At 43.4% G+C, this 252,309-nt stretch overlaps 10 protein-coding genes and 1 long non-coding RNA gene across 16 annotated transcripts in view; 7 read left to right on the top strand and 4 right to left on the bottom strand.

Annotated features, from left to right (window-relative positions):
- slc2a4 (solute carrier family 2 member 4) overlaps window positions 1-38,302 on the top strand; it is a 76,690-nt gene extending 38,388 nt beyond the window's left edge. For both annotated transcript variants that reach the window (XM_062984009.1, XM_062984008.1), the window contains exons 2-11: window positions 5,800-5,919; window positions 7,907-8,079; window positions 11,660-11,784; window positions 15,167-15,282; window positions 16,492-16,654; window positions 21,536-21,723; window positions 21,888-21,992; window positions 27,899-28,000; window positions 28,122-28,325; window positions 33,690-38,302. In XM_062984009.1, the coding sequence (XP_062840079.1) occupies window positions 5,800-5,919; window positions 7,907-8,079; window positions 11,660-11,784; window positions 15,167-15,282; window positions 16,492-16,654; window positions 21,536-21,723; window positions 21,888-21,992; window positions 27,899-28,000; window positions 28,122-28,325; window positions 33,690-33,893 (1,500 nt within the window). In that variant the 3' untranslated portion in view covers window positions 33,894-38,302. The remainder of the gene's footprint in view (window positions 1-5,799; window positions 5,920-7,906; window positions 8,080-11,659; window positions 11,785-15,166; window positions 15,283-16,491; window positions 16,655-21,535; window positions 21,724-21,887; window positions 21,993-27,898; window positions 28,001-28,121; window positions 28,326-33,689) is intronic.
- Window positions 38,303-40,373: 2,071 nt separating this feature from the next.
- Window positions 40,374-58,447, bottom strand: ybx2 (Y-box binding protein 2). Its single transcript, XM_062957062.1, has 10 exons — window positions 58,132-58,447; window positions 55,566-55,629; window positions 53,834-53,867; window positions 51,983-52,072; window positions 51,600-51,893; window positions 49,246-49,358; window positions 45,746-45,920; window positions 42,795-42,959; window positions 42,480-42,575; window positions 40,374-40,769 (listed from the first exon to the last, which is right to left on the bottom strand). The coding sequence occupies exons 1-9, from the start codon at window positions 58,250-58,252 to the stop codon at window positions 42,522-42,524; spliced, it is 1,110 nt and encodes a 369-aa protein (XP_062813132.1). The 5' UTR covers window positions 58,253-58,447; the 3' UTR covers window positions 40,374-40,769; window positions 42,480-42,521.
- A 14,647-nt stretch (window positions 58,448-73,094) lies between these two features.
- On the top strand, window positions 73,095-89,678 carry eif5a (eukaryotic translation initiation factor 5A). Its single transcript, XM_062957624.1, has 6 exons — window positions 73,095-73,287; window positions 82,291-82,477; window positions 85,267-85,371; window positions 87,405-87,536; window positions 88,264-88,337; window positions 88,463-89,678. The coding sequence occupies exons 2-5, from the start codon at window positions 82,313-82,315 to the stop codon at window positions 88,324-88,326; spliced, it is 465 nt and encodes a 154-aa protein (XP_062813694.1). The 5' UTR covers window positions 73,095-73,287; window positions 82,291-82,312; the 3' UTR covers window positions 88,327-88,337; window positions 88,463-89,678.
- On the bottom strand, window positions 88,805-120,965 carry gps2 (G protein pathway suppressor 2). The gene is made up of 11 exons (XM_062957622.1): window positions 120,724-120,965; window positions 110,228-110,337; window positions 107,445-107,557; window positions 105,805-105,884; window positions 103,088-103,170; window positions 101,697-101,847; window positions 101,454-101,540; window positions 101,218-101,297; window positions 98,827-98,922; window positions 92,929-93,012; window positions 88,805-92,772 (listed from the first exon to the last, which is right to left on the bottom strand). Exons 1-11 carry the CDS (start codon window positions 120,815-120,817, stop codon window positions 92,686-92,688), a joined length of 1,065 nt encoding a protein of 354 aa, XP_062813692.1. The 5' UTR covers window positions 120,818-120,965; the 3' UTR covers window positions 88,805-92,685.
- Window positions 120,966-122,723: 1,758 nt separating this feature from the next.
- On the bottom strand, window positions 122,724-173,630 carry neurl4 (neuralized E3 ubiquitin protein ligase 4). 4 transcript variants are annotated; one of them, XM_062957618.1, is made up of 29 exons: window positions 173,105-173,630; window positions 169,799-170,177; window positions 168,165-168,230; window positions 164,593-164,876; window positions 163,468-163,579; window positions 161,268-161,356; window positions 159,868-159,940; window positions 158,547-158,907; window positions 156,048-156,229; window positions 152,853-152,938; window positions 150,902-151,064; window positions 149,798-149,996; window positions 149,128-149,204; window positions 148,729-148,807; window positions 146,834-147,009; window positions 145,495-145,623; window positions 145,003-145,148; window positions 142,747-142,962; window positions 142,243-142,341; window positions 140,716-140,865; window positions 140,280-140,483; window positions 137,951-138,109; window positions 135,195-135,374; window positions 133,240-133,333; window positions 131,635-131,742; window positions 131,180-131,324; window positions 129,467-129,579; window positions 128,941-129,148; window positions 122,724-124,456 (listed from the first exon to the last, which is right to left on the bottom strand). In XM_062957618.1, the coding sequence occupies exons 1-29, from the start codon at window positions 173,513-173,515 to the stop codon at window positions 124,252-124,254; spliced, it is 4,893 nt and encodes a 1,630-aa protein (XP_062813688.1). In that variant the 5' UTR covers window positions 173,516-173,630; the 3' UTR covers window positions 122,724-124,251. The 4 variants fall into 4 exon arrangements, with proteins under 4 accessions (XP_062813688.1, XP_062813689.1, XP_062813690.1 ...); XM_062957619.1 differs by having other exon boundaries at window positions 140,280-140,444; window positions 173,105-173,629; XM_062957620.1 differs by having other exon boundaries at window positions 158,547-158,814; window positions 173,105-173,627.
- Window positions 173,631-173,760: 130 nt separating this feature from the next.
- On the top strand, window positions 173,761-192,564 carry elp5 (elongator acetyltransferase complex subunit 5). Of its 2 annotated transcripts, XM_062957623.1 has the most exons (8): window positions 173,768-174,432; window positions 175,971-176,031; window positions 177,395-177,475; window positions 178,901-179,127; window positions 180,457-180,629; window positions 180,803-180,913; window positions 182,555-182,655; window positions 189,466-192,564. In XM_062957623.1, exons 1-8 carry the CDS (start codon window positions 174,339-174,341, stop codon window positions 189,572-189,574), a joined length of 957 nt encoding a protein of 318 aa, XP_062813693.1. In that variant the 5' UTR covers window positions 173,768-174,338; the 3' UTR covers window positions 189,575-192,564. The 2 variants fall into 2 exon arrangements, with proteins under 2 accessions (XP_003229953.4, XP_062813693.1); XM_003229905.4 differs by lacking the exon at window positions 177,395-177,475 and having other exon boundaries at window positions 173,761-174,432.
- A 724-nt stretch (window positions 192,565-193,288) lies between these two features.
- On the top strand, window positions 193,289-198,562 carry LOC134292500 (uncharacterized). Its single transcript, XM_062957617.1, has 2 exons — window positions 193,289-195,054; window positions 198,283-198,562. The coding sequence occupies exons 1-2, from the start codon at window positions 193,507-193,509 to the stop codon at window positions 198,322-198,324; spliced, it is 1,590 nt and encodes a 529-aa protein (XP_062813687.1). The 5' UTR covers window positions 193,289-193,506; the 3' UTR covers window positions 198,325-198,562.
- Window positions 198,563-199,719: 1,157 nt separating this feature from the next.
- On the top strand, window positions 199,720-220,341 carry ctdnep1 (CTD nuclear envelope phosphatase 1). The gene is made up of 8 exons (XM_062957918.1): window positions 199,720-200,095; window positions 209,697-209,763; window positions 210,233-210,351; window positions 211,316-211,387; window positions 213,280-213,396; window positions 214,960-215,071; window positions 217,963-218,047; window positions 219,546-220,341. Exons 1-8 carry the CDS (start codon window positions 199,994-199,996, stop codon window positions 219,604-219,606), a joined length of 735 nt encoding a protein of 244 aa, XP_062813988.1. The 5' UTR covers window positions 199,720-199,993; the 3' UTR covers window positions 219,607-220,341.
- On the bottom strand, window positions 203,498-224,579 carry LOC134292573 (uncharacterized). Its single transcript, XR_009999813.1, has 2 exons — window positions 224,330-224,579; window positions 203,498-204,360 (listed from the first exon to the last, which is right to left on the bottom strand). It is a non-coding gene; the product is annotated as an uncharacterized LOC134292573 (long non-coding RNA).
- A 155-nt stretch (window positions 224,580-224,734) lies between these two features.
- gabarap (GABA type A receptor-associated protein) lies at window positions 224,735-234,617 on the top strand. Its single transcript, XM_062957919.1, has 4 exons — window positions 224,735-224,968; window positions 231,832-231,910; window positions 232,681-232,799; window positions 234,019-234,617. Exons 1-4 carry the CDS (start codon window positions 224,879-224,881, stop codon window positions 234,088-234,090), a joined length of 360 nt encoding a protein of 119 aa, XP_062813989.1. The 5' UTR covers window positions 224,735-224,878; the 3' UTR covers window positions 234,091-234,617.
- Window positions 234,618-237,536: 2,919 nt separating this feature from the next.
- phf23 (PHD finger protein 23) lies at window positions 237,537-248,369 on the top strand. Its single transcript, XM_062984329.1, has 5 exons — window positions 237,537-237,678; window positions 242,147-242,178; window positions 242,699-242,791; window positions 244,701-245,445; window positions 246,790-248,369. The coding sequence occupies exons 1-5, from the start codon at window positions 237,657-237,659 to the stop codon at window positions 247,041-247,043; spliced, it is 1,146 nt and encodes a 381-aa protein (XP_062840399.1). The 5' UTR covers window positions 237,537-237,656; the 3' UTR covers window positions 247,044-248,369.
- The last annotated feature ends 3,940 nt before the right edge of the window (window positions 248,370-252,309 follow it).

Below are 252,309 nucleotides of genomic sequence, written 5' to 3'. Positions count from 1 at the left end.
CTTCGGTTTCCTTGCACAGTCTGCATTTTGGGTCATCAGCTGATTTTTTGATCTTGGCCTGAATTGCCTTTGTCCTGATGTCTTGCTCCTGGGCTGCAAGGATCAGGCCTTCTGTCTCCTTCTTCAGGGTCCCATTTGTGAGCCAGAGCCTTATTATTATTATTATTATTATTATTATTATTATTATTATTATTATTATTATTATTATTATTATTATTATGACACAGCAAACAAGATAGATATGCTGGATTTTGTATCACAGAATCACAAGTCGAACACTTCCCAAGTGTCTAGGACTGTGTGATGTATTTTCGGATGATGTGCGCAGATCCCAGTAGGGTGGCCTTTTGCAGTTGGCAGATCGTGATTTTGTCAATGTCTATTGTTTCCAAATGCCGGCTGAGATCATTTGGCACGGCACCCAGTGTGTCCATCACCACCGGGACCACCTGCACTGGTTTCTGCCAGAGTCTTTGAAGTTCAATTTTATTATTATTATTATCAATGCCCTGCCTCATGCACGGAGGAAGAGTTGTTTAAAGCTATGGACAATGCAATTGCTGTTGCCCACTTTTGGTCTAAAACTATTTAGCTGTCTGTGATTCCTTTATTTTCTCACTTTTAAGTTATTTATTATGCAATGCTTTTGACACAAAATAAATATGATTCCTTTATTTTATCCCTTTTAACTTATTTATTATGCAATGCTTTTGATATGAAATAATAATAATAATATGTATATTTACATCCCACTTTTTCTCCCCATAAGGAGACTCAAAGCTGCTATCATTAAAAGCATTATAACACAATTTAAACTATAGCAATATTAAAACAGTATTAAACAGTATTAGTATTACAAGTATTCAGTTTGGTCCATAAAAACATTAAACATTAAAAAAAAACACAGCAACCCCTGACATGCTCTTAGAAACCTTATTATTATTATCATCACCACCACCACCATCACCATTATCATCATCATCATCATCATCATCATCATCATCATCACCATCATAGAATTCTAGTTGGAAGAGACCCTCAAGGGCTATCCAGTCCATTCTGCCATCATTCTGACATCACCATCATAGAATCAGAAAGGGACCCCCAAAGGCCATCCAGTCCAACCCTTTTGCCAGGCAGGGAGACCCAATCCAAGCCCTTCCAGCCTCTGCTTTAAAAACTCCAGAGAACGAAGGAGGCTCCAACAAACTCCCAGGCAGCTGATTCCTCTTGCTCTCTCCTCAATGTGACCTCTTTCCAAATATTTAAACATGTCTCTCATGTCCTTTCTTAACCTTCTGTTCTCCAAGCCAAACATCCCTAGTTCTCTCAGCGGCTTCTCAGAGGGATTCATAGTTTCCAGACCTTTGGCCTGGAATCTAGTCCTATGGATGCAGTGTAGAATCGCATTGGCTTTTTTCGCTGCTGCATCACAATCCTGGCTCATGTTCAGCTTGTGGCCTCCTTAATTGTGATACAGCAGCAAAAAAAGCCAATGCGATTCTACGCTGCATCCATAGGAGTATAGTGTCTGGATGGAGGAAAGTCATAGTCCCTGTTTTATATACTGTATCCCAATAGAATGAGATACATAGTATATCAAAGATACAAGCTATACAAAAATCATCACATTGATATATTTTATTAATATGATAGAGTCTGTAGGTAGGGTACAGCTGCTGCTAAGTCCTCTCCAGAGCCTCTAGCTTTTTGCAATTCCGAAAAAGGTTTTAAATGAAAAGGAAGCATGATATATTTATGTGTAATACTGTATATACTCGAGTATAAGCCTAGTTTTTCAGCCCTTTTTTTAAGACTGAAAAAGCCCCCCTTGGCTTATACTCGGGCGAGGGTCCTGGTTGGCTTATATTTGGGTCATCTTATACTCGAGAATATATGGTACATTTATTATTATTCTCTTATTATTGGTATTATTACATTTATCATTTTTCTCTATTATTGTTGCTACTATTACATTTATTTTACTCTGTTTTTATTATTATTAATACATTTATGATTCCATTCTGATCGTATTATTATTATTATTACATTTATTATTTTACTCTATTTATTACTAAATGTATTATTTTCCATTATTATTATTATTATTATTATTATTATTATTATTATTATTATTATTATATGTATTACTAGCTGTGCCCGGCCACGCGTTGCTGTGGCAAAGTGTTGGTGGTATTGGTTAAAAATTGTTGTGTAATTTTTATTTGATGTTATTTGCAATTTTTTATTAATTTTATTGTAAGTTATATTTTTATTTATTACATTTTATTATTTTCTAGTATTATTTTTAGTTATTTTCTGTTATTATAGTATTTTATTGTATTAATTTTTAGTTTTTTTATTATTTTTTATTGGGTTGCTAGGAGACCAAGTTGGAGGTGCTTAGCCTTCTAACTGGCAGCAATTGGATAAAAGCAATTATTCCTCTCTCTCTAATTAGGGCTTTATTTTTCTTTTCTTTTTGTTGTATCAACCTAGAGGCGTGGATGATGGGTTGTATTGTCAAATTTCGAGGTTGGGGGGCCTGTAGTTTTGTTGTTTTGTGGGTCGCCGTGATGCCATCACTCTTTTATATATATAGATTTTACTCTATTATTATTAAAAGGATACATAAACACATTTACATTGAAGAAGATGAGAATAATGATTTAATCAGAGTTGGACAATCTTATCTTAAATTTGAGCTTTATGTCAATCTTCAAAAACATTAAACCTACTGATGCCTCAATTAATGTAATTTTATTGGTATCTGTTTTTATTTCTGAAATTTACCACCCTCGGCTTATACTGGAGTCAATGTTTTCCCAGTTTTTTGTGGTAAAATTAGGCACCTCAGCTTATATTTGGGTCGGCTTATACTCAAGTATATACGGTATTTTAACTCTTTGAGAGAGGGTGTTACTGTGGTTCGATAGCAGTGTGAATGCAATCATTGAGACTGAATTTGATAACGCATGAATCAAATATTGACACATCTCCTTTCTCGGTTGCATGCAACTTCTGCTCCAGAAGGAAAATCAATCTCACCCACTCCTGGCTTGGGAAAAAAGTAACTTTCCAAAAAATGTATCCTCCCACTGCAACAAGTATAGCCGGCGCGGGATTTTGGGAATTGCAATAATAACAATGTATTAAATATAATAAAACATTGTATTATATACAATAAATGAATATAAATTTCAGATAAATGGTTACAAATGACAGTCAAACTGTGGCATTCACAGTATGATGAATGGTACTAGTTACATTCACAATGGAGTAAACTTTCTTGTTTATTTTCTTGTTTATATATTTATATTTACCGTATATACTCGAGTATAAGCCGACCCGAATATAAGCCGAGGCACCTAATTTTACCACAAAAAAACTGGGAAAACATTGACTCCAGTATAAGCCGAGGGTGGGAAATTTCAGTAATAAAAATAGATACCAATAAAATTACATTAATTGAGGCATCAGTAGGTTAAATGTTTTTGAATATTTACATAAAGCTCAAATTTAAGATAAGACTGTCCAACTCTGATCTTCTTCAATGTCAATGTGCTTATGTATCCTTTTAATAACAATAGAGTAAAATAATACATGTAATAATAATAATAATTAATACAGGAAAATAATACAAGTAATAAATAGAGTAAAATAATAAATGCAATAATAATAATAAGATCAGAGTGAAATAATAAATGTATTATTATTAATAATAATAGAGAAAAATAAATGTAATAGCAGCAACAACAATAGAGAAATATAATAAATGTAATAAAACCAATAATAATAGAGAAAAATAATAAATGTACCACATATTCTCGAGTATAAGATGACCCAAATATAAGCCAACCAGGACCCTCACCCGAGTATAAGCCGAGGGGGGCTTTTTCAGTCTTAAAAAAGGGCTGAAAAACTAGGCTTATACTCGAGTATATTCAGTATATAAATGTTTATTTATTGTATATAATACAATGTTTAATGATATTTAATACATTGTTATTATTCCATTAGTGGACACTTGTTGGTTCAAGCCCTTGGGAACCCTTTTTTTCTTATAGTATTTTGGGAATTGCAACACACAAACAATAACTTGTCCAAAACTTGGGAAATATCTCTGGGTGCATCTACATTCTGGAATTAATGTAGTTTGATACCACTTTTAAGTGCTGGGGCTCAAGGCTATGGAACCGCTAACAGGGACCTTTTCTATACTGCCATATAATCCAGATTGTCAAAGCAGATAATCCACTTTATCTGTTTTGGATTATGTGAGTCTATACTGCCATATAATCCAGTTCAAAGAAGAGAATTTTGATTTTTTGCTGTGAGCTTTCCAGGCTGTCTGGCCATGTTGCAGTAGCATTCTCTCCTGACATTCATCCGCTTTGCATCTCAATCAGGAGATAAACATATGAACATATATATTAAAGTGTTGCCGAAGGCTTTCACGGCCGGAATCACTGGGTTGCTGTGGGTTTTCCAGGCTGTATAGCCATGCCCTAGAAGCATTCTCTCCTGACGTTTCTCCCACATCTATGGCAGGCATCCTCAGAGGTTGTGAGGTCTGTTGGAAACTAAGCAAGCGGGGTTTATATATCTGTGGAATAATGTCCAGGGTGGGAGAAAGAACTTGTGTCTGTTGGAGGCATGTGTGAATGTTGCAATTGTCCCCCTTGATTAGCATTGAATGGGCTTGTAGCTTCAAAGCCTGGCTGCTTCCTGCCTGGGGGAATGTATATGGCAGTGTAGATGCAGACAGGGAAGAGGATGGACTGGATGACCTTTGGGGGTCCCAGTGTTAGGTACGGCATCAGCACTATTTACCAAAGAAAGCCACAAATGTAAATGTGACTGATAGGGCTTGTCCCCATGTAAGCCGCTCCGAGTCCCTTCGGTTAGATGGTGGTGGCATACAAAAATAAAGTTATTATTATTATTATTACTAGCTGTGCCCGGCCACGCATTGCTGTGGTGTTGTCTGGTGGTGTTGGTGAGAAATTGTTGAGGTAGTGGTGGTATTGAATGTCTGTTGTATGATTGTCTTTATGTTTAGTATGCACACTAAAGTGGATTATATGGCAGTGTGGAGTCAAGATAATCCAGTTCAAAGCAGATAATATAAGATTCTAAATGGGTTATATAGATGTGGAAGGGCCTTGAGTCTACACTGCCATATAATCCAGTGCAAATTAGATAATCTGTGGAAGAGGCCTAAGTGAGGCCTAACTGTGCCTGTCCCCTGGGCTGAGTGGGTTGCTAGGAGACCAAGTGGGCGGAGCTTAGCCTTCTAACTGGCAGCAATTGGATAAAAACTATTATTCATCTCCCTCTAATTAGGACTTTATTTTTCTTTTCTTTTTGTTGTATCAACCTAGAGGCGTGGATGATGGGTTGTGTTGTTAAATTTCGAGGTTGGGGGGCCTGTAGTTTTGTTGTTTTGTTGGTCGCCGTGATGCCATCACTCTTTTATATATATATATAGATTATTGTTATTATTATTGTTATTATTACAAACCTCCTAAAATGATAAACCCCAGGATTCCATTGCACTGAGCCGCGGTTGTTAAAGTAGTGTAAAACTGCATTAAATCTACAGGGTAGCTGCATCCCTGTTGGTGAGAAGGATTTTGCAGCCACTTTTTGCAGAGGAAGGCGCAAGAGAGGAAACCAGGACATTTCAATATTAGGAATAGCAGCATGAAAGAGGATTATTGGGGACTGTTTAGGGATGAAATTGGGGCAGTCAAAAAGCATTTACTTATCATGCCTTATATATATATATTCCTATAGGAAGGAGATGAGGATGCTGGGAGTGGTATTACCTCCACCTTAATCCTGTCCGTCTTCACTGCCGTTTTGGGTTCCCTGCAGTTCGGGTACAACATTGGCGTCATCAATGCCCCGCAAAAGGTAAGGAAGGTTTTAATGTCATCATGCGCAACTGTGCCTCTGAGCATGTGCAGATGCCAGTTTGGAAAGCGCCGACAGTGTCACTGTAGAAAAATACATTGAATTTCATGCATATGTTGAGATCGTAACTAAGTATTTTTTTAACAAATGTAACGTTTCAATTGATTTTAATATTTACTGTATATACTCGAGTATAAGCCTAGTTTTTCAGCCCTTTTTTCAAGACTGAAAAAGCCCCCCTCGGCTTATACTCGGGTGAGGGTCCTGGTTGGCTTATATTTGGGTCAGCTTATACTCAAGAATATATGGTACATTTATTATTTTTCTCTATTATTGTTGCTACTATTACATTTATTTTACTCTATTTTTTATTATTATTAATAATAATACATTTATTATTTCACTCTGATATTATTATTATTGCATTTATTATTTTACTCTATTTATTATTGCATGTATTATTTTCCTGTATTTATTATTATTATTATTATTATTATTTGTATTATTTTACTCTAGTATTACTAAAAGGATCCATAATTACATTTACATTGAAGGAGATGAGAATAATGATTTGATCAGAGTTGGACAGTCTTTTCTTAAATTTGAGCTTTATGTAAATATTCAAAAACATTTAACCTACTGATGCCTCAATTAATGTAATTTTATTGGTATCTACAGTAGAGTCTCACTTATCCAAGCTAAATGGGCCGGCAGAAGCTTGGATAAGCGAATATCTTGGATAATAAGGAGAGATTAAGGAAAAGCCTATTAAACATCAAATTAGGTTATGATTTTACAAATTAAGCACCAAACTTCATGTTATACAACAAATTTGACAGAAAAAGTAGTTCAATACGCAGTAATGTTATGTTGTAATTACTGTATTTATGAATTTAACACCAAAATATCATGATATATTAAAAACATTGACTACAAAAATTGCTTGGATAATAATAATAATAATAATAATAATAATAATAATAATAATAATAATTTTATTCTTATATCCCGCCCCATCTCCCCGGAGGGACTCGGGGCGGCTTACATGGGGCCATGCCAGAAGCTTGGATAAGCGAGGCTTGGATAAGTGAGACTCTACTGTATTTTTATTTCTGAAATTTACAACCCTCGGCTTATACTGGAGTCAATGTTTTCCCAGGTTTTTTGTGGTAAAATTAGGTGCCTCGGCTTATATTCGGGTCGGCTTATACTCGGGTATATACGGTATCTGTTTTTAGATTGTTTATATTGTTCTTATTTTCAAGGTGTTGAGTTGCTTTGGGTCTCTGCCCCGAATAATAATAATAATAATAATAATAATAATAATAATAATAATAATAATTCCACTTTATTGGTTAGTTTGATGGCTGATTTATTTTTGTTATAATGTCCCTGCTTTTCTGTTATTGTTTATGCTCTTCTGTGTACCATGCTTAAGTTTATAGAACAGGCATTGGCAAACTTGGGCCGTCCAGGTGTTTTGGACTGCCAACTCCCATGGACGTTTGTAAAGTGTGTTCCATTATCGGATACTATTTCCTGGTGTAAACCATGGTGTTTTGGACTTCAACTCGCATGGACATTTTTAAAGTGTGTCCCATTATCGGATTATATTTCCTGGTGTAAACCATGGTGTTTTGGACTTCAACTCCCATGGACATTTGTAAAGTGTGTCCCATTATCGGATTATATTTCCTGGTGTAAACCATGGTGTTTTGGACTTCAACTCCCATGGACATTTGTAAAGTGTGTCCCATTATCGGATTATATTTCCTGGTGTAAACCATGGTGTTTTGGACTTGGACTCCCACCATTCCTAACAGCCTCAGGCCCCTTCCTTAAGCGGCTGAGGGGCAAAAGGAAAGGGCCTGAGGCTGTTAGGAATGGTGGGAGTTGGAGTCCAAAACACATGGACAGAAGGCCCAAGTTAGCCCATACCTGAGTCATTATCTGATGCTTCAAGATGACTCCCTGTCCTTTGGTGCAGATCATTGAGCAGAACTACAATGCCACCTGGATGGAGCGCCAGGGCGTGGAGCACCCGACGCCCATCGACCCCAAAACCCTCAAGATGCTGTGGTCCCTCTCGGTGGCCATCTTCTCCATCGGAGGCATGGTCTCCTCCTTCATGGTGGGCATCGTCTCAGAATGGCTTGGCAGGTGAGCCCTCGTCCCTCGCATGTGCAGAGTGCCTTGGGTCTTTCGTCGCACCACTGAAGAATCAGAGGGTGACTCTGAGTATGTGCAGAGTTGCTTGATGTGAGTTTTCCCCAATGCTCCAGAAGCATTCTCTCCTGACATTTCGCCCACATCTATGGCAGGAATATCCAAGGTGTGCAGAGTGCCTTGGGCATTCCATTGCACCACACTGGGGAATCAGAGGGCGACTCTGAGCATGTGCAGAATTTCTTGGCCATGCATTGCATCACATTGGGGAATCAGTGGGCAACTCTGAGCATGTGCAGAATTTCTTGGCCATTGCATTGCATCACATCGGGGAATCAGAGGGTGACTCTGAGCATGTGCAGAGTGCCTTGGGGGTTCCATTGCACCACATTGGGGAATCAGAGGGTGACTCTGAGCATGTGCAGAATTTCTTGGCCATTCCACTGCATCACATTGTACCACATTGGGGAATCAGAGGGTGACTCTGAGCATGTGGAGAATTTCTTGGCCATTGCATTGCATCACATTGCCCCATGTTGGGGAATGAGAAGGTGACTCTGAGCATGTGCAGAGTGCCTTGGGCATGCCATTGCACCACATTGGGGAATCAGAGGGTGACTCTGAGCATGTGCAGAATTTCTTGGCCATTCCACTGCATCACATTGCACCACATTGGGGAATCAGAGGGCGACTCTGAGCATGTGCAGAATTTCTTGGCCATTCCATTGCATCACATTGCACCACATTGGGGGATGAGCAGGTGACTCTGAGCATGTGCAGAGTGACTTGGACATTCCATTGTAACACATTCAGGCATCTGAGGGCGACTGAACATGTGCAGAGTGCCCTGGGCATTCCATTGGGGAATCAGAGGGAGACTCTGAGCATGTGAAGAGTGCCTTGGATGTTCCGTTGCTTCACATTGGGGAATCTGAGAATGACTCTGAGCATATGCAGAGTGCTTTGGGCATTCCATTGCACCACATTGAACCACACTGAGGAATCTGAGGGTTACTCTGAGCATGCACAGAGTACCATAGGCATTCCATTGCACCACGTTGCATCACATTGGGGAATCTGAGTTGACTCGTGAGCATGTGCAGAGTGCTTTGGACGTTCCATTACATTGCATTGGGGAATCTGAGGGCAACTCTGAGCACGTGCAGAGTACCGTAGGCATTCCATTGCACCACGTTGCACCACATTGCGAATCCGAAGTGACGCTGAGCATGGGTTACTCTGAGCATGTGCAGAGTGCATTAGGCATTGCTTTGCCCCACATTGCACCATATTAGAGAATCAGAGAGTGACTCTGAGCATGTGCAGAGTGCCTGAGGCATTCTATCACACTGTATTGCATTTACTATCCTTGGATGCCAACATTTTCCTCCCTTGAGAGAGTGCCTCTTTCTTTCTGATATAACTATGGATGCATCTACATTGTAGATTTAATGCACTTTGACATCACTTTGGAATAATGGGAGTTGTAGTATTACAAAGCCATCACTGACAATGAATGCTAATGCCTCCTTAAACTATACTTTAGTTTGACCCCACTTGATACTGTTCCAGCTCAATGCTATGAAATCTTGGAAATTATAGTTTGTCAAGGAAGGTGAAAGACTGTGTAAAACTACAAGATAGGAGTTGTAGTCCAATCTGGCCAGAGGTTGGCCGATTGAGTGCATAATAATAATAATAATAATAATAATAATAATAATAATAATAATAATCCCCCCCCCCCCCCGCAGGTGCCACCTTGACGTGGTGGGGGGGAAAGTTCCTTGACAAAATTGAAGGAAAAGCTGATAAGGAGAAGACCTGGCTCTGGCTCATGAATGGAACCCTGAAGAAGGAGACAGAAGGCCTGATCCCTAAAGCCCAGGAACAAGCCATCAGGACACAGACAAATAATAATAATAATAATAATAATAATAATAATAATAATAATAATAATAATAGAAGATCTGGCTCTAGCTCACGAATGGTACCCTGAAGAAGGAGACAGAAGGCCTGATCCTTGCAGCCCAGGAGCAAGACATCAGGACAAAGGCAATTCAGGCCAAGGTCGAAAAATCAGCTGATGACCCCAAATGCAGACTGTGCAAGGAAACCGACGAAACCATTGATCATATCCTCAGCTGCTGTAAGAAAATTGCACAGACAGACTACAAACAGAGGCACAACTATGTGGCCCAAATGATTCATTGGAACTTATGCCTCAAGTACCACCTCCCAGCAGCAAAGAACTGGTGGGATCACAAACCTGCAAAAGTCTTGGAAAATGAGCACGCAAAGATACTGTGGGACTTCCGAATCCAGACTGAAAAAGTTCTGGAACACAACACACCAGACATCACAGTTGTGGAAAAGAAAAAGGTTTGGATCATTGATGTTGCCATCCCAGGTGACAGTTGCATAGATGAAAAACAACAGGAAAAACTCAGCCGCTATCAGGACCTCAAGATTGAACTTCAAAGACTCTGGCAGAAACCAGTACAGGTGGTCCCGGTGGTGATGGGCACACTGGGTGCCATGCCAAAAGATCTCAGCCGGCATTTGGAAACAATAGACATTGACAAAATCACCATCTGCCAACTGCAAAAGGCCACCCTACTGGGATCTGCACACATCATCAGAAAATACATCACACAGTCCTAGACACTTGGGAAGTGTTCGACTTGTGGTTTTGCGAAACGAAATCCAGCATATCTATCTTGTTTGCTGTGTCATACAACGTCGTTGTGTTGATAATAATAATAATAATAATAACAATACCTCTTATGTTCCATACTGTTGTGACTGAGCTGGAACCTCAAAGTGATTCTGATGGAGATTATGGGATTCAGGTTCAAGATGACTCTGATGGGAATTATGGAATTCAGGTTCAGAGTGTTCCGGTTATAGAAGATGAGGAACAGGGAACCTTTCCCACAGCAGGGAATGGTGTTGATGATACTGAAACTAGCCAGGTGCAAATTGACTCAGAAAAGGAGGATAGTTCTCAGTCTGATAGCCACCAGCAGATTGATGCTAATGAGCTGGCTGGCCTTGACGAAACAGAATCTTTGGATCGAGCTGGCTGTTTGGAATTCAAGGTTCACCGAAGTGTTAGAATAGTAAACAAGAAGGAGGTCAGAGGCCAAAGAAATGCTTTCATGCTATGCAAAAGGTATTAAAACAGTGTGTTGGGAGACAAACCTTTGTCAAAGCAACTTCTCGCTCAAGCCAAGAAGCAAGCTCTCGTTTTCCTGGATTCTCTTGGAGCCTTTGTGTGTTCATGTTCATGGGACTTTGTCATGCCTTAATGGAACCTTGTTTATTCCTTATGATTTCTTGGATTATTCTTTGTTGCCTTGTTTGGCAACAATCTTTTGGAACTTTCCCTTTGCTTTTTAAGAACTGTTTATTCTCTATTTTCTAATAAACTACAAAAGACTTCAACCTGTGTGCAGCCTGGTGTATTAAGCAAGGTGAAGCTAGCCTGAGGTGTGACACATACAAACATGATCTGTTTGTTCGTTTGCTTTGAAACAGAATTATCGCAGATTATTGTATTTAATTTTATTTCCAGGAAGAGGGCCATGATTGTGAACAACGGCCTGGCCTTTCTCGGCGGGGGCTTCATGGGTCTGGCGCAGCTCGGCAAATCCTACGAGATGATGATCATCGGACGGTTCCTGATCGGAGCTTTTTCTGGTAAGGAAACTATTTCCAAAGTTGGGAATCAAGGGAGGAGAAGTGGAGATCCCCAGAAATATTTAGGATGCCCTAAGAAAGTCATAAAACAAAAAGTAGGGTGCATCGGGCAGCAGAGATCCAGGTCTTGAATGTGGAAGGTCATCCTAAATCATTGGATCACAGGGCTATGGATTGGTGTGATATGAAGTGAGGAACCGAAGCCATGGGTTCGAATTTGGCCCCTTTAAATCCAGATCATTCTCAATAGTTGTTCCATTTCCCCTTCAATTCATGGGTTCCTAATTTTGGGGATAATGGGATGCAAATTGCATCTATACTGTAGACTCAGTGCAGTTTGATATTTAGAAGACTTCGTAAAACTACAACTCACAGGATCCCATAGCCTTGAAACATGACAATTTAGATATTATTATTATTATTTACACAACGACATAGTCTGACACAGCAAACAAGATAGATATGCTGGATTTCGTATCACAAGTCGAACACTTCCCAAGCGTTTAGGACTCTGTGATGTATTTTCGGATGATGGTTATTATTATTATTATTATTATTATTATTATTATTATTATTATTATTATTATATCAATGCACCCTATGATGATTTTGGATTCACCCTATGAAATGCTCTTCCCTTATATTGGTGGTATTATTATTATTATTACTTTAATGCACCTAATAAAATGTTCTTCCTTTATGATGATGATGACGACGATAATGATGATGATTATTATTTTAGATGCATCCTGTGAAATACTCTTCCCTTATGCTGCTGCTGTAGCTATTATTATTATCATTATTATTATTATTACTATTATTATTATTATGTCAATGCACCCTATAATGATTTTAGATTCACCCTATGAAATACTCTTCCCTTATATTCATATACTATAATACCTATTTCATAGGGTGCATTAAAATAGTAATAATAATAATAATAAATTTTATTATGATATTATTGTTATTTTAATGCACCCTATGAAATACCTTCCTTTATGACGAAGACTATTATATTATTTTTATTATTATTTTAGAGGCACCCTATGAAATAGTCTTCCCTTATATTGGTATTATTATTATTATTATTATTATTATTATTATTATTATTTTAATGGACCCTATGAAATACTCTTCCTTTATGATGATGATGATGATGACGAAAATGATGATTATACTATAATTATAATTATTTTTGATGCATCCTATGAAATACTCTTCTCTTACGCTGCTATTATTAATATTTCAATTTCAATAAAATAATATTTTATTATTTTAATACAGTAGAGTCTCACTTATCCAACGTAAACGGGCCGGCAGAATGTTGGATAAGCGAATATGTTGGATAATAAGGAGGGATTAAGGAAAAGCCTATTAAACATCAAATTAGGTTATGATTTTACAAATTAAGCACCAAAACATCATGTTAGACAACAAATTTGGCAGAAAAAGTAGTTCAATACGCAGTAATACTATGTAGTAATTACTGTATTTATGAATTTAGCACCAAAATATTATGATATATTGAAAACATTGACTATAAAAATGCATTGGATAATCCAGAACGTTGGATAAGTGAGACTCTACTGTAATAAAAGAGGATGAAATATTTGTCTCTTATTATTATTTTATTTTATTATGACACATAATGCTATTATTATTTCAATTTCAATAAAATAATATTTTATTATTTTAATAATAAAAGAGGATGAAATATTTGTCTCTTATTATTATTTTATTTTATTATGACACATAGTATTATTGTTGTTGTTATCATTATTATTTCAGTGTACCCTATGATAATTTTAAATTCACCCTATGGAATATTCCCTTATGCTGGTATTATTGTTGTTGTTGTTGTTGTTATTATTATTTTAATGTGAGCCGCAGTGGTGCAAAGGGTTAAACCCTTGTGCCGGCTGAACTTCTGACCTGAAGGTTGCCAGTTCAATTTCGTGAGATGGGGTGAGTTCCTGTCTGCCAGCCCTATATATCATCATCATCATCATCATCATCATCATCATCATCATCATCATCATCATCATCATCAGGGTTTTGAGCATCCTTTTAATACATCCAACCCTTTCAATCCTGCCCTTAGTTTTTACTCTGTTTTCCTTTTTAAGCGAATATTCTGCCGTGTTTTCCTCCTTCTCTGCTCCCAGTTTGAAGGGCGGTTTTGTCTTCTCCTCCCTGTGGCTTTTATCTTTATTGTTTTAACCAGGTGGCCAATGTGAGACGCCTGCAATAAAACCATAAATTAATTTTATAGAAGTGTTCTGTTGGCAAAGCCTTGGGAACTCAGTTCCTGGAGACACATTGGAGGAAACAGGGGAACCAGACCAGGGAGGTTTAATTGGATTTTCAGAGCACAGTTCTGTTTTTACAATGGGACAGGATGATTAATGACTTTATTACAAGATTCATAACTGGGAGATGTGACCTGGCAAGATCTGTGTCATCACACCGGCTTTTGGGGGGGGGGGGGACGCTGGGCATTGCAGTCCATAAAAGGGATTGTAACACGTTTCTGTGTTACCATGCTGGCTGGGGGATGATGGGCATTGCAGTCCATAAAAAGGGATTGTAACACGGTTTCTGTGTTACCATGCTGGCTGGGGATGATGGGCACTGCAGTCCATTAAAAAGGGACCTTGCTAAGGTCTGTGTCAATACACTGGTTGGGGATAATGGGCATTGTAATCCATGATAGGTCTTGACCAATGGCTAGGGATGCTGACATTGCATAAAATTGACTTTGCCAAGGTCACTGCATTGGTTGGGGAATAATGGGCATTGTAATACATGAAAGGTCTTGCATGAGTGGCTGGGAATGCTGGACATTGCAGTCCATTAAAAAGAGACCTTGCTAAGTGAGTCAATACACTGGTTGGGGGATAATGAGCATTGCAATCCAGAAAAGGTATTTGTGCCTGTGACAGGGATGCTGGGCATTGCAGTCCATTAAAAAGAGATCTTGCTAAGTGAGTCAATTCACTGGTTGGGGGATAATGGGCACTGTAATCCATGAAAGGCCTTGCACTAGTGGCTGGGGATGCTGGGCATTGCAGTCCATTAAAGGGACCTTGCCAAGGTTTGTGTCAAGACCTTGTAAAATACACTGGTTGGGGGATAATGGGCACTGTAATCCATGAAAGGCCTTGCACTAGTGGCTGGGGATGCTGGGTACTGCAGTCCATCAAAAGGGACCTTGCTAAGGTTTGTGCTGTGGAATAATGGGCATTATAATCCATGAAAGGGCTTTGGGGGTGCTGGGCATTGCAGTCCACAGAAAGGACTTTTCTGCATATCATCCTGCTGGCTGGGGGATGCTGGGCGTTGCATTTTTATCTTAATATTCCTCCTTTTTCTGTGGCAGGTTTTGCCTCCGGTCTGGTGCCCATGTACGTGGGGGAGATTGCTCCCACCAACCTCCGGGGGGCGCTGGGCACACTGAATCAGCTGGCCATCGTCATTGGCATCCTCGTCGCTCAGGTCAGGACGCTGGGTGTTGCAATCCCCATTTTAATTCCTTTTATTCTGGGAATAAAAGGAATTTCCTTCAGCTTGCTGTGTGTTTGCATGTGGCCATGATGGGTGAGGATTCTGGGCACTGCAATCCATAAAAGAAGCCCTGCCAAAGTCTGGCTGGGGGATGATGGCTGTTACGATCCATAAAAAGGACGCTGGTATGGTCTGCGTGTCATGCAATATATATAATGCATTATTTTGCATTATATATATTATATTATATTGTATTGTATTATTATTGTGATGAGACCCAAATCTAAACCCTTGTGTGTGTTGTATACATGCTTTCATGTCATTATTTTGCATTCTATATATTATATTATATTATAATTGTGATGGGACCCAAATCTAAACCCTTGTGTGTGTTGTATACATGCTTTCATGTCATTATTTTGCATTATATTATATTATATTATATTATATTATATTATATTATTATTGTGATGGGACCCAAATCTAAACCCTTGTGTGTGTTGTATACATGCTTTCATGTCATTATTTTGCATTCTATATATTATATTATTATTGCGATGGGACCCAAATCTAAACCCTTGTGTGTGTTGTATACATGCTTTCATGTCATTACTTTGCATTATATTATATTATATTATATTATATTATATTATATTATATTATTATTGTGATGGGACCCAAATCTAAACCCTTGTGTGTGTTGTATACATGCTTTCATGTCATTGTTTTGCATTATATATATTATATTATATTATACTAGCTTTGCCCGGCCACTTGTTGCTGTGGCTTATGGGAATCCTTTGTTGGCCAGGTGGAATAGCAGTGAATAGCCTTGCAGTCTCAAAGCCTGGCCGTTTTCTGGAGTAGCTGGAGCTTTTTGTTGTATGAACGTAGAGGCATGGATGAGGGGTTGTGCTGCCAAGTTTATTGTTTCTGGGCTGTGTAGTTTTGTTGTTTTGTCCTAGGCCGAAATTTCATTACCCTTTTATATATATAGATTATTATTGTGATGGGACCCAAATCTAAACCCTTGTGTGTGTTGTATACATGCTTTCATGTCATTATTTTGCATTATTTTGCACATGAAAACCACGCTTGTGGACCCTCCGACATGAGGACGATTTTGGGGGTTCCAGGTGAGGGATGTTTCACCTGGATCGGAATGGATGGGTCTTATGTCCGTCGGGTCTCCTTCTGCAGGTCTTTGGGCTGGAGAGCCTCCTGGGGACCCCCACCCTGTGGCCCCTGCTGATGGGCCTGAGCGTGGTCCCGTCCGCCCTGCAGCTCCTGCTCTTCCCCTTCTGCCCGGAGAGCCCCCGATACCTCTACATCATCCGCAACAAGGAGTCCAAGGCCAAAGAAAGTAAGCCCTCCTTCTACCTTCCTTCCATCCCGCTGCCTCGTTCCTCCTCTCCGTGCTTCTCTCATGCCTTTTTCCAACTTTTTTAGGTTTATCCGCTCCGGGCTTTAGTCTGAACTTTCAAGGAAAAAACTCTTCAGTGCCCACTTTGGGAGGGATTTTGCCGCTGAACTATAGGCTGCAGCGTTAAAGTTCGCACTGAAAACCGGAGCGGGTTGCCACCCCTGATAACATGGGAGCCAATGCCAGCTTTCGCTTTTTTCTTCTGCTTCCCTCTTTATTTCTACTCCGTTCTCCACCGCTTTTTGCCCTCACTTAGATGAAGGTTTAGGGCAGGGGTCCCCAAACTATGGCCCGTGGGCCACATGCGGCCCATCGAAGCCATTTATCCGTCCCCCACAACACACAGGCAAAAGGGGGTTGGGCTAAATGGCCCAAGAGGTCTCTTCCAACCCTTATTATTATTATTATTATTATTATTATTATTATTATTATTATTATTATTGCTCAGTGGCCAACTACAACCCAGCCCTCCAAATGTCGGAGGGACAGTGAACTGGCCCCCTGTTTAAAAAGTTTGGGGACCCCTGGTTTAGGACATGCATACCCCTAAGGATCCAACCACTTCTACTGTATTGATCAGGTCTTCCACATTTGTTAAGATTAGATCAAGAGTTGCTGATCCCCTTGTTGCCTCTTCTACCTTCTGGACCATAAAATTGTCTGCAAGGCAAGTGAGGAATTTGTTGGACTTTGTGCTCTTGGCCGAGTTTGTTTTCCAGCAGATATCAGGATAGTTGAAGTCGCCCATGACTACTACATCTCTTCTTTGTGCCTGTTTGGTCAGCTGCTGACAGAAGGCTTCATCAAGTTCTATATCCTGTTTCGGAGGTCTGTAGTAGACACCCACGACGAGATCTTTTTGAGTTCCCTTGATTCTTATCCAGATGCTTTCAAGCTGGTTTCCCGGATTACAGTCTTGCATTTCTTCTGCAATGTAACTGTTTTTGACATATAAAGCTACTCCCCCTCCTCTCCCCTTTGTTCTATTTCTGTGAAAGAGGTTATAGCCCTCAATGGCTACATTCCAGTGATGGGAGTCATCCCACCAGGTTTCAGTGATGCCTGTGACATCGTATGTGTGGTGCTGTGCTAAAAGTTGGAGTTTGTCTTGCTTATTTCCCATGCTCTGAGCATTAGTGTAAAGACATGTAAGCCCCTGTGACCTTCCCCCGGGCTGTTTATTTTGGCTTATTGTGCTCTCTGTACTTGGTCCTTGCTGTGTTTGTGCAGCCCTCCGTTTAGCCTTTTGGTGATTCCTTGTGGTCGTGGGTAATATAGTATTTGCCAGGCTGTTGTTCCCTTCCCCCAGTGGATCTAGTTTAAAGTGCGCCTCATGAGGTTTGTGAGTCTATGTGCAAAAAAACACAGCATACAATAAAACACATAGTGGCCACACAAAATGAGGTAATAATACAAGTGTCACCACTATGGATAAAAAGGGGCCGGGCATATAAAAAGATGCAACTGTCTTTCGGGTTGCTTAGGTAAACAACGAGCTGGGGCTATTTAATGGCTATTCAATGGTCGGGCACTCAATCCAACCTGGGCTTTGAACTTCGAACTCATGACCTCTCGGTCAGTAGTGATTTATTGCAGCTGGCTACTAACCAGCTGCACCACAGCCTGGCCATTTTGGGCCGCATCCAAAGGAGTCTAGTGTCTAGGTCAAGGGAAGTCCTGGTGCCTCTCTATTCTGCTTGGTTAGACCACACATGGTATACTGTGTCCAGTTCTGGACCCCACAGCTCAAAAGTGATAATGACTCTAAGCTGGAAGGTGTCCAGAGGAGGGCAACTGAAAGGATCAAAGGTCTATTTATTTATTTATTTATTTATTTCCATCATTTATATGCCGCCCTTCTCACCCGAAGGGACTCAGGGCGGCTCACAATACAGTAGAAAAATAAAACATAGCAATATAAAACAATCAATTTAAAACAATCCCATAAATACATTTAAAACAGTATAATAAAATACTTAATCCATTCGTCCACATAAACCTTGCACGTAAACCTTAGTCCGGACCGAGTTAAAGCCATCATAATTCATTCATTAAACGCTTGTTCGCAAAGCCAGGTCTTTACCTTTTTTCTGAAACTCAGAAGGGATGGAGCCTGCCGGATGTCACTGGGGAGGGAGTTCCACAGCCGAGGAGCCACCACCGAGAAGGAAGGCCCTGTCCCTCGTTCCCACCAGCCGCACTTGTGAGGCAGGTGGGACCGAGAGCAGGGCCTCCCCAGACGATCTTAAAGTTCTCATGGGCTCATAGGAGGAGATACGTTCGGATAGGTAAGTTGGACCGGAACCGTTTAGGGCTTTGTAGGCCAAAACCAGCACTTTGAATTGGGCTCGGTAGCATATTGGCAGCCAGTGGAGCTGACGCAACAGAGGAGTGGTGTGCTCCCTGTACGCCGCTCCAGTTATAAGCCTGGCTGCCGCTCGTTGTACTAATTGAAGCTTCCGGGCCATCTTCAAAGGCAGCCCCACGTAGAGCGCGTTGCAGTAGTCCAAATGAGCTGTAACTAGAGCGTGGACCACCGTGGCCAAGTCAGACCTCCCAAGGAACGGGCGCAGCTGGTGCACAAGGCGGAGTTGTGCAAAGGCTCCCCTGGCCACCGCCGAGACCTGGGGTTCCAGGCTCAGCGATGAGTCCAGGAGAAGAACCCCCAGACTGCGAACCTGTGTCTTCAGGGGGAGTGCGACCCCATCCAACACAGGCTGTAACCCTATTCCCTGTTCAGCCTTACGACTGACCAGGAGGACCTCTGTCTTGTCTGGATTCAGTTTCAATTTGTTGGCCCTCATCCAGTCCGACACAGCGGCCAGACACTGGTTCAGGACCTGAACAGCCTCCTTAGTGACAGGTGGGAAGGAGTGACAGAGCTGGACATCATCTGCGTACAGATGACACCTCACCCCGAAACTCCGGATGATCTCTCCCAACGGCTTCATGTATATGTTGAACAACATGGGGGACAGTACTGACCCCTGCGGGACCCCACAAGTCAATGGTTGTGGGGCCGAGCAGGTGTCCCCCAAGGACACCATCTGGGACCGACCCTCCAGGAAGGACCGGAGCCACTGCAGAACAGTACCCCCGAGACCCATCCCGGCAAGGCGCCCCAGAAGGATACCGTGATCGACGGTATCAAAGGCCGCTGAGAGGTCCAGCAGAACCAGCAGGGACACTCTACCCCTGTCCAGTTCCCGGCGTAGATCATTGACTAAGGCGACCAAGGCTGTCTCGGTACCATGTCCCGGCCTGAAGCCAGACTGCGCCGGATCCAGAAAATCAGTGTCAACCAAGAATGCCTGGAGTTGTGCGGCCACCACACGTTCCATGACCTTGCCCAAAAAGGGGAGATTGGAAATAGGCCGAAAGTTCTCTAATTGAATGGGGTCCAGTGATGGCTTCTTCAACAGCGGTTTGATCACAGCCAATTTGAGGCTCGCTGGAAAAATGCCTTCCCGAAGGGAGACATTCACCACCACCTTCACCCACTCGGCCAACCCCCCTCTGGCTTCCTTTATCAGCCAGGATGGGCAGGGGTCTCGGATGCATGTGGTCGCCCTCACCTCTCCAAGCACCTTGTCCACATCCTCAGGCTGAACCAATTGAAAAGAATCCATCAAAATAAGACAAGCATGGTCTAGAGACCATGAATCCCTATGAGGAGTGTCTTAAAGGGCTAGGTCTGTTTATCCTGCAGAAGAGAAGGCTGGGAGGAGACATGATCGCCATGTATATATATGTGTGTGTGAAAGGATGTCAGAATGAAGAAGGAGCAAGGTTGTAGGCTGGGCTGTGGCGCAGGCTGGTCAGCAGCCAGCTGCAACAAATCACTCTGACCAAGAGGTCATGAGTTCGAGGCCCGCCCATGCCTGCGTCTGTCTCTGTCTCTGTTCTATGTTAAGGCATTGAATGTTTGCCTTATATGTGCAATGTGATCCGCCCTGAGTCCCCTTCGGGGTGAGATAAAAGGGCGGAATATAAATACTGTAAATAAATAAATAAATAATTGTTTTTGGCTGCCCTGGAGACTATTTTTCATTTATTTATTTATTTACAGCATTTATATTCCGCCCTTTTATCTCACCCCGAAGGGGACTCAGGGCGGATTACATTGCACACATAAAGGCAAACATTCAATGCCATAACATAGAACAGAGACAGAGACACGGGCTGGCCTCGAACTCATGACCTCTTGGTCAGAGTGATTTGTTGCAGCTGGCTTGCTTTCCAGCCTGCGCCACAGACTAGGACTCAATGGAGCCATGGGTTCAAATAACAAGTAAAGAGACTTGACTTAACATTAGATAGAATGTCCCGACTGTAAGTAGAACTGTTCAGCAGTGGAACTCTCTGCCTTTGAGTGTGGTGGAAGCTCCTTCCTTAGAGGTTTTTAAACAGAGGCTTGGTGGCCATCTGTTGGGTGTGCTTTGATTGTGCTTTTCCAGCATGGCAGGGGTTGGACTAGATGGCCCATGTAGTGTCTTCCAATTCTGTGATTCTCAGTGTAGATGTGCCCATAGAAATGCCCAAGGAAGGATAGACCACAGAACCTTCACAGGGTTGTTGTTTGTTTTCCGGGCTCTATGGCCATGTTCCAGAACCCATGTTCCAACAACCCTGTGATTCTGGCCTTCGACAACACATAGAACCTTCACTGTTCACAAGTACATAACTCCTCTGTGGTCCTTCTCTCTTTCTGCTCAAGGTCTCAGGCACTTGACAGGGCATGTGAATGTGACCCCATGACTCAATCCTATGGAGTCTTGGGAGTTGTAGTTTTACCGTGGTCTGTCTTGGCTTCCTGTCCAGGTCTGAAGCGCCTGACGGGGCGCATGGACGTGACGGCCTCCCTGAACGAGATGAAGGAAGAGAAGCGCCGGATGGACCTGGAGCGCAAGGTCTCCATCCTGGAGCTCTTCCGCTCCCGCCTCTACCGACAGCCCCTCCTCATCGCCGTGGTCTTGCAGTTGTCCCAGCAGTTGTCCGGGATCAACGCGGTGAGGGATCGAGAAGGACGAGCAGGGAATGGGGGGGGGGGGGCATTTGGGGTCCCCGGGCATCAGGGCCCGGGCTACACTAGAGGCCCCCAAACTAGAAAAAGATTCCTTACACCGATATACTCTTTCTAAGCCTCTTTGGTGATGTTATTTCCCCTTTCTAGGTGTTCTATTACTCAACGGACATCTTCACAAAGGCCGGACTGGAGCAGCCCATCTATGCCACCATTGGAGCCGGAGCCGTCAACACCGTCTTCACAGTCATTTCGGTGAGGGTCTCCAATTGCATCAATAACTGTGCTGTTAAAGCAAGGTTTTCCTGGGAAAATATGACTTGTCGGGTATTTCTCCAAACTATATATTTTTTTTATTTTTTTAAATAATTTTTATTAAATTTTGAAAATAACAATAAAATCCACTTTAGTGGGTTAGAGAAAGTATGGGGGGGGGGGAAGGATGGGGGTTAGGGAGGGAGGTGGTAGAAAGTGAGGGGGGAAGGGGTAATAAGGGTAGGGGGGGTCGGGGTCCTTGTCGATTCTTGACTTCCATTCTTCTCTATAAAGTTGTAACCATTTGTATTATTTATGTTGTTGGTATCATTCATTTTTTTTGTGTTGACAGTTGACACTTCTCCTTCGTGTTAAGGGCTTTATAACAATATTCTAACTTTTTCTTTCTTCATCCAGTCCTTTACCGGTGTCCAATCTATTCTTTTTTTGGCTTATTTTGTGTTGTTGATAGCAGGAACGTTAGGTAGTCCATATCCATTATATCCCATATTCTTCTTATCCATTCTTCCACTTTTGGTATTCATTTCTGTTTCCATAATCTTGCAAGAACTAATCTGGCAGCTGTTGTTAAGTGTGTAAAGATTTTGTCTTCATTCTTTCCCCATTGGTTATTCGTCATGCCCAATCGAAAGAATTCTGGGAATAGTGGTATTTTTATCTTTAAATTTTTTTGACATTTGTCGTGGATTTCCCTCCAGTACAGTTTTACCTTCTCACAAGACCACCACATATGTAGATACGATCCTTCACCTCTTCCACATTTCCAGCATTTAATCTTCTTGCCTTTGGTAAATTTTGTTATCCTTTTTGGGGTCAGGTGCCACCTATAGAACATTTTCCACCAATTTTCTTTCAATTCATAGGCATATGCATAATGTAATTTTCCCCCATAAAAGTTCCCATTCCTCTAATAATATAGTTCTTCCTAGATCTCTTGCCCAATTTGTCATGCACTCTTTTATTTGTTCCTTCCCAGTGCTCCATTCCAACCTATATTTATTATGTCAGATTTAAAAGCATAAACAAAGTTAAAAACTTGGCATGATACTAAATGTCCTTTGACCAGAAGCTGGCCACTTGGATGCCTCTGGTGTTGCTATGAGAAGGTCCTCCCCTGTGCATGTGGCAGGGCTCAGGCTGCATCGTCGTCAGTGATCTATGGTTTGCTCTTCTCCACACTCACATGTTGTCGACTCCACTTTGTGGCCCCATTTCTTAAGACTGGCTCTGCATCTTGTGGTGCCAAAGCTCAGTTTGTTCAGCGTTTTCCAAGTTGCCCAGTCTTCTGTGTTCCGAGGAAGGAGTCTCTCGTTTGGTATCAGCCATGGCTTGAGGTTCCAGGTTTTAGCCTGCCACTTTTGGACTCTTGCTTGCTTAGGTGCTCCTGCGAGTATCTCTGTAGATACATAGAAAACTATTTCTTGATTTAAGACATTGGCATGCTGACTGATATCCAAACATGAAGAGCTGGAGATGTCACTGCCTTGGTCCTTTCATTATTGGCTGCTACTTCGTGGCGGATGTCAGGTGGTGCAATACCAACTAAATAGTATACTTTCTCCAGAATGTTGGGTGTAGACATGCTGTGATAATGCAGCATCATTAAGAGCCACATCCACTGTTTGAACGTGGTGAGATGTATTCCACACTGGGCATGTGTATTCAACAGCAGAGTAGCCAAGTGCAAGGGCAGATGTCTTCACTGCATCTGGTTGTGCCAATCAGTTTTCATATACAGTAGAGTCTCACTTATCCAACACTCGCTTATCCAACGTTCTGGATTATCCAACGCATTTTTGTAGTCAATGTTTTTAATACATTGTGATATTTTGGTGCTAAATTCGTAAATACAGTAATTACTACATAGCATTACTGTGTATTGAACTACTTTTTCTGTCAAATTTGTTGTATAACATGATGTTTTGGTGCTTAATTTGTAAAATCATAACCTAATTTGATGTTTAATAGGCTTATCCTTAATCCCTCCTTATTATCCAACATATTCAGTTATCCAACGTTCTGCTGGCCTGTTTGTGTTGGATAAGTGAGACTCTACTGTATTATTTCTAGCACCCACTTTTTTGCTTGATAGTCAAGCTGCCTCAACCTGAAGCAGAGTTTCTCATCTCAAACCTCCAAGCGGTATTAACGCAATGTTTTGTCGAAGGCTTTCATGACCAGAATCACTGGGTTGTTGTGGGTTTTCCGGGCTGTATGGCCATGTTCCAGAAGCATTCTCTCCTGACGTTTTGGCCACATCTATGGCAGGCATCCTCAGAGGTTGTGATGTGGTTGTTGTTGTTGTCGTTGTTGTTAAAGAAGGCATTCTGAGCTGGCAATAACTGTAATGCAGACCTTTTTGGGCCAAATTACAAAGAAGTTCCAGAACCTCACAACCTCTGTGGATGCCTGCCATAGATGTGGGCGAAACGTCAGGAGAGAATACTTCTGGAACATGGCCAGACAGCTGGAAAAACACACAACAATCCAGTATTAAAGCACTGTCTGAAGTATGTGAGCAATATTTGCAATAAACAGTAGATGCAAGAGCTTCTTTTCACAGGGAGGCTTTGTCTTTTGTTGCCGCTATTTACAGTATCCACAGCTCTCTCCATCCAGAATCCTCCGGTTCACTGTACATCATCACCACACCCGACACCAACCTATTCTGTTGGTGTTTTTATATATATATATATACACACACACACACACACACACACATATACACTTGCATGATGCAATGTTGCATTCATGCATTCATTATCTTATGCACCTGATACAAATCTAACTTCAGGGTTTAATCGCTGTAACTGTGACTCAGCTCTTGCAACACTTAAAGTAACCCAACATTTTATCTCCAAAATAGGTTACATTTTAAAACTCCAACATATCTTTGCCCAAGTTCAACCAGAGGGTTTCCATGGCTGAGCAGGGATACAAACCTGGGTCTCCAGAGACATAATGCAATTCTCATCCTGGATAAAAAGGCAGCCTTGCAAAGAATATTTGGATGGCTCCTCAGATCCCATGGGTGAATCTACACTGTTGGATTAATCCAGTTTGATGGCACTCTAACTACCATGTCTCACGGCTAATAATGGGATGCTGCATTTTGTAGTTCTTTTTTTTAATTTTTTAATTTTTTATTAATGCTTACGACATACAATTAAAATAGAAAACATATTAGACATAAAGTAAGAAGGGGGGGAAAGAAAATAGGATTCAAAAATGATAATAAAGTTCCAAACAGACACAACCAAACAATACAGAGAAGCAAAAACAAAAAGACGAAAAAGGAACAATAAAAAAACAAAAAACAAAAACAACAACAACAAAGCATAAAAAAGGAAAATTAAAATTGACTTCCATCTTTGCACAGTGTCTTATACATCAACAATTTCTCATAGTTATATTTTTTTCCCTTCAACCATCTCTATCTGGTGTCTCTATGTTATATATTTCCTTTTATTATATGCTCAATTGTTTTGTAAATCTGTTCTTCTATTATTTTTTATATGATCACCTTATATTCCTCTTCCTTCAAATAATTTTATATAATCATTTTGTAGTTCTTTTTGCCAGGGAAAAAGATCCTTTGTGTGGCTGACCAGACCGCATGGGTGCATCTACATTGTGGGATTACTCCAGTTTGACACTACTTTAATTATTATTTACTATTATTTTATTTATTAGCAACATTTATGTCCCACCCTTCTCACCCCAAAGGGGACTCAGGGCGGCTTACAAGTTATATTTACATACAATATATTATATTATTAACATAGCACAATAAAAGCATCATATATTATTATATTGTACTATAATAGTATATTGTAATATTATTAGTAATATTACATGTAATATAAATATCCAATTATAATAGTGTATTATTATATTGTATTACATCATAATATTATTATCAATATTATATACTAATATTATGATATACTAATAATATAATATATTGTATGTGTAATATATTTTATTATTAGTATATCATAATATTAGTATATCATAATCTATATACAGTAGAGTCTCACTTATCCAAGACTCGTTTATCCAACGTTCTGGATTACCCAAGGCATTTTTGTAATCAATGTTTTCAATATATCATGATATTTTGGTGCTAAATTCGTAAATACAGTAATTACAACATTACATTACTGCATATAGAACTACTTTTTCTGTCAAATTTGTTGTGTAACATGATGTTTTGGTGCTTAATTTGTAATATCATAACCTAATTTGATGTTTAATAGGCTTTTCCTTAATCCCTCCTTATTATCCAAGATATTTGCATATCCAAGGTTCTTCCTGCCTGTTTAGCTTGGATAAGTGAGACTCTACTGTATATAAAAATGTAATGTACGTTTGTAGGACTGAGTAAACAACAAAACCACTGAACCCAATCACACCATATTTGGCCAGAAAAGACATAGTCATCCCATCTATGTCTCTCAAACAAAAAAACCTGGAAAATAAAGTCTAAATTAGAGAACGAGGAAGAGACGTTTTCAACCCTGGTTGCTGGTCAGAAGGGTAGGCCCTGCCCCCTTTAGGCCCCGCCCACTTTGTCTCCTAGCAACCACCTCGGCCACAGTGGCACCGGGTACAGCCAGGGTTCAGGCTTTTGAGGCTGCAAGGCTATTCACTGCTATTCCACCTGGCCAACAAAGCATTCCCATAAGCCACAGCAACACGTGGCTGGGCACAGCTAGTATATTATATTACTAGCTGTGCCCGGCCACGCGTTGCTGTGGCAAAGTGGTGGTGGTATTGGTTAAAAGTTGTGGAATTTTTATTTGACGTTATTTGTATTTTTTAATTAATTTTATTGTAACATCTTTTTTATTTATTATATTTTATTATTTTGTTGTATTATTTTTAGTTATTTTGTTATTATAGTATTTTATTGTATTAATTTTTTTAGTGTTTTTTATTGTATTATTTGTATTTATTTTATTTTTTATTCTTTTATTAACACTGGGCTGAGTGGGTTGCTAGGAGACCAAGTGGGCAGAGCTTAGAGCCTTCTAAGTGGCAGCAATTGAATCAAAACAATTATTTCTCTCCCTCTAATTAGGACTTTTATATTATATTACTAGCTGTGCCCGGCCACGCGTTGCTGTGGCGAAGTATGGTGGTATGGGAAATAAAGTATTGAGGAATTGGTGGAAGTTAAGGTAAAGGGTAAAGGTTTTCCCCTGACATTAAGTCCAGTTGTGTCCGACTGCACACTGAAGTGGATTATATGGCAGTGTGGAGTCAAGATAATCCAGTTCAAAGCAGATAATATAAGATTATAAATGGGTTATATAGCTGTGTGGAAGGGCCTTGAGTCTACACTGCCATATAATCCAGTTAAAATCAGATAATCTGTATTTTATAGGCAGTGTGGAAGAGGCCTAAGTGAGGCCTAACTCTGCCTGTCCCCTGGGTGAGTGGGTAGCAGCAATTGGATAAAAACAATTATTCCTCTCCCTCTAATTAGGACTTTATTTTTCTTTGCTTTTTGTTGTATCAACCTAGAGGTGTGGATGATGGGTTGTGTTGTCAAATTTCGAGGTCAAATTTCCCAGCCTGTAGTTTTGTTGTTTTGTGGGTCGCCATGATGCCATCACTCTTTTATATATATATAGATTGGTATATCATAATATTAGTATATCATAATATATCATAATAATTACCACATGTGCTGTATTTTGCACCAGCAGTCTGCCAAAGAGTGTGACTCCCAGGTTCCCATAGCTTTAACCATGGCAGTTAAAGGGGTGCCAAAGTGGATTAATTCTGTAATGTGGATGCATCCCATCACAGATCCAGGTTTGTCAGCCTTCTCTTTAGTGTCTTTCTGCATTACGAATATAATCTTTCCTCGTCCGCAGGTGTTCATGGTGGAGTGGGCCGGGCGGCGGACCTTGCACTTGCTGGGCCTCTTTGGCATGAGCATATGCGCCATCCTCATGATGATCTCTCTCCTCTTGCTGGTAAGATGATGGAATGGGAAGGGACCCCCAGGGGCCATCCAGTCCAACCTCCTTCTCACAGCCAATACACTGTTGGCTCATGTCCAGCCCTCCATCCCCGTCTCTTTCTCTCCGGCCACAGGAGCGCGTGCCCACCATCGGCTACCTGAGCATGGTGGCCATCTTTGGCTTCGTGGCCTTCTTTGAGATCGGGCCGGGCCCCATCCCGTGGTTCATCGTGTCCGAGCTCTTCAGCCAAGGCCCGCGCCCGGCGGCTGTGGCCGTGGCCGGCTTCGCCAACTGGACCTGCAACTTCATCATCGGCATGAGCTTCCCCTCCATCGCGGTGAGTTTTTCGGGTGCATCCACATTACAGGAGGAATGCAGTTTGGAACCACTTGAATCACCATGATTCGATGTTATAGGACCCTGGGAGGCAGGCCGGGGCCAACTTGGGCCCTCCAGGTGTTTTGGACTTCAACTCCCACAATTCCTAGCAGCCACCGGCTGCTAGGAATTGTGGGAGTTGAAGTCCAAAACACCTGGAGGGCCCAAGTTGGCCCATGCCTGAAATGAAGTCTTTTGCTGGGTTTTATGAGCAAGATTTGTTCAGAGGGGTTTCTCCATGCCTTCCTCTGAGGCTGAGAGAGTGTGACCTGCTCAAGTGTTTCATGGGCAAGGCAGGATTCAAACTCAGCACTGAGACCCTGATGCTGATGTACATACATGGTTTTGGCAATGCATTTAAATGTTTCTGTTGGTTAAACACTCTAATATACGTGTGAGTGTATCTGTGTATCTGTCTGTCCGTCCATCCATCCATCCATACATCTGACTCTGTAGCTACCTACCTATCTATCCATCCGTCCATTTGTCTGTCCATCCATGCCTGCATCCATCTATCCATCCATCAGCTCCTGTATCTAATGATCTGTCTGTCTGTCTGTCCATCTGTCCGTCCATGCAGCCATCCATGTGCCCTTGTATCTGTCTGTCTGTCTGTCTGTCTGTCCGTCTGTCCGTCCATCCCTTCTATCCATCCATCCATCCATCTGCATTTGTATCTGTCCATCTGTCTGTCCATCCATCCGTCCATCCCTTCTATCCATCCATCTGCCCCTGTATCTACTGATCTGTCTGTCTGTTTGTCTGTCTGTCCGTCCATGCAGCCATCCATGTGCCCTTGTATCTGTCTGTCTGTCTGTCTGTCTGTCTGTCCGTCCATCCCTTCTATCCATCCATCCATCCATCCATCTGCATTTGTATCTGTCCATCTGTCTGTCCATCCATCCGTCCATCCCTTCTATCCATCCATCTGCCCCTGTATCTACTGATCTGTCTGTCTGTCTGTTTGTCTGTCTGTCCGTCCATGCAGCCATCCATGTGCCCTTGTATCTATCTGTCTGTCTGTCTGTCCGTCTGTCCGTCCATCCCTTCTATCCATCCATCCATCTGCTCCTGTATCTACTTATCTATCCATCCATCCATCTGTCCATCCATGCATCCATCCATCTCCCCCTGTACCTATCTATTTATCTATCTATCTGTCCATCTGTCCGTCCATCCACCCATCCCTTTTATCCATCCATCCATCCATCCATCTGCATTTGTATCCGTCTGTTTGTCCATCCATCCATCTGTCCCTTCTATCCATCCATCTCTTTGCCCCTGTATTTACCTATCTATTTATCCGTCCATCCTTCCATCCTTCCATCCTTCCATCTATCCATGCATCCATCTGCATTTGTATCTACCTATCTATTTATCCGTCCATCCTTCCTTCCATCCATCCATCCATCTGCATTTGTATCTACCTATCTATCTGTCCGTCCGTCCATCCCTTCAATCCATCCATCCATCTGCCTCTGTATCTACCTAGCTATCTATCTGTCCATCCATCCATCCGTCTGCCTATCTGTCTATCCATCCATCAAAATACCTATCAATCTGTCTACCTATCTTACATCTGTCAACCCATCCACCCATCCATCTGTCCATCCGTCCATCCATCTATCCATTCGTACGTCTGTCCATCCATCTACATACCAATCAGTCTACCTATGTGTCTGCTTGTCCATTTGTCCGTACGTCTATTCACCCATCCATCCATCCATCCCATCTATATCTATCTGTCTATTTACTTCTATATGTATTTGTACGTATATATTGCATTTTCTCGAGTCCAATGCACCATCGAATCTAATGCACACCTCAATTTTCAAAACCCTGAAACCAAAAAAAAAAAAAGAAAGTATTTGCTGTTGAATGTATTGTGCAGCGGCAAAAAGTGTGCTCTTTGTACCGTGGCCAAAAAAGGTGTGACTTGCAGTGGCTTAGAATTCCTTTAAAAACAAAAGTATTCGAACACCAGATCTTCCAGCAACGGGATGGAAACCCTTGGGCTGCATCTATGCTGTCGAATGACTCCCCTTTAACGCTGGCTCAATGTTATGAGATCATGAGCCAAGGAAAGGCGAGCATTAGCTTTGAGTCAACATGGTATTAAAAGTGATTGACAAGGAGTAGCATTTAAATGGATTGGCCAAACCTTTCACCTCTCGCCTGCCTCAGTTGCACAGAGGTTGCAGCAGCTCTTTCCCAACGCAATCCACTGCAGAGATGGTGCAATACCATTCCCATTTACCCACTGGGGATACTGGGAGATGTCTCTTAAGATATTAGGAAAGCCGAACTTAGCGATGTTGCTTTTTCGGACGACGGTTTCGGACAGCTTGACGATTTTGCCTAAGTTGGAAATGACTTGCAAGCTTTTCACTGAGTGCAGAACTCAACAGAATAGCGCTTCTGGAATCTGTGCAAAAGAGCAACCCGGGTCAAAAGTCGGTGAGTCACCGGCAAGCAAAGCAGGGCGAGGCTGAGACAGAACAGAGCCGCCAGTCAAGCATGAGTCTGCATTCTGGAAGGGGCCGGTTGCGCACGGATAGATCATGCGCACACGCACCTCTGTACATGTTTCTTGTGCACACACAATAGACTCTCAGTTAACCCATGGCACTCATATAAAAAGCCCACTTGCCTAGTTTCCAACAAATCTCACAACCTCTGAGGATGCCTGCCATAGATGTGGGCGAAACGTCAGGAGAGAATGCTTCTGGAACATGGCCATACAGCCTGGAAAACATACAACAACACTGTGATCCCGGCCATGAAAGCCTTCGACAACACATTGTACCAAACTTGACACACAGGTTCGATGTGGTCCCCTTTACGCCCTCCTGTGGTTTAAAGGAACAATGGACATGGGATGATGGGAATTACAGTACCTTCATCTGAGTCACCTCCCACAGACCACTGTGATGCCCAGGAATGGCGAAACTGTACCAAACTTTGCACACAGATGCTATGCGGCCCACTTTATGCCCTGGTGTAGTGTGTGTGTGTGTGGGGGGTGGTGGGGGGGGTGGACCAGGGATGATGGGATTTGCAGTACCTTCACTCACTTCCCAAGACCACTGCGACCCCCACCAATGACTGATCAAGACAACTCAGAAAACAGGGGAATTCCAGTCAGGAAACAATCAGGGCCAGCTAACACCACCCCAACGAAGGATTCCCCCCAGGCAGGAATCAGCCAGGCCTTGAAGCTGCCAGGCCATTCAATGCTAATCAAGGTGGCCAGTTTCAACAGAAAGGAGGAAACCATGAAAATGGACAAAATCTGGCTGCCAGTATTTTAAAAACTCTAGAATCAGGGCAGTAAATAAAGAACAACACTCAGAAAAACAGGGGAATTCCAGCCAGGAAACAATCAAGGCCAGTTAACACTCCCCCAACAAAGGATCCCCTCAGACAGGAATCAGCCAGGCCTTGAAGCTGCAAGGCTATTCAATGCTAATCAAGGTGATTAATTGCAACATTCACATTTTCCTCCAGCAGACAAGAGTTCTCGCACTATTGACCTTCCACAGATATATAAACCCCACTTGCCTAGTTTCCAACAGACCTCACAACCTCTGAGGATGCCTGCCACAGATGTGGGTGAAATATCAGGAGAGAATGCTTCTGGAATGGTTGTCAGTGTGGTCCAGCATTTTTGTATTCCCAAACCTTTACCTTTACTCTCTCTCTCTATATATATATATATATATTTCCTTATTTTTATTTCTATTTTTATTTATTTCTCTTTTTTTGTCCTTGGTTTGTTTCTTTTTGTTTTTTGTTTTGCTTTTTTAGTGGTTTAATTCACTGTAGAGAGCACGAAGTCTGTGCCTGTTATTGTTCTTATATGTATTCTTTATACAGTAGAGTCTCACTTATCCAACACTCGCTTATCCAATGTTCTGGATTATCCAACGCATTTTTGTAGTCAATGTTTTCAATACATCGGGATATTTTGGTGCGAAATTTGTAAATACAGTCATTACTACATAGCATTACTGCGTATTGAACTACTTTTTCTGCCAAATTTGTTGGATAACATGATGTTTTGGTGCTTAATTTGTAAAATCATAACCTAATTTGATGTTTAATAGGCTTTTCCTTAATCCCTCCTTATTATCCAACATATTCGCTTATCCAACATTCTGCTGGCCTGTTTATGTTGGATAAGTGAGACTCTACTGTATTTTCAATTTTGTACGTGTGTCACTTTCCTGGAAAATCACTAATATAAAAATTAAAAAGAAAGAAGGAAAAGAAAGAAAATGTGTTCATCGTTGCCAGAAATGTATCCAATGGTTTGGTGACAATGTGGAAAAGTGAATAGTGGTAGTTAAGGGATGATTTCTGCGTTTGATTTATTTTTTTAATAGTTTTTATTAGGTTTTCAACTAAAACTTACAGCATAAAGCGTACCTAAATTTTTCCTACTTGACAGATGCAACTGTCTTTCGGGGCTGCTAGGTCAACAGCAAGCCGGGGCTATTTTTTTTTTTTAAATTATTTATTTATTTATTTATGGTTGGAGGCTTAACCCGACCCGGGCTTTGAACTCATGACCTCTCGGTCAGTAGTGATTTATAGCAGCTGGTTACTAGCCAGCTGCGCCACAGCCCGGCCCCAACAACTTAACTCGGGAATTTCTTTCTTTTTCCAATATTTAGCATCTATTATTCTTGCTGCCGTAGTGAGATTTCAATTATTTCAATTATCTGCGTTGGATTTATTAAAATATTCCCATCCAAACCCAATATAAAAATTAAAAAGAAAGAAAGAAAAGAAAGAAAATGTGTTCATCGTTGCCAGAAATGTATCCAATGGTCTGGTGACGATGTGGAGAAGTGAATAGTGGTAGTTAAAGGATGATTTCAGTGTTTGATTTATTAAAATATTCCCATCCAAACCCAATATAAAAATTAAAAAGAAAGAAAGAAAAGAAAGAAAATGTGTTCATCGTTGCCAGAAATGTATCCAATGGTCTGGTGACGATGTGGAGAAGTGAATAGTGGTAGTTAAAGGATGATTTCGGTGTTTGATTTATTAAAATATTCTCATCCAAACCCAATATAAAAATTAAAAAGAAAGAAAGAAAAGAAAGAAAATGTGTTCATCGTTGCCAGAAATGTATCCAATGGTCTGGTGACGATGTGGAGAAGTGAATAGTGGTAGTTAAAGGATGATTTCGGCGTTTGATTTATTAAAATATTCTCATCCAAACCCAAGCAACGAAGGCGGAGGCATTACTTTTCATTCAACAAAGAATGTGTCTTTTGGGCTGCTTGTCACCACGATGTCTGTCTTTGGTTTGCAGGACGCCTGCGGCCCGTACGTCTTCCTGCTCTTTGCGCTGCTCCTCTGGGCCTTTGCCATCTTCACCTACCTGAAGGTCCCGGAGACGAGGGGACGCACCTTTGACGACATCGCGGCCACTTTCCGCCGGACACCCTCCCTGCTGGACCGCGAGGTCAAGCCCTACACGGAACTGGACGAGCTCAGCCCGGACAACCACGAGTGAAGGGGCAGCAGCTCCCTTGGGGGGGAAAGGTGGACGATGGGACGTGCCCGAGGCCAGCAGGGAACAGAGCCGGGGAGCCTGGGCTGCGCAGTCGGGGAGGCCGGTTCTGCCGAAGCACTTTATCTCCAGACCGAGCGTTGTCCAGCGTGTGTTCGGTCGAACCGATTTTTTTTTTCCTTTAGGTCAGTTTTAGTCGGGATGTATTTTTTTTGGATTTTTTTTAACAAACAAAAAGGGAAATATTTTATTTAATTTTCAATTCTAATGTTATTTTTATTGGCAAGACAGGTCTAGAGAGAGATGTAGGGTGTGTCTATATCTCGCAGTGTGACACCGCTTGAACTGGCAGGACTCAATGCTATGGAATCTCGGGAGATGTAGTTTAACGAGGGCAGCATCTACACTGGGGAATTAAATGCAGTTTTGACTCCACTTTAACTGCTATGGAATCCTGGGATGTGTAGTTTTACAAGGGCAGCATCTACATTGTGAAATTAAATGTGGCCTTAACTGCTATGGAATCCTGGGAGATGTAGTTTTACAAGGGCAGCATCTACATTGTGAAATTAAATGTGGCCTTAACTGCTATGGAATCCTGGGATGTGTAGTTTTACAAGGGCAGCATCTACATTGTGAAATTAAATGTGGCCTTAACTGCTATGGAATCCTGGGATGTGTAGTTTTACGAGGGCAGCATCTACATTGTGAAATTAAATGTGGCCTTAACTGCTATGGAATCCTGGGAGATGTAGTTTTACAAGGGCTAGATCTACACTGTGGAATTAAATGCAGTTTTGACACTGTTTTAACTGCTATGGAATCCCAGGAAATGTAGTTTTACGAGGGCAGCATCTACACTGTGGAATTAAATGTGGCCTTAACTGCTGTGGAATCCTGGGAGATGTAGTTTTACAAGGGCAGCATCTACACTGTGGAATTAAATGGGGCCTTAAGTGCTATGGAATCCCGGAACATGTAGTTTTACAAGGTCTGTACAACGTGAAATTAAATGCAGTTTTGACACCGCTTTAACTGCTATGGAATCCTGGGAGATGTAGTTTTACAAGGGCTACATTTACACTGTGGAATTAAATGTGGCTTTAACAGCTATAGAATCCCAGGAGATGTAGTTTTACAAGTCTTGTACGACATGAAATTAAATGCAGTTTTGATACCGCTTTAACTGCTATGGAATCCCAGGAGATGTAGTTTTATGAGGGCAGCATCTATACTGTGGAATTAAATGTGGCTTTAACTCCTATGAAATCCTGGGAGATGTAGTTTTACAAGGCCTAGATCTACACTGTGGAATTAAATGTGGCTTTAACGGCTATGGAATCCTGGGAGATGTAGTTTTACAAGGGCTGCATCTACACTGTGGAATTAAATGTGGCTTTAACGGCTATGGAATCCTGGGAGATGTAGTTTTACAAGGGCTGCATCTACACTGTGGAATTAAATGCAGTTTTGACACCGTTTTATCTGCAATGGAATCCCGGGAGATGTAGTTTTATGAGGTTGGCATCTGCACTATAGAATTAAATGCAGTTTTGACTCCACTTTAACTGCTATGGAATCCTGCGATGTGTAGTTTTACGAGGGCAGCATCTATACTGTGGAATTAAATGCAGTTTTGACTCCACTTTAACTGCTATGGAATCCTGGGAGATGTAGTTTTACAAGGGCTACATTTACACTGTGGAATTAAATGTAGCTTTAACTGCTATAGAATCCCAGGAGATGTAGTTTTACAAGGCCTGTACAACATGAAATTAAATGCAGTTTTGACACCTCTTTAACTGTTATAGAATCCTGGGAGAAGTAGTTTTACAAGGGCTGCGCTTACACTGTGGAATTAAATGAGGCTTTAACTCCTATGTAATCCCGGGAGATGTAGTTTTACAAGGCCTAGATCTACACTGTGGAATTAAATGTGGCTTTAACGGCTATAGAATCCCAGGAGATGTAGTTTTACATGGGCTGTACAACGTGAAATTAAATGCAGTTTTGACACCGCTTTAACTACTATGGAAACCCGGGAGAAGTAGTTTTACAAGGGCTGCACTTACACTGTGGAATTAAATGAGACTTTAACTCCTGTGTAGTCCTGGGAGGTACAGTTTTACAAAGGCTGCATCGACACTGTGGAATTAAATGCAGTTTTAACACCACTTAAATTGCTATGGCATCCCGGAAGATGTAGTATTCCATGGGCTGCATCTACACTGTGGAACTGAATGCAGTTTGACACCACTTGAGCTTCCATGTCTCAATGTTGTCGAATCCTGGGAGTTATCGTTCACACCATTTTCGCAGCAAAAGGCTGGAGGACTTGGAAAACTACAACTGCCAGGGTTCCACCACATTGAGCTTTTTTGGATGGCAATTCCCAGCATCCATGCACGGAGCATGGAGCATAAAGTGGGAACTGCATTGGATGGCAATTCCTAGCATCCACGACTGGAGCATAAAGTATAATTTATTATTTGCCACTAATTTCCGCTTGGATAACGATTCTCATCATCCACAGTCATGTAATATAATTTGGCATTCGTACTCTTTTGGATTACAATTCCCAGCATCAATGGATAGAGTATGGCAGGCCTGGGCGAACTTCGGCCCTCCAGGAGTTTTGGACTGCAACTCCCACAATTCCTAACAGCCGGTAGGCTGTTAGGAATTGTGGGAGTTGCAGTCCAAAACTCCTGGAGGGCCGAAGTTCGCCCAGGCCCGTAGTATAGAATATATAATTCCATACTCCAAGCTTTTTGTCTTCCAAATGCAAACCAAAGGTTATTGGATATGACTTTTATGTCTGTTGTTTCCATTGATTTTGGGGATTCTGGGAGTTGTAGTAAGCCCTGAAAATAACTGTTGACTCTAAGATACAGATTTATTGCTGCCTATTTAAGGATCAGAAGGGATTCAATTTTTGTTTTTTTTAACTTTTCCTTTGCTTTGATCTCATTGTGTGGCACATGGGCTTTGTAGTGGCGGAAATGGGGATGCTTTCTAATTCGTTTACTGAAAAACACGAGCTCATGGGTGAGAAATAACTGGGGTTGGAGTGCATTTCCCACCATTAACTATGCTGTCTGGGGCTGATGGGATTTGTAGTCACACCACATCAGGAAGCCCAGTTCTCCCAGCGGCTAAGACGTCTTAGCCAAGGAGGAAAAATCCTTGCAAATTCCTCTTCCTTTCCATTTATTTTCCAAGATCCTTTGTGCCGCAGGTTCAGCCGATTCAGACTACATATTCCATCATCCCCATACATTTTGATAAGGACTGTGTCCATTCAATTCAATGGTGAGTGACTCCCAGGAGGGGCATCTATAATGTCGAATCAGTGCGGTTTGGCCCCACTTGAACTGTTGTGGCTCAGTGCTGTGGAATGATGGGAGTTGTAGTCCTATCTATGCCAAAGAGTCATGGTGCCTTCCTTCAACGTTTCTTAGGATGACATTTTTCCAAACATTACTCAAGGGCTGGCCGTTGTATGCCTTTCCACACATTGGGCTGCAACTCCCATTATCCCCCGAGAGGTGAGGAGTGATGGGAGTTGCAGTCCAACTTGAAATCCTGTTATAAAGCAGGAGCTAAATTTCTCAAGATGACACTTTTCCAAGCATCACTCAAGGACTGGCCGTTGTGTGCCTTTCCATACATTGGGCCACAGCTCCCATCATCCCCCAAGAGGTGAGGAGTGATGGGAGTTGCAGTCCAACCTGAGATAAAGCGGGAGCTAGATTTCTCAGGATGACACTTATCCAAGCATCACTCAAGGGCTGGCTGTTGTGTGCCTTTTCACACATTGGGCTGCAACTCCCATCATCCCCAGAGAGTTGAGGAGTGATGGGAGTTGTAGTCCAACCTGAGATCCTGTTATAAAGCAGGAGCAAGATTTCTCAGGATGACACTTTTCCAAGCATCACTCAAGGGCTGGCCGTTGCTTCCCTTTCCACACATTTGGCCGCAACTCCCATCATCCCCGAGGTGAGGAGTGATGGGAGTTGCAGTCCAACTTGAGATCCTGTTATAAAGCCGGAACTAGATTTTTTTCTCTACAGATTGCATACTTACTGATTTTGGGCCGCAACTCCCATCATCCTCCGAGAGGTGAGGAGTGATGGGAGTTGCAGTCCAACCTGAGATCCTGTTATAAAGCTGGAGCTAGTTTTTCAATCTTGCCGATTGAAAATAGTAACCCAAAGATTGCAAGGAGAAACTTTACATTGTATGGTTCAAGAGTATGGGAAAACTACAAGGGACTTATAGGTTTTCTGGTCAATTTTAAGCGGGGGGGGGGGGAGATCATGTCTTAAGACTCTATGTGTGTGTGTGTGCATGTTGATTTGTTTTGTATATCAGGAAACAAAATATTTGTATATAAAGCTACTTATACAGCGGTTCTTCGCCTTGTGTACATTCTATCCAGTGTCACGGCTGAAACTATAAATCACTTTTTTTAAAAATCTGATAGTTTATTAGGTTTATAGAACAGGCACGGGCCAACTTGGTCCCTGTAGGTGTTTTGGATTGCAACTCCCATCATTCCTAACAGCCTCAGGCCCCTTCCTTTTGCCCCTCCGCCGCTTAAGCGGCGGAGGGGCAAAAGGAAAGGGCCTGAGGCTGTTAGGAATGATGGGAGTTGCAGTCCAAAACACCTGCAGGGCCAAAGTTAGCCCATGCCTGCTATAGAAGAGCTTCCTGGCCCTGAACTTTCCTACAACCAAGTCTTCCAACCATTTGCACCCAAGTAGAGTCTCCTTCTCTGGGGCTGGATGGCCATCTGTTGGGAGGGCTTGGATGGTGTCTTCCCGCCTGGCAGGAATGGTGTTGGACAGGGTGGCTTTTGGAGTCTCTTCCAACTAATATAATAATAATAATATACTTTATATTCTGCTCTATCTCCCCGAAGGGACTCAGGTGGGTGGCCATATTTATTATTATTATTATTATTATTATTTTCTGCTCTATCTCCCTGAGGGGACTTGGGTGGATGGCCATCTGTTGGGAGGGCTTGGATGGCTTCTTCCCACCTGGCAGGAATGGTGTTGGACTGGGTGGCTCTTGGGGTCTCCTCCAACTAACATAATAATAATAATAATAATAATAATAATAATAATAATAATAATAATAATAATAATATACTTTATTTATATTCTGCTCTATCTCCCTGAGGGGACTCGGGTGGATGGCCATCTTATTATTATTATTATTATTATTATTATTATTATTATTATCATCATCATCATTATTATATTCTGTATTTCCCTGAGGGGACTCAGGTGGATGGCCACCTGTTGGGAGGGCTTGGATGGCTTCTTCCCGCCTGGCAGGAATGGCATTGGACTGGGTGGCTCTTGGGGTCTCTTCCAACTAATAATAATAATAATAATAATAATAATAATAAATATACTTTATTTATATTCTGCTCTATCTCCCTGAAGGGACTCGGGTGGATGGCCTTCTGTTGGGAGGGCTTGGATGGTGTCTTCCCGCCTGGCAGGAATGGTGTTGGAATGGGTGGCTCTTGGGGTCTCTTCCAACTAATATAATAATAATAATAATAATAATAATAATAATAATAATCTTTATTTATATTCTGCTCTATCTCCCTGAGGGGACTTGAGTGGATGGCCATCTGTTGGGAAGGCTTGGATGGTTTCTTCCTGCCTGGCAGGAACGGGGTTGGACCGGGTTGCCCTTGGGATCTCTTCCAACTAAAATAATAATAATAAACTCAGCTGGCATTTGGAAACAATAGACATTGACAAAATTATTATCTGCCAACTGCAAAAGGCCACCCTACTGGGATCTTCTTGCCTGGCAGGAATGGGGTTGGACCGGGTTGCCCTTGGGGTCTCTTCCAACTAACATAATAATAATATACTTTATTTATATTCCGCTCACACATACGGCAAGCATTCAATGCCCTTATACAATTAACAAGGACAGACAATACACAAACAGAGGTAAAGGCTTTCCCCATCTTATTTCCGGCATCTTGGACTCCGGTCATGGGGAAGGATGCTGTCGCTCCATCTTCCATGCCAAGGAGCTTTTGTCATCCTTGGACGTCCTTAAGGGCGCCTTGTATTGCCTGCCCGCTAATAGCAGTACCTATTTACCTACTCGCATTTCTGCAAAGTGGGCAGATGAGCTGGGGATGACGATGGAAAAAAACCTCCAGAGAAGGAGACTCCATAGCAGACATGGTCAAACTTGGGTTTCCCGTCCAGGTGTTTTGGACTGCAACTCCCAGCATTCCTAACAGCCTCAGGCCCTTTCCTTTTCCCCCTCGGCCGCTTAAGCGGCCGAGGGGGAAAAGGAAGGGGCCTGAGGCTGTTAGGAATGCTGGGAGTTGCAGTCCAAAACACCTGGATGAAAGCCCAAGTTTGACCAAGTTTGACCAAGTTCGCCACTCGAACCCAGACCCGACACTTGACAAAAAAAAAAAACACAGCGAGACGCAAATCTGTGCAAATTTTTTTTTTTACTGACGCCCAAACCGCACACAAATGTTTCACAAGGGGGTGTTCTTTCAACAATTTTGGGGGGGGGGGAGAAAAAAAATTAAACTGAAGATTCAACAGCCCGTGTCTCTTTTATCTCTCAAACCGGGCAAAAAGCTATGGGAGGGGGAAGGCAAGCCCCCCAAGAAAGATTGTAAAGCAAATGACTTTTTTTTCCCTTTGTTTTGGTCAAGTTCCCCCCCCACACACAGACAGGTTTTTTTTTCGTTTTCTCTCTCTCTAAACTTTACACATTTGGGGCATCAACAGCAGCAAAAAAGGGGGGATACTGGTGAAGTTTGGGGTCTCTTCAAGTCCAGGATGAGGTAACTTGGGTTGGCAGGCACATGGTGGACACCTGGGAGCAGAAAGAGAAAGACGGGGTTCAGAGGGTGACATGGGGAGCATCTACACTGCGGAATTAATGCTGGTTGGCGCCACTTAGACCTCCTTGGCTCAATGCTATGCAACCATGGGAGCTGTAGTTTTGTAAAGTCTTTTAACCTCCCTAAGTCTTTTAACCTCACCCAACGACAACTCCCAGGGTTAGCATCGAGCCATGGCAGTTAAAGTGGTATCAAACTGCAGTAATTCTACAATGTAGACATATCTCAAACTAGGAAAAAGTTGCATTATAAACCATAGCAACAAAGGCGCACATAGGATTTTGGAATGTAAATACTGTGCAGAAATACCCTCAAAACCGACAGATGATTTCAGGGTAGAGTCTCGCTTATCCAACATAAACGGGCCGGCAGGACGTTGGATAAGCAAAAATGTTGGATAATAAGGAGGGATTAAGGAAACGCCTATCAAACGTCAAATCACGTTATGATTTTACAAATTAAGCACCAAAACATCATGTTTAACAACAAATTGAGAGAAAAGGCAGTTCAATACACGGTAACGTTATGTAGTAATTACAGTACAGTAGACTCTCACTAATAATAATAATAATAATAATAATAATAATTAAAAACAACAGGAAAAACTCAGCCGCTACCAGGACCTCAAGATTGAACTGCAAAGACTCTGGCAGAAACCAGTGCAGGTGGTCCCGGTGGTGATGGGCACACTGGGTGCCGTGCCAAAAGATCTCAGCCGGCATTTGGAAACAATAGACATTGACAAAATCACGATCTGCCAACTGCAAAAGGCCACCTTAGTGGGATCTGCACGCATCATCCAAAAATACATCACACAGTCCTAGACACTTGGGAAGTGTTCGACTTGTGATTTTGTGATACGAAATCCAGCATATCTGTCTTGTTTGCGGTGTCATACAACGTCGTTGTGTCAATAATAATAGTAATAATAATAATACAGTAGAGTCTCACTTATCCAAGCTAAACAGGCTAGCAGAATATTGGATAAGCGAAAATGTTGGATAATAAGGAGGGATTAAGGAAAAGCCTATTAAGCATCAAATTAGGTTATGATTTTACAAATTAAGCACCAAAACATCATGTTAGACAACAAATTTGACAGAAAAGGTAGTTCAATATGCAGTAATGTTATGTTGTAATGACTGTATTTACGACTTTAGCACCAAAATATCACGATGTATTGAAAACAGTGACTACAAAAATGCCTCGGGTAATCCAGAAACGTTGGATAAGCGAGTCTTGGATAAGTGAGACTCTACTGTATTTACGAATTTAGTAGCAAAACATCGCAATGTATTGAAAACGCTGACTACGAAAACACCGACTACTAATTGTCTCACTAGGCAAAACAATTTGCTGAAAGGCAGCCTTTGAAACACAAGCTATGGACAAACTTTGGTCCTGCCTTCAGGTGTTTTGGACTTCAACTCCCACCATTCCTGGCCTCAGGCCCTTTCCTTTTCCCCCTCCGCCGCTTAAGCGGCGGAGGGGGAAAAGGAAAGGGCCTGAGGCCAGGAATGGTGGGAGTTGAAGTCCAAAACACCCACAGGGACCAAGTTTACCCATGCCTGCACGAGAACATATCAAAATTTCAGGTTTGACCCCTGGAAGCAGCAGAAGAGCATCCTCCATGGGGCAGCCCCATGGATAATATTTCAAAATTCTCTTCGTCCATTCCTTACCAGATCACAGCTCTCGGCATCCCCTGACCGGGTGAAGGCGCATCATGCCAGGACGGCGGCGGGGGCCAGCTCTCCCCCAGGCTCGGGTGTTGAGATCTGCGGGGAGGGGAAGGGTCACAAGCCAGAACAGACCCCTCCCAAGGGAACACCCAGTCCTACCCCCTTCTGTCAGGCAGGAAGCCCTCCCCATAGATGGCCATCCAGCCTCTGTCAACAGCCTATTCCACTGCTGAACAGCTCTTACTATCAGGAAATTATTTCTAAAGCTTAGGTGGAATCGCCTTTTCTGCAACTTGGCCCTCGTCCTCCACTTACGTCCACAAGCTGTTGCTGGATTTCCGGCAGCGGCTGGGAGGGGTTCTCCTGGGCAGGGGAGGCGGGCTTGCTGGCCTCTATCACCGTGTCTTGGGCCGAGGCAGGAGTGTCTCCACCTGCGGCGGCAGAACTCGGAGCAGGTGGTTCTTTGGTGGCCGTGGCAGCCTGGGTGGGAGAGAAGGCGCCCGGTGGGTCGGTCGGGGCCGCGGAAGGGAGCGTGGAAGTCAACACGGGATGATAATAATAATAATAATAAAGCAAAGTGAAGAACCTGCTTTGATTGAAGTCAAAAATCAGAAACTCCTCAAAGCACAGCAGACAAAAAACCAGTACAAGAAAACCGCACTACAAACTAGAGCTGACAGCTGGCGCAACAAAACACTGAATGGAAAGTTCCTTGACAAAATTGAAGGAAAGGCTGACAAGGAGAAGACCTGCTTCTGGCTCACGAATGGGACCCTGAAGGAGGAGACAGAAGGCCTGATCCCTGCAGCCCAGGAGCAAGCCATCAGGACAAAGGCAATTCAGGCCAAGATCGAAAAATCAGCTGATGACCCAAAATGCAGACTCTGCAAGGAAGCTGACGAAACCATTGATCATATCCTCAGCTGCTGTAAGAAAATCGCACAGACAGACTACAAACAGAGGCACAACTATGTGGCCCAAATGATTAATTGGAACTTATGCCTCAAGTACCACCTCCCAGCAGCAAAGAACTGGTGGGATCACAAACCTGCAAAAGTCTTGGAAAATGAGCACGCAAAGATACTGTGGGACTTCCGAATCCAGACTGACAAAGTTCTGGAACACAACACACCAGACATCACAGTTGTGGAAAAGAACAAGGTTTGGATCATTGATGTTGCCATCCCAGGTGACAGTCGCATTGACGAAAAACAACAGGAAAAACTCAGCCGCTATCAGGACCTCAAGACTGAACTTCAAAGACTCTGGCAGAAACCAGTGCAGGTGGTCCCGGTGGTGATGGGCACACTGGGTTCCGTGCCAAAAGATCTCAGCCGGCATTTGGAAACAATAGACATTTACAAAATCACGATCTGCCAACTGCAAAAGGCCACCCGACTGGGATCTGCGCGCATCATCCGAAAATACATCACACAGTCCTTGGGAAGTGTTCGACTTGTGATTTTGTGATAAGAAATCCAGCATATCTATCTTGTTTGCTGTGTCATAATAAAATAATAATAATAATAATAATAACAACAATAATAATATACATCACAGTCCTAGACACTTGGGAAGAGTTCGACTTGTGATTTTGTGAAACGAAATCCAGCATGTCTATCTCGTTTGCTGTGTCATACAATAATAATAATTTTATTTTTATACCCCGCTCCATCTCCCCGAAGGGACTCGGGGCTGCTTACATGGGGCCAAGCCCAGGCAACAGATAATATAAAAACACAACAATAAAACAAGTCATAAAACAATGAGTTCACATACAATAATGATAAATATACTATGATAAAATCCTGGGTTGGCTCCAAAAAAGAACTGGGCCAAAGAAAGTGCAAGTAGTGTCAGTTACAATCAGGGAGAGGTAGATACCAGAACCACTGTTCCCATTAAAGTGCTGGGGAAGGCGTACACAAGGAAACTATGGCCGGCTAAAGGAATGGAGTGCAATAAAGATAAGATAGGCAACAGGTCGATCCTTTACTATGGAGATCAGTCGTCAAAGGCCTGTTGGAAGAGCCAAGTTTTCAGGCTCTTCTGAAAAGTAAGGAGGGTAGGGGCCTGCTTGGGGTTTGCCTTGGGTTTCCTCTGAGGCCAAGATTGTGGCTCGCTCAAAATCACCCAGTGGGTTTTTATAGCCGAGCAGGGATTCCAAGAACTGCAATCCCAGCGCTTCATGGGCCATTCTGGTTTCCAAAAAGTTAAAACCAGCATCCCTTACAACTCCTGGCCTTTTTTGGAAACCAGGAGAAAAAGCAAACCAAAAGTAAATGTGTTGCTGTTTGGGCTAGGACGTATCAACTAGCTAAGCCTATATCCCATTTTAATCCAGGTGTATAGAACAAAGTAGTATATACATCTCTGTGATTTTCAGAGTGCATCTACAATATCAGGCATAGGCAAATGTTGGCCCTCCAGGGCAGGGGCGGCTGAACCGGTAAGCGAAGTACGCAAATGTGGAAGACGCCAATCCCCTGGGGGCGCTATTGAGGCACATGGTACAGTGCCCAGAGAGAGAGAGAGAGAGAGATGGGCAAGAAAAGTTCTAGGAAACAGCAACGCACACCAGGTTTCCCTAAGCTGGGCCTTTGCTGGAGGGAGGAAACTCAGGAAGGCCCAGTTTTGGAATTCTGAAAGTTGAAGTCAAGAATGTTGAAGCTGAAGCTGTCCTGACGCACTTTTGAATGAATAGTCCACCCAGATACCCAACTTGTTTACAATCCCTGCACTTCATCATTGTCCCTCATCCTTGTTGGCTGTTCATATTTTTAATGAGACTCTTCCCCGCCTTCCCTGAGCGCCCCTATTTTATCCTCGAGCCTCACTCGGAGTCCTGCACAAGCTCACCTTTGCATATACTGTACTTATGCCTAGGTTTTTAAATAACTGATGTTTTTATGTTGTTTTATACTATATTGTTATATATTGTTTTTAATTTCATGGATTGTTTTAACTTATGTCGATGTTGGGCTTGTCCCCACGTGAGCTGCCCTGAGTGCCTTTGGGGAGATGGAGGCGGGATACAAAAATAAAGTTATTATTATAAGTCCAAAACACCTGGAGGGGCCAAATTTTGCTAATGCCTGGGTTAGAATATCCCAAAGCATCCTCCCAAAATGTGTGAAGGTTTCAAAGCTTCCAAGGTGACGAGTGTGAAAACCACAACCAAGACAGTGAGCAAGCGGTCTCGCTCGGTGCCAGGCCACGCGGATGCCAAGGTGTCCAAAGCTCTGCCCGGTGCCCTCCCGTCTCACCTCATTGGCAGTCTGGCGGCCGGTGGCCGTTTGCTGGCGCCTGCGCTGGAAGTAAGGGCGGTTGCGCTGGCGCTGGGGCTCCGGGCGAATGCCGTCTGCCGGGGCCTGGGCCGCTTTGGTCTCTCCATCGCCTCCTTCAGTGGTGGGCTGCTGGGGTGGGCGGGGGCGGAAAGGCCTGGGCGGCAAAGAAGAAGAAGCCAGGTATTTACCTTATGCTTAATGGGCTTTATACCTTATCCTGCCTTCTCTTTTCCCCTGGGCAAGAAATAAACGTGGATGCTCAAAAGACCCAGTTCCCCAACGAGCCCCTGCTCTCAGGCCCCTACGACACTGCCATATAATCCAGATTATCAAAGCAAATAATCCACATTGCCGGCTTTGAACTGGATTATATGAGTCTAGGTAAAGGTAAAGGTTTTCCCCTGACGTTAAGTGCAGTCGTGTCCAACTCTGGGGGATGGATGGATAGATAGGCAAGATAGATAGATAGATAGATAGATAGATAGATAGATAGATAGATAGATAGATAGAGGTAGCAGAATGATAGAGAGATATAGTGATACGTAGGAGAATGGGCTGCTATAGCACTGGTCATGGATGGATGGATGGATAGGCTAGATAGATACAGACAGACAGATAGATAGTTAGATAGATAAACAGGAAAATAGCTAGAAAGATAGAAGATAGACAGACGGACAGACAGACAGACAGACAGACAGGCATGCTAAATAGGGATCACAGTGGCGCAATGGGTTAAATAGATAGGCAAGATAGATAGATAGATAGATAGATAGATAGATAGATAGATAGATAGATAGATAGAGGAATGATAGAGATATATAGTGATATGTAGGAGAATAGGCTGCCATAGCACTGGTCATAGAAGAGTGGATAGATGAACGGACAAACAGATAGCAGAACGATAGATACATAGTAAAGGTAAAGGTTTCCCCTGATGTTAAGTCCAGTCAAGTCTGACTCTGGGGGTTGGTGCTCATCTCCATTTCTAAGCCGAAGAGCCAGCGTTGTCCATAGACACCTCCAAGGTCATGTGGCCACTGGCATGACTGCATGGAGCGCCGTTACCTACACTGCTTTATAAGCCAGTTCAAAGCAAATAATCTGGATTCTATATTCCCCGTTTCCTCAAAAATAAGACATCCCCTGAAAATAAGACCTAGCAGAGGTATTTTGCTAATGCCTGGGTTGGCATATCCTAAAGCATCCTCTCTCCACCTGAATGGCCAGATACTTACATTGCTAAATGTAAAGCCTCCCCTGAAAGTAAGACCTAGCAAAGTTTGTTTGGAAACATGCCCGGCAAACAAAGCATGCAGGACTGGTAAATGTACGGACCATAGATGGTTGTACATGGAAATACAGTACAGCCTCACTTATCCAATGTAAACGGGCTGGCAGAATGTTGGATAAGTGAATATGTTGGATAATAAGGAGAGATTAAGGAAAAGCCTATTAAACATCAAATTAAGTTATGATTTTACAAATTAAGCACCAAAACATCATGTTAGACAACAAATTTGACAGAAAAAGTAGTTCAATACGCAGTAATGTTATGTTGTAATTACTGCATTTACAAATTTAGCACCAAAATATAATATATTGAAAACATTGTCTACAAAAATGTGTTGGATAATCCAGAACGTTGGATAAGCGAGACTCTACTGTAATGGTAGTAACAAGAAATTCTTAATAGGATTCAGTTTGTCTGTTTATGCTGGTTTATGATAATTACAGTACAGTATATAATAAATGTTCATTTTTTGTTCAACAATGAATGTGAATTCTTCTTCATGGAAAAATAAGACATCCCCTGAAAATAAGACCTAGTGCATCTTTGGAAGAAAAAATTAATATAAAATACTGTCTTTATTTTCGGGGAAACACGGTAGCAGTATAGAAGGGGCCTCAGTGGTTTCCTCCCTCCCGAGATTCACAAGGTCTTTGCCAAACTTTAACACATTTTCCAATAGAGATCTAATGGTTTGGGGAGATGCAAGAGGTCATTTTAACGTCACTGTTTAAAACTCTAAACGGCAACCTCAGTCTAAATATTTATACACACTACTATATACATCACTAAGCAGCTATTCCAGAGAGGAGAAGGCTGCAGGGACGGATCCGCTCAACTGAAAAAGAACCTTGGATCCTGCCATTCCGCTTGGAACGCAAGTGCCGTGGATTGCTCGCTCTCCTTCCCATCCTGAGAAGAAAAGCCTTCTAAACAGAAAAGTAACTGGGCCGGAGTAGGAGCACATAGTTCCTTTCAAAGCCCAGCGGTGTAGCAGTTTTGAGTGTTGTTTTATGACTCTGGGAACCCAGATTCGAAGCCCCACTCAGGAGTAAAAACCCACTGGATAACACTGGTCTCAGCCCCAGAAAACCCTGTGAAACAGTTGCCCTAAGTTGGCATTGACTTGAAGGCACACAACAAGAACAAAAGGGCTGGGCAACTGAAACCAAATAGATAAAAAAAATCAATGATTAAATGGGCAAGGAACATTGGAAGAACAATAAATCTGAATGAATGGGAACAGATATGGACTAAACGCCTAAAATATACACATGCAGCAGATTTAAAAGGAAACTGGCTCAAGATGCTGCATCGTTGGTATATTACACCAAAAAAATTGGGGATAATGTACAAAAATGTAGATAATAATTGCTGGAAATGTAAAAAGCAAGAAGGGTCATATTATCATTTATGGTGGACCTGTGAAAAAAGAGAGAAATACTGGAAAATGGTTCATAATGAATGTAAAAAAATATTAGAGATTGATTTCCCAATGAAACCAGAAATTTATTTGTTAGGAATGTTCGACTTTCATCTCTTTAAGGACCCCAACAAAGATAAACTGTTCAACTTTTTTGCTACGGCAGCTAGAATGTGCTTTGCAAAATTGTGGAAACGAGAACTAATTCCAACAAAGACACAATGGTTAGACAAAATTTTGGAAATAAAGAATATAGATAAACTGACTTTTCTATTAAAACAGAATAATGGTAAAGGCATAAAAACGACCAATTGGTCAATCTTTGAAGATTATATAAGCAAATAAAACATTTTCGAAATACATTAGGAGTACCAAGAAGGGAGGAAAAAAACTAACAATACTATTATGTAATTTTTATGGAACTTAACAGGGTTGTGGATTCATACCCAAACCATCAAGGGTACAAGGAGGAAGAATGTAAGTCAAAGATTTTTTTTTTCTTATATATACTATTTTTTTATTTTTTTATTACTTTTTATTTTTGGATCAGGATGAACTATTGGTGTGGGGTTTTCTCCTTTTTTTCTTTTCTTTTCTAATCTTCTTCTGGATCTATACTACCTTTTCACTCACCTGTCCTATTGAAAAAACATTCTCACATTTTCGCTGCATTTAATATTTGAAACTTGAATAAAAATCCTTTTTTTAAAAAGGGCTGTGAGAAGGTGGGGGAAATGAGACCCCAGAAGGGTCTCCCTGCCGCTTTACCTGCGGTATCTGGGGCGGAAGCGTGGCGCCGGGGCTCTCTCCCCGGCCTGGATCTGCTGCTGCTGGTCTCCCTCAGGCTGGGTGGCATCCTTGGGTTCGGCGCTCTCGGTGCCCTGGGGAAGAAGAAGACCTCACTCTTTATTGGTTTTACGGCTATCCCGCCTTCCTCCTGGTCAAGGTCCCCAAGAGAGAAGCCAGCTGCCCCTTTCTAGGCTGGAAGAGACACCCAACTGCATGGTGCATTGGAAGCAGGAGTAAGCAAAATCTATTCCGCACTGCAGGACACATGGGTACCCTAAGCATAGGTTACTCGGATGGGGTGAGACGGCAAAGGGGCTAAAGCAGTGCATTATTCTGATAGTTGAGTGGTTGGGGCTGTTTTGTGCCAAAAATGGACCATTGGGAGCAGAGGGCTTCAAGGGTAGTCTGGAAAGTCACAAACTGGAGTCTTATATGCCACATGTCCACAGCCCTGAATCTAGAACAAACGGGAGGCATTTTGCACTGTGTCGCAGGCTGGTGAGCAGCCTGCTGCAATAAATCACTCTGACCATGAGGTCATGAGTTCGAGGCCAGCTCGTGGTGGGGTGAGCACCCGTCAATTAAAAAAATAAAAAATAGCCCCTGCTCGTTGCTGACCTAGCAACCCGAAAGATAGTTGTATCTATCAAGTAGGAAATAAGGTACCACTTATAAAGTGGGGAGGCTAATTTAACTAATTTACGACGTTGGAATGAGGAAGTGCCGTCATAGTGGATGATGAAGCAGCTGCTCCCCCCATGGCCAGAATCGAACATCCCCTCAGGAGAAGATTAAATTGTCTCTGTCTCGGTTCGATGTGTTTATGGGCATTGAATGTTTGCCCTATATGTGTATAATGTGGTCTGCCCTGAGTCCCCTTCAGGGTGAGAAGGGCGGAATATAAATACTGTAAATAAATAAATAATATTCTACTATGCATTTAATATTTGAATACGTAAAGGTGCACTAGCATAGTGTAGGAGTTTGAACTAGCAAAACCATTTCTTGAGTATTCCTTGCCTGAAATTAATGGGATCACCATGTCTCGACAGGCACGATTCCTCAGTTCCTTTTCCCCAAATGCTGCAGACCAGAACTTGGCAGTCCAAAGGGAAGACCTTTCCCTGAACCCAGAAGGGCTCCGGGTGCTGGAGGCCATATTTCAGAGAAAGGGACTACAAACCTCCTTTGAGCATGCCTTGTCTTTTTCTTACCCGTAAAATTCATGGGAGCTGCCACAAGTCAACAAGTGATTGAAGGCACATAAGAAGAAACAGGCATGTGTAAACACTACCTGTGGAACACCAAGTAAAAGGTAAAGGTAAAGGTTTTCCCCTGACGTTAAGTCCAGTCGCATCCGACTCTGGGGGTTGGTGCTCATCTTCATTTCTAAGCCAAAGAGCCGGCGTTGTCCGTAGACACCTCCAAGGTCATGTGGCCGGCATGACTGTATGGAGCGCCGTTACCTTCCCACCAGAGCAGTACCTATTGATCTACTCATATGGGCATGTTTTCGAACTGCGAGGTTGGCAGGTGCTGGAGCAAGAGCGGGCGCTCATTCTGCTCCCAGGATTTGAACCTGGGACCTTTCGGTCCGCAAGTTCAGCAGCTCAGCGCTTTAACACACTGAGCCACCGGGGGCCTTCAAAGGAGCCAAAGCAGTGCGTTATTCTGATAGTTGAGTGGTTTGGGGTTATTTTGTGCCAAAAATGGAGCATTGCGAGCAGAGATTGTGTGGAAAGTGTTGGGAAGGCTACGCATTGGAGTCTTACGGGCCACATGTTTGCTGAGCAAACGGGAGGCATTTTGCACTATAATATTCTGCTATGCATTCATATTTGAATACATAAAGGTGCACTAGCATGGTGTAGGAGTTTGAACTGGCCTGGAAAGTCACAAATTGGAGTCTTACGGGCCACATGTTCGCTGAGCAAATGGGAGGTATTTTGCATTGTAATATCCTGCTATGTATTTATATTTGAATATGCAAAGGTGCACTAGCAAGTGCAGACTCAAAACACACCTGTCTGACATGGAAGCTTTCGGAGGTTCAGGCGGTTTGAGGTCACCTAGGTCAGGCATGGTCCAACTTGGGTTCTCTGGGTGTTTTGGACTCCAACTCCCAGCATTCCTAACAGCCTCAGGCCCTTTCCTTTTGCCCCTCCGCCGCTTAAGAAGATTTGGACTGCACCTCCCATGGACATTTGTAAAGTGTATCCCATTATCGGATAAGATTTCCTGGTGTAAACCATGGTGTTTTGGACTTCGACTCCCTCAATTCATAACATTTCTCTCCAACAACAACCCATCCTCCGGCAGGTCCCAAGACTCACATCGGCTTGCTGAGCCTGCTGCTGCTGGCCTTGAGCCCGAGGGCCGCGCACAAATCTCCGGCGGAAGAAGAAGGGCGGGGGGCGCCTTCGCCGGGGGCGCTGCTGCACGGCGTCGTCGGCCCGCTCCCCCTCGCTGACCGTCTCGGCGGCCCCCTCCGTCCGCCCGCCGTCCTGCTGCTGCTGGCCCTGCCGGGGCCGGGGGATGAAGCGGCGGAAGCGGCGGCGGTTGGGGGCGTAGCGGCTGCCCTTCACCGGTACGCCGCCGGGGCCGGTGACATTGGCGGCCTCAGCGCCCTGCGGAAGACGGGGAGGGAGACGTGAGTGTCTGGGGTCCGAGGCCCCACGGACGATGACGGCGGAGGGCGGTCTCCCCCGGCAGCTACCTTCTCTCCTTCCACCACATCGAACTCCACCGTCTCCCCGTCTCCCACGCTGCGGAGGAACTTGCGGGGATTGTTTCGCTTGATCGCCGTCTGGCAAAGAGAAGACAAAGATTAGAAGAGTTGAAGTTCACATGGGCAAACTTTGGCCCTACCTCCAGGTGTTTTGGACTTCAACTCCCACCATTCCTAACAGCCGGTAGGCTGTTAGGAATGGTGGGAGTTGAAGTCCAAAACACCTGGAGGTAGGGCCAAAGTTTGCCCAAACAAATCTACACTAATTGGGACTATTGTATCTATGCGTGATATGATCCTGGATTGAATAGTTACGAATCTTGCTATAGGCTAACTGAGTTAATATTTTATTTACAATATTTATATTCCGCCCTCCTTTCTCACCCTGAAAGGGACTCAGGGTGGATCACATTGCACATATAAGGCAAACATTCAATGCCATAACATAGGACAGAGATAGACGCAGGCACGGGCCGGCCTCAAACTTATGACCTCTTGGTCAGAGTGATTTGTTGCAGCTGGCTGCTAACCAGCCTGTGCCACAGCCCAGCCTATTGAGCAGCCTCCTGTAAGTTTGCATTCAAATGTCCTTTTTGCAACGGCCAGCAATGAAGAATGGACTGACAAAAGGAAGCGTTTTTTTTGTTGGGAGTTATGAACATCATTACAGGTTGGATATCCCTCATCCAAAACGCTTAGGCGTCCAGAAGTGCTCAGTATTTTGGAATATCACTATATTCTGGAATATCGACAATGAGATAGATCTAAACAGATACCTTCGAGGTGGCAACTGACATTGGGGTCCAAAATGGTTTCGAAGACCCTATAGCAGGGGTCCCCAAACTTTTAAAACTGGGGGCCAGTTCACGATCTCTTAGACCACTGGAGGGCTGGAATATAGTTGCCCATGTGGCCACCATGCAATAATAATAATAATAATAATAATAATAATAATAATAATAATAATAATAATAAACAACTGGAAAAGTTGACACGATATGAGGATTTAAAGATGGAACTACAAAGACTCTGGCACAAGCCAGTCAAGGTGGTCCCAGTGGTGATGGGCACACTGGACGCAGTGCCCAAAGTCCTTGGCCTGCACTTAAACACAATCGACACTAACAAAATCCCCACCAGCCAGCTGCAGAAGGCCACCTTGCTGGGATCTGCTTGCATTATTCACCAATACATCACACAGTCCTAGACACTTGGGAAGTGTCTGACATGTGATCCAGTACAACAGCCAGCAGAGTGTCTGCTGTGGACTCATCTTGTTGTGTTTCAAATAATAATAATAATATAATAATAATATATTACATTATTACAATAATGCAAAAGGCCACCCTACTGGGATCTGAGTGTATCATCCGAAAATACATCACACAGTTCTAGACACTTGGGAAGTGTTCGACTTGTGATTTTGTGATACGAAATCCAGCATATCTATCTTGTTTGCTGTGTCATAATAAAATAATAATTATAATAAATTTAGCCCAACCCCTTTCTGCCTTTGTGGACCATAAGCACAAGCAAAGCACCCCTGACAGATGGCCTCCCAGCCTCAATGTTAATAATAATACCAAAGGGACCCCTTGGGCCATTTAGCCCAACCCCCTTCAGCCTTTGTGCCGTGGGGGACGGATAAATGGCTTCGATGGGCCGCATGTGGCCCCCGGGCTGTAGTTTGGGGACCCCTGCCCTATAGAATAGATTCTCACATGCTTTAAGCTGAAAGGCCTCCAGAAACACCCATCGTTGTTCCCTTCTGTGTGTCAGCTTTGCCTTAAAAACAGTTCCAGCCTAGCAAGGTGATAAAGGAAACACTACGGTTCTTACCTGGTGCACAAACACATCCTCCTTGGTATCATTCCTGCAGTGAGGTGGGAAAGCAGGTATTATTTTAAGCATGCTTCTAGATAAATAAGAGGATGTTTAAGACTTCATGGAAGCCTCAAGGCACACTTTAATTTCCCTGAATTTCAACAACATTCTGTCCTCTTCTTGCATCAAAATATAGCTGTCAAAGGGGCAGCTATTTGTTGCTGTGTGCCTTTGAGTCTATCTTGGGCTGAAAGTATGTGTATCTAGATAATTTCCACTTGAATATGAATTTGAGCTAACGCAAGATGGACCTGCGGGCACGTTCTCCACTCGACTGAACCCTGGATTATTTCTTAATTAGGTTCTTTAAGCACCTGAAAGCAAGCTAAACTTAAATGGCACCTATTGATGTTTGCAATTTTGCAATTCATTTCAGCTAGCTCGTTGTCACTTTCACAAATATGGTTTAGCTTTGATTTCCTCTCCCATGTTACATATAATGTGTATGTATGGATATGTATGGGTGTGCTTGATGCAAAAATATATGTCCACATTTATAATTTAAAAAAACTAAACCCGAATCCTATGCCAACAAACCCTTTATAATCCCAAATATCTAACATCTGGTTTTCTTGGCCTGCTCAGGCAAACTCCATATGTGATATTGTTAATATTACCTGCTAGAAATTCATGCAGAATTTAATAGCAATATCAGAAATCACTATGGTTAGACACACATGGAGCAAAAAGGACTAAGTGTTCTAAAGAATTTAGTGTAAAACATAGTAAAGGACTAACTTCCTTAAAGAATTTAGTGTAAAACTGAGTTATTATTTTATATATTTGTACCCAGCTTTGCTCCCAGGAATGGGACCCAAAGTGACGCACAACTTTATACAACTTATACAGTATATAAATATTAAAACAGATTTAAATATGACACTTGTTAAAACGATTTAAAACAAAGAGAAGTTTTGTTTTTCCTAAAGTTGAAAGTCAGAGGATGTCTGGACAGAAGTCATGCCAAGAGCATACCTGCACACATTGTTTTGATGCTCAAGTTAAGGCAAACTTGGGCTCTCTAGGTGTTTTGGACTGCAACTCCCAGCATTCCTAACAGCCTCGGGCCCCTTCCTTTTGCCCCTCAGCCGCTTAAGTCCAAAACACCATGGTTTACACCAGGAAATATTATCCGATAATGGAACACACTTTACAAATGTCCATGGGAGTTGCAGTCCAAAACTGCTTAAGCGGCTGAGCAGCAAAAAGAAAGGGCCCGAGGCTGTTAGGAATGCTGGGAGTTGCAGTCCAAAACACCTGCAGAGCCCAAGTTTGCCCGTGACTTAGGCTTCCATATATGAATTTATATCTTGATGTTCAAGGTTTGCTCAAGGCCCTCCCTTTTATTATCTTGGGTGGGAAATAATAGCAAAGAATAGTAATCTTTGCTCCTCTGACTCAGATGCTTCTCCGCAAGAGGGAAGTTGGGGACTGGGGAAAAAAGAGAGCAATTCATTGGAGCTCTAAACCCAATTCCCATAGCCAAGTGAGTGTGCATCTGAACATGTGCAGAGTGCCTCCGTCCTCATGTGGGCCACTTCTCTGTTCTAGGTCTGTAATGGAAATGCCCCCCCCCCCATGAAAACAAGACATTCAATAGTTTCAATTTAGAATCCTTCTGTCTTAAAATGGGAACAGGTTACAATCTCCAAGGGATGCCCCCAAACAAACCCCGCGGGAGGCTCACCTGTTTATGAATCCATAGCCATTGCGGACGTTGAACCATTTCACCGTGCCTTGCACCTGGGTGGCTGCGAAAAACGTTGCCGAGGGAGAAAGCAAGCCAATGAAGTCTCAATGAAGAACCCACACATTTCACTCACACGGTCAGTGGGCACGGGCCAACTTCGGCCCTCCCTCCAGGTGTTTTAGACTACAACTCCCACCATTCCTAACAGCCTACCGGCTGTTAGGAATGGTGGGAGTTGTAGTCCAAGACACCTGGAGGGAGGGCCAAAGTTGGTTCATGCCTGGTGTAGAAACAGTCTTGGATAGAGCTGGCAGCCCAGATACTTTGGGGTAGATTTGCGATCTCTCCTAGTTTGTTTTCTTTCCTTTCTCGCTTTGACACACCTTGCATCTATGGCAGGCATCCTCAGAGGTTGTGAGGTCTGTTGGAAACTAGTCAAGTTGAGTTTATATATCTAGGGAACAATGACCAAGGTGGGAGAAAGAACTCTTGTCTGTTGGAGGAAAGTGTGAATGTTGCAACTGTATTACTAATAATTGTAATACAGTTATTATTATTATTATTATTATTATTATTATTATTATTATTATTACAGTTAAAATGTTGCAGCTTGGTTAGCATTGAATGGCCATGCAGCTTCAAAGCCTGGCTGCTTCCTGCCTGGGAGAATCCTCTGTAGGAAGGTATTACAGTAGAGTCTCACTTATCCAACATAAACGGGCCGGCAGAATGTTGGATGAGGGAATATGTTGGATAATAAGGAGAGATTAAGAAAAAGCCTATTAAACATCAAAATAGGTCATCATTATACAAATTAAGCACCAAAACATCATGTCATACAACAAATTTGACAGAAAAAGTAGTTCATTACACATTAATGCTATGTAGTAATTACTGTATTTATGAATTTAGCACCAAAATATCATGATGTATTGAAAACATCATTATATGGCAATATTATTAGTAATACAGTAGAGTCTCACTTATCCAACACTCGCTTATCCAACGTTCTAGATTATCCAACGCATTTTTGTAGTCGATGTTTTTAATAAATCGTGATATTTTGGTGCTAAATTCGTAAATACAGTAATTACTACATAGCATTATTTCGTATTGAACTACTTTTTCTCTCAAATTTGTTGTATAACATGATGTTTTGGTGCTTAATTTGTAAAATCATGACGTAATTTGAAGTTTAATAGGCTTTTCCTTAATCCCTCCTTATTATCCAACGTATTTGCTTATCCAACGTTCTGCCGGCCCGTTTATGTTGGATAAGTGAGACTCTACTATACTACATTTGTATCCTGCTCTTCTCACCCCGGAGGGAACTCAGAGCGGCTTACAAATCAAATGTACATACAATATATTATTAACACAGCACAGCACAATATAAGCATTAAATTACTATATTGTACTATATATATATCTACTTAATATTATTATATTATATTATTAGGATAATAATGTATAAACTGCTATACTGAACCACGCCCCCTCCAGTGAGACCACGCCCCACTCGCCAGAAAGCCACGCCCACTCCAAGAAAGGAGTCCGAGAAGCCTCACTAAATACCGTTTCCAAAGGAGGCATTTCAGGCCCCACCCACTCCCGCCCAAGGCTCCACCCACATATCAGAAGGCCACGCCCACCCCAAGAAAGAAGCCTCGCTACGGTCTCCAAAGGGCGCATTTCAGGCTCCTCATAAGGCCACGCCCACTCCCAAGAAGGCCACGCCCACTCAAACACAGAAGCCTCACAAGCTTCACTAAATACTGTATTCATAGGGGGCCTTTCAAGCTCCACCCACTCCCTCATATGGCTCCACCCACTCACTAGAAGGCCACGCCCACTCCAAGACAGAAGCCTCAGAAACCTCACTAAACATTGCTTCCAAAGGGGGCTTTCAGGCTCCACCCAGTCCCTCATATGGCCCCACCCACTCCCGAGAAGACCACGCCCACTCCAAGACAGAAGCCTCACAAGCTTCACTAAATACTGTCTCCAAAGGAGGCATTTCAGGCTCCACCCACTCCCCAGAAGGCCACGCCCACACCAAGACAGACGCCTCAGAAGCTTCACTACATACCGCCTCCAAAGGGGGCCTTTCAGGCTCCACCCACTCCCTCATATGGCTCCACCCACTGCCCTGAAGGCCACGCCCACTCCAAGACAGAAGCCTCAGAAACCTGACATTGCTTCGAAAGGGGGCATTTCAGGCTCCACCCACTCCCTCATATGGCTCCACCCACTGCCCTGAAAGCCACGCCCACACCAAGAAAGAAGCCTCAGAAACCTCACTAAACATTGCTTCCAAAGGGGGCCTTTCAGGCTCCACCCACTGCCCTGAAGGCCACGCCCACTCGAAGTCTCAGCAGCCTCAGTAAATACGCCGGCTCCAAAAGAGGCCTTACAGGCTCCACCCACTGCCCTGAAGGCCACGCCCACTCCAAGAAATAAGCCTCAGAAGCCTCAGTAAATATGCTGGTTCCACAGGAGGCCTTTTAGGCCCCGCCCACTCCCACCAGGCCCCGCCCTTCGCCGCGGAGGCCCCGCCCCTCACCTAAAACCCGCTTGGCGGCCTGGCTGCGGGCTCCTCCGCCCGGGGCCGCGTTGTTGGCCGGCTTGGCCGCCGCGGGCTCCCCCGCAGGGCTCTCGGCTCCGCTCTCCGCTTCGCTCAGCATCCCCTCCTCCTCCGCCGCCGACCTCGCCTCCCGCCCGGCAGACCGTCCCGTCCGTTGGTGGCGTCGAACCTTGGGCCACACCCGGCCTCCGCGCGGCGCCAACGCCCAATCAGCAACCGCCGCCGCCCGCTCCTCCGCGCAGCCCCGCCCCCTCGCTCCCGCCCACGCGCCCCCCGGCCAATCAGCAGCGCCGCTCTCGCCGGCCCACGCCCCCTCCTCCCCGCCAGGGCTCTTTATGGGCGGCGCAGGCCACGCCCCCCTGCGCTCCCATTGGTCGAAGGCGCCCGCTCAGGTGCGCTCGGGCCACGTGGGGCGCCCGGCAGGTGGAGGCGAGGAAGGGGAGGCGTGGAAGAGTTACTTTTGAGGAAGTTACTTCTTTTGACTTCAATAGAAGTGGATGTAGTCCCCAAATGGGAATCGAGTCGCTTGCTTATGGGAGTTGTAGTTCCAAAGATATCTGCGGATGATGGGATGTATAGTTCCAACATTGGAGATCAGCCATGGGCAAACTTGGGCCCTCCGGGTGTTTTGGACTTCAACTCCCACAATTCCTAGCAGCCCATGCCTGGTTTAGATTATGGGCTTTGTAGTTACTTTTGAGTTACTTTTAAGAAAGTTACTTCTTTCTTCTTTTTTTGTTGAATGAAGAGCCACCCAATAGCTGTGAAGCTAGAGCATGGGAGTTGTAATCCGAAAATTATATTATTTATTTATTTGTTTATTTCCAACATTTATACCCCGCCCTTCTCACCCGAGGGGACTCAGGGCGGCTTACAAAAATTGGCAAAATTTAATGCCCAAAATGCAATCATAAAAACAAAACAATATAAACAGATCCATTAATAACATTGTTAAAACACATTATAAAAACCTTAAAAACGTATATATAATTAATTCCATTCGTCCGAGATCCTCATGCTTCATCCTTAGCTAGGATTATGGGATTTGTAGTCCCCAATGGCAGTCGTTTGGCTAGGTGGTGGTTGCAATGCGAAAATGGAAAATATGTAGCTAGGTTGTGGGATCTGTAGTTCCAAAATTGGAGTTGTGTTGCTAGATTATGGGATTTGTAGTCCCCCAAATGGCAGCTGTGTGGCTAGATTGTGGGATTTGTAGTCCAAAATTGGCGTTATGTGGCTAGATTATGGGATCTGCAGTCCCCAAATGCCAACTGTGTGGCTAGGTTGTGGTCGCAATCCAAAAATGGAAGTTATGCAACGAGATTATGGGATTTGTAGTCTCAAAATCGGGGTTATGCAGCCAGATTGTGCAATCTGTAGCCACCAAATTGGAGTTGATTGTGGGATTTGTAGTCTCAAAATCGGAGCTATGCGGATAGGTTATGGGATTGGTAGTCCCAAAACGGCAGCTGTGTGGATAGATTGTGGGATTTGTAGTCCCAAAATTGAAGTTATGTAGCTAGGATATGGGTTATGTAGTCCCCAAAATGGCAACTGTGTGGCTAGGTTGTGGCTGCAATCCGAAAATGGAAATTATGCAACTAGATTATGGGATTTGTAATCCCAAAATTGGAGATATGCAGCTAGATTGTGGGATTTGCAGTCCCAAAATGGGTGTTATGCAGCTAGGTAAAGGATTTGTAATCCCAAAATTGGAGTTATGTGTCTAGATTATGGGATTTGTAGTTCCCAAATGGCAGCTGTGTGGCTAGGTATCTGTGATTATAGTTATGCAGCTAGATTATGGGTGTTGTAGTCCCCAAAGTGTAGCTGTGGTGGATGCTGGGAGTTGTGGTCCATAAGGCCTGGCAATACAGTACTTGGTGCAGAGTTTTTTTTTTTGCAGGTCCTTATTTCTAATCCCGATTCCTCTTCTGTCTGTTTATTGAGATGAGATCAAACTCCCCAAATAGTTTTGTTTCCCTGGACTGTATTACCATGAACCCAAAGAGAGGCAGAAACCCGTGATTGGCAGCCCAAGGTCGCTTGAGGACACGCCGGGAACACGCTTCCTTGTTTTGGAAGACTGTCGCCAAGAGGTTCCTGGTAGTTTTGAAAAGCATCTTGGTAACTTCTCTGTTTTTATAAACAAGTATTCCGTCAAATTTTATTTTACTTTCTTACATCGTCATCTTGCAGTTCCTCTTTCGGAGCTTTAAGTATATGTGTTGGACTATAACTCCCAAAGTCCAAATTTCGTCACTATCTTTCACCTTCCTACATGGCAGCCCTTCCGTGTTTCTATATGAACCTTCACTACACCTTGGGGGCCTTATGATGGACTATAATTCCCATCCTCTCAGCCTTGGACCTGTCACCGGAGATGATGGGAGTTGTAGTATGACACATTGCAATAGTTCCCAAGTTGGGAAAAGCTTCTGCTACTTGATATATGTGTTGGACTACAACTCCCATCATGCCCAGCCAACATGGTTCTGGTTCTGCTACTGGATATGATGGGAGTTGTAGTATAACACATTGCAATAGTTCCCAAGTTGGGAAAAGCTTCTGCTACTTGATATGTGCTGGACTACAACTCTCATCATGCCCAGCCAACATAGCTTTGGTTCTGCTACTGGAGATGATGGGAGTTGTAGTATAACACATTGCAATAGTCCCCAAGTTAAGAAAAGCTTCTGCTACCTGTTATATGTGCTGGACTACAACTCCCATAGCGCCCAGCCAACATAGCTCTGGTTCTGCTACTGGAGATGATGGGAGTTGTAGTACAACACATTGCAATAATTCTCAAGCTGGGGAAAGCTTCTGCTATCTATGTGCTAAACTACAGTTCCCATCACCCAGCCCTAGTCCTGCTACTGAAGATGATGGGAGTTGTAGTACCAAACATTGCAATAATCCCCAAGCTGGGGAAAGCTTCTGCTACCTGATATATGTGCTGGACTACAACTCCCATTACCCTCAACCAGCATAGCTCTGGTTCTGCTACTGGAGATTATGGGAGTTGTAGTACAACACATTGCAATAGCCCCCAAGCTGGGGAAAGCTTCTGCTACCTGATATATTTGCTGGACTACAACTCCCATTGCATCCAGCCATCATAGTCTGGTTCTGCTACTGGAGATTATGGGAGTTGTAGTACAACGCACTGCAATAATCCCCAAGCTGGGGAAAGCTTCTACTACATAATATATCTGCTGGACTACAACTTCCATCATCCTCAGCTAGCATAGCTCTGGTTCTGCTACTGGAGATGATGGGAATTGTAGTATGAAACATTGCAGGTGTCCCCCAGTTGGGGAAAGCTTCTGCTATCTATGTGCTGGACTACAGTTCCTATCACCCAGCCCTGGTTCTGCTACTGAAGATGATGGGAGTTGTAGTACCAAACATTGCAATCATGCCCAAGTTGGGGAAAGCTTTCCGCAACTTGAGATATGTGTCAGATTACAACTCCCATCACTTCAGTCAGCACAGTGCTGGGCCTGCTACTGGGAGCGATTGGAGTTGTAGTACAACACATGGTAGAAATGTCCATGTTTGGGGAAAGCTTCTGCAAACCTACATTGCTTTACACAGGGAGTAAATTCAAAGTAAGGACAGTGGGACTTACTTCTGAGCAAAACCACAGACATCAGTTTTAATGTAGATTTAATGTACCGATTAGTGCTGGTACATCACCAAACTACTATTACATGTAACATAAATATACCATTACAATAGTGTATTATTATTATTATTATTTTGTATTACATTATAATATTATTAATATTATATGCATATAAAAGATATATTGTATTACACTGTGGAATTAAAATTAATATATTAAAACTCTCTATATATAATTGCCTTGAGTCCCCTTCGGGGTGGAGAAAGGCCGGATAGAAATATTGCAAATAAATAAATAAGTAAATAATATAAATATCCTTTATTTTAACTATTTTGTGCCCCACCTCATGCCATAAGGACAGGCAGATAACAAAACTTATCATTCTTTACCACTAGTATTATTAGTAATGCAGTTTGATGCACCTTTAACTGCCATAGCTCAATGCTATGGAAGGGTGGGAGCTGTAGTTTTACTAGGTCCTTATCCTTCTCGGCCAATGAGTGCAAACTACAACTCTCAGAATCCCGTAGCATTGAGCCAGGAGGGTTACAAGTGGTGTAAAACTGTGTTAATTCCACCGTGTAGATGCAACCTGAACATTGTGCTAATACTTCAGAAGGATCCTATAGTGCTCATATAATCCTATCAAAGGTGAAAGAAGGTTCTCCGCCCTCATCAGCCAAAGTTTGCACCTGGTTGGAGGAATCCTTTTTGCAAAGTGAAATTTCTTTTATTCTCAGTTTTGTGGGAAAACAGGCAAAGGAAAGCGTCACTTGGTAGTGTCCACGTATCTCTGTGCAACTATTATAAATATAAATTTTAATTTATATTTTATTGCATCTTTTATGTTATTATAACTGGCTAATTGTTTCATATCTGAAACAATTAGCCTTGCTTCGATTGCCCCCTGGTGCCTAATTGTAGAAGTGCATGTTTTAAGTTCTACGTAAAGATATAAAATATTTTGTTGCGAAAGAGACACTTTGCCATGTTGTATTCAGAAGTATGACGTGCTACATTGGGAAACATGTATATCGTGTTACACGTTTGCATAAAAAAATACTCATAGCAACATTGTAGTCTTCTTTCCAAGGCATTTCTGATTTATAATGACCAGGCATGGGCCAACTTTGGTCCTCCTTCCAGGTGTTTTGGACTGCAACTCCCACCATTCCTAACAGCCTCAGGCCCTTTCCTTTTGCCCCTCGGCTGCTTAAGCTTAGGAGGGCCAAAGTTGTCCCATGCCTGTTACGAACTCTCAATTCCCATTATATTATTATTATAGACTCAAAGGACACATGGAAGATTAGTAGATGCCAGATATATAAATATGTCTCGCTTAGGCCTAACTCTCAAGCAACCAAAAACTACATTTATCCGGCATGGAACAATCCTCCACGGGTGCTGGTTGAACTGAAAGTCGACTATAAATAATAATAGTAATAATAATAATAATAATAATAATAATAATAATAATAATAATAATAATAATAATATCTATCTTGTTTGCTGTGTCATAATAAATAATAACAACTCTATTTTTGTATGCCGCCACCATCTCCCCAAAGGGTCTCGGAGCGGCTTACATGGGGACAACCCCAATCAGTCACATTTACATCATAAAATACAATTTAAAACACAAGTGTCAACTAGAAATGGATTAAACATACCATAGTTAAAATAGCATAACTATAAAAACATTAAAAGTAATTTACAATCATCCGTGAGCCTTTAGAAGATCCCATCCTAGGGGATAATGGGTGACTAACAACTCATCAAAGTTAGAACTAATATATAAATCCAAGTAGAAATAATGAATGGCCTAGTATGGGATATATAGTATGAGTTATGCCTACTGTGAAGTTATGGTGCTGTGTTGACCGTTTATTGCCTATGTTTTGTTTTGCACTTGTCATATTTTGTGTCACCCCTTGAGTGTTTCGTGAGCCGCCCCGAGTCCCTTTGGGAGATGGTTGCGGGATATAAATAAAGTTTTTAAAATAATAATAATAAAAATTTTAATTGTAACTCTCAGGCAAACAAAAACGTTTTTCTGGTATCGAACAATCCTCCATGGGTCCTCGTTGAATTGAGATGATGATGATGATGATGATGATGATATGGGATAGTCTAAAATGGAATATTGTTATTTATTTTATTTATTAGTGACATTTATATCCCGCCCTTCTCACCCCGAAGGGGACTCAGAGCGGCTTACAAGTCATATGTACATACAATATATTATATTATTCGTATAGCACAATATAAGCATTATATATTACTATATTGTACTATAACACTATATTGTAATATTATTAGTAATATTACATGTACCTTATAAGCCGACCTGAATATAAGCTGAGGCACCTAATTTTACCACAAAAAAACTGGGAAAACATTGACTCCAGTATAAGCCGAGATACCAATAAAATTACATTAATTGAGGCATCAGTAGTTTAAATGTTTTTGAATCTTTACATCAAACTGCAATGTAAGATATGACTGTTCAACTCTGATTAAATCATTATTTTTATCTTCTTCAATGTAAATGTGCTTATATATCCTTTTAATAATAGAGTGAAATAATAAATGTAATAATAATAATAATAAATGCGGTAAAATAATAAATGTAATAATAGAGTGAAATAATAAATGTATTAATAATAATAAAAATAGAGTAAAATAAATGTAAACGTAACAACAATAATAGAGTAAAATAATAAATGTAATAATAATAATAGAGTGAACTAATAAATGTAACAATACCAATAATAATAGAGAAAAATAATAAATATACTGTTATGATTGAGCCTCATGGCTCTGTTACTGACAGACGTGGGCGTAAGACTCCTCGAGAGTCAGATACTCTCGAGGAGCGAGAGAGAAAAAGACTGCGAGACATATTTGCAGCACCATCTGACGAGGAGTCTTTCGAAGGGTTTACGGAGAGAATGGAGGAGGGGCTGGTTAGCTCGGAGGAGGATGAGATGGATTGGACTCGGGTAAGGGAGGAAGTGGGTGCCACTGGCCATGATGGGACAGAAGATGAATGGGGACCTTCAGGATTAGACCCATGGCTTAGCTGGAGGGATGGGACGGGATCCACAGCTGGAGATGCTGTTGGGCGTAGTCAGAGGTGTTCCAGCTCTGACGAGGAAAGTGATGAGGAAACGCCCGGGTTAAGGAGGACAGCTGACAGTGATGAAGATTTGTAACTGGCATAAAATGGGGCTTGGGAGCAATTGCAAATTGCGTTGGGCAAGGTAATCTGGGCAAACGCTTGGGATCCGTGTGTGTGTGGGACGCTTCCCTGAAGACTTGTGTGCTTTCCTGTGCTGTGACGTAAGTTGATTGGAATCCAGGGTCAGACGGCGGGAGGGATTGTGTGGGCATTTGTTTGTGCAAACCTGTGCTTACTCTTATTAGCTTGACCTTCCGTCGTCTTCTTGACGGACGCCATCTCCTGCTTTGAGAACTCGGACTGAACTGACCACGGCTTGTCTTCCCCCCTTCTTGGACTTGGAAAAACTACAAACGTCTGCTTCTGGCTTTGATCTACGGAACGGAACTGGTCTACTCAACTGCTACAATCCTTGGCTGATTTACTCGTGTTGGAGATCTTGTCTGCTGTGTGTGTGGGGGAGCGACGCAAGTTACTCTAAGCACAGTGTTGGCAGCAGAGAGGAATCTGCTGCCAATTAGTTGCATTCTTTGTATCTTTTGTTCCTTGGCTTTCGTTTCGTTTATACCCAGGCTGAAGCAAGCAGTTTGTTTTTACCCGGATTAAACTCCGGTTTAATCCGGTTTATCTTTTGAACATTTACTTTTGCCCCTTTTTGCTCCTAAAGGCAAAAACTGCCTGGCCCTTGTGTTTTACGGGCATTTTTGAGTTCTGTAATCTAATAAACTCTGTTACTTTGAATCTTGTGGCGTTCTGTCCTTGACAGATTGCCCAACGCCCATAAAAAGTTTATTGCAGCAATAAACCCGTCAGGAAGACGATGGATGAGTTAAGGGCCAAAGTAGACCAATTGCAAACGGCTTTTACCGTTAGCCAAACAGCTCAGGCTGTGAAAGGACATGTTTTGACTCCTGAACGCTTTGACGGAACCAGGTGCAAGTTGCCAACCTTTTTGGCACAAGTGGAGCTTTATTTTTCTCAGCTCAGTGCTCATGCTTTTCCTACAGACACTAGCAAGGTGGCCTTTATTTTGAGTTTGTTGACCGGTCCCGCAGGACAATGGGCCACTAATTTAATTTTGGGAAATGACCCAGTCAAGGACAATTTGAATAATTTCAAAAAGTTGTTAACTGATACTTTTGGGGATCCTCTCCGCACGGAGAACGCTGGGTGGGCTCTGTATCGGTTGAAACAGGGAAAGGGGACTGTTTTGGATTACTTAAATAAGTTTAACCTGTATCGCCACCAGCTGGATTGGGGGGAAAATGCATTCATGCTTTTATTTACTGCCGGGTTAAGTGATATGCTCCAGGATGAATTAGCACGCTTGGAGCCGGCTGAAAGCTGGGACGCTTTAGTAGCTAAGGTGCTGCGTTTAGACGCAAGGTTCGAGGCTCGTAAACACTCAAAAGCAATGTGTGCGCCACCCATGCATGTAACCAGGGCACCTGTGGTGATGGGGGAAGAGCCCATGGAGCTTGGGGTCTTTAAAAAGCTGTCTACAGAGGAAAAGAGCCGTAGGAGGCAGCTGGGCTTGTGTTTGTACTGTGGGAATGCTGGGCATTTTGCCAAAAATTGTAATGTGAAACCTTCCCAGCTTTCGGGAAAAGGCCAGCCCTAGTGCGACGTGAGTCCAACGCACTAGGGCTCCTCAAGCAGTCAACTGAGGGGAGGAAGCATGTTTTCGTACCCATTACATTATCTGTTGGGGGAAGGGAACTTGTTTCTACTTTGGCACTGCTGGACTCAGGGGCTACGGTCTCCTATGTAGATATTGAGTTTGCTAAGAAGCATGGCATTCCTAGAGTGCGCAAGGCATGCGACGTGTGGGTGGAAGGAGCAGATGGGAGACTGCTGGAGACTGGGGTGGTTAACCATGAAACCTCAGCAGTAACGTGGGAGGTGCAGGGAGTAACGGGAACGTTTGTGTGGGATATTACGAGCTTGCCTAGATATGACGTGATCCTGGGGATGGATTGGCTAGCTGTAGTAAACCCACAAGTAGATTGGGCAACACGTAAAGTGATCTTAAAGAGGCAGGATTGTTGCACTCTAAATGTTACTCATTCTGATATGGAGGGAGTGCCTGCTGAGTATGGGGAGTTCTCTGATGTATTTTGTAAAAGAGAAGCGGACAAATTACCACCGCACAGGCCATATGATTGCGCCATCAAGTTGGCAGAAGGTGCGAAACTGCCAGCAGGGAGGCTGTATGCCTTGACTGTACCGGAAAGGCAAGCTTTGCGGGAGTTTCTAGATGAAAATTTAGCCAAGGGGTTTATTCGCCCATCTAGTTCTCCAACTGCGGCACCAGTATTCTTTGTAGCCAAAAAGACTGGGGAACTTAGGCTGGTCTGTGACTATCGGATCCTAAACAAATACACCATTCGGGATAGGTACCCGCTCCCTTTAATCTCGGAACTGTTATCAAGGGTGCAAGGGGCTAAGGTCTTTACCAAGCTTGACCTGCGGGGGGCCTATAACTTAATCCGTATACGGGAAGGGGATGAATGGAAGACGGCATTTAACACGTGTTTCGGATGCCACGAGTTCCGAGTCATGCCTTTTGGGCTTTGTAATGCTCCTGCGGTATTCCAGAGGTTCATGAACGATGTGTTCAGGGACCTAATTGACCAATTTTTAGTGATTTATTTGGATGATATCTTGATTTTTTCTAAGGACGAGAAAGAACATCGTCAACATGTCAAGCAGGTTCTGCACCGACTGCGGGCTAATGGGCTTTTCGCCAAGGCTTCTAAGTGCGTCTTTCATGTGCCTGAAGTGGAGTTCCTAGGTCATGTAGTGTCAGGTAGGGAACTTAAAATGGACCCACATAAGGTTGACGCCGTCAACTCATGGCAGGAGCTGAAGACTAAGAAGGATGTACAAAGGTTCTTGGGTTTCGCTAATTACTACCGGGAGTTTATTCCGAATTTTGCAAAGCTCACGGTACCTTTGACGCAGCTTCTGCGCAAGAAACAGCCATTTGTGTGGGGGCGGGAAGCTCACGAGGCGTTTCTACAATTAAAGTCTAGTTTTCAATCGGACAACATACTAACCCATCCTGATGTTGACAGACCGTTCGTGGTAGAAGCGGACGCTTCTAGCTACGCGTTGGGGGCTGTATTGTCTCAGAAGGATTCCTCAGGGACCTTGCGTCCCTGTGGATTTTACTCGCGGCAACTAACACCCTTCGAGCAGAACTATACCATATGGGAGAAGGAGTTGTTGGCGATTAAGGTGGCGTTTGAGGTGTGGCGGCACTGGCTTGAAGGGGCACGGCACCAGATCGTGGTCAGATCTGATCACAAGAACTTAGAGCACTTGCAAACAGCAAAGAAGTTAAACCAACGTCAAATCCGCTGGGCTTTGTTTTTCTCCAGGTTTAACTTCAAGGTGCAGTTCGTGGAGGGGAAGGCAAACTTGCGGGCCGATGCTTTATCCCGCAAGCCGGAATTTAAGACCAATGAGCAGGTAGTATGTCAGACCATCTTGCCTACTGCCTCTCTGTGTGTTGTAGATAATGAGCTTGGGTTACATGACCAGATCCTTGAGGCTCAGAAGGATGATGTGTGGACTCAGGAGCAACTGATGCTGCTCTCTGCAGGTAACCGTACCATACTGCCACATCTCCAGGATCAAGACGGGGTATTGGTGCGTAGGGGGCAGGTTTACGTACCAGTGGGGACCCTCAGGTTGGAGGTGATTAGAGCCCACCATGACGAACCCATGGCTGGGCACTTTGGCAGGTTCAAGACCGTACAGCTTATCACCAGGAGCTACTGGTGGCCAAAGATGCGGCAAGACATTCTGCGCTTTTGTGACAGCTGCGCCGTTTGTCAGCAGAGTAAGACGCCTGTTGGGCGTCCTAGAGGGTTGTTATCGTCTTTACCTGTTCCGGAGAGGCCATGGCAAATCATTTCCATGGATTTTATTTCAGATTTGCCTAAGTCTGGGGGTTATACTTGTATTTGGGTGGTGGTGGATTTATTTAGTAAACTGGCTCATTTTATTCCTTGTTCAACCATTCCGGCGGCCCCTACGTTGGCTTTACTATTTACAAAGCACATCTATCGTTTGCACGGAGCACCCGAGGTGATTATTTCAGATAGGGCTCCGCAATTTGTGTCACGCTTTTGGAAACACTTCCATGAGTGTTTGGGGACTAAGTTAAACGTGTCTTCAGCTTTCCATCCGCAAACGGATGGACAGTCGGAACGGGTTAATGGGCTCTTAGAGCAGTATCTGCGTTGTTTTTGTTTAGATCAACCCACGGCTTGGGTAAAGTGGTTACCGGTGGCGGAATTTGCTTACAACAATGCGGTGCACACGTCTAGTCAGCATACGCCATTTGAGCTAACTTATGGTTTTCACCCACGGGGAGGTGTGGCGCCGTCGACCAATGTGGTCTCTTCGGACCCTGTGTACCGCTCTTCGGAAATGGCTGCATTGCATGATGTTGCCCGTCGCTTACTGTTGGAAGCTAAGGCAACGCAGAAGACTCAGGCTGACCGCCACAGGCAGGCAGGGGAGGAGTTGGAAGAAGGGGATTTGGTGTGGTTATCTTCCAAACATATTAAACAGGCTGGGGGAAAGTTTGCGCCTCGGTATTTGGGTCCCTTTCCTATCGTTAAAAAGATTTCTTCTGTTGCGTTTCGTTTGCGTTTACCGTCTAGTTTAAAGGTCCATCCAGTCTTTCATCGTTCGCTGTTGAAACTTGATACCTCTAGTCGTCGTGGTGCTATAGCGGAGGGTATCACTGCCACTTCTCCGCCATCGGGGGAGGAGGCCTTTGTGAGAGGGGATAGTGTTATGATTGAGCCTCATGGCTCTGTTACTGACAGACGTGGGCGTAAGACTCCTCGAGAGTCAGATACTCTCGAGGAGCGAGAGAGAAAAAGACTGCGAGACATATTTGCAGCACCATCTGACGAGGAGTCTTTCGAAGGGTTTACGGAGAGAATGGAGGAGGGGCTGGTTAGCTCGGAGGAGGATGAGATGGATTGGACTCGGGTAAGGGAGGAAGTGGGTGCCACTGGCCATGATGGGACAGAAGATGAATGGGGACCTTCAGGATTAGACCCATGGCTTAGCTGGAGGGATGGGACGGGATCCACAGCTGGAGATGCTGTTGGGCGTAGTCAGAGGTGTTCCAGCTCTGACGAGGAAAGTGATGAGGAAACGCCCGGGTTAAGGAGGACAGCTGACAGTGATGAAGATTTGTAACTGGCATAAAATGGGGCTTGGGAGCAATTGCAAATTGCGTTGGGCAAGGTAATCTGGGCAAACGCTTGGGATCCGTGTGTGTGTGGGACGCTTCCCTGAAGACTTGTGTGCTTTCCTGTGCTGTGACGTAAGTTGATTGGAATCCAGGGTCAGACGGCGGGAGGGATTGTGTGGGCATTTGTTTGTGCAAACCTGTGCTTACTCTTATTAGCTTGACCTTCCGTCGTCTTCTTGACGGACGCCATCTCCTGCTTTGAGAACTCGGACTGAACTGACCACGGCTTGTCTTCCCCCCTTCTTGGACTTGGAAAAACTACAAACGTCTGCTTCTGGCTTTGATCTACGGAACGGAACTGGTCTACTCAACTGCTACAATCCTTGGCTGATTTACTCGTGTTGGAGATCTTGTCTGCTGTGTGTGTGGGGGAGCGACGCAAGTTACTCTAAGCACAGTGTTGGCAGCAGAGAGGAATCTGCTGCCAATTAGTTGCATTCTTTGTATCTTTTGTTCCTTGGCTTTCGTTTCGTTTATACCCAGGCTGAAGCAAGCAGTTTGTTTTTACCCGGATTAAACTCCGGTTTAATCCGGTTTATCTTTTGAACATTTACTTTTGCCCCTTTTTGCTCCTAAAGGCAAAAACTGCCTGGCCCTTGTGTTTTACGGGCATTTTTGAGTTCTGTAATCTAATAAACTCTGTTACTTTGAATCTTGTGGCGTTCTGTCCTTGACATATACCCTATATACTTGAGTATAAGCCAACCTGAATATAAGCCCAAAAGGACCCTCACCTGAGTATAAGCCGAGGTTTTTTTTAGTCCTAAAAAAAGGCAGAAAAACTAGGCTTATACTCGAGTATATACAGTAATATAAATATACCACTATGATAGTGTATTATTATTATATTGTATTACGTTAAAATATTATTAATATTATATGCATATACAATCTATATATATAAAAGAGTGATGGCATCATGGCGACCCACAAAACAACAAAACTACAGTCCCTCCAACCTTGAAATTTGACAACACAACCCATCATCCACGCCTCTAGGTTGATACAACAAAAAGAAAAGAATAATAAAGTCCTAATTAGAGAGAGAGGAATAATTGCTTTTATCCAATTGCTGCCAGTTAGAAGGCTAAGCTCCTCCAACTTGGTCTCCTAGCAACCCAATAAAAAATAATAAAAAACACTAAAAATTAATACAATAAAATACTATAATAACAGAAAATAACTAAAAATAATACAAGAAAATAATAAAATATAATAAATAAAAATATAACTTACAATAAAATTAATAAAAAATGCAAATAAAGTCAAATAAAAATTACACAACAATTTTTAACCAATACCACCACCACTTCGCCACAGCAACGCGTGGCCGGGCACAGCTAGTGTATTATATTATTAGTATAGAATTATATGAATATTATATATTATTATATTGACACAGGAGACATGGTGGAATATGGCATAGTGTAGAATGGGATATTGTTATGAGTTAGTCCTATTTTTAATAGAAATTTCCAAGGAACCAGAAGCTACATTGGCCATGTTCCAGAAGCATTCTCTCCTGACGTTTCACTCACATTTATGGCAGGTATCCTCAGAGGTTGTGAGGTGTGTTGGAAACTCTGGAATCATGTCCAGGGTGGGAAGAAAGAACTCTTCTGTTTGAGGCAAGTGTGAATGTTACACTTGGCCACCTTGATTAGCATTGAATAGCCTTACAGCTTCAAAACCTGGCTGCTTCCTGCGTGGGGGAAGAGCTCTTTCTCCCACCCTGGACATCATCCTAGAGATATATATGTAAACCCCACTGGCCTAGTTTCCAACAGATCACACAACATCTGAGGATGCCTGCCATAGATGTGGGTGAAACGTCAGGAGAGAATGCTTCTGGAACCTGGCCAGACAGCCCGGGAAACTCACAGCAACGCAGGGATTTCGGCCACGAAAGCCTTCGACAACACAGATCCTGGTTGAATTGAGACATAATAATAATAATGAAAACAATAACAACATAGTATAATATAGTTTGGGATATAGTATTCATTAGGCCAAGCAACAAGAAATTACATAGAGTCGAGTCTCACTTATCCAAGCTAAACCCGCTGGCAGAATGTTGGATAAGCGAATATCTTGGATAATAAGGAGGGATTAAGGAAAAGCCTATTAAACATCAAATTAGGTTATGATTTTACAAGTTAAGCACCAAAACATCATGTTAAACAACAAATCTGACAGAAAAAGTAGTTCAATACGCAGTAATGTTATGTTGTAATTACTGTATTTACGAATTTAGCACCAAAATATCACGATATATGGAAAACATTGACTACAAAAATGCCTTGGATAATCCAGAACCTTGGATAAGCGAATGTTGGATAAGTGAGACTCTACTGTATATCCCATGTCTTCCTAGCTGAGAACTGGGTTGCCTTGGCAACGTTGGGCAAGATGGCCGCCGAAGACCGCATGGCTGTCTGTGGATTAAAAAACAAAAAAGGACCCGGATGTTCCTATTCTCTTAGGCTTCGGTTTCAGCGGGGATGCGCATGCGCATCCTTCATTTGGAGTCGCAAGCGAGGCATGCGTGATGGAAAGAGAGGGAGTGAGGGGGGAAAACAGCGCTCGAGCCCATTCGACGCATGCGCTTAAACTGCGAGGAAGGGAGGGGGCTCGGGTCGTTCTTCCGGGTGTTTTGGACTCCAACTCCCAGCATTCCTAACCGCCTCGGGCCCCTTCCTTTTGCCCCTCAGCCGCTTATGCGGCTGAGGGGCAAAAGGAAGGGGCCCGAGGCGGTTAGGAATGCTGGGAGTTGGAGTCCAAAACACCCGGAAAGCCGAAGTTGGCACGGCCCCCTTTTGCGCCTGCGCAGTGCCGCGAAGCGAAGCCTTTCCCGCTTTCGGGCTTCCTCACTGCGCATGCGGTAGGAGGAGGTGGCGGAAAAGGAAGTGAGGGAGGCAGCCTTGAGAGTGTGTGAGTGAGTTAGAGAGAGGGAGGAGAGGCGGCAAGTGCGCGTGCGCACTGCGGGCTGGGTTGCAGCAGCAGGAGCGGCGGCGGCGGCGGTTGAGCTCGCGGGCGGCTGAGGTGAGCGCGTGCCCGTCCCTCCCCCTACCCCGTCCCACACGCGGAATGGAATGGAGGCCTCTGCCGGCGCCAGGCCTGAGCGTACCCCAGCGAGGCCGCCCTGGAGGCAGGGAAGCCCCGCCGCCTCAGCCAGGCTACCGCGAGGCCGCTGCGGCCTAGCGCCGGCTGACTCCTGGCCAGGAGGCGGCAGCGGCGGCGGGGAGCTCTCTTACCCCAGGCCCCGGCCTGGTCAGGGAACCGGAGGCCTAGGCCTGCTTGTCCCGCCTCGGCCCCTCCTTTTGCGGGAAGGGCCAGCCAGAATGGGTTTAATGGGCGAAGTATTATTTATTGTTGTTATTATTATTATTAAGTAAATAAAAAAGAGGTGCAGTAATCAGAATTAGTTTATTATTATTCCATCTTTCCACCATGTCTCCTTTATCAATTTAATAATATAATAATATATAATAATATTATACCATACTAATATTATAATATTTGTATAATATGTAATATTATTATTAATAATAATATGGTGTAATACAATGTAATAATAGTTATAATTCATTATTATAATTGCATGTTTAATAATACCATACTAATATTATATTATTATTAGTATTAACTAAATAAAAGAGAGGTGCAGTAATCAGAATTAGTTTATTATTATTATTATTCCATCCTTCCACCATGTCTCCTTTATCAATTTAATGATATAATAATATATAATAATATTATACCATACTAATATTATAATATATTGTATAATATGTAATATTATTAATAATAATAATATGGCGTAATACAATGTAATAATAGTTATAATTCATTATTATAATTGCATGTTTAATATTATACCATATTAATATTATATTATTATTAGTATTAACTAAATAAAAGAGAGGTGCAGTAATCAGAATTAGTTTATTATTATTATTATTCCATCTTTCCACCATGTCTCCCTTATCAATTTATTGATATAATAATATATAATATATATTGTATATATATATAATACCAATAATATGATTATGGTGTAATACAATGTAATCATAGTTATAATTCATTATTATAATTGCATGTTTAATATTATACCATACTAATATTATATTAGTATTAGTATTAAGTAAATAAAAGAGAGGTGCAGTAATCAGAATTAGTTTATTATTGTTATTCCATCTTTCCACCATGTCTCCCTTATCAATTTAATGATATAATAATATATAATAATAATATACCATACTAATATTATAATATATTGTGTATATATATGCAATATTAATAATAATATTATGGTGTAATACAATGTAATAATAGTTATACTTCACTATTATAATTGTATATTTAATATTATACCATAGTAATATTATAATATATTGTATAATATGTAATATTAATAATAATAATATGGTGTAATACAATGTAATAATAGTTATAATTCATTATTATAATTGCATGTTTAATATTTTACCATACTAATATTATATTATTATTAGTATTTAGTAAATAAAAGAGATGTGCAGTAATCAGAATTAGTTTATTATTATTATTATTAATCCATCTTTCCACCATGTCTCCCTTATCAATTTATTGATATAATAATATATAATATATATTGTATATATATGTAATACTAATAATATGATTATGGTGTAATACAATGTAATCATAGTTATAATTCATTATTATAATTGCATGTTTAATATTATACCATACTAATATTATATTAGTATTAGTATTAAGTAAATAAAAGAGAGGTGCAGTAATCAGAATTAGTTTATTATTGTTATTCCATCTTTCCACCATGTCTCCTTTATCAATTTAATGATATAATAATATATAATAATATTATACCATACAAATATTATAATATATTGTATATATATGTAATCTTAATAAAAAAATTATTATGGTGTAATACAATGTAATAATAGTTATACTTCACTATTATAATTGTATATTTAATATTATACCATAGTAATATTATAATATATTGTATAATATGTAATATTAATAATAATAATATGGTGTAATACAATGTAATAATAGTTATAATTCATTATTATAATTGCATGTTTAATATTATACCATACTAATATTATATTATTATTAGTATTAAGTAAATAAAAGATAGGCGCAGTAATCAGAATTAGTTTATTATTATTATTCCATCTTTTCACCATGTCTCCTTTATCAATTTAATGATATAATAATATATAATATATATTGTATATATATGTAATGCTAATAATATGATTATAGTGTAATACAATGTAATAATAGTTATAATTCACTATTATAATTGTATATTTAATATTATACCATACTAAAATTATAATATATTGTATATATGTGTAATATTAATAATATTATTATGGTGTAACACAATGTAATAATAGTTATAATTCACTATTATAATTGTATATTTATATTACATGCAATATTACTAATAATATTGCAATATAGTTGTATAATATAATATATTGTATGTATATATACAGTAGAGTCTCACTTATCCAACATAAACAGGCCAGCAGAAGCTTGGATAAGCGAATATCTTGGATAATAAGGAGGGATTAAGGAAAAGCCTATTAAACATCAAATTCACTATTATAATTGTATATTTATATTACATGCAATATTACTAATAATATTGCAATATAGTTGTATAATATAATATATTGTATGTATATATACAGTAGAGTCTCACTTATCCAACATAAACAGGCCAGCAGAAGCTTGGATAAGCGAATATCTTGGATAATAAGGAGGGATTAAGGAAAAGCCTATTAAACATCAAATTAGATTATGATTTTACAAATTAAGCACCAAAACATCATGCTATACAACAAATTTGACAGAAAAAGTAGTTCAATATGCAGTAATGTTATGTTGTAATTACTGTATTTACAAATTTAGCACCAAAATATCAAGATGTATTGAAAACATTGACTATAAAAATGTGTTGGATAATCCAGAACATTGGATAAGCGAATGTTGGATAAGTGAGACTCTACTGGTAAACCGCCCTGAGTCCCCTTCAGGGTGAGAAGGGCGGGATATAAATGTCTCTAATAAATAAATAATAAGTATTCTTATTTAGTGGGTTATTGGGGGCAGTGATCAGAATTTATTATTACAGTATATATAATATAATTAAAATATACTATTATTATTATATTTATGTATGCTCTGCTTTATCTCCTTCAGGAGACTCAAAGCAGCTTAACCTAAAAGCATCAGCATACACTTTAAAATATTATCATTGTTATCATTATATTTATTTATACTCCGCTTTATCTCTCCTGCAGGAGACTCAAAGCGGCCTAACCTAAAAGCATTGGCATACAATTTGAAATATACAAATATGAAAACATTAAAACAGGATGAAATATCAACAGTATTAAAAAAATTCCCAGTTTAAAAAAAACAATAAAACATATTCAAAGTTAAAACCATAAAGTTGTGGGGGGCAGTGGTCAGATTGGTTTATTGGGAATATTATTTCGTAATTACATTGTAGGGAGCAATGACCCATACAGTGTTGTTGATATTATTATCATTGTTATTTAGTGGCTTGTTGGAGACAGTGATCAGAATTGGTTTATTTGTATTATTTATTAAGTTGTGCTAGGTGATGACCAGAATTGGTTTGATTATTATTATTTATTAAGTTGTGGCAACAGTGATCAGAATTGTATTATTATTGTTACTATTTACTGTCATTGAGGTCAGTGATCAGAATTGGTTTGTTGTTGTTGTTATTATTTATTATTATTTATTAAGTTGTTGGGAACAGTGATCAAAAATTGTTTTTTTGGTATTATTATTATCATCATTAAGTTGTGTGTATATTGACACCATTATTATTGTTATTCAGTTGTGAGGATCAGTGTAAGGAGACCTAAGACCTTTGAAAGGCGCTCTTAGGTGTAGTAATAGGTTTTAATTCCGAAATTAAGGGGATTTTTAATATGGGGAAAGTTAAGGGGGATTTCCCATAGGGGCAGAAGGCTCCCCAGGGCCCATTTGCAGCTTAAAAGCATGAGGTTTTTGCAAGAAAGACAGCTCCGGACCCCGCCCTGTTCTTCACATAGACTCCAGACTTCACTACTTAAAACTTTTTAAACAGGAGAAAAAGTTACTCATACACACACACACACACACATATTTATATAGTCACATATATATACAACGTGTCTCTACATTTATGTAATGTATATTAAGAGAGAGCAATATTTCTTAGGGATTTGGGTGGGTTTCCTTTCACCTCGAGTGTTTTTTTCAACAAAAAGTCTGTGTGGTTTCTTTAGGCGGCGAAAGGAAAAATTGACTTTCAGACGAATGGAGTTGCATATAGAAAATGGTTTCGGGGAGAGATTCTCCTTATTGAGGGCACATACTAGTCACAGGTTTGGTGTGAGCTTTCGGTGGTTGGTTATCTACAAAGTAGAGAAGGTAACCCTGATTGAATGGAGAAACTGGTTTTTTTGGGGGGAGGGGGTAACAGCTGCATTTTGGGGGAATGTGCAGCTCTGGGTCTTCCCTTGAAAGGTAGAGAGTGGGGAGCATGTCCTGAGCTGAACTTTAGAAAGCAGGGGATGGGTGTGGTACGGGTTTTATTGGGGGAAAGCGTCATTCAGGGGCTGTCCCTTGAAAGGCAGTTCTCTCTGTGGGATATGAAAAGGGAGACATTCTGGGGCTGTTGGGTCAAGCTTTGCTACCGTCTTTATGGTTATGGTTCTCAGAATAGTATTTGGGGGGGGGGGCACAAAACTGGGGAAACATGCAGGGCTGAAGTGAATTCCCCCTAAGGCGAGTCTCAATTAGAAGGGAGTGTTGGAGATGTAGGTGGAAAAACTGCCCCAGACTAAGGAAAAAGAGGGAGGAGAAAGCAGTTTGGAGGACAGGCGAAGGTGGAGGTTGAAGGCCCAGCTTAGAAGTGGAGCCAGGAGAGAACATGTCCAGGTAGTTCCCAACAGAAGTCCCACCATTTTACTACTGGTAAAGGGTAGGGACAGTGTGTTTTCCAGCAGCTGTTCAACTGAGTTTCTTTTCTCTCAGGGGAGATGGGGGAGAGAGGAGAAATTTGGAGAAGCGGGTGTCTGTGCCCCACACCACATTAAGGCTTTGAATAAACCAGAGCAGAATCTATGAATAAATTGGAAAAGCTCTTGAGAGGAAAGTTTGGGCTTTACCATATGGAGCAAAGTTAGTACCATAATGAAGAGGACTTTTGAGTTGGAAAAATTATCTTTCTCTTAGGGAGGAGTAGAGTGTAAGCGATTATTAGACGTGCAGGATGGAAATGGCTCTTTAAGGGTTACCTATGCCAGGTAAAACATGCACTAAGCTGCAACTAATGCATTTCAGCCACCCCTGGAATGCCACGTACCATTCTGTTACGTTTGGTGGTGGAGGAGTTTTAAGTAGTGGGAAAATAGGCAGAAATCTAGCTTTTCCTAGGCAACCATAAGAGACTAATTGAGGAAGGGGGTCGTGCTGTTTTGTCCAGTTGAGGGGATTGTGTAGGTGGTAACGGGAGAGTCTTTTCTTGCAGGAGAGTGGGTTAGTTGCCCAGAACATAGGCTGTTTTTAGCTTAACATTTGTATAGACAATCTGCATTGTACTTCGCCTGCAAAGTAGACAAGGCCGTTTGGAGGGCAGGAAAAATGGGTTTAGCTGTGCTTTGAAGGGGACTTAGTTCATAACTCCAAGGCCCCTAACTTGTTGCTTCCGTGTGAGAGAGGCTCAAGGGTAATTCCTTCCTCCCTGGTAGCCCTACCGGGGACTGCTCTCCTTTTTTGAGGTGCAGAGGGAGGGAGGCCCATCTGCGAGGGCCACCATTTGCTCTCCAAGCTGGGTTGGAGCGATTGGGTGTTGGCTGGGCTTTTCTTGCATAACAACGACCCTGGGTTGGGCATGAACTGAGCCTGGCAGTTGGTTAGTTGAATGAAAGAGCGAGAGAGAAAGGCCCTTCCCAGAGCGCTCTGTTGGCTTGCTGCTGCCGCTGCTGAATCAGCATGTGGAGACTGGGGAGTCTGTGCAAAGAACTCCAGGGAGCTTGGAATCATGGCAGAGCCTTTCGAATGGGACGATCTTCTGTGTGAGGTCACCCAAAATGGGTTCGAAACAGGGGCCCTGCTCTGCGCAGGACTGGAAAAGTGGGATGTCTGCCATTCTGTCTCCCGTCCCCCTCCATCGGCAGCCACGTGGTTGAGTATGGCTCTCTGCAGTGGCAGCTTAGCTGAATCATGCTTGGTGTTGGCAGGAAGAGAGCGAGTCTCCCTCCAAACATGTGGTGTGAAGGGCCGCTGCTTGCTTGCCCACTTGCTGGCAGAGTGACTTAAAACTCCCTGCCTCACTCTGCTGCTCCCTCCCCTTTCCTGCCGCTCCCTTGCTGTAAGCAAAATGGGGAACGCATGGTGGTTCAGCTGCCTCTTGGGGGCTTTCCTGCTGCCACTACCGGCCCCCTCTTTCAAAAGGGCTGTCATTCCGGGTGGCGGCAGCGGCAGAGCAGTTGTCCTGATCAGTTACCAGAACATATCGGCTGTAGTGTTGCGCTGAAACTAAAGCGAGCCCAAAATCTCTGGAGAGGGCCCTGGAGTCTTTTAAGAGCAGCTGTGGCTTTAGCCTCCTTGTGTCTTGCTTTGCCTCAAAGCTAGCACAGACCTGCAGCGCAGCACCTCCTTAGGAACCCAGTCTAGTTTTTCCTGCTCTGATGCAAGGTGGGAAGGGTTCTGGATGGCTAGGAAACCGTGGGCCTCCACTGAATGAAACCAGAAAACTTGCCCAGAGTCAGCCTAAAATTGCACTTTGGGGAGGCCTCTCCAAGGAGAAAGTGTCTGCACTTTTCGTAATTTCTCCCCTGAGGTGCAGAGACCTGGGAGTTGGCCTTATGTAATGCCAGAGCCTCGATTCATCTAATCTAGTGTATTGACTCTTGACTGTGATACTCAGGGTTTCAGGCAGGATGCTTTCCCAGCTGTTGTGGCAGTGGTGGTGGTAGTAGTAGTAGTAGTAGTAGTAGTAGTAGTAGTAGTAGTAATCTGCATGAGCCTTCAGGACTCCATACATTTCTTTGTTAGAAGCTAGGTGTGAACTTTGGCATTGTCTGTTTGAGCAGTGAATTCTTGAGGGTGGTTTTGCCATTTCCTTCCTCTGAAATATCTCCAAAGTCCCTGGCATTCATTGGCATACTCCCACTTAGGCACTTGCCAGGGCTGGCCCTGTTTGCATTTATATTTATGCTGTGCTGTCAAATAATTTCTGACTTATGGCAAAGCAAAGCCTATCCTACCATGGGGTTTTCTTGGCAAGATTTGTTGCCAAGAAATTAGGATGTTTGCCTTTCTCTTTGGCCAAGAGAGTGTGGCTTGCTCTGGACTATCCAGTGAGTGTCCATGGCCAAGTGGGGATTTGAACCTTGGTCTCCAAAGTCAGTCTAATGCTCAAACCACTAAACAGTGCTGACTGTCTGTATCCATATTCCAACTACTATCAGTGTGTTTGGCAAATAGCTAATCATCCTAGGATCTTTTTTCCAAGTGTTAAGCTGACCTAACCTTGTTTAATTTCCAAATCCAGGTAAGATCTGGGTGTGTCCAGGACGGCTAGATGGGTATAGATGCGAATCCATTCTTTCCTTTATTAGGGGTTGACAGGATGACAAGAATCTGTTGAGGTGTAAGCCAGTCAGCTTCATGTGGAGAGCATGCTTAGGATCCTTTAAGGCTCATGGAGCATTACTGATTTAAAGAATCTATTACCTGGTTAGGAGATCATAATGGGAGCTCTCTGGTTTTTTTGTTAATGGGAAGGCAGGCTTTAGGACAAGAGACTAATCTCAGTCCTTGGGGATTACAGATTCTTTTTTGCTGCTTGAAAACATACATTTTCGTAATTTTGTGAGAAGAGTTAGCGTGTGTTGCAAGCCAGAATTATGAATACTCACGTGGCACCTTAGAATCAAGTTTTATTTGGCACAAATGCTGATGAAGTAGTGTGGAGTTTACAAAAACACGTGCCAACATATGCCAAACGAATTTTAAAGGCAAAAATGTATGCCAGCAAACCAAGCTGTGAAAATTGTCCCGTTTTCTTCAAGCGACATGCTGCTGCCTTGCAGCATAACATTTAAATTCCAGATTTGGGGATGAAATACTTTTCAGGGGAAATGTTTGCAGTATTTGGCAAGGGCCAAGCCACAGGAGTGTGCTCTCGCATTTAGAAGCTGGACTTGCACAGCACTGACAATATTCCAGTTCATTTTAGCTACTGCTTTTCTTTCTTTTGTACAGTGGGAACTGCAAATAAAGCTCAGGCCCCATAGAGTGCATCTCCCTCCCCCAAGTAGAGCCCAATTTCTGGCTTCTCTTGCCTTTCTTGTCCATCCTTCCACAGGGGTTTAGCCTGGTATACGATTGGGCCTGCCTTCTCCCCCGAAGGCTGTGTGCCTCTCTTCCCCTCCTACTCGCAAGGAAGCAAGCTTTGTGGCAACCCACAACCTGGGAGATGGCCACGGGGTACAGGGCTCTCGGCCCCAAGGAGACATTCCTCCCACAGTGCTGGGTGATCTAATGAGATGAATTGGCAGGTGTCCAGGTGAGCTAATTCATGAACTTGTGGAATTCATTGCCACAGTATATTATGAAAATCTGTGGTATATCTGGTTTTCACCAGGGAAGCTGGGTAGGCATGTAAGTTGTGTGAACGCTGTATTCAGCTCCCTCTCTGCTTCTGAGTTTGCCAATATAGTGGCAGTTATGTCTGAAAAAAAAAAGAGAGAGAGAGAGAGAGAGATCCATAGCCAAAGGTATAGAAATCTAATGTTTTGATCTTTTTTCATCTGATATCAGATTCTGTACAGGTACACTCTGGTCACATAAAACGCAGTTACTAGAAACTTTAAAAAGTGTCCAGGCATGGGCCCAGTTCAGCCACACTGGCATGGGCCTCGTCCTAAAAAGGAGCCATGTGGCATGTGCTTAGAGCTCTTTTCCTTCTCCTTCATCCCCCTGCAGTTTCCATAACATCTGATCCATCATGGCTGATGACCTCGACTTCGAGACCGGTGATGCCGGGGCCTCCGCCACCTTCCCCATGCAGTGCTCAGCTCTCCGCAAGAACGGCTTTGTGGTGCTCAAAGGGCGTCCCTGCAAGATTGTGGAGATGTCCACCTCCAAGACCGGAAAGCATGGACATGCCAAAGTAAGTGGGCCGTGGCACCCCTGGCTGACAGGGGCACAGCCTCAGTTCTCTTATCACATTTGCAACCCATCTCTGCTATTTCCTTCCATCTCTCTTATTGCTGAATGTCTGAAGTGTGCTAAATTGCTTGATTTAGAACAGGTATGGGCAAACTTTGGCCCTCCAGGTGTTTTGGACTTCAACTCCCAAACACCTGGTGGGACGAAGTTTGCCCATGCAAACTGTGTGTGATCAGGCTTGAAGCCTTAGCTGGCTGGTAGAAGTCAAGATTCTGCTTGGAGGCCTGGGCTGCTTTCCATATATGGCTGGTGGTTGGCTTGGAATGAAGTTCTTAGCAGGCATGAAACTTGCGACTGATAGGAATATATGAAGTGAGGTTCAGCCTCTTCCCTCCTCTTGTCCCTTTAGAACTGCAGTAACATTACAGACCAGGACTAGCAGAACTCTGCTTGGAGGTTTTGTTTTCTCCTTGCCTATCACGGGCTGGTGTTTGTTCCCTTTGTATTCAGATTCATGGCTTTCTGTGTGCAACCGGTTTGCAACCCCAGTGGCATACCCACTTGCAGACTTGTAGGATTTTTGTGAACATATGAAAAACTTTCCAAAAGGCAGCCTCAAGCCCAAGGGGAACTTAATGGCATAGAGCAGGGGTCCCCAAACTAAGGCCCGGGGGCCGGATGCGGCCCATCGAAGATACCTATCCGGCCCCCATGGCACAAGGGCAGAAGGGGGTTGGACTCAATGGCCCAAGGGATCTCTTCCAATCCTCTTTATTATTATTATTATTATTATTATTATTATTATTATTATTATTATTAACATTGAGGCTGGGTGGCCATCTGTCAGGGGTGCTTTGCTTGTGCTTTTGGTGCACAAAGGCAGAAAGGGGTTGGACTAAATGGCCCAAGGGGTCTCTTCCAACCCTCTTTATTATTATTATTATTATTATTATTATTATTATTATTATTATTATTATTATTATTATTATTATCATTATTATTACAGTAGAGTCTCACTAATCCAAGCCTCGCTTATCCAAGCCTCTGGATAATCCAAGCCATTTTTGTAGTCAATGTTTTCAATATATCGTGATATTTTGGTGCTAAATTCGTAAATACAGTAATTACAACATAACATTACTGCGTATTGAACTACTTTTTCTGTCAAATTTGTTGTAAAACATGATGTTTTGGTGCTTAATTTGTAAAATCATAACCTAATTTGATGTTTAATAGGCTTTTCCTTAATCCCTCCTTATTATCCAAGATATTCGCTTATCCAAGCTTCTGCCGGCCCTTTTAGCTTGGATAAGTGAGACTCTACTGTATTAACATTGAGGCTGGGTGGCCATCTGTCAGGGGTGCTTTGCTTGTGCTTTCAGTGCACAAAGACAGAAGCAATGGACTCAATGGCCCAAAGGGTCTCTTTCAACTCTTTTATTATTATTATTATTATTATTATTATTATTATTATTATTATTATTATTATTATTATTATTATTATTATTATTATTATTATTATTGCTCGGTGGCCAACTATAGTCCGGCCCTCCAATGGTCTGAAGGATCATGAACTGGCCCCATTTAAAACGTTTGGGGACCCCTGGCATAGAGTATTGACTGACCAAGCAATTGAGATATTGGAAAGTTAGGATAGCAAAAAGTCACATAGGTATTTTTTAAAACTAGAGTGATCCTTGGTTTTGGTGGATCTGTTTCCGGGTTCATACCGAGTCTACTTCAGAAGCACTCCAGACAGAAATGAGCGCTGCCTCATAGGTATAGAACAGGCATGGACAAATTTTGGCCCTCCAGATGTTTTGGGCTTCCACTCCCACAATTCTTAACTTCCATAGGCAGTTAGGAATTGTGGGAGTTGAAGCCCAAAATACCTGGAGGGCCAAAGTTTGCCTATGCCTGGTATAGAGAGTAAAAAGGGAGTTGTATAGGGAATTAAAGCCTGGTATAGTTTTTGCTCTTGCTGACCCAGTCTTTAGGATGAACCTAGCAGAGGCTAAGCTTGTTCAGTGGGCCTCAATACAGACCAGTGAGAGGGGGGTTGGAGAAGGGCACTGAATGGATTGCGGGGCAAGGGCCTGGCATTCTCATTCACTCTGTTTTGCAGGTGTAGTTTTTTCTCTTGCAGTAAGGAGAGTACAATATGAAACGACAAAAAGTAAAGCTAATGACAGGATAATGAAAGAGTTGTGGGAAGTTTTCCCAGGGTCCTGTCTTGCCCAGGCTGTCCATGCCTTCCAGTGCCCTTTTCCTCGAGCTCTGACCTCCTCCTCCAGGACACTCTGCCAGTTTGCTCCTCTACTTCCCTGGTGTCTCTTTCCAACCCAGGCCTCCCCACAAAGCTGCTCTTTCCCTTCAGGGTCTGGGAAGAGACTCTGCAAACCCGTGATGTCTTTACTTCTCAATCAAGAGGTGGAGGGGAAGGCGCATGCGTGGCTCATGAACATTCCCAACTGCCATAGATTCTCCCTTGATTGTTGTGCCCTAAAGCTAGTTGCTGTTCTGAGACAAAATAGGCTCATTGACTTAATGGAGCTTGTATATGTTTTGACTTCCCAATTCTTTGATTATCCCAATGATGATTTAGGCCTGTGTGTTTTGTAACAGATCCCTCTTCGGTATCTCAACCAGCAACCCATACTTATGCAAGTAGATTCAAATAAATTCAGTAGTTTTGTGATGTGGCTAGCCTTTGCCTTGCCTCTGCCTTGCCTCATGGAAAGAGGGATACACTGGGCTAAATGGCAAAAATCTCGCTTTTCTTCTTTCTAGGTGCACCTTGTTGGCATAGACATCTTCACTGGGAAAAAATATGAAGATATCTGCCCTTCGACCCACAACATGGATGTGCCCAACATTAAGAGAAATGATTTCCAGGTAAATAGACGGTGGGAGTTAGTTGGAGGAGAGTGATTTTTAGAAGAGTGTTTAACGCTCGCTGTCTTCCTCATTGAGGTGAATGATTAGATCTCAGCTTCTGAATACGTTGTTGGGCTCTTGAAGGGAAGATGGCCCTTAGCAACAACATCTTAAATCAGCTCCCAGTTGAAATGCCAAGGAGAGCAGCTGGCCAGCCAGCCAGCCAGAGTGGAAAGGGTCCAGAGGTGTAATTTCAGCCACATTCCCCTTCCTTCCCTCCCTCCCTCTTCACCTGTTTCCGCTTTGGTCAGCATCTCCCACGGTTCTTATGGGATTCTTCTTGCCATTACATCATCCTCAGTACTGTAAGGTTTGGGTTTTATGCCAAATTGTGTGCCAGTTTTTGAGAAGTGGCTGCATGGCGAAGCAGTTGTTCAGGTCGCCAGTACTTTCCAAATTCTGGGTAGAGCACAACTTGGCACTGTTACAAAGTGGCATTTCCTTCCTCTCAAAAGAGTGTTTCTTTAAAAAATTTCAGTAACTTTTTGTGATACATATAAAAAGAGAAACAATCTATGACATTCAACATTCAAAATACAAGTATTATTTCCCTTGTCAGGGCAAAAGGAAAGGGAACCTCCTCATTCCCACCCGTGAACCCCCATCTATGACTTCCGACACCACACCATATGGAACTTGTATCTTACAAAATCTGTCGTTGTTATTACACTAATAAATTCAATGTGCGGCTATTTCAGAATCTATTTTTGTCTTCTTTTTTTAATACCCAAAGGCAAGTTGCCATTTTCTTGCAAATTCTTCTTTCTTTCTCACCCCTTATTGATGTTGAGTTTTAAGGTATTTATTTATGTGCACATTTTATTGCTGCATTGTGTTAACTATTGTTTTAAATCACTGTTTTTATGATGTCATGTTGTTATGCTGGGCATGTCCGTTGTCAACCGCCCCGAGTCCCTTCGGGGAGATGGTGGCGGGATACAAGAATAAAGTATTATTACTATTATTATGCCATTAGAGATCTTGGATATTTGAATATACTCAACTAATTTTCTTTTCCAATCCTCAGTAAATAGTTTTTTCCCCCTTTTCAGGATTTTGCTATTGTGATTCTTGCTGCCACAAAACTATATTGGCAAATTTCTATATCTTCTTTACCAGTTATCTCCTGAAACAAACCCAATAAGCACATTTCTGAATTTTTTCTTAATCTTCTTAATAATCATTTTGCTAGTTTTAGTCACCTTTTTCCAAAGCCTTTTTGCTGCTGTAGAGGTCCACCACACATGGAGGAATGTGCCTTTCTGAGTTTTGCATCTCCAACATTCCCCCCTTTGGGTTTTATCAGTGTTGGCCATTAATTCAATAACTTCTATAAAATGCTTTATACATGTTTTCTCTAATGCAGTGGTTCTCAACATGTGGGTCCCCTGGTGTTTTGGCCGACCAGCTGTTAGGATTTCTGGGAGTTGAAGGCCAGAACATCTGGAGACCCACAGGTTGAGAACCACTGCTGTAATGGAGCCGGCTATTGGAAATTTAGACCCTTTTTTCAATAAGTGTTGATCAGAGGTGTGGTGGTCAGTAAGAATTCCCATAAGTATTCTGTCCTGGTGAATTTTTCCTTTCGTCTCTGTGTTCCTAGCATTGTAGTAACTTAAAACTTCAGTTGATTGTTCAGAAGTAGTGCTTAGTCACCCAAAGAAAAGGAGTAGACAAAGTGAATAAGGGAATGCAGATGTAACTAGATGAATTTTAGCAGTGAGTGATTCTCAGCACCTGTCTGTCTATAATGGCAGAAATTTGGAGAGTGAAGGATTTAATTAATGAGGGCAGTGCCCTTGTGCCACCTCCCGTAGTTATGCTTTCTGATTGTAACATAGACCAAAGTAAAGTGGTGGTGGCGGCGATTTCGGCCACTTTTTTCCAGGGGCTTCTCTGTCCTGCTGTTATCGCTCCAAAGAAAGTTGGCATTAGCCACAAAATGTTCCTTCCTTGCTGACAGTTCTCTCTCCCCACGGTTTTCCTTGCAGCTTATTGGGATCCAGGATGGGTACCTTTCCCTGCTCCAGGACAGCGGGGAGGTCCGGGAGGATCTGCGCCTTCCTGAGGGAGACCTGGGCAAGGAGATCGAACAGAAATACGACTGTGGCGAAGAAATCCTGGTAAGGAGCGTCAATCTGGGGTGGGCATGGGCAAGCTTGGGCCCTCCAGGTGTTTTGGACTTCAACTCCCACCATTCCTAACAGCCGGTAGGCTGTTAGGAATGGTGGGAGTTGAAGTCCAAAACACCTGGAGGGACCAAGCTTGCCTATGCCTGGTCTGAGGGCCCAGCACTATGTGCTTCTTCTTTGCATGCCACCTCCCCTCCTTGAAGTTGTTTGGTGTTGGATACACTGCCTGGGAGTCTGGCAGAGTCTCCTTCTTTGTTGACTTTGGATGGCCTTGACTATGCCTTCCTTCCTGAAAAAAAGGGATTGGACTAAGTGTCCCTTGGAGTTTCTTCTAACTCAAGGATTCTGCTTCTGGGGTGGCAAATAAAACCAAACATTAGATCCCAACAAAACCATTCAGCACTGGGAATACATATTTCCCAATCAATTTCTTCCTGTGGCTTCCACCATGATTGCAAAAGGAAGCAAGCCTCTCCTTTTGTCAAATGTGCATAATGGGGAGGGAAAGGCCCTGGTATTGATCCAAGTGCTTCTGATTGTTTTGGACTGCAACTCCCACCATTCCCAATAGCCTCAGGCCCCTTCCTTTTGCCCCTGTTGTGAGTGGGAGTTGCGAGTCCAAAACACTTGGAGAGAGGGCCAAAGTTGCCCATGCCTGAATACTATAAATCCCATCAATGAATACCATGTGTTGATGGCACTCCCCATCCCTCCCCAGATCACCGTACTGTCTGCAATGACCGAGGAAGCTGCTGTTGCTATCAAGGCCATGGCTAAATAAAGGAACCACAGGTGAGTTCTGGGGCGCCTGGGGTCCAAAATGAAGCGCAAGGAGCGCACAATCAAGGATCTGGGGTTTGGGTCCCAACAAGAGGGGCCACTTTTTGAGTCCCGGCTTCCCCCGCTTTCCCTTCCAGGGCGGCAGCAGCAGCAGCAGCAAAACCAACAGCAGCGGCAGCAGCAGCAGCTCCAACTTGTTATGAACCAGAGAGGATCGCAACCCGCAGGCTGTCAGATTTCGCTCCAAACCACCCAGATCTTTTTTTTTTCTTTCCCCCCCCTTCCTTTAAAACAACAACAAAAAAGAGGAAAAAAAAAACCAACCAACAACAACCAGAAAGCGAAACCTTCCACCCTCCCTTTTGAATTAAAACGAAAAAAAGAAATCTTTTTATTTTGTGGTCTTTTTAAAAAGGAAACAAAGAAAGGAAGCTGGATGCTGATGCTATTTCTTTATCATGATATTATTTTTCTTCTTCCTTCCCTCCCACCCCCTCTGCCCTCTCCTTTCCCCTCTCCCGTCATGGGTGCTAGTTGACACTACAGCTGTTTTCTGGCAAAAGAGAAGTTGAGAATTTTGCACTTAAAAAAAGGAATAAAAATATTTAAACTGCTAGGAGGAGGAGGAAGAAAACAATTGCAAAAGGCTCACCTTTGATTTTTTTTATTATTAGTTCTGATGCTTATATATAGAGAGAGCGAGGTGGTGGTCTTTTGGGGAGAAGAGGAGGGAGCGAAACTTTTTGATGGAGAGTTTTGAGGCGGCCGGAGTGGGGTCTTTTCTTCGGGCTTCTTTCCTCTCCTCCTCTTCCTCCCTTAGGATGGCATCCTTCCTCTTGTGCTTCGAGGCTCTTTCGTGTTTTCTTTTGGGGGGATCGCTGCTTCGGTTGCTCAGCTATTTCCTCCCCGTCCCCATCTCTCTGCCTTCTGGAGCGCATCGGACCCCCGCTCTTTTGCCTCGCATCCGGGCTCTCGGGAGCGCAACCGGCCGCAGAAAGGGACCCTTTTCCGCCCCTCAAATCATGTTCAATGCCTCCCCTTCTTCCTCCTCTTTGCTCTAGTGCCGTAGTTACTACTTCCTCTTCCCTTTGCATTCTGGGTTAATAACTGCACCCTCCTTCCCCCCCCCCCCCCCCCAAGAGCTGTGCCAGGTAGGGATCTTTGCGGGGTGAACACCTAGACCCCCCCAAAACTGTTTCCTTGGTTCATATTTACTCTCTTCTGCTGTTCACAGGCCAGTGCTGTGGCCTCCTCCCTACCCTTTTCCTCCTCGTCCCCTCCCTCCCGTGTTAATCCAACACATTTGTTAATCAACCTCAAATAAAAACAGAAACAAGTTTAATATGAAAGAAACGCTGTCCATTGGTTTTGTGTCCTTTGTGTAAAGAGCAGAGTGGGAGGCTGGTGGTAGTAGGCAACAAGGGATGAGACCGGGTAGTATTACTCTATAGATTAATGTACAAGCAGGTATTTGCAAACTTGGGCCCTCCAGTTGTTTTGGACTTCAACTCCCACCATTCCTAACAGCCTCAGGCCCTTTCCTTTTGCCCCTCAGCCGCTTAAGCGGCTGAGGGGCAAAAGGAAAGGGCCTGAGGCTGTTAGGAATGGTGGGAGTTGCAGTCCAAAACACCTGTACAGACCAGGTTTGCCCATACCTGCCTAGGAGTGAGTCAAACATTATACCCACAAGTATATATCTGTGGTTATCAACACAACCCCTTAATACAGTTCCTCGTGTTATTGTGACCCCCCAACCATAACATTATTTTCATTGCTACTTCATAACTCATTTTACTACATTATGAATCATAATGTAAATATCTGAGACGCAGGGTGTATTTTCATTCACTGGACCAAATTTGGCACAAATAACCGAAATTTGAATACTGGTGGAGTGGGGAGGGGATTGATTTTGTCATTTCAGAGTTGTAGGATTTATAATTCACCTACAATCAAAGAACATTCAGAACTCCGCCAATGATGGAATTCGACTAAACTTGACACACTCCCATGATCAATAGAAAATACTGGAAGGGTTTGGTGGGCATTCATCTTGAATTTTGGAGTTGTAGTTCTACATCCAGAGAGCATTGTGGACTCCAAACAATGATGGATCTGGACCAAACTTGGCACGAATACTCAATATGCCCATCAATTATAGTTGGGCCAAACTTTCTACACAGAACCCCCATGACCAACAGAAAATACTGGAGGGATTTGGGTTCCTAGGACCATCAGAAAGAAATGTTTTCTGATGGTCTTTAGTGACCCCTCTGAAACCCATCTCACGACCCCCAGGTTGAGAAATGCTGGTATATATACAGTAGAGTCTCACTTATCCAACATAAATGGGCCAGCAGAACGTTGGATAAGCGAATATGTTGGATAATAAGGAGGGATTAAGGAAAAGCCTATTAAACATCAAATTAGGTTATGATTTTACAAATTAAGCACCAAAACATGGTGTTATACAACAAATTTGACAGAAAAAGTAGTTCAGTATGCAGTAATGCTAAGTACTAATTACTGTATTTGCGAATTTAGCACCAAAATATCACGATGTATTGAAAATATTGACTACAAAAATGCATTGGATAATCCGGAACGTTGGATAAGTGAGTGTTGGATAAGTGAGATTCTACTGTAGTAGTAGTTATGCCAAAGGGAGAGGTGGAGGGGTGGGGAGGCATCACTATTTTTGCAATGGCTGTTTGAATAGGTGCTTTAAAAAAAAAACAAGTTTCTGTCCCAGATGAAAAGAGGGATCCAATTTGTTTGAGAAGCTACACAGGAATATTTTTAAAAGACTTTAATATTATTAATTATCCAACTCTCATCTCTTAACAAATGGTAAGGGGCCGCAGTGGCACAATGGTTTAAACCTTTGTACCAGCTGAACTGCTGACCTGAAGGAAAAGAGATGGGGTGAGCTCCTGTCTGTCAGTCCTAGCTTCCCATGCAGAAACATGAGAGAAGCTTCCCAGCAGGATGGTAACACATCTGGGAATCCCCTGAGCAACATCTGTTTTTCTGATTATTGTAATTAGCCCTGAGTCCATTCAGAAAGATAGAGGCGGGGTATAAAAATAAAATTATTATTATTAGTATTATTATTATTTCTATAGATGGCTGATTCTCTCACACCAGAAGCAACTTGCAGTATGTTCGCTTCTGACACAGTTAAAAAAAAATCTCTTAAACAGGACTCAAAACGCTAAGTTTTTCTGATTATTGTAATTACCCGGACTTGGCCCCATGTAAGCTGCCCTGAGTCCCCTTGGAGAGATGGAGGTGGGATATAAAAATAAAATTATTATTATCATCATCTCTATAGACGGCTGATTCTCTCACACCAGTAGCGACTTGCAGTATGTTCACTTCTGACACAGTTAAAAAAAATCTCTTAAACAGGACTCAAAACCCTAAAACATAGCTCTTGTTGTAATAGGAAGTGCCCATTTTAGTCATGGCTGGGAATCTGATTCACATCTTGCAGGTTGGGAAGGCTTTTAGGCATTTTAAAGGATCCTCCTTGAACTGCAAATCCCAGCATTCAATAGGATGTTGCCATAGACGTCATGCTATCTGTGAAAGGATCCTATGCAAACAGGAAGCAGGACAGAATTGGACTTGGAGGACATCAGGCATGGGCCAACTTTGGCCTTCTCTCCAGGTGTTTTGAACTCCAACTCCCACCATTCCTAACAGCCTCAGGCCCTTTCCTTTTGCCCCGCAGCCGCTTAAGCGGCTGCGGGGCAAAAGGAAGGGGCCTGAGGCTGTTAGGAATGGTGGGAGTTGGAGTCCAAAACACCTGGAGGGACCAAGTTTGCCCATGCCTGGTTTAAGCTCTTTCTGACTATTAAACCCATGGATGTAGTTTGAGCTGCATTGGAGCTCTAGCCGTTTCAAGGCTCACCAAAACCGGCTCTGTTTGCTTGAACTAAAATCCAGTGAAGTGGGGAGAGAGAGGTTGTCAACAGGAGAGAACTTTGCCCCTCTGCTCGGCATAGTTTCCAGCTCAGCAAGCATGGAGGCCTCCCTCTGGGTTAATGTCCCAGTAAGTAGCCGGATTCCAAGCCCCATTGAGGGCAAAAGGAGAGGGAATTTGCATTTCAAGTCCTCCTTAGAACCCACAGCGGCTTCAATCCCAATGCTGAAGGATTAAAAAAAGGAAACCCTGGGACCAAGCTTGACTCAAAATGATTCGCACAAAGTGTATTTTCTCAGGCTTTCACAAATTTCAACAAGAAAAAAGGAGCGGGAGGAACAAAGCTACAGACACCCCAAAAGAGGTTAAAGCAGAGTTATGTTTCTTCAAGCTGGAGGGGGCTGGGAAAGGCTGGGGAGGCGAGGCCCACCCTCACTTGTGGTAGAAGCGCTGGCCCTGGCTGGGGTGCTGGATGAAGGGGTGCCGTGGGGCCGGCTGCGGAGAGGCCTGGAAGCCGGACTGCAAGGGAAAGGAGGGACCAGAGAGAGAGAGAGAGAAGGGCTTAGGACTGCAAATTCAGCAGGAAGAGACTCAGAAGGACTGCCCTTCCACACAACCAAACCCCATCCCTCCCTTTGCTCTGATCCCCAAAGGGGCGAAGGGCCCAGGTCTTACCGTGTGGGGCTGCTGGGGGGCTGTCCCATGGGAGAAGCTGCCGGGGGAGGCGGGCCGAGCGGGATGCGTGTAGGCCAAAGTAGGCTGTAATAAATAATAATAATAATAATAATAATAATAATAATAATAATAATAATAATAAAACAGCGACAGCGGCTCCCAACTCCCAACCTCACCCATTAGCATTATGGAGAATCAAACCCAAACGAAGTCTATACTGGCTCAGTCGTCGCCCAGGATAAAAAGGACCGCGGTGGATGCTGCTGATTCTGGACATCCATCGACAAGTGGGCTACGGAATCATCAAAACCCAAATGAACAGTCACAGAAGCGGCAAAAATATACAATGCCAGAAAACCGCACAATTATGAAATGCTACTACAAATCTGAACCTCAAAGGCGTGGCTACCAAAAAAGGATGCATCAGCTATGGAAACAAGAGTACCCTGACTCACAGATAACAGAACCCCGACTGGCTGACCAACGAAGATTCATAATCAGAAACAAAGTGTTCAGTGAAGTTGAACTCGAAGAAATCCAGAAAATTTGCAAAGTAGATTACCATCAGACCACAGCACAGACAGCAGCAGAGACTCCAGCAACACTTGGAAGGGTGGAACAGATTGAACCAGAAGAAAGTGTGGCGCTTTTGCAAGAATTTGAGGAACCAGCACTTGAAACATCTGTTGAACCACCAGGAACCTTGACAGCAAGACAACAAGAGCTCAAGGATAAGATCATGGCTCATGCTGCAGCAAATGCAATAAGAAAGCGGCTCCCAACTCTAAAAACAGTGCCCAAGAGACACCTGGCGCCTCTCATGAAAGATGTGAATGCAGCACTCTCCACTGTCCAAATAACATCAATTGAACAAACAAACCAGTTTGCCTACAGTGCAGCAGTGATAGTAACAGAAGAACTTGGGCTCCTACAACCAAGGCAGCCCCAAAGAAAATCGACTGGAAAACCAAAGTGGAAGGTCAGGCTAGAGTTGAAAATCAAGAAACTTAGATCAGATGCAAGTAACCTGAAAAATATGAAAGAGAGGAAACTGAAGAATGACAAAATCAAGCAATACCTGATCAGAAAGTACTGGCTGAACACCAGAAAAATTGAAGAAGCCTTGGAAATTGTGAAAGAACAAATTACAGCAACAGCCAGAAAAATTGAAAGGTATGAAGCCAGAATCATCCAGTACAGACAAAATCAACTATTTCAATCAGACCAAAGATGGTTCTACCAGAGCCTGAACCAAACAACAGACACAGTAACCATAAAGCCAGAGAAAACTGCAACAACGAAGTTCTGGAAAGAGCTTTGGGAAAATAATAAGAACTACAACAAAAACGCTGGGTGGATAAAGGAGTTTAAAGGAAAATTCTCACAGAACAAAATGGAACAGATGGAAATAACAACTGAAATGATCAGCAAACGAGTGCAAAAAGTCAAGAACTGGACATCACCTGGTAGTGATCAACTTCATGGATTTTGGCTCAAACATCTGATTAGTTTACATGGAAAAATGGCCCAACAATTCAATGAGATGCTGCAGAAAGGAAGTATCAGTGAATGGCTAACAACTGGAAGAACTTACCTGATACAAAAGGATCCAGCAAAAGGAGCAGCACCAGGAAACTACAGGCCAATAACGTGTCTGCCCACTATGTTTAAACTACTGACTGGCATCATAGCTGACAGAATTCAAGACTATCTTGAAGAAAAAAACATCTTGCCAGATGAACAGAAAGGCAACAAACGGAAAAGCAGGGGCACAAAAGACCAGTTATTGATTGACAAAATGATTCTGGAGAACTGTAAGAGCCGAAAAGCTAATCTTCACATGACGTGGATTGACTACAAAAAGGCCTTTGACTCACTCCCACACAGCTGGATCATCAAGTGCCTGGACGCCATCGGGATTTGTAAAAACGTTGGCACCTTCATTGAAAACATGATGGAGCACTGGAAAACTGAACTGTTTGTTGGAAATGAAAGCTATGGACTTGTCAACATCAGAAGAGGAATTTTCCAGGGAGATTCATTGTACCCTTTGCTTTTCATTATTGCCATGATCCCTCTGTCAACAATCTTACAAAAAACAAATCTCGGCTATCAAACATCTAAGAATTCTCACAAAATTTCGCATCTGATGTACATGGATGACCTGAAGCTATATGGGAAAACGGAAACTGAAATCCAGTCTCTGACTAACACTGTTTGAATTTTTAGCACTGATATCAACATGGAGTTTGGCTTGGACAAATATTTGACAATGGCATTGGAGAAGGGAAAAATCATTGAAAGTGAGGGCATAAATATGCCTAATGGCCAAACGATAAAGTGTCACCAGCCAGAGGCCTATAAATATCTGGGCATATTACAGCTAGACAACATCAAGCATGAACATGTGAAAAATGTGGTCAGCAAAGAATACACACAAAGGGTCAGAAAAATTCTCAAAAGCAAGCTCAATGGAGGCAACACCATCAAGGCCATAAACACCTGGACCATATCTGTCAAAAGATATACTGCTGGCATCATGAACTAGACACAGGCGGAACTGGACAATTTGGACAGAAAAGCAAGAAAACTCATGACCATTCATCACTCACTGCACCCTCGCAGTGATGTTGACCGGCTGTATCTGCCTAGAAGATCAGGGGGCAGAGGACTCTTACAAGTAAAGCAAGCAGTCAAAGAAGAAGAACATGCCCTGGCAGAATATGTAAAGCAAAGTGAAGAACCTGCTTTGATTGAAGTCAAAAATCAGAAACTCCTCAAAGCACAGCAGACAAAAAAACAGTACAAGAAAACCGCACTACAAACTAGAGCTGACAGCTGGCACAACAAAACATTGCATGGAAAGTTCCTTGACAAAATTGAAGGAAAAGCTGACAAGGAGAAGACCTGGCTCTGGCTCACGAATGGGACCCTGAAGAAGGAGACTGAAGGCCTGATCCTTGCAGCCCAGGAGCAAGACATCAGAACAAAGGCAATTCAGGCCAAGATCGAAAAATCAGCTGATGACCCAAAATGCAGACTGTGCAAGGAAACCGATGAAACCATGGATCACATCCTCAGCTGCTGTAAGAAAATCGCACAGACAGACTACAAACAGAGGCACAACTATGTGGCCCAAAGGATTCATTGGAACTTATGCCTCAAGTACCACCTCCCAGCAGCAAAGAACTGGTGGGATCACAAACCTGCAAAAGTATTGGAAAATGAGCACGCAAAGATACTGTGGGACTTCCGAATCCAGACTGACAAAGTTCTGGAACACAACACACCAGACATCACAGTTGTGGAAAAGAAAAAGGTTTGGATAATTGATGTTGCCATCCCAGGTGACAGTCGCATTGACGAAAAACAACAGGAAAAACTCAGCCGCTATCAGGACCTCAAGATGGAACTTCAAAGACTCTGGCAGAAAACAGTGCAGGTGGTCCCGGTGGTGATGGGCACATTGGGTGCTGTGCCAAAAGATCTCGGCCGGCATTTGGAAACAATAGACATTGACAAAATTACGATCTGCCAACTGCAAAAGACCACCCTGCTGGGATCTGCACGCATCATCCGAAAATACATCACACAGTCCTAGACACTTGGGAAGTGTTCGACTTGTGATTTTGTTATACGAAATCCAGCATATCTATTTTGTTTGCTGTGTAATACAATAATAATAATAATAATAATAATAATAATAATAATAATAATAATAATAATAATACTTTTTTTTCTATCCCGCCACCATCTCCCCGAAGGGACTCGGGGCGGCTAAGATGGGGCCAAGCCCAAAACAGAAACAAAATATAACGAAATAAAACCAATATATATAACTAAAAAACAATGATACAACAATCAAATAAAATAAGCAATTAAAACATAACATACAGTAAAACACATAATGACGGAGCGGGAAGTGTGTGTGTGTCTAAGTGTTTGTATATATCAGGGGGAAATGCCTCCAAATTCCCCTGAGGAGATAGGGCAGAATACAAATAAAATACTATATTGGGTTGCTGTGAGTTTTCCGGGCTGTCTTGCCATGTTCCAGAAGCATTCTCTCCTGACGTTTCACCCACTTCTATGGCAGGCATCCTCGGTGGTTGTGAGGTCTGTTGGAAACTAGGCAAGTGGGGTTTCTATATCTGTGGGATGACGTCCAGGGTGGAAAAAAGGCTAATGTGAATGTTGCAATTGGTCAACTTGATTAGCACTGAACAGCCTGGGATCTTCACGGCCTGGCTGTTTCCTGCCTGGGCAGGAGAGAATGCTTCTCGAACATGGCCACACAGCCTGGAAAACTCACAGCAACCCAGTGATTCTGGGCCTGGAAGCCTCTGACAACATATTATTAAATCAACAAGGAGTAGAGATTTCCTTCTCCCTTTCCTTCTGTTTCTCTCCCACTTTTCCTCCTACCCCTCTTCTGTGTTTTCCTCCTCCTTTTCCTTTAACTCCTTGACATTTTCCTTCTCTTTTCCTCTTTTTCTCTTCTTTTTCTCCTACCTTGCCTTGTTTGCTTCCTATTTCCTTCCTCTTTCCCCTCCCTTTTCCTCTATGCTTGTATCTTTCCTCCTTGATGTTTCTCTCCCTTCTTTTCCTCCTACTTTCCCCTTCTTTTAGCTTCTTGACATTTGCCTCCAGTCTTTTCCTCTTCTATATTTCACTCCTACCTTCCCTCCTTGATATTTCTCTCTTTTTCCTCATTTTTCCCTCCTTCTCTCCTCTCACTCCTTGACACTTCCCTTCTTTTTTTCACCCTCCGTTCCTCCTCCTTTCCCTCCTATACATCTCTCCTACTTTTCCTTACTCATTCCTGTTTTTTTTCTTTGCACTCTCCATCCAGTTTCCTCTCTTTCTGGGCCTTTTGCCTTGAACCTATAACAGCTGGTATACTGGCTGGGATTGCTGGGAGTTGTAGGCCAAAACACCTGGGGACCCACAGGTTGAAAGGTAAAGGTTTCCCTTTCGGAGTTTCTCACCCCGAAGGGGACTCAGGGCGGCTTACAAGTCATATGTACATACAATATATCTATATTATTCGTATAGCACAATATAAGCATTATATATTGTACTATAACACTATATTGTAATATTAGTAATATTACATGTGCCGTATATAAAAAGTAAAGGTTTCCCCTGATGTTAAGTCCAGTCATGTCTGACTCTGGGGGTTGGTGCTCATCTCCATTTCTAAGCCAAAGAGCCAGCGTTGTCTGTAGACACCTCCAAGGTCATGTGGCTGACATGACTGCATGGAGCTCCGTTACCTTCCCGCCGGAGCGGTACCTATTGATCTACTCACATTGGCATGTTTTCAAACTGCCAGGTTGGCAGGAGCTGGGGCTAACAGCGGGCGCTCATTCCCAGATTCGAACCTGTGATCTTTAGGTCCACAAGTTCAGCAGCTCAGCGCTTTAACACACTTCGCCACCGGAGACCTTTACAGGTTGAAAACCACTGGGTTAAAACCCTTGTGCTGGCAGGACTGCTGACTGGCAGGTTGGTGGAATGAATCCGGGGAGAGTGGGTGAGCTCACTGTCAGCTTCATGTGAGGACATGAGAGAAGCCTCCCACAAGGATGGTAAAACATCAAACATCCGGGCGTCCCTGGGCAACATCCTTGCAGACGGCCAATTCTCTCACATCAGAAGCAACTTGCAGTTTCTCAAGTCGCTCCTGACATGAAAAAAAAACCCATTGGATTTGGCTGGAGCTGCCTCAGGAAAAGTGGAAGCCGAGGGTTCCTGTCACTGAAGCCTTTTTGTTTACAGCAAGGATAGAAGTGAATGAGGAATCCTCCCCGTTTCAGGAACTTAAAGGGATGAAGAGAGCAAAGTGGGGGTCGGGGAAGGAAGGAAAGCTGGTGGAAATGGGGCCCTTGGCCTTACCTTGGCCGCCGTCTGCATCTGGACCGGGATCTGGGGCCCCTGCAGGAGGCCCTGGTTGGGGTGCAGGGCCTGGGGGTGCATGGGGCGCAGGGTTGACTGGGAAAGCAACGACAGAGAGAAAGAGGTGAGGAAGGAAGACCCCAGGACGCTCCGCTTCAACTGCATCCCCTCCCAAACTCTATTTGGTACGTAAGTAATTTTGATTCAAGAAAGAAACAGAACAGAGGTAATAGAACGGACAAGCAAATGTTGGGGAGATATAATACTAAATATTACACACCTTCTATACTTCTTTGACTCCAAGATGCCATCAATTGTAAGATGAACAATAATTTCACAGAAAACATCTATATATACAAACACATACACCTCGTATTTACAGTGTTCCCTTACTATTTTGCAGACTCGCTGTTTCGCAGTTTTTTTAATAAGCACTAAATTAATATTATAAATCATAAAAAATATGATTTACAGTGACGGTGATCTCAGTTGGGTGCAGATGGCGGGGCAGAGAAGGAGCCCAAAGGGCAGTGGGAGGAGAAGGAGGCAGTGCCATGTTCCCTTGCCTCTTTCCTTCTTCCTTTTCTTCCTTTTCTTTCTTCCTTTCTTCCCTCCCTCCCTCCCTCATTCTACTTCCTTCCTAAGGAGAAGCCTAGCATCCCTACTTTCCAGATTTTCACTTATAGCGAGTGGTCCTGGAACGTAAACACCGCAATAAGTAAGAGAACACTGTATTTAAATCTAATGCTCACCTTTTTTGGCTAAATTACCCCGCCAAAATTAGGGTGTGCATTACATTTGCGTAATACGGTCATCTTAATGCTGAGCCAAAGCCAAGGTAAAGGTTTTCCCCTGACGCTAAGTCATGTCTGACTCTGGGGGGTTGGTGCTCATCTCCATTTCTAAGCTGAAGAGCCGGCGTTGTCCGTAGATAACTCCAAGGTCATGTGGCCGGCACGACTGCATGGAGCGCCCTTACCTTCCCGTTGGAGTGGTACCTATTGATCTACTCATATTGGCATGTTTTCGAACTGCTAGGTTGGCAGGAGCTGGAGCTAACAGCGGGTGCTCACTCCGCTCCTGGGATTTGAACCTGCGACCTTTTGGTCTGCAAGTTCAGCAGCTCAGCACTTTAACACACTTCGCCACCGGGGCTCCGGTGTGCTTGGCTGAGGATCCAATGGTGCAAAGCTACCATCTGTGAGATTATGACTGAACGCCTCTAAGTCAGAGCCAAAGCCAAAGGGGAAACTTCTTCAGGAGCTCCTCTTTGAGGGACCTTAAATCTATAATTTAATGGCCACAAATCAATGCTATGCCATCCTGGGATTTGTAGTACAGTGTTCCCTCATCGTGGGGGTTAGGTTCCAGGACCACCCACAATAAGTGAAAATCTGCAAAGTAGGGACACTATATTTATTTTAATATTTATACATTATTTTAATAGTTATACACTATTTTAAGTCTTTATCAACCAATTGTGTGTTGATAAATCGCCTCCTTCTCCTCCCGTTGCCGCTTGGGCTCCTTTTCTCTCCCTTCGGCTTCTCCTTCCTCCCTTTCTTAGGCTGTAAATTGTAATTGTAAATTGTAATGATCTATAATAGTCTTTTAGAGTTTATTGAAAAACTGCAAAACAGCGAATCCGCAAAAAAACAAACCGTGAAATAGTGAGTGAACATAGTATCTTTCCATACAACTTGGGTGAGATGGAGCCATAAGGGAGAGGCATGTTGTTATTATTATGTCAAAGCGGTCATTGAGAATAGATATATGTAGAGAAATATATATTCCAAATGAACCATCTTCACAGGTCAAGACAAGATAGAATAATAATAATAATAATAATAATAATAATAATAATAATATCCAGCATATCTATCTTGTTTGCTGTGTCATAATAAAATAATAATAATAATAATAATAATAATAATAATAATAATAATAATAATAATAGACATTGACAAAATTACGATCTGCTAACTGCAAAAGGCCACCCTGCTGGGATCTGCACGCATCATCCGAAAATACATCACACAGTCCTAGACACTTGGGAAGGGTTCGACTTGTGGTTTTGTGAAACGAAATCCAGCATATCTATCTTGTTTGCTGTGTCATACAACGTCGTTGTGTCAATAATAATAATAATAATAATAATAATAATAATAATAATAAACTTTATTTATACCCCGCCACCATCTCCCCACAGGGACTCGGGGCGGCTCACATGGGGCAAGACCTAACTAGCACAATTTACAAAAACAACAGCATAAATACATTAAACAATATACAAAAAATAGTAAAACACAGTAAGACAATAAAACAAGAGTTAATAAAGCAGTAAATCAATCAACCAACCACCAAGAAATATTTCGAAGATGTGAAACTCACCGAATCAGTAAACCCCGACTGCTGGTTGGCATGTTCCAGTTGCTTTTGGAGCGGGATGGTGGTGCTGGGAGGGATGAAACCTAGACAGGACAAAGAGTAAATGTATTGAAGGGAAGATAGGGTCTGAGGCAGGAAGCAACATCCCTAAAGCAGGCACGGGGTAAAGCTTAGCTCCCACAATTGGACTTCAACTCCCACAATTCCTAACAGCGGGGGGACACTAGGTGCGGACTCACCTGGCTGTGCGGTGGGGAAGTGGCTGTGGATGCTGTATCCCGGTTGCTGCTGCGACAGGTACGGCATGGTCGGGAAGGCCGAGGGACCTGGGAGGGAAAGAGAGCAAGACTCAAACCCAAACTCACAGATTCCCCTTCCTTTTGAGGGGGAGATTTTTCTCCCTTCCTGTTGTCTCAGCCTCCCTTTCTTAACTAGGAGTTGTTTGTAAGTTGGATGTTTGTAACTCGGTCGACCCTCCTCACCTCGGATGGACTGGCTGCTGGCGTAGCTGACGGGGACCGAGAGCTGGTTCTGCCCCACGGCGTAAGGGCTGTGTCCGGACTGGCTGCTCTGGTACTGGCCGTGCTCCGGAGCGCTGGTGGAGAAGGCCGGCTGTGAGGCAAAGTGGCGCGTCTGGGGGGCAGAGAGAGACCAATCGCACGTCAACAAGGACAGGAAGAGAGACCCCCATAGACCCCCCCCCCCAAAAGACAGACATCGAGACTCTACTGGAGTCTACCGTATACCATGCACCTGCGGACAAATCTACATATTTTATTTACAGTGTTTATATTCCGCCCTTCTTTCTCACCCCAAAGTGGACTCAGGGCGGATCACAGTGTACATATACATGGCAAACATTCAATGCCATACGACATACAGATGAAGACACAGAGGCAATTTAACATTTTCCAGCTTCTAAGCTTCATGAGAGCTTCGATTCCAGCCACAGGGGGAGCTGTTGCTTCATCATCCACTGTGACACCGAGCTCTTGATGGATTACTTCCTTATTCCTTTCCACACGCTGCTCAACAATTTTTATGGTGTTATAAAATAGTTAAATTAGCCTCCCCGCATAGGCGGTACCTAAATTTCCTACTTGATAGATACAACTAGCTTTCGGGTTGTTTAGGTCAACAATGAGCTGGGATATTTTTAATAGTTGGGCACTCAATCTGACATGGGCTGGCTTCGAACTCATGACTTCTCAGTCAATAGTGATTTATTGAAGCTGGCTACTAACCAGCTGCGCCACAGCCCGGCACACAACAACAACAACAACAACAACAATAATAATACTTTATTTTTGTATCCCGCCACCATCTCCCCAAAGGGACACGGGGTGGCTAACATGGGGCCAAGTCCAGGAAAGACAAAGTGTGTACAAGTTAAAATATAAAACAAACAATAAAGTAACAGGCAGACAGGGACCACCAAATGCAGCATTGCCCAAACATGAGTCAAAGAACATGAAAGACACTGCAGACTCACTCAACCAGAGAAGTCAGCCATAGCAGAGCACTTGATGAACCAACCTGGACACAGCCTATCACTGGATACACAGAAATGCTGGACCGATCCAACAACTATGTCAGACTACACAGAGAAGCCATTGAAATGCACAAGAAGCATGTGGACAATTTAAACAGAAAGGAGGAAACCATGAAAATGAACAAAATCTGGTGACCAGTATAAAAAACTAAAAACAGGACAGTAAATAAAAAAAACTACACCATGGATTATATGGCAGCGCAAACTAGGTATGAGCAAACTTGGGCCCTCCAGGTGTTTTGGACTTCAACCCCCACAACTCCCAACAGCCGGTAGAAATACAGCAGGCTTATTCATTTCATGGTGGGGTTTAATACTTACAGTAATCACAGGAGGCCCAAACATTTGTTTGGCTCGATCTGCCGATATCAGGGTCCCGGCCCGGTTATGTCCCCCAGGACTCCCTGCACAGAGAGGAAGGAAAGGTGAAATCACACTGAAATCAACAGAATGGGATGAAATGTTTCCTTAGGAACATGAAAACCCAGCTCTTCTCTTCCCCTTTTGTTCCCTAGGAAGCCGTAAACCCCCAGGATTCCATAGTATGGAGTCAAGGCAGTTAGAGTGGTGCCAAACTGCATTAATTCTAGTGTAGATGAGACCTTATTCAGCTTCTGGAGGGATTAGTGATGTCCAATCCCTCCAAAATAATCCCACGAGATTTATAGATTTCCCAGGTGTCTAGGAATGGAATTCAAATGGCAGCATTGAAGGAAAGAGTGATATTTATTGTTGAGGGCTGGCTCTCTCTCTCTATAGGAGATTTTATATATATATATATATATATATATATATATATATATATATATATATATATATATCATACACACACACACACACAAAATCTATATATCTCCTATAATGAATAAATGTGTGTGTGTGTATGTATAGGATATATATATATATATATCCTATACATACGCATATACAGTAGAGTCTCACTTATCCAACATAAACAGAATGTTGGATAAGCGAATATGTTGGATAATAAGGAGGCATTAAGGAAAAGCCTATTAAACATCAAATTAGGTTATGATTTTACAAATGAAGCACCAAAACATCATGTTATACAACAAATTTGACAGAAAAAGTAGTTCAATACGCAGTAATGTTATGTTGTAATTACTGTATTTACAAATTTAGCACCAAAATATCACGATATATTGAAAACCTTAACTACAAAAATGGCTTGGATAATCCAGGGGCTTGGATAAGCGAGGCTTGGATAAGTGAGACTCTACTGTATATATAATTTTCCCAGCTTGGCTGTAGAGAAAATGTTGGAAAGGTTGTGCCCCATAGAAATTTAAACAAATAATGATTACCGGTAGTAGATTTTTGGTGGCAGTTACAAATGTCTGGTGCTTGATTTACTGCATTTCCCCGAAAACAAGACCGGGTCTTACATTAATTTTTGCTCCAAAAGACACATCAGGGCTTATTATTTTCAAGGGAGGTCTTATTCCCCCCCCCCCCCCCCCGTAAACAACTATTTACATTTATTCATGTATAACAATCTATATATACTCACTGTAGACTTTTGTGCATGAATAAATAATATCCATTGTTGCACATGAATAAATGTAGGTTGTTGTACATGAATAAATGAGTAAATAGATTGTTGTGCATGAATAAGTGAGTAAATGTATAGTTGCACATGAATAAATGTACATGTATAAATGAGTAAATATAGATTGCTGTATACGAATGAATGTACATGAATAAATGTACATTGTGGTATACAGGAAAATACAGTCATGTCATCTTCTTTTGGAACATTGTCATAATATTATTTATTGATTTTTAATTATATATGAATATGATTATTTTATAATTCAGAGTCTGTCATGTGTTGCAACGGATGCACTGCCGTGTCCGCCTGGCTGACGACCTTAACTGGGGCCTATTTTGGGGGTAGGGCTTATTTATTTATTTACAGCATTTACAGTACAGTACAGTCTCACTTATCCAAGCCTCACTTATCCAAGCCTCTGGATTATCCAAGCCATTTTTGTAGTCAATGTTTTCAATATATTGTGATATTTTGGTGCTAAATTCGTAAATACAGTAATTACAACATAACATTACTGCGTATTGAACTACTTTTTCTGTCAAAATTGTTGTATAACATGAAGTTTTGGTCCTTAATTTGTAAAATCATAACCTAATTTGATGTTTAATAGGCTTTTCTTCAGTCCCTCCTTATTATCCAAGATATTTGCTTATCCAAGCTTCTGCCGGCCCATTTAGCTTGGATAAGTGAGACTCTACTGTATTTACATCCTGCCTTTCTCACCCTGAAGGGGACTCAGAACAGCTTACAGAACACACCTACCGCAAACATTCAATGCTGATTAAACAATTAACAAGGACAGACAACACAGACAGAGGTAGTTTTTCCCATATTATTTCTGGCATCTTGGAGGCTGTGATCGACTCCGGCCATGAGGGGGTGCTTTACTCCATTCCAATAGGTGTCCTTAAGGGCACCTTGATTACCTCCCTGCTAAAAGCAGTACCTATTTATCTACCCGCATTTCTGCTTTTGACCTGCTAGGTGGGCAGGTGAGCTGGGGCTAACAGCAGTTGCTCATCCCGGACCTGGGTTTGAACAGCTGACCTTTCGATCAGCAGGATTTTTCTGCAGCACAGTGGTTTTGCCTGCTGTGCTAAGCCCTGCCCCTAAAGTGTCCTGAAGAAAATACCATTATGCTAGGGTTTATCTTCTGCTTAGGGTTTATTTTCCACTTAGGGCGTATTTTTGGGAAAACAAGGTACCTATCCATCCATCTATCCTCTAAAGACATCCAAAACCTTTAGAGGTCTTTAAACACAGTTTGGCTGCTACTTGAATATTCTTGCTTTGCAGAGAGGTTGGACTACATGCCATTTGCAGTTACGTCCAACTCAAGGAAAGGGCCAAAAAGGCTTAAGAATGCAGAAACCAAAATCTTTTGCCACAATATTTTGAGATTTCTGGGTTTAAAAAATTCAAGCCCAAGAGTGAAAGGGAAGTGGATGAACTCAGCGTAACCCACCTTGCATGTTGAGGATGTGAGTCCCAGCGTGGACCGCCATGCCCTGCTGGTAGGCAGCGGCTGCCAGAGTCGTCATGTCGCTGTGAGAACAAGTAAGTGGAAAAAGTCTTCAGTGCCATTGTTTATGCCACAGAATGTCACCAGTGTGGTTTCAGATTACACTACGTAACAACATTTGGAAAAAAAATCTGTTTGAAAGTGTTATTTCCTGTTATAATGGTGCGGAATCTACTTTGAAAGTAGTTGTTCTACTCTGGAAACTTTGTTTTTGTGGCTGCCACAAACTATGTTGAATTGGTTGAGACTCGATGATGAGATATTCATTGAAAAACTATCGCAAAATGTGCTATGGCAGGATGTCCCGCAAAGACAACGTTTTTGCTGCTGAATAAACTTTTTCAATGTTTTTATGATAGAGCCAATGAGGAAATGACATTTATAACCCAAGAATTAAAATCGTGTTACATAGTGTTATTGTTCACCTCCATATTGAAACCTCTCTAGAGGGCATACCACACTGTACAAAGACATAGTGTCAATAATAACAATAATAATAATAATAATAATAATAATAATAATAATAATAATAATAATTGCAAAAGGCTACCCTACTGCAAAAGGCCACCCTATTGGGATCTGCGCGCATCATCCGAAAATACATCACACAGTCCTAGACACTTGAGAAGTGTTCAATTTGTGATTTTGTAATATGAAATCCAGCATATCTATCTTGTTTGCTGTGTCAGACTATGTCATTGTGTCAATAATAATTGCATTAGTTGCACGAGTTTGTTTCAACATTAAAAGGAATAAAGGAATCCCAAGACAGTTATTAAATTACCCGACACTCATTATCCCATAGCATACTGCAGTTGCCTTGGAGGACCCAGAAAATTCTAAGAGAAATCTGTATAGAATAGACACAGGCCAACTTTGGACATCCCTCCAAGTGTTTTGGACTTCAGCTCCCACAATTCCTAACAGCTGGAAGTCCAGTACTTCCAGTACTAAAGCAGTCCATCCCAGTTGCTAAGGAGTGCAAGGTGGAGAATGTCCTTCCACTTGCATCCTTCTTGTGGGTTTACCTCAGGCAACTTTAAGTCGCTTTGAAAAAGAATTCTGGGCTATATAATTGTTGCTGCTGCTGCTATTGATACAGGGTGTAAAAGAACTCCCTATTCACCATTTAAATTAAATGGTGAATAGGGAGTTCTTTTTCAAACACCCTGTATTAATACTCCACTTTTTCTCTCTAAAAAAGAAACTCAATGCAGCTTACAATTAATACAATAATATTCAAAACCTAAAATACAAACATTAAAAACAGAATTACATATTAATGATATTAAAAAATAAACATCCCACAAAAGACCACTTTGGGATTGAGACCCGCTGCTACTCAGAGCATATAACCCAATGTCTCTCTTTTCCTGGAAAAAAAGATTCCTTTTTTGGGATGGCAACTACCAAGCCAGCTGGAGGGGAGTGGATTCTGGGAGTTGCCATCCAAAAAAAGAAACATTTCCAACTTCTGCTCTCTACTATTTCCCCCAGATTACATCTGAAAGGCCAAGACCTCTACTGTCCTCTGCAGTCACGGACAAAGACATGTTTCCTCCAACGCCTTCCACCTCACTGACCTTTGCTCCTTGCGTCGGCGCTTCTCCTCTTCGTGGAGGACCTTCTTCAGCTGTAGGAAAAGCTGGTGTTTCTCTTCTTGCAGCGCTTGGAGCTTCTCTTGAAGCTTCAGGATCTGAGGAAGGAAGGCAGGGAAAAGTGTGGGTTTGCCTGGAAATCTTGGTGAGTCAAACAGGGCCTTCTTGCTGGCTTTGAAGCTTCCAGCAGAGGGAGAATATGATCGTTCTCTGCTCTTGAAATGTTTTAGGATCAGACTTAATGGGATTTGAATAGTTGGCTTTCTTTGTTTTTTTAAAATGGATTTATTTTGGATTTATTTATTTATTTACGTTTATATCCCGCCCTTCTCACCCGAAGGGACTCAGGGCAGCGTACACAATTGGCAACAATTTGATGCCTACACATAGTTAAAACATAGCAATGAATAAAATCCAATTACAACACTTAAAACTATATAAAAATATAAAACATATGGTTAAAGTCCGTCATCCAATATCCTCGTATTGTGACCGTAAGTCAGTCCAGGTCGTCTTTATCATTTAATCATTGAAAGCCTGGGCACATAGCCATGTTTTCAGTACCGCGTTTCCCTGAAAATAAGACAGTGTCTTATATTAAGTTTTGTTCCCAAAGATGCGCTAGGTCTTATTTTCAGGGGATGTCTTATTTTTCCATGAAGAAGGATTCACATTTATTGTTGAACAAAAAAATGAACATTTATTATATACTGTACAGTAGTTGTCATCACGAACCAGCATAACCAGACAAACTATGCATCCTATCAAGAATTTGTTACTACCATTATTTCCATGTACAACACTCTATGGTACGTACATTTACCAATCCTGCATGCTGTGGTGTTCTGTTCGTTGGGCATGCTTTCAAACAAAAACTTTGCTAGGTCTTACTTTCGGGGGAGGCCTTATATTTAGCAATTCAGCAAAACTTCTACTGGGTCTTATTTTCTGGGGATGTCTTATTTTAGGAGAAACAGGGTATTTTAACTCCACATATTTCTTCAAACTGCCTGCTGACTCATGGCAACGCCAGGGATTTTATAGGGTTTTCTTAAGGCAAATAACAGTACATTCCTTGTATCCATGGAGGATACATTCCGGGACATTTGCATGGATAACACTATGTAGCAAAATTTGAAAAAAAAAATTTGTTCCCGGTTTGAAAGTGTTATTTCCTGTTTCCTTGTGCAGTCCTTACTTGGAAAGTAGCAGTTATCCTCCAGAAACTTCGTTTTTGTGGCTCCCACAAACTATGTTGAATTGGTTGAGATTCAATGAGGTAATTACAGTAGAGTCTCACTTGTCCAACATAAACGAGCCAGCAGAACGTTGGATAAGTACTTTATCTATGTTTTGAGTTACAACCTATTATGTGCACTTTGCTAATCTACCATTACAACCTCACTGTTTTTAAATTCTATGTTTTTAATAAGTGTGTATTTATTCTTTTTGGTTAATGTGCAAATATTACAATTGGTGCATGTTATTGTTTATTGATATATTGTATATTGTTATTGTTTTGTATTTGATACTTCTGTGAGCCGCCCCGAGTCCTCTCCGGGGGAGATGGTGGCGGGATACAAATAAACTTATTATTATTATTATTATTATTATTATTATTATTATTATTATTATTATTATTATTATTATAAGCGAAAATATTGGATAATAAAGATGGATTAAAGAAAAGCCTATTAAACGTCAAATTATGTTATGATTTTACAAATTAAGCACCAAAAACATCATATTGTACAACAAATCGACAGAAAAAGTAGACCAAAACACGATAACGTTATGTAGTAATTACTTGTATTTATGAATTTAGCACCAAAACATCGCAATGTATTGAAATCATTGACTACAAAAACATTGGTTACTGACTACAAATGAAGATAGAATTGCATAAAATGAACTTACAGTAGCAACATTGTCAGAAATTAAATGCATAAAAATGTTCAGTCCTTGCTGCCTAGAGAAACAGCTGAGGATTGGGACAGGAGGCAAACTGCATTGGATAATCCAGAATTTTGGATTATTTATTTATTTATTTATTACAATATTTATATCCCGCTCTTCTCACCCAACAGGGGACTCAGGGCGGATTACAATAAAACGCACATATAAAAATTATACAGTGCCATATAAATCAGTTAAAAAATTATTAACTTACATCAGTATTCATAAAACACATTATAAAATACAGCAAATGTTGGATAAGTGGGACTCTACTATATTGAAAAACTATAGCAAAATGTGCTGCAGCAGGATTTCCTTCCCGCAAAGACAAAGTTTGTGCAGTTTAATAAACCTTTTCCATGTTTTTTTATGATAGAACCAATTAGGAAATAACCCAGGAACAAAAATCATGTTACACAGTGTAATAGTGAACCCTACTGAAACAAAAATAAAATAAATTATTACTGAAACGAAGGACTTCTGGCTTGTAAATAATAGATACCATACCACTTTGCTGGAGGATCTAGAAACCGCAAATATTGTGCTTAAACTATAACTAAGAGATGGTTTCGTCAGTAAGTTCATCTGAAGGTTTTAACAGGCATGGGCAAACTTCAGCCCTCGAGGTGTTTTGGACTTCAACTCCCAGCATTCCTAACAGCCTCAGGCCCTTTCCTTTTGCCCCTCAGCCGCTTAAGCGGCTGAGGGGCAAAAGGAAGGGGCCTGAGTCTGTTAGGAATGCTGGGAGTTGAAATCCAAAACACCTCGAGGGCTGAAGTTTGCCCATGTCTGTTTTAACTCCAACCACCAACCTGCTCCTTGGTCTCCTCCAGAGACATGCGTTCCTCCATCTCTTTCTTCTTCCGCCTCTCCTGCTCCTCCTTCATCTTCTGCTCCATCATTTTGTCGACTTCTTCTTCCTCTGCAGGACAGAAAGAGAGGTCCACGGAGAATTGATTTCCATGAACAATACAGGGACAATGTCCAGTGCAAAACTATAATTTGGTGCCAGTCAGATGACTCAACCTCCACTCTGAAGAAGGCAGTTACCTTGTGCCTCAAGGTGATGCCTAGGGTTTTATTTGCAAGAATCCTTCTGAAGAGGTTTGCTGTTGCCTTCGTTTGAGGCTAAGAGTGGCACTTTCCCAAGGCTGCCCCTGGGCCGAGTGAGGATTCATTTGAACCCTGGGTCTTTATAATATTTATATTAATATCAAGAACAGCCGTTATTCTGGCATCCTAAGCTGAGCCTGGGAGAGCAGTGCCTCCCAATTACATCCAAAGTGTCAATGGGTCGTGATAATAATAATATTAATAACAATAGTATTTATTTATTTATTTTTATGTTATTACAATATTTATATCCCGCCCTTCTCACCCAACAGGGGACTCAGGGCGGCTTACAATAAAACGCATATATAAAAATTATACAGTGCAATATGGACAGGTTGCTCACCTGTAACCATGTTTCTTCGAGTGTACTCTGTGAATTCACACTAATGGAGAAGCTGCGCCTGCGCAGGTTCCGACGGAAACTCTTCCAAGCTGAAGTTCAAATTTTGGCGGTAACCACGCCCCCCTTCCCAAGGGGCATATAAGGCAGCCCCAGGCGCCCGCTCTCCAGTTCCTACGCCGCCAAGGCAACGAGAAAGGGAGAGGTTTGCCAGAGGGGAAGGAAGGGCGGGTTTGTGTGAATTCACAGAGTACACTCGAAGAAACATGGTTACAGGTGAGCAACCTGTCCTTTTTCTTCGTGTACTCTGTGAATGCACACTAATGGAGACTAACACGCTAAGGTCCCGGATGGTGGGACAAGGCAAACTCGACAATCAGTGAATGTCCAAACACATGTTTATTAGGACATAGAAAAAACAACCGTCCCAAGGGACCAGTGCAATAAATTGTCCGAAAGGACCAGTGCAATGCAACATGAGCATCATAGAAGAAGAACATAACATGGAAGGAATTTTTCAATAAACATGATAGAGAAAAATACACAATTGCGTAGTGCATATAAACGCTCTCCCAGGGGGAGAGGGACAAACACATCTTGGTCTTTGGCATATCCGCCAGGGCCAACGAGGCGGTACAAAGCAACAGAGCAACTGCTCAATACAATCATGGGAAAAAACACATATCCCTAGAGGCAGGTATGGGGAAAAAACCCCGTCCAACTTGAAGGAGAGGTATAGAGAGTCACCTGTGGGTGAATATGAAGGGAAAAAACGTCTGAGAGTCAGGAGAGGCAAGATGAGAGTACTGATCTTGCAAAGGCCGAGTCTTTAAGGGCTTTACTGTCCAGCCTGTAGTGAGAGACAAACGTGAGAGGGTTTGACCAGATAGCCGCTTTACATATGGAGTCAAGCGGAATACCCCTAAGGAAGGCGGTCGACGCCGAGAGGCCCCTAGTCGACCTCGGGCGGATGGAAGGAGGGGGAGGTCGCTTGGCTAGTTCATAGGCCAACTCAATGGCCTGAGCGATCCAGTGGGACAGTCTTTGGGAAGAAATGGGATTACCCAACTTGTCCTGGGCATAGGCGACAAAGAGTCTTTGTGACTTACGAATGTCCTTAGTACGATCCCTGTAGAAAAGAAGTGCTCTCCGAACGTCGAGAAGGTGCAGTTTTTGCTCGAGAGGAGAGGAGGGGTTAGAGAAGAAAGCTGGTAAGACAATGTCCTGGTTGAGGTGGAAGGCTGACACCACCTTAGGAAGAAAGGTAATGTCCGGGCGAAGAACAGCGCGGTCATGGTGGAAACGAAGATAAGGCTCGTCGACTCTGAGGGCAGCGAGCTCGGATGGCCGTCGTGCCGACGTGATCGCCACCAGAAAGGCCAACTTCCAGGAGAGCAGGCGTAGATCGGTCGAGGCAAGCGGTTCGAAGGGAGCAGAAGACAGCTGAGAAAGTACAAGTTCGAGGCTCCAGCCCGGCGTAGGTGGTAGCGACGGCGGGCAGATGTTATTGTAGCCCCGGAGAAAGGTTTTGATCAGGTGGTGAGAAAAAAGAGATGGCTGGCCGTGGCGCTGAAAGGACCAGGAAAGAGCTGCGAGATAAGCTTTTATAGAGGCAAGAGAAAGTTTCTTCTCGACGAGAGTCATGAGGAAGTCGAGGACCACCGATACCGAGGTCGGGAAGGTGTCGACGTTACGGGATCGAAGGAAGGCATGAAAGCGAGAGAGTTTGTAGGAATAAGCCTTGGTAGTAGACGGCTTATGGGCTGCCCGCAGGACGTCTCGCAGATTCTGCGGAAGAGAGGCTAGGTAAGAATCTTCCATGCAGTGAGATGAAGGGAAGAAAGGTCCGGGTGAAGAATTTTGCCGTCCTCCCGTGAGAGAAGGTGCGGCGAGAGAGGCAGAGGGTGAAACGAACCTCTGGAGAGGCGAAGAAGGGCTGGATACCACGGTTGGCGGGGCCAGGCCGGAGCTATGAGAATCGCCGTGACAGAGATCGAGAGAAGTTTTTCGAGAACTTTCGGTATGAGGGGAATCGGTGGAAAAAGATAAAGCATCTCCGCCGACCAGTCCAGAAGAAAGGCATCCCCTAGGCAGCCGGGGAAAGAGTTCGGGGGGAGCCTCGCTCCGTAGCGGGGTAGCTGGGCGTTGTGGGGAGACGCGAAGAGATCCAGAGTAGGGCGCCCCCAGAGGCGGAACAGACCGTCGAGGACCTCGGGATCGAGCTTCCATTCGTGAGAGGAAGAAGTCATCCTGCTGAGGGCATCCGCTAAGCCGTTTTGGGCGCCCGGTAGGTGGATTGCAGAGATCTGTACGCCGTGGGCTATGCACCAAATCCAGAGACGAGAGGAGAGGAGCATCAGTTTCCTCGAACCCGTACCACCCTGTTTGTTGATGTAGAATACTGCTACTAGATTGTCCGATTGAATGAGGATGGACTTGTGGCGGATGAGGGGGGAGAATGCTTTTAGGGCTTTGAGAATGGCAAGAAGTTCGAGGAAGTTTATGTGGTTGGCCCTCTCTGACGGGGACCAAAGATTTTGAACCGTTAGACCGTTCATGTGGGCTCCCCAAGCATAGGTGGAGGAGTCTGTGGTTATGGTTAGCGATGGCGGGGCTGGATGGAAAGGAAGGCCCTTGCACACGTTTTGGTGAGACATCCACCATGAGAGAGACTGGCGGACGGACGACGGTACCGACAGGTATCTGGAGTTGTGGTGGTGGAACGGTTTGAAAGTGTCTATAAACCACCTTTGCAGGGTCCGAAGGCGCAGCCTGGCAAACGGGGTCGTGAGAACCGTGGAGGCCATGTGGCCTAGAAGGACCTGAATGACACGGGCTCTGACCCTCCGGGCAGATCGACAAAGGGCGATATGGTGGCGGAGAGCCAGGAATCTGTCGAACGGAAGTGACACAGTCTCTGCGACGGAGTCGAAGAGGGCCCCGATGAACCGGATTCGGGTTGACGGGGAGAGATTTGACTTCTCGGAATTGAGTTGGAGGCCGAGAGATTTTAGAAGACGCAGCGTGAAAGAGACGTGATTTTGGAGAAGAACCGGGTCGGGCCCGACGAGAAGCCAGTCGTCCAGATAAGGAAAGACCGTGATGCCATGTAGCCTGAGGTGAGCCGCTACGGCGGCGACAACCTTGGTGAAGACCCTCGGGGCCGTGACGAGACCGAAGGGCAAAACGGTAAACTGGTAGGTTTGGTCGAGAACTTTGAAGCATAGGAACCGTCTGTGCGCCTCTCGTATCGCCACGTGGAAGTAGGCGTCTCGTAAGTCTATGGAGGCAAAGTAGTCTCCCCGCTGCAGCATCGGGAGGATAGAGGCAATAGAGACCATCCTGAATTTGGAGGGGCGAATGAATATATTGAGTGCCCTTAAGTCCAGAATCGGGCGTAGCCCGCCTCCTCTTTTCGGGACTGTAAAGTATCTGGAGAAGAAACTTAGAGGGTCCAGTTCGGGAGGGGAGGGACGGATAGCGCCTTTGGCCAGTAGCGCTTCGACTTCGGCCAGTATCTCTGGGGAAGGGTTTGAGTGGAGAACGTGACCTGTAGGAGGGAGGTCCATGAACTCTAAGGCGTAGCCGTCTTGGACAATGCGGAGAACCCACGCATCTGAAGTAATAGAGTCCCATTGATTGTAGAAAGGGGCTAGTCGGTCTGCAAAGATACCGAAGGGACGAGGCAGCGTGGGCTCTACAACGGTAGCGGGCGAGGAGCTTTGGCAGGAGTTGGCGTCAGGTACGCCGATTAGGCTGCGGAGGAGCAGGGGTGGATCGACCGCGTTGCTTTTGCGGATGAGGTCCCCGGCGAGGTTGGTGATGGGCTTGATTGTTCGAGCCCGAAGGCCGCCTGAAAGAATGGTGTCTGAAAGATTGCGGCGGGAAACGGCGGGAACGGTGCGGGAACCAGCGAGTGCGCTGAGGTTGAGGTTGGTCGCCACATTTAGACGCAAGAATTTTAAAGTCATGATTAGACTTGAGTTTGTCATCGGTACCGGCGTGAAACAGTCCGAGCGCGTCAAAGGGAAGGTCCTCAATGACCTGTCTGGAAGATGAGGAGAGACCCGAAGACCTCAGCCAGGCGTGGCGGCGAATGGAAATCGCGTGGGCAATCATTTTACCCGCAGTATCACCTGTATGCTTCGCCATTTGTATTTGGTGGTGAGCGAGCGAGTCTGCCTCCTGTTGGAGGGTAGTGAGGACGGAGCGGTCTTCGTCCGACATCTTAGCGAAGAAGGGCTGCGCCTTCTCCCAGATAATTTGTTGGTAGGCACCCATGCAGGCTCCATAATTCGCCATGCGGCAAAGCAAAAGGGCTCCGGAATAAAGTTTTCGACCCACGGCGTCGAAGCGCTTCCCTTCTCTGTCGGCCGGAGTATTCGACTGACGACCTGAGGATTGAGAGGCCTTAACGACCAGGGAGTTAGGGTCGGGATGGTGTTTGAGCCACTCCAGGGTATCATCGTCGGTACGGTACCAAGTCTCGATCCTCTTCGAGGTCGGAGGAATGGAGGAAGGGTTTTTCCAGGAGGCCTGGATAACGTCCAACAGATAAGGCAGAAAGGGGAGTAGCGTGGCCGGCGGAGCTTGGGCCTGCACCCTTTTGAAGACTGGGTCAGACACTGCTTTGGAGGTTTGCTTGATCTCCAAACCCAGGGCGTCGGCCATCCTGACCATTTGCTCAGCGAAAGCACGAACATTGTCAGTAGGAGAAGGCGGGTCCGCCTCATACGCGTCGTGGGGAGGAGAGAGGTCGAGACCGAGAGAGACCACCGAGGCCGAGAGGACAGAGTCTGGACGGTCAACATCAACATCTTCCTCCTCAGCCCCTTGGGGGGACTGAGGGGGAGAAGACAGCACAGTCTCGGGAGGAGGCAAGGCCTCGCGGGAAGAGAGGGCCGGAGGCCGAATGTCCTTAGAGGCTGAGGCCTGGGCTGCCCGAGCCAGGCGAGCCGTTTGTCTGCCACGCTCCGGTGTCGAGGTGGGAGGGAAGAGCTGTTGGCGCGACGAGCGAGGCGGCGCAAGGGGCTCCGGCACCGGCACCCTAACCACCGTTTGGGTAGAGTGGTGGGGTGAGTCCTGCAGCTCCCCATCAGACAGGGGGTGCAATGGAGACTGAGAAACATCTCTAGGCCTCTGGGCTGGTACAATAGGAGAAGACCTTCTCGAGGAAGTTGTCGAGGAAGATGGCGGGTCTTTCTTTGAGGAGGCCGAGGAGGAGGAGCGCTGAGTTAGCCGTTTCTTCGCCGGCGGTTGCTTGGATGCAACCCTCAAGGACTTGCCAGGTGTGGGAGGAACCACAGCTGAGTCGGATTGCGCTCGACGAGACTCCTCGTGAGCCCTTTTAAAGGCTATTTTGATAGCAGAGGAGGACGGAGGGGAACCGATACGAGAGCGGATCGAGGTCACCGAAGCCAGAGAGCTCGACGTCGAGGAAGGTCCCACCTTTCCGGAGCGGGTCGACACGGTCGCCGTCGTCACAGTACACGGTGGTTTGACCGGTTTAGCGACCCTGGAGGTCTTGGACGCTCTGGACGAGACCGAGGAAGCCTTGGCTGCCGGAGGCTTAGTTGGTGGTGCCGACATAGCTCTCAAAGCTGAGGACGCCGACGTACCCGACGTCGACGGAGTCGGTTCTGGCGCGAGAGATTTTTCGTAGAGCGCCGCTCTAAGCCTAGCGGCTCTGTTCTTTCTGGCCTGAGCCGTGAGAGCTAGGCAAAAACGGCAGGTACTGACCACATGAGCCTCGCCAAGACAGAAGAGGCACTTGGCGTGGCCATCCGAGTCAGGAATTTTAGCAGCACACTGCGTGCAACGCTTGAAACGAGTAGTAGACATGCGAAGAGTCCGAAGTGAACCTTGCGGCGGAAAAAAAGGAACTGGAGAGCGGGCGCCTGGGGCTGCCTTATATGCCCCTTGGGAAGGGGGGCGTGGTTACCGCCAAAATTTGAACTTCAGCTTGGAAGAGTTTCCGTCGGAACCTGCGCAGGCGCAGCTTCTCCATTAGTGTGCATTCACAGAGTACACGAAGAAAAAAAATCAGTTACAAAATTATTATTAACTTACATCAGTATTCATAAAACACATTATAAAATACAGGTAGGCGTACTCTGGGGAAGACCCAAACGTTTTAAAAGTTGGTGGGCTAAAAGGGGTCAAAGTGCCCTCCATGTATGCCGATTTTCATTCCTCTAGCCCAAAAACCGAGCGAGGGGGGGGGTGAGCCTCAGAAGCCCCCCCCCCCATTGCAACCAATGGTCTGAAAAAAATTGGTTTTTTGGTAAGCCTGACGAAAAATTGTATCATACAGGTGCACATTTTTGTTATCAATAGCGGGACACAAATACAAAAATGAGAAGACATGAATGAAATTACTCAAAACGAACAGCAATTCTATATGAATGCACACCACTGCTACCTACCTACCTATCTCTCTACATATCTATGTCTCTAGCTATCTTTGGAGGAGGCCAAAGTTAGCTCATAGGTACCAATCATCTATCTATTGATGTGTGCCTTCTAACTGCAGGATTCTATCTATCTATCTATCTATCTATCTATCTATCTATCTATCTATCTATCTATCTATGAATTGGACTGGATGGCATTTGGGGGTCCCTTCTGATTCCATGAGTGTATCTGGGAGCCTCCGGTGAGCCGCTGAACTTGCTGACCAAAAGGTCGGCAGTTTGAATTTGGGGAGTGGGGTGAGCTTCGGCTATCAGGCGCAGCTTCTGCCAACCTATCAGTTCGAAAAGATCCAAATGTGAGTAGATCAATAGGTACCGCTCCAGCAGGAAAGTAACGGTGTTCCATGCCGACCATGAATGTACAGTATGTATATATCTGGGAGCCCGCGGTGGTGCAGAGGGTTAAACCACTGAGCCGCTGAACTTCCCTTTGGAGGGTCCCTTCTAATTCCATGAATGTATGTATACATCTGGGAGCTCCCAATGGTGCAGCGGGTTAAACCACTGAGCTGCTGAACTTGCTGATCAAAAGGTTGGCAGTTCGAATTTGGGGAGCGGGAAGGTAACAGCGCTCCACACCATCCACAGGACCTTGGAGGCGCCTACGGATAACGCCGGCTCTTCAGCTTAGAAATGGAGATGACCACCAACCCCCAGAGTTCGACACAACTAGACTTAATGTCAGGAGAAAACCTTTACTTTTAGGACCCAACCCAGGATTTTACCAAAGTATGTCTATTTTATGTGATCTTATTAGTTTTAAGATCTATTCTATTGTTGATTGATTTGTTTTATTGTTGTGTTTTTACATTGTATGATTATTCTGGGCTTGGCCCCATGTAAGCCGCCCCAAGTCCCTTTGGGGAGATGGGGCAGGGTATAAAAATAAAATTATTATTATGACACAGCAAACAAGATAGATATGCTGGATATCGTATCACAAAATCACAAGTCGGACACTTCCCGAGTGTCTAGGACTGTGTGATGTATTTTCGGATGATGCGTGCAGATCCTAGTAGGGTGGCCTTTTGCAGTTGGCAGATCGTAATTTTGTCAATGTCTTATTTATTTATTTATTTACAGTATTTATATTCCGCCCTTCTCACTCCGAAGGGGACTCAGGGCGGATTACAATGAACACATATATGGCAAACATTCAATGCAACAGACAAACAACATATATAGACAGACACAGAGGCATTTAACATTTTTTTTCCAGTTTCACGATTCCGGCCACAGGGGGAGCTGTTGCTTCACTGTGTTAATATTGTATGTTTTATGTTGATTTTAACGATTGTTTTTTACTGTAATTGATGTTTTTATTGGATAATTGTTTTATTGCTATGTTTTGATATTTGATTGTTTTTATCGGGCAAGGCCCCATGTAAGCCGCCCTGAGTCCCTTCGGAGATGGAGCGGGGTATAAAAATAAAATTATTATTATTATTCACTGTCCACTAGTGGCTGTACTTCCTCATTCCTTTCCTTGTGTTTTGCTGGCAGTTTTATGATGTTGTAAATTAGTTAAATTAGCCTCACCACATAAAGCATACCTAAATTTCCCTACTTGACAGATGCAATTGTCTTTCGGGGCTGCATAGGTCAACAGCAAGCTGGGCTATTTAATGGTCGGGGGCTTAACCCGACCCGGGCTTCGAACTCATGACCTCTCGGTCAGTAGTGATTTATTGCAGCTGGTTACTAGCCAGCTGTGCCCAGCCCAGCATGTTTCCAAATGCCGTCTGGAATCGTTTGGCACGGCACCCAGTGTACCCATCACCACTGGGACCACCTGCACTGTTTTTTGCCAGAGTCTTTGCAGTTCAATCTTGAGGTCCTGATAGCGGCTGAGTTTTTCCTGTTGTTTTTCGTCAATGCGACTGTCACCTGGGATGGCGACATCAATGATCCAAACCTTTTTCTTTTCCACAACTGTGATTCCTGGTGTGTTTATTTTTACTATTTATTTACACTATTTATACTCCGCCCTTCTCACCCCGAAGGGGACTCAGGGCGGATCACATCACACATATAAGGCAAACATTTAATGCCTTAACATAGAACAAAGACAAGAGAAACACGGGGCTCCGAGCTGGTCTCGAACTCATGACCTCCTGGTCAGAGTGATTCATTGCTGCTGGTTGCAGCTGGTTGCTCAACAGCCTGCGCCATAGCCCGGCCCCACGTTGTGTGTTAATAATAATAATAATAATAATAATAATTTATTCTTGTACCCCGCCCCATCTTCCCGAAGGGACTCGGGGCGTGTGTTGTGTTCCAGAACTTTGTCAGTCTGGATTCAGAAGTCCCACATTATTATTATTATTATTACAGTAGAGTCTCACTTATCCAACATAAACGGGCTGGCAGAATGTTGGATAAGCGAATATGTTGGATAATAAGGAGGGATTAAGGAAAAGCCTATTAAACATCAAATTAGGTTATGATTTTACAAATTAAGCACCAAAACATCATGTTTTACAACAAATTGGACAGAAAAAGTCGTTCAATATGCAGTAATGTTATGTAGTAATTACTATATTTACGAATTTAGCACCAAAATATCACGATGTATTGAAAACATTGACTACAAAAATCATAGAATCATAGAATCATAGAATAGTAGAGTTGGAAGAGACCTCATGGGCCATCCAGTCCAACCCCCTGCCAAGAAGCAGGAAATCGCATTCAAAGCACCCCCGACAGATGGCCATCCAGCCTCTGCTTAAAAGCCTCCAAGGAAGGAGCCTCCACCACAGCCCGGGGGAGAGAGTTCCACTGTCGAACAGCCCTCACAGTGAGGAAGTTCTTCCTGATGTTCAGGTGGAATCTCCTTTCCTGTAGTTTGAAGCCCTTGTTCCGTGTCCTAGTCTGCAGGGCAGCAGAAAACAAGCTTGTTCCCTCCTCCCTATGACTTCCCTTCACGTATTTGTACATGGCTATCATGTCTCCTCTCAGCCTTCTCTTCTGCAGGCTAAACATGCCAAGCTCTTTAAGCCGCTCCTCATAGGGCTTGTTCTCCAAATGCGTTGGATAATCCAGAACGTTGGATAAGCGAGTGTTGGATAAGTGAGACTCTACTGTATTACTTTTACTATGTATGTATCCAGGGGTTGGAACTGGATATCTCTTGGATATCTTCTAACAGCATGAAACAATACATCTATCTATGTATCTCCCAGGGGTTGGGCTGGATGGCCTTTAAGTGTCCCTTCCAATGCCATGAATCAATCAATCTATCTATGTATCTTTCTGTGGGTAGAACTGAATGTCCCTTGAAGCCATGTCTCTCCCTATGGATCTGCCTCTCTACCCATCTAGGCCTCTATGTGAGTGGGGGTGAGACTAGATGGCCCCCGGGGCCCCGTTCGGCCCGGCTCACCCTGCCGCTTCCTCTCCCGCTCCACCATCACGTGCCGGTGCAAGGCCCGCGCCATGGCCGAGCTCAGCTTCGGGCGCTCCAGCAGCGCCGGCATGGCGAAGGCCGGGAAGAAGGCCCACGGCCAAGGAAGGAAGGAAAGAAAGAAAGAAGGAGGCGGCGGCGGAGAAAGGAAGGAAGGAAGGACGGAAGGAAGAAAGACAGCCGCCCTCCTCCGCCCCTCAGACCCGCCCGCTTCCGCTGTTGCTACGGCTACTTCCGGTTCCGGCTCGCGGTGCCACGCAGACAACACCCCCTCCCGAAACATGGAGCCAAGGACTTCCGTTCCGTGTGTTGTCAAAGGCTTTCATGGCCGGGATCACAGGGTGGTTGTGTGTTTTCCGGGCTGTATGGCCATATTCCAGAAGCATTCCCTCCTGACGTTTCACCCACCAAACTTTAAGACATGACAGTTAAAGTGGTGGCAAACTGCATGACTTCTAGAGCGTGTGCACCTTTAGTAGTAGTGCGAAATGATCAAAGGTCTGGAGAACAAGCCCTATGAGGAGCGGCTTAAAGAACTGGGCATGTTTAGCCTGCAGAAGAGAAGGCTGAGAGGAGACATGATAGCTATGTACAAATATGTGAGGGGAAGTCCTAGGGAGGAGGGAGCAAGATTGTTTTCTGCTGCCCTGCAAACTAGGACACAAGGGAACAAGGGCTTCAAACTACAGGAAAGGAGATTCCACCTGAACCTCAGGAAGAACTTCCTCACTGTGAGGGCTGTTCGGCAGTGGAACTCTCTGCCCCGGACTGTGGTGGAGGCTCCTTCTTTGGAGGCTTTGAAGCAGAGGCTGGATGGCCATCTGTCGGGGGTGCTTTGAATGCGATTTCCTGCTTCTTGGCAGAATGGGGTTGGACTGGATGGCCCATGAGGTCTCTTCCAACTCTACTATTCTATGATTCTATGAAAGCTAAGTGTGTGGGTGGATCCTTCGAGATCCTTTTCCTATCCATAGCTTTCAAGCCTGGAGTCACCCATCTGACTTCTGTGCATTGCATTATTCCTGCCTATACAGACTGCCTTTCTCCCTGTTGCGCTGGGCTGTGGCGCAGCTGGCTAGTAACCAGCTGCAATAAATCACTACTGACTGAGAGGTCATGAGTTCGAAGCCCGGGTCGGGTTAAGCCCCCAACCATTAAATAGCCCGGCTTGCTGTTGACCTATGCAGCCCCGAAAGATAGTTGCATCTGTCAAGTAGGGAAATTTAGGTACGCTTTATGGGGGAGGCTAATTTAACTAATTTACAACATCATAAAAAAAAACTGCCAGCAAAACACGAGGAAAGGAATGAGGAAGTACAGCCATTAGTGGACAGTGAAGCAACAGCTCCCCCTGTGGCCAGAATCGTGAAGCTGGAAAAAAATGTTAAATGCCTCTGTGTCTGTCTAAATATGTTGTTTGTCTGTTGGCATTGAATGTTTATTTATTTATTTACAGTATTTATATTCCGCCCTTCTCACCCCGAAGGGGACTGAGGGTGGATCACATTACACATATAGGCAAACATTCAATGCCTTTTAACATAGAACAAAGACAAGGCAAACATAGGCTCCGAGCGGGCCTCGAACTCATGACCTCCTGGTCAGAGTGATTCATTGCAGCTGGTTACAGCTGGCTTGCTCTCCAGCCTGCGCCACAGCCCGGGCCCATATATATGTTCATTGTGATCCGCCCTGCGTCCCCTTCGGGGTGAGAAGGGCGGAATATAATTACTGTAAATAAATAAATAAATAAATAAATTCATTTTGCTAGCTCCGTCCAGTCTGTTGTGGTCAGTCAAAAAACAAAGAATACACATTTCAAACTATGTTATTAAAAAACTATGTTTTTAAGCTACCCAACAAAATATTGCTTAAGAGAGAGAGGCGTCACAGGTTTGTTGCTTGCAAAAGATCTCTTTCTTGTATTGGGAAGGTTTGGGAGAAGGCCAAAGACACACAAAGACACAAAAAGACATAAAACCAGTTGAATCGTGGTTTATAAACCCTTGCAAGACGGGAGAGAGGAGGGAGAACGCGCTGTACAACCTTTTGAACTTTTTGTCTGGAACAAAGACAACAATGACAAAAAAAATAAACCCTTTCAGCTTGAGACAGATGTACAAAAAGTAATGCATGTCATTTTTCCAACACATAAAGTGAAAAAAGCAGCATAAATACCATTTAAAATATAATAGAACTCAAAGTGGGAGAAAAAGGGTGGCCGTTTTTGAGCCTTGTACCCTTCCCCCCCCTTAAACAATTCACATTTTTGTTTGTTTGTTTGTTTGACAACCAACACACAAATAAATAAATAAGGGAAGGGAGGGGAAGAGAACCAAAAAAAAACCACATACCAAGGGATGGACTGAGGCAACTTTCCAAATGGAAGAAAATGAGCAGGGAAATGAACGGAAAAGTCTGAATGTCAGAGGTGTGCTTGTCTTATTAGAGGGATTATCGGGACTTACCTTAAATATTAAAGAAAGAAGTATTTCAAGTTCATCTGCAATCAGTGGGACATTCTTCCAAACCCAGCTGCCCACTTCAAACCTTCTAAACGGGTTCAATTGTCTGCGTGAATTAAAACTCTAGCAAACTCGCTGGATCCCCATTTCTTGCCTCCTGACCTTGATTGTCTAGGACTTTCTTGGCAGGAGGAACCTGGTTTTGGGGAAGGGGGAGATGAAGCCAACTTCCACGGAGGACAATGCCAACACAAACAGGACGACAAAGCCAAAATCCTCCCCCAACTCTGACAATAGTGATAATAATAATCAATTTGCATCTTCGGGACAAGACGGTGGGGTTTCTGCTTCCACCGGCCCAACAAAACACACATCTTTCTAAAAGGTCTAACCTTGCTTGGATCGCAAGCCTACCAATTTCTCTTTCCAAAGCTGGAGAATTCATTCATACTAACTCTTTCCCCCAGTTAATACAAAGGGGGCTTGAAGAGATCTGGGGAGGAAGGGAAGGAGGGAAAGGAAGTTTTGTCAGTAGAGAAGGCCTTGAGACCTTCTGCCAAGGCCACCCTCCCTCCCATCCCAGTGGAAAAAAAGTCAACCAAGTCCATTTGTGGCCACTAAACAACTCTCCACCCCGCTGCCGTCCCCCACCCGTGCCCCGCCAAAAAACCCTTAAAACCCTTCTTCATGCTTTTTAAATAAAAGGTTCCACTCCACACCTGGCCCTCCCTCCCTCCCTCCCATTAGCTTTGTCTCGCCTCTGTGCAAAAAAAAGGGGGGGAAGGGGAGAGGAGGGAACAGCAGCCACCGTCTCCCCTCCCACGAGCCTCTTGTGCCCATTGTGTGAAGCATGTGTCGGAACCGCAGGCTCCACCGGTCTGTGCGTAAGAGGGCAGGTCGTCGCCGGCCAAGGGTCTCCGGTTAGGGCGGAGTCAGTTTTTGGCAAGACCCAGGCCCACCCGCCCCTCTCGTCCCCGCCTCCGCGGCCGTGGCATGTCGGTCGTAAGGATCCCGATCCCATTCGAGGGCGAGGAGGGGGCTCTCACTCCACCCGGACGAGGAGGCCGTACAGGACCGTGGCGCCTTTCTCCTTGGTGACCCACTCGATCTCGGCACTGCTGAAGCGGGGGTCCAGGGGCTCGGGCGCCGCCAGCGACTGGGCGCACACCTTGTAAGACCCCGGCCGGACGCACACCTGGAAGGCCACCTGGGCGGTGTGCTGCCGGTGAGACTTGGGGTCTTTGAATCTGGAAAGAGGACAAAGAGGAGGATTAATTACTACTGTGTTTCCCCAAAATTAAGACAGTGTCTTATATTAATTTTTGTTCCCAAAGAGGTGCTAGGTCTTATTTTCAGGGGATGTCTTATTTTTCCACAAAGAAGAATTCACATTTATGGTTGAATTTTTAAAAAAAAGGAAAATGTATTATCTACTGTACAGTAGTTGTCATTACAAACCAGCATAACCAAATAATAATAATAATAATAATAATAATAATAATAATAATAATAAGTTTATTTATATCCCGCCTCCATCTCCCCCGAAGGGGACTCGGGGCGGCTTACAGCAAAATCAGATACAAAGCAATGATAAAATAAAATATGAAACATCAAAGAACAATAACAAAAACCAATAATAATATATACGCAGCAACCAAAAAAACCACAACGCGGTATTAAAACATCAAATTAAAAACAATGAGGTTGCAATAGTGGATAAGCAAGGTGCACATTATGAGTTAAAAAATTTTAAATAGATAAATAGATAACCAAACTGTGAATCCTTTCAAGATTTTCTATATTATATTTTATTGCTATACTGTTTTTAAGTTACTGTTTTAAATTTCTGTTCTTCTGTCTTATTTTTCCACAAAGAAGAATTCACATTTATGGTTGAATTTTTAAAAAAAGGAAAATGTATTATCTACTGTACAGTAGTTGTCACTACAAACCAGCATAACCAAATAATAATAATAATAATAAGTTTATTTATATCCCGCCTCCATCTCCCCCGAAGGGGACTCGGGGCGGCTTACAGCAAAATCAGATACAAAACAATGATAAAATAAAATATGAAACATCAAAGAACAATAACAAAAACCAGTAATAATATATACGCAGCAACCGAAAAAAACACAACGCGGTATTAAAACATCGAATTAAAAACAATGAGGTTGCAATAGTGGATAAGCAAGGAGCACATTATGAGTTACAAATTTTTAAATAGATAAATAGATAACCAAAATGTGAATCCTTTCAAGAATTTCTATATTATATTTTATTGCTATACTGTTTTTAAGTTACTGTTTTAAATTTCTGTTTGTATGTAAATTTATGTTGTTGTTGGGCTTGTCCCTGTGTCAGCTGCCCTGAGTCCCTTCTAGGAGATGGAGGTGGGATACAAGAATAAAGTTATTATAACAGTATTATTATTTCTTGTTACTACCTTTATTTCCATGTACAACAATCTATGGCATGTACATTTACCGATCCTGCATTCTTCCAAACAAAAACTTTGCTAGGTCTTACTTTCGCGGGAGGCCTTATATTTAGCAATTCAGCAAAACCTCTGCTAGGTCTTATTTTCTGGGGATGTCTTATTTTAGGGGAAACAGGGTAGTAACACCCTTAAAACCCCACTGACGTCTTCTCCGACCTCACTCCTCGCCCACTGCATGTTGCACTATAAAGGGCCAGAGTGAAGACGAGGAAGGGAATTTTGGTTTACAGATGCAGGTGTCAGATGATGGGTTGCAAGATGAATTTCAGGATGATGTCATGGGGAATTATGGAATTCAGACACAAGCAGCCTGTGGATGAACTCCTGGACCAGCCTGTCACAGAGGAAAACCAAGGAGACATTTCCATGGGAAATAATGAGCAGGATTTGTCTCAGGCTCCCGTTCAGGTGCAAGATAATTAACTGTTTGGCCTTGACGGTCAGGCCGTGTCTGAAGCTCCGCTGCTATCTCGGGCGGATTGTTTGCAATGGAAAGGAATGCCTTGGCGTAGCTTGAGATTAGCTGGAAAACGGGAGACCACTGAAGGGAAAAGAAATGCATTTTTGGGTTGCTTTTAAAAACAGTGTGTTAGGAGACAAATCTCTGTCAAAGCAAATCCTCGCTTCATCAGGGTGGATGGTCTATGTCTTCATGCATTGGAAATTCTCCTGTTTGTGAATCCTTGTAACCTGTGGACTATTGTATCTTTGGGAATGGACTTTTGCTTCTTGTTTATGGATTATTGGATTTATTGACTCTATTTTACAACTACTTTTGGAACTATATTTCTGCCTGCTTTGATACTACATATATATTCTGCTTTTGCTCAAAAAAACTACAAAAAACTATCTACTGTGTGTGGCCTGATGTCTACAGCAAGGTGAACTATTCTGAGGTGCGACAAAAGGGGTCTGGGAGTCTTAGGTCCTTTCTACACTGCCATATACAATCAAGATTATCTGCCTTGAGGTGGATTATCTAGTCATGTGGCCGGCATGATTGCATGAAGCGCCGTTACCTTCCCGCTGGAGCGGTACCTATTGATCTACTCACATTGGCATGTTTTCGAACTGCTAGGTTGGCAGAAGATATAATACAATATGGTAATTTAGTGCCAATATTGTGCTATGCTAATAATATAATATTGTATGTAAATTTAATTTGTAAGCCGCTCTGAGTCCCCTTTGGGGTGAGAAGGGCGAGATATAAATGTATTAAATAAATAAATAAATAATAAATTTATTAAATAAATAAAATTACGGGAAAAGAGATCCCGCCCAAACATTAGGAAGAACTTCCTGATGGCAAGAACTGTTTGACAGTGGAATATATTCCATCAGTGGGGTGGAGTCTCCTTTTCTGGAGACTATCAAGCAGAGGCTGAATGGCCATCTGTCGGGGGTGCTTTGATTGTCACGGGTTCCACCGTACTCCAAATCCTTCACGATTTTGTAGCACTTTATTAACTACTTCATGTTTACAAAACACGTAGCGCACTTTCGCCCAGTTCGTTTTTATGATTTTATCGCTGTATTTTAATATGTTTTTACCAATGTTTTTGCTATAGGCCCGGGGTATGGCGCAGGCTGGTGAGCAGCCAGCTGCAACAAATAATAATAATAATAATAATAATAATAATAATAATAATAATAATAATAATAAGTTTATTCTTATATCCTGCCCCATCTCCCCGAAGGGACTCGGGGCGGCTCACAGCAATAATAAAAACAGTGACAAATTACACATTATAAAATCAAACATGAAAAGCAGTCATACAATCAATACATAAATCACATGTTAAAAACAAGGAGCTAAACAATTCTAGGCCGAAATAGAGGGCTACATGGAGAAGGTAGCTTCGTGGCAGAAGTCCTCAGCAAGGTATCAATAATCATGGGAGAACACTCTTTAATTAAATGGGCAGACAAATTAACCCCAAATATTAATCGTCGAAGGCCCTCCGGAAAAGCCAGGTTTTAAGGCTTTTCTGGAAGGCAAGGAGGGTGGGGGCCTGTCTAATCTCCCTCGGGAGTGAGTTCCAGAGGCGGGGGGCCACAGCGGAGAAGGCCCTCTCTCTCTCTCGTCCCCACCAGCCGCAACTGCGAAGGTGGTGGGAGCGAGAGGAGGGCCTCCCCGGAAGAGCGAAGAGATCGTGCAGGTTCATAGGGGGAGATGCGGTCTCTAAGGTAGGTAGGTCCCAAATCGTTTAGGGCTTTGTAGGTGATAACCTGCACCTTGAATTGGGCCCGGAAAACAAACAGCAGCCACTCTGACCAAGAGGTCATGAGTTCGAGGCCAGCTCGAAGCCTGCATTTGTCTTTGTTCTATGTTAAGGCATTGAATGTTTGTCTTATATGTGTAATGTGATCCGCCCTGAGTCCCCTTCGGGGTGAGAAGGGTGGAATATAAATACTGCGAATAAATAAATAAATAAATATTTTTATGTTAATGTTTATTCCTTTGAGCGTGGTGTTGGCTGTTTGATGTGTTTTAAGTTCCTTACTGTACTTGCTTGGGCTTTCGCCCCATGTAAGCCGCCCCGAGTCCCCTTGGGGAGATGGAGGCGGGGTATAAGGATAAAGATTATTACTATTACTATTATTATTATTATTATTATGTCTTTCATTATGGTAGAATAGAGTTGAATCGGATAGCCCTTGTGTCTCTTCCAACTCTAGGATTGTATATTTGGTTGGAAATGCCTCCTGCACCTTTAATGGTGATATAGAAGAGGGTATTTGTCATGATCTCCAATCTTTGACATCTTCTGACAAAGAACAGATGCCAGCCATAAAACAGGCCAGCCATAAAAACTCAATTACCCTCTGGTATGTGAGAGCCCCTATATAAATGGGCTAAAGAGAAGGTTCTGGTATTCTCTACAAATTATCGGGTTCTCTTCTCCCAGTTGTGCTGTGGGTCAGTCTTCCACCAGAAAAAAGCACCAAGACACACACTGGTAGATTCCAACAGGTTTTATTGTACAGAATACCGGAACCTTCTCTTTAGCCAATTTATATAGGGGCTCTCACATACCAGAGGGTAATTGAGGTTTTATGGCTGGCATCTGTTCTTTGTCAGCCGACCGGAGATGTCAAAGATTGGAGATCATGACAGTATTTCAGCAGGAGTTGCTTGCTTGTGGAAGAACCAGGTCTTCGACAAAACCATTCAAGGGAGAAGGGCCGTTCCCAGTTTCCACGCTGGGCAGCCCAACCCAGGATACGTACTGCACTTTGGTGGCAAAAGGCTCCAGCCCGGCGTAGCGCAGAGTCGGCGACAGCAGGACGCGCTGGAGCTCCTCCCGGCCTTGCGAACTGTTCTCCTCCGACTCGAGGTACCCTCCGCTGCCGCTGCCCCCGCCGCTCCCGCCTCCGCCGCCCCCTCCTCCCTGGGGGTCCGCCTTGACCGGGCGGCAGCTCAAGATGGACGTACTTCCTATGGGGCCAGGAAATCGAAAAAGAGAGAGGAAGCATTGGCTACCAAGCAAAGGTTTCCATTCAAAATAACACAGGCATGGGCCAACTTGGGCCCTCCTTCTGGGTGTTTTGGACTGCAACTCCCACCATTCCTAACAGCCTCAGGCCCTTTCCTTTTGCCCCTCCGCCGCTTAAGCGGCGGAGGGGCAAAAGGAAGGGGCCTGAGGCTGTTAGGAATGGTGGGAGTTGAAGTCCAAAATACCTGGAGGGCCTAAGTTTGCCCATGCCTGCCCCAGACCTGTTCAGGGAGAAAGCATCACCAGCTTCCGTTCCTTACCAGGCACCAGCTCTCCTTGATCCAACATGCGCCGTATGGCCCCGATGCTCGTCCCGTGAAAGGCCATGTGCCACTTCTTACAGGTACTGGCCACCTCCAGCCGGGGATTCACCCTACAAAAAGATATGAAGCAGAAAGAGAACGGAAGTGATATCCAGCTTGGCCCAATTGGCAGAAGAATGCAACTTTTAAAATTTGACTAAAATGTAATACTACCATGATGAAAAATATGATATACTAGCTTTGCCCGGCCACGCGTTGCTGTGGCTTATGGGAATCATTTGTTGGCCAGGTGGAACAGCAGCCTCAAAGCCTGGCCGTTTTCTGGACTAGCTGGAGTCACACCCTCAATCCAAGAGCCTGGCTACTTCCTTTGTAGGGGAATCCTTGTTTGGCCAGCTTGAACTGCACTGAATAGTCTTGCAGCTTAAAAGCCTGGCCGCTTTCTACATGGGGCATCCTTGCTAGGCCAGGTTGAATGGGACGGAGTAGCCTCGTGGCTTCAGAGCTTGGGGGTTTTCTCTCTAGGGGAAATCTTGGTTGGCCAGGTTGAATAGCACTGAATAGCCTTGCTGCTTGCAAGCCTGGCCGCTTTCTACCTTGCAGAATCCTTGGTTGGCCAGTTTGAATAGCAATTAATAGTCTCAGTGTGGCAGGTATGAATGCTGCAATTAGCCACCTTGATTAGCCTTTAATAGCCTTGCAGCTTCAAAGCCTGGCTGCCTCCTGCCTGGGGGAATCCTTTGTTGGGAAGTGTTAGCTGGCCCTGATTGTTTCCTTTCTGGAATTCCCAATTTCCCGGCTTTCAGAGTGTTGCTCTTTATTTACTGCCCTGGTTTTAGAGATTATATTGTTCTGTATTATTATACCACAGTAATTATTTCATATTACAGTAGAGTCTCACTTATCCAACATTCACTTATCCAATGTTCTGGATTATCCAATGCAGTTGGCCTTTTAGTAGTCAACGTTTTTGTAGTCAATGTTTTCAATACCTTATTATTATTATTATTATTATTAATTTTATTATGACACAGCACACAAGATAGATATGCTGGATTTCGTATCACAAAATCACAAGTCGAACACTTCCCAAGCGTTTAGGACTGTGTGATGTATTTTCAGATGATGCGTGCAGATCCCAGTAGGGTGGCCTTTTGCAGTTGGCAGATCATAATTTTGTCAATGTCTATTGTTTCCAAATGCCGGCTGAGATCTTTTGGCATGGCACCCAATGTGCCGATCACCACCGGGACCACCTGCACTGGTTTCTGCCAGAGTCTTTGAAGTTCAATCTTGAGGTCCTGATAGCGGCTGAGTTTTTCCTGTTGTTTTTCGTCATTATTATTATTACTTTCTGAAGCTGAAAGTTGGAAAATGTTGAATTACCTTCTACTGTCTGTCTGTATGTATGAGTTGTATGTCTATAAATGCCATTGAATGTCTGCCATGTATATGTGCACTGTGATCTGCCCTGAGTCCCCTTCGGGGTGAGAAAGAAGGGCAGAATATAAAATACTGTACATATAAATAAATAATGCCCCATTTAGGGCTGGGACACACAGTTAGAAGCTCTTCACTAGAGGGCCTAGAGAAGCCGTATCAATCCAATCTGCCAATGTTAAACCCACAAATGCAGACTGTCATCTTCTTGGTTCACCTCCCAGGCGATCCCCGCTGGCTCCATGAAGGCTTGCTGATTGACACCCATACCTGAGGTTGAAGCGGCACCATCCAAAGGGCAAGGCATAATCCCGGGGCGGCTCCCCTCGCTTGTAGTAGGCCTCGTCTCCTCGGAGCTTGTGGCAGGACTCACAGTAGCAGAGGCTGAACTTGGGGTCTTCGGCGAAATAATCGTCTGCAGAAAGAGAGAACGAAACGGGGATGATATAACGCAAGTTTGGGGAAAATTCAGCCCTCCTTCTGGGTGTTTTGGACTCCAACTCCCACCATTCTTAACAGCCTCAGGCCCTTTCCTTTTGCCCCTCCGCCGCTTAAGCGGCTGCGGGGCAAAAGGAAGGGGCCTGAGGCTGTTAGGAATGCTGGGAGTTGGAGTCCAAAACACCCGGAGGGCTGAAGTTTTCCCATGCCTGCTGTATTATCTCCTCATAAGAAGCCAACGCAGGCTAGAGAAACATGGCAAATCTTGCCCCAAACATCATTCCCACCTGGGAGGAGGAGGAGTTCCTTGAAGCGTGCACAGAGTGCATGGTATTCGCAGGTCTTGGTGGTGTTCAGGTCCACTGGGGGCGTCCAACATACGCTCTCCTTGATCCCTGGGATGGAAGAGAAGCCACCTTTGTTTACAATGGGAAGAGGACAAAAGTTGGGGAACGGATTGGGGCAGGTTTGGACCCCCAGGGAATCAATTCCATTGAAATATGCTAAAAGAGTGTTCTCTGGATACCCCAGAGGGATAAAAAGAAATGTAAATCAGTCACAGAGCAAATAACAACAACAACAACAACAACTTTATTTTTATACTCCACCTCCAGCTCCCCGAAGGGACTCGGGGCGGCTTACATGGGTTCAAGCCCAAATAAAACAATAACAATATAAATCACATCAATGAAAAAAGACACGCACAGTTATAAAATTTAAACATTAACATATAGAGGTAACATAGTAGACTTAATAATATATGATTTAAAACATGGGAAAGTTATAAAACCAAACTGGGTATAATGTAATATTACATTCCACCATGTCTCCTGTGTCACTATAACAATATAATAATATATGATACTCGTATTGTGCTATACTAATAATATAATATATTGTATATACATATAATATTGATAATTATATTATAATGTAATACAATATAATAATAATACACTATATTTGTATATTTATATTACATGTAATATTACCAATAATATTGCAATATAGCAGTATAGTACAATATAGTAATATATAATGCTTATACTGTGCCATACTAATAATATAATATAGTGCATGCATATATACCGTATATACTCGAGTATAAGCTGACCCGAGTATAAGGCGAGGCACCTAATTTTACCACAAAAGAAACCTGGGAAAACACTGACTCCAGTATAAGCCGAGGGTGGTAAATTTCAGAAATAAAAATAGATACTAATAAAATTGCATTAATTGAGGCATCAGTGGGTTAAATGTTTTTGAATATTTACATAAAGCTCAAATTTAAAATAAGACTGTCCAACTCTGATTAAATCATTATTCTCACCTTCTTCAATGTAAATGTGCTTACGTATCCTTTTAATAATATATAGAGTAAAATAATAAATGTAATAATAATAATATCAGAGTCAAATAATAAATGTATTATTAATAATAATAAAAATAGAGTGAAATAAATGTAATATTAGCAACAATAATAGAGAAAAATAATAAATGTACCATATATTCTCGAGTATAAGCTGACCCAAATATAAGCCAACCAGGACCCTCACCTGAGTATAAGCTGAGGGGGGCTTTTTCAGTCTTAAAAAAGGGCTGAAAAACTAGGCTTATACTCGAGTATATACAGTAACTTGTAAGCCGCCCTGAGTCCCCTTTGGGGTGAGAAGGGCGGGATATAAATGTCGCAAATAAATAAATAAATATATAAAATGACAAATTCAGTGGGGGAAAAATAATTTGAAACTTGGCAATGAAATGGAGGATGCTCCTAGAATCTGTTTGGGGCCTAAAATAAAACTTTTCAAGACTGAAGAGAGAGAAAGGGAGGTTAGGGTATTAAAGGAAAAACATCCCAAAGCCAGACAGAAGAACCCCAGGCGACTCACCGTCCACCATGTCGGCCTTCTCCATGTCTCCCTGTCCATGGGGGTCCGCTCCCTCCGCCCCCACCGCAGGAGTGTCGTTGGTGACGATGGTAACCTAACGGAGAAGGGGACGATGGGTTAAGAAAGGTATCAAACCTTGAGGAACAGGAGGGAGCCCTGGATGTTACAGGGAAACAGAAATATCCTCTTAAAATTTAGCATGTTTTATCTAATCCAGTTTTCAGGGGGAGGCATTGTCAGTGTTACTGATGTTTAAGTGAAAATATCCTTTAGTTTAAACAGCATGTGAAGAGAAATTATAGTAGTTCATGAGTAAATGCAATGGAGATGTGGAATATTGATAGAATGATAGCTACGCAGTTTCCGGTAGCAAACAATAGAAAAGGGGGAAGCGTGTTGTTCTTTCGCCATGATGTGATCCAGATCGAATGTGTTTTAAGATTCTGCTAGAAATATTTCTTGTAAATAAAGTAGAAAGATCCGCTCTCTATGGGAGCAGATTCACAGAGTCTGTGTGAACTGTTTTTCCTAAAACAGTAGAGTCTCGCATATCCAACCTTCGCTTATACAATGTTCTGGATTATCCACTGTAGTTTGCCTTTTAGTAGTCAATGTTTTTGTAGTCAATTTTTCAATACATTGTGAAGTTTTGGTGCTAAATTCCTAAGTACAGTAATTACTACATAACGTTACCTCTGCAACTATTTGTGAACTATATGTATTCTCAAGAGCTAAGAAGAGGATAACACTATGTTTACCAACCCGAGTCCCTTTGGGGAGATGGTGGCAGGGCATAAATAAAGGTGTTTTTTATTATTATTATAGAGAGAGCTAAGAAGATAGTTCCATCTTGTCTCCTGTGTCATAGCAACATGCTATGCTAATTTTATATGCATATATATATATATATATATATATATATATATATAACATTTATAAAACAGTAGTCTCTCACATATCCAACATTCGCTTATCCAACGTTCTGGATTATCCACTGTAGTTTGCCTTTTAGTAGTTGATGTTTTTGTAGTCAATTTTTCAATACATTGTGAAGTTTTGGTGCTAAATTCGTAAGTACAGTAATTACTACATAACGTTACCGTGTATTGAACTGCTGGGATTTTTCTTCACATGCTGTTTAAACTAAAGGCTGTTTTCACTTAAACATCAGTAACACTGACAATGCCCCTCCTGAAAACTGCATTGCTAAATTTTAACGTAACATAAACACTTTTTAAGCATTTCATCACACTTAGTTTCCTAATGTTTAGGTGGAATCTCTTTTCCCAATTCTTCCCCTCTCGTTCTTAACTGGGTCCCCAAAACAAGACCTTTGTGGAACCATTTGGAGAAGCCACCTTAGCTCCCTGGCTAAGTAGAATTAGAATCATAGAATAGTAGAGTTGGAAGAGACCTCATGGGCCATCCAGTCCAACCCCATCCTGCCAAGAAGCAGGAAATCGCATTCAAAGCACCCCTGACAGATGGCCATCCAGCCTCTGCTTAAAAGCCTCCAAAGAAGGAGCCTCCACCACAGTCCGGGGGAGAGAGTTCCACTGCCGAACAGCTCTCACTGTGAGGAAGTTCTTCCTGATGTTTAGGTGGAATCTCCTTTCCTGTAGTTTGAAGCCATTGTTTAACTGCCTTCCTTAGTGATGACTGCCTACTACCTGGATTAAACCCTTGTGCTGGCTGAACTGCTGACCTGAAGGTTGCCAGGTGAGCTCCCATCTGTCAGCTCTATTTTGCAGGGACATGAGAGAAGCCTCCCAAGAGGATGGTAACACATGCAGGCGTCCCTTGGGCAACGTCTCTGTAGGCGGCCAATTCTTTCACACCAGAAGTGACTTGCTTATGTTCTTAAGTTGCTTCTGACACAATTAAAAAAAGAACTATCCCCCCTGCAGCAGGGTCTTCCTGTGCCCCCCCCAACCCGGCTCTTCTCAAAGCCTCACCTGTTCGCACTGCCCGTAGAGGTCGATGAGGACGTAGCAGGGGCTGGGGACGTCCTGCGCGGCCACCCCTTGGTCCATCCCGTTGACGAAGAGGTGGAGGCCGTTGCTGGCATCAACCAGGAGGCCCAGCACCGTCCCTTCGGGGCACGTGTCCAGGTTGGGACCGTAGTTCTCACAGATCTGGGACCCAGAGAGAAAGACAGAGGTCGTTGCGTTATCAAAGTGTGATCTTCTAGAAGTCTAGGCCGGGCATCTTCAACCTGTAACCCTCCAGCTCAGGCATGGGCCAACTTTGGCCTTTTGGGTGTTTTGGACTTCAACTCCCACAATTCCTAACATCTGGTAGGTGCAATATATTTTTTTCCCTGATATTTATTGTAAGTTTTTAAAGGGGTGTACATAACAGAAAGGGGGATAAAAAATAAAAAAAGCATATTTAACAATGAGCTACAACCGCATATGAGTACCTGCGTCTTACATATAAAGTTATCTTATCTCATAAATGCTTCCACAGGAACAATCATATAAGGAAAGGAAAAGGAAAGGAAAAAGAAAAAGGAAAAAAAATAAAAAAGGAGGAAGAAGAGTGAGGGATACAAGACAGTGGGGGAAAAGAGAATAGTGTTAAAAAATTACCGTATATACTCAAGTATAAACCAAGCCGAATATAAGCCGAGGCCCCTAATTTTACCACAAGAAAACTGGGAAAACATTGACTCGAGTATAAGCCGAGAGCGGTAAATTCCAGAAATAAAAATAGATATCCATAAAATTACATTAATTGAAGCATCAGTAGGTTAAATGTTTTTGAATATTTACATCAAGCTCTAATTTAAGATGAGACTGTCTAACTCTGATCCAATAATTATTCTCATCTTCTTCAATGTAAATGTGCTTATGTATCCTTTTAATAATAATAAAATAATACATGCAATAATAATAATAATAATAATAATAATAATAATAATAATAATAAATACAGGAAAATAATACATGTAATAATAAACAGAGTAGAATAATAAATGTAATAACAATAAGATCAGAGTGAAATAATACATGTATTAATAATAATAATAATAAAAGTAGAGTAAAATAAATGTAATAATAGCAACAATAAGAGAGTAAAATAATAAATGTAATAATACCGATAATAATAGAGAAAAATAATAAATGTACCATATATTCTCGAGTATAATCTGACCCAAATATAAGCCAACCAGGATCCTCACCCAAGTAGAAGCCAAGGGGTGCTTTTTTAGTCCTAAAAAAAGGGCTGAAAAACTAGGCTTATACTTGCATATATACAGTAGATAAAATAAAATAAAGTAAAACTGAAAAAAGAAGAGAAGAAAAAAGAACACTGAGTAAAAAAGGAAAGAGTTAACAGATAGATAAAATGGTCCTCTGGTCCATTTCACTGGGATAATAAATTTCATTTGTTTAATCCTAATTCTTTTAATACTTGCTACCTTTTCCACCCTTGTTCTATCTATTATTACTCATCTCCTCTTGTTCGTCTTCCCATATTCAAAACAATCTAATCAAAAATAATCTGCTGTTTTTGCTGGAGATACTCTTTTACCGATGACCAGTCAATCTTGTGTCTTCTATTTTGATCTTGTAGCAAGAATGTCAATGAGTCCATGTCCATATAATAATAATAATAATAATAATAATAATAATAATAATAATAATAATAAAACTTTATTTATACCCCGGCACCATTTCCCCATGGGGACTTAGGGCGGCTCACATGGGGCAAAGCCCGGTCAACACAGTTCACAAAAGTAACAACATAAATAATTAGCACAATATACATAGGTTAAAACACAATAAGGTAATAAAACAAGAGTTAATACATCAGCAATAATATCAAACAACCACCAATACAATTCAGTCAACTTCATAGGTGGGGGAACTGCAGCAGCAATAATAAGAAGGACCTAGTAAAATTCAGAATAGAATTATAATGAGGCTGGACATCCAGTGACTGTCTCCCCAAAGGCCAACCTAAACATCCAAGTTTTCAGTTGTTTCTTCATATAGTCCAGTGATGGCCAACCTATGACACGCGTGTCAGCACTGACACGCCTAGCCATTTTTGCTGACACGCTGCTGCATGCAGATTGATTGGATGACTATGTCTTTTGTGGCCAAATTCAGTGTGATTTGGTCCAGTGGTTTTGTTATTTACTCCATGGGAATTATGGACATTACATTATCATTATATCATTCTATTATTCTATTATTATTGTAGTATATTATTGTAGCATATTATCATATATATATACTATTATATTACTATATTATTCATTATTCATGACTACATTGAAACTAGAATAGAGAGAAATCAGCGGGGAAACTGCAAGAGGTACCATAGATTGTTGTACATGGAAATAACGGTAGTAAATAGTTTTTGATTTATTAAATACAGTTATATATTACAATTATACATTTTTTGTTATTTAAACTAAACATATTGCGAAATTATGGTTTTTTTCTCAAAGTGACACACCACCCAAGTCATGCTATGTTTTTTTTTTTTTTGGTGAATTTTGACACACCAAATGCAAAAGGTTGCCCTTCATTGATATAGTCCCTTAATTTTATAATCCAAGAGTAGGTGCAATATATTGACAGACCAGAAGTATATCAGGGTATCCAGGTGTAGTAGTAATAGAAATCTCAGCAAGGCAGGAGACACCGAGCCCCGCTTCTCATACCTACACCCTGCCCTCCTCCCTGCCTTTGCTCACCTTGAGGGAGTTGTGGAAAACGGAGTCGCGCTGCAGCAGCCAGGTGGAGCGCTTGAGGGAGCAGGCCGTGGCCGGGAAGTTGAGCCGCTCGGGGTTGCTGCCAATGATGCCCAGGGAGAGCGAGGAGGTCCACCGCGGATTCAGGGAGTCTATCTGGAACTGGGAGAGAGAAGGCGCCTCGTTTTGGCTACACAAAAGAGAGCAAGACCCACAGCCACTCATCCTGAACAGACTTAATTCGGGGAGGAAGGCATTGTTCCCTTTGGACAGCCCCTCCATCCACCCTCGAATCATATCTATACACTTACTCTGCTTATTATGCAAACTTGTTCATTTATATGCAAAGATCTTTGAATACCGTAGAGCAGGCCCTCTGCAACCAGGATCCAGCTCAGGCATGGGCAAACTTTGGCCCTCCCTCCAGGTGCTTTGGACTTCAACTCCCACAATAATAATAATAATAATAATAATAATAATAATAATAATAATAATAATAAAACTTTATTTTTATACCCCGCCTCCAAAGGGACATGGGGCTAAGCCCAGGTACTTACAGACAATGTAAAAGACACAACAGTATAAAAACAGATCAATAAAACATATTAAAATCACATTTACAATAAAACATAGTGATGTTAAAAACCTGAGTTGGCTCATAAAAATGAATTGGGCCAGAGAAAGTGCGTAGAATGAAAAATGTAGACTGGAGAAGAGGTAAATAACCCGGAGCTATTATTGTTGTGACTCAGCCATCATGGCCCAGTTTTCAACAAGTCTTGGAGTCAGAAACAGATGAGGAGGCAGAATTCGAAGACATTCCTGCTCAGGATTCAGGCCCCATGGCCTTGCAGGTGCTGCTAATTGGCAAACATTCCGACTCCTCTCCAGCGTTAACCATACCAGATGGTACAGACTTAGGGGAGAATTGAAGTTTTAATCGGAGAGATTTTGTTACAAGAGATAGAAGTAGAAAACAAGGATTGAGAAGAAGTCAAAGACTCGCTCTCAAACTAAATAATGATTAGTTTCCCCATGAGAACTTTTCGGGGGCCCTGTACTCCCTAATTCTTACAGACTTGGGATTCTGTTAAAAGTACTCTGCACTGTATTCTCATTGCGGTGTCAACATTGCTTTTCCTTGGAAGAGGTTCCAGTTTCCAGCTCCTTGCTTTGACTTCTGTATCCGTGCCAAGTTTCCAGTTCCAGGAGAGCCGTGCCGAGCCGCGACTCCCGAGTAGACCTTGCCTTGTTACCGTGACTTCCTTGTTCCTGAATCGAGACTGACTTCGCTTTGTTTACCTTGCTCCTTTGACTTTGATAAGGGACTTTTCCAAGTGGATTTGCAGTGTTTGTTTTCCACTATTGTTTCATGGACAAATTTTGATATTTAAGGGAAGCTATCGAGCTTCACTTGTGGATTACACATTGGACATTGATGAACTCTTTCTGAATTACAATAGACTATATATTATGGACTATTTTTTACTTTTACTTTCTACCTTAAATGCGCATAGACCTATATATTTACTCTGCTTCAATAAACAGCTTGTGTGTTATACTGGCTCCTGTCTGGTTTTCGAGTGCTCACGCTGCCTTGAGGTGCAACAATTACAGTAGAGTCTCACTTATCCAACATAAACGGGCCAGCAGAACGTTGGATAAGCGAATATGTTGGATAATAAGGAGAGATTAAGAAAAAGCCTATTAAACATCAAAATGGGTTATACATTTACAAATTAAGCACCAAAACATCATGTTATACAACAAATTTGACAGAAAAAGGAGTTCATTTCACATTAATGGTATGTAGTAATTACTGTATTTATGAATTTAGCACCAAAATATCACAATGCATTGAAAACATTGACTACAAAAATGTGTTGAACGTTGGATAAGTGAGACTCTACTGTATCATGATAAGGGGCTTGGGATGGGGTAAACATAGAAAGGTATTTTTAACTGAAGGAATGGAATAAAGTGCAGCAGAGATACTGTTAATCAAATAGGACAAGCCCTAAACATCAGGGTGAGGATCATTCACCAAAGGCCTGTTGGAAGAGCCAGGTTTTCAGGCTCTTCCGAAAGGTAAGATGGGTAGGGGCTTGACGAATCTCCCTGGGGAGAGAGTTCCAGAGCCGGGGGGCCACGATGGAGAAGATCCTCTCCCTCATCCCCACCAACCAACAAACATGTAGGTTCATAGGGGGAAACGTGGTCACGAAGGTAGGTGGGCCCCGAACTGTTTAGGGCTTTGTAAGTGATCACCTGCACCTTGGATTGGGCAGGTTCCTAACAGCCTACCCCAAATGGGACGAGGCCTGCAGCTCACCTGGAAAAGCTGCTGCTGAGGGAGGGGTTGGGCCACTACCACGATCCCCTGGTTGTAGCTCGAGACGCGGGCGGCCGTCAGGTTGCTGTTGGAGAGGAGGATGTTCTTCCCGTGGTTTTCGAGGAACTCCATGGAGGAGGTCACCGCTGGTGTTTCGTTTTCAGCCTGGGGCAGAGGGGGAAAGTTACGCTGGTCAGATTTCACCTGGAATAATAACAATAACAATAATAATAATAATGACAACAACAAGGGGCAAGCTTGTTTTCTGTTGCTTTGGAGCAGGCATGGGCAAACTTTGGCCCTCCAGCTGTTTTGGACTGCAACTTCCACCATTCCTAACAACCTCAGGCCCTTTCCTTTTGCCCCTCAGCCGCTTAAGCAATGTAAAGAAGGTCACCCGCCCAAAACCAGGGACCGCCTGCGTCCAAGCACCCACCGGGACGGCCTCTTCCTCCTCCTCTTCCTCGCTGTAGGGCTCCGAGGTCACCGAGGGGGGCTTGGTGCCGTCCGCCTCCTCCAGCGCCGTTGAGCTGACAATGGAGACGGATGTGACCCGGCCGTAGAGATCCAAAACCACATAGACATTCTGAGGAAGGACAGAAAAGAGACACTGGAGGATAGCTGAAGAGCAGCTGAAAGATTCCCCCCCCTTTCCTTGGAGCAACGGTCCTTAGAAAAAGTCTTTTTTTTTTATTTGCAAGACAGTTCCCCAAATCCCCCACTCGGTATTGTAAAAAATTACTTTGTTACAGATCCTTATCTCACTAATCCCTTTTATAATACACCCTCAGAGATTTGAAAAACTTGAGGAAAATGAAAAATCATAGGCAAAATTGGGTTTCTGTGAGTTTTCCGGGTTGTATGGCCATGTTCCAGAAGCATTCTCTCCTGACGTTTCGCCCACATCTATGGCAGGCATCCTCTGAGGCTGTGAGGTCTGTTTGGAAACTAGACAAGAGGGGTTTATGTATCTGTGGAAGTTCCAGGGTGGGAGAAGGAACTCTTGTCTGCCTGAGGCAAGTGTGAATGTTGCAATTAATCACCTTGATTAGCAGTGGAAAGCCTGGCTGCTTCCTGCTTGGGGGACTCCTTTGTTGGGAGGTGTTAGCTGGCCTAGATTGTTTCATGTCTGGAATTCCCCTGTTTTGTGAGTGTTGTTCTTTATTTACTGTCCTGGTTTTAGAGTTTTTCAATTCTGGGAGCCAGATTTTGTTCATTTTCATGGCTTCCTCCTTTCTGTTGAAATTGTCCACATGCTTGTGGATTTCAGTGGCTTCTCTGGCCATATAGCCCAGAAAACTCACAGCAACTCAGTGATTCCGGCCATGAAAGCTTTTGACAACACATAGGAAACATTTCTTGTTCACCCTTTCCCCTTCAAAGCCTTTCCTTTTCTTCTGAAAAAATGGATAGTGAAAGACAGTCTTACAGAATCTATCTATCTATATGCATATCTATCTATAAGTCAAGGTATGTCTGCATGTCTGTCTATACAACAGACTGTTGCTAGGCGAAGTGGCCCTCTGTGATTTCACTGGGAAACAAAGAGGACATTTGTATGAAGGGGAAGAAGGAAGGAAGAGAAGAACCACATAAAGGGCCAGGAGTGGAAGGAAAAAAAGATTTAAAAAGGGAATGAAAGGAGGAAGAAGAAAAAGGAGCAAAGTAATGAAGAGAAAGGACAGGGGAAGAGGTGTGAGAGGAGGAAAGGAAAGAAAGCGGGCGCTTACTCCGCTCCTTGGATTTGAACCTGGGACCTTTCGGTCTGCAAGTTCAGCAGCTCACTGCTTTAACACACTGAGCCACCAGGAGGCTCCATACTGCCATATATTCCAGTTCAAAGCAGAAAATGTGGAATTTCTATTCAGCTGTGTGGAAGGGGCCTCAGTCACATCAATCTGCAACTGCTCCAGGCAAGGGTTGTTCATGCAGGCAGCATGCACATGTGTTTAAAGAGCCCCACCTTGGCCACGCCAGTGGCAGCCGGCCCCATGTCCTCTCCGTCGATCAGGATGTGCATGGTGTCGTCGGTGCAGCGCTTCACTCCCACCCGGTTCCCCACCTGGAAGGACACGAGAGAACACAATTAAATCACTGCTGATTGTTAATGTTTAACCCCATGGTAGAATGCACAGAAAATTAATACCAACAGTTTAAACCAGGCCTGGGCCAACTTGGGCCCTCCCTCCATGTGTTTTGGACTGCAACTCCCACCATTCCTAACAGCCTCAGGCCCTTTCCTTTTGCCCCTCAGCCGCTTAAGCGGCTGAGGGGCAAAAGGAAGGGGCCTGAGGCTGTTAGGAATGGTGGGAGTTGCAGTCCAAAACACATGGAGGGAGGGCCCAAGTTGGCCCAGGCCTGGTTGGAAACAATACAAAATAGTTTACACAAACTAAAAACATAATCAACCAGTTAGTCTTGGAGTGTTTTAACCCATTGCGGGGCCTCTGGCTTCCGCCAAACTCACCCCGAGGCGTTCCAGGGAGCACCCGTAGTTCTGCTTCTGCAGGATCCCGTTCCGCCGCACCTCGGAGCCCGTCATCAGCCAGGTCACCTTGGAACGCAGCTCCAGGATGGAGGGCGGGAGGCCCGTGACCGTGTAAGGGGCGTCCAGCGGGAGCAGCGTGGTCAGGCCCACGTGGACCGAGCCAGACCACTTCTCGTCCAGTTCGTCAATCTTCACCTGGAAAGGAGCAAGGCTTGACAAGCTGAAGGGAAGCAGGTAAGGGCGAGTCCAAGGGCATAAACAAACTCAATTAGCCCAAAGAAGACTGCATCCTAAAGACTCAATTTAGGAAGCCATGGTTGACATGACATGGTAGACATGAGAACCATCGTTAAGGACTCTCCTCCCAAAGTTAGTTTACTTCCTTTTGTCTATCTATTCTTTTGAGATATATTACTTCCAGCAATAAAAGTAAGTTTTAACTTTTTTAAAACCTTGCTTGGCAGTGTAGACTCATAATTTAGTTCAAAGAGGATAATGGGGTGAGAAGGGCAGCATATAAATGTAGTAAATAAATAAATAAATAAATAAAGTGGATTTTCTGCTTTGATAACCTGGATTATATGGTAGTGTAGAAGGGGAACAAGTCCCTTTTAGACAGAACTGCTTGATTTTTTTCCTAAGCTTTTGTAAAATAAAGGTTTTCAGCTGCACTCATTTAATGTATAGATTTTAATGCATAGTTATATGTCTCTTGTTTAGATTTTATGATTTGGTTTTACAGTAGAGTCTCGCTTATACAAAATAAACGGGCCAGCAGAACGTTGGATAAGTGAAAATGTTGGATAATAAGGAGGGATTAAGGAAAAGCCTATTAAACGTCAAATAACGTTATGATTTTACAAATTAAGCACCAAAACATCATGTTTTACAACAAATGGACAGAAAAAGCCGTTTAATACATGGTAATGTTATGTAATAATTACTGTCTGTACGAATTTAGCACCAAAACATCGCAATGTATTGAAAACATTGACTACAAAAACATTGATTACTATAAAATTGACTACAAATAGATAGAATTGCTGCCTAGAGAAACAGCTGTGGATCCGGGTGGGAGGCAGACTGCATTGGATAATACAGAACATTGGATGAGCGAAGGTTGGATAAGTGAGACTCTACTGTATATGTATGTTAGGCATTGAGTTTCGCCAAACATCCTATGCTATATATATATATATATATATATATATATATATATATATATATACATACACACACACACACATACACACAATATAATTCACAATTATAAAATATATTATATATGCATATAATATTGATATTAATTATGTAATACAATATTATACCAATAATACAGTATAATAATATGAATTATATATTACATGTAATATTACTAATAATATTACAGTATAGTGATATAGTACAATATAGTAATTTAATGCTAATATTGTGCTGTGTTAATAATATATTGTATGTACATATGATTTGTAAGCTGCTCTGAGTCCCTTTCGGGGTGAGAAGGGCGGGATATAAATGTAGTAAATAAAAAAATATATATTATTATGTTGCAAACTGCTATGAGTTCCCCCTGGGGTGAGAAAAACGGCATATAAATACAGTAAATAATAATACATAATAATAAATAACTTGAAGGTTGGATAAGTGAGACTCTACTGTATATTTATGTTAGGCATTGAGTTTTGCCATTATAACATCCTATGCTAATTTTATATATATATATATATACACTCACACACACACACACACATACATATACAATATAATTCACAATTATAAAATATTATATATGCATAAAATACTGATATTAATTATGTAATACAATATTATACTAATAATACAGTATAATAATATTACAGTATAGTGATATAGTACAATATAGTAATTTAATGCTAATATTGTGCTGTGTTAACAATATAGTGTATGTACATATGATTTGTAAGCCGCTCTGAGTCCCCTTCGGGGTGAGAAGGGCAGGATATAAATGTAGTAAATAAAAAAAAAATATTATTATGTTGCAAACTGCTATGAGTTCCCCCTGGGGTGAGAAAAACGGCATATAAATACAGTAAATAATAATACATAATAAATAACTTGTTGCAAAGTGCCAGTTGAAATAAATAAATAAATAAATGGAACATAGCAACAGGATTAAATTATGTTGGCATTTTATTATATTAATGACGCCTGGCGCAGAATCCTTGCCCCCTGCTCTCCTGCTGATATACCCCTTACCTCAAAGATTTCGTCTGTCTTCAGCTCCTTCATGCTGAAGACGATGCCGTGGCAGTAACTGCTCACCCGCACGGCCTTGCAGCCGTCATCCTGGAAAGCCACGTTTTTGCCACAGCTGCTGTGGAAGCGGTGGGCCACGCCGGGCACTGGAAGGGGCAGAAGAAGGGGCAAAGGGAAAGCCAGGGATCCATTACTGCGGGCAGTATGTAGCCTTGTAGACCAGGCATGGGCCAACTTGGGCCTCCTTCCAGGTGTTTTGGACTGCAACTCCCACCATTCCTAACAGCCTCAGGCCCCTTCCTTTTGCCCCTCCGCCGCTTAAGCGGCTGAGGGGCAAAAGGAAAGGGCCTGAGGCTGTTAGGAATGCTGGGAGTTGCAGTCCAAAACACCTGGAAGGAGGGCCCAAGTTGGCCCATGCCTGGACTAAAAAAAGTAGCTTCCACTGCTTTGCATCAGGGTCAGAAATGCTGACATGTTCTGCCTCTCTCTCACCTGGCGAGTGGATGGGAAAGGACTTCTCCGTGATGTTACTGGTGGACAGGCTGTTATCCATGGGTCCCGTGGCACTGGTGATGGACACCTGGACGCACTGGCCATACAGATCGACCACGGCATAGACCTCTGTGCCAGGCCACAGGGAGCGGGGAAAAGAAAGAGAACAAATGGGTCAATTAAAGATCCAAGAGTCTGACCCCTTTTCATCCATCAACTTAAGCACGTTTCTTCATAAACTCTGGGAAATTCATAGTTCAGCCTCTGCAACTATTTATGAATGATATGTATTCTCAAGAGCTAAGAAGGGGATAACACTATGTTAAGCAACCTAAGTCCCTTTGGGGAGATGGTGGCAGGGCATAAATAAAGTTGTTTATTATTATTATTATTATTATAGAGAGAGCCAGGAAGATAGTTCCATCTTGTCTCCTGTGCCATAGCAACATGCTATGCTAATTTTATATGCATATACATATATATATATATATATACACACACAGTAGAGTCTCACTTATCCAACATAAACGGGCTGGCAGAATGTTGGATAAGCCAATATGTTGGATAATAAGGAGGGATTAAGGAAAAGCCTATTAAACATCAAATTAAGTTACGATTTTACAAATTAAGCACCAAAACATCATGTTGTACAACAAATTGACAGAAAAAGCAGTTCAATACGCAGTAATGTTATGTTGTAATTACTGTATTTACAAATTTAGCACCAAAATATCACGATATATTGAAAACATTGACTGGAAAAATGGCTTGGATAATCCAGAAACTTGGATAAGCGAGGCTTGGATAAGTGAGACTCTACAGTATATATAATTTATAATAATTTATAAATATATAATATATTGTATATACATATAATATTGATAATAATATTATAATGGAATACAATATTATACTACTAGTAATACAATATAATAATATTAATTATATATTATATATTAAATGTAATATTGCTAATAATATTAACCATATAATGATATAGTCAATATAGTAATGTAATGCTTATATTGTGCTATGCTAATAATATATTGTATGTTCATTTGATTTGTAAGCCGCTCTGAGTCCCCTTTGATGTGAGAAGAAAGGGATATAAATGTAGTAAATAAATAAATAAATATTATTAAATAAATATAATAATAATATTCATCATCATCATCATCATCATCATCATCCGTAGCATGCAGAAAAGTGCGTTTTTGGCACTTTCCCCCTGCCAGTTTGTGCTGAATGGAGGATTTTGGAAGCCCAAAATAACAGGATCAGACTTCATGGCAACAGCTACACATTCCCAGGTATTCCACCGCTGTGCTTCCGCCTTTACCTTTCCCCGGAGGCAATCCAGAGCAGGCCACTCCCTGGTCGACACCATTGATGAAATAGTGCAGGTCGCCCTTGGCTGTGCGCATCATGCCAATGCGTGACCCTGTGGTCAGTGAATCCAAGTCACAGCCGTAGTTGTTGCGCATGGTGTTCCCATCCTGCATGATGGCTGTCCCACTGGGAGCAAAAGAAAGAGCCAAAGATAAGGTTTTGGGGGTGTCTTTTTCTCCAACTGTGAGCTTTCTTTTTCATAATTTTTAAAATTGTACGCAAGAGACAAACAAATGCAGATATTACAATAACTAAACTAAACAAACACCTTACAACATCCTAACAAACCCTTTCCTCTCACCCGTGAACCCACCACCTATGACTTCCGTCACTTCTTACTGTGAATTTTACACCTAATAATAACAATCCTTATAACAAAAAGACGACCCAGATTGTTATATGGATAAAGTTGGAGGATATTGGACGAACGGATTTTAAACATATGTTTTACGTTTTATATTTTATACTGTATTTAATTTGTTGTATTTTTTATATGTTGTTGTTTTTAATGATGTATCGGCATCGAATTGTTGCCAATTGTACGCCGCCCTGAGTCCCTCCGGGTGAGAAGGGCGGGATAAAAATATTTGAAATAAATAAATAAATAATAAAAACCCTTATAACTATTTTGATAAATTCCCCTTTCAGTTACTTTAAGGTTTCCATTTGTCTTTCTTTCAGGTTTACAAATGACAGCCTCCATTTTTTTTTGTGAACTCTTCATTATTTTTTCCTCAAATACCATTACGAGATAGATAGCTTGGCCATTTGTAAGGTAAAGGTAAAGGTTTCCCCTGACGTTAAGTCCAGTCATGTCTGACTCTGTGGTTGGTGCTCATCTCCATTTCTAAGCCGAAGAGCCGGCGTTGTCCGTAGACACCTCCAAGGTCATATGGCCGGCATGACTGCATGCCGGCCACATGCAGTCATGCCGGCCACATGACCTTGATCTACTCACATTTGCATGTTTTCGAACTGCTAGGTTGGCAGAAGCTGAAGCTAACAGCGGGCACTCATTCCACTCCTGGGATTTGAACCTGGGACCTTTCGGTCTGCAAGTTCAGCAGCTCAGCGCTTTAACACACTGAGCCACCGGAGGTTCCTGGCCATTTGTATATAGCCTAATAACTTTTCTCTCCAGTCCTTTTTAGATACAGTGTTCCCTCACTACTTTGCGGTTCGCTTTTCGCGGATTTGCGGTTTTTCAAGAAACATTCAAATAATATAATAAACCATAAAAAATAAAATTAAAAAAAACTATGTTTTTTCCTTCCTACCTCTCTTTCTCCTTCCTTCCTATGGAGAAGCCGAAGGAAGGAAGGAAGGAAGGAAGGAAGGAAGGAAGGAAGGAAGGAAGGAAGGAAGGAAGGAAGGAAGGAAGGAGAAGCCGAAGGGAGAGAAAAGGAGGCTGAAGCAGCTTCATTTTCGCGTAACAAGGTAGTGGCACCAGTGGGAGCACACATGTGTGGGCTTGTAAACTACACAAATATTTAAACTACACAAAACTTTGCAGATTTTCACTTTTCGGGGGTGGTCCTGGAACGTAAACCCCGCGATAAGTGAGAGAACACTGTAATTCTTTCCCCCACCCCTTCCAAGATCTTTCTATTATCAATGTGGCTGCTACAAAGCTGTCATTGACTAATTTCTTTGCCTCCTTTACTAATTCCCTCCCTAAATAATCCTAAGAAACACATTTCTGCGTTTTTCTTAATCTCTTATTGATAAATAATTTTGTTTCCTTAACCACATTTTTCTAAAAATTTGCATTGTTTTGCATGACCACTAAATGTGGAAAAAAGTGCCCTTCTGTGTCTTACGTCTTCAGGATTCCCTGCCATTTACCTCAGCATCCATGTGTCATAATCAATATCCGTCATCGTATTGGGGAACTCCAGGTCGTCGGGACGGATCGCAGTTACACCTGAGAGGGGATTAGGGGAATAAAAACACTAGGATGGCAGGAACAATGAAGAAACCGATAGAAAAGGGAGGGGTCTTAAGAGACTAAACAGAAAAAGAAAGTAGACTCTTGTCTAGTTGGGTTGGCAAAAAGCAGCCATGAGCAAACTTCGATCCTCCGGGTGTTTTGGACTTCAACTCCCACAACTGCTGTTAGGAATTGTGGGAGTTGAAGTCCAAAACAGCTAGAGGAGGGCCAAAGTTTGCCTATGCCCAGTGTAAAGGGATTACTCCTCCTGAGAAGAGCCTGTTTCGGTTTTCTCTCCTTCGTTCCTCCCTCACCTGCTTCGATGGAGCCAGACCAGCGGTCCACCATCTTCTGAATGATGATTTCGAAGAGCTCCCCGTCCCGGAGAGGTCTGTGAGGAAATAATGGAGGGAAAAGATGAGGAAACATGGCAACGCTGGATTGGGTCCAAGGAGGGTTCCCTCCTTCCTCTCTACTCTTTAGTCCAGTGGTTCTCAACCTGTGGGTCCCCAGTTTACAAGCTGTTAGGATTTCTGGAAGTTGAAGGCCAAAACATCTGGGGACCCACAGGTTGAGAACCACTCCTTCAGTTCAATGCTGAGAATACCTTTTGATAAATGACATAATGGGAATCTACTCAAGATGCAGTTTTTAACAATAGTTAGTGAAAACAAGCCAACTTCAGGCCATTTTAAATTTGGTTTTCTAGCAATAATTACGGTTAAAATTACTCCACAGTTTAAAGTTCAGATGAAGTATGAAAACCAGCTAATTTAAAAACAGACGCATCTGATTCCTTCCTCTTGGGGACAATGTTGTGTCGTTGTTGGGCTTGTCCCTGTTGTGAGCCGCCCCGAGTCCCTTCGGGGAGATGGGGTGAGATATAAGAATAGAGTTTATTATATTATAACACTGGACCAGATGGCAAAGGCCACATTTCAAAGCCAGGAGGGTGTCCTGCCCAGGCCTCGGTCCCACACTGACCGGTTTGAGATGACAATGGCGTCGTTGAACTCGCTCCGGCAGTTCTGTCGCAGAGCTGTGCGCCCGCCATTGGTGATGACGGCATTGTTGCCGTGAAGGTGGTGGAAGCGCAGGTCGCTCCCCGAGGCGATGGAGGAAGGGCTGCTGGGAGAAAGCTGGTTGTTTCCTTCAGAGAAGTCGTCTGGAAGCGGAAGGAGGTCTACAGGGGGGAGGAGAAGGGCAGAGGGAGAACGCGTCACTCAAGAATGACAATGGTGTTAGATCCCAGCCCCTGAAAGACACCCCCCTCATGGGCCACGGGGTGGATTTTCTGCTCATGGTAACCTCTGAAAGGGCCACACAGAAGACCAAAAAAAAAAACCAAAGCCAAATGAAGAACAAAATAGCAGAGGGTAAGATGTTCACTCTGGATTAGAACAAAACCATGTTTTTAAACAATGGGAAGGTGAAGGTCTGTAACCTACTTAAAACACCTGGCTTGAAAACAGCATTTGTGAAAGGGATCTAGGGGTTTAAGTGCACCACAAGCTGATGATGAGCCAACAGTGTGATTATAGCCCAAATCAAGAGAAGCAGTGTCTAAATCAGGCCTGCACAACATACGGCCCGCGGGCCAGATGCAACCTAGAAAGGGCTTCCCTACAGTCTGTGGGAGGAAGCTCAGCCCCATCACCAGCTTCATATCATTCACGTGGGAACAGCAAGAGGCTGACAAAGGGGGCTAGGCTTCCCCTTGTCTCTCAGACTTTTCAGTGCCTTTTAAATAGTATGGATTATTTGCACAATAGTTTTATCCATTAATTATAGCTTTACCTGGAAAGCGAGGTGCTAAAAACCTATCTGCGGTCTGAAGAGGCAATTTTGATTTTGGTCCCTTACTACTGACAAGTTGTGCAGGCCTGGTCTAGATGAGGCAAGGGCAAACCACGGCCCTTCAGAAGTTTTATACTTCAACTCCCAGAATTCCTAAATTGTGGAAGTCCAAAATACCTGGAGGGAAGGCCAAAGTTTTCCCATGCCTGATCTAGAGGGTTCAAGAGCAGTAAAAAGAGCTCTGAATAGGGCCCTTGTTAAGTTTTCTGCCCAATCTGGTACCTCTCTTACCTGTGTCATCCACTATGGTTGCTTGAGCTGCCTGCCCATACAGGTCCACCACAGCGTAGATGTTTGGTGGGACGTTCCACGCAGCCGGTCCTTGAGCCACACCATTGACAAAGAAGTGCAGCGTCCCGTCTTCCTTGCGCACCACTCCCACTGTGTCGCCTGCCTGAGAAGAGGGGAGAAAGACATGGCATCAGACAGGACACAGGGAGAAGGAATCTAATGGTTTTAAAATGGGAGATTCTAAGAATTTCTGTGAGCCATCACACACACATATGCACAATAAGCATCCTTCAAGATGTCTGATACATGACTCTTTACCAGTAAGACTTCACTGCCACACTCCCTGGTATGCTTCATGCTCAGGTGCCTGTCTTTCTATCTCCCCAAATCTTTAATAATAATAATAATAATAATAATAATAATAATAATAATAATAATAATGGAAAATGAGCACGCAAAGATACTGTGGGACTTCCGAATCCAGACTGACAAAGTTCTGGAACACAACACACCAGACATCACAGTTGTGGAAAAGAAAAAGGTTTGGATCACTGATGTTGCCATCCCAGGTGACAGTCGCATTGACGAAAAACAACAGGAAAAACTCAGCCACTATCAGGACTTCAAGATTGAACTGCAAAGACTCTGGCAGAAACCAGTGTAGGTGGTCCCGGTGGTGATGGGCACACTGGGTGCCGTGCCAAAAGATCTCAGCTGGCATTTGGAAACAATAGACATTGGCAAAATTACGATCTGCCAACTGCAAAAGGCCACCCTACTGGGATCTGCACGCATCATCTGAAAATACATCACACAGTCCTAGACACTTGGGAAGTGTTCGACTTGTGATTTTGTGATACGAAATCCAGCATATCTATCTTGTTTGCTGTGTCATAACAACAACAACAACAACAACAACAACAACAACTCCTCTTCAGGAGCTTGAAGATACTCAAGTTATTGGCAGTATTATTTTATTATTAACTTCATTTTTAACCTGCCTTTCTCCCCATGGGGCCCTAGGCGGTTTACAAGAACATGACACAACCAAATACATTTAAAAACAAGGCAAAATACAACAATCAAAAACAAATGAACATTAGTGTTATAGATAGAAGTTAAAATGCAGTTAAAATACAATTAAAATACTCATACAATTAAAATTACATTTAAAACTAAATATCCTCCCCAACTCCACAATTTATCTCCACGCATATGGACATAATATTCTCCTTTCTCAAATACTACTGTTCCTCTGCATTTTATATCAAAGTCAGGGGACACAAGAGAGCCAATGTGGTGAAGCATTTTGAGTATTGGGTTACAAATTTGGGCATCAGATATATGAATCTCCACTTGGCAATGGAAACCCTTTGATGGGGCGGGATATAAGAATAAAATTATTATTATTATTATTATTATTATTATTATTATTATTATTTGGGCAAGTCAATACTCTCTCAGCTTTGAGAGGAAGGAGGCAAAGGCAAACCTCTTCTGAACAAATCTTGTCTAGAAGCTTCATCTTAGGATCACCATAAGTTGGAAATGACTTGAAGACACACGACAAGAAGGAACGCATTGTCTACCGAACACCCCAAGTTGTGCCCCATTCTTTAAACATGAAAAAGAGCCCCTAAGTTTTGCTTCCTTTCATTTGTTTGATTACTTTGAAATGTTGGAGGAGCCCTGGACCAAACTCATTTTATCCCAGGGAAACACCTAATTAGAAATGACATATATGTTGCATATTGCTTTCAATTAATTTTCTTGTAAACCGTCCTGAGATCTCCAAATAAAGGACATGAATACACAACCCCACACACAAACAAAGAAGCAAATAAATAACCAATCAGGCAAAGTGAAAGTGGCCCCTAGATATCTAAAGGTTGCTCATCTGATTCAACCCAAACCCTATAACCAAGCAGTCTGTGGCTCGCGCCAGATTCACCTTCAGTCGGTCCAGATTGTGTCCATACTCATCCAAGATGGTCGTTCCGTTGTGCATCACACCGTTTCCTGTCATCATCCAAGTGCCTAAAGGAAAGGAAACTGAGATCAAAAGAATGTCCCCAAATGCTATCAGCCAATTTTTAGGCATTGTTTTCCTGGGGTTTGCGGGAGAGCGAGCTTTATAGACTCAGAGATGTGGATCAAACCGCTACATTTTATGGCAGGTTTGGGATGGTTTTCAGAGGTTGGGATGACCTGAAAATCACCATTTAAAAATTAAGGTGAAAAATTGGCTTTGAGAAGCTTCTGAGGATGTATGTATGAGTCCTCATGGCCACATTTTGCCCATCCCTGACCTATCTCATGTTTCAGAAGAAGCTATAATAATAATAATAATAATAAAACTTTATTTATAACCCGCCACCATCTCCCCGATGGGGACTCGGGGCGGCTTACATGGGGCCATGCCCAGACACCATACAATATAACAAAATAAAACAATATATCATAACACAATATAATAGTACAAAAATAATCATATACATTACAACACAAATCAGAGCAGACAGGGCGGGCCACATGAACATTTAATTAAAAACTCGGGAGAGAGAGGCATATAAATAAAGAGAACAGGGGTATAAGACGGAACAGTCCAAACAGTCCAAAGCAGGGGTCCCCAAACTAAGGCCCGGGGGCCGGATGCGGCCCATCGAAGCCATTTATCTGGCCCCCATGGCACAAGGGCAAAAGGGGGTTGGGCTAAATGACCCAAGGGGTCTCTTCTTCTCTTCCAACCCCCCCTTCCTCCTCCTCCTCCTTCACATTGAGGCTGGGTGGCCATCTGTCAGGGGTGCTTTGCTTGTGCTTTTGGTGCACAGAGGCAGAAGGGGATTGGACTAAATGTCCCAAGGGGTCTCTTCCAACCATTATTATTATTATTATTATTATTATTATTATTATTATTATTATTATTATTATTAACAACATTGAGGCTGGGTGGCCATCTGTCAGGGGTGCTTTGCTTGTGCTTTTGGTGCACAAAGGCAGAAGGGGATTGGACTAAATGTCCCAAGAGGTCTCTTCCAACCCTCTTTATTATTATTATTATTATTATTATTATTATTATTATTATTATTATTTTATTATGTTATTATTTTATTATTATTTTATTATGTCACAGCAAACAAGATAGATATGCTGGATTTCGTATCTCAAAATCACAAGTCGAACACTTCTCAAGTGTCTAGGACGGTGTGATTTATTTTCGGATGATGCGCGCAGATCCCAGTAGGTGGCCTTTTGCAGTTGGCAGATCGTAATTTTATTACTATTATTATTATTAACATTGAGGCTGGGTGGCCATCTGTCAGGGGTGCTTTGCTTGTGCTTTCGGTGCACAAAGGCAGAAGGGGATTGGACTCAATGGCCTAAAGGGTCTCTTCCAACCCTCTTTTTTATTGTTGTTGTTGTTATTGTTATTATTGCTCAGTGGCCAACTATAGTCCGGCCCTCCAATGGTCCGAAGGATCGTGAACTGGCCCCCTGTTTAAAAAGTTTGGGGACCCCTGGTCCAAAGGATAAAATCCAAGGGGAGTAATCAAAAAGGTATATAACATTTACTCCCCGAAGGCACATCGAAAAAGCCATGTTTTTAGATCTTTCTTAAAAGCCAATAAGGTGGGGGCTTGCCTGATCTCAGAGGGCAATGAATTCCACAGTCGGGGGGCCACAGCAGAAAAGGCCCTCTCTCTCGTTCCCACTAGATGGGCCTGGGATAAAGGCAGTGGCGAAAGAAGGGCCTCCCCGGATGAGCGGAGGGATCGAACAGGTTTATAATAGGAGATACGGTCACGAAGGTAGGTGGGTCCCAAACCGTTTAGGGCCTTATAAATGATGGTATTCACCTTGAATTGGGACCGGAAGGTGAACGGCAGCCAGTGGAGCTCTTTGAACAGGGGAGTAGATCTCTCCCTGTAGCTCGCCCCTGTAATTAATCTGGCCGCCGAGCGCTGGTGGATACTTGGGAGTCACAAGCCTCCTACTTCGGGGAAAAGCCAATGCTTTGCAGGACCTCCAGCTAAGAAAATGTATACTAAAATGGTACAGGACCCCAGCCCAATTACCATATATGACAAAAGGAATAAGTCCAATATGTTGGCACTGGAAAAAATAAGGAATGGTATTATTCCTGTATGTGGCGGAAATGCCCAAAGGAAATCCCTTTTTGGGAAAATATATTGAAGATGGAAAAAATACTTAAAAGTAACATAATAATAATAATAATAATAATAATAATAATAATAATAATAATATCAGGACCTCAAGATTGAACTTCAAAGGCTCTGGCAGAAACCAGTGCAGGTGGTCCCGGTGGTGATGGGCACATTGGGTGCCATGCCAAAAGATCTCAGCCGGCATTTGGAAACAATAGACATTGACAAAATTACGATCTGCCAGGTGCAAAAGGCCACCCTGCTGGGATCTGCACACATCATCCGAAAATACATCACACAGTCCTAGACACTTGGGAAGTGTTCGACTTGTGATTTTGTGATATGAAATCCAGCATGTCTGTCTTGTTTGCTGTGTCATAATAAAATAATAATAATAATAATAATAATAATAATAATAATAATAATTTTATACCCCGCCTCCATCTCCCTGAAGGTACTTGGGGCGGCTTACATGGGGCCAAGCCCAAATGGTTACAAACATTGTAATAAAACACATCGATATAAAACAGATCTATAAAACAGAATAAAATCACATTAAAAATAAAACATGGTTTGATAAAAGACCTGAGGAAGCTCATACAAATGAACTGGGCCAGAGAAGTGCATACAGTGAGGAATGTAAACTAGAGAAAAAAAGCAAGTAACCCAAGACTATTATCATTGGTAAGGGGCTTGGGATGACATATGAACTATTTCCAACTGAAGGAATAGAATAAAGTGCAACAGAAATGTTATTGATCACCAGGACTAACCCTAACATGAGGGCGAGGATCATTCCCCAAAGTTTGTAAGTAAACTTAAGATGTTTTTAATGGTAGTACTAGATAATATTAGAATCAGTACAAAAGATCAAAAGTATGATCCCAACAGGACAAGCAGTAATAGCATGGGGACCTCCAGCTCTCCCGAATCAGCGTTTTGAAGAAACACGGTTCCCTTCAAGGTCTGAGGGATCTCACCTGACCGGAGGTTGGTCATGGTAGAAGGTAACTGCAGGTAGGTCGGGTTATGTGTGGTGACGCCAATCTCAATGGAACCAGCCCATTTGTCCACCATCTTGTCAATGCGCACCTGGAAGACCTCCCCGTTGCGGAGCGGCCGGTTGCTCAAGACCACCCCGTGGTTGAAGTCATCGGTGGCACTGAAGAGGAAGCGGCAGACAAGGCGTCGCATTATTAGTACGACAGAAGGCAGACCCATCTAATTAGGCCACTGCCTCCCAAAATTACTACAGAAAATATCTTTACTTACATAGGCCCAAAATGGGTCCTCATAACTTGCAGGACTAACTCTGTGACACTGGAAAAAACTTGCTGCGATGCCATGGAATATTAACTAGCGTTACAGCCAAATAGGGTAAAGATATAAGCAATGGAATGGAAACAGTCTACCTTCTACTGAGACAATGAAAGGTCAGTTTGGCCAAGAGGGAAACTGAACCTAGGAGGGACCTAGATAAGGTATTTGCTGCGGAGGAGCAAATGAGTCTAGAAGCAGAGAGAACTCAGGATAAAGATGCTCTAAATAATACTATAAACATCAGCATTACAATCATCTATATTAGGCATGGGCAAAGTTCGTCCCTCCAGGTGTTTTGGACTCCAACTTCCACAATTCCTAACAGCTTGTGAGGCTGTTATAAATTGAGGGAGTTGGAGTCCAAACCACCTGGAGGGAGGGCCGAAGTTGGTGCAACGACATATGGTCTAGTATAGCTTGTGAGGCTGTTAGGAATTGTGGGAGTTGCAGTACAAAACACTTGAAGGGACAAACTTTGCCCATGCTTGATCTATATAAATTACAGACGATGTTTGGAGATGTAGTGTCCACCGATATAAGATCTGGCCCAAATGTGGACCACATATTTATTTTTACTAACTATAACTACTAGTGAGATTTGAGAGGGATTCACAGATGATGATGGGAGCTGTAGTCTACCCTTGCATATTTCTAATGAGATCTTTCATAAAATCCAAAACAAAACAATGACTTTCTAATGTCTATTGATACAAAAGATGCAACCCGCGCATTGCTGGGCACTGAAGCTAGTAAATAATAACAACAATAACAACAACAACAACAATACATCACACAGTCCTAAACGCTTGGGAAGTGTTCGACTTGTGATTTTGTGATATGAAATCCAGCATATCTATCTTGTTTGCTGTGTCATACTCTGTCTTTGTGTCAATAATACTAATAATATTAATAATACTAATACTAATAATAATAATAATACATCACGCAGTCCTAAACACTTGGGAAGTGTTCGGCTTGTGATTCTGTGATACAAAATACAGCATATCTACCTTGTTTGCTGTGTCATACTCTGTCTTTTGTGTCAATAATAATAATACTAATAAATAATAATAATAATAATACATCACACAGTCCTAAACACTTGGGAAGTGTTCAACTTCTGATTCTGTGATACTAATTCCAGCATATCTTATTTGCCGTGTCATACTATGTCTTTGTGTCAATACTAATAATAATAATAATAATAATAATAATACTGTACTACTACTACTACTACTACTACTAATAATAATAATAATAATACATCACACAGTCCTAAACACTTGGGAAGTGTTCGACTTGTGATTCTGTGATACGAAATACAGCATATAGGTCTCATTTGCTGTATCATACTCTGTCTTTGTGTCAATAATAATAATAATAATAATAATAATAATACATCACACAGTCCTAAACACTTGGGAAGTGTTCGACTTGTGATTCTGTGATACTAATTCCAGCATATCTTATTTGCCGTGTCATACTATGTCTTTGTGTCAATAATAATAATAATAATAATAATAATAATAATAATAATAATAATAATAATACTGTACTACTACTACTACTACTAATAATAATAATAACAATAATACATCACACAGTCCTAAACACTTGGGAAGTGTTCAACTTGTGATTCTGTGATACGAAATCCAGCATATATGTCTCATTTGCTGTGTCATACTATGTCTTTGTGTCAATAATAATAATAATAATAATAATAATAATACATCACACAGTCCTAAACACTTGGGAAGTGTTCGACTTGTGATTCTGTGATACGAAATCCAGCATATATGTCTCGTTTGCTGTGTCATACTATGTCTTTGTGTCAATAATAATAATAATAATAATAATACATCACACAGTCCTAAACACTTGGGAAGTGTTCGACTTGTGATTCTGTGATACGAAATCCAGCATATATGTCTCGTTTGCTGTGTCATACTATGTCTTTGTGTCAATAATAATAATAATAATAATAATACATCACACAGTCCTAAACACTTGGGAAGTGTTCGACTTGTGATTCTGTGATACGAAATCCAGCATATATGTCTCGTTTGCTGTGTCATACTATGTCTTTGTGTCAATAATAATAACAACAACAATAAATACAGCATTTTATGGTAACTAAAGGTAGTAGATAAGATGCCTACTGGGGCCGCAGTGCCGTGCGTCCATCGTTGATAATGGCAGCCTTCTGTCCACAATTCGGGTGGAAAAGGAGTCGTTCCGGCTCCGGCTCGTTCCCCCCAGCGTCAATGGCGCGCCGCCCCACGTCCGGCGAGAGGGCCCTCATGATGGCGTTGTTGCGCCGGAGGCGGTCGCTGTGGTTGTGGTTGTGGACGATGGTGACTTTGACGGCCATGCCGTAGAGGTCCACCACGCCGTAGACGACCAGCGGGGTGAGGGTGGTGGCCACGCCTGGAAGGGAAGGGGAGGCCAATGGACCACCGCTTGGGCACCTCCTCAAGCAGGAAAGGGAGGAGCCGGGCCACGCAAAGGAACGCGGCCTTCCTAATGGAGCACGAAGGTTTCGGCACATGTTGATTCATCAAGGAACAGATATTTTCATCATATGGATCTATACTATGCATAGGCCAACTTGGGCCCTCCTTCCAGGTGTTTTGGCTACAACTCCCAGCATTCCTAACAGCCTCAGGCCCTTTCCTTTTGCCCCTCCGCCGCTTAAGCGGCGGAGGGGCAAAAGGAAAGGGCCTGAGGCTGTTAGGAATGCTGGGAGTTGGAGTCCAAAACACCTGGAGGGTCCAAGTTGGCTCATGAATGGTTTATATGGTTTTGATTTAAGTTTTAAATTATATATATCGGATTGTTTTTATTGTTACCTGCCTTGGGTCTATTTTTAAGAGATAAAGTGAGCTAGAACAAATAATAATCACAATAATACAATAATAATAGTAGTCACCATCACCATCCTAGTTCAGATGTTGTAGAACTCAATAAATAAATAAATAAGCACAACCAGTTGAAGATTCCATTTCATTTGCAGCCATCTCCAACCCAGTTAAGGTCAGCTCTCAATGTTGGTCCCTTCCATTTGTGGCAAAAGATCTTATGGGGCTTTCCCAAAGACTGCAGTAATTCAGTGTGAAGTACAAGCAAAGAGAAGCAGAAAAGCGCTCTGCCTTCTTGTAAAGTTCATTTGGCTAAGAGAAAAATCTCAAATAACCTAGCACTGGAGACGTTCGTGTTTGGCTGGAGGCAAGAAACAGGCACCGAAGAACTGAGTACATCGAATAATATTTCCTTCTGTCTATGAAACAGACTCCGACCACCCCATCTTTCAAGACCCTGCACTGTTGTCCACATCTTATAATATATAATATATTGTATGTATATATACTTGTAAACTGCCCTGAGCCCCCTTCGGGGTGAGAAGGGTGGGATATAAATGTCGCTAATAAAAGATAAATCTTGAAAATCCCCACCTCAGCTTTATATCCAAAGTGCACCCACCTTGGTCAATACCATTGATGTAAAAGTGGAGGGCGTTGTTGGATTTCCTAGTCAAGCCGATGTGGTCGCCTTCCTGCAGAAACAAAGAAATAGTGTAGTACATCATGAGATAATAATAGTGATAATAATAATAATAACAACAACAACACTATTATTACTATGTGGCCCAAATGATTCATTGGAACGTATGCCTCAAGTAAAACCTGCCAGCAGTAAAGAACTGGTGGGATCACAAACCTGCAAAAGTATTGGAAAATGAGCACACAAAGATACTGTGGGACTTCCGAATCCAGACTGACAAAGTTCTGGAACACAACACACCAGACATCACAGTTGTGGAAAAGAAAAAGGTTTGGATCATTGATGTCGCCATCCCAGGTGACAGTCGCATTGATGAAAAACAACAGGAAAAACTCAGCCACTATCAGGACCTCAAGATTGAACTTCAAAGACTCCTGCAGAAACCAGTGTAGGTGGTCCCGGTGGTGATCGGCACACTGGGTGCCGTGCCAAAAGATCTCAGCTGGCATTTGGAAACAATAGACATTGACAAAACCACGATCTGCCAACTGCAAAAGGCCACCCAACTGGGATCTGCACGCATCATCCGAAAATACATCACACAGTCCTAGACACTTGGGAAGTGTTCGACTTGTGATTCTGTGATACGAAATCCAGCATATCTATCTTGTTTGCTGTGTCATAAAATAATAATAATACTTTATTTTTCTATCTCGCCTCCATCTTCCCACAGGAACTCGGGGCAGCTAACATGAGGCCAAGCCCAAAGAACAAACAGTAAGCAAATAAAATTAATGTATAGACAACATCATCAAACAGATAACATAAACACATTAAAAGCACAATAATGCACTATAGTACAATAATAAAACAATGAGAAAATGTTAAAATGCAGAGAACATCATTTAATGGCAAAGTGAATGAAATGGGAGGGTGGTCTAGACAAAAGTGCAAAGATATGTGTTGTAACACCATTATGGAGTGTGAATGGACAAAGTGCTGAAGTGTTTTCTGGGAGATTTGGAGTGGGGTAGGAAGACAAGTTATTTCCAACAGAGAAGCAGAATAAAGTGCAAAATATAGGCCGCTGCTCCTCTAGTTGAATCCAAACCTTATTCATTCAACCAAGTGGTTGTCCAACTTCAGTTGGTCTAAGTCAGGAATGTGTAAACCTGGGCTCTCCAGGTGTTTTGGACTTCAACGGCTACTGGCTGTTAGGAATTGTGGGAGCTGAAGTCCAAAACACCTGGAGGGCCCAAGTTTGCACATACTCGGGTCTAAGTTGTGTCCTAGACTTGTGCAACACAATACTTCTTGTACCCAATGAGGGCAGAAAGTAGGACGCAGAGATAGGAAGGACCAAAATAACAAAGTCCTACCTGAAGCTCATCCAGACTGAACTCACAGTACTCCCTCCTCGTCCCTTTGCCATTCGTCAGGATGCCGCAGCCGCTCATCATGATGGTTCCTGGAAAAAGGAGACAGAAGTTGGGACTAGGAAAATGTAAATTTCACAAAGTCAAGAGATAGGAGGGAGCAAAAAGGAGTAGGAAGGAGTGTAGGAATGTGGATGAGATGTTATTAAAGCCTTGCCAAGGCGAAGAGTGGAGATTTGTGTGAGAGGTCAGTTGACCCGACAGAATAGTAACAATAACTTTATTATTATATCCCGCCACCATCTCGCCAAGAGGACTCAGGGCAGCTTACATGGGGCACAACACAATAAAAATTAAAAAAAAGCAATACACAATATAAAATAGAATAAAAACAGGATAAAAACAACAATACTGTAACAATAAATAATAGTATCAACTGGCAACCAGACACTGTTTCTGTTATCTTCATGGGTGGGTAGACTAAAAGCAGCAGTACAGAATAGGTTGATAACAGAAGATGGGAAGGGGAAGAAGAATGAGCAGGAATTGGTTATAGAACAAAACAAAAAAATTATTGAGTATGTTTTAATGAGGGAAAGGGGTGCAAGCCAGCAACAGAGGCAATGAAATTTTGGACTTGTGAAACAATATGAGTTGGTTGGTCTTGGTGAAGGGGGGGACAAAGTTAGGGGAGGGGCGGGAAAGATATAACAATAATAATAATAATAATAATAAATAAAACATGTATAAGTAGATAAAAAAGTGTGTAGTACAGAGATATGTAGTAAAGTTGTAACGGAAAAGTCCAAAACTGCTAACAAATAGGCTTAAAAATGTTTTTGGATTTGATTTTTCTTTATTGTCGGATTGTATACAATATGATATGTTTAAGATACTGTAAACTGAGAAGAATATATACTTATACATTTTGATTGATAAATTAATAATAATAATAATAATAATAATAATAATAATAATAATAAAACATGTATAAATACACTAAAAAATGTGTAGTAGAGAGATATGTAGTAAAATTGTAATGGAAAAGAGTCCAAAACTGGTAAGAAATATGCTTAAAGATGTTCTTGATTTTTTTTTACTGTCGAATTGTATACAATATGATATGTTTAAGATATTGTAAAATGAGGAATGTAAACTTATACATTTTGACTGATAAATTAATTTTTAGAAATACCCAAAAAAAGAACAAAACAAAAAAAGAAAAGAAAGGGATATTTATGAACAGAAAGACGCAAAGGCGTAAGAACAGAGGTGATGAGCCTCTGAGAGAAGGAAAATAAGACAGACAGAAAGAAGAGGAAAAGGGTGTTTGATCTCATGTGCACATATGTGCGTGTTTGTGTCAAGTTGAGACTATAAAACCCATGATTCAGAGTCAGTCAAATGTGGCACTTTTCTTGACCTGAGCTTTGGAAAGCCACCTCTTAATTATTGAAGTTTAATCTCCTCAATTCCTACCCTTAATTGGTAAGTAAAAAGACTAGAAATATAGGGGCCACTGTGCATCAACAGAAGGGGAAAGGTTTTGGGACTGGTGAAAGCAGGCACAACCTATGTGCTTTGGTTTATATACACATTTAAATTCTCAGCCCAACCGTTCTTTTCTAGAAAACAGAGACTCAGCCTATGTGAACATGAATCCATAGTGTGATGCAGCAGCTCTAAAGGCCAATACAATTCTAGGCTGCGTCAATGGGAGTCTAGTGTCTAGAGATTGACGGGAGTCATGGTCCCCTCTTTTCTTCTGTGTCGGTTAGATCTCACCTGGAATAACTATTCCATGTCCAGTTTTGGGCACCATAATTCAAGAAGGATACTGACAAGTTAGAAAGTAACCCGAGATGGGAAACCAAAATGATCGAAGGATTGGAAATCAAGTCCTATAAGGAAGCTTTGGGAGCTAGATATGCTTAGTTTGGAGAAAAGAAGGAGCAGACACAATAGCTGTGTTTAAATATTGGAAAGGATGTCGTACTGAGGGCGGGACTTGTTTTCTCTTAGGTTAAGAAGTCAGGAAGAAAGTGTATACACACCTTCTCAAAATAAATCAAGAACAGTTTATAATCCTAAAGGTAGAAGGACTGAAAACAAATACTTGGGGATGCAGCAAGGTACAATCCTCGCTGATGTTTGATGACCCTTTGTCCCCACCTTTTCCAACCGGGATCATGCAGGTGCTCACCTGAGCGCAGGTTGGTCATGGTTGCCGGGTACTCCAGGTTATTGGGATTGTGCGTGGTGACCCCAATTTCAATGGATCCTGACCACTTATCCACCAATTTGTCAATTCGGATCTGGGGGGGGGGGGAGAGAAGAAAGTTTTTACCATTCAGTTTTGCCTGGGGACACTGGGAGTTGATCCCAAAATATCAGGGTAAATATCAGAGAAAGCTGGTTTAAGGTTGTAGGCATCCACATAGACATAATTAATTCCACACAGAAAGAAATTCCAGTTGATGAAGATCTTTCCCAACACGAATGGCTTCTCTTGTGCCAGAGGATTAGTCTGAGGCACTCAGAACTCCCAGAAACAACCCACTTCTAGCTTTCAAAAATAAATAAGTTCTAATGATAAACAGTGCAACTGTTTAACTAATTTAAAAGCTAAATTGTTACTCCTTGAGGTTAATGAGGGCTCATTATACCACACAGTTATATTATTACACTGGCCAATACACATTTTGGCGCCTTGAATGTTAGCCCTATTCCTGATATATTTGGCCTGCTAATTCCAAAAAAAATGGACCAGTTTTAACCTTTCATCTCTAGTTTTTGAGATACACAACACATGCCATATACCAGTCAGTATCTGCTCTGGTGTGGGCTGGTCCATGAGGTCACGAAGAGTCGGAAGCAAATGAACGAATAAACAACAATATCTGCTTGCCCATAAAAACCAGGATAACCATATCTAGACTTGATGAGGCCTATCCAAACAAATTTTCTGAATGAGCACCCCAAAGAACCCCTGGAACAGGACTAGAAACCAAGACACCAAGCAATTGTTTTGGTTGGACTGTGTTATATAATAATAAAATCACATATTAAAACATAGTTAAAATGCAACCGTAGATGCATGTATTAAAAATACACATATTAAAATACATGAGTCAATATGATTATGATTATAAGCTAGGCATGGGAAAACTTTCGCTGTTAGGCATGTTGGGAGCTGAAGTCCAAAACACCTGGAGGAGGGCCAAAGTTTGTCCATGCTTTGTCCACAAAGCCCATTACTGTATAGGTTGTTGGTATGTTCCCCCCCCCCCCCACAAACACACATATACACACTTTCCCTCCTCCCCACCTCAAACATTTCGTTGTCCCTCAAGGGGCGGTTGGTCATGACGACTCCATTGTTGAACTCGTCCAGGGGCCTCCGCCGCTCGGCCGTCTTGTTGTTGTTGCTGAGCTTGATGAGCGTGCCGCACTTCTCGTGGAAGAGGAGGGCGTCGTTGGAGGTGATGGGGGCCCCCCCGCAGGGAGCGGAGTCGGAAGGAGGGCTGCCCAGGTTCACGTTCAGCAGGCTCCCGTTGTAGGCCGACAGGATGGCATTGCTCACCACCTCCGAGAGCTCCATGCTGGAGAAGCCTGAGGGCAAGGAGGGAAACAAAAGGCGCAAGACGAAAGGGATTTTTGAAGGGTTAAATCAGTGATTCCCAAAGTGGGCGCTACCGCCCCCTGGTGGGCGCTGGAGCGATCCAGGGGGGCGGTGATGGTACCTATTAGGACATGGGGACGGGGCCATGGGAGGGGCGGGGCCTCTTCCCAAGTGCCGGAGACAGGGCTGAGGCGCCCGTTAGGACACTGGTTAGAAGGCACGATCATCAAGTTTGCAGAGGACAACTAACTGGGAGGGATAGCCAACACTCCAGAAGAAAGGAGCAGAATTCAAAACGATCTTAACAGACTAGAGAGATGGGCCAAAACTAACAAAATGAAGTTCAACAGGGACAAATGCAAGATACTTCACTTCGGCAGAAAAAATAGAAATCAAAGATACAGAATGGGGGACGCCTGGCTTGACAGCAGTGTGTGCAAAAAAGACCTTGGAGTCCTCGTGGACACCAAGTTAAACATGAGCCAACAATGTGATGCAGCAGCTAAAAAAGCCAATGGGATTCTGGCCTGCATCAATAGGGGAATAGCATCTAGATTCAGGGAAGTTATGCTCCCCCTCTATTCTGCCTTGGTCAGACCACACCTGGAATACTGTGTCCAATTTTGGGCACAGCAGTTGAAGGGAGATGTTGACAAGCTGGAAAGCGTCCAGAGGAGGCGACTAAAATGATCAAGGGTCTGGAGAACAAACCCTACGAGGAGCGGCTTAAAGAACTAGGCATGTTTAGCCTGCAGAAGAGAAGGCTGAGAGGAGACATGATAGCCATGTACAAATATGTGAGGGAAAGTCTTAGGGAGGAGGGAGCAAGCTTGTTTTCTGCTGCCCTGCAGACTAGGACGCAAGGGAACAATGGCTTCAAACTACAGGAAAGGAGATTCCACCTGAACATCAGGAAGAACTTCCTCACTGTTCGGACTGTTCGGCAGTGGAACTCTCTGCCCCGGACTGTGGTGGAGGCTCCTTCTTTGGAAGGAGAGGCTGGATGGCCATCCGTCGGGGGTGCTTTGAATGCGATTTCCTGCTTCTTGGCAGGGGGTTGGACTGGATGGCCCATGAGGTCTCTTCCAACTCTACTATTCTATGATTCTATGACACAGAGGGCGGAGCTAGAGGAGTGGGCATGGCTTCTTCCCAGGAGCCCGAGACAGAGCTGAGCCTCTATACCTCTCCTGAGGCGCTTGTTAGAACATGGGGGCGGGGTATAGAGGTTCAGGCCTGTCAGGCATTTGGGAAGAGGCCCCACCCCCTCCTCTAGCCCCGCCTCCTGTGTCCTGGCAGGCGCCCCAGGACGGGGATAAAAGCCCTGCCTCAGAGCTCGTAACTCCGCACATCCCAGGCCTGGCTGCCCATTTGTGGCCCCGCCCACCTCCCCTTGCAGCCCTGCATCTTGGACTAGGGGAGAGGCTCAGCCCCGCCCTCTTGAGCAGGAGCCACGCCCACCCCTCTAAGCCACGCCCCCCTTTCCAGGGGACGCTGGGTAATATTTTTTCTGAAAAGGGGGCAGTAGGCCAAACAAGTTTGGGAACCACTGGGTTAAACAATGGCATAGTTATCCAGAAATGGGAGGAACACTGCCCCACAACAAGCATAGGCAAATTTCATCCCTCTAGGTGTTTTGGACTTCACCTCTCACAATTCCTAACAGACTATCATTGAAGTCCAAAACACCTGGAGAGTCCAGGTCTGCCCATACCTACATTGGTGTCTTATGCAACACCACTCCCTGTGGGGGTCCCCCCAATCACCTCCCTGCCCTTTAATTGTTCAACCAAAAAGAGAAAATCAGCATCTGTTACCCAGCTGCTTGGAAAGCTACACCTGCAGAAACACACTCTGCTGCCCAACCATTAAAGGGATCAGGATCCCTCTCCAGTGGTCACTTTGGCAACACAAACAGTGACACAAAAACTCCATGACTATCTTGAAGGGTTTTAAAATTAGGACTTTAAAAAATCAGGACAGAATGGAACACTGGATTCAAATTGCAAGGAAAGAGATTCCGTTTAAACTTTGAGAAGAACTTCCTGACAGCAAAATATTTTCAACAGTGGAATGTGTTGCTGCCTCAGACCCTAGTAGTCTCCTTCTCTGGAGGTTTTTAAAGTAGAGGCTGGGTGGGCCCATCTGTGAGGAGTGCTTTAATTGTGTTTTCCTGCCTGGCTGAATTGTTAGTGTTTTTGTGATATGGAGTGAAATGTTTAATTTATAGTTGCTGTGGAATTGTGTATTTTCGTTCTGGCAAGCATTCCAGCAGTCAAGAGGTTAATTGCAGTGACCCCTGATTGATTGCTGGAAGGGCAAATGGCAAAGACTTCTGTTTGTGCTACCTGACAGAAAGATACATCAAAGGCTGTGAAATGTAGAGGCACTTCAGTGTACTGAGAACGAACTCTGAGCGAGACGGAAAAAGTTCCATGTTTGATCTTGGGGATGCAATATGTGTCCTGATAGCTTTGGTCATTAGCACTGTAAATATTAGTGTAAATAAAGCATTCGTGCCGCTGGGATTCAGGAGATAAAATCAGCAAAGTTGACGTTCTTGGTAGGTGCCACTTTTGCCGTTTGCAGAGTGGTCTGACGGGTGAGCAGAGGTGAGACTTGGCTCATCAATCAGTCAGGGTTGCAGATTCCCTGACAAGAAAGGGGGTAGACTGAATGGCCCTTGGGGTCTCATCTAACTTCACCTCAAGTGAAGTGGGTAATAAATAAAATTGATGATGATGATAATTGATGATGATGATAATTTAGTTTTGCCTGCAAACAACCCCCAAATAGAGTGGAAGAGACCCCAAAGGCGATCCAGTTCAACCTCTTGCCAAGCAGGAACACACAATCAAATCCCTCCTGACAGATGGTCATCCAGTCTCTGCTTAAGAAGGAGACTCCACCAGGCTCCAAGAAAGCGTATTCCTCTGTCAAACAGCTCTTATGGTCAGGAAGTTCTTCCTAATGTTTAGATGGAATTTCTTTTCCTGCCATTGACTAAACTGCTGTATTGTGTCCTAGTTTCCAGGGCAGCAGAAAACAAGCTTTGCCTGCCCCCCTTTCCAATGGGACCTCCTTTCAAACACACACGGTTTATATGTCCCCTCTCAGCCTTCTCTTCTCCAAGCTAAACATTCCCAGCAACCACAACAATTCCTCAGATGGTTTGGTTTCCAAACCTTTGATCATGTTGCTCATGAATGAAAGCCCCATCTTGCTATTAGATAGTGCGGCTTATCTGCCTGTTACCAAAGGAAGGGATGGAAACTCACCATTCTCTGACTCCAAGCTGTTGGGAAACTTATCCGGTCGGTTCTGGTTGCATGGCAGGTCCAGAGCTGCGGCGAGGGAGAAACAGACAGAGATGGAAAGAGATGAACATACATTCAAAGCAATGGCAATTCTCTCATGTATCTCCTGCATTATTGCAGAGTAGGAAAAGGTCCACTTCACTCTGACCCACCAGGCGAAGCTATTTATTCTATTTATTTGAAAAGCATTGAACAATTCTTTTGAAAACATTTACTTAGAAAACATAAAAGGACATTAGCGCATATTACAGCTGACCCGTCATGTTTGCAGGTTTCATTTTTATGGATTTGATTATTCATGCTGGGGGACATAGGAAGGTGTTTGATGACAATGTTCTCTCTGGGAATGTCCAAGTCTTCCGGCGCAATAAGTGGAATGAAACCATAGAATTGCCATGGAGGACTCAGAGATTCCAAGAAAGAACATTTCAGTCAAATCAGTGAATAATCACATTAGGAAAAGCCAAACTGGCAAATGTGGACAGGCAACTGTAGTATATTTCAGTATTATTCAATTTCTTAACAAGGGCATTCTAACTGTTTTTAATTTTAATTCCTTTTGTGCTGCTATGCTCTGTGCCTCCTTCTCAGGAGCCTTGAGGACTAGGAGGGGAATTGAACAATTAAAGAGACAAGAAAACCACCTCCAGGTGCCTTATTTTGGCAGGTGCTCTTTTTCATCACATTGGGAAGGAGCCAAACTTGTTTTCTGCTGCTCCAAAGTCTAGGACACAATGGAGCCATGGATTCAAACTGCAAGAACAGAGATTCCACCCAAATGCTAGGAAGAATAACCTGACAGTAAGAACTTTTGGCACTGGAATAGGCTGCAGTCTTGGGAGTCTCAGTGGAGCCTCCATTTCGGAAGGTTTTTTAACAGATGACCATTTGTCGAGAGTGCTTTGACTATGTGTTTCTGCAAGCCAGGGGGTTGGACTGCATGGCCCTTGGAGTCTCTTCCAACTCGAGCAATCTATGATTTTATCACCCTCTGTCTGTCTGTTGTTGTTGTTATTATTATATTATCTATTTCCGTCCTGCCTTTCTCCCCATAGGGACTTAAGGAGACTAACAATATCACGACACAGCTTACTAAAATTAGATTTATTACATAATAACTAAAAGTAGATAAAAGATTTAAAACAAACAACCTGATAAAAATAATGAAGAAGAACTTTTAATGATGAAGAGCTGGGAGAAAAAACAGAAAGAATGTAGGATAATACAGGAAAATAACCACTATCAGACTTAAAATTGGAAGACAATATTTCTATCTTTGTTATAACAGAATGTGTAGAACTTTCAATAATTTGAAAATGTGCATAATTGTAACTGGTATGAAGAAATAGATGTTTCAATTATAAATGTTTACGATATTATCCCCGCTCCCTCCAACCCCTTCCCTTCCCTCAGCATCATACTAGGTATTTCTAAAGAATTAACTAACAATAACTCTGCTTCCCATCTTCTTTCTTCTTCCTTTTTAACCTGACTTTCCCACCTTGTCCCCTAGTGTGGAAACATTGGAAATATTAAATAAAAACATCAAAAAGTAATAATGACCAGACATTTTCCCTGTGCTTCCAAGCAAATACCTTCTTCCTGAGTGGCCCCTTCTTCTGCCTCGTCCGTGTTGCCAGGCACCACCGTGATCTGGGTGCACTTGCCGTAGAGGTCCACCACAGCCCACACTTGGGGTGGGATCCCGGTGGCGGCCACCCCGCAGTCCTGCCCGTTGACCCAGAGGCGCAGCTCCCCGCTGGCCGTGCGCTGGATGCCCACCCGGTCGCCTTCACCCAGCTGGTCCAGGTCCTGACCGTACTCCTCCAGGATGGAGCGGCCGTCCCGCAGCACCGAGCAGCCTGAAATAATCCAGGAGCCCCCCTTGAGGCCTGTGGCGCTACTAGGGAAGTCCAGGTGGTTGGGGTCCAAGGCTGTCACCCCGATCTCGATGGAGCCACTCCAGGAGTTCACCTGCGGGAGAAGGAGGAAGAATGGATGAAAGAGGAGTGGAGGGCAGATGTCCAATTGGGATATTTAACTTGCACCAAGAAAAAGAATCTGAGACAGGTTCTTGTTATTAGTTTCACAGCCTACTAGGTGTTACTGGCTGGATTCTGGACCATCTATGACAAGCATGGGCAAACTTTGGCCCTCCAGGTGTTTTGGACTTCAACTCCCACAATTCCTAATAGCCTACCGGCTTAGCCTATCTATGACTAAGATTTTATCCAAGAATCTAGGCATCTATCAGGTATTGTCAGATTATGTGGCAAAATTACAAAAAAAAAAAATTGTACTCTTGTGAGTTTATCATTTGGGAGAAAGGGAAAAGCCCAATTAACAAATAAAATTACCCTCAGAAGAACCACTTTTACTAGTGCCCTCAACCTCTATCTATATATCTCAAAATGTAACCATCTTTTCCCTTTCTTTTGTCTTTAGTTCTGCTGCTCCGTAGCGCCATCCAAGCTTTCTTTTTCCAAATTATCATCATCAAATAAAGCAGAGTCTCACTTATCCAAGATAAACGGGCCAGCAGGACATTGGATAGGCGAAAATGTTGGATAATAAGGAGGGATTAAGAAAAAAGCCTATTAAACATAAAATTTACATTATGATTTTACAAATTAAGCACCAAAATATCATATTTTACAAGAAATTGACAGAAAAAGCAGTTCAATACACAGTAATGTTATGTAGTAATTACTGTATTTACGAATTTAGCACCAAAACATTGCAACATTTACTACAAAAACAATGGCTACTAAAAGGCAGACTGCCTTGGATAATACAGAACCTTGGATAAGTGAGATTCTACTGTACATACCTCAGACACTGCCCCTCTCTGTACCCCACTTGCACTGCATTACCTCAATAAAACTCTACCCTTTTTGTATCCCAGATAGGACTCCATCGCCTTGACAAAACACCAACCTTTCCCTCTCTTGTAACTCAATGCTCCCTCTTCTAGTCACCTTCTGAATACACACCTCAAAACCTCCCTCTCTTTGGACCCCACTTGGTAATTGATTTCCTCCGTCAAACCCAAACCTTTCATTCTCTTCCCATCTCCATTAGACAATAGTGTCCCCCTGCTGCACATAAACATCCAAAGCGACCCCCTTTGTACCTCACTTATGTTGGCAAACAGCAACTTTTTAAATTATTATTTCAAATATAACTTCTGTAGTTTGCTGTAAAAAGTGCATGTACAAGCAGGAGAGGGTGGGAGTGGGATAAAACAACAAAACAACAAAAGCAACGGCAAACAACAACTTCTCCCCCAGTTAGAACTCTGTCACCTTTATTTATGAACAAAACAACAAAAGCAACGTGTTATGGTTGTTTCTAGGCATTTAATGTTTGCCTTTGTGTTTGTGTATGCTGGAATCTGCCCTGAGTTCTCTTGAGGAGATATGGTGGAATACAAATAAAGTTTTATTATAATTATTATTATTACTATTTTCCGTGTTAGAAGTGCAAGTCGTTTTTGTTGTGAGAGAATTGGCCGTCTGCAAGCACGTTGCCCAGGGGATGCCCCGATGTTTGATGTTTTACCACCCTTGTGGGAAGCTTCTCTCATGTCCCCGCATTCAAAGCTGGAGCTGACAGGCGGGAGCTCACCCTGTTCCTCAGATTCAAACTGTCAACTTTTTAGTAACTAGTCCTGCTGGCATAAGGGGCTAACCCAGGCATGGAAAAACTTGGGCCTTCGGGGTGTTTTGGACTTCAACTCCCATAATTCCTAATAGCCGGTAGGCTGTTAGGAATTGTGGGAGTTGAAGTCCAAAACAACAGGAAGGCCTAAGTTTGCCCATGCCTGGTTTAACCCATTGTGGAGCTCCATTACAATTTATCCAGGGTGGGAGCAAGAACCCCTGCCTGTTTAAAGCAAGTATAAATGTTGCAATTAGCAAGCTTGAATAGCATTGAGTAGCTTTGCAGCTGCAAAATCAATCAGTAAGGGTATTTGCATAGAAGTGGCCTGGCTGTTGTTCCTGGAGGCAACCTCAGCAACCTATGGAAGCCTTCGACAACACATTGTTGTTGTTCGTATTATTTTGTACTACCCTGAGTAGCCTTGCAGCTGCAAAGTCAATCAGTAAGGGTATTTGCATAGAGGTGGCCTGGCTGTTGCTGCCTGGAGGCAACCTCAGCAACCTATGAGAGCCTTCGAGAACACATTGTTGTTATTTGTATTATCATTTTGTACTACCCTGAGTAGCCTTGCAGCTGCAAAGTCCATCAGCAAGGGTATTTATTATTAATTTATTATTTATTGCCAGTATGCTATGCTAATAATATAATATTGTATGTAAATTAAATTTGTAAGCCGCTCTGAGTCCCCTTCGGGGTGAGAAGGGCAGGATATAAATGTATTAAATAAATATTTTTTTTTCCGTGTCAGGAGCAACTAGTGTTGCTTCTGGAGTGAGAGAATTGGCCGTCTGCAAGGACGTTGTCCAGGGGACGCCTGGATGTTTTTTAATGTTTTTACCATCCTTGTGGGAGGCTTCTGTCATGTCCCCGCATGGAGCTGGAGCTGATAGAGGGAGCTCATCTGCACTCTCCCTGGGTGGGATTCGAACCCAGCAGCCTTCAGGTCTGCAACCCAACCTTCAAGTCACAAGGCTTATATCCCCTAGGTCACCGGAGGCTTCTAATAAATAAATATTTACATCGAGGTAGCCTGGCTGTTGTTGCCTGGAGGCAACCTCAGGAACCTATGAAAGCCTTCCACAACACATTATTATTGTTTGTATTATCATTTTATACGACCCCTTTGTGCCCCACTTCTACCTTCTTCACTTCCTTGGCTTGTTTCCCCAATTGGGCTGCACCTGCACTCTCCCTTTACCCCGCTTCTGTCCCGCTTGGCCTCTTTTTCCCTGGCTCACCTTCCTGTCGATGCGGACGGTGAAGAGGGCTCCGGGGGCGAGGGGCTCCCTGCTGAGGACCAGGCCGTGGTTGAACTCCTGGCCCGGCTGGGAGCGCGAGGCCGTCCGCCCGCCCCGCGACACCGACACCAGGCGGCCCGTCCGCGGGTGGAGCAGCAGCGCCGGAGAAGGCGGGCACGGCGAAGGCGAGCACGGCGAAGGCACGGGCAGCGGGGGCGGCGGAGGCGACGGGCCTGGAGGCGGGCCCGAGGCCGGGGCAGGGGGCTGCCCCCCACCGCCGCCGCCGCCTCCTCCTCCTCCTCCGCCGCCGCCGCCCAGCATCCCTCCTCCTCCTCCCTCCTCACGGCGGGCGCCGCACTCCCGCGCGCGACAGGCGGCCGCGCTTGACGGCGGCCGGCGGCGGAGGGGCATGCGCGCGCCCTGCTTGGCGGCAGCACGGCCCACGCATGCGCGCAAGCACACACACACTCTTGGACTAGGGAGGCTTTACGACAGGGCGCGCTTGACGGCTACGAGAAGGGACGCTTTCTTCAAGCGGCAGGGAGGCCGCGCTTGACGGCAAGCTTTTTCTTTGCGACACACGGCGATATTTGCGACAGGGCGTGCTTTACGGTTACGCTCTGGAAGAAGGCTTGCTTGGTTCGACCCCCCGCGCTTGACGGCAAGGGGGCGGTTTGCGACACACGGCGATATTTGCGACAGGGCGCACTTTACGGTTACGCTCGGGAAGAAGGCTTTCTTGGCTCGACCACCCGCGCTTTACGGCTTAGCGTGCCTTTTACGGCTTTCTTGGCGCCTGTGAGTGGAGACGCTTTACGGGATGGGGTGCCCTTTACGACAGATGGTAATGTTTACGATAGGGAGCGCTTTTACGGCAACGTCAGGAAACAAAGCCTTGTCTGTACTACAGTAGGGACGGTAGTTGGAACTTGAGCGGCGCTTTACGACGGAGCGCGTTTTAAAAACGGAGACGCCATCCAAACCCTCCCGACAGATGGCCATCCAACTTCTGTTTACTATAAGGCCGAAATGGATAGACCTTTTATAATAAAACAACAAGAACACAATCCAGCCAGCAATACAAACGTGGGTGTCTGTTGTTCGCCTTGGAGAGAGATAAGAGCGATATTAATCCAGCAGTGAGGGAGACAATTATTTTCCTCTCCATCATGGCTGCTCCCAGAGGACGACTTCCGCCCGAAGCAGTGTGGAACGTTCGCGCAGCCGTACAGTGATGTCAGAGGGGCGGGAGAGAGAGAGAGAGAAAGAGCGAGGGATGCTGGAGGAGCTGGTGGCTGGAGGAGCCGAGGGGCTCGTCCTTCTCCAAGGTAAGGCTGGGTGGCCATCTGTCGGGAGGGCTTCGATTGTGTCTTCCGGCCTGGCAGAAGTGGGTGGGACTGGATGGCCCTTGGGATCTCTTCAAACTCTAGGATTCTATAGTTCTATTAATAGTTATAAACAGAGGCTGGATGGCCATCTGTCGAGAGGGTTTTAATTATGTCTTCCAGCCTGGCAGAAAAAAGTTAGACTTGATGGACTTATAGGTCTCTTTAAACTCTAGGATTCTATAGTTCTAATAATAATAATAATAATAAACGGAGGCCGGGCGGCTATTTGTCAGGAGGGTTTTGATCGTGTCGTCCAACCTGGCAGAAGGCGGTTAGACTGGATGCCCTTTGGGGTCTCACAACTCTAGGATTCTATAGTTCTATTATTATTAATATTATTTTTAGAGGATGGATGTCCATCTGTTGTGAGGGTTTTGATGGTGTTTTCTGGCCTGGCAGAGGGAAGTTGCACTGGATTATTATTATTAACTGAATTTATAAACCGCTTTTCTCACCCCTGGGGGGACTCAAAGCAGTTTACAACATTATAAATGGCAAAATTCAATGCCTCACATATATATAAAAATATATCACATATCTAAATCAAAAACATACAACTGTAGATTAAAACCATTAAAACTATAAAAACATCAAACATAGACATATGCATGAAGCATGTTATTACAGCAATTAACATAGATTCCTTCTCTTCCCCTACCCCACCATCCCCCATCTCCCAAAGGATGGCCTTTGGAGTATTTTCCAATTCTAGGATTCTATAGTTCTATTATTATTATTATTATTAGATACTGGATGGCCATCTGTTGGGAAGGTTTTGATTGTGTCTTCCAGCCTGGCAGAAGGGGGTTAGACTGGATGACCTTTGGGGTCTCTTCCAACTCTAGGATTCTATAGTTCTGTTACTAATATTATTCATAATAATAATAATAAATAGAGGCCGGATGGCCATTTGTCGGGAAGGTTTTGATTGTGTCTTCCTGTCTAGCAGAAGGGAGTTGGACTGCATGGCCCTTTGGGTCTCTTCCAACTCTTAGATTCTATAGTTTTATTATTATTATTATTATTATTATTATTATTATTAAGAGACTGGATGGCCCTCTCTCGGGAGGGCTTGGATGGTGTCTTCCGGCCTGTCAGAAGGAAGTTGCACTCAATGGCCTTTGGGGTCTTTTCTAAATCTAGAATTTCTACGATTCTAACTATGCTCTGCGTCTTTGCGTGCCTGATGATGTGAGCAATGGGCCGTGACCATGTTTGCTCATGTGCTGGACTTTTAGTGAACTGTACACATTTCTCCTTCTGGAGAAGCCAAAGTCAATGGCGACCATCAATGATTGCGATGTTCGTAGCAGGACAGCTCCTCAAGTTGTAAACCAAAACTATGTTAAGTTTGAGATGGCCGAAGATTTGAAGGCGGAGGACCAGGGAGGGAATTGTGGGAAGCTTGGTACATAAACTATTTGAATCAATTGGAGAATGTCTTGTTTCCTAACCTTCCTGCCTCCATCCCTTTGCAGACTCTGTCAGCTGTGAAGGCCACACTCTTCTCAAGAGCTTCGTAGCAGCATCGGCACGCAGGCAAGTGCTCAGAAATTCCCAAACAATTGCGAGTTGACTCCGTGATCTAAAGACTCAGGCTTCAAAGTTTTTAATCTAAACCAATGATTCCTAAACTCTGATCCTCCACATTCTACTTGTGAGTCTCTCTCTCTGAAGGCTTTCCAATATATTCTATAGTTTTATTATTATTAATAATAAACAGGCTGGATGGCTATCTGTTGGGAGGGCTTTGATGGTGCTTTTCTGTATGGCAGAATGGGGTTGGGCTGGATGCCATTGTAGTCTCTTCCAACTCTATTATTCTAATTATTTTGGCCCTCAAATGATTATTATTATGTGTTGTCAAAGGCTTTCATGGCCGGAATTACTGGGTTGCAGTGGTTTTTTTCGGGCTGTATGGCCATGTTCCAGAAGCATTCTCTCCTGAATGGTAGGCCTGCCATAGATGTGAACGAAACGTCAGGAGAGAATGCTTCTGGAACAGCCCGAAAAACTCACAACAACCATTATTATTATTATTGATGACACAAGGACATTGTATGACACAGCAAACAAGATAGATATGCTAGATTTCGTTTGTTGTTGTTGTTGTTGTTATGGACTTCAACTCCCAGAGGCCCCATGAAGCCTTGCCAATAGTCAGGAAGTCCCAAAAATCAGTTGGACAAAAATTTGGCAGCCACTTCTAAATAAATAGGCAAAATCTTTAGAGAAATACATACCTCTTGTATATAATTAATTATAACACTATGATTCCACTTCAGTTGCCAAGCATCCCTGCTATGGAATACTATGGTTTGTAGTCTGAGAAGAACTCAAATTATTTTCTATGTACTGCAAATTCCAGGGTTCTATATTGTATTGTTTTAAATCTATTTATTGTACTTTGTTAAATTATCTAATTGTTTTAATTGCTTATATTTTATCTTCTTGTATTGTATATTGGCATTGAATTTTGCCAGATTGTGAGCTGCCCTGAGTCACTTCGGGTGAGAAAGACGGGGATAAAAATTATGGAAATAAATAAATAAATATAGGGTGAAAACAAGTGAAATCGTAGTGCTACAAATGTGCAATGTGAAAAAAGTCAGGGTGGCCAGAAAGTATTGTCTTTTCCGGGAACTTCATGTGCTTCAGAGTTATAAAGAAGGATTCAGTTAACCATACAACAACAGACCAAAAATGTAGAAACAAATGCTTATGTCTGTTATCTAAAACCATCTAGAGAGGTAAAACCTTGTACAGTTCATTAAAAGACCAAACACACACAGACACACAAATGACAAAACTGCTCACTATTATTAAAATACCTTTAGAATCCATTCTTGGAAGCCTGGCAGAAAGTAAATAATGAAATGACCTACGTTTAATTCTTTTTTAGGGGTGAATCTGTCCATGTGATTAATTTCGATATTCCAGAGGAAGAATTCAAGGCGGGATTCACCCCTGATGTTGCCTCTCAGTGAGTGAATGAATCATTTACTATTGGCTTAGAGAGTTTAATAAGGATAAAGGAGGCATGAGCAAAGTTCAGTCCTCCGGGTGTTTTGGACTTCAACTCCCAGCATTCCTAACAGCCTCAGGCCCTTTCCTTTTGCCCCTCAGCCGCTTAAGCGGCTGAGGTGCAAAAGTAAGGGGCCTGAGGCTGTTAGGAATGCTGGGAGTTGAAGTCCAAAACACCCGGAGGGCCCAAGTTTGCCCATGCCTGAGATAAATGCACTGTAATGCACTTAGGCAATAAGCAATGCACAGATGTAGGGTGGGTGACATGTGGCTTGAAAACAGTCCATGTGAAAGGGATCTAGGAGTCTTAGGAGACCACAAACTGAACATGAGCCAACGTTGTGATGCGGCAGCAAGAAAGCCCAATGTGATTCTAGGCTGCATTAAGAGGATAGTGTCCAGATTGAGGGAAATCATAATCCCATGTTTTCCCAATACGTTGTCCTGTGTCGCACCTCAGGCTAGCTTCACCTTGCTATATACACCAAACTGCACACAAGTCTTTTTAGTTTATTAGAAAATAGAAGATAAAAAAGTTCTTAAAAAAACAAAAGTAGAGTTCCAAAAGTTCATTACAAAATAAAGCCTTAGAGAATAATTCAAGAAATCACAAGGAATAAACAAAGTCCCATTAGAGCATGACAGGCCCGGGCTGTGGTGCAGGCTGGAGAGCAAGCCAGCTGCAACCAGCTGCAATGAATCACTCTGACCAGGAGGTCATGAGTTCGAGGCCCGCTCGGAGCCTATGTTTGTCTTGTCTTTGTTCTATGTTAAAAGGCATTGAATGTTTACCTATATGTGTAATGTGATCCGCCCTGAGTCCCCTTCGGGGTGAGAAGGGCGGAATGTAAATGCTGTAAATAAATAAATAAAGTCCCAGAAACATGAACACATAGGCTGCAAGATAATCCAGGAAAACGAGAGCTTGCTTCTTGGTTGAACGAACGTTGCTTTGACAAAGGTTTGTTTCCAAACACACTGCTTTAATACCCTTTGCAAAACATGAAAGCATTTCTCTGGCCTCTAATCTCCCTCTTGTTTGCGATTCTCACACTCCTCCCAACCCTGAATTCCAAACGGTCAGCGCGATCTAAGGAACCCGTTTCATCAAGGTCAGCCTGCTCGTTAGTTTGCTGACCCTTGTTATCAGACTGAGAACTGTCCTCCTTTTCTAAATCAATTTGCACCTGGCTAGTTTCAGTATCATCAACACCATTCCTTGCTGTGGGAAAATGAACTTGCACTCTCTGTTCCTCATCTTCTACAACAGGGACATTTTGAACCTGAATCCCATGATCCTCATCAGAGTCAATCTGAGGTTCCAGCTGAGACACAACATCCTGATGCACTGACTGTGGTGGATCATAATTCCCTTTCTCCCCAGGCTATTCATCCATGATGGCTTCCGGGACCCCCTCGGCTGGACTGGAGCAAGAGGGGGCTTGACGGTGGGGGATTTCTCGGCTCCGCAGTTGGTGCTGCGCTTCTCTCAGGCGGCACAAGGGCCTGCAACTCTGGTGCTGGATTCCCTCAGCTGGCTGCTCCTCCGCCTCCCCTTTCCCAGCGTCTGCCAGGTTTTGGCCCAGCTGCCCAAGAAAGCAAACACTGCTGGTGAGTCAGAGATGCAAAGTGGCACCACTCAGGTGGTTTCTTTGGTGGACTACAGCTCCCAGAATCCCCCAGCCATGGATAGCGCCAGGTCCGCTTTACCTTTCCTCAGCTTCCTCCTTCCAGTTGGACTACGACGCAAATCATTCTAGCCCAGTGGGCAGGGATTCTGGGATTTGTTGGCCAAAATATTTGTCGGGAGAGTTCCAGGGTTTGTTTACTTACTTACTTTATTTTTATTTTTATTCCGCATTCTCCACATAGGGACTCAAGGTGGCTCAATGTTGAGGCTTGGTCAGAGGTGGAGGAGGAGGGGGGAACGACCCTTTATGGGACCTTGTGTTCCTGAATTGGAGCCCACTACTTCTGTAGTGCTTCAGGAAGAAAGTAGTTCTTCCCTGGATGATGGGAATTGCCTTACAGAAAGATCTACCCTAACAAGAACGTTTCTTTAAAACATAGAGTGATTCCAAGTGTCAGGCAGACAGTGTCTCCATGGGAAAAAAGGTTTCTTAAGCTATATAATAATAATAATATAATAAAACTTTATTTGTATTCCGCCCTATCTCCCCGAGGGGACTCAGGGCGGATTCCAACATAAAATGGCAAACATTCAATGCCTCCATAAACAAACAAATACTGACATAAAAATCCCAGAGAAACCCCACGTATAGAAATAACATTAAAAACTCACATCAGTTTAAAGTCTAACATCCATAAATTAAACCTAACATCAATAAATTAAACTACGTGTAGTCAAACAAAATTATGTAAAAATTATATAGAAATCCAAACAAGCACCTATCCGCATTAGTTTACAACAACTCTCTTCTTTGGTATAATGATATAGTACAATATAGTAATTGAATATAGTAATTGAATTGGGATATAAATGTAGTAAGTAAATAAATACAGTAGAGTCTCGCTTATCCAACCTCCACTTATCCAACATTCTGGATTATCCAATGCAGTCTGCCTTTTAGTAGTCAATGTTTTTGTAGTCAATGTTTTCAATACATTGTGATGGTGCTAAATTTGTAAATACAGTAATTACTACATAACTTTACTGTGTATTGAACTGCTTTTTCTATCCATTTGTTGTAAAACATGATGTTTTGGTGCTTAATTTGTAAAATCATAACGTAATTTGGTGTTTAATAGGCTTTTCCTTAATCCCTCCTTATTATCCAACATTTTCTGCTGGCCTGTTTATGTTGGCTAAGCAGGACTCTACTGTAGTAGTTTTTCTAATAGTCTGATGATACAGTTGTATTTGAGTGATGAGCTGGCAGCCACGAAGCCTTGAGATCTCTGTGCATGTTCACTTGGTAGGTGTGAGGATCCGCACGCTTGTGGCCCTCCTTCACGGAGACTTGCACCCACCTGAACAACTCAAAGCCCTGCACTCCTTGGCCCGGGTTGTGGTGACTCTGAAACAAGGGGATGGTAGTCCTCGAGTCGCTGTGACATTGCACCGGAAGAGACGGAACAAAGTTGTCCAGAAGGTGAGGAATGGTTGACACTGTATTTAGGCTCCAGTGCATGGAGCAGGCATAGTGCCTGTCCTAAGTTTTAGATGGAATCTCTCTTTCTTGAATCCACTTTGGAAAAGAAAGCCCAAATACAGCTGCATCTGGTCAACCTTCCTCCCAACCTTGCCTTCTCTTCCCTCTTCTAGAAAGAATACTTCACAGTCCTCTCAGGTTTTGCCTTGAAACACCTTGGTGAACCATCTCCGGCTGCCGTTTCTGGAGAGGAAGTTATTCAGAAGGATGATGCCTCTGCTGTGGTTTGTGTGCCTTTCCCTTCTCTGATAGTATTAGTTGCTTTTTATTTTGGAGTTCAACAGGCAGACAGGTGGTCTTATTGGCTAAGGAACGCGGACCATTATGATCACAAAAAGTGAAAAAATGTCCATTTTATGCTCCCACGACATGAATTGTAGGTGTTGGGATGGAGGCGATAGTGCTTTATGAAAGCACACCTTGGGGGGGGGGGGGGTTGTGTGTCACTGTTGTGTGTCTGAATCCCATCTAAGTCTTAGGCCCCTTCTACACTGCCATATAATCTGGATTATCAAGGCAGATAATCCACATCTGTTTTGGCCTGGATTATATGAGTCTATACTGCCATATAATCCTGTTCAAAGCAGATATTCTGGATTTTACATGGCAGTGTAGAAGGGGCCTTAATCTGAATGTTAAAAGCAGTAACCCAACTGTTGAAGCCCATTCCAAAACTGGTCCAGGACCATAGACAGCTCCTTGAAACGCTTTAATGCAGAACTTTCCAAACTGCTGTTTCAGCCACAGTGTACAGGTTTGCTGGGAAACCTCTGAGCAACAAAACATATTTTTACACATTTTGAATGAAAAAACATTCTTGATGATTTTTATGGTGATCCACAAGTTGCATAGTTTATTTCCCATTAGGCAAGGAATGCTAAAAGTTGGTTCTGTCAATTCCTTCTGCTGCCAATACAGACTACAGTACCAAGTATTCCTTTGCAGTTTCCCATCCAAATAACAATCAAAGCTGACCCTGCTTAGCTTCCAAGAGCAGACAGGATCTGGTGTCTTTAGCCATTTATGCTATGGATACCGGTTGAATATCCATGATCTCAGAACTTTCCAAAACTGTGTGTTGCAGCATGTTGGCGTGACAACCACAGTGTGTAAAAAAGCATGAACTTAAATGAGAAATGACAAAAATCTTGGAAATGTGTAGGTTATTATCTTACAATTCATTCATTTTTAAAATTTTAAATAAAAGGCTTTAATGAGATACGTTTTGTCCCCATATATTTCTTTTTTACAATTTATGTATGCATCTGTATCTCTTATAAGGGATTGGTTTAATCCAGTGGTTCTCAACCTGTGGGTCCCCAGATATTTTGGCTCAGGACTCCCAGAATTTCCAGCCAGTTTACCAGCGGTTAGGATTTCTGGCAGTTGAAGGCCAAAACATCTGGGGACCCACAGGTTGGGAACCACTGGTTTAATCTCTGATTTGCCAGTAAATGGATTACTGTGTTGCAGAATGATTCATGTCTAAAAAGTGTGCCCACACACTGAAATGTTTGGAAAGCTCTGCTTTAATATAAAGAATGTTGATTGGACAGTCCTGTGACTTTCCTCGCACATTTCTTAGTACAGAGTGGGAAATATGTTCCACTTCTCCCAAATCAAAACTAAACTGTATCTGTTACTGCAGAAGTGGAGTGGAAGGGGTGTTTTGGGCTAGTCTTCTTAATGTTCTTATGTACAGGGTGTCTATAAAGTCTCTTTACCTTTTTAATGGTACCATTTTTAAAATGGTAAAGAGACTTTTTAGGCACCATGTATATCTAGCCATATATGCTCTTCTCTCTGCACTTGCCTTCCTGACTGGTTTTGACTACTGACTTCATCCCATCTTTGGACTCTCTCAGGCTGACCCCACGGCCAACCTAACCTTTAACCTGCGCCTCTCTGAGGCCGAGCGCCGGGCCAAAGAATCGGTGCCTCTCCCGTACCAGTTCAGTGAAGAGAAGTAAGTATGCCGCGTCCGTTTCTCATCTTTGTCTTCACTTCCTTTATGGATCGTTTGACTTGTTTTGTGGTGCTGGATTTTTATTTTGAATTAGTTTGGGTACCTGGTGATGCCAAAGTTATTTGAAAAGGGCCTTGTTTGTTCTTGGATGTTAGTTAATATCAGTTTGGTTTGAATGTATATTTATATGGATGTTATTATTAATAGAGGAGCCTCCGGTGGCTCAGTGTATTAAAGCACTGAGCTGCTGAACTTGCGGACCGAAAGGTCCCAGGTTCAAATCCGGGGAGTGGAGTGAGCGCCCGCTGTTAGCCCCAGCTTCTGCCAACCTAGCAGTTCGAAAACATGCAAATGTGAGTAGGTGCCTCTCTGGCGGGAAGGTAATGGGGGTTCCATGCAGTCATGCCGGCCACATGACCTTGGAGGTGTCTTTGGATGTGAGTGAACTACAACTTTTACATCCCTCATTCAAGCCTCCCCAGCATTTTAAGTTGGGTATGATGATGGGTCTGTGAGTTAAGTTTGGTCCAGGTCTATCATTGCTGGGAGTCATATTTATTTATTTATTATTTATTAGCGACATTTATATCCTGCCCTTCTCGCCCCGAGGGGGACACAGGGCAGCTTACAAGTTATATATACATACAATATATTATATCATTAGTATAGCACAATATAAGCACTATATAAGCATTATATATTATTATATTGTACTATATGACTACATTGCAATATTATTAGTAATATTACATGTAATATAAATATACAGTTATAATAGTGTATTATTATTACATTGTATTACATCACAATATTATTATCAATATTATACAATATATTATATTAGTATAGTATGAGTATTATATTTATTATTATATAATATACTAGCTGTGCCCGGCCACGCGTTGCTGTGGCGAAGTCTGGTGGTATGGGAAATAAAGTATTGAGGAATTGGTGGTAGTTAAGGTAAAGGGTAAACGTTTTCCCCTGACATTAAATCCAGTCGTGTCTGACTCTGGGGGTTGGTGCTCATCTCCATTTCTAAGCCGAAGAGCCGGCGTTGTCCGTAGACTCCTCCAAGGTCATGTGGGATGACTGCATGGAGCGGCGTTACCTTCCCGCCGGAGCAGTACCTATTGATGCACTCACATTTGCATGTTTTTGAACTTCTGGGTTGGCAGAAACTGGGGCTAACAGTGGGGGCTCTCTCCGCTCCCCCAATTCAAACCTGTGGCCTTTCGGTCCAGAAGTTCAGCAGCTCAGCACTTTAACACGCTGAGCCATCAGGGGATATTATTTCCTAAAGGTTGTGAATATACAATATTTCTGATTGGGTTTTTTTGTCTGTTGGAGGCAAGTATGAATGCTGCAATTAGGAAAAATGATTAGGATGTAATGGCCTTGCAGCTTTAAAGCCTGGCTGTTTCCTCCCTGAGTGAATTTTTTGTTGGGAGGTGTTAGCTGGCCCTGATTGTTTCCTGTCTGGAATTCCCTTGTTTTCGGAGTGGTGTTGTTTGCGATATTTTATGTGCTTCTATTGTCTGTGGCCCTGAGAAAACAGGATTTGCCAGACTTTGATGATGGGAATACTTTGTTGGGAGGTGTTAGCTGGTCCTGATTGTTTCCTGTGTGGAATTCCCCTGTTTATTTACTGTCCTGGTTTTAGAGATTATATTGTTCTGCATTATTCTATCCCAGTAATTATTTCATATTAAAGAAGAATCTCACTTATCCAACATTCGCTTATACAATGTTCTGGATTATCCAACGCAGTCTGCCCTTTCATAATCAATGTTTTTGTAGTCAGTGTTTTAAATTCATTGTGATATTTTAGTGGTAAATTTGTAAATACAGTACAGTAGAGTCTCACTTATCCAACATAAATGGGCCGGCAGAACGTTGGATAAGCGAATATGTTGGATAATGAGGAATTAAGGAAAAGCCTATTAAACATCAAAGTAAGTTATGATTTTACAAATTAAACACCAAAACATCATGTTAGACAACAAATTTGTCAGAAAAAGTAGTTCAGTACACAGTAATGCTATATAGTAATTACTGTATTTATGAATTTAGCACCAAAATATCATGATATATTGAAAGCATTGACTACAAAAATGCGTTGGATAATCCAGAACGTTGGATAAGCGAGTGTTGGATAAGTGAGACTCTACTGTAAATACTACATAGCATTACTGCGCATGGAACTACTTTTTCTGTCAAATTTGTTGTATAATATGATGTTTTGGTGCTTAATTTGTATAACGATTACCTAATTTGATGTTTAATTGGCTTTTCCTGAATCCCTTCTTATTATCCAACATATTCACTTATCCTGCCGGCCTGTTTACGTTGGATAAGTGAGACTCTACTGTATATTTCTAATCTTATATTATCTGCTCAGAACTGGATTATATGAGGCTCCTTCTTCACAGCTGTATAAAATGCACACTGAAGTGGATTATATGGCAGTGTGGAGTCAAGATAATCCAGGTCAAAGCAGATAATCTAAGATTATAAATGGGTTATATAGCTGTGTGGAAGGGCCTTGAGTCTACACTGCCATATAATCCAGTGCAAATCTGATAATCTGTGGAAGAAGCCTAAGTGAGGCCTAAATCTGCCTGTCCCCTAACTGAAACGTGGCTGCCCCATGGTTGCTAGGCAACGAAGTGGGCAGAGATTAGCCCTCTAAACTGGCAGCAATTGGATAAAAAAAGTTATTGCTCTCCCTCTAATTAGGACTTTATTTTTCTTTTCTTTTTGTTGTATCAACCTTGAGGCGTGGATGATGGGTTGTGTTGTCAAATTTTGAGGTTTGGGGGCCTGTACTTTTGTTGTTTTGTGAGTCGCCATGATGCCATCACTCTTTTATATATATAGATACTAGCTGTGCCCAGCCACGCGTTGCTGTGGCAAAGTGGTGGTGGTATTGGTTAAAAATTGTTGTGTAATTTTTATTTGACGTTATTTGTAATTTTTTAATTAATTTTATTGTAAGTTATCTTTTTATTTATTATATTTTATTATTTTCTTGGTTTTTTTTTTAGTGTTTTTATTATTTTTTAATTGGGTTGCTAGGAGACCAAGTTGGAGGTGCTTAGCCTTCTAACTGGCAGCAATTGGATAAAAGCAATTATTCCTCTCTTTCTAATTCGGACTTTATTTTTCTTTTCTTTTTGTTGTATCAACCTAGAGGCATGGATGATGGGTTGTGTTGTCAAATTTCGAGGTTGTGGGGGCCTGTAGTTTTGTTGTTTTGTGGGTCGCCGTGATGCCATCACTCTTTTATATATATATATAGACTAGCTGTGCCCGGCCACGCGTTGCTGTGGCAAAGTGGTGGTGGTATTGGTTAAAAATAGTTGTGGAATGTTTATTTGATGTTATTTGTATTTTTAAATTAATGTTATTGTAACTTACGTTTCTTATTTATTATATTTTATTATTTTGTTGTATTATTTTTACTTATTTTGTGTTATTCTAGTATTTTATTGTATTAATTTTTGAGTGTTTTTAATTTTTTAGTGTTTTATTATTTTTATTGTATTATTTGTATTTATTTTATTTTTATTGTTTTATTATTATTTGTATTTTTATTCTTTTATTATTTTTATGTATTATATTTTATTATTTGATTATATTATTTTTATTTTTAATTGTATTATTTTATTTTGGGGTTTTTTGTATTTATTTTATTATTTTTATTAGAAATAATATGACAGTATAGTGGTATAGTAGAATATAGTACATAATATGTTATGTTGATATTGTGCGTTGATAATAATATAATGTATTGTATGTATATATTATTTATAAGCCTCTGTGAGTCTAAATCGGGGTGAGAAGGGCAGGATTAATATGTGCACAATGTCACATATAGGAGTATTATTATTATAAATTTAAACCGTAACTATTCATATCTCACATTTCTATCTAAACAAACATACACGGAATTTCATGTCTACACTTTGGCCCCGTCTCCAAGACATCTCATTAAATATCCCTATTATACAAATACAGGGTATATTTATCCAAATCTAGGTCAATCCCAAAATCCATGAACATCAGTATTTCAGATTTTTCTCTATCGAAGGAAACATATTGGAATGTCGCGCCTCCGTCTGGGCCCATCCACAAAACATCTCATTAACTATGCACAATATGCAAATGCACGACATACATTTATATATTAATTTACTAAATTTATTTATTATGATTATTATTATTATTATTATTATTTAACTGTCAGTTTAACTGTCACTCCTGAGGATGTGTGGTTGGGTTATTATTATTGGATTATTTTTATTCTAATTATTATTATTGCTAATTGAGAGACCATGAAGGCCAGTCATATAGAAAAGGAGGGTGACTTTGTTTTTCCCGTCCTTTTTCCCTTGGCGCCTGGCCAATGGCCTTTTCAACCGGTACCGAGGACTTCATCTCCCAGAATCCCTGGCCTTTGAACCATCCACGAGGGTTTCTGGGAGTTGGAGTCCCGAACGCCATCCATTGGCATTGCTGGAAACCGCTTGGGTCTTCAACTCCCAGAATTCATAGCCATTGAAGAAGCTTGCAAGCGTTTCTGGGAGTTGGAGTCCAGAATGTTTTGCTGGCTGAGGTCGGAGCACAGCCCCAGAGGGTGGTTTTCCTCTGTCGCCATCCTGCTGCCTTGGGCTTCCGAGCGGCTGCCCTTTGCAGGAGGGAAAGGTGGAGGAAGGGTTTGGCTGGGCCTGCTGCCTGAGAAGGGAGGCGAGGCCTAGCCAGGCGCCAAGCACTGGCCTCACATAGGACGCCGTCCCAGGAAAGAGATGCCCTCCCGGGAAGGGGCGAGGAGGTAGCGGAGGAGGGCGGGTGAACATGGATATGGGGGTGTGTGCGTGTGCGTGTGTATGTATGTCGGCTGTTGGGGAAGGGCGGAAATTGAGGCCTGGATGTGCAGCGGCCGCCTGGAGCCTCCTTGGCCTTTCCGGCTGCCGGGGAAGGCGGCAAAGTGTATGGTCCGTGGGGGGCACCTGGAGGCCCGCAGAGAGTAGCCACCTTTCGGGTGGGCCGAGAAGGCAGGAAGGTGAAGCAACAGGGTGAAGGGCGCGAGGGCGGTGGAGGTCGCGAGAGAGGGTGAGCGAGGGGTGTGTGTGCGCGCGCGGAAAGGGTTGGGAGGATTGTGGCGCATGCGTACATCGCCTGTTGCGGTTGTTGGTGTTGTGATTGTGTTTTTAGTATAATTGTGTTTTATCTTACTGAAGGCGGGGATGATTAATTGTGTTGCCAATTTTTGAGTTTGGGGGGTTTGGGGTTTTTCTGTTTTGTGCATCGCCGTGATGCCAAAAGCCTTTTATATATATAGATTATTATGTATATAACACACACACACACACACACGCAACACAGTAGAGTCTCACTTATCCAACGTTGTGGATTATCCAACGCATTTTTGTAGTCAATGTTTTCAATATATCGTGATTTTTTTGGTGCTAAATTCATAAATACAGTAATTACTACGTAGCATTACTGCATATTGAACTACTTTTTCTGTCAAATTTGTTGTATAACATGATGTTTTGGTGCTTAATTTGTAAAATCATAACCTATTTTGATGTTTAATAGGCTTCTCCTTCATCTCTCCTTATTATCCAAAATATTCGCTTATCCAACGTTCTGCCGGCCCATTTATGTTGGATAAGTGAGACTCTACTGTGTATATATATATCACATTTATATCCCGCTCTTCTCACCCCAAAGGGGACTCAGAGCGGCTTACAAATCAAATGTACATACAATATATTATTAGCATAGCACAATATAAGCATTAAATTACTATATTGTACTATATCATTATATGGTAATATTATTAGTAATATTACATCTAATATATAATATATTAGCTGTGTCCGGCCACGCGTTGCTGTGGCGAAGTCTGGTGGTATGGGAAATAAAGTATTGAGGAATTGGTGGTAGTTAAGGTAAAGGGTAAAGGTTTTCCCCTGACATTAAGTCCATTATAAATGGGTTATATAGCTGTGTGGAAGGGCCTTGAGTCTACACTGCCATATAAACCAGTTAAAATAAGATAATCTGTATTTTATAGGTAGTGTGGAAGAGGCCTAAGTGAGGCCTAACCTGGCCTGTCCCCTGGGCTGGAAGGGCCTTGAGTCTACACTGCCATATAATCCAGTTAAAATAAGATAATTTGTATTTTATAGGTAGTGTGGAAGAGGCCTAACCCGGCCTGTCCCCCTAGGAGACCAAGTGGGCGGAGCTTAGCCTTCTAACTGGCAGCAATTGGATAAAAACAATTATTCCTTTCCCTCTAATTAGGACTTTATTTTCCTTTCCTTTTTGTTGTATCAACCTAGAGGCATGGATGAGGGGTTGTGCTGCCAAGTTTAGTGTTTCTGGGATGTGTAGTTTTGTTGTTTTGTCCTAGGCCGAAATTTCATTACCCTTTTATATATATAGATAATTAATATTATTATATTGTATTATTAGTAGCATAATATTGTATTCCATTATAATATTACTATCAGTATTATATGTATTATCAGTATTATATTATAATATCATAGGTCTCTCTGGGTGCAGGCGAACTACAACTTCCATCATCCTGGGTCAATCTCCCTAAAACTGCCAACATTTGAAGTTGGTCATAGCAGATGCATGTGCCAGGTTTGGTCTAGACCAGGCATGAGCCAACCTGGGCCCTCCAGGTCCAAAACACCTGGAGGCACAAAGTCACAGGTTGTGCATAAATCACACACCTATCCTGCTGGGTTTTTTCCGACACGCTCATCTCCTTTTCCACTTTCCTTCCAGGAAGTCATCTCTGCTGCAGGGGCCAACCGGCCAAGGCAAGATCTACTACGAGCCGGATGCTGCAGACGATATAGACGATGAAGATCCGGATGATGACTTGGATGTGTGAAACACACAGAACTGGAGCCCTAACCCCATGGGAGACTCACCCTGGTTGGGATTCTGCAAAATGGCCAGAACCGGGTCCATTCCAGTGCCTTCTTCCAAAGTTGCCATCTTGGTGGCGTTCTTCTGTTGGCATCTCCCAGCAGGACATTTGCCTTGGATGGACCTTCTCAGAGCGGAGACAATAGAACGAAGCCACACGGTCAAATTGCAGCAAATGTTGCTGAGAAAGCCCAAGACCCCACCTGCCATGGCTCTTTACAGGGAATTTGGGTTTCCATTCGGGAAGATCAGCAATGCATCTTTCCAGCTTGTAAATGTTGATTTTATACATATTTGATTTGCTAAGGGTAAGTTATGGCTGGCAGGATACAGGAGAGGAATGAGCACCCAGATATTTGGGGTTTTGAAGCAAGACAAATAAACAACTCGATCATTTATAAACACTTCCAGCATGTTTTTTAACTTGTGGAATATTTATATAGCGTAGTCTCACCAGATTTATTTAAGATTGGCGATTAAAGTATGCCCCCAAAGCCCCATTTTTTTAAGCTCCTTCCATTTGTTAAACATTTTGCTGCAATTCTGGGATGGTTTTTTGTGTGTGAAAAGTCAAGGCAAAAATCTGTGACTGTGCAAAGATGTGGGAGTTTGTTATTCTGTCTGCCCGTCCCCATCAATATTGGCTTTGTATTCACAAAGGTTGCCAGAATGAACATTGGAGAGACTTCCTGTGCCTTTAATGGTTGTGTACAGGAGCCCCTGGTGGCACAGTGGGTTAAACCCTTGTGCCGGCAGGACTGGTGACTTGATGGTTGGGTTGCTGACCTGAAGGTTGCCAGTTTGAATCCAAACCGGGAAGAGAGAGGATGAGCTTCCTCTATCAGCTCCAGCTCCATGCGGGGACATGAGAGAAGCCTCCCACAAGGATGGTAAAAACATCAAAACATCCAGGAAATGTCCCCTGGGCAACATCCTTGCAGGCGGCCAATTCTCTGACACCAGAAGCGACTTGCAGTTTCTCAAGTCGTTCCTGACATGGAAAAAAAATGGTTGTGAAGAAGACCACCCAGGTCAGAAGGGTTCATGCCACAATATATTAGATTTCAATGCTGTCTAGTCTTGGGAGTTGTCATTTTCTAAGGCCTTTCTTTCACCTTCTCTACCAAAGCGTGCTGGTGCCCTACCAAACTACAACTTCCATGATTCATTGAGACATGGCAGTGAAAGCCGTTTCAGGGTGCATTAAATCTACAGCAAATAAATGCAGCCCTAGGCCCCTTCTGCACTGCCATATAATATAGATTATCAAAGCAGATAATCCAAAGGCCCATCCACACAGCTGTATAGCCTAGAATAGCAAAGCAGATAATGTGGGATTTTATACAGCTGTGTTGGAGGGGCCCAAATTATCTCCTTTGAACTGGATTATACAAGTCTGCACTGCCATATTGTAGGGACCATAAGCCAGAAAAATAGTAAACTACAGTAGAGTCACTGTGATGTCTCATGGGCCTTGTAGTCCCGTTCCTAGTACTATGGTGGCAGACGAAGAGGAAAACATGGGATTTCCACCGGTTCAGCCAGAATCGGAGCCCTTGCACCTGGAGGATGTTTGCCCTCAAGAAGTCAGCCAAACAAACCTTGGGCAGAATTCTCCCCCGTTTTCTCAAAGAGACAATTATAATAGAGATAGAGGAAATAGGGAGGCGAATCGCCGGAGCGCCAGAATCGCAGCCAAACAATTAGCTGATTAGGTTTGCTTCCCTTGGGAAATTCTAAGGAGTCATGCATCTGGACAAAGTTGGGTTTCTCTTCTAGTTCTCCAGGGAAAGTGGGTTTCTGGCGGGAAACGAGACCCTATTTAGGTGTTTTACCGCGAAGGAAACCTTGCGGAGTCAACTCGTCAGCTTGAGGAGTGAGATCGTGTGTGGACTACGCAACTCCAGTTCCTTGTTTCCAAGACCAAGTTCCAAGCCTGCCTTGTTTCCCGGACCTCGCCACAGACCCTGTTCTTGTTCCTTGTTGCCTCGTATCAAGCCTTGTTTTGCTAAGAATCTAGTTTGTTTCCAGCCTTGTTGTCAAGTTCTATGGACTAAAGGACCTTGTCATTTCCCCACACTTTGCTTGGCAAAGTGTGTGTTTCGGTTATTGGATTATAACTTTGGACCTTAATATCACATATTGGACATTATTTTCCTGGACTATATTTTACCTTTCCTGAAAGGTCTATTTCTGAACTTTATTCTTCACTTGTTTTTATTGACTTTATATATTCCTATAATAAAGATATTAGATAGAATCCGGCCTCTGCGCATGGTTATTGGTGCTCTGTAGCCTGGGTCCTGACAGTCACACTTATCCAACATTCGCTTATCCAACATTCTGGATTATCCAACGCATTTTTGTAGTCAATGTTTTCAATACATCGTGATATTTTGGTGCTGAATTTGTAAATACAGTAATTACTACATAGCATTATTGCGTATTGAACTATTTTTTCTGTCAGATTTGTTGTATGTTTTGATGCTTAATTTATAAAATTTGTAATTTGTAAAATCATAACCTAATTTGATGTTTAATAGACTGTTTCTTGATCCCTCCTTATTATCCAACATATTTGCTTATCCAGCGTTCTGCCAGCCCGTTTATGTTGGATAAGTGAGACTCTACTGTATTGCCTATGTAGCTTTGCCTGTGCATATGCCCCTCCCTTCCTGTGCACTGGTGCTTTTCTCCAGGAAGTTCCAAAGGGAGAAGAAAGCTCAGAGTAAACAAGTTAGGTCATTGGTATCACTTGTACCAAGTAGGTGTGGAAGGTGAGAAAGGCCCTCAGCCATTGGTCAATTGTAGATAAGCCGAGATAAAATTCTTTGTTTGCTACGCACATGTTGTGACGGCCATTTGCATGGTACGGGCCCACTGAAGTGGGTGCCTACGGCTGTTTCGCCTTATCATCAGCTGCGATAACAATAAAAGGCTTGTTTTATTGCTCTCCTGGAATTCTCTCCTTTACTTCCCTCTCCGGGCTAGTCTCCAACAGGGAGACTTCATATGGATGCACCAAACCAAGGATAAAAGGAAACAACATTCTTTTCAATGGGTTTTATGATGGAAGTACCAAAACGAGAGTATACCTTGAATACGCTAATAAAGGAAATTGTGGATAAGTTAAAACACGTATATCAGTTCTACAGAAATGGGACCATTATATACTTGGGAAACGATGTTTTAACCTGTTTTATTGCATTTATGTGTTTTAACTGTTTTATAATTTGAAATGTTATATTTATTATTTGTATGTCTAATGTGGCATTGAATTTTGCCATAGTCTGTAAGCCGCTCTGAGTCTCCTTCGGGGTGAGAAGAACGGGGTATAAATATAGCAAATAAATAAATAAATACTTCAATTGCATACCATTTGCATGGAAGGGGGTCAGACCGGATGGCCCTTGGGTTCTCTTTCAACTCTACCCTTGTCTGTCTGTGTCTTGGGGATTTGGACTGGATGGCCCTTGGGGTCTCTTTCAATGCTATGAGTCTATCTATTGAGGGTTGAATGAAAAGTAATGCCTACTTTTATATATATATATATATATATATATATATATATATGTGTGTGTGTGTGTGTGTGTGTGTGTGTGTGTGTGTGTGTATGTATATATATATATACACACACACACACACACACACACATACAGACTCTACTGTGTGTGTATATGTCAGAACCCTGCTACTAGAGCCTGGATGTGGCTCTGAGTTTCAGGGTCACTGACATTGATAAGACACCTGCGGCTCAGGACTTGGAGAAGAAACGGCTGCTGGACTTGGCGGGGAATTTGCGCGGGGTTTTACTGAGCGGGAAGAGACTGTTCAAATGAGGGGGAGGGTATATAAAGGAGGGTTGGCCGTAGTATCCCATTCTTGGCTTTTCTGATGTTCATGTTTCCTACAGTAAAAGTTTCTGGTGATATCACAGAGAGTCTTGTGTGTTCATTCAGGAGCGGCTGTGGTGAGCTGACACTAAGCCAAGAATACGGACACCATCCCGCTGTAGCGGTGAGGTGTAACATGCAAGTGGAGGATGAAGAGCTCTTGGGCGCAGGAGGAGGAAGGTCGGAAAGGGCCACTCCCGAGCCGGACGCTGAGTTCCACCAGCTGGCGGCCCTGGCGTCATCCACCGCTTATGCCCAGCCAAATGGGGTAACCCAGAGGCGCGGAGTGGTGCGGGGAGATAGCACCGGAGGAGAGGAAGGTTCACCTTCCCCAGGCCCACAGAGGATGGTGTTTCTGGAGGAGAGGATGTCGGCGATGGAGACCACCCTGGCAGTGATGTCGAGGGCGATGGAGCGCCTGGCAGTTTTGGCGGAGCCGGAGAGAGGAAGGGAACTTCGGGCTAGCTCAATGTGGGACGTGAGCATGGGAAGCAGCCAGGGCTTTGCAGACCTCCCAGCACCGAAGGGAAGGGAAATGCGAAAGGAGCCCGGCGCCCGGCCCAAGATCCAAACAAGCCTGACGCGGGTGGAGGAGAGTGACGACGAAGGGGAAAAGCCTCCGAGAATCCCGGCTACGCTCCCAGCTGAGACCCTGGTGCCCCTGGCGAATGCCGGGCGTGGCACAGGGCCAAGAGAAGCAGCAGCGGGGCCCACTGGTCCGCAAGGGGGCTTGCGACGGGCGGAGAATTGGGGATTGCCACCACAGGGACCCCTACCGAGACGAGAGGAACTAAGGATCGAGTTTGGGGGAGAGTCCTCTGAACTGGATTTTTTCCTGACCACGGTGAGGGGCTATATGGAGGACAATGCTCACACTTTTAGAACGGAATCCAGCCGGGTACGGGCCATTGGTGCAGTGTTGAAGAGGGGAGCGGCCAGCTGGTACGTTCAACTGCACGCGCGGCGCGACCCATGTCTGGGGTCACTCCGACGCTTTATGGGGGCCCTGGAGACCCGTTTCCGAGATCCACTGGAGCAGATCCGGGCGAGGGAGAAGTTGAAGACCGTCTCCCAGGGGCAGAGGTCGGTATCTGAGTATGCGGAGGAGTTCCAATGCCTCGCTGAAAAGGTGCCGGAATGGTCTGCAGTGACAAAGATAGAACTCTTCAAAGAGGGGCTCAGGCGGGAGATCCTCTCCTGGGCGGTGCATCGTGATGAGCCTGACACACTGCGCGGATGGATTCAGCTGGCGGGGCGCATCGAGACATCGCTGGCCCAGGCGAGGAGGCACCGAGGAGGGCTACAGCAGCGGCCGCAGATGAAAGAGGGGAGCCGGAAGGAGGGATCAACCCCAGCCGGGAGGAGAACGGAGCCGACAGGGAACGTGAGCACCAGCAGGAGGGGCTGCTTCGTGTGCGGCCGTTTGGGCCACAGGGCTGCCGAGTGCTGGCAGAGAAAAGGGGAAGGCGGAGGCCCGCCCAAACCAAGAGCCGTGGCAGGGAAACGCGCCGAGGAAGAACCACCGATGAGGCACCACTCGGGGGGGTTGGTAAGTCAGGACAAAGCCATGATAGTGGTCCCCATTCAGCTTGAAAGTGGCAGCAAACAAGCAACCTGCAAAGCATTTGTGGATTGTGGATGTTCCAGGAACATCATCTCCCCTGAATTAGCCGAGGGATTGGGATGCGAAAGAACGAACCTAGAATCCCCAATAGCTTTTTCGCAGTTGGACGGATCCACAGCATCGGGATCATTAGCTAAGTACAGTGCCGAAGATGTAAAGTGTAAGATAGGGAGTTGGGAAGGAAAGGTATCATTTGTGATATCACAAATAGCCAGCTATAATGTTATACTAGGCATGCCATGGCTGGGGCAGGCCAACCCGCAAATCAACTGGGAGGATAAGAGCATGATCTTCAGGATGAAGTTGGAAGAAGGGAGCCAGGAAGTGGAGAGGGAGCCGGGGAAAAGGGGGGAGGAAGACTCTATCAGGATAGCAGAACTGGCAGATAAATTACCCCCAGAGTATCGGGATTTTGTGGACGTATTTGATGAGAAGGAAGCAGACAGTTTCCCACCGAAGCGGAGAGTTGAAGTGAAGATAGAGCTAGTCCCAGGAGCAGAGCTTCCCAAGGCAAAAATATACCCAATGTCGGCTAGGGAAAAGGAGGAACTGAGAAAATACATTGATAAAAACCTAGCGAGGGGTTTCATAGAGCCTTCAAATTCCCCTTTAGGGGCGCCTGTGTTGTTCAGGCGGAAAAAGGACCAAACGCTGAGGCTCTGCATCGACTACAGGGGCCTGAATGCAATCAGTTCTGTAAATAAATACCCCCTACCCTTAGTGAAGGACTTGATCGCCCAGTTATCGGAGGGACAGATATTCACTAAATTGGACTTAATTGAAGCGTACCATAAATTGCAGATCAAACCAGAGGACAGGTGGAAGACGGCCTTCTCCTGTGCATTCGGATTATTCAATTATCGTGTGCTCCCCTTCGGTTTGTGCGGCGGAGGTGCCGCGTTCATGCAATTAATCAACGAAGTGTTGCATCCATTGTTGTACAAGGGAGTCTTTGTTTTTTTAGATGACATATTGATAATATCTCGGACTAAGGAGCAACACATAGAACTAGTCAGGGAAGTCCTGCAAAAGTTGAGAGAAGCAAAACTGTATGCGAAGCTTGCCAAGTGCGAGTTCAATAAAGACCAGATAGACTTTCTGGGGTATAGGATTTCCTCCCAGGGAGTGGCGATGGACCCTGCGAAGGTAGAAGACGTGAGGGGGTGGGAAGCCCCCAAAACACGGAAGCAGCTGCAATCCTTCCTAGGGTTCGCAAACTTCTATAGAACATTTATCAAGGACTTTGCGCGCCTCACTTTGCCATTAACGGATTTGTTAAAGACTAAAGGCAGGGGAGAAACAGCCAAAGTGAAGGCCCCAGGGGCCAAACTGACCTGGACAATAGAATGCCAGGAAGCTTTCGAAGCCCTTAAAAAGCGTTTTACTGAGGAGCCTGTCCTACAGCACCCTGATATGTCTAAAGCCTTTGTATTACATTGCGATGCGTCAGACCGGGCATATGGGGCAGTTCTGCTACAGAAAGACGAGGGGGGGAACCTGAAGCCATGTGGCTATCTGTCAAAAAAGTTTAGCGATACAGAAAAAAACTGGCCAATTTGGGAGAGAGAAGCCTTAGCTATTCTAAAAGCACTAGAGTGCTGGAGACACTTTCTGGAAGGAAGTGGAACACCGTTTGAGGTGTGGACTGATCATAGAAATTTACAGTATCTAAGATCCCCTCGTAAACTATCGGCGAAGCAAATTAGATGGGCCCAATATTTCAGCCGTTTTGATTTCAGACTCAGATTCTTCCAGGGGAAACATAACATACTCGCTGACGCTCTCTCTCGGATGCCTCAGCACGGGGGAGGAATTCAGGAATCTGAAGGGAGCCTATTCCTAGATAAGCAATGGGGCCTGGCAGTACTAACTCGAGCACAAGCGGCCAAAGAAAACAAACGTACTGCCATTTCCACGGGGGGAGGAGAAATATGGGAGGAAGAGTTGAAGCGAGCGTATGGAATGGACAAATGGTTACAAACTAACAAAGAAAAGGGAGAATTGTGTGGGGATTTGGTGTTTGTAAATAAGAAATTGTATATCCCTGAATGTTTAAGACGAGAAATGTTAAGGAAGTACCATGATAACAAAGGTGCGGGTCATCTAGGCCCCACCAGGACTATTAAACTGTTGGCCAAACAATGCTGGTGGCCCGGAATGAGGAAAGACGCCAGGGGGTACGTCACGCAGTGTGAATTATGTGCAGAGGGAAAAACACCACCGGGGAAGCCCCAGGGGCTATTGCAGAAGGTGGTGGAGCCCATGAGGCCATGGGAATGCGTAGCCATGGATTTTGTAGGCGAACTACCCCCCAGCAGAGGCCACAGATACATTTGGACAATATTGGACCTATTCTCAAAACAGGCACACTTTGTGGCCCTGCCAAAACTCCCTTCAGCTGAAAAACTTGCTGATTTGTATGTGAAGCATGTATATCGCCTACATGGGTGTCCCGACAAAATAATTAGCGACCGGGGAGTCCAATTTACTGCAAAATTTTGGGGAAAATTCTTACAGCTGTTAGGAGCAGAAAGGAACCTGAGCTCGGCCTTTCATCCCGCGACCAACGGGGGGGTCGAACGTACCCAACAGACACTGTGCCAATTCTTAAGGATGTACACCAATTATAGACAGGATGATTGGGCGGACCTTCTACCGTTTGCTGAGATGGCTTTTAACGGGGCCGTACATTCGGCCACAGGTCGTGCCCCATTCGAAATAGTATACGGACAGGAGGTGGCACCTTTCCCCAGGCTACCCGAGTGGAAGGAAGGGGAGGGCCAGACCGACGAGGAATGGCCGGCCAAAATCAAGCAAGGGTGGCAAACCGTGGTAGAGGCATTGCGGGAAACACAAAAGAAGTACAAGCTCTTTGCGGATCGTAGGCGCCGAGAGGGGGACAAATTGGGCGAAGGAGATCTGGTTTGGCTGAGCACAAAAAACCTAAAATTGGGATTCCCATCCAAGAAATTGGCTCCACGCTATATAGGACCATTCAGGGTAGCAAAAAGAATAAACGAAGTGACCTATGAGCTGAGGCTACCCAAGGACCTAGGAAAGGTACACCCGGTATTCCATTGCAGCCTGTTAAAAAAGTATAAAGGAACTCTGGACGGCGGAGAACAATAGTTGTGTTTAATCTTTTCCTTCCAGGATGAAGGGGAGGAGGACGCCATGTCAGAACCCTGCTACTAGAGCCTGGATGTGGCTCTGAGTTTCAGGGTCACTGACATTGATAAGACACCTGCGGCTCAGGACTTGGAGAAGAAACGGCTGCTGGACTTGGCGGGGAATTTGCGCGGGGTTTTACTGAGCGGGAAGAGACTGTTCAAATGAGGGGGAGGGTATATAAAGGAGGGTTGGCCGTAGTATCCCATTCTTGGCTTTTCTGATGTTCATGTTTCCTACAGTAAAAGTTTCTGGTGATATCACAGAGAGTCTTGTGTGTTCATTCAGGAGCGGCTGTGGTGAGCTGACATGTATATATATATATATATATATATATATCCCCAAAATAATACAGGTTCTCGTATTAATTTTTGTTCCAAAAGATGCCTTAGGGCTTGTTTTCAGGGGCAGTCTTATTTTTCCAAATTGACTTTTTAAATGAATCTAGGGCTTAATTTTGAAAAAGGCCTATATTTCGAGCATCCTCAGAAATACTGAAAAATCATGATACAGTAGAGTCTCACTTATCCAACATAAACGGGCTGGCAGAACGTTGGATAAGCGAATATGTTGGATAATAAGGAGGGATCAAGGAACAGTCTATTAAACATCAAATTAGGTTATGATTTTGCAAATTACAAATTTTACAAATTAAGCACCAAAACATTATACAACAAATTTGACAGAAAAAGTAGTTTAATACGCAATAATGCTATGTAGTATTTACTGTATTTATGAATTTAGCACCAAAATATCACGATATATTGAAAACATTGACTACAAAAATGTGTTGGATAATCCAGAACATTGGATAAGCGAGTCTTGGATAAGTGAAACTGTGTGTGTATATGTGTATGTATGTATGTATGTATATATATATATATATATATAAACATTTTGGGGAGAAATTATATATATATATATATATGTGTATATAATTTCTCCTCAAAATAATTAATTTTTGCTCCAAAAGATGCCTTAGGACTTGTTTTCAGGAGCTGTCTTATTTTTCCAAATTAACTTTTTAATTGAACTATATCTAGGACTTAATTTTGAAAAAGGCCTATATTTTGAGCATCCCCAGAAATGCTGAAAAATCATGATAGGTCTTATTTCCAGGGTAGGTCTTATTTTGGGTGAAACAGGGTAATAAGGAGAAAGAAAGGCAGGTGGCTCTTTGGCGCATGCGCCTTCCTGCCCTCTGGTGAGCCTTTGGGACCCCGCGCACATGCGCACACCTCCTTGCCGGAGCCGGCGCTCACCTCGTTTAGTCCCTTCCTCCGTCGTGCGCATGCGCGGAACTCCTGCCACAGCGGCTCTTTTCCCGCTCCTTCCAAAGCCGCCTCAGAAACCAACCGGGGCCAGGGCGCATGCGCAGTTTCCCCCCTGTTCCTTTTTCCTCCTCCGAGCGCTGCCATTGGGCGCGCCTCCCTTGCTCCGGAAGTGGCCTCAGTGGTCGCCCCGGAAGTGGACTGAAGAAGAAGAAGAAGGAGGCAGCGGGAGTGTGAGGCGGGGAAGTGTGAAGCGGGCGAGTGAGCGGTCGGTCGGTCGGTCTCGGCGGGAGCGGAGATGCCGGTCCCGGGCTGAGGCCCCTCCTCCCTCCGGCCGCCCCTCCCTCGCTCCGTCCCTCCCTCGCCGGAAGCTGGCGGAGCTGGGCCGGTCCGGGGGCGCGGGGGCGGGCCCCGCCGGCGGGAGGATGATGCGCTCGCAGTGCCTGCTGGGCCTCCGGGCCTTCCTCGCCTTCGCCGCCAAGCTCTGGGGGTTCCTCCTCTACCTCCTCCGCCGGCAGGCCCGCACCGTGAGTACAAAGGCCGCCCGACGCTGGCAGGCTTCGCGAAAGAGACGCCTGGCTTCCGTGTCAGGGCTCAGAGACACCCTCCGGTCCCCCGGGTTTCCTCTGGCTCCAGGCTCTCTTTGGGTGCGTTTTGCACCAGGCCCTCCCTCCAAGTGTTTTGGACTTCCCACTCCTACCATTCCTAACAGCCTTGATATTCTGGGTCAGGCATGGGCCAACCTGGGCCCTCGGGGTGTTGTGGACTTCAGCTCCCAGACACCCTAACAGCTGGCTGGGATTTCTGGGAGATGCAGGCCAAAACACCTGGGGATCCACAGGTTGAGAACTACAGCACTAGATCGCCCTTGGGATTATTATTATATGATTTATACCAGGGGTCCCCAAACTAAGGCCCGGGGGCCACATGCGGCCCATCAAAGCCATTTATCCGGCCCCCACGGCACAAGGGCAGAAGGGGGTTGGGTTAAATGACCCAAGGGGTCTCTTCTTCTCTTACAACCCTTATTATTATTGTTGTTGTTATTATTATTAATATTGAGGCTGGGAGGCCATCTGTCAGGGGTGCTTTGCTTGTGCTTTTGGTGCACAGAGGCAGAAAGGGATTGGACTCAATGGCCCAAGGGGTCTCTTCCAATCCTCTTTATTATTATTATTATTAATTATTATTATTGCTCGGTGACTAACTATAGTCCGGCCCTCCAACGGTCCAAAGGATCGTGAACTGGCCCCCTGTTTAAAAAGTTTGGGGACCCCTGATTTATACTGTCAGAAAGTTCATGGAATCTCCTTTCCTGTTATTTGAACTCATAATAATAATAATAAACTTTATTTATACCCCGCCACCATCTCCCCGCGGGGACTCGGGGCGGCTCATATTGTTACCAAAGTAACAATACAAATACATTAGCACAATATGCTGCTGCTCATTCGTTTAGTCGTTTCCGACTCTTCGTGACCTCATGGACCAGTTCACACCAGAGCTCCCTGTCGGCCGTTAAAACAAAAAGTTAAAACAAAAGTTAATACAACAGTAATAATATCATACAACCACCAAAACAATTCAGTCAAACTTCATAGGTGGGGGGACTGCAGCAGCACTATAAAGATAGAATCATTAGATTAAAATACCCAGATAAGAGGGACCTAGTAAAGTTCAGAATAGAATTATAATGAGGCTGGTCATCCAATGGCTAACTCTCCCAACTCTGGCTACCAGGCATGGGCCAACTTCAGCCCACCAGGTGTTTTGGACTCCAAAACCCCTTACAGCCCCATATCCATAGAGAAGAAGACACATAGATATGCAAAACGGTATAGAAACCAACCACAGCTGGATGGCCTTCTGTAAGCATTGTTTGTGAGATGTTATTTTTTATGTCTGGAAGCTACCCTGAGTCCCTCCAGGAAGATAGGACGAGTAAGAAGTAAACTTTTATTATTATTATTATTATTATTATTATTATTATGGCCATCTTTTGGGAAGGTTTAGATCAGGCAGGGGCAAACTTTGGCCCTCCCTCCAGGTGTTTAGGAATTGAGGATGGCCGACGTTTGCCCATGCCTGTTCTGAACTATAGAATCCATACAGTTGAACACCTCTTTGAACTGCCATGCCTCGAAGCCACAGACTCCTTGGGGTTGCCGAATCATACAGCCAGGGGTATCTCCCAAGGGCTAATCCAGTCCAACTCCCTTCTGCCAGGCAGGAAGAGACAACCCAAGCTCTCCTGAGAGATGCCCATCATCAGCCTCTATTTGAAAACCTTCAGAAAACCCCCAAGCAGCAGCAGCAGACTCTGCTGTCCAGAACGGTATTGAACACCAGAAAGTTCTTCCTCATGTTTAGGTGGAATCAGCTTTCCTTTTTATGGTGTTTCTCTGGGCACCTTCATTCTTGTCAATCTTCTCCTTGATTGTGGGGCCCAGAACTGGAACCTTGGCAAAGTCTGACCAAAGCAGAATAGAGTGGACTACCCATTAATTTAAACACTATCTTCCTATTGAAGCATCTGGTTTGGGGTTTATTCTAAGGAGGCTCAAGTCAGGCAAAAAGACAGTGCTGTTCCTCCACACAAGTAGTGAGACTCTGCCACAGGATGCAGCGATAGCAGCTATTGGCGTTGTTTACTTTCAAGTATTTCTGACTTATAATGACCCCGAGGTGAACCTGTCACAAGACTTGGCAAGATTTGTTGAGAAGAGATTTTGATATAGTTTTCGTCTGAGGCTGAGGGAGTACATTTGCCTGAGCGGACCCTAGTCTTCGGAGTCTGAGCCCAACACTCAGACCACACTTGTTAATTCATATGCCAACTTCAAGCCGCTTTTGAAGGAGATTGTGTTAATTCATGGAAGTTTAGCACCATTGATGGCTAGTAGCCAAGATACTTTCATTATCAGTGGCTGTGTGCCTCTGTATAGCAGTTGCTGGAGAACATAAGACAAATGGCTGTGCCGCCCTCATGTCCTACTGGCTGGTTTCCCAGAAGGAGATGGATGGCTGTTTTGTGGGCAGAGCGCTGGACTATGAAAGGCCTTTGGTTTGATCTACCTTCAGGGCTCCCATGTTCTTATGAGGGGACTTCCCCTGGTTTGTATTGCTTCTCTCCTTGCATTCCCTTGTCCCCATTTTATCATTTGCTGGGGCCAGCTGTCTGTTATCTCAGTGGTGAACATGAGTGGATATTTTTTTGTGTATGTGAATGGCTGGAACCATTCTCCCAAACTCAAGAAAGTTTGGTCTTTGTATGTACTAATTGTAGTCAGTAGTTGTGTTAGTCTGCTTGCAGAAAAGATCAATTTTTATAATTAAAAGGCTAAATGCAGTTTGCTAGTGACATCTGTGGGGCATACGTTCCCAGACTTTGCATGGATTTGTGAAACTGTGAATAATAAAAAACCATATTATTTTCAATAGGATGAACAGTAAAGTACTGAGAATTGTGGGTATAGCTTATATAGGAGGCCTTAAAATGAAAAGTGAAAGTGTGAATAAGTGAAACTATGTATATTGATTCTGCAGACAGAGGTCATAATGCACTGTAGTTTTTCTTGGCATTGTGCACATCAACAACAGTTGTGTTGACTTTAGGGAGGACAAGAAAGCTAGTGTGTTCTAATGATTTGCATGTTGCACTAGTGCTCTATGGAACCAGGATTTAGATTCCTAGCTGAACTTGAAAACCAATTGGTGAGTTTAGCAAGTCACCTTTAGAGGAAGACAAAAGCAGCAAACCTCTCTGAAATAAATCTGTTCAAGAAAACCCTAGGAGAGTGTTGCTATATGTCCGCTTGAAGGCAAGGTTAAAAGAAGTGAAGTATCTTTTTCGGAACTAATTTGCACCTTTTTAGAAACTGTAAGGAATAGTGGTGGATTTGACTTGCAGACAGATAGCAGCAACAAAGGAGAGAAAACAAAGATTTTTATTAGCAGCCTCCTTGAGAACATACAAATTCAAGGCAGCTGTGGTTTCCGTGACGGACTCACTTCACCTGTAATGCAGCCTCCCTCTTTTCTTTCTGACTTCCACTTGGCCAAATATTATTGTAAAGTCTAAGAAGCCATTTAATCTCATGTGCAGAATACACAATGATCTCTTTTTAGTTGTTTTGTTGAGAGAGAATTCAGGATCATTTCTTTTTTCAAATTTCATCTATGTCTCTCAGTTGGTTTGTTCACAAAGCCTTGAAGGTTTCCATCTTAGCCTCCATATTCCCCTGTAAACACTGATATGAAGAATTTTTCCTGACTTCTCTATGTTATTTGTCACCTATGTTTAATTCTAGGTTGTTGTAAGCATTTGGGACTGGACCATCTTTAAGGGTGATCTATCTTGATACAGTGATAATATCTACTGTAAGAAAGCCTTGAAGTAATATAAGATGGATCCAATTATAGAGCATCTGCAGTGAACAAACATGTGTTTGTTCATCTTCAGTCCACAAATGTTGGACTTGTGGGTCTTGTACATCAGGCAAAGTGTGGTAAATTATGCTGAGCTGGAGCTAGAGCTGGTAACTTGGACTTGCTGCTAAGGAGCCAGTTACCTGGGTAAACGATGGCCCATGTACATTGAAGGAAGGATGGGCAAATAGATGGATATAGGGGCATGGCAGGTAGACCTAAGCTTTTGGTTCCTGAAAACAGGCACAATGAGACAAACAGAGGACCAGTGTTGATTTTTCTTATTTCTGTTGTTGAGTTCAGTGCTGGCTCTGGATCAACTGTCCAATTTTTTCCTCCCTCTGAGGATGCCTGGAGGTGCTGGCTGCATAGTGGGATGGAGATTGACAGATAGTGTTAGAACTGAGCTTCATTCTTTTGAAGAAACATGCCTGTTTTCACTGTTTAAAAGTTTACTTGTCATGTTCTCTCAGGCTTTGGCTGCAGCATCTTACCCTTAACCAACTTGTAACTTAGAGCTGTAGTTCTGAAAAGTCACTTTCCAAGCCCTGTCTTTGACTCCCCCAAAGAGAAGGTTGTAAATTATGCCACCCTCCAGATGCTGTTGGACTGCATCTCTCAGTATTCCTTACACTCAACTCCGCTAGGCCTGGGCCATTTGGACTTGTAGTCCAATAATATATGCAGGGCTTTACACACATACATCCAACACACACACACACTTGATGAGGTTTTAGAAATCATCATCATCATCATCTAATTACTTATTAATCGCCCTCCATCCACGATGCTCTAGGCGATTTACAAGATAAAACTGTAAAGGATAAAAATACATACATACAAATATTGATAAAATTAACATAGATTAAAAGCTCTAGTAAAGAGCCAGGTCTTGAGTGCTAGGGTAAAAGGCCCTAACTCACGCATGGCTCTTATATAGGGCAGCAAGGCATTCCATAAGGTAGGGGCAGAAATAGAAAAAGCTCTGCGTCTGGTCCTTTCCAAGTGCATTTCTCTAGGACCCGGTACAGAAAGTAAGTCTCGAATGAAACCATTTGGACTTGAACAAAACTGAGAACTTCCTTAAATTTTACACTGTCAAGGCAGAGAATGGTGGGGTAGTATGGCTTGCCTTTGGGCAGAGCAGAGTTTCTAGTAAGTTTTACGCAATTCAGGAAAATACTGAGTTTTGTCAGCTCACTCCCCCTTTTGAACCTGGAGGGAAGAAAGCAACAAGAATTTGCTGATGAAGTTTCCTTAAGACATAAATATGAAACCCGCCTATACAATTGATCTTTTTCAAATTATATGTAATGCCCCTTTGTTTCGACTCCTTAGTTTTTTCCCTCACCTCTTTTGAAATGCAGCTTTAACATCTAGTTCAAGATGGTATTTTTCCACCTTCTCCTTATATAGGAACTATAAGGAGAACCAGGTGAGCCTCTACTGAGAGCAGCCTCCTTAACCAGCTTCAGTCTAAGGTGTCACATGCGCTTGGAGTTGGTACAGATTGTTCCGTTAAGTGCGATTTTAAGCTGCCAGCAGCTCCTTGAAGCCTGGCTGTGCAAATAGGCTGCTTGTTTTTTGAGTTTTTTTTAAACCAATCCTTGTATTTTTGTGCTTTCTTAAACGGTGGCAGTGATGGGCAGGACAGATGCCAGGCCCGTTTGTTCTTTCTAGGATTTTGGACAGAAAGCCAGGACATTTTGTCTCCTTTACAGATGGAAAGTGTGGCTGATGGGTTAGACACAGAGATGTTGAAGGCACTGGTTTTGGGTGCCTGCTTATTATTTCATGTGGCAACTGTCCATAACTTGATTCAGAGAAAGCAACCCCCATTTGCTTTCTTCCTTCTGTTTCTACCACCTAAACATTTGGCTGAAGTCTCAGTGTATTGCCAGTTTCCGGGGCCCTGTTATTCTTATTGGTAGGAAGGCCAACTCTGTTGAATGAGTTCAGCCATGGCCAGGAGTGTAAGCTTTCCCTTGAAGTTGCTGGCTGTATAACAAGTTAAAGGGTGCTGGATACATATACAGGACTACTTTGAAATCCTGACAGGATAGTTTCACACCTTTTTCCTTCACTCATTTCAAAAGAAGCTTCACCCATCAATACTGCAGCTGTGTTCCTGCTGCAATTGCTAATCTCTTTTTCTAAGCTCCAGCACTGAGTTTCTTGCTTCCTGGAGTTCCTCCAGCCATGAGAAGAAGTAGGTGTCTTCCTTCCAAAAATAGTATGTTTGAACAAGCAGGGGCCATTGCTTAGGTAAAAATACTCTTCTGGACTGGAATGTCAAGACTATCTGCAGTTAGTATGACCACTGGAAGATGCTTGGAGTTCTGTCTCCAAAAAGAACTTCTAGGAGTTCAGGTTGAGGCCTAAAGTCAGCTGTGGTGGGTGGGTCAATGGATTAACCATTGTTAAGGGCCTGAGAGCCCACAGAGAAAACCCTTCCAAAGACAAGGCAATTCTGGGAGTTGTAGTTTCAAAGTAACATTCCTGCAGGCTCTAATTTATTATCATCCCTGGCTTCCAGCTTTAAAGGGAAATAGATAACATACAATAATGTTGCTGGCTGCCTTGGGTCCCATCATCGAAAGGAAAGGAGCCTCCCGTGGCCTAGGGGATAAAAGCCTCGTGACTTGAAGGTTGGGTTGCTGACCTGAAAGCTGCCAGGTTCAAATCCCACCCAGGGAGAGTGTGGATGAGCTCCCTCTTTCAGCTCCAGCTCCATGCGGGAACATGAGAGAAGCCTCCCACAAGGATAGTAAAACATCAAAACATCCGGGCGTCCCCTGGGCAACGTCCTTTCAGACGGCCAATTCTCTCACTCCAGAAGCAACTCCGGTTGCTCCTGACACAAAAAAAAAAAAATCCAAAGGAAAGTGGACTATATAGCAACAGTTGAATAGACTTTTTCATGAGGTCTTTAACCAGTGGTTGAATGAGCATCATTCTGAAGTGCTGTAGATATATATTCCTGCAGGGCCTGGGGTTGGGCGAAATCACTCTTGAGGTTCTTTCCAGCTGTATGATTCTATCGACAGCAAGCCTTCAGAAATGTGTGCTGGAGGGCTCATCTGTTCCTTCTGACAGGAAAGAAGGAGAGCATTGTGTGGTGGGCTGGGAGTAGAGCATTGCTCTCCTGGGGTACCTCAGTAACATACATTTCAACACTTGGAGCCTTCTATTCGTACCTTTCTGTCCCTCTCCTTCTGTTTGCACAAGAAGGAAGGTGAGTGTCTTAATCAATGATGCAGTGCTCACCTTTGAAGTATGGTGGACCTGGCTACTGTCCTGTAGCCATTCCCAAGACCTAAAACATAAGACAGCTTTGTTGGTCCATCTCAACCAAACAATTCTTATTAGCTGCTATGTCCACCTGGAGCTGGGTGTTTTGTCAAGCCAGTGGATCTTACCCATTCATGATCACATTGTTTCCAAATATGGTGTCCAGTTTTGGGCACCACAATTCAAGAAGGATATGGAAAAGCTGGAAGATGTCCAGAGAAGAGTGACCAAATGGTCAAATGGTTGGAGGCCAAACCCTATGAGGAGCAGCTTGGAGGAGATGGGTATATTTAGCTTGAAGAAGAGAAGATTCAGAGGGGACACGAGAGTCATGGTTAAATATTTGACAGGAAGCCACACATTGAGGATGGGGTCAGGCTTGCTTTCTGCTGCTCCAGAGACTAGGGCACAATGGAGCCATGGAGTCAAGTTGCAGGGAAAGAGATTCCATGTACACATTAGGCCCGAGCTGTGGCGCAGGTGGGAGAGCAAGCTAGCTGCAACCAGCTGAAATGAATCACTCTGACCAGGAGGTCATGAGTTCGAGGCCCGCTCAGAGCCTATGTTTGTCTTGTCTTTGTTCTATGTTAAAAGGCATTGAATGTTTGCCTATATGTGTAATGTGATCCGCCCTGAGTCCCCTTCGGGGTGAGAAGGGCGGAATATAAATGCTGTAAATAAATAAATAAATAAATAAATAAATAAGAATTAGAAAGAACTTCCTGATGGTAAGAGCTGTTTTGGTAGTAGAATGTACTGCTGCCTGGTAGTTCAATACAGTCCCATCCTCTGAAGAAGGCTTTAAAGCAGCGGCTGGATGTCTGTCTGTTGGGAGTGCTTTGATTGGGTGTTCCTGTGTGAACTGGATGGCCCTTATAGTTCACAACGCTATCGTTGTGGTTGGAGATAATATAGCTATTGCAGAGATTGTACCTAAATTCAGAAAGGAGCTTGAATTTTGTGGTGAAGGAGGAATTACATGATTGTACCTGGCATTCCCTTGTATTCCCACACTGCATTCTCCTTTCCCACTACACCATGGTATTCTGTCACCCAGGATGCCCTCTCCTCCCCTTGCAGCGGGTGAGATAAGGACAGCACTGTCCCCTTCCCCCTACAAGTGGCATTTTTGTCCTGGGACACTGCTGAATCCCTCCCCCTCCCCTCCTTCAGACTGCTGCGTCTCCTTCCTGAGCCTCTAATCTCTCCTCCCCCCTCCCCACCTTTCAGTAGCCAGTTTCAGCACTTTGGCCATGTGCTTGGACGGTTTCCCACCCTCAAGGGGCCGGGTTGGCTAATTTTGGAAGGGGGCCTTGTGAAGCGGTAAGGTGTCGACTGTGCAGACTTATGGATATCTTTTGAGTGGCATGGGAGGGGCCCTCAATAACCTTAGCTCTCTCACACACACTCACACATAGATATATATGTGTGAGTGTGTGTGAGAGAGCTAAGGTTATTGGGTCTGTGCTCATCTCGATACCCTTCCTAAGGAGGAAGCAGAGCAGGTGGGAGGCAAAAATAGACGTGGAGGAGGGCAAGATAAGGAGCTGCTGTCGGCTGAGCCCTCCCATTGGCCCTTGCTTTGCAGCCCAGTGCCATCCACTCTGACTGGCAGCTGCCTTGCCCTTTGCTCCCTTCTCAGCTGGCAAATTATGGGCATGTTCAAGAGTCTGCTCTCGGTGGCTTCTGTCATTAATTTGTGCCCCCCCCTTTTCCCCACCCAGTCCGTCTCTGATGACCAGTTACTTCAGAGCAGAGGTTGGAAAAGTTACCTCTTGGGGAGAAGTGAGCTGTAACTTCCTTACACAGCAGCATTGTCTTCCCTAGCCCCAAATGGAGGACCTGAACACAAACAGCCAGGGCTTGAACCTGGAGCTGTTAGTTCCCAGAGCCTGCATGACTGGCATTTGAATGAGATGGTCCTTGTGGTCTCTTCCAACCCTTTGTGAGCCAGTGCTGTTCCCTCAAGCAATGGCTTCAGTGCTCCAGGAATAAAGCAGACGTGGCCACCAAAAGGTGGTTTTTCTAACCCTCAGCTCCTCCTGAACTGTTCTGGAGGAAAGAAAGGAGTCACTTGTCCTGTGGTGTTGCTCATCTCCAAGGCTTCATGTTCCAGTTTACTTTGTAGCTTCTCCAAGTCAAAAAGGTCACCAAAGATCTTGTAGAGTGCAGACTCTCTCCCACAAATCCTTCTGTGCCAATAAATTTCTTAGTCATCCAGGGTTAATCAGTTTCCTGGTGAGGTTTCCTCTGTGAGATGACAATACAGAACTGAACCTTCAGCCTTTGGCTCCTTGTCTGCGAGGGTTGCAAGCATTAATCTGAGTGGAATTCTAATCTGGGTTAATATATGGTGTGTCTCCCCAGGTAAAGATGATCACATTGTGTTTTGTCTTGTCTCTGCGGCAGGTAATCCAGTATCAGACGGTGCGCTACGACATCCTTCCCCTTTCCAAAGTTTCACGGGAACGGCTCAGTGAGTATACATCCCCTTTGTTTAGATGTTTCCTGAGTGTAGACACTTTTTTCACCACACTGACTGGGAGATTAGGAGAACTGTAGGGCCAAAAAGAGATTTCTCTAAACTCTGTATCCAAGGTTGCTCCCAAACATTCAGTTAAGAAAAGTTGTTTTTAAACCACACTTCTCCCTTCCCAGTTCCATTGCCACTGTAGTCATTGACTGTTGTGGTTTGAGGATTCTGGGAGTTGTAGTCCAAAAATGTTCACCCTTTCCCAACCTTTCATATGGGGTTGTCACAGAGTGGGAGGGAAAGTGGTGTCATTTGGGAAAGGGGTCCAGAGGAAGGATACTGGGAGTTGAAGTTTGAAAAAGTAAATTTCCACAACTCTGACTAGAAAGGCTTGGTGAAGGGGATGTTGATGAAACGCCAGTCATAATCTCTGGGGTGCTTCTCATCTATTCTCTCCTCCCTTCTGTCACAGACCAAGTGAAGAGAAAGATCCTTGTCTTGGATCTGGACGAGACGTTGATCCACTCCCATCACGACGGGGTCCTGCGGCCAACAGTGAGGCCCGGCACTCCCCCCGACTTCATCCTCAAGGTGAGATGCTTCAGGGTGAAGGACGGGCAGAGATAAGTGGGAGGAATGGAGAATGAAATAGGCAGATGTCCCCTTCTCATTTGGTTTTTAAAAACACACACACACACACTGCCCAGATGTCATTAGAACCACTTTCTGCCTACTTTCTTCCCTTCTCCTACTAAGAGAAGGTGGACCTCACAATAACCAACACCTTGGCAACGGTGGGCAGGCTCTCTTTGTGGCTCCTTCCTTCCTTCTTCCTTTCCCCTCATACATTTGTCACCTTTCCAGCTTTGGTGGGCCACATCTGGCATTGTGGTTGCATTTTGCCTGGAGGATCAAACATTTTTAGGTCTTCTCTGTAGTAGAGGACAGAACTGAAAATAATAGTTTTTGAAGATGAGCATTCTTTAGTAAGATATGTGTATACTTCTGAACTCTGACTAGATCAGAGTGAGAAGGGCTTTGTGTGTTAGTTCCCAGGTAAACAAGCTCATCTTCTTTACTTTATGAAATTATCTCTTCCAATTTGATCCCCATTGGGCACCACCTGTCTTCCCCAGACAATAGGAGCAGCCACCAAGGATGATGGGAGTTGAAGGTCAATAGATCAGTGGAAGACAGAAGCCCCTCTTTCTCCAAAATGAGCATACGTTCCTGACCCATGTCCTATCCCACATCCGGCACATGGGCGTACTATCCAGGAGTTTCTGGTTTGTGAGGCAGATGCAAAGCTTGGTTGTGAACAGCTAGTGATATGGGCAATCCTGGTGTTTTCAACCATGCATTGTTTTAAAAGATTCAGCTTCTTTTGGATTTATTTTTATAACAAAGGTTATAATTAAAATATTTATAAAAGATAATTGGATGTTCAGGAAGGTCCGGGAATTTTCATCCAGGCTTTGTTTGAAAAGATTTGGATTCTTTTGGTTTTGTTTTTATAACAAAAGTTAAAATATTTCTATTCCTCCCTGTTTTCCAGGTTGTCATTGACAAGCATCCAGTCCGCTTTTTTGTACATAAGAGGCCGCATGTGGACTTTTTTCTAGAAGTGGTAAGGCATTTTCTCCGTTTGTCCATTTGTAGTGTGACTTGGCTTTTTAGTCAAGGGTCTGGATTGGGCTGGCTCCCATTCCGATACCAAAATCAACATCCCTGCTGTACAGAGAAGCTTTATGTATGATACGTGCATGCTGCAGCAGGCTTATTGCTTGGAAAAGTGTGGCCTTTGGGACCTATGGCTTCCTAAGTGTGTATTTTCTTTTAGAATTGTTTTTTTCAGAAGAACTTTCTGCCTCCAAATACACTGGCTTATGACACCCGGTAGATCATTGTAGGACCTTTATTTCAGTTTCTGTTTTATGATGATAATGATGGTGATGATGATAAAAGTAATGTAATTCTGATGATGATGATGATAATAATAATAATAATAATAATAATGTATTACTTGCCTCTCCTTGTGGCTAAAAACAAACTCTTCCAAAATCCCTTCTAGGCGGCTGCTTTATGCTGAAGTGAGCCTTTCCTAACTGCTTTGAGTCTCCTTGTGGAGAGAAAAAGGAAGGTATAAATAAATATGATGATGATGATGATGATTATTATTATTATTTTTAAAAAACGCTCACTTCAGCCTAAAGCAGCCCCCTAGAAGGGATTTTGGATAGGTTTGTTTTTAGCCACAAGGAGAGGCAGGTAATTTATTATTATTATTACTATTATTATTATTATTATTTTCTTTTAGGTGAGTGATGCTGCCCATTAGCCCCCAGGCTTCAGGTCAGCAATTTGCCTATTCAGGAATCTAGCTTAAGTCTGCAGAGAAATGGCCCTCCATCCTCTGTTTAAAAATCACAAAAATTAAGCGTTCACCATCTTCCAAGGCAGGCTTTCCTCCTGTTAAAATAGCTCTTACTATAACAGGATGTTTGTTTATTTATTTACTGCATTTATACCCCGCCCTTCTCACCCTGAAGGGGACTCAGAGCGGTTTACAAAGGATGTTCTTCCACTTATTGAGAAATCACCCTCCTTCCTTCCTTAACTCAGGGGTTTCCAAGAAGATTAAGAAAGGAGGATTAGGAAAGGTCTATGTGTTGCATGGTCAGGATAGGAAAGACTGAGGAGTTGGTCACTAGAATAGATGGGAAGCTGGAATGTGCCTAAGTCAACAGCAGAGTTTGGTGCCTCTGTGACCTCTTTCCTGGTGATGCAAACTTGGGCTCCATCTTCCAGGAAGTGGCTCTTCTGGCCTCCTGGGAGCGGATCTGATCCACTTGCTGCCCTGCCCTTGCCTTTTCCCATTGGAACCACAGCCCAACTGGATTGGCCAGCTTGTCTACTCGGCCTTGGCAGCGCTCTCTCCTCTGCATTAAGGCTGTAGGAAGAAAGCCTCTGTCTCTTCTTAAGGGCAACTATGCTGGGGACAGGAGAATTTCAATAGGGAAGGGAATGGCCACAACTGCAGGCTCTAAACTAGAGCTCTGAATGGGGAAATAACCCCACTCTTAGAGGCTGGCAGCCTTTTAATATTTCCAACTCCAAGCCGACCTCTCCGGATAACCATAACAATGCTCAGCCATGCTGGCAGACTCTCAGATTTGCCATGGACCTGTACAGTGCAACTGCCCATTCCTAAGAGTTTGGCAGGATTAAGAAGGTTTTCCTCCTTTTTTTTAGTGATTTAGCATAATCAGTTCATTCAGGCTGGAAAGGAGGGGGGGAAGGAATCTAAATCCCCGCCACAGAAGGAGTGGCAAAGGTTCAAAAAGGAGTTTGTGGCTTTGATGGTTTTCTTCGGGACTCAGATAAGGATTGTAGGCAAGCCTTTAATTTGGCATGGGCTCTGAGGAGCTTATAAAGAAAGTGAGCAGAGGGGGGTGTCACAGAACGGGAGAGAAACCACCCAGAGAAGTTAACTGCCCCTTTTCCTTTGGCCTTTCCCAGGTGAGCCAGTGGTATGAACTCGTGGTCTTCACAGCCAGCATGGAAATCTACGGCTCGGCCGTGGCAGACAAGCTGGACAACAACAGGAGCATTTTAAAGAGGCGATACTACAGACAGGTGAGACCCTTTCCCCCATTTGCTGGGTTCCCAATAGAGCTGCCAAGGAGAGGAAAAGACAGCCTTTGTGGGACAACCAGTGGCCGGACCCAGGCGAGGAAAGCAGAGTGGCCTGCTTCTTGCTTTGCCTTCTCTCTAATCAGTTGCAGAAGAGGAGGAGGAGGAAGTGTGTGGGTCTTTAGCTTTTTGCAAATCCTTTCAGGTGCTGCCAGGTTGAAGCTATGAGAATGTTGACCCCATGAACTGTCCTTTCAGTCCCCAAATGTCTAGAATTGCAGTCACAGATGACTTCCCTTGAGGGTTTAAAAATAGAATTTCAGCATCCAAAGAGAATCGACCGGCCAAGTGAATATGAACACAGCCAGTAAAAGAGTTCTTTATCAGAACAATGTTTCTCGCTCTTTGCATTGCTAGAAGTTTGGAAGCTGCAGGGAAATTTTGCAGTGGGCAGAATTATTTTTTATTGGGTAACACCTTTACTGTTTTACTGCTTTCTGGTGCCTTTGCTGAAGTTTGTGTGCTGCTCACATTTCTCAGTGTCTTTGCTGAAATTTGTGCTGCCCAAAGCAGCCCTTTCCCTCAGCTGGCGATGCCAGTCTCCCCTCCCCATTGCCATGTTGCAGTGATTCTTAACCTGTGGTCCATACATCCCTAGGGATGAGCCTCAGAGCACCTGGGAATTAAATGGGGAAAACAGTTCCCCACCCCCTTTAATTTCTTTCCTGACAGTTTGAAAATGGTCAAACTACATTATTGTATCAAATTGCATTTTTAAAGTATTGTTTTCACTCCTCAAATGTATAAGGTGGCATGACTTACTGTATACTGTGTCAGGCATGGGCAAACTTCGGCCCTCTCTTCAGGTGTTTTGTGCTTCAACTCCCCCAATTCCTAACAGCTTACCAGTTGAAGTTTGACCATGCCTGTAGTTTATCAAAGAGGCCCCAGGCTCAAAAGAGGTTAAGAACTATTTATTTATTTACAGTATTTATATTCCGCCCTTCTCACCCTGAAGGGGACTCAGGGCGGATCACATTGCACATATAAGGCAAACATTCAATGCCTTTTAACATAGAACAGAGACAGACGCAGGCACGGGTGGGCCTCAAACTCATGACCTCTTGGTCAGAGTGATTTGTTACAGCTGGCTGCTAACCAGCCTGCGCCACAGCCCAGCCTACATTTTATCAGGGAAGGTTTCCCCCTAGGAATGAGGGCTGAGGTCTAATTCAAGCAAGAGTTTCCCCTTCTTGTACAGTAAAAAAAAGCCTGATGTTCACAGGGGATCCATTTCCAGCCGGACTGCAGTTACCTGAAACTGTAGATATGACTGGATGCCATAAAATCGCCTAATTTCCAATCCCATCTGTAGAACTGCATTGGAGAACCTAGAGATTTCTAGGGGATGTCTTCCAACTCAAATCTGGGGTAATTTCCAGGGGAAGCATAGCATATTATTGACAGGAGGGCCTACACATTCATAATGCGACCATTTCCCCCCAAGATACGTAGTTCTTAACTGTGCTGTACTCATGTTCCTCCGTCCTCTCTGTCTCTTTTCAGCATTGCACTTTGGAGCTGGGCAGTTATATCAAGGATCTTTCGGTCGTGCACACCGACCTCTCTAGCATAGTCATCCTGGACAATTCGCCGGGAGCCTATAGGAGCCATCCAGGTAAGGTGTCCCTTGCCCCATTGTCGGGTTCTCTTCTCCCAGTTGTGCTGTGGGTCAGTTTTCCATCAGAAAAAACACCAAGACACATGCTGGTAGATTCCAACAGGTTCTATTGTACATAATACTAGAACCTTCTCTTTGGCCCACTTATATAGGGGCTCTCACATACCAGAGGGTAATTGAGGTTTTATGGCTGGCCCGTTTTATGGCTGGCATCTGTTCTTTGTCAGCTGACCGGAGATGTCAAAGATTGGATTCATGACATCCATCTCCAGCTCAATAATGGGAAGCGGGCTCTGCTTGGCCAGAGACAGAGTTGGTGTGTCCCCTTCCTGTGGCATTTCCTGCTTGTTCCTGGTCCTGGGGAAATTTCTCTGTGGAGCTCAGGGTGTTGTGCATAGGGTTACATAGAGGAAAATTCACTTTTTTGGCCTTCAGCTCCCAGAATCCCTTTCCACTTAGTCCAGGCAGTAAAGCTACTCAGAACAATAGCTCAAAAAAGGCTTGGGATCCTTATCCTTGCAAACACTTGGCCAAGGCAGCTCAGGCCTTCCCTTGACCACAGCAGGAGCGGTGAAGAAGAGGTCACGGATGCCCCCTGCAGGCCAGGAGGACCTTAACTCTTTCCTTCCCAATTGTGAGCAGTGATTAGCAGCTGTAGCAAATCCTCAAGCTTCTCTTCACTTTTTATTTTAATACAGAACTTATCATGTTGTATGACATTTTTCTGGTTTACACAACAGAGGGTGGGATGTTGCAATTTCTTCCCCCAGGTTCCCCTCCAACGTGCATGGAAATGCCTCTGTTTTTTTCCAGAGTTTCTTTCAAAATAGTCACAAGACATGACTTCACTCCCTCTCACTATTTTGAGATGGGTTTCTCTTGACAAAAGAAGGACTGGGTGGGCAGTGGAGAAGCAGGATGCTTTTTGGCATTTTATAAAAGGGGGGATTCTGCAGTTTTCTGGCAGAAACTGACTGAGAAGGGAGACAAATACATTGAAGGTTTGGGAGACTCTGGAAAATGGGTTTGGAGCTACAAAGGAGGGTTTTAAGGGCTGCGTATGTGAAATTTAATTTTGGAAAGATTTTCTCCCTTCCCAAATTATTTTATATCCAGAAAGTGAGCTAGAAATTAACTCCCTATCATTTCCTTTTGGAGGAGGAAGGTCTTCTGGATCCAAAAATGGCTCAGAAAAGGGCAAAAAACAGCCAAATTAGTCACATCCCTGTGTCCTTTTAAAAATAAATAATTTAAATAATAAATCATTATATCATATGAGTCCTTCCAATAACACACATAAGTGGCACCTAGGGGAGCATGCTGCAGACTGTATGGTTGTGAACTGCAAGGATGCTCAAATGTGGGGTTGTTTTTCCATGTCAGGAGTGACTTGAGAAACTGCAAGTTGCTTCTGGTGTGAGAGAATTGGCCATCTGCAATGATGTTGCCCAGGGGATGCCTGATGTTTTGACATCCTTGTGGGAGGCTTCTCTCATGTCCCTGCATGGGAAGCTGGAGCTGACAGAGGGAGCTCATCCGCTCTCCCCCAATTCGAACTGGCAACCTTCAGGTCAGCAACCCAACCTTCAAAACGGTCTAATCCGTTGCGCCACCAGGGACTCTTCTCAAATGTGTTGGAACTCAACCACATCCTGCACAAGGTTATAGTCCTTATCACGGACTTAGAAAGGCAAATGAGTTAGATGGCAGGGAAAAGCACTTTCCTCATTGGCTTCTCTGTGTGCTTGCCTTCCTTTCTTCCTATCCCCTTGGGGTTAGACCAGTCATGGGCAGGTGTCAGCCCACCAGGTGTTTTGGACTCCCAACTCCCACCATGCCGGTAGGCTGTTAGGAATTATGGGAGTTGTCGTCCAAAACACCTGGAGGGCTAAATTGTACTCATGCCTGCACTGGAAGCTTCTAATCTGCTGCTCCTGCTGCTGTTGCTGCTCCTGTACTATTTTTGAATGCCTGTTTGAACTCAGAGAATCGTAGAGTCGGACGAGATTTCACGGGCCATCCAGTCCAACCCCATTCTGCCAAGAAGCAGGAAAATCTCATTCAAAGCACCCCCGACAGATGGCCATCCAGCCTCTGCTTAAAAGCCTTCAAAGAAGGAGCCTCCACCACACTCCAGGGGAGAGAGTTCCACTGCGGAACAGCCCTTCTCACAGTGAGGAAGTTCTTCCTGATGTTCAGGTGGAATCTCCTTTTCCTGTAGTTTGAAGCCATTGTTCCGTGTCCTAGTCTGCAGGGCAGCAGAAAACAAGCTTGCTCCCTCCTCCCTATGACTTCCCTTCACGTATTTGTACATGGCTATCATGTCTCCTCTCAGCCTTCTCTTCTGCAGGCTAAACATGCCCAGTTCTTTAAGCTGCTCCTCATAGGGATTGTTCTCAGATCCTTAATCATTTTAGTCGCCCTCCTCTGGACACATACCAGCTTGTCAACATCTCCCTTCAACTGCGGTGCCCAGAATTGGACACAGTGTGATTCCGGGTGTGGTCTGACCAAGGCAGAATAGAGGGGGGCAGGACTTCCCTGGATCTAGATGCTATATACCTCTATTGATGCAGGCCAGAATCCCATTGGCTTTTTTCACCGCTGCATCACATTGTTGGCTCATGTTTCCCTTCCTCCCCACGAGGACTCCAAGGTCTTTTTCACACGTCCTGCTGTTGAGCCAGGCATCGTCCCCCATTCTGTATCTTTGATTTGTCCCTGTTGAACTTCATTTTGTTAGTTTCGGCCCATCTCTCTAGTCTGTCAAGATCGTTTTGAATTCTGCTCCTTTCTTCTGGAGTGTTGGCTCTCCCTCCCAGTTTGGTGTCATCTGCAAACTTGATGATCGTGCCTTCTAAGACTCCGTCTCTTCTTTTCCCTGGCAGATAATGCGATACCCATCAAGTCGTGGTTCAGCGATCCCAGCGACACGGCGCTCCTCAACCTGCTCCCCATGCTTGATGCCTTGAGGTAAAGGAAGCCGAAAGGGAAAGCGGAGAGGAAAAGATTGGGGGAGGGGGTCTGGTTTGGTCGAGTGCAGGAGAGATGGGCCATTTTTCTGCCCCTAGCATCAACTGTGGGTTGTTTATTTAATTTATATACTGCTTTTCTCCCCCAGGGGAACTCAGAGTGGTCTAACACAATGGCAGAATTAGATGCCACATATAATACAAATGTAGTAAAACTAAACATAAAACACAATTAAAATCCGGTATCCAAATCAAATTAAAACGATAAAAACCATGTGACCATTGCATCAAAAATGCTCAACAAAACAGTTTTAACTTGCTATAAACCAGGCATGGGCAAACTTCACCCCTCCAGGTGTGTTGGACTTCAACTCCCACAATTCCTAACTGCCTACCAGCTGTTGGGAATTGTGGGAGTTGAAGTCCAAAACACCTGGAAGGGGAGAAGTTTGCCCATGCCTGGCCTGAAGTGTAACAACATGATACTACACCCTAGATGGGAAGGGATAGAGGGGATTGAGCAAGTAGAATCATAAAATCCTAGAGTTGGAAGAGACCTCATGGGCCATCCAGTCTAGCCCCCTGCCATGAAACAGGAAAATTGCATTCAAAGCACCCCTGACAGATGGCCATCCAGCCTCTGCTTAAAAGCCTACAAAGAAAGAGCCTCCACCACACTCTGGGCCAGAGAGTTCCACTGCTGAACAGCTCTCTCTCAAGTGAGGAAGTTCTTCCTAATGTTCAGGTGGAATCTCCTTTCCTGTCGTTTGAAGCCCGGGCTGTGGCGCAGGTGGGAGAGCAAGCCAGTTGCAACCAGCTGCAATGAATCACTCTGACCAGGAGGTCATGAGTTCGAGGCCCGCTCGGAGCCTATGTTTGTCTTGTCTTTGTTCTATGTTAAAAGGCATTGAATGTTTGCCTATATGTGTAATGTGATCCACCCTGAGTCCCCTTCGGGGTGAGAAGAGCGGAATATAAATGCTGTAAATAAATTAAATAAAATAAATTGTTCCATTGTGTCCTGGTCTCCAGGGCAGTAGAAAACAAGCCTGCTCCCTCCTCCCCTTCCCCTTACATCTTAATCCATGGCCCTCCATGGCCCTTAATCCATGTGTCCTCTCTCTCAGCCTTCTCTTCCGCAGGCTAAACATGCCCAGCTCTTTAAGCCACTCCTCATAGGGCTTGTTCTCCAGACCCTTGATCCTTTGAGTCATCTTCCTCTGGACACATTATAAACAGGCCACAAAAGATGGCAGTTTGTGCTAGATAAAGGAGTTGGAAGGTCTCACTAGGCACGATATCACAAGTACTACATTTGCAAAGTTGAACCAGCTGGTTTGGGGCAAGGATAGAAAAGTAAGGGTACAGAAGAAGGGGGCTGCTCCCCTAACAAATGGACACTGGACTCAAATCTTCCCATCCACGCACATGTCAGAGGATGGAGTGACTGCCCGAATGCCAGGAGGAAGATCGTAACCTCGATCCTATTCTCTTTGCAGGTTCACAGCGGACGTCCGGTCGGTGCTCAGCCGGAACCTGCACCAACATCGCCTTTGGTGACGGCGGCTTCTCCTTTCTTCAGGATGTGGCCCACCACCTCTGCCTTATCCTGCCACCGCGGACCCCTGCCCGACCTCTCTGCGCCCGCCTCAATTGCCGCCCGGACTCAACTGGCGAAGAGGTCTGGACTCAACCGGCCGGGAAGCGGGGGGCAACACGGCCGGAGGACAATGTGTCCTGGGTGGCTCCCGATCCCGTGAGCGGCCTTTGCCTCTCGGCACGCCCATCGCCGTGGCGGGGACTTAAGCAGGGCGTTGCTTGGCTTGGGGAGGGGAGTCTGTTGAGCAAGAAAGGGGATTGACACAAGCCAGCCAGCCACCCGGAAGGAGTTTCAAGGGACACTTGCGTGAGACGAGGCTGCATTTCTCAGTGGAAAGACCGCGCTCTCCCTGTACAAAGATCTCACTTTTACTGCTCTTTTATTTCTCTCCTTTGTTGTCATTTTCTCTCTCCTCTGACTCTAGAGGAAGAAGAGCAAGGAGGAGGAGGAGGCCCTACAAGTTCCTAGGACTGGCCATTGGTTTCTGTTTGTTCCCCCCCCCCCCCCAACCAATCCACACCTTGGGTATTTTTTTTTTTTTTGGTCTCCTTCAACCCTGGTCTTGTTTGAGGGAGATCGGCCCTCCTGCTTTCCTTTTTTTCGTTTCCGTTGGACTTTTGGGACGGGGAGGACTGGAATGACAAGAATATTATAGCCTTGAACTGAGGTGGAAAGAAAATTACACCTAAATCCGACTCTCTGGAGAGTTCTTGTTGTTCATGGGGGAAGTTCGAACTGGCTTCTTAAACCTTTTGCAATTGCAGACATGGGCAAGCTTGGGTCCTCCAGGTGTTTCGGACTGCAACTCCCATCATTCCTAACAGCCTCAGGCCCTTTCCTTTTGCCCCTCAGCCGCTTAAGCGGCTGAGGGGCAAAAGGAAGGGGCCTGAGGCTGTTAGGAATGCTGGGAGTTGCAGTCCAAAACAACTGGAGGGCCAAAGTTTGCCCATGTTTGTCAAAGTTTGCCCGTGTTTGTCTGTCGGGAAGAAAATAGAGAGGAAAGTGGGGACTTAATGGAAAACATGGCTATGGGGAACAGCTTGCAACCATAGACAGATGGGAGTTATAGTTTTATCCCTGCTGGAATGTCCCAGACTTAGCCATTGGTGTCTTTCTCATTGTTGTCAACCAAGTCCCAAATCCGCTCCAGGTTTTAGTCATTGCCTTAAAGGAGCCATCCATGGTGCTGAAGTTAGAGACCAAGATACTGCACATTTCTCTAAAGTTCAGGCTAAAACCCGGAGTGGATTCCATTCCTCTACTGGCATGATGTTTCTGAGGCATTTATCTCAATTGTGGGCATTTTACTTCCTCTTCGAACGTAAACAATGAAGGAAACTCCCTTTCTCTATGGCTACAAATTTATAAAGTTAAGGGTCTCATTTCTTACTCTTTCTACACTGCCATATAATCCACATTATCTACTTTGGATTATCTGAGTCTACACTGCCATCTGGATTTTATATGGTAGTGTAGAAGGGGCCTGAAGCTGCATCTATACTTTAGAGTTAATGCAGTTTGACGCCACTTGGAACTGCCATGGCTCAATGCTGTGGCATCCTGGGAGTTGTAGTTTGATGTTCCTTGGAAGAAAATCTTGTCAAACTACAACTCCCAGGATCCCATTGTATTGAGCCCTTGCAGTTCAAAGCAGATAATCTGGATTTTATATGGTAATGTAGAAGGGGCCTGAAGTTAGATCTATATTTTAGAGTTAATGCAGTTTGACACCACTTGAACTGCCATGATTCAATGTTATGGCATCCTGGGAGTTGTAGTTCGATGTTCTTTGGAAGAAAATCTTGTCAAACTACAACTCCTGGGATCCCATTGTATTGAGCCTTTGCAGTTCAAGTGGAGTCAAACCACATTAATTCTACAACGTAGACTTCCTTCTGCTTCTCTAAAATATATTTCCTGCGTTGGACACTCTTTATGATGTAACAGCAACTCCCATTGGCCAAAACAGGAGCAGAGTGATGGGTGTTGCGGTCCATTTGCTCTAATGGCAAAATTCCTCCCAAGGAGGGTCTTATGAAAGCAGGGGATACCGTCCGTTGCGTCGTCTTTCAAATTAATTTTATTGCCTTTTCAATATCAAAAATAAAAAGGAAGCAACAAACGCGGACCTTGAACTAAGAAGCAAATCGAAGGATCCAATATGAAAAAATCACTCCGTAACGTTCCAACTATCACTACTTTCTATCCCTCTCCCTTTACAAAATAAAATAGAAAAAAAGAACATCAACTGACATTTGCCCTCCTCAAGCAAAGGCTGCTTTGTGACTTACTACATATACTTCTTGTTCTACGGAATTGCATTTTGGCTTCTGCTAAATATAAACCAATCTAATACAACATTAATATGATTTGGCATGAATTTTAAAATCCATGTCAGCCATTTATCCATTTTTATCTTGTAAATTCATCTTTAACGCATCGCCTTAGTATCCTTATTCTCCCTCAATTGAAATTAATCTTACTGTTTTTCAACAATTTATTCCTAAATACTTCCTTTTTGTATTTCCACCTTAAGAGTCTTCTTTCACCAGTCCATCCTCCTACCATATACCGTATATACTTGAGTATAAGCCGACTCGAATATAAGCCGAGGCACCTAATTTTACCACAAAAAAACTGGGAATAATATATAATATAATAATATATAATAATAATATTTATAATAACAAAACTTTGTTTATAGACCGCCCTCTCGCCAGGGGTACTCGGAGTGGTTTACATACAAAAAGGCAAACATTTAGTGCCATAAATTCAAGCAGAACAAATACAAAATAATATTATTAAACCTATGACAAATCAAAAGTGTAATTAAATAAAGGTATACAAAAGGTATATATAATAGTATATTTAGGAATATATATTGGTGAATGTACCTCTCTCTCTATATATATATATTGAATTGAGGATTATTGGCAGATATGGATATATAAATATATGGATATATATATATATACACACACACACACACACACGAACATAATACTTTATATTTCTATACCGTCACCATTTCCCCGAAGGGACTCGGGGCAGCTAACATGGGTTCAAGCCCAAAACAAAACAGAGTAAAACGATTACAACGAATATCAAAACAAAAACAATAACATCAAATTAAATAAACAATTTTTAAAAATACAGTAAAATACATAAAATCAGAACAAATGAGTAATAATACAACATCAACCAATAATTATATATAATAGTATGTATATATATCAGATTTAGGATTATTGCTGGATATATACACACACACATATACTATATACAGTATATATATATAGTATATATGTGTGTATATGTATCAGATTTAGGATTATTGGGGGATATAGATATTGTTTTATATTATATATATATATAGGTAAATCTACCAATAATATAATAATAATATAATAGTATATGTGTGTATGTCCATATATAACGAATTGAGGATTATTGGGGGATATAGATTTATAATTTTGTATTGTTCATATTATGTATATATACTATTATATATTTTGTGTATATATATATAGTATACTAGCTGTGCCCGGCCACGCGTTACTGTGGCAAAGTGGTGGTGGTATTGGTTAAAAATTGTTGTGTAATTTTTATTTGACGTTATTTGCATTTTTTATTAATTTTATTGTAAGTTATATTTTTATTTATTATATTTTATTATTTTCTTGTATTATTTTTGGTTATTTTCTGTTATTATAGTATTTTATTGTATCAATTTTTTAGTGTTTTTTATTATTTTTTATTGGGTTGTTAGGAGACCAAGTTGGAGGAGCTTAGCCTTCTAACTGGCAGCAATTGGATAAAAGCAATTATTCCTCTCTCTCTCTAATTAGGACTTTATTTTTCTTTTCTTTTTGTTGTATCAACCTAGAGGCGTGGATGATGGGTTGTGTTGTCAAATTTCGAGGTTGGGGGGCCTGTAGTTTTGTTGTTTTGTGGGTCGCCGTGATGCCATCACTCTTTTATATATATAGATGTGTGTATATATATCAGATTTAGGATTATTGGGGGATATATATATATATATATATAGGTACATATACCTATAATATAATAGTATATGTATGTGTGTATATATAACGAACTGAGGAATATTGGGGGATACAGATTTATAATTATAATTTTGTATTATGTATGTATACTATTATATATTTTATATATTATTCCTATAAATATATATAATTATATATATATATATCCATCAAAAATCCTCAATTCCTCAATTATAATTTCGTATTTTTATGTATATATAGTATTATATATTTTATATATTATTTCTATAAATATATATAATTATAAAATAATACATCTATATCCCCCAATAATCCTCAATTATAATTTCGTAAATTATATGTATAAATACTATTATATATTTTATATATTATTTCTATAAATATATATAATTATAAAATAATATCTATATCCCCCAATAATCCTCAATTCGTTATATTCCAGTCCATACTCAAGATTGACAGCGATGAGCGTTCAAGGCTGGAAGCTGCTCGTCTTTCTGAGTCTGCGCGAAACCCTTTGGCCACGCCTCCTTTTCCTTCCCCCTTTCACGTGACCAGCCCCTCCCTCCCGCCGGGACTACTTCGCGGGGGTGTGAGTGCACGTGACAATTCCTCTCCGCTGACGTCAGCCACATGACAGGACGCTTCACCTTACCTCAGCCTCGGAGCCGGATCCTTCCGCCTTTCCGTTCCTGGTTTGCGTTTCTCAATTTTTTATATATATTTTTTTCGATACCGGTATAAAGACGAAGGTCCTTTAGCGCCGCATCTTGTGCCTTTAAATCTTTAAAGGAGAAGCTGAGAAAAGGTTCTGGGACTACTTTGTTTTGGTGTGTGACGTCACGTTCGGCGGAAGGATACTAGGGAAGGGCGTCGACTCAGTCATAACCATAAGTTACTCCGTTGGTGGCTCTCTGTTGCGCCATTGGCGGAGGCCTACTCATATTCTCAAACGCAACTTACGCCTCCTGTCTGCTCTGAGGACGAGGCGCTGAGGGAAGCCTACGCCGTTTCCGTAACAAAGAAAACGAGTCCCTCTCTTCTTGGCCTATCCCTCCGCGGCTCGGCGGACGAAGGCGGCGAGGAGGGCGGGCCGCGCCTGCGCGGTTGCGTCTGTTGTGGAGCGGGACGCGTCTCCTCCTCTTTCTCCTGTTTTCCCCCTCCGCCGGCCTCGCCCGTCAGCCTCGTCGCAGTCGCAGCCGCCATGAAGTTCGTCTACAAGGAGGAGCACCCTTTCGAGAAGCGCCGCTCTGAGGGGGAGAAGATCCGCAAGAAGTACCCGGATCGAGTCCCGGTGAGGAGACACAAGAATGGCGCGAAGGGAAAGGATCCTTCCGCCTCGGAGAGAGAAAAATAGGCCCTTTCCTTCCCCTCAGGCCTAGCCTTCAGCCCAGCCTCCCTAGATTACTAAGAGCAGGCCTGGGCCAACTTGGGCCCTTGAGGTGTTTTGGACTACAACTCCCACCATTCCCAACAGCCTCAGGCCCTTTCCTTTTCCCCCTCAGCCGCTTAAGCGGCTGAGGGGGAAAAGGAAAGGGCCTGAGACTGTTGGGAATGGTGGGAGTTGTAGTCCAAAACACCTCAAGGGCCCAAGCCTATATATAGAGATGGGATAATAATAATAATAGTTATTGATGTACAGTAGAGTCTCACTTATCCAACATAAACGGGCCGGCAGAACGTTGGGTAAGCGAATATGTTGGATAATAAGGAGGGATTAAGGAAAAGCCTATTAAACATCTAATTAGGTTATGATTTTACAAATGAAGCACCCAAACATCATGTTGTACAACAAATTTGACAGAAAAAGTAGTTCAATACTATGCTATGTAGTAATTACTGTATTTACGAATTTAGCACCAAAATATCTCAATGTATTGAAAACATTGACTACAAAAATGCGTTGGATAATCCAGAACATTGGATAAGCGAGTGTTGGACAAGTGAGACTCTACTGTAATACTATTATTGATGTATAATTTAATATATAATAATTATAACATATTGTATATACATATAATATTCATAATATTATAATACGATATATTAATAATACAATATCATATTAATTATATATTATATTTTACACGTAATATTACTAATAATATTACAATATATTGATGTATGTATACTATACTATATTTTACATGTAATATTACTAATACTATTACAATATATGGATATAGTACAATATAGTAACTTATTGCCAGTATTGTACTATGCTAATAATGTACTATGCTAATAATATAATATTGTATATAAAATTTGTAAGCTGCTCTGAGTCCTCTTCAGGGTTGGAAGGGCGGGATATAAATGTAGCAAATAAATAAATAAATAATGTACAGTAGAGTCTCAGTTATCCAACATCCGCTTATCCAACGTTCTGGATTATCCAACGCATTTTTGTAGTCAATGTTTTCAATACATCGTAATATTTTGGTGCTAAATTAGTAAATACAATAATTACTATGTAGCATTACTGTGCATTGAACTACTTTTTCTGAACATAATGTTTTGGTGCTTAATTTGTAAAATCATAACCTAATTTGACGTTTAATAGGCTTTTCCTTGATCTCTCCTTATTATCCAACATATTCGCTTATCCAACAGTCTGCCGGCCCGTTTATGTTGGATAAGCGAGACTCCACCGTAATAATACAATATAATATTAATTATATTAATATTAATATATTAATATTAATTATATATTATATTTTACATGTAATATTACTAATAATATTACAATATATTGGTATAGTACAATATAGTAACTTATTGCCAGTATTGCACTATGCTAATAATATACTATTGTATGTAAATTTAATTTGTAAGCCGCTCTGAGTCCCCTTCAGGGTGAGAAGGGCGGGATATAAATGTAGCAAATAAATAAATAAATAATGTATATGTTTAATTGTGTTTCAATACTTATATATTGTGGATTTTAATGCTGTCAATAGGAATAAAAGCAGAATAATAATAATAATAAACTTTATTTATATCTGCCCCCTCTCCAAAAGGCCCCGGGCGGCTTACAACAAAAATTAAATCATAATACATACATAAGCAAAAGGAACTGTGGTTAAACCCTTGTCCTGGCTGGACTGCTGACTTGAAGGTTGCCAGTTCAAATCCACGAGATGCGGGTGAGCTCCTGTCTGTCAGTTCAAGTTTGCGGGGACATGAGAGAAGTCTCCCAGCAGGATGGTAACTCATCTGGATATCCCCTGGGTAATGTCTCTGTAGATGGCCAATTCTCTCACATCAAAAGCGACTTGCAGTATGTTCTCAAGTTGCTTCTGACACGATAATAAGAAATTCCTAATAGTTGATAGGCTGTTAGGAGTTGTGGGAGTTGAAGTCAAAAACTGCCGGTGGGCCCAAGTTTGCCCATGCCTGCTCTATATTATTATTGTTCTATTTATAATAATAATAGTGATACTGTTATCGATGTATATGTTTACTTCTTTTTCAATACTTACATATTGTGGATTTTAATGCTGTGAGCCATTTTGCAGAATATAATAATAATGATAATGCTGATAAATATGTTTACTTCCATTTTAATATGTATATATTGCGGATTTTAATGCTGAGTCAATAAGGATAAAAGCAATATGATAATGTTAATAATGCTTGTATGTATTTATTGCGGATTTTAATGCTGAGTCGATAGGGATAAAAGCAGAATATAATAATAATAATAATAATGCCTATACATGTTTTCTTACATTTAATATGTATATATTTCAGGTATTAATGCTGTGGGCCACTTTGTATCAATAGGGATAAAAGCTGAATAGAATGATAACAATGCTGATATATATGTTTACTTCCATTTTAATATGTATATACTGCTGGTTTTAATGCTGAGTCAATAAGGATAAAAGCAGAATATAATAATAATAATAATAATAATAATAATAATAATAATAATAATAATAATGCTGATATCTTTTTTATTGTCAAGGCAGATAGTTGGATGTCATAAGTGAGTGATCATGACAATTTAACTATTATACGCTGCTTTGAGTCCCACCCATGGGAGAAAAGCGAAATATAAATAAATAAATAATATTTCCATTTAAATATGTATACATTGCAGATTTTAGCACTCTGGGCCATTCTGAGTCAATAGGGATAAAAGCAGAATATAATGATAATGCTGGTTTATATGTTTATTTTTATTTTTATATGTATATATTGCTGATTTTAATGCTTTGAGTCGATAGGGATGAAAGAAGAATATAATAATAATGCTCCCGTTTATGTGTAATTCCATTTTAATATTAATATGTATAGCTAGAGCAGGTGTGGGCAAACCGCCCAAGCCACTCTGCACAACCTCAGAGTCACCTTCTGATTCTCTAGTGTTCCATCTGGCTATTATTATTATATTTATTATTTGTACTCTGCTTAATCTCTCCCAAAGGGGACTCAAAGAGGCTTGACATAAAAACATTAGTATGCAGTTTAAAAATATACAAGTATATGCAAACATTAAAACATAATCAAACACAAACAGCACTAAAAATCCATTAAAACATCAATCAAAAGTTAAAAAGGATTCCTTTGGGTGTATTTTCTACACCAAGCATGGACCAACTTGGGCCCTCCCTCCAGGTGTTTTGGACTGTTAGCAACCGTGGGAGTTGGAATCCGAAACACCTGGAGGATGGAGCTTTGCCCATGCCTGGTATAGATTTACCCAAAGATTTTCTTTTCCACTGCTGGAAGCTTGGTGTTCTAACACTTTTGTTTTTAAGGAAGGATTTCTAAACAGGCAGCAACTGTAATGGCCAGATGACAAAGAGTGCACGTTTTGCCACTGTGCATTACATTCACCAGCAATTATTTTATTTTATTTTTTGGTTTCAGGGATCTGAAAATTGAGGTGTGCATTACATTTGAGTACATACGGTATCAAAGGGAGAGAAACTGAGGTGAAATCTTCCAAACGGGCACAGACAGCAAAACAAACTTCACAGGGGTGTTATCCAAAGCTTAAAGACATATATAGATAGATCGATATGGCTGGCAGTTAAAGTGGAGTCAAACTGCATTCATTCTCCAGTGTAGATGTACCTACAGAGTTCTTTGTTGTTGATGATGATGATTATTATTATTGGCACACCAAGTGGGGTACTGGGTACTTCAGCCTCAAAACTCTCAGCTGCCTATTGCATAGATTTGTTTTTGTTGTAGTTATTTCTGTCCTGCATGTATCTATCATTGGGATTTTCCTGTGATGAAATTGAGAGGGAGGGGAAGTTTGTGTTGTCAAACAGGAACTGAATGTCCCATGTAAACAAGAACCTCCTGCCATCACCTCATCCCTTTATTTATATGGTCTGGCTTACCTGGTACCACAGGGGAGAACAAAACATGGCCCTTTTCATCTTGTTGAAGAGCAACTCCCATGGTTCCTTGCCTCTTGCCACAGTGATAAGGACCAACGGGACTTGCTTCGTAGAAGCATAGAATAATAGAGTTGGAAAAGACCATATGGGCCAACTAGTCCAACCCCCTGCCATGCAGGTAAAGCACAATCAAAGTACCCCTGACAGATGGCCATCCAACCTCTGTTTAAAATCTCCTAAGGAAGAAAGGCCACTTTATTTGTATTCCTGTTGTGGCTCTTAAGCAAGTGACAGCGAGTTCTCATCTTAGTCAGGATACCTTTTCTCCCCATCAGGGCAAATCATCTATGTTTTCAGAAGTACAGGCGGTCAGTCCCTTGCCTTGAGGAACCTCCAATTAAAGTCCATTTAATTGGCGGAGAAACAAGACAGTGAGCCAGTAGAGAAAGATGCAGCTGGTTGAGTTACAGCTGCTCAAGTGCAGGAGCATTTGGGAAAGGGAGCAAAAAGTGGGTTTTGAAAGAATAAAGATGGGGATGCCACAGACACCTTGTGGGACTTGGGCATTGTATCCCTTCACTCCTTCCTTTCTCTGTATTTTGGTTGGAAGAAATGGGAAGTTGGCCGGTGTGCAGTCTGAAGCCTTAGCCTTTTTGAGTTTTTAAAATATCTGCAGGACAGATTGCTTTACATGAAAGTGAAAGGGTTTTTCCACCTCTGCCACTGTGTTTTCTGGGAAATGCTTACTGAGGAAAAGGGAAGCATCTAAGGCCCCTTCTACTCTGCCAAATAATCCATATTATCAAAGCAGATAATATGCAATATTTACTTTGAATTGGATTATCTGAGTCTACACTAATCTGGATTTTATATAGCAGTGTAGAAGGGGCCTTAGAGTTACGAAGTGGTGCCTTTGTAGCAGCAAGCATAAAAGGATGCTTTTAATCTCTTTTAAGAAAGAGAAAATCTGCATTATCTGCTTTGAACTGGATTATTTTAGGCCCCTTCTATATTGCCAAATAAAATCCAGATTATTTGCTTTGAACTAGATTATCTGGCAGTGTAGACTCATATAATCCAGTTCAAATCAGATAATGTGGATTATCTGCATTGATCATCTAGATTATATGGCAGTGAAGAAGGGACCTTAGTCTACACTGCCATATAATCCAGTTCAAAGCAGATGTAGATTTTATACAGCTGTGTAGAAGAGGACTGAGTTTCCTCCTTTCTCTGTGTTGCTTTCTGGATTAATTTATATCAGAAATCAATGATATTTCTAGTATGCTTTTGAACAGTCAAGGCATGACTTACTCTGATCTGATTTTTTTCTGTTACAGCAAGTCTATACAATAGCCCAGCGTTATTCCTTTGTTGCAAGTGTATGGCACTCAGAGAGACAGAGGGGACATTGTTACTGCTACTACTAACAAACAGTAGCATTAGCTCACAATACTACTATTGTGGGACACTGTGCCTTTATTCCATTCAGCTTCTCCCAGATAACGTCCCCCTTGCAGTTTTTCTTCTTCTCAAATACTGAAACTCAGTGCTGAGGCCTCGCTCCCTTCACACAGGGGCTGGACTCCCACGTGAAACACCTGAATTGTGTTTGGAGGGAGGTTGTAGTAACCTTGATGGAGTGCACAGAACCCAGAGTCCCTGGCTTCCTTCCCAGGCTTCCTTTGGCCTGTTACGCAAAGCCTCTCTAACCAGGGAAATGGCTTTTCCGGGGACGATGGGCATGATACGTCTTGGAATTGACCCCTGCTTTTAAATGTTTCAGGGATTGTTAATAACATTCAGTCCCTCCCTGCCAGATATCTGTTTAAAACAAAAGTAATAGATTTCCACAGAAGGTCCTATCTTTCCTAGCAGAGTCTTTCTCAGGAAGTGTATCTCTTCTGAGTCCTTTCAGGGAGAGAGGGCAGGTTAGAAATAAAATTGTATTACATTATCAGGGCCAATGAATCTTGTACTGTAAGCATTCCCACATTCCCTAGCCTGTGTCTCTGTTTCCCTTTTCTTTTTCCTGGAGAATAATTTGGAAATGTTTCATATCCTCAAACTCCTCTCTATCTACCCATTCTTGCTTTGTTTTTGTTCTTTATAGTAAATTGTAGGTAAGATCCACTGAGTCCTCCAGATGTTTTTGGGCTCCAGCTCCCAGCAGTCCCAGCCAGCCTAGCCATTGCTGCAGGATGCTGGCATTTGCTACCCGACCACACCTGAGGGGTTATGAGTTTCCCAGTCTTGGGATAGCCCTAAAACTAAGACATCTTCCACCTGCTCCTTAAGGCGATCCTTGGAGGAGGTTATCCAGGCTTTAAGAGAGTAGGGACATGCTCCCTTTGAAAAGAAGGGATATTGGGTTCAAGTATATCTAGTAATTCTTCCCTTTGACTTAAAGAGCCCATTTGTGGTTCCCTATGGGTGAGGAGAATGCCACTGAGAATGATTTCACTCATCTCCAAGTTAGGCTGTTCTTTGGAAATGCCTTCAACCTGATGGCACCCAAGTTCCCTCCCTCTGAAAGGCCTGTTTGTGAGTCCGGATGATCTTGAGCCTGTTTCAGCAAGACTTCCCGCTTTCAACTGTCACCGGTAAAGGTTCTCCTGGAAAGCTGATCCCGGCCCTTTCTTGAACAGCTTGTTCTGTTGCTCAAGACCTCCTAATTATAGGAATGGTTTTGCTCCTCTGACTGTTGTGGCTTGAGCTCTTCCTCCTTGCCCTTCACTGACCCAGCCTCCCTCCCTCCCTCCCTCTCTCTCTCTCTCTCTCTCTCTCTGAAACTGAACAGGTCATCGTGGAAAAAGCACCCAAGGCCCGGATAGGAGACCTGGACAAGAAGAAATACCTTGTCCCATCAGACCTCACAGGTATGAGGAGGGGAGAGAATGAGCCCAAAGGCTGGAACAGCTGGGTGGGGGAGGAGGTCATTCCCATCATCCTTCAATAAGGGATTCAGAATAGGTCCAACATTTTGGTGGAGTATTTGGAGGAAGTCTTGACCACTTGATTATAATACTTGGGGTTCTTGGCTGGATGGGCTCTAGTTGGTATGTCTTAGTGATGTGCATTCAGGACTTACCTTGTCCCGTTTCATGTCCCAGCTTTCAGCAGGGCCCAATACTGTTTTTGGTGCTCGTTATTCAGCAATCGGCTGCAGGCTCTGCGAGGCCCGGATGCTTAGGCCCAAAGCCTGCACCTGTAGCCACGGGAGCTTTGGGCCTACGCCCCTGGCCTCGCAGTGCCTGCAGCCAATCAATCAGAAAAGCAGGCTTGGAGCTGATACCGGCTCCTGCCTGCCTTTTGTTTTGAGTTGGTTTTTGTTCTGGGGGCGGGGTTCATTTTGTACCATCTGAATGGATGCTACGAAACGGAAATACAAATGGAACAAATACCGCACACATCTCTAGTATGTTTCACACCAGAACTCCAAAATAGTTACATTTTGTACTACAAATCTCTGGAACTTGAAAGCTGGATTTTTAAAAACTCTACAGAGAACATTTTTTAGTATTGCCTCATGAAGTAAACTGTTTCTTTTGAGACATCAGAAGAGAATGCCAGTATCCTGTTTAAGAACTCTCACTTCCCTTTGCTCTTTTAACTGACAGATACTTCTTCCCTCTCTCCCACCCCACAGTTGGGCAGTTCTATTTCCTCATTCGGAAAAGGATCCACCTTCGAGCCGAAGATGCGCTCTTCTTTTTCGTTAACAACGTCATCCCCCCAACCAGTGCCACCATGGGGCAGCTCTACCAGGTGAGTGGGCATCAGACCCTGGCGCAGGAAATATAAGGAAAGATCGAAAGTCATAATCCCATATTTTCTTTCAGGGCAGGTAGTTGAAGCAACATACAACCATTCTGAAACTGTAAACACTCTGAAATAAGAGTCAAACTTTGGGGTAGGGGGCAGGTTTTGTGGGTGGAAACAACTAGCTTCCCATGGACCTGGGCCAAGTGAAGCCATTGCTCCACTTAGCCTTGTACATTCTCCTGTCCAGAGCTTGGGAAAGTTACTTCACTTGAAGTGCAGTTCCTAGAACTCCCACGTGTTCTCCTGAACAAACAAAACCTTTGCCACATTTTCCGCTGGCCGCTAATATTGGCTCTCCTCAGATCTAGTTTGGTGAGAGAGCAGGCAGATGGAGAATCTGGGAGTTGACTGTGAAAATATGTCACTTTTCCAAGTTCTCTGACTGACAGAAAGCCCTCTGAGATATAGATTAAAAAGAAACTCTTGGCTGAGTATCTGAGTTGCATTCCCCCTTCCTCTAGTAACTTTTGCAAACTCATCTGACCAGCAGCAAAGGCTCTGGGGTTGGTTGAGAGACCCCTTTTGAAGACAAGTAACTTCTCCCAGCTGACCCCTGAGTCCAGGCTAGAGATGATGTACAGGGCAGTCTCCGAGTTACAAACATCTGACTTACAAGTGACTCCTAGTTAAGAATGAATGTGAGACAACAGGAAGTGAGAGAAATCTTTCCCTCGGAAGAGAAATCCACTCCTGGAGGATTCATTATCATGTGGGAAAGGGGTTTCCACTGAAGCTTTACCTCCAGTCCTTGTTTCCACAACAAGCCAGTTTTTTAAAAAGACAACAATCACAGAGATAGAAAATGAAGTGAAATTTTTTGACCAGGGTCATAAACAAAACAAACACCATGGGGGTGGCCCAAAACTACAAATATATATTTATAGCTGGAGTTACACTTTTAAAAGTCCCAGTTTAAATTTACATACAAATTCAACTGAAGAACAAACCTGCAGAACCTCTCTTGTTTGTAACTTGGGGGACTGCCTGCCTGTATTTTTCTTGGAATCCTTTGGAAGTCCGGTCTTTGTGGCCTTCCCGCACGCAAAGCATGTGTGTTCCCCCATCCCTGAATCTCTGCACCCACCCTTTGGGTCTTTCCCAGCCCCCTAGACTGACAGCCCCCTCTTCTCTCCCCCCCCCCCCCAACCCTCCCCTTTTGCAGGAACACCACGAGGAAGACTTCTTCCTGTACATTGCCTACAGTGACGAGAGCGTCTATGGAGGCAACCTGTGAGGCGCGCTGCCACCTGCCACCATCAGGGGGCAGCACCTGCTCCTGAAGGGACCTGCACTTTTTGTTGTTGTTGATTTTATGTTCAAGAGCCTTTGGCCCAGGAAAAGGGGGGTGTTTTGGTCTTTTTTTCCCTTTCCCTCCTTCTTTGCAATCCTTTTAACCTCTTTTCCTTATAAACCCACTTCTTTCTCCTCCCTCCGCATGCTCTGGTTGGGCTTTTTTGTTTTTGAGGTGGTTGTACGGCTGAAAGCAAAATACCTCTTTCTCCTTCCGTTCTTTGTAATTCCTTCACGCTTACCTGCTTTTATTTCCCTCCCTCCTTTTCCCTTTGCTTCATCCCCCTCTTTTTTTCTCCCCTTTTCTTTCAAAGGGGTGGGGAGACTTCTCAACATTTCCTCCCCGGTTTTGATCTTGCCACTTCAAGCGCCCTGAGTTTTTGTTTCCTGCCAGGGCTGTGTTTCTGCCTGGCAGTCTCTTATTAACCAGAGGGGATGGGGAATGCTGATTAAAACAATATCTAAGGAGAAGCACAAGTCCCCGAGTCGTTATTTTATAAGATTGTCAGGCGGTGCGGTGCCATAGCTTTAGCTATGAATACATTATTATTGGAGCCCCGGTGGTGAAGTGTGTTAAAGCTGTTGAACTTGCAGACCGAAAGGTCCCAGGTTCAAATCCCGGGAGTGGAGTGAGCGCGCGCTGTTGCTCCAGCTCCTGCCAACCTAGCAGTTCGAAAACATGCCAATGTGAGTAGATCAATAGGTACCGCTCTGGCGGGAAGGTAACAGCGCTCCATGCAGTCATGCCAGTGGCCACATGACCTTGGAGGGGTCTATGGACAACGCCGGCTCTTTGGCTTAGAAATGGAGATGAGCACCAACCCCCAGAGTCAGACATGACTGGACTTAATGCCAGGGGAAACCTTTACCTTTGCCTACATTATTATTATTATTATTATTACCCCATTTTATCTCTCCTGAAGGAGACTCAAAATGGCTTAACATAAAAGTATTAGTAAACAATTTAAAATGTACAAATATGCAAACGTTGTAATCATTTTTAAGGGTTTAACTGGGGTTTTTTAGCATTATAATTATTGAAAGTAGAGATTGCAAAATTGCAAAATTCAAGGCATAGTTATGCTGTTATAGATTTGGGTTAGAATCCCTGCATAATTTCCATTTAAGAATTGGGAAAATCTATCTTGAGAAAAGAAAGAGACAAATTTGAGACTAAAAGATAGGCATGTTCTAAATGTTAGTTTTTATGCTAGTTGATATCTGCTTCAACCTTTATATCTCACTGAAGAAATTGCTTGCCTGCTTTTATATTACAGTAATAACAATTATTATGATGTTGTCGAAGGCTTTATCACTGGGTTGTGTGAGTTTTCTGGGCTGTTATGGCCATGTTCCAGATACAAAAACCCCACTTGCCTAGTTTCCAACAGACCTCACAATCTCTGAGGATGCCTGCCATAGATGTGGGCAAAACGTCAGGAGAGAATGCTTCTGGAATATGGCCATACAGCCCAGAAAACTCACAGCAACCCAATTATTATTAGTATTGCTATCACTGTGACGACCTAAAAGTCTGAGCCAAGTTCATTTCAATCACACAAAATTATTATTATTATTATTTAATTTGAAGTCAGCCCTGGCTTCCAAATACTTACTCTCTCTCTCTCTCTCTCTCTCTCTCTCTCTCTCTCTCTCTCTCTCTCTCTCTCTCTCTCTCTCTCTCTCTCTCTCTCTCTCTCTATATATATATATATATATATATATATATATATATATATATATATAAAACGTATTTTACATATCATTATTTCATATACATAAGAATTTTGTTGTTTCCTTATTCTCAAGTTAACTGTGTGCAATATAGATTAACATTTTAAACCCCCTTGCAGAAAATGAAATTCTTGGTGAAGCAGGAGGCAGGCACAGGTGTTTTTTTAGCCGCATCTACACTGAGCGTTTAATGCAGTTTCAAACCTGGATTTGAAGAAAGCGGTTTTGCCATGCAGATGATTCCACTGGAAATCCTAGAACTAGTTTGAAAATGTGGCAGTGGGTTCTCTCAGCAAAGAGGCGGGAAATAAGATGCTGTCCCTTTAAGAGGCCTCGCTGGGAGTCCTGCGGCTCCTCAGAAGCATGGCTTCCTCTTTCCTCTTCAGAAGAGAACTACCCATTGAGGACCCACAATTCCCAAGATCCCTTTCTCGCTTCCGTCACTTCCTTTCCGAGACGTTTGAGGCTTCTCCAGTAATAGAGAAAAAAGGCGGGTGAGATGAGCAATGCGCAGGCGCGGCGAGGTGGATTATGAGAATGTGTATTGCTTCATGGGGGCTAAATTGATAAGGGACGAACAGCGATGACAAGTACAGCGCATGCGCATCAACGTTGAGAGGGAGGGGTGAGGAAGAGAAGGCTAACAAGTAATAAGTACAGCGCATGCGCGGCGAAGCTCGAGGGAGGGGGCGAGAGGAGGAGAAAACTAATGACAAGCAAAGCGCATGTGCGGTGACGCTAAGAGGGAGGGGGCGAAAGGAGAAAAGGATAACAGTAATGACAAGCAAAGCGCATGCGTTTCGATGCTGAAAGGGAGGGGGGCGAGAGGAGGAGAAAAAATGACAAGCAATGCGCATGCGCGGCAATACTGGGGAAAAGGATACCAGTAATGACAAGCAAAGCGCATGTGCGGTAACGCTAAGAGGGAGGGGGCGAGAGGAGGAGGAGGAAAAATAATGACAAGCGATGCGCATGCGTATGCGCGGCAATGCTGAGGGAAAAGGATAACAGTAATGACAAGCAACGCGCATGCGCTTCGACGCTGGGAAGGAAGGGGCGAGAGGAGGAAAAAAATAATGACAAACAATGCGCATGCGCGGCAATGCTGAGGGGGCGAGAGGGGAAAAGGAGAACAGTAACGACATGCAAAGCGCATGCGCGACAACGCTAAGAAGGCGGGGATGAGAGGAAAAGAAGAGAGCAGCGATGACGTGCAAAGCGCATGTGCGGCGATGCTGAGAAGGAGGGGCCGAGATGAGGAGAAAAGGAGAACCGCGATGACAAACAAAGCGCATGCGCGATTGAGCAGGAGGGGGCGGGGAGGAGGAGTGAGAAGAGAGAAAAGGGAGGGGGAGAGAAAAGGGAGGGGAAGAGAGTGAGGAGATAACAGAGGAAAGGGAGGAAATACGGAGCGCATGCGTAGAAGAGTGAGGCGGAGGAGGAGAAAGACGGAAGGGGTGGGAGAGCATGAGGACAGGGGACGAAGAAAGAGCGCATGCGCAGGAGAGGAAGCCTCTCTTTCTCTGGGAGTTGTCGTGCTCCCGCCGTGAGGGGGCGCCCCCGCGGGAAAAGAGACAGAAAGGACTCCATTTCCCCGAGATGCTCTGCGAGCAACGACGGCGCCTGAGGAGGGGCTGAGGGGAAGAGAAGGAGGGAGGGGGCGGGCGAGGAGGAGGAGGAGGGAGGGGGGGAGGAGGAGACGCGGAGTCGGGCGGCACCGGACGGACAGACGGAGGCGAAGGGGGCTGAGGAGGAGGAGGAGGAGGGCGGGCGGCCATGGCGGAGCCCAGCCCTGAAGGTACGGCGGGGGCCTGAGGGGGTGGGTTTGGGGTTGGGAGGGGGGCCTATCATGGAGGAGAACGGGGGCTGTTTCTGAGGGGAAAGAGGGGCTGCCTTTGGAGAAACAGGGGCCACAAAGTCCCCTCAGAGGAGAAGGGGCCAAAGAAGGGGAACCGGGGGGGGGGGGTCTTCGCAAGAGAAACACTGGAGGGGTTTATTTGGGGGGCGGGCTGTGGAAGAAGGAGAGAATCGACCCCCCCCCCTAAACTGGGTTTGAGTGTTGTTATGACTGTGTGGCCCTTTAAGGGCCCCCCTACCCCTTATTTTTGTAGAAAGTAGGAAAAAAGGGAAATGGGAGTAAAAGAGAGAGAAAGAGATCTCAAGGGGAGGAAAAGGAATCCAGAACAGGAATCCAAAGAAGCCCCCTCCCCTCTCAATAATAAGCAGAGGGAGGTTATGAAGAGGGCCTTGTTTGTTTGCTTATTTATTATTATTTATTTATTTATTAGCCACATTTATATCCCGCTCTCCCCACCCCGAAAGGGACTCAGGGGCGGTTTACAAGTATATATTATATTATATGACTATATTGCAATATTATTAGTAATAGTGCATGTAATATAAATATACAATTCCCGCTCTCCTCACCCCGAAGGGGACTCAGGGTGGTTTACAAATATATAGACATACAATATATTATATTATACGACCATATTGCCATATTATTAGTAATATTTCATGTAATATAAATACACAATTCCCGCTCTCCCTCACCCGAAGGGGACTCAGGCCAGTTTACAAGTATATAGACATACAATATATTATATTATACGACCATATTGCCATATTATTAGTAATATTTCATGTAATATAAATACACAATTCCCGCTCTCCTCACCCGAAGGGGACTCAGGCCAGTTTACAAGTATATAGACATACAATATATTATATTATGATGACTATATTGAAATATTATTAGTAATATTGCTTGCAATATAAATATACAATTCCCGCTCTCCTCACCCCGAAGGGGACTCAGGGCGGTTTACAAGTATATAGACATACAATATATTATATTATAACGACTATATTTGCCATATTATTAGTAATATTGCATGTAATATAAATATATAATTCCCACTCTCCTCACCCCGAAGGGGACTCAGGGCGGTTTACAAGTATATAGACATACAATAAATTATATTATACGACTATATTGTCATATTATTAGTAATAGTGCATGTAATATAAATATACAATTCCCGCTCTCCTCACCCCGAAGGGGACTCAGGGCGGTTTTACAAGTATATATACATACAATATATTATATTATACGACTATATTGCCACATTATTAGTAATATTGCTTGTAATATAAATATACAATTGTAATAGTGAATTATCATTATTATTACATTGTCTTATATCATAATATTATTAATATTTATTTATTATTTGCCCTGTTTATACCTCGCCCTTCTCAAAAAACCCCTCCAAAGGGACTCAAGGAGGTTTGTTGCCTTTTTTTTGGGGTGGGGGGGGGGGGTAAGGTGAAGAAGGAACGAGGGAAAGAGGGGGGAAAGAAAGGAGGGATTTCAAGCCCGGTGTTCCTGTAAAGACAGAAGAAGGGAAGGAGAAGGAGCCTGGGGAGAGGAGGAAAGAGAATCCAACCCCCCCCCCCCCCCCCCCACCCAACACACACACACACACATACACATACAAACACTAAAAAGGGGGACACATGGATAGAAGGGGGTTGTTACTGCTTTGGGGCAAAAGGAAAGCCATAAGCATGTATTGGGAGGAAGGGGGAGGAGAGCAAAGTCTCACCCCCCTCCTCCTCCAAAGAAGCCCCCACTCAATACAAGAAAGGGGGAAAATGTGGAAAGAGAGAGGTTATGGGGTGGGCCTTGTTGCTGCTTTTATTGGGGTGAGGGGAGAGGTTGAAGAAGGACCCCTTTGAGGGATGAAGAGAGAGAGAGAAAGAAGGGGTTGTATTTGGGGGAAAGGGGGGGGGGGGGGTTCAAGCCTGGTTCCAGTAAAAGAGAGAAGAGAGGAAGCCGGGGAGAGAAGAGAGACCCCAGCCCCATTTAAAAAGGGGGAACATGGATAGAAGGCGGTTGTGGATCATTCTGTTAGGATGTGCTTTGCCTTCGTGTTTAAATGTTGTGTACGCATATATGTAATGTTTTTAATTTATACTGTATGTTAGTGTTTAGTTATTATGATTTTTCTCCTATTATATGTATGTTGGCATTGCATTTCTTCCATTAATAGGTTCTTTTCATGCTTTGCCTTAGTGTTTGAATGTTGCGTATGCATATGTTTAATGGTCTAATTTAATTATTCTAATTTTTACTGTATGCTAGTTATTATGATTTTCCCCCTATTATATGTATGTTGGCATTGCATTTCTGCCATTAATAGGTTATAAACTGCCTTGAGACCCATTTCCCTCTCCCCGGTTCCCCCAGGGGTGAGAAAGGTGGTATATAAATATAGTAAATAAATAAATAGTTATTGCTTTTGGGGCAAAAGGAAGGATTCCTTTGAGGAAAAACAGAAGGGAAGGAAGGGGGGAGAGCAAAGTCTCCACGTGGGAGGGGGGTCTGGAGTGGGAGGAATTGAAAGGGGGAGAGAAAGAGGAAGGAGAGAGAGACCAAAGGAAAGGAGACCCAAAGCCCCCCCCCCTCCTTTGAGGCATGGAAAGGGGGATTAATTGTTGTTTTATGGTGGGGAAACAAGAGGGACCCCTTTAAGGAGGGGTCCTGAAAGACAGAGTGAGGGAGGAAGGACTGGGGGGGAATATGAGGGAGGGAAGGGAAGAAAGAAAGAGGGGTCTGCCTTTGGGGAAGGGGGAGCAAAGTCCCTGGAGAGGGAGGGAGCGAGGAGGGGCTGAAGCTCATTTCCAGTAAAGGAGACTGGTGTCTTTGGGGGGGGGGGGGTAGAAATAGTGGGAGAGCCGAGAAAAAGAACTGTGAAGGGAGAGAATAGAACCCCCCTCCTTTGCAACTGTGATCCTGGGGAGGGTGTTGTGTTGTTCCTGCGGATCCCTGTCAGGGCCCCTTCCTTCTCCCCAGGGCCATGTTTGTGGAAAGGGGGGGGGGAGGAGAAGAGGAGGAAATAAGATGGAGGACAGGAGAGGGGGGGGCAACGTGGAGAGGGAGGGGAAGGGCAGAAACTAGGGAAAGGGAAGGGAGTTGGAAGTCTTTTTCCTAGAGGGAGGGGTGGGGAATGAAACCACGAAGGGAGGAAGTAGTGTGGGGGAGGCATGAGAAAGAGAGAAGGGGTCCTTGCCGGAGCACATGGGTGGGGGGGGGGGGGGACTGGCATGCCTTGTGTGTGTATCTTAGGAAGGGGAGGGGGTTTGCAAGAGTTTTTTGGAGGGGGGAGGGTGTGCAGCCGGTACTATTGTGGAAGGGGGCCATGAAGTGGCCATTTCCCAAGGTTCTTGTTGACAATGAGAGGGGCACAGAGAAAGGGGTCCCTGTTGTGGGGAAGGGGTGGCCAAAGACCTGGAGGGGTGGGAGCCTTAGAGTCCAGCAGTAGCGACCGGTTTTGGGGGGGGGGGGCAATGAAGCCTACATTGGGGCGCATGCGCAGGGTGGCCCGGGTGGAGTGACGATGGCGGTGTTGTGCGGGTGGGGGGGGCATTGTCAGGCTATGTGGCCACCCAGCGGCCCCTCTTCCCTGGTATGTATGGGCCTCGTGTTTTGGTTGCTTTGAACTGGGGAGGGGTTTAATGTGGGGGACAGGGCACCCCAAAGCCATGACACAGGGACCCCCAATGTCGTTGAGGACAGAGGTGAGCGGACGGACATCAACATGGAGGGAAAGGTCTGTAGATGAGAGTCCCACTCCATTCCCAGACCTCAGCAGGAATAATAAATAGCTCTCTGGACGACGACTCCATTCTGCCTTGGTCAAACCTAAGCGGGAATAATACACAGACCTCTGGACAACGCCATTCCAGAAGCATATTGACCGGTGTCCAGAGAAAAGCCACCCAAAGGGTCAAAGATCTGAGAGCCCTGGTTCCCACAGAGTGGCGGCTCCGGGGGTTTGGTGTATTCAGCTTGGAGGAAAGAAGGCTGAACAGCCATGTTTAAATATTTGGAAGGGTGGCACATGGAGGAGGGGGAGGCATGTTTTCTACTCCTCCATTAGACACAATCGAGGAATGGATTCCAATTGCAGGAAAGGACTTCTCAGAGACGTTTGGAATATGCCTCCTCTTGAGGTTTTTAAGCAGAGGCTGGAAGGCTATCTGTCGGAAAGGCTTTGATTGTGCTTCTCCTGCCAGGAGGAATTGGGTTTGGACTGGATGGCCTTTGAGGTCTGTGATCTTATGTCTTGATGGCACTTCTTCCATGCTTCTGTTTGTTGCAGTGGTGGGGAGGCACTTCTTTAAGATCTCTCTCTGCATCATCACCCTCCTCCTTAAAATGACCCGTTCTCCTTTTGTTTTTCTCTCCATTCGTTTCCTAGATCTACCTCCGAACCTCAAGCCGGAGACGCAGGTATTTAAACAAATATTCCTTTTGCACAAAACCTTGCATGTTTTGTGGGAGATCTGATTATTTTTGAGTCTATGGGGGGAAGGAGAGAGGTTCCTTATGGGGGAAAAGTCCTTGTCTTGGTGGGTCCCTCCTCCATTGGCAAACCGGCAGCAAAATGGCCCTGGGGTTGCAACATCGCCGTCAGATGCATGGCTGCCATTTGGCGAGAGGGAAAGAAAATGCCAGCCAGCTTCCCGCCCCACCCTGCGGACCAAAGATATGGGATTTCCCTTCTTCTCACGGATCTGTGAGAGATTTGTTTTGCGTTTCCCGGTGGTGGTTGAGAGCCTGTCTGCGTTCAGACTTTGCACCCGAGATTGTTTCTGAATGTCTCCCTCCATCCCCAAATTCTTCCCTTTTAGAAAAGAATTTTTTTTTGTGGCCAAACCTGAAAATTGTGGGTGGGAGGCGCTCTTTCCCTGCCTATTAACCCCTTCCTCTCCCTTTGTTAACCCCTTCCTTCTCCGCCTTTCCTCCATAGCCTCCAGAAAAACGTCGCCGAACGATTGAGGATTTCAATAAGTTTTGCAGCTTCGTCTTGGCCTACGCCGGATACATCCCATCGACCAAGGAGGTTAGTGGGGCTTTCCAAAACAGAACAGAATATCCCCTCTTTCACCCCCTTCTTCCCTTCTGTTTTCGTTGTGCGTCAATGCATATACTGTTTAATGTCTAAGGAAGTCTTTTCCCCCTCCCTTCTTTCCTTCCTTCCTGGGATATTGGGAAAGAAGTCTGCAGAGGGAGGGGTGCCCTATTCTTTTTGGAGTAATTTGTTAATGACTAGTGACCCACTTGGCACCTCCACCTTTGTGTAAATATAGATTAATTTGTTGTGCTCTCCTTGTGTTTTAAGCTCTAAAGCTCCTGGGGATTAGAGTTCCCCCTTTTCGGCTTTGTTTCCCAAAACCTGAGCTTATCCCGACAGCTCAAAGCTGCTTTCCACAGTTAATGGCCGGGTAAACTACAAGTCCCACCCTCCTTTGAGGAGTGGCCATTTTGCTCAGAGGATTTCAGCAAGATGCATGCTGGGAAGTGTAGGCAATGTTATGGAAGCCAGGGGGCAGACATCTCCTGACTCATCATGTGCTGCAAGACTGGAGTGTTCCTGAAATGCATGCCGGGAAATGCAGTTCTTCCTCCTTATTCCGTATTTTGGAGCTTTCTTGGGCTGAATTGGATCCTATTCCTGAGGTGTCATTGTTTTTTAACGTTCCAAACGTCCACCTTTATGTTGTGCTATTGTTTCAGATAATATTTATATCTGATCAATTTTTCTGAGAATATTTACATCCTGTTCCCAAACCGTTGGGATTTTTAGAGGGAAAACAATGAAGTTTTGGAACACATCAGATCTTCATTATTTCTTGCATTTGAATGTGCTTTTTAGGGCTGTCTTTTGTCATTCAAAAGGCGGCAGTGGTTGTCAAAATGCATACTTGAGCTGTTAGCTTGTTTGGCAATCAGGCTGCTTCGAACTCCCATTTCCTTCCATTCTTTATACCAGATTTTAGTTCTGAATTGCTTAGGCAAAATGTATTGGTAGTTGATGCATATGAATTTAGTTTACAGTAGGGATTTCTTGTTAGGAAGCCAACTTTGTGGCCTGAAAACAACCTTCCTCAGGCTGCTCTATATTACAATCAATTGGTACTGATAGTAATGAATAACTAAAAGGATGGTTTTATTTACTGTGTCAGAAGAAAGTTGAGAATCCAGCTGTAATGTATAAAAAACCACAAACAAAGTTAAAAACTTGACATTATGCTAAATTTCCTTTGACCAGAAGCTGGATGATGATGATGATGGAGCAAAGTTTGACTACTTCATCATTAAAATAAAAATGACCGCATGAGAATTGGGTTCAAATTACAGGAGGGGAGATTCCACCTGAACATTAGGAAGAACTTCCTGACTGTAAGAGATATTCAACAGTGGGACTTTCTGCCTCAGAGTCCTATGAAGACTCCTTCTTTGGAGGGTTTTAAACAGAGGCTGATGACCATCTGTCGGGTGGGTGGGGGTGGGGGGGTTGTTGGACTAGATGGCCCATGTGGTGTCTTCCAGCTCTATTATTCAATGATTCTGTGACTTAATTATTTATATGCCACACTTACACCCTGCCTTTCTCACCCTGATGGGGACTCAGGGTGGCTTTACAAAGGCAACAATTCGATGCTGCATATACAGTACACATACATATTGATAAATTAAAACATAAACACTAAAACATCAATTAAAATTACACAATCCAGGTCATATCCCAGGGCAATCCAAGTCATCATTATGTTATTTCTAGTCTCTTATTGCACTCCTCCCATTTACTGACCAAAAGTTTGGTCCCAAAGCCATGTTTTTAGTCTTTTCCTGAAGGTCAGGAGGGAGGGGTGGGAGTTCCATAAACGTGTATTTGTTTTCCGTGCCTCCTCCTGCTTCTTCTCCTTCATAATTTAACACCCCCTCCTTCTCTCCCTCTGGTCAACCAGGAGAATGACTGGACGCCTTCTGGCTCCAACTCCCCCATCCGCCCGGAGAGCGTGGTGGACAGCGACGGCTGGGAGTCCACCCACTCGGACCTGCACACCATCGAGACCTTTGTGAAGAAGGCCAAGTCCTCCAAGAAGAAAGCGGCCTTCCGCCGCCTCAAGTCCGACAGCTCGCTACTGGAGAAGATGAAACTCAAGGACTCCCTTTTTGACTTGGACCCTGTGAGCAAGCACCCGCTCCCGCCACCGCTGGCGGGGCCCAACAAGGGGGTCGGCCCGGACAAGAAGAAGGACAAGCGCAACCGGAAGGCCGCCTTGGAAGCCGGGAGCGCCGGCGCCAAGCGCAACCGGGGCACCGGCGACCCCATCGGGGAGAAGCGATCGCGCATCAAAAAGAGCAAGAAGCGGAAGTTGAAAAAGGCCGAGCGGGGCGAGAAGAAGCACAAGGCTTCCTTGAGCGAGACGGACTCGGAAGAGGAGGAAGGGGGGGCCCTGGCATCGGCGGCGGTGATGGGGGGCCCGATGCCCCTGCGGCAGGGAGGGGGGGAGGAGGGGGCCCTGGCATCGGCGGCCACCCTGGTCTCGGTCCAGGCTCCCCCCGAGCTGCTGGCTGCCAGTTTCCCCCTCAAGCTGGAGGACACGGAAGGGAAGGAGGGCATCAGTACGGAGACCAGCCAAGACGGGGAAGGCAGCTCCAGCGAAGGCGAGATGCGGGTGATGGACGAGGACATCATGGTGGAATCAGGTGAGGGGAACTCTTTGGGTCCCACTTATCCAAGCTGGTGGAGCCTCTCAGGCTGTGTAAGGCTAGAACTTAGGGCTTTCCTCCAGGTGTTTTGGACTGCAACTCCCACCATTCCTAACAGCCTCAGGCCCCTTCCTTTTGCCCCTCAGCCGCTTAAGCGGCTGAGGGGCAAAAGGAAAGGGCCTGAGGCTGTTAGGAATGGTGGGAGTTGAAGTCCAAAACACCTGGAGGAAGGGCCGAATTCTGCCCATGCCTGGTGTAGAGACAGTCCTTGAGCTCTGTTTATGCCCCCCTCGATGGGACATCCTTTCCAACATTAAACCTGGCCCATTAAACCGTCTTATGAGACCCCCTTCTTCCCACTGTGTACTTCTAAAAGCACCTCTTCTCCCTCCATAAATGGACAGTTGCAATAATAATGCTTATTTTAGTTAGCAAAGTCTATTCTGTTGAGACTTTTGTTTTCGTAATTGCCTTTATTCCCTTTCCCTGAATACGTCTTCTTAACGAGTGCATTATCTTTGTAAAACACTCGTTGCCAGGATCAATTGATAATTGGAGCTGTCCCAGGACAAAACCATAATGCACTAAAGGCTTGTCTGTGCCAAGGCCATTTTACTTCCTATACAGTGCCAGTGTCCTGCTGGATTTTCAGTAATTGCCCAAATCCCTTCAGCCAGGTCTCCAGAAATTGACCTGCTTCCCCCTCCAAGTCCCTGGAACTGCGGAAAACCATTTCATGGCTTCCCTGTAGTTTAGATGTTTATGACCCTTCTCCAAATGAAACCTATGCAGCTTCTTAAGCTATTTCTGATAAAAGTTTAGTTCCCAGACCTTTGAATATCTTTCTCTGAACAGAATCCACTTCATTTATATCAGTGTTTCCCCAACTTTGGTCTTACTATTGTTTTGGACTTCCAGAATTCCTATTAGCCATTCTAGATGGTATCTTTGAATCATACAGTTGGAAGGTATCCCAAGGGCAAATCTAACCCCAACTCCTTTTTGCCTGGCAGGAATACACAAAGCACTCCTGTTTAGAACAGGCTTGAGCCAATTTTGACCCTACTGGCTGTAAAGAATCAGTGGGAGCTGGAAGTCCAAAACTCCTGGAGGGCCGAAATTGCCTCATGCCTCGTTTAGAAACATCCACAAAAAGGTGTCCAGGAGTGGATGTTCAAGACTGTTGGAGGACCAAAACCTGAGAACCACTGATCCATGTCCTATTTTTGGTTCCACAGCAGATTGCCAACCATTGAAAGTTTAGGAAGGACCAGGAGCGTTGGGTAGTGTTTTAATACTTTTCAATAATAATAATAATAATCTCTCTCTCCTCCTGTCCAGGGGACGACTCTTGGGACCTCATCACGTGCTACTGCCAGAAGCCATTTGCCGGGCGGCCCATGATCGAGTGCAACCAGTGTGGCACCTGGATCCACCTCTCCTGCGCCAAGATCAAGAAGACCAACGTCCCCGACATCTTCTACTGTCAGAAGTGTAAAGAAGGCTCCCGGAAGCACCCTTTGCTACCTGCGGTCTCCGGCACCACCGCCGCCGCTGCCACTACCATCACTTCCAGGGGGAGTGGGGAGCCCTAGCGCAGGAGGCGGTGGCGGCAGAGGAAGGAGGGAGGGACGGGGGCCGGGGGCCGGATCCACGCAGGGCGCCCACCCCAGCAGCGAAAGACTGGCCCGAGTCTAGTGGGGCTGCTCTGGATTGCTATCCAAAGATGGGACTTGGGTGGCTTGGAGGTGGGGAGAGAGGAAGGCGCTGGGGACTTCTTTGGCAGCGGTGGCCCCCAGATATCTCAAAAGGCGGCAAGCGGGGGCTCTATAGAGTTACAGATGGCCATTATGAGCCCCTGGCCTCAGGCACACAAACCCATCCACCCTCCCCTGTTCTTTGTGGAGTAAATTCTAGGAGAGCAGCTCCGGCAGAGACTGAAGTGGACCCTTTGGCTTTGAAATTAACCGTAAAAGGCGGGTCCATTTTATGCCGGGGAGGGGGGGAGGAAGTTCGGATAGCGACAAAGGAATGGGACAGGAGGGTCCCCAGTTTAATTCTGGCTCTTCCCCCTGATCCCATCCTTTTCTTGTCTCAGTGAAATTCACCTGTAAATAGACAACAAACAAAGGTTTGGGGCATTTTGCCCCCTCGGTTTGTCTCCCTCCCCAAGATTTGGAAATATTTTCTTTTTTTTGTTATTAAAGATTATAACCTGTGTTCTGGCTCACAGGGATGTTCTCCTTTAACAGCAGAATTCCTGCAAAGATGTTAGGTTCCTGCCCAAGAAATAGGTGCAAAATTTACTTTTCTTTTTTTGTTAAACTTTGGGGTTTTGGAGGTTTGGGGTGTTGGTTTTCCCACCTCGCCAATACAGTTAATAAATATATATAACTATAACCTTTCTGGCGGGGAAGGGAAAGGTGAAAGGTTTTGCTTATCTGTGAGTATTAACATCATTTCTTCCCCGCCCAATGCCCCAAAGGGATGTTTGGATGTGTTGAAACTAGTCAGGGAAAAAAAAAAACCTTTTTGATTTCATTTTTATTATTTGAAAAAGGGACAACTTATTTGCAAATTTTTCCAAAAGGGGATGGAGAAATCACTTTCCAGCTCAAGGGGGTTGGACAAAGTCCCCAGTCAGCCCACTTTAAAACGTGCAGGAAACCCACCCCCAGTCCCAGAACGGGTTTCCATCTCTCTCTTCCAACTTAAATTTGGGTGCAAAACCCACTTGAATCTGCTCCCTGTTTGAAGTTAGTTCTGTTTCGGAGAGAGGCGGAATGGGATTGCTCTTTGGTTTTTTTTGGGAGGGATTCCCCTCTCCCTGTAACCCTCTCCCACATTTTTTTTTGTTTTAATATTTACAACTGTGTACATGACAGAGGTTTTTTGAATGTAAATAAAAGATGTGGACCCTTTTGGCGTTTGTACAGAAGGCTGCGATCTTCGTTCATGTTCAAGGGGGAGGGATGGGAGCATAGGATCTTGGGGGGCCCTTGTCCTGTAGGATTGGAAGGGATCTCATTGAAAAGAATGGTGTTCCCTTTGTGGGTTCGGTCGGAAAAAGGCAAAATCACAGAGTTGGAAGAGACCACATGGGCCATCTAGTCTAACCCCCTGCCATGGAGGAAAAGCACTCTTGACAGATGGCCATCCAGCCTCTGTTTACAAGCTTCTATAATAGGAGCTTCCACCACACTCCCGACGCAGAGAGTTCTACTGCTGAATAGCTCTTCTGTCAGAAAGTTCTTAAAGGTTAGGTGAAATCTCCTTTCCTGTCCTTTGAACTCATGGCTCCATGAAGTCCTAGTTTCCAGGACAGCAGAGAACAAGCCTGCTCCCTCTTCCTTGGGACATCCTTTCACATATTCATACATGGCTGTCATGTCTTAGAATAATAAGAGTTGGAAGAGACCTGGTGGGCCATCCAGTCCAACCCCATTCTGCCCACAAGCAGGAAAATTGCATTCAAAGAACCCCCGACATGGCCATCCAGCCTCTGCTTAGAAACCTACAAAGAAGAAGCCCCCACCACAGTTCCACTGCTGAACAGTTCTCTCACACAGTGAGGAAGTTCCTCCTCATGTTCAAGTAGAATCTCCTTTCCTGTAGTTTGAAGCCGTTCTTCCATTGCCTCCTAGTCTCCAGGGGAGAAGAAAGGAAGCTTGCTCCCTCCTCCCTATGACTTCCCCTCACTTCTTTAACCATGGCCCTCATCATGTCTCCCAGCTTTCTCTTCAACATTCCCAGCTTTTTAAGCCACACCTCATAGGGCTTGTTCTTCAGACCTTGATCATTTGAGTTGTCTTCCTCCGGACACATTTCAGCTTAGAGTCAACATCTCAACCTGTTGATCCCTAGATGTTTTGGCCTTCAACTCCCAGAAATCCTAACAGCCGGTAAACTCGCTGCGATTTCTGGGAGTTGTAGGCCAAAACACCTGAGGACCCATTGGGTGAGAACCACTGATGTATGCACTAGGCTCCTATTTAGGCAGGCCAACATCCCATGGGCTTTTTCAAGCTACTGCCAGACATGGTTGGCTCATGTTCCTCTTCCCACGAGGCGAGGAACCCCCAAGATCTTTTTCACACAACCTGCTATCGAGCCTGCCATAGATGTGGGCGAAATATCAGGAGAGAATACTTCTAGAACATGGCCATACAGCCCGGAAAACACAACAACCCCGTAAGTGGAGTATTTTGCATTTGTCCCTGTCGAACTTCATTGTGTTAAGTTTCGGCCCACCCAGCCTGTTTACAAGCTTCCATTTTGTTAGTTTTGGCCCTCCCATGGTTTTGGTCTCTGCTTCCAAGGTAGGAGCTTCCACCACACTCCGAGGCAGAGAGTTTCTCTGCTGAACAGCTCTTCTCACAGTCAGGAATGTTCAGGCGGAATCTCCTTTCCTGTCATTTCAACCCATGGCTCCATGGAGTCCTAATTTCCAGAGCAGCAGAAACCAAGCCTACTCTTCCTTCCATGGGACATCCTTTCATATATTTACTGTATACATGTCTCCTCTCAACCTTCTCTTCTGAGGCTAAACATACCCAGATCTTTAAACCGCTCCTCACAGTGATTATTCATAGTCTCCAGACATTTGATCCTTTTAGTTGCCTTCTTCCTTTGGACACCTTCAGCTTAGAGTCAATATGTCTTTTTTTCTCTCTTTCCTCTTTATATTTATTTTATTTTTATTTCCAATATTTATATCCTGCCCTTCTCACCCGAAGGGACTCAGGGCGGCTTACAACACTGACACAATTAGGTGCCTATACAAAATCAATCAACAATACATAAAATCAGTTAAAAACTATTAAATACAGTATAAAATTACAGTATAATTCAAATACAGTAGAGTCTCACTTATCCAACATTCGCTTATCCAAATTTCTGGATTATCCAAGCCATTTTTGTAGTCAGTGTTTTCAATATATTGTGATATTTTGGTGATAAATTCGTAAATACAGTAATTACAGCATAACATTACTGCGTATTGAACTGCTTTTTCTATCAAAATTGTTGTAAAACATGATGTTTCGGTGCTTAATTTGTAAAATCATAACCTAATTTGATGTTTAATAGGCTTTTCCTTAATCCCTCCTTATTATCCAAGATATTTGCTTATCCAAGCTTCTGCCGGCCCGTTTAGCTTGGATAAGTGAGACTCTACTGTATAAATAAATTCAAATACATTTTAATTCCAATATACATACATTTGCGAGTGTTTGTTGCCTACAGTGCAAAACTTTTCACCTCTTAGTCTTTCATAATCCTTTCTCAGATAATATATTTTCAATAAGGGGTCACAGCCTTTTATTTGAATAGTACAGTAGAGTCTCATTTATCCAACACTCTCTTATCCAACATTCTGGATTATCCAATACATTTTTGTAGTCAATATTTTCAATACATTGTGATATTTTGGTGCTAAATTCGTAAATACAATAATTAATACATAGCATTACTGCGTATTGAGCTACTTTTTCTGTCAAATTTGTTTTATAACATGATGTTTTGGTGCTTAATTTGTAAAATCATAACCTAATTTGATGTTTAATAGGCTTTTTCTTAATCTCTCCTTATTATCCAACATATTCGCTTACCCAACATTCTGCCAGCCTGTTTATGTTGGATAAGTGAGACACTACTGTATATGGATTAATATTCCAATAATATATATGGAATAATGTTGCAACTGTCCAGCTTGACTAGCATGAAATAGCCTTGCATCTTCAAAGCCTGGCTGCTTCCTGCCTGGGGGAATCCCACTTGCCTCGTTTCCAACAGACCTCACAACCTCTGAGGATGCCTGCCATAGATGTGGGCGAAACGTCAGGAGAGAATGCTTCTGGAAGACGGCCATACAGCTCGGAAAACTCACAGCAACCCAGTGATTCCAACCACGAAAGCCTTCGACAACACAATATCCATCTACAGTAGAGTCTCACTTATCCAAGGTTCTGGATTATCCAAGCCATTTTTGTAGTCAATGTTTTCAATATATCGTGATATTTTGGTGCTAAATTCGTAAATACAGTAATTACAACATAACATTACTGCGTATTGAACTACTTTATGTTGAACTACAGTAGAGTCTCACTTATCCAACACTCGCTTATCCAACGTTCTGGATTATCCAACGCATTTTTGTAGTCAATGTTTTCAATATATTGTGATATTTTGGTGCTAAATTAATAAATACAGTATTTACTACATAGCATTACTGCATATTGAGCTACTTTTTCTGTCAAATTTGTTTTATAACATGATGTTTTGGTGCTTCATTTGTAAAATCATAACCTAATTTGATGTTTAATAGGCTTTTCCTTAATGCCTCCTTATTATCCAACATATTCGCTTATCCAACATTCTGCCGGCCCGTTTATGTTGGATAAGTGAGACTCTACTGTACGTATTTGAACTACGTTTATGTTGGATAAGTGAGACTTTACTGTACATATAATGATATTGTAGGCTCCAAATTAATATCCGTTTCCTCCTTGCCTTCAGTCTATTAGCTTCCTTTAAAGTACATTTTAAAGTTAATTTTACATTGAGATATTGGATCATTGGTTGTCATTCATTAACAAAGCGTCAACATATCTTTTGCGCTGTGGTGCCCAAAATTGGACACAGTTTTCCAGGTAAAGGCAGAATAGAGAGAAGAACCATGACTTACCTTGATCAAACCAGGTATAGGCCAACTTGGGCCCTCCCTTCAGGAGTTTTGGACTCCAACTCCCAGCATTCCTCGCAGCCTCAGGCCCCTTCCTTTTGCCCCTCAGCCGCTTAAGCGGCTGAGGGGCAAAAGGAAAGGGCCTGAGGCTGCGAGGAATGCTGGGAGTTGGAGTCCAA

The sequence above is a fragment of the Anolis carolinensis genome, chromosome 6, assembly GCF_035594765.1.
Source record: "Anolis carolinensis isolate JA03-04 chromosome 6, rAnoCar3.1.pri, whole genome shotgun sequence".
Classification (NCBI taxonomy): Eukaryota; Metazoa; Chordata; class Lepidosauria; order Squamata; family Dactyloidae; genus Anolis; species Anolis carolinensis.
This window is presented reverse-complemented; position numbering and strand designations above follow the sequence as displayed.

Bases quoted from the DNA above. Each gene is read 5' to 3' on its own strand.
- phf23 (XM_062984329.1), top strand. From the start codon at position 237,657: ATGGCGGAGCCCAGCCCTGAAG. The intron at 237,679-242,146 runs GTACGGCGGGGG...TTCGTTTCCTAG, and splicing joins GGCGGAGCCCAGCCCTGAAG to ATCTACCTCCGAACCTCAAG. The intron at 242,792-244,700 runs GTTAGTGGGGCT...CTGGTCAACCAG, and splicing joins ACATCCCATCGACCAAGGAG to GAGAATGACTGGACGCCTTC.
- LOC134292500 (XM_062957617.1), top strand. From the start codon at position 193,507: ATGTTCATGTTTCCTACAGTAAAAGTTTCTGGTGATATCACAGAGAGT. The intron at 195,055-198,282 runs GTAAGTCAGGAC...TTTTCCTTCCAG, and splicing joins GGCACCACTCGGGGGGGTTG to GATGAAGGGGAGGAGGACGC.
- gps2 (XM_062957622.1), bottom strand. From the start codon at position 120,817: ATGCCGGCGCTGCTGGAGCGCCCGAAGCTGAGCTCGGCCATGGCGCGG. The intron at 107,558-110,227 runs GTTGGTGGTTGG...TTCCTTCCTCAG, and splicing joins TGGAGGAGACCAAGGAGCAG to ATCCTGAAGCTTCAAGAGAA. The intron at 101,848-103,087 runs GTAAGTATTAAA...TCTGCCCCCCAG, and splicing joins TTGGGCCTCCTGTGATTACT to ACGCGCCACTTTGCCTCACA.
- neurl4 (XM_062957618.1), bottom strand. From the start codon at position 173,515: ATGCCCCTCCGCCGCCGGCCGCCGTCAAGCGCGGCCGCCTGTCGCGCG. The intron at 164,877-168,164 runs GTGAGTTTCCAT...CCTTGCCCTCAG, and splicing joins CAGCTTGGAGTCAGAGAATG to GCTTCTCCAGCATGGAGCTC. The intron at 138,110-140,279 runs GTGAGCTGCAGG...TCTCTCTCCCAG, and splicing joins CTCAGCAGCAGCTTTTCCAG to TTCCAGATAGACTCCCTGAA.
- eif5a (XM_062957624.1), top strand. From the start codon at position 82,313: ATGGCTGATGACCTCGACTTCGAGACCGGTGATGCCGGGGCCTCCGCC. The intron at 85,372-87,404 runs GTAAATAGACGG...TTTTCCTTGCAG, and splicing joins TTAAGAGAAATGATTTCCAG to CTTATTGGGATCCAGGATGG. The intron at 87,537-88,263 runs GTAAGGAGCGTC...ATCCCTCCCCAG, and splicing joins ACTGTGGCGAAGAAATCCTG to ATCACCGTACTGTCTGCAAT.
- elp5 (XM_062957623.1), top strand. From the start codon at position 174,339: ATGTCAGAGGGGCGGGAGAGAGAGAGAGAGAAAGAGCGAGGGATGCTG. The intron at 176,032-177,394 runs GCAAGTGCTCAG...ATTCTTTTTTAG, and splicing joins GTAGCAGCATCGGCACGCAG to GGGTGAATCTGTCCATGTGA. The intron at 180,914-182,554 runs GTTTGTGTGCCT...GGACTCTCTCAG, and splicing joins AGGATGATGCCTCTGCTGTG to GCTGACCCCACGGCCAACCT.
- gabarap (XM_062957919.1), top strand. From the start codon at position 224,879: ATGAAGTTCGTCTACAAGGAGGAGCACCCTTTCGAGAAGCGCCGCTCT. The intron at 224,969-231,831 runs GTGAGGAGACAC...GAAACTGAACAG, and splicing joins AGTACCCGGATCGAGTCCCG to GTCATCGTGGAAAAAGCACC. The intron at 231,911-232,680 runs GTATGAGGAGGG...CCCACCCCACAG, and splicing joins TGTCCCATCAGACCTCACAG to TTGGGCAGTTCTATTTCCTC.
- ybx2 (XM_062957062.1), bottom strand. From the start codon at position 58,252: ATGCTGAGCGAAGCGGAGAGCGGAGCCGAGAGCCCTGCGGGGGAGCCC. The intron at 55,630-58,131 runs GTGAGGGGCGGG...CGTTTTTCGCAG, and splicing joins GGCCGCCAAGCGGGTTTTAG to CCACCCAGGTGCAAGGCACG. The intron at 42,960-45,745 runs GTGAGACGGGAG...TCTCCCACCCAG, and splicing joins GCCGCCAGACTGCCAATGAG to GCTGCCACGGCCACCAAAGA.
- ctdnep1 (XM_062957918.1), top strand. From the start codon at position 199,994: ATGATGCGCTCGCAGTGCCTGCTGGGCCTCCGGGCCTTCCTCGCCTTC. The intron at 213,397-214,959 runs GTGAGACCCTTT...GTCTCTTTTCAG, and splicing joins AGAGGCGATACTACAGACAG to CATTGCACTTTGGAGCTGGG. The intron at 215,072-217,962 runs GTAAGGTGTCCC...TTTCCCTGGCAG, and splicing joins AGCCTATAGGAGCCATCCAG to ATAATGCGATACCCATCAAG.